The sequence below is a fragment of the Triplophysa dalaica genome, chromosome 10 (genome assembly GCF_015846415.1).
Source record: "Triplophysa dalaica isolate WHDGS20190420 chromosome 10, ASM1584641v1, whole genome shotgun sequence".
Lineage (NCBI taxonomy): Eukaryota > Metazoa > Chordata > Actinopteri > Cypriniformes > Nemacheilidae > Triplophysa > Triplophysa dalaica.
In genome coordinates, this window is record NC_079551.1 from 20,433,936 (window position 1) to 20,722,293 (window position 288,358).

Below are 288,358 nucleotides of genomic sequence, written 5' to 3' on the forward strand. Positions count from 1 at the left end.
TTAATTGTTTTTGTTTGTTTATTATTTATTAATTACCCCATTTTGATGTTTTGTGTTTATCTCAATTTTGTTTGTGTTTGACTTGCTTATTTATTTATTTTCATCCCGTTTTTTAGTGTTTAATGTTGGTCATGTTTTTTTGTTTTCAGTTTGATTTTAAACAATGTTTTAGGGTACATTTACACAACACGAAAAAGTTAGTTTTTGTTTTGCACAAATATAAATGTTGGAAAAATGACACCTATTTACACAAACTACAAGCGATGTATTATGCATGCTAGGCAGTAGTTGGTGATGTCACTGTGTAAAGAAACATAGAAATGAGCAAGACGTCATCAATTATACAAAATTTTACAAACATGCGTTTTTGTAGTATACACTCAAATAATAACGGTTTCAGGTCCTTAAAACACTATAGTTTACATCTCTCTATCAACCACTTGAGTGATTCCTCACTTAACATCCGCTATACAGCTTTGTAACTTTTATTTTTGTCTCCTCAGGACACAGAATGGGACGTTCCAGCCTGGTTATCCACTCTCACGCCTGTAGAGACATCTCTCGATTTGAACGTAAGCATTCTGCATCTCAAATTGTGTTGTATAATGTATACAACATCATCCAATGAATATTGAATAACTTGTTATAACACAATGCTTTTTAAAGACTGCCAAAACCATGTCATTTACCAACACAAGCGTCTGACTAGTTTCTATGCATGTTTGCAGCTCTGAGGTGTTAAATAACCCTTTAAATCCCATTGATCACAATAGTGACCATATAGGGTTTCATGTATACAACTCTTATAATGGATATTTCAAAAGTTTACTAATGACACATCATTTGGCTATCTCCATGTCTGGGAAAAATGTGTGATTAAACAGGTTAAAGCTGTGGCCTAAATAACAAACTGAAATGATAATTATGGAAATGTATGAAACCTGTGGGTTGTCGTTTTTCAATCACTGTGCATTGTTGTAATGTCCCAATTCTCATTAATCAGTCATTTGCATTAGAACATGTAAGATGCTTGTTTGATGGACCGTTTCAAAGTGTTTCCAGCTCTTCTCGATAGCTTTATTTATGAGCGTATTGTTTATTAAAACAGTGTACAACCTTGAAAGCACAGAAACTAATTACAATTCATAATTAGTTTTGTATCTATATAGTATATATAGTAGAATACATCAAACATAAATCAATGCGACCTGAATGGATTTCCAAGCTTCTACAAATACTTCACCTGTGAAGTATAGAACAGAAATGTAGATTTAAAGGAATAGTTTACAAATGATTATTAATGATGAAATGTAAATGTTTCTTTGTCCTGAAATGCATGTAGGTTCAGAGAAACCTACCTAGATCTAACCATAGTCCTTCAATTCAAATGGGTTGGAAAAAGAGATTCAAGTCAAGTGCGTGCAAACTTTTGACTGGCAGGATAGATTTTTATGTATTCCAAGTACACAAAGGCTTCATTCCCTAAAGCATTATAAAGGCGTTAAACTTTCAAGTCTTTGTCAGGATTACATTAAAGTTTACTTCTTGTAACGTTGACATACTGCTGCTGGTGATGTACTGATTAAAACCTCAGTCTTTAACAATAGGACTCTTCTCACAAAGAATAAAAGCTTTAAATGCCTTGATAATGGACATATTTCCTGATGTGGCAACTCTTTTCATTGTAGTAGACAACACTGTAAATCTCATGGATTGCAAATGGGGGCTGTTCATTTATTTCTCTATAGCAGAGCTCTATTGCCATCTGCTGCTCAAAACTGAATCTGCAGCAGAATCCAAAAGATTTTAACTGGCTATCAGCTGAAGAATTTAATCCCCAAAATAAATTCAACAAAAGAACTAAATGTATAATCAATAAAAAAATACTATTCCAAAATTTAGATGATGTACAACAAAAATGGTTTAGATCATCTATCTTGATGAGGGCATATTATAGCCTAAGCATCGCATAAGGTTTATGTATGCATTTCATTTCAAATTGTGCTTTATTTAATTTTTACACACACACAGTCCAAATGTGTGTTTCATATAGAAAAAGATGCTACAGGGTTGCTTCGAACTGAGGGACGGGTGAATAAGAGCTGATTCCTCTAACAGGAAAAAGTTGTAACTAGTATTTTCTTATGCGTTGGGTTGTCTTATCAGGGGCTTCCTGACCCTGAAACAGTTTCCTCCAGTATTCAGCAGATGTGGGCGCTCACCGAGATCATGCAGGCGAGCCAGAACGCAGCTTCCATTGGACGTTTTGACGTGAGTATAATTAATGTTATCAACCTTTAGCATCACGTCTAAATTTAGTACAGAATCAACACATTTTTCATTTTTCCTTTCCAATTTCAGGTCGATGGCTCTTATGATGTCAAATTATTGTCATTTACATAAGAAAAGACAATTTGAAGGTTAAGTCAAAGTTTATTTAATGTTGTTTCTCGATATGCTGTCTGCCCTGATAGATTCATTCAGTATGGGTCCCTGTAGAGTTTAATGTACGTAATTTCTCTCAAAGCTGCTAAATCTCTTTTACCTTCTCTGTTTAAATCAAAACATTTGAGAGTACTTTGCACCATAATAAAATTCCTTAAACTAATGGCTTTTATATTTTAATTCATTTTATATTATATTATTTTATAGTATATTATATTGTATTATAGTATATTTCATTTCAATTTATTTTATTTTATTTCATTTCAATTTATTTTATTTGAATTTGAAGAAGTACATCAATCCTGAATATATACTGTAAATGTTCTTATGTATCTCTTCTTCAATAAAATATTTCCATGTGTAAACATTAGTCTCTAATTGATCCTTTCATTATCTTTTCTAAACGCAACTATAAAAATACTGTTATTAATCATAAATGTTGTTGTCATTATGTGGAACCAAGACACGAGATAAATACTCCCGTCTAGGGAAATTGTCTTCTCCACACTGGCACACGAAATATAACGCAGTTGATTAATTTCACGGTGGAATTTTGAATCGCTCTTTTCAGACTCGACTACCTCCTGACGTCTATTTTTAAATGTTAATGAAATGCATCTCATTTTGAGTTAATTAAAACTCAATGGACATGTTCACGGTTGCCAGGCAGTGATCAAGAGCGACTCCGCTTCCTAATGCTAATCATTGGAAATCAATGGTCGAGCCTCCATCTGTCTCCTCTGGCATGTGCGCACATCATCCTCTCCGCAACATTAGCCTGCAAATGGAGCCCCCAAAAGATTCGTCCACACAATGTCAGACTTTAGTCATTTGCTGCTAATATCACAAAGTTTAAACCAACTTTAAATAAGCGAACGAGCGTCATTATGTATCCAAGTGAGTTTCCTGCTATAAAACACAGAAACCATCACAGAAATCCTAATGGATTTATTGTATATAATGGGAATTGCATTAGTTTTAATGGAAACTACAATGGTCTCTGTGGGCCTCTACAGGTAATGTGATGGCTTTTATTGCTGGGATGTTTTCTGGCTAATGGGAACCTGATGGGAATCCGACCCAAAACACACTACACATTTTGTACAAATTTGTTTATGGTTTACATGGTAAACAGCTGATGGTCAATAATGTTATTTGCTATTTCTTGGTTCTTATTAATGATTATGTTTTAAAAATAAGTGGAGCAGGTTATTAAAGAACGAGATTAGCTATAAAACACGTTAATGAATCCACCTGACATTATTTGTATTGAGTTTCATTATAAGAACAAAATACATCAGCCAAATTGACAACTCCTATAAAGTGTCCAATAGATGGCAGTATTTCAACAGGTTTAACGGAAACAAAACATTGCCTTAAGTTTAGTTAAAATGGATAAAGGAATTCATGCATGCCCCGTTTCACAACATTAGGCTAATGGCAACTATTAACCCTCTTGATTATTGCATAAACATGATTTTGTGAAGAAGAAAAAAAGACAGTCAATGATTAAAGGATGTCTCAGGTGTGTGTGGAACGGTTTTATAAGATCACAGCACAGATACAGATACATGCACCTCTATTATAAAACACCTGAATGGTATCTGATTTATGCTAATGTACATCAAGTAGACTGCTGTAGTGTTTCCTTAAGCACTGCATTCACAGTTAAATGGCTTCCACATATTTACATAATAAATACCAGTATTTAATTTCTTTTCCGATATATTAAATATTGTGTTTACGAAATACAAAATGTACTTATTACACTTATTTAATTTAATAAACCGAAGTACACTTGACTTATACTGACAGAAAATAATAAGATTACTTGGGCAAACTGTTTCAGTGGCAATAAATTATGTGGCCCAAACTTAAGTTTCAATAGACCTCCGCAAAGAATCAATAGTGTTAATTTGATTTAATAAAATATACAATAAAATATAAATATGAACTGATGTAAATTAAATATGAAATAGTTTCATCACAACGAAACACTGACCGGAAGTTAACTTCGGGCCAGACGAGTGCGTCTTTTATACTTGCTGTATAAAAGCTACTAAAGTATCAGTTTTCTAAGAATATTTTGTAAAGTGTTATTTTATAAACTAAAAAAAATGTGCTGCACAAATAAAACTAGTAAACTATCAGTATACCTCTAAATTCTTTGTATTTGCACTATCTGAGTATTCTTTCATAAACCAAAAAGTGGGCTAGTTTAGTACAAAGTTGTATTAAAATAATGCATGTATAGCAAGTATACTACTAGTAAACTGATATTAGTGTACTAAATACATAAGTAAACCTAAAGTAGCCTATACTTTAAGAAACTCAATAAAATGAACTTGTGTACCTTCAAAAGTGAACCTTCTTTGAAAGTCTAACTATAAATATCATTCATTATTCTGAAAAAACACTCTGAAAGTGATTTCTTAACTTTATCTGTAAAGATATAGTTACTGTTTTTTGTGTAAATGGGCATTTACTTTGGTAACAACTTTAGTATCCATGATACTTTGGCCCAACCTGACCTTACAGGGATTTGTACAGTATAACTATTTGGAAAATCTGCAAAAATTATTCTGAATTTGAACAACGTGAATCGTACAAAAACATACGTTTAGTAGAAAAAGCTGCCACGAAGCACCTTAAATATAACAATCGCTGGCGTAAAAGGCACAAATAAAGATTGTACGCATTCTTACCAATATGACACGTAAAAATACCCATTCGTTAAACAGGCTCTGCAACAGTGTTTCATTCATTCTGACTTCTTTACAAAGTTAAACGTGCTGTCTTCTCATGCTTAACATGGTCAGCTTGTCAAAAAAACGATTTGGCAAATTACAAAGTATTTCTGTGCTCAATACACTCCCCCAGCGACCATACAGGTTTCGGAAAGTTTTTTCCGAACATATAAAACTGTTTTGTTACAACTATTCTTAGTACCTGGACAATTATTTTGGAAAAGCATGCGGTACGGCCACACGGCAGCAATGAGAGCAGTGGAAGGAGCATGCGCAGACATCAGTTTCACTTGTAAACAGGAGAGAGTGAAAGATTACGTTTGCGAAGTTCAGGTATTTGTTTGTTCACTGCATTTGGGTGATGAATGTTACATAAACTTGGGAAATAGCGCTGGATATGGAGATCGTTTGAAACTGATATATGGAGCCATCACAGCGCTTAAAGATGCTGGAATGAATCGCATGCGGTGAGTGAAACTGATGTCTGCGTTTTGTTGACAATGGGTGCGGAAGTGCTTTGGTTCAGCCTACCCCTGCCCCCTGCATGCGCCATATGTTTTCGGAAACAATCGCAAAGCTGTATCTATCTTTTATAAATGTGATCAATCTCAATACTCTTCGAAGATACGAAGTATACAATACTACTCGATAGGTACTCAAGATTAAAAAAGATTGGCAGAAACCTTCATGTTACGCCCGCTTTAAGGATAATTGTATAGAATTCCTTACAGATTGTGCTATTTGGTCCATATACCTGGGTTTTTTGGTTCCTTACCAATTAGTCAAACAAGTCATCAATGGATGTTTTCTCCTTGTTGACCTTTACATAACAAAGAAACTGCACTTTCTCATTTTAACATTTTCTCCCTTTTCAGATATGAATCACCGCTTATACAGCACCTGTCACTGTAAAAGTCATTTGAATAAAATTTGAAAGGATGTCCTTTACAATAGGTCTTAATTGACATTTTCTCCATTTCAGAGGTTGGCCAGAGGACACTATTAGTCACTGAGAGGCAGAACATCATCCTGAATGAGATTTTAATTGCAACAGAAGTATTGGGAGACTCGTTCTTCATCTACAGACTCGTCCAGTCTCTAGTGCCGAGCGGTATTCCAATTCTGTACGATCATGACTTACGATTACGTTTTCCGGGACGACAGATTAACTGTGAAGAAACAATTAGTTTCTGCATTAAAGTGAAACTTCTACCGAAAATGAAGCAATTATCTTTCCGGGCAAACCCATCAGGATCTTTAATAAGTGTCAAAATGCATGAGGACTTGGAGTAATAGAGTACTTGGCTTCCACATGGTGCGCTCCCTAACAAAAGCACAGTTGTTGCCATTTTTATGTGAAAGACAACTAACTGTATGTCCGTTCTGAATAATGGACTGGTGTCTCACCACTGCCTTTAACAAAGTTGTTTTGGTTAGAAAGTAGTGATTTGCCAAAAGAGAGCATCTCAACGGCACACCAGCGAGAGGTTGAACACTAAGTGAGAACAAAGCGATCCATTGCCATGTTAAGCACCCGGCCAATTCAATTCAGGCAACAACTCAGACAAAGATTTTTTGGAGTCATGTCTGGCTTTTAGTTTCACATATGTTTTGATTCTTTGACGTCTTAACTAGGTCATCTGTGATCTCTTTAATAATCAAAATGAAAGTCTTGCCTACTGGAATAGTGCGACTTCTGACTGTGATAATAGGTAAATAAGTGTAAAATTCTGAGCTAGAAATTAGAGGACTGATGGTTTAATATACTGTTATATAGCTACAGTAAATGCCACCGTGACTGCGATGGCTCATTTCTGCGATTGGTCCACCTCACCGCCATATTGGGGAGGGCAAGACCACCCTATAAATACAGCTGATGATTGGGGCGGCTGCTTTTCTTCTGGTTAAAGTACAAGAACACTTTTCATTTTTCATCTGAACTCTCGATGAGAAAAAAAAGTTCTGACAAGTAAATGGAGACAATAAACGAAACACGTCAAGCAGTGGTTCTCAACAGGGGAATTGTGGCACTTACAAGGGGGCCTCAAGTTGACTAATATATTAAATTAGACAGAGAGCATCATAAAAAAAACAAGATATTTATTATTTTTATAACAAATAAATATTTTATAGGGTAGACATTTAGACATTGAGTTTTCGTGAGTGGAAGGGGGCGTTTCAATTTTGTTAAATACAATGGGGGGGCCTAGAAGTAAAAAGGGTGTGAAAACCTGACGTAAAGGAAAACATTAAAATTAAATATAATAATAATAATAATATGTGGGTTAGCACATTTACAAAGTCTAGGATGGTCACAGTGAAAGGTCTTTTCTTATTATGCCTGTTTTAGTGATGCAATAAATAAAACAAATTTTAAATAATAATAACAATAAAATTAATTTTAATACATACTTCATAATGTATGAACCCACATATTATTAAATAATATTATTATTAATATTAACGTGGTAAAGTGTTTTTAAAGGTCTGCTTCAACCCAATTTCATTTATTTATTTACATGAAAAAGTTGTAAGAATAAATGACGTGTGGTGATAAACAAATCAAATGTCATTGAACAGATATAAAAACCAGCAGGACATCGACTTTAGGTAAACTTTTGTCATATTACTCAAAACTGCTGTATTTGCAGGCAGATTTTTCTCTGCTGAGCTCTTGGTGTATTTTTGGCTCGTAAAGTTAGATCTTGTGATTTCTCAAACACCCACATTAGCATGCATGAGCTCTTTTCTCATCCAGATCAACAGAGATGGAGCGGCCCTGCTGTAGCCAATTACAGTAATGAATTAGTCACCACACACAATAATTTCTTCTAGAAAAAACACATCCAGCTATCTGTGCACGTGATATCCTGGGAGTCTCTGTTTGTCTTGCTGCATTGGAACTGTCAGACAGGAAAATGGGAGGCGGACACTCCTTTAAAGGTGTTAAACAAATTTTCTAATAACTTTTTCACTTTTAAACGTCTTTACAGTACTATGTAAAATGTATACAATGTACAAGTTGTGATCCATGAAAGATGACAGTGAAATGTTAGTCCACAAAAGCCTCTGTGTATTTCAAACCCCCAAGTAAGCCTTCATCAATACCAATTTTACTGCGAGATAATGAAGAACGTTTATGAGATATAAGTGCTTTTCTTATAATTTATCCTCATGGATTCTTCTGTTTCAGCAGCACATTATCATGCAAGCCGCTTCATTAATCTTAAACAAATTACAGAGAGAAACCTCATCATCGAGAGATGCATTCGCAAGAGACACTGACAGGCAAACCATGCCTCATCTGAATTTTGGCTTCATAAACCCTGTCCTTGCGAATGCTCAATAACACCAGCTTATTACCAATCATCACTGACAGCAATTCTGCACAGGTAATATTTCATTGTTAGGATAACGTTATCATAATTTGATTCAATTTGTGCAAGTTTGAAACTATAGTTAATTAGCTTCACTTTCAGCTGTCAAGTTGACAACTGATTAACATTGCAAATGTATAGCAAATAAAGAATTTAATCTTAAGTTTGCATCTATTAAATATTTTACAGTTGTTTCCCTTTACAATTACTCATACCATTAAATGTGAACAAATCAGGGCTTTCCATTTTAAAGCTGCATCCATCTCTGTTTGTTACATAAAACTGCAGGTTATGCACTATTCTTTGTGTGGGTCTAGTCAAATGACAATTTTTAATTAAAAAAGCTCAAACTGCAGCTGCAGCTTTACAAAAATATTGTTATTCTTTGTTTGTAACATTTAAAAAATTGTAACAAGGCTTGCCTTGATTTATTGTTTAACAGAACTAGCAGCTGTATGGTAAATACAACAATAATTACACATCAAAATAAAATTCTAATTTTTAAACAATAATAATAATAATAAATGAAATATTAGAATAAAAATAAATAACTATTGACTGGTGGTCATAATAATACTACTACTACTAATAATATCTAACATTAAAAAATAGATCTGTTTACAACAATAACATTTATAATAATAATAATAATAATAGTTAATATTATTATACTAAACGTTCTTGTTGATGTTAACAGATTGTTAAATTATTTGTAGATATTATTATTATTAATAATACCCATCAATAGTTATTTATTATTATTATATTATTTATCTTTATGTTTGTATTATTATTAATATTACTTTTCTTATTGTTAATATTTGTTTATCATTATTGTTATAAATGTTATTACATTTTTATATTAACAACAACATTAATTATATAGAATGCATGATATCTCACCAGACTGGTGGTTGATGTAAAGCATGGCTCATCCGATTAGATTTTAGTGTCTGAAATCCCGTTTCTATACGCAAGATTCTGAATATATGATAGAAAAGAGAGAAAGAGAGTTCTCCCAGACCTGCTTGTTTAGGAGCATCTGTTCTTGTTGTAATGCACTGAAGTATAACTGTCAATAAGAATATATATTACTGATAAAATCTTTAGTAATAATCTAGCCTCTGCTAGACAGCTGCTGATGTAAGTCTCTGCTCCTGTCTTTGTTACATTCTTATCTTTTGTAAACTGAAATTGATATGACATTTGGCACTGCAGTGTGTCATGTAAATAGTGATGAATATGCATCGCTTGCTTTCCGTCTTTTGTATCTTGTACTCTTTGTGTTTTGTATTATTCTTGCTCTCATGTTTCTTTGAGTAATGTGGTAATTGATATGGTAATTCTGTTCACGCAATGAGAACTGAAATGCGGCCGACCAGCACAGCAGCACGTGCAAAAATTGTGATGCTGTGATGATTTTAAAACAGTGGGAGTTTTCAGATGATGTCAATCAAATGGCAAGATGATAAGTCTCAAACTGGCATCAGACAAAACATGTACGCTTTCCAAAATTTTAAGCAACTGCCCCCAGTTGCAATATAAACCCAACAGAGGGATCAAGGCCCAAAGTGTATTGATGTGCATTACCCCGCATATTACTACTTGGCACATGAGTAAATATTTGGACACTAAATATTAATAAACAATATTTGATTAGCTTATTTGCTGCAAATTCAAACATGGCATGAAAAAAGAAACAATGGCATTTAACAGGTCAAGATGACTAACAATACCAAAATGAACGGTGTGTTATCGGTTTTAGTTGTTGTCAGGACTTAATTGCAACTAAGTTGTTATGTTGTGCTATGCATTGTGTTACATGCTATGTAAAGTAAATCTATGTTAGTATTAAAAATAACTAGTCAACTTTGACAACATAAAACGTGTCTAATTGACAACTGTCTTTCCAGAACAGATTCATTGTGAAAAAATTGTGATTCAGGTGTGAAAAGTCAATTAGTTCAGAGATCTACGAGTACTGCTAAGGAAAATTATCTTCCTGTTTACCCACAGTCACAGTTATTAAAACTGTGATATATGTGCGGATTGGCGCTTATGAAAGCAGAGTCTTCTCTTTTTGCCTCAGGATGGAATTCTTAAAGGGATACTCCATCCAAAAATATTAATTCTGTCATCAATTACTCATCCTCAAGTGGTTCAAAACCTGTTTACTTTACTTTATTTGCTTGTACACAAAGAAAGATATTTGGATAATGTTAGCAACTGACATTTCTGGGGCACCATTGACAACCACAGAAAACAAGGTATATTTTTTATTCTGTTTAGCACAGGAGAAGATTTTTAGGAAGAATTTAGGAAACCAAACACTTCTGTAGGACCTTTGACTACCATTTTTATAACACCATTGGAATCTCAGTAGCTAACATTCTTCTAAATATCTTTCTTTGTGTTGACAAAAACATAGAAATGTATACTTGAGTAATTCATTACATCATGTTAATCTTTGTGTGCAGTATCCCTTTAAGCACTTTGTTTAGGCAACAAACAACCTTAAGTTGTAATACCACAGTGATACATACCTACTTGATAATTTGTACAATCTTAATCTTAAAAAAAGAAAAATTCGATATTTTTGAAAAATAAAGAATGATGTCCCTTCTCGTCCCTAAACCTATTGTCATTAGGGCAAAAGCAGATCATACTAAAACATACAATATCGTAAAATAGTTACAGTAGTTGCACATTGTAATGAGATTGTATTGATTGTGTTGAATAGATTAGCAATTCACTCTTACATTAACATTTATTTTCTTTGTGAATAATTTCTTGTGAAAATTTAAGTCTATGTGATTATGTAGATGAGAGATGATATATTATTTTTTACTCTCAAGCGAACACATGCTACTGTCATGTGAAGTCTGGGATAAAGATGTGTTACATTAGCCAGTCACCACAACATTCATCTCAATGAAGGAAGGACATGTATCATGAAGGGTTTGACACACACGCAGATCGCACAACACAGATTTAGATATCATTTATCTTCTGTAAAAAGTCATTTATATAGTATAATGTATAAAACAGCCTGTTGGAGTGGGAGCAACTGTGGGATGATAAATTAGATGGCATTCGTCATAAACCAAGAGTCAAACTCACATGAAAAGAAAACATTACTGTAGTATTCTTGACAAAGTATTAGTGTACAACATGGTATAAGCCTTCATGGGGTGACACTGTGACGGGAACTTAAAATCTTGGAACAAGATTGAGTCATATTGACAAATTTACAAGGTAACCACTATACCAAAGGAAACAACAAACTGAAATGATTAATGAGCCACCAAAAAAAAGCTATTCCAACCTTTAGTAATGGGAGCAGAAAAAATTGAAAAAACAGAGGTAAAAATAATAAAATTACTGCTAGCGGACATAAATTCTGAATGCTCCGATCCAATATTAGTGCTGCATAAGTGTTGCCCATGACAACCACAAAATATTGAATATAAGATCATCTCTGGAGAGCTTTAATGTTGCATTGACCATTAGAGGCTTTGTGCTGACCATTTGTTTCTCTCCTCAATGAGATAAACCACCTGCGCTGTCAATTCATGCATATAAATGGCTGTGAACATGGAGACAAATTAGACTTTGATAGACTTTAATTTGGGTTGAAAAGTATAAATACTTTATACCTAATGCATGTGTATATATATGTGTGTGTGTGTGTGTTTGTGAGTGCACAAATTAGGTGGACAGCATTACATGAATAAATCGATAAAAAATATATAACTATCAAATTAAAGTGGACAGAATTGTGTAAAGAAAATGATGAGAAATATAGATGAGAAACATGTCAGTTCATACTGAGATCTCCAAAGGCTCATTATAGAAACTGGTATATTTGAATTTTTTAGAAATTAATGAAATCCCTTTAAAAAAAAATCCGAACTTGTATGCAAAAATAATCTTACATAAACATAGGGCTGCACGAAAATTGCTCTTTCAAATTAAATCATCAGTAAATTTTATGAAACCTACAGTTAATGTTGTATTGTATTATATACTTTTTATGTTATCAGTTATGGAATCCAACCATTCAGCCTACTTCAATTGAATATTTAGATTGTATTATTAGTATTATTACTATATTTCTCCACTAGTTCTGAAATATATATTGTTCGTTTCTTTCAATCCACTGGAACACCAGAACATGATGATATTATAGAACAATAATTTTAATGGAATTAATGGTAATAATGTTAAATCCTATTAGAATACTACCAAAAACACAATACAAATAGGAATTTTGTAATGGTTTTAATGGAAAAAGCTAATGATACATGATGGTTACCATTAGAATGTCTGTAATGGTTAAAATTGTGTTTCTATTGTTTTTTCAGCAGTAATGCTAGAAAATAGAAACCCAATAGAAACCATTAGCTTTTTACATGAAAATGTGGATATTTGACGGGTTAAAATGCAAATTTGTCCTATGGTATGACAGCAAAAATGAAGGAAAAAACAATGAAAAAAAATCTCTATTATACTGTTTTATATAATATAAATATTAATAATATAAAATAAAATAATGTAATATTAACAGATTGTTTTCAAAATTTACCTACGTCACATGACTTATCCGTCAACTACCACTTTATTGTTCAACATTGCCAATTTTTCTGATGCATGCCCTATTTATTGGTATTAATAAAGTGTTTATAATTCTAATACTTGATAAAATGGTTTCTAGAGAGCAAAGGTTTTGTCATAATGTATTGTCATCATTAAGGTTGGATTTCAGCTTAAATTTATATTTTTTCTGATAGGGTGCTTCTATAGGGAACATTGCTTTTGAATTAAATATATTATTGCATGTTTAAGACTGACCATAAAAAGTCATTGTGTAGACTAGGTTGAATTTTGTTCTGCTCCGTGGTAGTATTTGGCCTGAAAAGTTTGATGAGAGTAAAATGATCTGTTTGAAAGTTTTTCAGTCCAAGGTCCCCCATATCGATCTTTAAAAACCTAAATCTATCAAGTACCCAGGAAAGTTCTAACAGTCCCAAGATATAAATGATCTCTAGCTAAATCACTGACAATCTCCTCTGTTATTCTCTAGCAGCTAGAACGGTGATTCACAGTAAGTTACACCAGTTATTCTCCAAAGCTAGGTGCTTTTCGCCAAATACTAGCATTGTTAATTTTTCATGATTTGGGATGTGCAGTTCAAATGCTAAGCTAGATTGATCCCTCTCAGTATTTCATAGAAAATCAAGAATTTCTGTTGAGCTGATGAGCTTTCTGGGAGACCCAGGAGGAGTTTTTAATGAGTTCCAAATGAAGACGAAGCTTTATCTCAATAAGTTCGCTTTGCGAGGTGAAATTCGTCAATAGTCATTTCGATTAAACTTTTCTTTCCTTCTCTGCATTTCTTAAATTGTAGACTGAACTTTTACTTCCAACTTCACTACTTTAAATCACTCCTTTATCTTCCATCAATCAGTGTAATAAATGACAAATCACCTGTTAAACGGAGGGGGAAATGCATTAAAATCTCATTTTGTTCCGCTCTTCACTTACTTTTTCAAATATGTAAAATTTTAGCTAAAGATTAAGAAGTTTCTTTACTTCAGTGGACCTTAAGTGGAAACTTTGTGTCTCCATAGTGATATATTTTGGCCATAAACCATTATAATTAGTCACCCTTTAAGTTTGTTATTGAGTTTTGTTAACCAATAAAAAGTGCTTGTCAACTTGGACGACACAACAGTTAATTATTTAAAGGTACAAACAATAAATTTGGACATCCAAGGTTTCAGAAGGACAGCGGCTATTATACAAAAATGTGCGAGTTTATCTTTAGCATGTGAATATGCTATAAAGTTGTCAAACTTAAAATATTACAGAGAATTGACAAATGTAGGAACAAAATGGTTCACTTTTACTTATATTAAATCAGAGGTAGAAAGTGGTGAAGTATTTTACTCTACACTTCTAAAATGTGTTTATCTGTAGCCTACCTTATAATAGGGTTTTTACTTAAGAAAAATATTACTTAAGTACAAGGTAGGCTACAATTTCATTCTTTTTAGTTCACAATATATCATTTGTTTTACTTTTTTACCTTTAGCACATAACAACCTATTAAAATTCTTAAGTAAAAGAATAAAAAGTGCAATTTTAATCAACTAAAACATTAAAGTAAAATGATAAGTAGTGGAGTAAAAAGTATAGTAACTATAGTAGTATAGTACTTTATAGTATAGTAAAGTTAGATTTCTTTTCAAGTAAATACACTGAAAGCGTACAGATACTAGAAAAATGTACTTGAATAGACTTCATTTCTCTCCACAATAAATTAAAATAAGGTTTTGGATAAGTTTTGTCAACATCAACATCTTACTCGTACGCCATATTCTTTTACTAAGCTTTGAAAGTCATGAAAGTCCAGTCAGTAGTTTTTTTGAGGATCTATTGACTAAAATGCAATAAAATAAACATAACAATGTCTTCAAAGGTGTATAAGGATCCTAAATAATGAAGTGTTATGTTTGTATTAACTTAGAATGAGCTATTTCCCCTGCATGGAATTCACCATTTTTTCTACAGTAGCCCTAAACAGACAAACTGCTCTACATAGTGCGTTTCATAATACGTTATCTCCTTCAGCAAAGAAGCGAAAACGTGGCGACATCTTAGTCCTGTTCAGCCACCGTAGTGCTTCGAAAGAGAGGGGTGGAGTGAGCTTTTGGTTGGAATTCGCAACTTCACCACTAGATGCTAATGATCTGTTGATGTGTCTGTACAATACTGATACCTACACAAAACCATTGTGCTGGCGCAAAAGCCTGGGTTGACGGCTTAGGCCGGTACAATTACAAAGAGTTTGTGATCTGTCTGTGTACTTCAGAATTCAAGCAAAATGTATCAAAGAAACACAAGTCAAGTTGTTGCCATAAGACGGCATAGGATAACTGGGTAAGGATGCTGGCAGGTCATTGCAGGTGTGGCTGGTTCCTAATGGCGCTGTTGGGACATAATGATGGATAGCGGAAGGGACGTGTCATTACCCATCAGGCTCTGAGATTTCTGCATCTATGATTGTCAGCTCAATTCGGAGGAAGTAATCCAAATTGATAACGCTTCATCAGTTTTGTAATTGACTTTGGGCATTAGTGACCGTTTTTAAGGAAAACACACATCATGCTTGTCTGTGGGAAAACTAGATACAAATACAGTAAAACATTGGCAACAATGGCTTGTGGTTGAATTATCTCAACAAGACCACCCAACATTCACATTACTAGAAAAATCATTGTATTTATTTAATTTGTCATTTATATTTCAGGCGCATTCATAAAACAAAGATTTTGTAAAAAAAAAACATAATTGTGATGTTACATTGATTGTGGTTAACTGAAGCATGTTTTCCAACTCTTTTCTCTCTGCCCTGCATATTAGCTCACAGAATTAGATTTTGCTCATAACTTTACTTAATGGCCTGTTCCACCAAGTCAGCGAAAATCAATTTTACTGTAATGTCAGTAAACATTTAAGCGCATCGGAAAATTACCGATCATAATCCCCCAGCACAAGTCATCAGACCGGAGAAAAAAAAATAAGAGCTATTTGAAATGTAACATCTGTTATTCCTGTTTATGTTTTAAATTGATTTATGCCATACTTCGATGTCATAAAGACGTCTCCAAGACAGCGAAATTAAGCAGGGCTCAACCATAAGACATAGTTTGTGTAGTACTGACAGAGATAATGAAATAATTTCTCACCTTGCCGAGGCATTCTTTAACACAGTTATCTCTAAACAGCCAATATTCACGGTCACAGGAAGTATCAGTGTCACACACCAAAGCAGCGCTGACAAATTTACTCATACGCTTCTCCTGTAAAGGATTGTGGGAATGCGTGCGCTATTTAGGCAAACAAAGAGTGAAAACAACTACAAGTGTGAGTAAACAGGTTAACGTGGATTTATGGCCCAATCCAGACTGAAGCTTTGCTTGTCCACCTTGATAAATCTCTGTGGGTTATAGGAATTCATAAAGGAACCACTTCAATGGACACTGTTTTATCATTTTCGGTGGAATAACAAAACTAAAGCTGAACTTCATCGTTGGGTCTGTGTCGTCGATCACTGCGGTGACAACTTGCTCTTCCCTGTTGCGTTATCTCTGGCCTGAAGGCATTATTGCCTCTAGGTGTGTTGTTAGAACGCCTCAGTGGATGAAAGAGCGGGACTGAGTGTTCTTTTGGACAACATGACTTGTTTCTATAATCCATGACAATGACAACGGCAATCACATTTGGAATCTGTCTGTCATTGTGGGGTTCAGGCCCTCAACAACTCTGCTGAGGTTGTAAGACAAAACACTAACAGACCAGGGGTGTTGCAATATACCGGTATTGGCGATAACAGTGATATTAAAAACCATTATTGTTGATATTGTGTTAATACTACACATATGAGAATATTGCAAATAATTCTACATCCATATTGCCTTAACAGCCCCACAATGGTTACGAACTGCCCCTCTCTCTCGGCCTCACTTACAGTTTTTTTGGTTTGATTCATTAACCAAAAAGAGAGCGAGAAAACACAACATAATAAAAATGAATGTTACTACTAGCGTTATTTATTTATTTTTAAATCAACTTGAGTACTTAATATAAAATATAATTAATATTACATTTAAATATCGCATCCATTTTTGTGGGCACATTTTAAAGCGGGCGTAACACACAGGGTTTCTGCCAATCTCATTTTAATCTTGAGTACCTATAGTGTAGTATTGCATACATCATATCTATTATTATCTAGTATTTAGTTTGATCACATTTATAAAAGATAGATACAGCTGTACGATTATTTCCGAAATCATATGGCGCATGCGGGGGGGAGGGGTAGGCTGAACTAAAGCACATGTTCAACAAAACACAGACATCAGTTTCACTCACAGCATGTCCGCCATCTTTTAGCGTTGGGACGGCTCCATGTATCAGTTTCAAACGATCTCCAAATCCAGCGTCATATTGACCATTTATATAACATTTATCACCCAAATGCAGTGAACAACCAAACACCCGAACTTCTGGAATGTATGCTCCCTCTCTATCCTGAACACAAGTGAAAGTAACGCATGCGTGTGCTCCTTCACCTGCTCTCCTGTGGCCGTGCCACGTGCGTTGAATTGAAGAAAAGTTGTTACGAAACAGTTTTACACGTTCAAGAAAATCTACTGAAACCTGTACGATCGCTGGGGGAGTGTATCGAGCACAGAAATACTACGTTATACAGCCAACTCGTTTTTTTACAAGTTGACCATGTCAAGCATGAGAAGACCGCATCTTTAAGATTGTAAAGAAGTCAATGAAACAAAGTTGCACTGCCACTTTAAAAAAAGCATGAGACCTTGTGTTCGATATATGATTAAAGGCCATTGTCAAAATTTACCACAATGTAACTATATAATCATAGTCTGACTATGGAATTTGCAGAAAAGCAAATATTTGCAGTAAATCCATACACAATTGGCAATTATGTCTTTTTTACTGTATTTATTGAAATGATGCTCATAAATTTATATTTTTTTGTAAACCATCCAATATGCAAGTTCAATTACAATAAGGGTTGATATCGAAATGTTCTACGTCATGTTTACCACTTTGGAATGAAAACTGGAAATCGATAAGAATTGGAATCGATAAGCAGAATCAGAATCGGAATTGATCAATTTATTTTGATACCCAACCACAATTCACTTTAAATATCACTTCGCAATTCTCTTGTTTTATCTGTGATGGTTCCCAAACTGGAGTGCACAGTCTGAGCCCTGGGGAGTTTGTAATGGTTTAAAAACATATTTATCTTATTATATCTACATTGTGAAAAATGATGTGATCAATAAGTCAGGGAAACATATATTAGTACTTTTAATCATAAAAGATGAAATTGTCCAACTTAAAAATACTATAGCATCATTGGTTAAAATATGACGATGAATAAATATATAAGGCAGCAGGACTTGCAGCAATGTTCTAATGAGAAAAAAAATCAAGAAGTACATTTGTTATGCTTTCGTCATGCAATTACAGGCACATCTGCTAGCCCTCTCTCTTTCTCTCAACAGGTATTGTTCTGGCTTTTGTTGAAACTGGTAACTATGTATAACCACCAACTCTAATATTGCTCCTGTATGAAATATCGCTTATTGCTGCCTCAACTATCTGTAAGTCGCTTTGGATAAAAGCGTCTGCTAAATGACTTATTGTAAATCTGCATCAAAATGTACCTTTTCATCTTGCAAAAGTGTGATTTGACGGATAATTTTACAGTATACATCAAATGAGCAGCTGTGTAAATATGCAGGCCTAAAAGGTAGAAAACTTCAAAATTATATTTTCTGTTGATTTATTCCTTATTTATTCATTTAAATTTGATTCAATTTGACTAGAAAGGGATGCGTGATGCAAAATGTTTGTGAACCTCTGGCCAGAGCATTTACCTCTGTACACAAAAGTTACGCAATCCAGTCTCAAGACAGTTCGTGGTATAGGCTCCTTTTTTAGTGTCACTCTTTTAATACACATACAGAGTGTGTATTAACATTTATATATTTATAACCTGATATAGCCTGGATAAATGTGAAGGGTTGCGTTAGGAAGGGCATCAGGTGTAAAACATGACAAATCAAAAATGGGGATCACAAATCTTGCCCAATGGGAGCAACCGATAGAAAAAGAAGGAGATCAAAGGAAGTTATACATATTTAAGGAGGTGGATACCCAACACCGACCCTACCTCACCCTAAAATAACATCCGCAAAGGCCAATTAAGCTAAAAACTGTGATTAAAGTTAAATCCAGACCCTTGATTTATTAAAAAATTAATGCAGACCTGAGGTGTAACCTTTTACCACATCAGGTGTGCATTAATATTCATTCAACTCAATTTTCAGGATCAATTATCCCTATTATCAAAGTCTTTAAGGTTACTTTTCATTTCTCTGTGCATAGTAATCCTTCCCGAGATCTTTGGAGGTGTGTTTGCTTGCAGAGCATATAATGGAAGATGGGATTTGTGCCACCCAAGAAGTTGAGCAGGAGGCAACATGCTGAGGGAATCAATGAGTCAGTGGATTAAACAGTCAAATCAGGTTTATCTGCCTTAAGGGATAAAGAAACAAATAGCTAGAAGCTAAAATAAATGAAGTTTGTGGGGTACAAGCATCAGATAGAAAACAAGCTGAACACTGAACACAACTGAACCAATATTTTGGTCAATTGCCTGTCCAATAAACATTGTCTAAACGATTATAAATACAATTACATTCCCTTTGTATTTCCAACTTTGTTTTTGGACCAAACCCCGGTGTAGTGAGGTTTATAAACAAATGGTTTCTATGAGTCTGGTGTGGAAGAACTGAACCATCCCTCAGATAGCCAAGACCCAACGCAGCACCTTTGGGATGAATTGAAAAGTTGACTGCCAGCCAAACCCCATCACTCAGCATCAGCGTCTGATCTCACTGATGCACTTGTGTCTGAATTAAAGTAAATCCCCACACAGCAGTGGACCAACATCCAGTGGAAAGCCTTACAAGAAGTAGAAGCTGTTTCAGCAGTCAGGGGACTAACAACACCTTATTTGTTTTTTATTAAAAGTTCAACAAGCACATACGAGTGTGGTGTTTTGGATCCACATATAGTGTATGCAGAAGTTTAAGAAATGTTTATGAAGGGTATCATTCTGAGAAATTTTATGTTTGCCCAATATGTGCACCAATTTGTGTCATATATTTGGGTGATGAGCTGATAAATTATGAATAATGGTTTTTGCTTCGCTTCACGGCCAGAAGTATGTGAATATTACCTTTGGGAAAAAAATGATATCTGACTCGATACTCAAATTGATTTTTCCAAGCATCACTGTAGAGAACATCTCATAAAGCATTACTTTTCTGGCCAATGTTAGCAGAATAATTAATCACAGATCATCTGATCTCTTAAAAATCTCAATTATTTCATCCTAGACACCAATGAGATTAAATGGAGAGACTTTTGCTTGAATTTCTTTTATTTCAGATATTTCTCATAAGAATAAGAGGCAGACATTTCACAAATGATCTCAACAATCGTCACAAACTGAGCTCAGATTTGTCAAATCTGCAATTATTGAAGATCTCAATATGAATTTGAACATTTCTCATCAAATTAACCCAAATCCAGATTATTTTACCTCTACAATCTACAGATTATTTTACCTCTACGATCTACAGATTATTTTACCTCTACGATCTACAGATTATTTTACCTCTACGATCTACAGATTATTTTACCTCTACGATCTACAGATTATTTTACCTCTACGATCTACAGATTATTTTACCTCTACGATCTACAGATTATTTTACAGATTTTACAGATTATTTTACCTCTACAATCTACATTCATTTTACTCCTCAATGCTCTCATTGTCTCGTTGGCTCATGTAGCATTTGGAATCTTTATTTACAGGATAACATTCAATGTCATTTACCTCAACGTGTTTTTCACAGATTTAATTACACATCCATGATCCACACCATCTATCAATAGGAATGGATTAAGTATTTGTACTTATTCATGAAATCTCTCCAGCAGGGGGCAGTATATGAATGGTTTATAATACGAGGGCACACTTATACTAAATGGACAGTTGAAGTGAGTTCCCCCAAAAAGGAAAATTCCGTCATCATTTATTCACCTTCAGGTTGTTCCAAACCTGCATTCATGTCTATGTTCTACTGGACACAAAGGAAGATATTTGTAAGAATGTCGGTAATCAAACAGATATCATCCCTATTTACTGCCCTAATAGGGGAAATACTATGGGAGACAATGGGGGATGAGATCTGTTTGGTTACTGATTGTTCAGAATTTTCAGTTTTGGGTGAACTATCCCTTTAATTGTGTTTTTGCCTGTGGTGTTAACAAATCCTATACTTTCAGTTTGTTTATATTTGTGGATGTTTCCGACATGCACGTATAATCTTTCTGGCTGTAGTTACTCATAAATTGTACTTTTATTGAATGTTAAATACAAGGTGCAGGAACAGAATCGGGTCTCTCAAGACAGCCAAGTAATTCTCCGGTAAAACAGACATTTTATGTCTGATCTTGCAAAAGAATCTCTTAGTGGGTTAAAAAAACCATCTGTACTGCGTCGTTTCACAACAGATGCTGGGATAAATTTCTTCATTTATCGGTCGAGTGTGAAGCCCAGTGGTCTCTATACTGCCTTTCTTTGACCATCTGCTTTAGAAGATTGAAATTGCCAAGTGCCTCCAAACCCCCGAGCTTCTGAAAGGCCCGTGTAGGAGTTATAGCGAAGGTTAGAGAAGAAAAACCATTCCAAGGAACTGACTTCATTCAAATTCATCTTCTTTATCTGAGGAATGACATTTTGAATGAATTATACTGAACGAATGGATAAATCCTTCATATCTGGAAGGTTTAGAAAGCAGATGTTTCCAGTCCAGTATAAACATCAGACATTTAAAAAATAACACCGCTGCCTGTTGGCCTGAGTAGACTCAAATTAATGACCTTTGGAATTGGAGTTGAGTGCGCTATAGCCAGCGAGCTAAAGGCCAGCCATGAAGCTCTGTAGTCGAACTACGGTTTGATCCTCAAAGAAGTCAAATTTGCTATGACAGGCCAGACAGCATAACTGATGAACAGGCCTTACTCCATTACCACTAAAGGCAGAAAAAACCCTTCTACAATATAGACAAAGAGACCTTTTGTAACGCAAGCCGACTCTAATGTAACCTGATTCTGTTTATTGCGCTGAACTCAATGCAATAATGTGGATTCTTTGATCTATGGCGTGCAATTGGGAGGGGGTGAGTTTTCGCTTCATAGCTCGCAACTGCCTGGCTTGCAGACATGGACTTTTGCAATAAGACTCCAATCCGGATGTTAGGGGACAATGTTTCCAATCGCATTGTTCTTAGCCCTCTGGAAAACGGAGGTCTGCTCCAATGAGAAATAAATTCATCCAATATTTTCACTACATCTGAACATAGCGGAGTAGTGTGCAATAATGCAGAGATTGAATTAACAGAACCAGATTGCTTTTGTTTATCAGAGAGGTAAGCATGTGAATAATAACTGTGATAAGCAGTGCATTAAAGTGATTTTACTACGGTTAAGGGGTGTCATTAGGTACCACGTGAAGCGTTTTATGAAGTTTTCCCCCGAAGAGCCTGTGAAATTAAATGTTATTGGTTTTGGCTTATTGCTTACTGTGCTCTACAAGGGTGACAAAATAATAAACACACACTTTTCTTTAGGAAAATGGATAAAATATTGATGATATTATAATCTGTCCTGTCCAAAATCTTGCACGTGCTAAATTAGATAAAGTACCACCTTCTTGACTGGTAGAATCATTATAGCCTACAAACCTCATGAGTGACAGTCAAACCAACATTGGGTCTGTTTGTTATTTTTACCAGTTTGCCCAGTTACATTTTTTCCTGCAGATCAAAAACAATATTTTAATGTGTAACTTAAAATCACTAGATCACAGAATGAAACAAAAATGATAATTTTACTTTAACATGTACCTTTAAATATTTCAGAATTATAATTCAGAAAATAATTTCAGAGTGGTCTCGTTTCTTTTCCGTTTATGTGGGTACAGGATGAATACTGTATATGTTCTTTGCATCCAGCATGTATTTAGTGACATGTATTTATATTCACTTGTGACGTATTTACAACCATAAAAAAATTTACTTGTTGAACCAGTACAATTCAACAACAACGAATACTTTTCTTGGTATATTTAACACTTACACTTTAAAAGGTCACAGTTACTTTGGATAGAAAAGTCCGACACGACAAACAGTAGACCATCTGGGTATTTTTACACACCCCGAGATTCTGGACATTTTGCATACTTATCTTTTCACACACTGATCTTTGCCCAGTATGGAAGCATGAGAATGTCACTAAAATACCACCTGCCTCGGTTGTCTCAACAACAACCTCTAAGTCAATCTTTAATATGATCAGTACTACCAACCTTTAATAAAAATATTTTTTATGAATCAGAAATAGCAGTTTAAAAACATTTGTGTTAGATGACATAGGTTGTAATGACAGCCTTAAGAGCTTTAACATTTCATTGAAAAAGTAAATAAGTCCTTAAATAATGCTTAACGTTTATTTTTTGAGTTTTTAGTAAGATAAGAAGCACTTTAGGCAAACCGCTTTAAGGGTTTTACACTCACTGACTATTACATATCCCTGACATCCCTCTGTAAACAGCAGTTCTGTGTCTAATACGTGTCCTTAACTGTTAATTATCATCTTAGCTTTTCCACAGGAGGCCTCAGGGTATTTTCACTAAAACTGCCCATTCAATTAAGGTCCTAGACCCGGTAAATACTGCAAAACACATTAATGCGAGTGTGTTATATGCTAAACCTTTTTGGAGGTCCCTAGATATGCAATTTAAAAAAAAAAAATCCAGTAATTATGAACTTCATTCTACCTCAATGTCAGGCGTGAACCCTGAGAAAGCACATATTTATACCGATGCCTCATTAATGTGTTTATTTTCAACAGAGGCGCTCAGAATTCAGTGCCCACGCAAAAGCTGGAATCACAGAGATGAGCAGATTTCTGCAGAGAACAGATGTTTCTGAACAATGAATCCTTAGAAATGATTAAAAATGAAAAAACTCTGTTAAGGTTTAATAGGCATCTTCTAAATCTGAGTTAATCTCATACCTTCGTCAAACAAGTAGGAAGTCGTGACTCAGATAGAGAGGAAACAGAAAAAATAACTATTGAAGACAATAACATACCATATACATTGAACGCAAACAAAAACAAGTCCATGAATGTAATTTTAAAAAGTTGTGTAGCCGCATTGACAGAGTGGAATACCAAACATTTAATTTAATAAAATCCAAATGAACATTTATTTGTAAGACGCTTTTATGCAAGGTGATTAACATTGCATTCAGGCTTGTGCAGTGTATTAGTAAGGGTATTTCCCTGAATAGATAAATCTAAAAAGAAATGTGAAGTACACAAAAATTTAAATTAAACTAAATAAAATTACATTTAACAATTAAATATGATTTCAAAATGAAAACAATTAAATACAAAATAAAACAAAAAATAACATTAGAAATAAAAGTGTTCCTGTAGCTCAAATGGTAAAAAAGTGTGTAACCAGCACAACGGAAACGTCATGGGTTTGACCTCAGGGATCAACCATTCTAATTTAAAAAAATGCATAGCTTTGTAAATCCCTTTGGACTAAAATGTCTGCCAAATGCATAAATGCAAATATTATGTGCTGTGCTTTTAAACATTTGCATATTTTAAATACCAACAGAATACATTTTCCAATACATAAAACATTAGCAGACTTTGAAGTGATTCTGAGCATTTTACAAGTAAAGTAAAGTAAAGTAAAGTAAAGTAAAGTAAAGTAAAGTAATGTAAAGTAAAGTACACTACACTACACTACACTACAGTACACACTAAACACTAAACCGAACTTAAAAGCAAAACAAACCAAACTTAAAAAAAAACTGAAGTAAACAAAAGAAACTTAACTCAACTCCTGCTAATAACGAACAAATTAAATTGTTGCAAACTGCTTCACATACAACTAATATTTTCTAGGCAGTATATAGTACATGTGTATTATGCACCCTATACTTTGCATTACGAGGTCCCTGTAGCTCAGTTGGTAAGGAATACCTAGGCAGCACAAAACAGATCTCTTGGGTTTGACCCCAGCTATCACACGTTCTTATAAAAAATGAATAACTTTTTAAATCTCTGGAAATGCCTGTCAAATGCAAAAATGTAAATATTATGCACTGTGCTATGCATTTGCATATTTTAAATACCAACAGAATACGTTTTTTCCAATGCATAAAACATAAGCAGACCCCCCATGTAATACCATTGAAAGGGACTACCTCTGCATTCACATCCTTGCTGAAACGAAGATGTGCAACAAGTCAGATTTGCTGCCAGTTGAATCTTTAGCTCATTTGGGTGCATGGCTAAAGTAAAACAGATGGTCTTGGGTTGCAAGTAACTATCAAGTAGGTTGTTCTCATACGCTTTAATTCTCTTTGTTTGCCCCTAAAGCGGGACACTCACTCAGCGTCTGTCTGTCACCTCACAGCCGAGGAGAGACAGGTCTCTTAATGGGACGACCGTGTCTCCAGCAGAACTCGTGCTGTCAGTGTCCTTGCAGTCCCAGTTTTAAATTACTATCATTCACCATCCGTTTTACGACTTCATGTAGTCACCATAAACTGCCTTAAAGTGCTGTGTTTGGAATGTTAAAGGAGCAGTTTATCTACAAATAAAAATGATTTCATTATTTACTCATATATAATGGTATACGCAAAGTGACTTACAGGGAATTCAAGGTAAACATTTTATAATGTCAGTGTATGTGTGCTCCTTCAGATTCAAACCCATCACACAAATGCAACACTCTACTTGCTTAAGTCTCAGAGCAAGTATCTCAGATACTTCTCATTAGAAAAAGTGCCAGAAATCTCCATCAGAGTTTCAGGAGTGATCTCAACAACGTCTCAAACGGAGCTCAGATTGGTCAAGTCAATATATTAAAGATCTCAATATGAACTCAAACATTTCTCGTCAAATTTACCCAAATCCAGATTATCTTCAATCTACATACGTTTTACACCTCCATACTCTACAACGATTTGAAAAGCACAGCCTCATTTGTTTCTTTTGTAATTTATTGCAATTTTAGGAAAAAAAACCATCTGAGACTAAGCTGATACTTGATACTGAATGAAACACAATTGAACACTCCATCAAATCTGAGCAATGAAAGATCAAGCGTGGAGCAATTTGAAGCACATTTGACCATACGACCATACCGTATAACCATTCTTCTGAAGCCATAAAACAGCTTTTTGATCCGAACGCACGAAAATTAAAGCTGAAATCTGTAACCTTTAACTCTTTATCACCATCTCTTTTTAAAACTTAAAATTGCAGGTTACTTTCATATCTTTACGCTAAATTTGACATTTGGAAACCAACATCAAACTCTCCCACAAGAACAACACGACAGCTCTTTACTCACCCTCTTGTCATTTCAAATCTTTATGACTTTAAAGGAAGTTGGTAACTGAACAGCACTGGACCCCATTCAATTCAATTGTATGGACACAAACCAATGCAAAGTAAATGGGGTCCAGCTAACAACATTTTTCTAAATATCTTAATTTGTGTTCTGCGGTAGAAAGAAAGTCATACAGGTTTAATATGACAAGAGGGTTCTTATACGCTTATTGTTATGTGACATTTTTTATGTATCTGCTCAATAACACATTTTTATTCATTTTTAAATAAATAAAAAGTTATGGATTACATCTTTAAAGCCATTCACTGTTTTTTCATATTTGTCATGCTTAAATGATCCAGATCATGAAACATTTTTTTATATTACACAAAGAAAATACAAAATGCAGTGTTTAAATGATGAATTTTAACAATTTTGGCCCACTATTCTTTGCAGAATTTTTTTAGTTCAGACACATTGAAGGTTCTTCGACCTTTTTAAGGCTTTCAATTGGATTTAAGTCCGGATTTTGACTAGGCCACTCCTAAACCTTTATTTTAATTTTTTTAGCGGTGGAATTGCTGGTGTGTTTTGGATCATTGTCCTGCTGCCTAACCTAAGTTTGTTTAAGCTTGAGGTCACAAACCGCCGGCCGGACATTCTCTTTCTGGATTTTCTGGTATAGCTCAGAATTCATGGTTCCATCAATTATGGCCAGTCGTCCAGGTACTGAAGTTCCAAATCAGCCCCAGACCATCACACTACCTCCACCATGTTTGACTGTTGGTATGATGTTCTTTTTATGAAATGCTGTGTTAGTTTTATGTCAGATGTAACGGGACGCACACCTTCCAAAAAGTTCAACCTATGTCTCATCAGGCCACAAAACATTTGGCAAAAAGTTTTGGGGATCATCAAGATGTTTTTTAGCAAATGTGAGACCAGCCTTTGTGTTCTTTTTGGTCAGCAGTGGTTTTCGCCTTGGAACTCTCCCATATGCCTTTTTTCTCTCTTTCTTATTGTAGAATCATGAACACTGACCTTAACTGAAGGAAGATAGGCCTTAAGTTCTTTAGATGTTGTCGTGGATGAGTCGTTGTTGTGCTTTTGGAGTAATTTTGGTAGGCCGGCCACTCCTTGGACGGTTTACCACTGTTCCATGCTTTCTCCATTTGTGGATAATGGGTCTCACTGTGGTTTGCTGGAGTCCCAAAGCCTTAGAAATGGCTTTGTAAACTTTCTAGACTGATTAACAGGTCTGGCAGTAATTAAGCTTGAGTGTGGCTAGTGAAAATGAACTCAGTTGTTCAATTCATTACAGTTAATTCATGATTTACCAAGGTGGCCAATTACTTTTTCACATAGGGTCAGAAATGTTTGGATTGTTTTTGCTTTAATAATTCAAACCATCATTTAAAAACTGCATTTGTATTTACTCTGGTTTTCTTTGAGTAATATAAAAATGTGTTTAATGTTCTGGATCATTGAGCATGACAAATATGCAAAAAACTAAAAATCCGGAATATTTTTCACACCACTGTACCTATTGTATAACTTACAATATAAAAGATTTGGAAAGAGTATGTACATAGGCTTGGTGTCAATCTTATATTCACGCTATATATAACCGCTCAGCTCAAAGGTCTGTTTACAGGTTTTTTAAGTTGGCTACTGAGAATGATGGGACATTCGTACCCCATACCGTTTTTTCAGCCAAATGATTTTGAAAAGGAAATCGCTTGCGGCAAAACCTCCAAGAACACATTCTGAGGTTGTGCAATCAAAGCCTGGGTTCTCTCCATGCTTTCAATACATTCACATTGCAGCTAGAGTCATCCACACGTCAAGTTGATGTGACAGTTTGAGACTGGTAGTAAAAATACCTTGAGTTTCAGCCAATAAATCAAAACAAATAACATGGTTTCAGTCACATATATTAATTGGCTTGAACAGGGATATTTCAGTTCAAAGCTTACATTTTAAGGGTGGATTACTGAAATCAAGTCTGTGCCTTTGCATGTTAACTAGTGGAAACACACATCAACACATGCTAAACAGGTCCCGGACGGTTTCTATCCCAACAAATGGTCAGCGAAAGAAGGCTCTTAACCTTTGGAAACTGTCAAAGTAAATTTGTAAGAAATGTTTTTCTATTCATTTTTAATGAGGTTGCAACCTTGTTACCTCATTTGGTGTCTGTGTGTGCGTCTGGGGGGTGGCCATGGGTATGGTTGGATTACGTGCCAGATTTATTTTATATTCTACTATATAATAACAGTTATTTCACATTTTCAAAGTAACAGGAGATCATAGTTAACCATACTTTGAAAAGTATAACATACCAAGAGTTTATAACAAGTAAAGCATTACTTACTTATTTGATTCTCTCTATAGTTGTAGATAAAATCATAAAGCGTGGACACCAGAAACATATGGATGGTCTTGTTGTGACCTAGCAGGTCAGAAATATACACAGTATTCTCATTTCCGATTGGTTCTCTGAACAGAAGTTTTGAAGGTTTTATTTGTTGATCACATGCGTTTCTCTTTTTCCAGTATTCTAGTGAAAGCTCAACTGGACACATCAACAGTTCCATCATAATGCCAATCGTACAGTAGAAAGAAACGTCAATTCATATTAGATACATGGCCATCAAAATCTCCTATCCTCCAGAGAGTAAAATCTCTAGACACGCAGCTTGCTAACCAGAACAAAGGTCATTCCTTTTAGATTTTGAAGCCGAGTACAGCCTGTACAGACGTCAAATGGAAAAAACATGTACTTGAATTCCCAATACAAACTACATACTGCCTGTTTGGATGAGAGAATAGCATGCGATGGCAACTTCATAACTTTGTGAACAATACAGTCAAATCTGAGAGGAAGTTGCTGGAGGTCTTAGAAAATTACCTTGATCATTTTAGGAGTTGTGTACAGTTTGTTATGGTTATAGTAAATCTCAGTTGCATCCGATGTCCCCTTTAAAACACCAACACACTTTCTATAGATCATTTAGAACAAGTTTTACTACTATAAAATCAAACATTTTAATGGTTCCTGTTGTCATTTGATTGGGGATGAGGTCTAAAAACACAACAGAAAAGAAGAGCAACTTTGTAAACTCTAATGCACATTTGAAGTTCCCCAGTGACAATTCCTTCTCTTCAGATAAGAAATACACTGCAGCCCGGATCCAATAGCATCACCGCATTGACTGCAACATCCTCTGGGACCGTGACAAGCTCACAAGCACATCCATCTGTTTCTGATGCCCAAGCAGTTGTGCACGTCTCCGAAAATCACCGCACCAATGACAGGAATTATGATCCAGTCCACCTGGAGCCGTGTTCAGCAGTAACCCAACACAAAAGTCTAAAGAAGTCATAATTTCACACAGCCGTGCGACTCGTCAATAAATTTGCTGCCCCATTATGGCTTAGAACATCATAAAATGTGCACAACAATGCACTTTGGTCCAAGGATATGATGTATGAACATTTTTCATACAGTTTAAAAGATTAAATACAGAAACATACTGTAAGCATCAATGTGTACAAGTTTGTCTCAGCATAAATCTGAAATCTGCTTGAAATCTCTGCAAGATCAACACATCATGGTTGAGAATGAAAAGTAAGGGCTAAGCAAAAATTTATTAGCCACCTGAGATTCCAAAAACACGTACTTTACTAGTAAGAGTCAATGCACAAAACACAAATTTGAGGCCATTTCAGACTGTTTCTTTGAATTCAAATGTGAATGTTTCAAATATGTAAAGAAAGTTTACATGGATTTGAGTTGTCATATTATTTGTAGATTAATCGTCTTACAAATACTAATATGTATTTACTATTAGCAGATGAACTAAATGTACATTGCCATTTGATCTCTCTTAAAAAATTTGGTTTCAAGAGGAATCTGACTGGTCCAGAGAAATCTTGCATGCACTGTACTTTGAATGCTTGCTGACCGCCATAAAACGCAAATCAACATCATTTTATTGTGATCTTACTGTTTACAGTAATTTCATATTTAGATTGCGGTTCCTCCGCTTTTTCGGGAAAAGATGAATCGGCATTTTACTTTGACTGTTAAGAACGTGTTTTCCATTCAGAAAATTAAAACATAGTTGCTATTATTTCAACAGAAAGGCAGCAAAACACACCCAGAGGTGTTAAGTGTACCTGAAAACCATACTTAAGTAAAAGTACTTTGCAGAGAACATTACTCCATTACAAGTTACAAGTCACCAATTCCAGAACAACTTCAATAAAAGTCTTTGATTTAGGCCTGTAGCGATGCGTCGATGATGTCGACGTCATATTTTTGCGTCGATTCTTCACAGCAGCTCGCCACACACACGTGGGAGAACAAAACATGGGTATGGGAATGTGGGAATACTTCAAATTTAGTCCCAAACGTAAAGGTGTCGTTATTTGCGCTCTTTGCCAGATGTAGTTGGCATACCCCGCCAGCACAACAGCAATGTTGGAGCATCTGAAACGGAGGCACCCCAATGTCACTTGTAAAGGAGACGATAACAAATAAGTACTTACATTGGCTAAGTTAATTACATGTTTGTGTAGTGTAGCTTGAGCTCTGCACACTTTGGTGGTGCTAGCCAACTATCTTAGCTCTCCGTCCAGTTTGTTCGTGCTAGGTAGCTACTGGCGCCTAGACATCTAATGTTGGCTTGAATGGAAGCTAGCTTACGGCTGCAGAACACCGCTATCTATTGTAGCTGACATTAGCTAACGTGAACGTGAAATAATCGGTTACCCCCAGCCCTACTTTGATTATCTGATTTTAACAGTACTTGAGCATTTTACTCATGCTAAATGTAGGCTCAAAGAAGCACTAGTCCTCAACACTTAAGAGACATGTCAGTGAAAAATAAGAAACAGTTGATTCATGAATAAAGCAATCGCATTTATTTTCTGAAATCATAAGACTGAGCACCTCAAAATTGCAACAAATCATGGTTAACAGCAATACCTACGTCTATGCTCATGAGTAAACAAAACTCCTTCAAAAAGGTATTTTCAATGTAATGGATAAAATAAATAAGTCTTTTTGTACTGGACATGCTGGTTTTGGCTGCAGTCATGTAAACCACCAGCGATTGACAACCTCATATTCACAAAGTAGCCATGTTGACAAGTTTTAGTAAGTATGGGCAAAATCCTTAAAATAAAGTACCTTCAATTCCCTTTAAATGGCAATATTAATTCTTATGTAGCAAAAAGAAACTGCTGCAAAAAAAGATAGGTGCCATGCAAAATGTAATGTGTAATTGCATTAGTCATTACAAATGTAGTAAGAGAGTAAAAGAGTACACATACTTGCTCGGAAATGTAGTCAAGTATAGAGAAAAAGTTCAATCATCAATCAATTTAAGATATTAACATCACCAGTCCTGAAATAAAATGATCACTGTTCACATCTTAAGCCCACATTAAATAAATATAATGTTCATCCCTATAAACCATTTTTACATTTATAAACAATACTATTTTTTGCTACATGATTTACTTATATATAGTAATAAAGTCAAAACATAATGCTACTGTAGGCTACAGTTTTATATTACTAAGTTATGTGTATAGGAGAGCCAGTCCTCCAACGGCAATTTCCACACATTACACTATATATATATATACACACACATATATGTATATATATATATATGTATATATATATATATATATATATATATATATATATATATATATATATATATATATATATATACACATATATATATATACATATACCTATATATATATATATATACATATACATATATATATACATATACATATATATATATACATATAAATATATATATACATATAAATATATATATACATATAAATATATATATACATATACATATATATATACATACACATATATATAAAGTTCCTACAGCTTAACATCTTAAGAAATAATAGCATCTATGTTTTTATTTACTGAATGGAAAACACTTTATCACGTCTAAGTACTTTATATTATTTATATTTTCGTTTTGTGTTGTATTTTTATAATAATTGTCTTTGGAGCTGACCTGACCTACATAGCTTCTCTATACCTGTGTATGTGAAAAATACAAATCTTGAATCTTACAGAGCATTTGTGTTCGTCACACCACAGTAAACGGTTCGATTCAATGGTCAGCTGTCCATTAGTCACATCAGCTAAATGCACACATACTCAATATAATCTGTCTAATATAGTTGCATATATGTAGATATGTATTTCATAAATAAATATTTAATTTAGTATTGATATAAAAAGGTTAAAGGTCCAGTGTATGAAATTTAGCGGCATCTAGCGGTGAGGTTGCAAATGGCAACCAAAGGCTCTCTCCACCCCTTACCCCTCCCTTTGGAAGCACTATAGTGGCTGACACAGAACTAAGATGTCGCCACGTTTTCACTTAATATTCAAAGGAGATAACGTATTTACAAAACACCATTAGTAGAGCAGTTTTTCTGTTTAGAGCTATTGTAAAACAACGGTAAATGCAATGTACAGGGACCCGTGGTGTAGATAGATATGTAGATAGAAACAGCTTCATTATGTGAGGTCTGTAACACCTAGATGTATATTACGTTGCATTTATCTCAATAAATTTATCTCCTCCAAAAAATTACACGTAGCACCTTTAAAACCAAAGGATGAAAGTAATACAGTACTATATTATTTCTTGTTGTTCGCAGTGTTGGGTGTAACTAGTTACTGTAATTTAATTACTTTTCTCCTGAAAAAGTAAAGTAAGGGATTACTCAAATTTCCCTGTTATTTAATTACAGTTACTTCTGATGTAATACTTGAATACACATAAAAATAAAAGTCTAACTTTTAAATGCATTCATTAATTTATCTTTCTCACATTTATAATACTTTGGTTATTAAATAATACTACTTTATGTAGTTTTATTTTGAATATTTGAATGAATTAAAAGAGTCACTTAGCTAATCAAAGTTGATATAAGATATAGAAAGTAATTAGTACAAAGTAAATAAATACTTCTTGGAGAGAGTAATTGTACAGTAATCGAATTACTGTAATTAATAACTTTTTCAGAGTAACTTACCCAATACTGGTTGTTCGGTATAGCACGACTGTACAACCTAGTGTGGTTTGTAACAGAGTGAGACCACATAAAAAATCTTAGATTCAACATGTAATGGAAGAAAATGTAAAACTTATTTGCTTCCACTGATGCACAAAAGATGCCGTCTGGAAAGTACTAAAATTCTGATGGGATATTGATCATCAGGATTTGCACACATTTCTGGGATCTACATACGTAGCCTCACATTAACGCAGCAAAAGGGTGAAATAAATATTCAAAAATTCTGAAAAATCACCTCATCTTGGTTTTCAAATTTTAATTGAATAAAAAGCTCTGAGGTACAAACCCCATCCCCACCCTGGAGGTTCACAAAGGGTATGACTGTGATCAAAGTCTATTGATGAGATTGGTCTGATCAGTCAATGTGAATAAGGTTAAAAAGACACAGCAGAAAACACACAATTGGTTATGAACTAACTCCATTATAAACGTCAAAATGTCACAGTGATCCAAAATACAAAATGATCCGAACAAGATTGCTTTAAGGGATGGAAAGTAGAGTTTTTTTAACATAAACGTCATTCAATCAGATTGATCAAATGTCCTTCATTCTAAACTGAAGTTGAGCAATCCCACAATGCACGACGATCAATCGATGCACAATGAAACAACAAAAGCCCAATTTTTGAGCATGAAGATGCGATTGAACCACATGACGCATTACAATAACTGCATTTTCACTCCATGACAAATTCTTTGTAGCTTTATTCATTTACAGACAGTTCTAATAGTATATAATATTTTCAAGACACGTAATAGTAAAGAATTTCAGTGTATTGGCCTATTTACAAGTCTAAAAAATATTTAGGTCAATTATTGATCTAAGGCGTGTTTGTCGCCTTTACGTGCAAACCATTGAGAGAATTCACCAACGTACAGCGCAAACCAATTTACAGCGAAATTGGCACCATCGACATAGTTTCCAGAACGCAGTTTTATATTCACTTCAGATTTCAATCTCATGTTCCATCTGAGACACTGGCACTTGACGGAGTTAAGAGGTAATGATCATTCATTTGTCCAGATGATTTTTGTCCCAGCACGCCTGCCCGATAGGCCGGCTACATCTCCGTGGCAAATCTGGCAGATTGCATGTTGACAAATATCGACACGGGGAATAGATTTCAATCTGAACCATCGGGCCCTGAAATCTGTCAAGGGAGAAAGATGCACACCCAGGAGAGAAAGCCGTCTTTGCTCTATAGGCGTGGAGTGGTCCCAAATGGTCTTGTTGGCTATGTATTCTAGCGGAATCGATTTCTCTCGACTTGACTGGATTGGACTTCACGGATGCAATTAGCGGCTCTTTTGTTTTTGATCTTTGATCATTTTGCTCTTTTGTGGTGAAAAGGAGAAGGTTTATTGGCTTCAATGTGTTACATGATTTTAATTCATTTGTCTGTCGTCATGCGAGGGACTCTATAACTAGGCCCGTCAATTTATTGACTTAAGGCGCAGAATTCGGTAGTTTTTGGTGATGCAATATTTCGCCACTGTGTTTGTATCTATCGTCTCTATCGCAATTATTTCTGAAGCTATTTATTGCAAAAACAAAAAGTTATATCACTCCTGTCCTATCTATAACTACTGTACTGTACAGCTCCAAAAGAACTTACATGCAAAGTTGGAGGTCAATAATTGGTTCTTGAGTATCTTTGTGACCTATCGACATTGACAACCTGTGCCAATGACAATAATACATATTCTAAGTGTTTATAAACCATTATGTTGTAAAAACATAACATTCAATTGCCTTGAAAACCAATAAGATTATGATTGATATGATTTTGATCTATAAGAGAAATACATTTATTATTGTGTTGGCTGAACATAGTCATGGTTACATTTTCTGGAAAGACGATTAAAAACCTACCTATACCTTATACTTAAAGGTACTGTGGGTTGTTCTGGATAAGATGCTATTTAAATATGAGAAAAAAAACAGATTTGGTCAATGTCTTCTGTGCTGCTGTTTAACAAGTTTTACTTTTGCCTAAACCATAAAAGATACTATAACATAATACTAAAACATAAAAGAGCAGATCTCTGCTGTATTTTTATAGCCTTAGATTCATTATAAATAGATAGTGAAATATGCTATTATACAGCAAATGTGCAATCCATTTCTTTTAAAAAACACTGCACTGTGGGGTGTGACCACATCCGTGATTTTTAAATCTAAAAGCCTAAACGATTCCCAGAGATGACAAAAACCTCACATTTAACATTTCTAGCTCACAACTTTTCAATTTCACTGTATGGTATGCAAATGTGACATTACTATTTCATGTTAGGGATACAAGGATAAAATAGAGAGTGATTCTTATGCAGTTCACAGGCCTTGTTTTGAAGCTCGGTGCGTTTTTTAAGTTTCTGTTCTGAATTAAAATGCTGAACTTTATATTCGTGTATTGAGCATTTGGCATGTCTTTCAGATTCTTTAACATGCCAAAGGTCTATAGAGAAATCACTCTTGTTGTAAGTGAAAAATGGATACTTTGTTCAGCATGACTCAAAGCATAAAGCCAAATACTGTAAAAGTATAAAACAACTAGCAAAAAAATAACTAAAATCCACAAAAAAGCTGATTTAAAATATTAATAAAACTAAAAACATCTAAAAATTAAATTATAATAGCTCCTCCAACCTTTCTATGTAATAAGTGACATTTTGAAAAACTGTTACGAATTGGATTCAGTAGCAGTTAATTTTAAATGCTTTTTAGCACCAAATATTAATTCTTGCTTAAATAAGCTTTTATTGTAAAAAAAGGTTGACTTAGAGAAGATTCGCTTATAACCATTATTTAAAAATCATAATTCTGAATTAATTTATATATTTACAGTGTCCTGAAATGTATACATCAATTCACATAAACGTTTTAAATAAAAAGAATTACAGCATAATTTTTTTCTGCCAAATCAATCTGTTGTCACCAGAATTTACATTAAGAACTAGATTGGGAATTTAGTCCTGTTTCCCAAGACAATGAAGTCTCTCTTATACGTAGCAGTATTTTACAATGTGAAAAAAGTGTGTCATTGATATCCTTCACTGAATGGGAATCTGGCCACACTACCCTGTCTTTCCTTCTCTCTCTGAGAGCACACATCATCCTTCTCCCCCGGCAAGCCATACATCACTGTTTCAGGTGAACGATCAGCTCTTTAAGTAGCATAAACACAGTGTCGCCGAGTCGCCCACACCTAAAGGTGATGAATGCTTAGTCCTCCAACATTCTACTATAAGACACTTCACATTGACCTCTTTACAGCTTTAAACCTTGAATATAGACCCACAAACACAATATTGTCCTGTCTATTATATTCAATCTCATGTTGTTCCAAACCTGCAAATAAAGTAATTTCCCATTGTCTTTGAATAAAATGTTTTCTTTGTGCTGTGACTAAAAAACTGGTGAAATGGTAAATGTTTCACAATTGCAATGAAGGATTACCATATTTATAAACCACATATCACTATGGTCGAATTTGTAATATGGTCGGTGCATCACAAACTGGAGGAGGCCCCCCAGGCTTGATAACACAGGCCTGAATGTACCAGCGGATAGAAGGTGCTTGTTTAATAAGTTGCAGGTGGTATTTAAAGGTCAGTATACAAAAACCCAAATTAAATCCCAAATTAAATATAACTACAAGCAGTGATGTCAGGTCCCCAAGCACAGCAGCAAAACCACATATGAAACACTTGCTGTTCCACTGATTTTACCATTCATGGCAAAACCATTTCAGACACCAAAAAATATGTTCAGAACTTAGCATTAAAGCATCTTAATTTCTGATCAAATTTGACTCATGAATCCCCTAGTATTTCAAAGTTTACCGCAAACACTTTCCAAAAAATCCAACATGTCAAATTTCCTGTTGAGCAAAGTCACAAAAACCAACAAAATATATGTTCAAAATGACAACTGTCATTACATTTTTCAGAAGTAAAAACAAATTTGAAAATCTGCACTCATTTCAAAATGGCGGACATCCTGTTAAGTGGACCTAAGTGAAGGAAATGAATATGTTCAACTTGTTGAAGAGAATGTCAACAACAAAATTCATGAAAAAAATAACAAAATAGATTCAGCCTGACGTAGGCTACTGAAGTTGGATAACCAGAAAATATAACTATATAAGTTTTGCCAAGCAGTGGTTCATGTGACAGCCTGCGCAAGGTCATGAAATCTTTCAAAAATACATTTCCTAAATTCCTGCAACACTGAACCATTAAGGGCTATGTCTGTTGACTTTTGCTTAGAAATAAATAAAACTAAAAGTTGTCAGTAACATGTGTGAATTTTTAAAACATTTTCAGCCTCTTAAATCATCATGTGGACATTTGAAATCCCATCATTCCATCAAACATGGCTGACTTCCAGTGCTGAGGCCCTAATATTAAGTCCATTTCCCTTCAGTTCTTATACCCTAAAAATAAACCTCAACTATATATGTGCTCATATGGACTACACAATTAATTTGGTACAAAAATATATACAAACACACACACACACACAAAGATGACTGGCTCACTCTAGTATTTCTTTGTGCTTTAGGAACATCCAAACCAAGATCTCTCTGCTTAAGGCTAAAATACACTACAAGACTTTTGCTCAGATTTTGCCCAGATTTTCAGTCTGGACTAGTTGCGGAAATTCTGTGCCAGTCTGCAGATTGTATCAGTTAGTGTGTTTCTATCTGAAACTTTCAAAAAGTCTCCAAGTGTATGATGTCTAGATCTAATTTTTGAAGTCTTGTAGTGAATTCCAGCCATTAGTCTGCAGTAATTCATTTTTCAACACAAAAGGGATCATCAAGTAAAATATCAATGCCATGCTTCTGCTTAACCTGATCAAAAACACAACTAGGGTTGGATAGGGTTGTTAAGCTAGATCATATGGAATCACAATATCAGATTCAACCATCTCCACCACAACTACAACTGGTTTAACAAGTTAAGACCTTCCAAACGGAGAGGTCTATCACCTGGCTGACCATAATGAGAACACAAAACATCTTAGTACCGTTTTAGCATATGTAACTCTTTGGATTGAGTTTGAAAACCGCTCACACTTACCTCTGGCCGAAGACAGGAGGCCTGTTCCTTGAGGCTAACAGCTTCTTCAACAGTGGCTGGTCCATCCTCCTCGACCAAATCCTCACATATGGGTACACGACTCTTGGGTACTGCTCCAACAGGAGGGCCTCTATTATATCTTTATTGCTGCTGGAGTACTTCAACCACGTTAATGTCTTTCAATCACATGAAGAACTCATGGGTGATACTGGATCCATTGCAGAAAACCCAACATCTGACCTTAATAGTGACCAACTGTATAAGCCCACTGTAGATGAGATTACAATAGCTTAGTCTTTCTGTAGGCCACTGGTGTACCTCTGCCAGTCTCTCAAATAGATCATCAGAGTCTCAAGGCTTGCTGGATGGGGATGTCTTCCAGAAAAATACACTCCATGTCAAGCTTTGAGATTTTGTGTCTCAGTTTCTCTCTTTCTTGTTGATTGTCATGTTCCTTCCGATACACACAAATACAACTGTAACATGGTCAGTTCAGCACAAACTTGAGAAGGCCCTAAAATAGATTTTCTTTATAGGATAAAACTGACTGATGAAATATTTGTGCAGTGTATTTAAAGAGTTGGCCATACCATTAATTGGTACCATAAAACCAACAAACCACAAACTTCCCAAACCGATTCACTCAATTGAAAATCTCCGAACGGCGCCTAAAGAGCTTTTAAAAGATAAGCACCTCCTGGACCAAACCAAAATACACAAAAGGGTAATCGTGATAGAAGAAAGCGAATAAAAGCAATGCAATAGCAAAAAAAGGGTAAAAATAATGTTATGATACAAATAAATACACATTTTTAAACATCTTAAATAATAAAATAATACAAAAGAAAATGATAATACGTAGCATTTTGTCAATACCGTGCGCCGAATTCCCCCATTCAATTGAACAGTTGAACTGCGCTGTCTAGTGGCGGGAACCGCAACATAAATTGCCGTCATTCACTGGCTCCCTTCACTGCGTCACGATGAGAATATTAGAGTGATGTATGCAGAATTGTTTGTTATCTGTAAGTAAATATGTGTTAACTTAAAAGAAACATTTAACTTGATAACTTTTTGTTTGTTCGTTTCTTTCATAATAATTGAACCCCGAAAATATATTTCTGTCTGTCAGTCATGGGACCTGTTTATTTTGTCCTTATAAGATAAATTCTCTTCTACAAATCCACAGCAATTTGTGTGTATAGGCTGTATGTTATTTTGAGTTTCTGACTGCATGAACGTTTTTGCAGAAATACTTAAAAATATGTCATTATTTTATTTATCATGAATAGGTCTACTTGCTTTAGTTTTCAAAGCAGGTTTGTGGTCACACCCCCCTGTAACGTTTGTAACACAATCCTCAGGTGCATAGTGAAGAAATCCCAAATTCATAAATACATAAAGGTCATAAATAGCTAAACTTTACAGCTGCTCACCTCCACTTATCCAAAATGCTTATCTGAAAAGCTGATGTTCCCATGACAACTAAAATAGCAGCATCTTTGGGGCGTTTATAAGACAGAAGGTGAAACTAATCTCAACTCTTTTGTTATTTTAAAGTCCAGATATTCAATAATTATTTGCACATATTGTAACACTGAAAGTAAAATGGACAGCTCTTTTTCAACTGAAAATACCAATATGATCTCAAAGTGTAGATATTTTATTTTAAGAGACAAAATGTAATTATTTATTTCAAAATATATAGAACATTTATGTAAGACATTTAGATATAATCGTATTATAGCCCAAACTTAAAGGAAGGCGTTTTGATGATCCAGAGATGTGTGTCTATTCATGCTGTGTGTTTCTTGTCACTTCTCGTAAGATTTCTTCCCACTCAGGAAAACACATTGTGCTTCACACACCCACTCGGCCTCTATGAAGCCCTGCACACCACCGTTTATGGCACATCTTTACTTAGATTACAAATTCTGCAAATTCATATTGTGTATAGTTACGAGACCCAATATTGCAGTGTTTTCAGGCGAAACGCCCCTGTGCAGCATGTAGAAATATATTAAATCTGAAGTGTGCTCTTTTTGTTAAAACACTTTCTGCTATCTGATCTTAATGCACGGAGACAACTATAAATAATCCATTTGTGGGTTGATTTATGAATAGCACTGGGGAAAAAAATATAAAATACACACTGTAATGGCCAAAAAATAGCCACAGGGCATAAAGGGATACTTCACCTAAAAATACAAATTCTGTCATTCTTTATTCACCCTCGTGTCATTCAAAACTCATGTATGTCTCAGTGGTTCATATATTGGAAGTTAAAGGGGGTCAATGTTTTTAGGTTATCAACGTTCTTCAAAATATCTTCTTTTCTACAGGTTTGCAGATGATCTATTTCTTTAGCGCGGTTTCACAGACAGGGCAATTCTTGTTATCTTCAAACAGTACTACCCCTTAGTTAAATTAGGATATTTAAGTATCTTTCATAAAATGCCTAAGTAAAAACTATGCTAGTGTGAATCTTGAGAAACCAGCACTGACATGTTTTAGGATATGTCATTGGAAGTTATTTTCAGTTAAGACAGCTCAAACTTGCATTTTAGTCTGGAATAGTAAAATCACTTACTATACTCATCTGTTCTTTCAATTTTGAAAATGTAAATTTTGCATTATAAAATGATGCCAGAAAAAGAATGACACTCATTAAATATCTTCGTAAAGTGCAAGCATCTGAAAAAAAATGGAGCAAACTCTGCCCATAGACATTACAGCCAGAAAAGTATTCACACTGGTAAAAGGACAAAAGTACATTTACATCTACCACACATTTGACTATTGAATAAATTACACTCCGTAAAACTTTAGCAGAATTACAAGCTATATCTGCTCTCTTAGTGGAAATCCAAATTATAAATTACAGAGGCTGACGGATTAATTTCAATCCAAAATATCCCTTAAAGAAACAGTGTGCTAAAATCAGTATTGGGGTTGTTTTGGTCTAATTTTGTATAGCCATCTGAGTAGGTTAGCATGTGTGTCAGTAAAGATGTTCTGTCAAAACAGTTTCAACAAATTACAGAAATCATGTATATTATTCATCACATTTTTAATAGACCTTCTATCTAAATTCTCTAAACATTATAAAATGTTTACCTACATAAGCACACGTTATGACAAATGGTGGGGTTTTGGGTTAATTGATACTATATCTTTTAAAACAAAACTTACAATACCATCTAAACAAATGACAAAACCATCAGTGGGCCTATATGCAAGAGGCCCAAAACAGCCAGAATGATCAAAAAAAAGAAAAAATTGACCTTTGAGCATGTCTGAAACTAAGGCTGAGTGAAATCCTTTTAATGTTAGCCTCAGGAATATTGAAAAAAAGTTATAAATAATTGTCCCAAAAGTCCCACATTTCTACTGACCCTAGAACATTCCCTCATGCCCCACAAATGAAATTACGTTCTTCACACCACACTCACCCGAGCATAACCCTTGTTGTCACATTGTGTTTATCACAATATTTAACTAATGAATTTTAGAATGTGGAGAATAGTCCGAAAATTAGAGGCAAACAGCTCACAGACAAAATGTCAGATGTCAGCGGGCCTGACACGACTGAAAGAGTTCCGGGAAAATGATCCGAGATTGATTCTGACAGAAGTTAAATGATGACTTTCGGTTGAGTTGAGCAGCAAATCAGATGCCTCAAATCTTGCCGTCGTCACAATCCCAGTCCGCAGGGATCTTTGCCTGTGCGGCTGTCAGTCCTGGAAATCTATACTGCTCAGAAGATATTGGACTAGGGATATTTCGGACAAACTTTCAATCAACGAACAATAAGAAGTGTGTGTGATGTTGAAATATTTTCACCATTCTGCTGCCAATGTGCAAGTTTTATACACAAAATGTATAAGCTCAACTAATTTTGTTGAATGGTGGTTGAGTTTTGAGCCAATTATTTTCCGGAAATCTTTGGGCAAATACTTTTGGGAACATATTCCTACAAAGAATAGTATGGTTTTTTTTCTAATTAAATATAGAAAAACTGGACTGGGGTTGTGTAAAAAGTTCCAATATTACATTTAAACTAAGTAACAAACCCACATTTTGATTGTCAGCACACTCATAAAATGTTATTTAGGATAAAAGCATCTATCTGAAGAACGATTATAATTCTGAATACAGCAGACTCATGTGTCACCTGAAAGTTTTACCCATATAATCCATCCAGATAAAACATCCAATGCTAGTTTTGACAGCTCTTTGCATACATGATGTGACCTTGGACATCTGGGTAGTCATCATTCAGCCTGTAAATGTGATTCAAAACTGAACATGTGTATGGTTTTTTACCTCAAATTCACATTGAGTTGTATGGTGTCTGTAATTGACTTCTGAACCTGCCATTGTTGTGTATTTAGTGTGTATGAATTATATGTATGAAAGAAATGAACACTCACCTTAACTGTCACAGTTCTGTCCGTTCCCAGACTGAACTGCATCTCCCATCATCCCTCACTGTCATCACACTCTTGCCAGCAATCACCTCATCACCTGGACTCTTTATATTCCTAGTTTGTATTCAGTTTGTTGTCCAATCTCATATGTGTGGACTTATGTTGTGTTCCAAGTCTGTGTGCCAAAAAGTATTGTTTTGAATAAAGTTTCACACCTTTTTTTAGGTTTTTTTGTTTAAAAATACCATGTTCTGTTATGACTGTTACTGCAGATTCATGCATAAGTTATGATCTTATTGACAATTGAATGTATTCTCAATAGAGGACCTATAGTTACGTTTAGAAATAAAACGAACCATCAATTGATCAATTTAATAATTAAAACATAAACATTTGTCTTCACTTTATTTGTTAACGACACTGTTGGTCCTCCAATAATTACTTGCTCATTAAAGAACTGTTTTAAAACTTTTGAAAAAAATTATTATATGATACGCATTCAGACGAGAAGAAAAGTCCATCAATGACAAAATTTCTATCATTTTACATGGAGCTGGGCTGGCATAAAGAGTTTGAATTTTAGGATGACCTGCCAAATATGATTCACAGTACTCTGTTTTTGGTGCATTTTCGCTCATGGGATAAATTGGTCAGTGAAATTTCTACAGTGCCACTTGTAACACAAAATATTTGGTTTTGCATGATGTTAAATTGACTTCACCAGACGTCCCTTTCAATTTAATGCAACAGTTCACAAAAAAATTCACACAAACTTTTTAGGAAAAATTGAATGACTGTGAACAGCTTCCCAAAAAACCCAAACCATCAAATAGAACCAAAAAACAAGGGTCAAAGTAGGATAAAAATAAACTACGAATAAAGAAAATAGACCGTATGCACGCAAGGTGATGACATCTGTCCACTAAAATCTAAGCCAGCTGAGCCACTTCCGCTCTCATAAAACTGAAGTAATCTGTCAACAAGCAATTGGATGTATGTTTACCAAAAAATAAAAATATAAACGTAAATGTTTCAGTGGACCGACAGCACTATAGCTCAGCCTTGTCAAGTGTCTTAATGATCAAGCCTCAAGTAAGTGCAAGTTTACTTGTTTTTTTATTTCAAATTTGTGGATGTAGCTTGAAATGGATACCCCAAAGTCTTCCTCTTTATATTGTAGATGTTTGATGTACGGGTGTTTGGTTGATTTGACTTTCATCATAATCCTAGGTGCGCCCTAAGTAAAAACACAATTGTATCCCAATGGACACAAGATGCACCAGATGTAACTCAGCTGGATGAGGCAAAACGCGGAGGCGATCGTGTATGGAGTCTATAGACAGCACCCCAAAAACACAAACAATCAAAAGTACCACGAACAGCTCCCTAAAGTCACTAACTATCAAAAGTACCACGGACAGCTCCCTAAAGTCACTAACTATCAAAAGTACCACGGACAGCTCCCTAAAGTCACTAACTATCAAAAGTACCACGGACAGCTCCCTAAAGTCACTAACTATCAAACAGGACCACGGACAGCTCCCTAAAGTCACTAACTATCAAACAGGACCACGGACAGCTCCCCATAGACCAAAACAGTCAGAAAGAAGAATTACTGTGCTAAATACACCATGATCATGGCTCTTCACATATGCTGTAAATATTATGTTTACTTTGTATACAGTATAAGAACAAGGAGCCTGGATTGCTTGGCCTCTTAGATGTCAGCGGTTTTAGCTCCAGAAAAAAAACATTGTAGTAACCGCCACAGTGCACAACAGAGCCAAATACAATTTTACGGTGGGCTCAATCCTGCTCCAATGGACTCTCAGCAGTGTGATGTAGCGTGTAAATCCTGCGCCTTTTCCAGGACAGTGGTCCTCTCCGAGTCTGCTGTTGTCTAGGTAAGTGAAGTGGGCAGTTTTAATAAGCAGGGACATCGATTCCTCGCAGTCTCCTCTCCCCTGCTCAACGAGGAAGGATATAATCCAGTTCCTCTCCCCCCACAACACCTTTCCATTCCATTAGCTCCCCACAACGCCATGAGAATTTCCCTTCTCTCGCCACCTGTGGTGTCAGGAACAGAATTAATGCGATCAAGCCAAGACTTTGTGCCTGTGCAACAAGCTAGATTTTGCACATTTTCATCTGGCTGCTTTGTCCTTCTGTCTTTTCGCACACTAAATCACTTAGATAACAAACAAGGCAAAATGATGACACATAGTTGGGACATGCTCGGATGAATTCTTTCTCTGCCTGGAAGAAGTGCAGTCCTTTTGCTTAAGAAATTCAAAGTTTTGTCCAAAACCATGGACATTAAACATCTCTGTAATCATAAAGTTGTTTGTTTAAAATTATTGCAATGTTGTTGCCATGCACTTAATTATTGCATGGACTTTCTTTCACCTAAAACTATTCCGTAACAATTGATAAAATATGACATTTATTATGATTCAAATGTTCTGAAAAATTGTAGTAGGATATGGGTTGCTTTAGTTTGAAGAGTTAGTTAAAAAGAACTCCATACATCCAGTAAGGGAGGTTTTTTTTACAGTTTGGGTATGTGAAGAAGTTTAAGGTTTTCATTTGTAGGTCGTCTATGTCTGTGGTTCGTACATTCGTTTCAGGTCAGGCTTTGATGTGCTTCATGTTCGTGACTTGAATGTAAAAACAAATGCCCTTAGAAATTTACCGCTGGCATGCAAGCAAAGCACATATTAAAAAACACACATGGGAGTCGGCTTTTATTATGCTTACAGAATGTTAAGTTTGAATGTTTTTGGATTTGCTAGTATTCTATCATATTCCACAAGGCCCTAAATAGAATTCATGAGAATTGTTAAAGCGGCTCTGCAACGTTCTTTCATTCTTCTCATGCTTAACATGGTCAACTTGTCAAAAAGCAAGTTGGGCGCATTACATAGTATTTCTGTGCTTAATACATTCCCCCAGCGAAAGTTTTTTTGAACATGTAAAACTGTTTCGTAACAACTTGTCTTAGTCACTTATTGGACAATTGTTCCGGAAAAGCAAGCAGTACGGCCACAGGAGAGCAGGAGAAGGTGCACGCGCATACTACACTTTAACTTGTAAGCAGGAGAGAGAGCGTATGATCGCGAAGTTCAGGTGTTTGTTTGTTCACTGCATTTGGGTGATGAATGTGATATAAACTGTGGATATAACGCTGGATTTGGAGATCGTTTGAAACTGATAAATGGAGCCGTCCCAGTGCTGAAAGATGCTGGACATGAACCACTTACGGTGAGTGAAACTGACGTCTGTGTTTTGTTGACAATGGGTGCGCATGTGCTTTGGTTCTGCCTACCCCTCCCCCCCGCACGCACCATATGTTTTCGGAAACAATCGTGAAGCTGTCTCTATCTTTTATAAAAGTGATCAAACTAAAGACTCTTTGAAGATACGAAGTATGCAATACTACTCTATAGGTACTCAAGATTAATATGATATTGCCAGAAACCCTGTGTGTTACGCCCACTTTAAGGGCGCATCCATCTATCCATACATCTAATCTATCTACAGTGTATTAGTTTTGTACTGATAAATTTGTGCTATACCGCTTGAGTCCACATCTGCTATTATCACTATTGCTTCTTCCTGTCAATCTATTGTACAGTAAATGGTCAATTATGAGGAGCTCCGGAGGCTTTGGACCCTTATCTTGAGCCCTTGAGTAACAGTACATAGACACACACCTCTGCGGGATAAATCCACTGCACAGTCTGCCGGGGATAATGCGGAGATAAGATTTCTATGAGAAGTGAATCCCTGACCTAAGCTTTTCCACACTTTACTTCAAAAGTGACGGAGTGGCATATGGAAAATGGCATAAATAATTACAACATATAACTTAAAGGCAGGAGAACGGCAAGGTATTGCAGTCACATACATAGACACATATTTTCATACCCTGTATCTCCAAAAGCATTATAGACACAAATCTTGTTTCTCGTGAGACATATTAGATGTGTCAAACAAAGTGTTATGTAACATCAAATAACCTAGAAGAAAAAGATATACCGTTAAATATTTGTACACTCTACAGAAGTCATTTCAACCTGTAGTTGGGAAAAATGTGGACAAATCCAAATCACTTTAAATTATATTTGTTTTTTATTTTGTTCATTCAGACAAATTTAGGCTTAATTTGTTACTGACTTTCAAAATGTTGAAGGTTAAAGGGATAGGTCACCCAACAGTGAAAATTCTGTCATCCTTTACTCACCCTGTATAAATTTCTTTGTTGTGTTCAACACAAAAGAAGATATGGGGCACCATTGACTACCACAGTAGATTTTTTTCTGCTGCAGTAGTCAATTGTTTCTCAGAACTATTTGGTTACAAGCATTCTTCAAAATATATTTTTGTGTGTTCTGCTGAAAAATGAAAATGTATACAGGTTTGGAACAACTTGAGGATGAGCAAATGATGACAGAATGTTCATTTTGGGATGAACTGTCTCTTTAAGCACATCCATTCACTGACCATTATAAACTTTACTTACTTTCAAAGTTTTTGTTTTGTTCTTAATTCACAGAAAGTGCCTTAGAACGGTGAGAAGCCTCTAACAAATTGGTAACGTTGTCCGTGTTTATCACTCCCCAGGTGTCTTGCCTTTCGTAATGGCCAGTGCATTGTTCTGCTATCAGCTCTCCATACGTTCCCACCCTTTATTATCTGCCAGCGCACCCAGAGTTTCCATTTATTTGAGAAAAAGAGTCTATTCACCACGCCTTTTTCAGCCAACTATTCCTGTGAGTTGTGTATTTTTGGTCGCTGCATGATAGTCATTAAGTCTTTAGATGTGTCTCATGGTGCAATTAGCCCGCCCACACATGTGGTAACCTGGGTGCTGATTGGTTGCAGATGTCAGATTGTCAACCCCCGCACATCTCCGCGGCTGGTGGTATCAGCAGGTTGCAGCCTCACCCCACATCTTAGATTACAACAGCGAGAGTCATCTGGGGTAAGAGAGTATTCAATAAAAGATGCTTGTCATAATATAATAGTGTAATGTTATACTGGAAATATGTTTGCTTTGCACAACGGCAAAAAACATTTGTTGCCATATTACAGGTCTTCTGAACTTGGAATCTTCAACTTAAAAACCGGTATTCAAAAGATGCCTTTAATTTTTTAGGTTAAATCAAATTTGTTGAATCAAAAATTGATGACCTGGCTGCAAATCGGAGAACATTAACTGTTTTGTCTATCAATTTGGATTATAGCGTTTGTCTGAATAGTGAATCTATGTAATTGTTCTTTTGCAACCATTCGCTGTCTTAGTTTTTAATTCATTCCCAAGGTCAATGTCTTCTTGGCTTTATTTCTTATCAGACAGTTCTGTTAAGCAGCAACTTTTACAAGATCATAACTTTTTGCCTATTTTTAATGTCTCACAACCCATCTATCTGTCCATGAAAAATCAACCAATTACAGATGTCCTCCAATAGCAGGTTGTGTGACGCATTCACGTCGGCTGAAATTTGAAAGTAATAACATTTTCAAATCAAGGTTATACAGCTTAATATTCGCTATAATAGAATATTAGCCAAAAATTATTAATTATTCATTTTATTAAATAAGATTTAGTCTCATTTTCTTAATAAGTATAGATTCTTAATTCACTCGAGGCTAACGTTTTAGAATAAATGGCTTAAAGGAACAATTAACCCAAATATGAAAATTCTCTGAAAAACACTCACTCACTCTCATGACATCTCTCAGATGTAGGCCTATCTGACTTTATTTCTTCACCTGAACACAAATTAATAATTTTATAAATAATTTTAAAAATGTTGTCAAGTTGTGTTCTTAAGTAATTCAAATGACGCCGGTGGGTTAAGCGGAAATGTTTTTGTAAAAGAGAAATAATATTTTGAGCTTATTAAGTAAATGACGGCCAACAGGAATGTCAAATCTCATCAGTTTTGGCAAGCATTGTGAATTGTTGTCATGTAAGCCATGTTAACCCATACAAGAAGATATAAATAATTATAATAAAATTAAAAATTATTGCTAGAGATGAACTGATACTAAATTTCTCCACCGATACCGATTCTGCACATTAAATTAATATATTAACTCTCTGAATGTTATTAAATTATACAATGATTATAAATATTGAACATCAAACTGGTGATGTGACATTTTCTATACGAATTAATTGCATTTTTCTGTCCTTTTTTTAATGACAAAATATATCTGCCCTGATCATTGGCTGTTTTTAGACTAATGGCCGATAGCCAAAAATAAATTTTCTCGACCAATAACGAGTATTGGCAATATATCTGTGCGCCCCTAATAATATCTCTTATTTAACTCTTCAACTGAAGAAAGGAAGTTATTTGAGACGGCATGGGAGTAAGCAAATAATAAACCTTTCCAAAATTCAAGTTAAAATTCCTTTAAAGTGGACTCTTGATGCTGATTAAACACTTGTGGTAACACTTTTTAAAAAATGCAAGAAAGAATCCCTGTTGTTTTTAAATTTCCAGCTCTTCAGGGGCCAGCTGAAACCGGCATTTCAACACTTCCCACTTTCCATACCAGAACATCGTATCCCTTCCCAAATAAAGCAGTTTATTGCCTTTCAGGACGGGAGCTGAAAATCCGGCAACAACTCATCTCATAATAATTTTGGCCCCGTATGGATATAAAAAACAACTCAGCTGTGTCATTTACTCACCATTTCATAGTGTGAAATGTATTTATTCAACAATATCCAACATGCAATCCGCATCCGGGCTGTGCACAAAATTCAAATAGAAATGGCTGTAATGGTTGCAATTGTGTTTTTGTTTCATCCGCAGAGAAAGATCGTCTCATTTAAAAAAGAAAACGCACTCTGAAAGCTTTCAGACTAGAAATGTCTTCAGTGACCTATGGATATGTACTGTACCTCTGTTCAGGTAAAGTGCTGCATTCACAACAGAGAACTTGTACATAATTTGGTTTACTAATGTGAATGTCTTCTGAAACTCTCCTTTCATGCATTTTTCTTTTTATCCTCAGCATCACTCTGATGGCTTAAAGGACGTGTTAACGCAAATATGAAAATTCTCATAGTTCTCATAACTCACTCATCGTTCTTATGCCATCCCAGATGTAAGAAGTACTTGTTAAAATGTCTTCTGAAGCAAAAAGAAGATTTGTAAGGGAAAACAATTGATATACTGCGTATCCATGGCAACAAACAGATCAGCGCTGTAAATTCATATATGGTAAAATTCACTGCATGTGACGCAACATATTTGAATGTTAGAAACAATGTTATTAAAGTTAACTCAATATACATCTATTACAACATTGTTTGAAAAACTTTGGATGAAAGTTGAGGCACTAACATCATTAACTGAAAATAGAACTAAAACTATATCTAAAAAATGACTATATGATTACAAAGTAAATAATACTGGAAAAAAGAAAACTGAAAATATAAAGATTTACTAAAAATTCAATGAACCTGAAAACACCATTATGTTACTCTAACTTTGTTAACACCCAGAAATCAAGTCATTCTGATGATAGCTTTTAGTTTGAGATATACATCATTATTCAAAACCTCATCTCAATGGTCAACGTTGAATATACTTTTATAAGCAAAAGGGTGCATATTGCTGTCATGAATATCTCCTTTTGTGCTTCATTAAAAAAAAAAATCGAAATTGAGTGTTGAACGATAACAGAACAATCTGAAATCTCAATTGAACAGATTATTTTCAGCCGCTGCACTATTGAAATGCCTTTGTTGTGTATGTTATATGGTTAGGCAAACTTTAACCCTTAGACCTCATCCCATCAGTCTGAGAGCGTGGTTAGATGGCCTCTGACACTGTTAAACAACAACAGACAGAGATGAGTGGGGTCAGCGTGAATTATGATTAAACTAGAGGCTTGTGTACGCCTATGATTTAAAGAGCGTGCGGCAAACAATTCATCTTCGCAACCCACACACAGTCAGCTAGTTTTTGTGGAACAAAACCAGGCATAAAGAAGGAGAAATAGATAGGAGAGAGAGAGAGAGAGAGCGAAGGACATGCCGTGGGGTAGGTGGACCAAACTGGGCCTATGAAACATGTCTCGCTGGGAATATTTTAACAGGTAAACACATAAGAAATTAATATGCGAGAATGCCAGGGATTTGAGGCAGCTCGGTGTCCCACTTTTTGCTGCCTTGCTGTCATTTGTAAACATATGGTTTGTGGAAATGAATTCTGGTGGGGGAGGGAGCAGATTTTGTGATCTAATGGGATTTTCAGCATGGTTTTTGCAGTCAAATTTTAAATCTAAAGTTAACAAACTTATGTTTATTGTTGCTATTTCGTATGAATTTGTTATCTGAACGTGAACTGTTTTCTTCCTGTGATCATAGGTTTAGGGGTGGGGCTTCATTCTTGCCTTTGAAATATCGTATGTGTTTGGTTCACATCATACCATTTTATACACAACTCGTAAAATAGTCATGATTTCCCATGAGATCAGGCTTGCATAACTTACCTGGCGTGCCGTTTGTAAAGGAGATGAAAAAGCATGAGACATTATATATGATGTTTCCCGCAACTGTAAATCTCAAATCTCATTTGCACTTAAACAGAAACTTGCCATATGCATCTTGTATTACACAGATGGGAAAAGAACCCGGCAAAAAGTATATACTCTATATTTGAAAACGTGGAAGTATGAATGGAAAGATTTTAGAAAATTTGGGATTTTAATTTACACAATACACTAAAAGTGCTATTTAAATTAATTCAGTCATCACATGATCATAGTATGGCTTCAGGAGAATTATAAATATATGTGTGAACTGTATGAACTTTTGTATTTCACTTATACAGAGATTAGTAATTTTTGATGATTTTTTTGTCATCATTAATCATAGTTTATGATTTATTTTATTTTACAATTCAATTCTTGTTGATATTTTATTTTTTATTTAATATTTTTTTATTTAAATGTATTTTTATAATTTATTTGACATTTATTGTTATTTTTATTAATAATTATTAAGAACAATTCTTTTGTTCAAAACTAAAGGACTTCTTTCCTACCAAACCAAACTATGATGACTCACTTTACTTAAAGTTGATAGAGAAAGTATTTGGAAAGGCAATAGACTACAGAAATCACCCATCCAGATCATGTATGCTTCACTGGCTTTAGCGTTCTGATGGTGTTTTAACCGTTTTTATAGCTTTTTTCCACAAGACCTCCACTAAGTAGATGCCTCAGTCGCTTCTTCTCCGGTCTAAACGTGGGTCATTGCAAGATGGAGAGAGGCCTTCAGTCCCACAGACACCATGATCAATCTCTAGTGTTTGCTTCTGCGGAGTCCCGCTGGAAAAACAGTGGTGTTCAGTGGAACATGCTCTCACAGAAGAAGGTTAATGGTTCTGAGGAGGGGATTTCTTATCTTCTCCCTTCAGGAAGGTCGAATTAAAAAAAACCCCAAAAAGATTGATAAATCCTCCGATACTGTTTTACTGCTACTAGTTATACAGTCTTCTCTTCATGTGATTCATATGAGACTGAAAATGTTCTAAAACCAAATGTTTTTTGCACCATGTCCCGAAGCATGACTTACAATGGTTCTTTTAGAAACACATCAATTTGTAATTTTCTACATGCATCAACGTAACGTGACATGATATGCAAAGAGACAGAAGTTGAGGTGAGGAGGCCTGGTGAGGGATCCCACCGAGCGCACCGAGCAAGTTCATTCAAGAGCTTGTCGCAGCAAGTCTGTTTGTGCCGTGATGAAAGCCATTCCCTGAAACAAACTCCATCCATCACTGCATCCCGAGAGCCTGTAATACAAGGATGCATCTCTACTGCTGCAGCTATACACAGTTTCCATTAAAACAAAGACTGTGTCTTTCGTATGTCAGTCTGGGACGATGCAATGCATCGCTGTCCTAGTTTGTGACACATGACTTTTGACGACTCAATTGAGGTTTAAATGAAAATCTAGTAGAAGCAAAACCAGCTTAGAGAAAATCTAGCTGCACTTCTGAGCTCTTAAACTGTACCTACCCAGCGAAATACAGTAAACATGGCCAGGACTGGGCGGGCTGGGCCTCCCCGATTTTCTTCAGGTACGTATGTAATACTTTTTATTTGTATTATCTATTAAAGGAGCCAGTCTTTGGCTGTTTTAGCGGCTTTGATTATGTTTTTGGGGAGTTTAACAATGGATGTTCATGTTTCGAATTTCAAAAAACGCTTAGCATTTATATTTAGTCATTTAGCAAACGCGTTTATCCAAAGACTCACAAAGAGTTTAAGGAGTAATAAGCAATATGTCATACAGGAGCAATAATGCAATAGGTGCCAATACAAGTTACTGGTTTCAATAAAAGCTAGACCAATACCTGTTGAGAGAAAGACATATTTCACATATTTCCTCGCTTACCCAGTTCTAACAAAATGACTGGATTTCTTAACGCTCTGATTGGTAAAGCTGACCATGTCTTTCATGATTGGCTTCTGCTTCTCAGGCTGTTGGTTGGTCGGTAACCTTCTCAGGTGTATTCATAAACGTTGGCTTTTAGCAATAAACAGTAACAATGGCGTCAACTTCACTTTATCAGTTAAAAAGCGTGTAGCTCAGTTCCTCTTCTCCAAGGAAGTCCTCGCGCCTTTTTTGGCATATTTCTCTGGGCGGAGGTTATTAAAAGCACTAGGAATGGTGACATCATGTACCCGGGCAGTATAGGGCTGTAGTCCGATCTAGCCGTTCTTGAAAAGCAAATTATGTTAAAGACAATATATCGATTGGCACTGAACTTTGAGCTTTATCATTTTGCAGGTATTATTTATGCTCTAACAGCAATATTACACACTAACTAAAGGTTGAAAAATGGGATCGCGTGAAACATGCTCTTTAAACAATTATTTGTCAATTGAACTATGATTATAGCTGCAATGTAAAATGGATTAAATTCATTGTTCCTACTAAATTCACTTGCACAAAAAGTACATTGTAGGATTGTGTAGAACAGGACTGCATAAGAAAACTAGAATATGCTAAATGACTTTTAGACGTTGAGTGTTTCTGATTGGCCGTTCGTCTGACTCTTTGTTGTTGTTTACGGAGTCTAGGGTTCCATCGATTTTATAAAGGAGGCAGTCGGATAGAACATGTCAAGGTTATGCAGGTCACAGTAAATTGAAACATTTTCAGTGCTGCCATGGCTGCTTGTTTACAGAGACTAAAAATACATCAGACAACTTAAATTAAAGTCATGATTGCCAACAAAAGGCTTTAAAAGACACAAAGTAAATATATTGCACTGTTATATCTTTTTACTGTCTTAAAGCATACAAAGCAAATTACAGTAAAATACTGTATTCAGAATACACATGTTATAGGACAAGCCACCACAAGAACTTCATTAAACCATAGCAAAGACTCTGCTTTGGCTTCTGTACCCATGCTGTAACGCATCAGTGGGCAATGAAAAATCCTGGCAGTTCTCTTAATAGTGCTGGTAATTATAGCCCAAAGTCTCAACCTCTGAGAAGACAAAAAGGTGAAAGACCGCACCCGCCCCAGGACGGATAAAAAGTACTTTCGCCGGCACTAGTAGCATGCTCAAAAACCCCTACTGTCCTCTAAAGTTGGGCTATGCGAGATTCTCATCTGAAACGGTAACCCTCTCTGACATGTGCCTTTAATGGAATTTTCAAGCACTGGGGCATTTTGGTCCTCTCATTCTATTTGTTAAAGTCAGCCATATAACTCACACAGGTTGTGCTCCGCGGAGCAAAGACGATTTCTAATCTCTGAACAAGGAAAGTTAAAAAACTGCCGAGAAATGATACATACCCTTCGATTTATTCTGCCTCCACCCCTGTTGCCGTTTCAACAGTAGCTAGTGATGAATGTTAAAAGTATCGCTAAAGGGTCTGCTGAGATTATGTCAAAATTCTATTTCATTTCAAGCAAACATCTTGGCTTAGAATATATCTAAATAGTCCTGCGAGCTATGTGAGTTGTATGTTAAGAGAATTAAATCGCATATTTGCACAAAATTTGGGTTGTCAAACAACTACTGTTTTCTATTGAAGAAGGTTGTTGTAGGACATGCTTGTTTTTTTAGTATCCTTTAGTTTTACATTTTAACAGTATGCAAAGTTCATGTAATCAGTCAACATAATGATACAAATTCATAAATGAATAATGAAATGATGTACTGTATATATTTGTTGTAATATCTTTCTCACAGTAATTCTGTGCTGCGTTTTGGATTCAATCAAATGTTCTTTGCGTGTGTAGTTTCCACACGTGTGAATTAATACAGTATCGTGGCCTCCACCAGGGATTCTAATGAGCGTAATGACCCGTGCAATTCCCATCTGATGCATAGCATGTAAATTAGGTTGTGACACCTTTTATAAGTGGAGGAATTTTCATTTTCCTATCATTTGGTGAAGGAATTGTTTTAGAGACAGTCAGTATAACTTCTGACAAAGATTTTTTCTGCAGTATGAGTAGAAATGACTGTAGTTAAGTCAATAAAAAATAAAAGGAATGTTTTAGTTGCATTTGAGGATTGTTGGGGTTGACAGAGACCCGGTGTGTACTAAATAAATAATTATAGCTCAAAAATAATTGCATATTTTCTAACCTTTTTTTCTTTGTGCAAAACAAGTGGCGGAAGTCACTAAATATATTTATAATGTTGTTGTAAATTAGTACAAAGATTAGCACAAATATTCTACGAATGGGGCCGGAATGGACGCTTGGGCCGCGCTTAGACGGACATATAATAAATGTGAATGCATGCCCCAGTCAACAGACTTTACCATGCACCCCCCCCCCCCTTTGACAGGAAAATTGGAGGGCCGATTTGCGCCAAAAAGCCGAGGCCAATTTTTCCTCCCAGTCCAGCCCTGAAACATGTAAAACAGGGAAACAACATTTTTGTAAGTGAGTTTTGTTTTTTTATAGTTTTATAATTAAGCTCTTCATCAAATTAATAAAATGAATAATAATAATAATACATTTAGTAAATTCTACATACTATATATTAAAAACATGAAAAAATAAAATGATTATGCTGAAGAATAATTTGTACTAAATTGCTTGTCAAATTACAGTCCTGGTTTCAGGAGAATGTGCATTAACAGTTGAGTAAATTGAACACGGCAGTCTGTCTTTCAGAGTTTCCTGGAGGCTAAAAGACATCTAACCCTTGAATTACAGACTTCTGGAAAGAAGATACATTTAGATTTCTATAAAGGAATAGATATCTCCCTTGAAAAAATGGATTATACTTGCAATTGATGCATTTTAGGTTGACTGAGAAGTGTCTTATTTGGATGACAAGTGTCTGCCAAATGTGTACTCTGTTTCTCACCTTTCCAGCCAATTTCCTATGATATTACTAATCACCCTATCTTCTTTCTGCTTAAAAAATTACATCAGAAATAAATTACTAGCTATCACATTGCCGTTTTCACAGCACATATTGTATGCTTTTGTCATCCTTGTGAGCCTGTATTATCTATGAAAAGTTAACACACAGCAGTCTGGATGAACTACAATAATAATAGAGAGTTTAGATGTCATGAGTTTGAATAATAGTTACTGTCAACAGCTCAAAAGTGCCAACAGAAATTATGCATATCTTTGTTCCTCTAAAAATGTAATGTCCAATAAAAATTATTCAAAATCAAAAAGAGACCTTCATGAGTATTCCCCCTGCTGTCTTTGGACATGATTTAAATGCACGGTTAAGAGTTCCACGGCGATTTCAGACGACAATAATCTAGTTTCCATTAGCGCTTCTGTAAAAAGTCATGCCAAAGGGCCACTGTGACATTTCTCTCCGTTTTGTAGAATGCAGACTGTACAATCCAGTAGGGAAGGAGTTAAGCGAGCGGCAGCCAGATATTCCCACGATGAAATGTCAAATACTCACTTAAGATGCAGCTGAAATAGATCAATGTGTCTTGAGTCGTATCTCAATATCCTGAGTCCCCCCACTACCAAACGGAAAGGCCAACACACAAATACACATTCCCTGGCACGCGGGTTAATAGCTTTCATTCCTGCGGATCATACAAATTGGGTTCTATTGACACCTGCTATTTCACAGTTGATAGAGGGAAAGACCTCATCAAGTAGGAGATGTATCTATTTGTGGGCTACTCTGTCTTTTTAGGTCTCAATTTTGCTTAGTTTAAACCCAATGTATGGGAGAAATGAAGAGATATATTGGTTTTACTCTCATACCATTTATGAGAACGACCATTGTGATCATTTTCATTGTTCGGGTGTGGAGGAAGAGGTATAATTTGCTAGCTCCCTCACAATGACAAACTGAAAGTCAGTAGTCCATGTCTGCTGAAAAAACACCCACTGTCCATTCACAGACCATCTGACGCATATTAGGGAACAAAAATGCTAAGTGCTAGATGTAAATTGTCATCACTTTTTACCAAACGTTTGAAAGTAAGGATTCACATCTTTTATTTTATTGCTCAAAATTGTGGTTCTCAAACTGGGTGCCGTTGCCCCCTGGGGGGTCCGAAGATGGATCCAGGGGGGCACAGGTTTTGTCGCATTTTATAGAAACCTAGCGTACATTTAATGCAATCAAACATCAGAAAAATCAGACCACCAACCAAAAGGCTTGATGTTCCAGCTTTGTGTAACCAAATATGTTTTTGGTTTAATTAAAATTCAGATTTTAATTCTTTATTTGGGGGGGCCGCAAAGCGATGCACTAATAATGGGGCCTAATAATGAAAAAGTTTGAGAACCACTTAGTCACATATCACAAACAAAAGTCTTCTTATAAACTCTAAATAGCCTTATAATGTGATCATAATATTTATTATAAGTGGTCTTTGTCTGCTTAAAGTAAAAAGGCTACAGCAGGTCTCATTGTAAACTCTCATAAGTTATTATGTAGCGGTTATAATACATTACTTAATGTAAACTGAAACATATGTGGAAGAGAACAAAGAAACAATACATTTGCAAAAAAAGCATGTTTTAATTAAGTAAATATTATGATCACATTACAAACCTGTGTGAATGTTTTTGAAAAGATAAGACAAACTAAGGGTGCGTTCAAATATGCCATGTTTGGTTTGATTTAAACGAACTCTGTTGCGATTACTCTGTTAGTGCGGTTTAATTCTGCAATTGTGAATGCTGCCACCCAAACCCTGGTGTCCAATAAACGAGCGGACCGAGGCCGCTGAAAATATGGATCTAGGTCCACTTTCAAATGAACTTGGCGCAGTTCAATTGAAATACAAAGGCAACACGGACCAAAGGCATCGAAGCGAACCTAAAACAGGAAGTGATAACAATATACGACACGTAAATCAAGTGACTTGGTAATATAAAAGGAAAGTATATAACATATGTGCTTGCGCTTCTAACGGATGACTTCCTGGCGGCATTTTGGCTGCTTTAAACACTTCATGAGATCTTCGCGAGTTACCGGCTGGCTAAAAATACTCTCAGATGCGGTGAGCACGTATAACCAGCACACAACATTGTTTTGGATGTCCGGTAGGTTCCGTATTAAAATACAAATCATACAATCTGTCCAATCACGCTGCGACGTTACACGTAAGCTGTTAGGTTCGGTATCTTTAGGTTCGCTGTTAAAATGTCAATCTGAATGCCAAACGAACCTTTATAAAGACTGAATCATTCTTTTTCTTTTTGATCCGGACCAAAATAACCAAACTAGAAATGGGAACGCACCCTTAATGATATGTCCAAGCAAATGTGTGCCGATTGGTTTACGCGTGGCTCAAACAATCTCATTACTTCTAGGCAGATGTTGCTCTATATTAAAATGTATTTATTAAGCAGACATTTGTCTCCAAAGTGACTTACGAATAAGAGAACATTAACATTTCGTCAGTTAGCCAAACATAAGCTCGTATGAGGACCAGACTCGATGCCAAACAATCAAAGCCTGGATATGTAAAACGTAAAAGTCAAGACTCCTCATAAATTCAGATTCCAGACTTGTTCCAGACAATTTCCTGAACGCGTAATGACCTCGGTTGCATAAACATCCTCACGCTGTGCTGTGATATTTGATGTGCACCGGAACTGAGTTAAAAAACCGTCGCACACAGCTGAGCACAGAGCCGTGACAGTGTTTTGGCAAACGTCTTTTGCAAACCACACATACTTCTTTCCTTTGCCTTATCCTACAAAAAAGAGTCACACTAAAGACACTTTAGACTTCGAACTCTCTCCAGCTGCGGCTGAAAGACGCATATCTGTCATCCTCCGTCAAGCATTAAGCTTCAAGCACACAATGTCTTTTGCTGACAATGCAGGCTTGTCATCTCCGTACATTTCTGAGCGCTAATGCAGCGCCAATCAAACTCCACTTTGATTCCATTTTTATCATGCAGAATACGTTTCCCGACACAAGAACTTTAACAGAAGGGCTTTCTTCATTGTCCCATATGGGATTATGGGAATGGGGGCTTATGCAATCGCTCTCCATCTGAATTTATGAGATACTTTGGGCTTTATTTTAATTCGTCTGATGTCTGCGTTTAAACAGTTTATTACTTCATGTATTTTGTTTCTAAGATAGTTTGGGCGTCAGAGGAAAAATCTTAAAAGTTTTTCCACGTAATTTGTTTACATCAGAAAGCGAAAGGAAAATGTTTGGAAGGTGAACTGATTTGGATAATCTTTAAATCAACATGAAATCAGAATTGAGCGTATTTACTTTCCTAATACACATTCTGGGTCTTTTTGTGAGTGAGTCACCGGTGAATGTTGTTCCAGAGATGATGCTGTTGGTCTTTATAATCTCTCATCACAATGTAAAAAGAAACATTTTTTTTTCTTTGACCACCTGCTTTTATTCTGGTTTGGAGCACCCATTTATCCAAGCATATCCTGTTTAACAGAATTAACATCGCAGACGTAAATCGTGTTGTTGACTTAAATACAAAATGTGCTTCATTGTAAGTCAAGCAAAGACTAAAAATAATAATAATAATAAAAAATAACCAAATGGTTTTATTTCATGTTGGTACATTCTTGGACAACACCACAGTATAGTTGCATGAGTGGCCAAACATAAAAGTCTTCCACAATATCAGCACATAAGCAGCAAGGGCAACATGAATATACTTAGTACAAACAGTATAAAACATACATGCTTTTTATTTTTTCAGATTTTTTTTAAATATATATTCATATCTTTTGCACAATTTCTCCATAAGTTCAGGGGCAGAAATTTCAAGACAAATTAAAGCCATATTCTGCCTTGAGTGAGTGGATGGCAAAAAATTCATGAGATACTTACTGAGAAAAAAGAGAAATAAATCAAAAATGGTTTGAAATGATCAATAAACAGGCCAGTGTGTGAGAATTGTGGTGAAATATTCATTTACTTCAACATCAAACATATCAAGCATGCATTGACAACTGCTACATGAACACTTTCTTTAAAAGAATTCGGAAACACCATCAGTTCTGAAACACCGGGGTTTACATACTGCGAAACCAACGCAACGTCTCTCACAAAAACACAGTCGATGGTCTACGAACCCTTACGGACATGGTGGAAACGCTGAAAAACGCGAGACATTTATAAAGAAAGGGGAAATGAACCAAACGGAATTCCGTAAAATAAGTAAAAAACCCCGGAAAAAGTATTCTCATAGAGATCTCATAGAGAAGAATATGGCTTTAATACAATGTGCATTCAAAAAAGCAAAGAAAACCTAAGAAATCGTCAACTGAAACGTAAAAATCCAACAGCAAAAGGTAACAGAAACGCTGAGAGAAACACACGAATTTGCACGGAAAATCTGAAAAACTTGCAGTTTGGAAGTACATGTAAAGATGAGGAAAAGGCCCCGGGGCCGGCATTCTGAATCCGTGTCATTCCGTCAACGTGACACCCGTAATAGTCTGTGACAGATCGTCGGATCATTCGTCTTATCAAAGGTCTGTCACGGCAAGTGCGAACTACGTTGACTGGCAGACGTACGAGTCGTGTTGTGCCATTGTATAACCACATCAACCAAGCTTCATCCATGACCAAAATAAAAAATACAACAAAAATGTATTTTCTTCTTTGATTTGTGTCGCTGTTTCTTTTTTTTCGTATGTTTTAAAGTTCTTTTCTGGGTGCTTTTACTCATTTCCAAGTGTTAAAGGTGTTAAAAATCAGCTGATATCCTCAGTCGTTGGTTTAGCTGAGAGCCTGATCACTGTCCCGGTCCTCAGGCAGAAGAGAGGTGAAAACGAAGGGACGCAAAAATCCTTTCTTCCCGCATTACTTTGTGCCAAATGCCGAGAGAAACCAAGAACTGTCATCGATCACCTTCTTCCTCTGCTGGAGGCCCTCAGATCACAAGGTCATTGTAGCTCACGTATTTCTTCTTAGCGGCTGGACCTGGGTGGAGAGGAAGATGAAAGATAGCCATCATTTCTCACAAAATCACCGAGGAGACATTGATTCCTGTCAGAGGGCCCGACAGCGACACTTTTAAGAAAGAAAGTTCAAAGACGGGACAAAAATAAAGTACTTTTTTGTCCAGAAAAGTCACAGTTAAACGAAGGGATCGCTCCACCAAAAGTAACTATTCTGTCATTCTTTATTGATGTGATTCAAAAACATGACTATTTCTTGCTGGAACACAAAAGAAAATATTTTAAGAAATGTCTCGGTGGCTTGTGTTCATACAATGGGGGGTCAGTGTCGTTTTGGTTACCGACATTCTTCAAAATATCTTCTTTTGTTTTCTGCACAAGAAAGAAAGGTTAAGAATGACATGAGGGTGAATAAATTACAGAATTTTCATTTTTGGGCGAACTGTCCCTTTAGCAACATTCATAGCATTAAAAGGGAGTGCATAACTTGCCACCCCACATGAAAAAAAACACTATAGAAATACTCTATTAAACTGCTCTACGTGTACACCTGTCGCTCTGTTTGTAAAAAATCCATGGGACTTAATGACTCCATTTTTAAATAAGCACATTCATCCAATTCCCCTTTTGTGGTCTTTTGCATGTAAATGAACTTCTGAATATTTAAAAGTAAAGGTTACCACATATACAGATCATTGTGGCCTTTAAGAGTCAGTAGCCGCCTTTTATTTTTCAGTGAAATGTCAGTCAAAAAGCAATCTATTCTGAAATGTGAGCTTGATGCATGCCAAGTCATAAAACCGCCCGCGATATGTAAACACACATCACCCATTTATTTGTATTCACTTCACAGGAACTAGGGCACAAACAAAGACAACCCAATTACTTTGTGCAGCTTAAATAATCATTTTAAACAAGATTTTATCTTCTTAAAATCCTGATCTCTATCAACTGGCTCCTCTTCCACAATAATATCTTATCTCACTATTTTTATAACTTGCTAACTTTCCTAATTTTACCCTCGGGTGCTTTCTATTATATTCATATAAGACAATTTTCAACTGATGGGATTTAATGAATGAGCTCATCACGTAAGTAATTTGATTACATTTTTGTTAATCGATTGAGAGCCCTCGTGTAAATACAGTAGTAGATTGTACAGAATTGAATACCGGGCTGCCTACTGTGACGGCATTACCCTGGAAGATGAAGGAGAGGCAATGTGACCCCATTTAAAGATCTCATTTGCCCCACCGGCTGAGTTCCGCCCAGCCACAGAACTACAGACTATTTCACATTTCTTCAACTAATGAATCTTCAGACAGAAGCCATTACGTTTCCCCTGACCTACGGCGGCACGTCCCTACAGCTCGCCTCACTATAAACGTCTTAACGACTCACGTCTCACTCCCACAGTCCTCCTGGGACGGCCGGAGCATTGAAACGAGACTCATCATACACGTCAGCTGTGAATGGAGAAATACAAGGGCACTTCACGCTTTGGGCTACATTTACTGAACTGTTCACTTTGACATATAAATATATATATATATATATATATTGAAAAATAAATGTAATTTATTATTATTATTAGAATAAGTATCTTGCAAAAGTCTGTTAGTCGCTGTATTGCATCGCCCTTCTTTCACATTATTTTTTTTACATTTTGGAACATATTTGAACACGCCTACATTGTACTGCCGATGTTTGCCTTCACCCGACTCAAATTGACATCTATAGTTTAGCCTCTTATGACACAGTGCGTAAAAACGTTCCGTATGATTTGTTCGTAAAACCTTCTTATGAAACATATTGTGAATATTTACATAAAAGTGCAGACATCATGTAACTGTTCATTATATAAATTGTAAGATCGGTGATGCGTCAATTTACAATTTATGCCGCATGGTGTTGCGATTTACATACGAAGTGCTTTATGAACGATTTACAACAAAATTCTTTAGGCTTGTACTTTGAGAATGAGAAACAAATTAAATTAAATGACTTGCGGCCACAGTCACTTTGTCGCTGCAAATCGGTATCAGTGTAACGTCCCATAAAAACTTCAAATGTGCATCTATAATAGTGTAGTGTACGCTTCTGTGTGCTTGACTCATCTAATCTTCACAATGGAAGAAAAATTTTATAGCGCTCATTTATTTGATTTTATTGGAATGATATTATATTATGGGTCATTAACGTCTGTGAAATTGCTCACCCTCTCTTTTCATGACGGCAAGGATCATTAAGGTATTGAATATGATCACGAACTCTGCTGCATCAGTTTTGTGTTTATCTTTAATGCAATTGTTCGCTTTGTACATGACTAATGAGTCATCACTGTTGCCAAAATAAATCTATACAGTACGTTGGTTGTGATGCAAACTTTTTCTAGTTGCATAATGTGTTTAACTGGATGACGCAAATCGCATTCTTCCACTCAATTCCCCTGCCGTTCGTACTCTGTAATGAAAACTGCATACCGTATGAATTTGCATGCGGCGCCAAAATTGACAGGAATGATGGCGATGATTATGCGGCTCCGCTCTTGCCGATGCTATCTGAACTACATCGTTTTAGAGGCTATTCCCTTGGCTGTCAAGATATTTTAAGGTTTTCGGGACATCCCCATATGTATCCATAAAAATAATTTACAGAGCAAGAACGTGTTACGAAGAGAAAGATGGAGGGGAAACAAAGAAAGAGAGTGCTCAGGGACGGTGGAAACAGATGGTTCACGACTCTTCTGGGACCTTTGGCGGAGTCAGCCATGCCATCACGCCGGCTCTTGGGGAATTGAGCAGTGGGACTTGCGTTTGATCCTGGGGATGTTTCACGTGTCATTAGATTACCATTGACATTTGAGCTCAGTCTCGTAACTATGATCAGCCACTGCTTATATACTTTCTGAAATTGGCAAATTCAGCAATAAGACTTTATGGTCATTAATGTCACAATTACAGCGATTCGATTTAAACTTACCGTCAATTAATTTAATTTAAATGTAATTTAATCAAATCAGGTGTTCTCGCAGGTCTGTGGTCGCAGGTCTGTTCTGACCAATCAAGCCCAAACAAGGTATTTATCGGTTGGAACAAGCTAGCCAAATTGAATCATGGCAAAATACTTAGTTTGCATAACAACAAATAACTTCAGATGGTAAAAAGATGGTTGTTTTCAAAGGATTGTTTTTAAAGGAATAAAGGATTGTACTTAGTGTTGTGTGATAAACATTTCTGGTGTTAAATCACATTCACATGTTAAGAAACATCTAGATACTTGGGTTTATTTTATCCTTCAAAATGTCCATATTTGATGCAAACAACCCAGTAGCTCTCACAGCAACAGATCGCTACTGTCAGGTGCGAAATGGAAGAAGTGGATAAAATCCCTTACGGTAGGGGTTCTAATGGCAATATAGTTGGAGTTGCCCCTTCTTAACTCTTTCCCCGCCATTGACGAGTAATATCGTCATTTAAAAATCAACATTTCCCTGCCAAAGATGAGTTATTACGGCAATCGGTGTTTGTACTGTTGTATAGCAGGTGGCGCAGGTGTTTGTCCATATATTCCTTACAAAAAATGTAATGTGAGCCATTAAACTTTGGTGAAAATGTAAAAAAGACGCTGGTGGGGAAGAGTTAAATCAGTATGTAAACACTGAGCGAAGCCTGCTTGATATTATCACAGGTTTGAAAAACTGTTGCTTCGACTTTAGTCATGTGACTCTCGCTGTTCTGTACTTCAAATTGCATTGTAAACAAATATATACAAGGCTAAAGGGGCATATAACTTGCAAGATACAGATCAGACGCGTCTGACTTTATAACTGTGCAGCACGTGTTGTATAAAGAAGACGCGTATGAGTTTATACCTGAGAAGCTTTCACTCTACAGATGATACACGCCTGACTTGATAACTACCCAACTGGTGCTGTATAAAGAAGACGTGTCTCTGCGCAGCTCGCGCCTAGATGCCCCTCACTTCATGACGTCACGGCTTGTTTAAAGAAGACAACTATATCATCATCCATCTTGAGGTTTCACTATAGACATCGTTCGATGCCAATTTGGTAGACATCGCCCAACCCTACTCACAATACCTGCAGAACTCCCGATGATTCGGCTGTGTACATCCGGCTGGCCTAGAACACAGGCGGTTATATGCAACGCTGTAGCCAGAAACATGCCTAAAAACTTTGCTCGATGCTGCCCTTTCTTTGGGAATTACCCACTATAGTTTGGTATCTACAGGAATCTTAGAATTTCATTTTACAGGTTATTCTGCTCTCCACGACATCAGTACAGCCGTAGGCCAATAAAGACCGCTAAAACTTAACAGTTTCTTCTAAGCAATGGCCTGTTACTTTGTCTCCGAATAACAACTTTAAATGCGATTGTTTCAATGTTTAGATTTTTTGCAACCTCAGATTCCTGAATTTTAATTGTTGTATCTTGGTCAAATATTGCCCTATCCTAACAAACCATTCAGCTATCATCATGATGTAAAAATCTCAATCTTCGCAAAATTTACCCATAAGACTGGTTTTGTTGTCCAGGGTCACAAATGTAAATGAGTGAGTAGGAAAAACTGATTATATATTTCATGAATATGGATATATACAGTATTTACTTATAAAACTTACACAAAGAATTTCTGACAGAAAAATGGTATTCATAGAGTGGCACAGGGATGATGTATTTTGTAGGCAAAACAAATAAGTTAGCACTGCATCCAAAAGCCAATGCATTTTTCCAATAGACTTTTTTCAGATTGCCAAAATAAGCTCTGTGATAAACAAAAGTTTATGATACTTACATGTTATGTCTATCGAGATAATCTTCTCTAATCGACAACTGTCAAGGATAGCGAGAACAAAACTCAATTGCAGACAGCTTGTGGGGAGGAAGGCGGGACAGAGCCGCGAGGCGGGGCCGGTGGCGTGAGTGATAGTTGGAATCAGCTGTGTGCGCACCGGTCCCGCACATCTCACGGAGGGAATCGAGAGCATATGAGGACGAGCGACGTGGTCCGTGTATCATCTGATCATTCGATTATTCCATTCAATACAACAAAGAAAAGAAAAAAAACTCTCTATATTTTTTTTTCTTTATGCACATTTTGGGGAGAAAACAATGTTTTTCTTCTTATTTCAGCTTGAAACGAGACATCCAATAAAGAAATAAACCAAATCGAAATAACCACCCGAAATACTGTTTTTTCATTTTTGGGTGATTCGCAAGTCTTCTGCGAGCCCACACTTTGCGCAATGCACAGCCACCTACCGGGATCGGCTCTCACTAAATCCTTGATGTTTCCCGTCTGACGTCATCACGCAACTCTGTTTTTTAGCAAGTTTAACAATCATATGTAGTTTATATGGGTAGAGTTAGGTTAGGGTTAGTATGTGGGTTAGGGTGAAGTACCGGGAACAAGTGCATGCGATCTTGCGAAACTCGAAATGGATGCATTTATATACGCTTTGTTTGTACTTTTCACTCCCGTTAAAAGACACTGAGAGAGGAGGACATGGCGGTGGAAAATATCTCAAAAATATAATATTGGACAATGCCTAACGTTCACTTACAATACTTTCCAGAGCTTATACAGTCGAAGTTCTGCTATAGAGTAATTCACAAAAATGTTCAGTTTGTGTTGAAACTGTGAGGTTTTTATGTAGTCATTTGCACTATTACATAACATCAGTTTTAGCTAAATTAACCAAGTAAACTGCCAAATGATTGCAGTCATATGCCTATCTAGGGAATCATTTCCTTTATGCAGATTTTGCTTGCATTAGGCTACTGTTTTTAGGTAACATACCAGTATCGGCCCATAATAATGTTGCAGTGTTCCCCAGAGAGCATATGGACCCTTTTTCGACATCTCGTGACATGTCACATTATTTATAAACATTTCATGAATATGAAATATGTACAGCTAAAGACATTGTAAATTATAACTGATGGATCGCATTTGTGAAGAGCGTGATGCCGCGCTCACTTAACGCAGAAGTCCGTGCGAAATTACCCCAAAATGAAAAAACAGTAATTCGGGTCGTTATTCCGTTTTGTTTATGCATTTCTTGGATTTCCTATTTTTAAGATGAAATAAGAAGAAAACCATTGTTTTTACAGAAAAAAATTGTGCATACAGAAAAAGGGGAAAAAAAATATTGACTCTTTTTTCTTTTCCCATTTGTTGTATTGAATGGAATAATCAAATGATCAGATGATACACGGACCCGACGGGACTGCTGACGAGAGAGGACCGGGCCCGGACGCATGTGTTAAGTTTATATTTATGTTCTTGTGAACGGCAGTCGACTGTGAAGTGGTTGCCGGTCTTTTACTTCCGTGTTATTGTTTGTTTATTTTGATAAAAGTTTGTTTGAATGTTCGCTGGATCCCGCCTCCTTCCTTTCTTTTATTGAACCTTGTTACATTGGTGCCAAAGCCCGGGAGGAAGGAGAGACATGCTGTCGGAGAGCCCTCGCTGCTGAGGGGCATCGTCCGCCAGCGGCTGCTCGAAGCGGTGGTGCTGGAACGAGATGAATCGCCTGGGACGGAGAGCTCGCTGCCTTGCTCCTGGGTCTAGGTGGGGTGGGGGCCACCTGCAGGAGCGGAGGAGTCGTCGCCGTTGGCTGGGAGCCGGAATCCTGCTGCCAACAGCCATGAGGGTGAGGAGCAGGAAACGGGGGGACTCGCTACAACCGTGAGGTGACTGCCGACCTTTTACTTCCGTGTTAATGTTTGTTTATTTTTTATTAAAGTTTGTTTGAATGTTCGCTGGTTCCCGCCTCCTTACTTCCCTACTTTGAACTGTGTTACACAGCTCTTTAAACAAAAACATTTATTTACAAAACTTGAATAGAAAAATTCTTCGATGGGGAAAAACAGGACGAAAACATAACAGGATAAAATTCAACTTTTAACTAAAGAACTTACAGGTCCAGCACAAGACAGACAACTCACAGGCTTTAAATAGGGAATAAACTAAGGGGATGTAACAGGTGAAGGGCGTAAACTAATGACGGGATAATGAATAAGAAAACGGGCTAAGGCGGAGGACGGGAGACTACAATGCATAATCAAAGGCCATATGCTTCCAAAACGAACACAAGAAATGTGGCTGTCATGATCCCGCCAGTCAGAAAAAGAGAAACATCTGCTAGGAAGGCGAGATCATGACACAAAGCCTCTTGATAACTTTTTTTAACTTTATTAAAAGCTTTACCTTGTAAGTATTTACTCTATGAATTAATCTCCAACCACGTTTTTAGAGATTTGTGTCCATGTTGCGTTATTTGTCAGATTTATATGCAAAATAACGTCTAATGTCCCCATGTCGCAACTTGAGTAGCAACTTGTTAGCAACCATCGTTTTTAAGACACTGTAAACGATTAAAAAAACACAAGCGGGGAGTTTTATGTCATAGAATAAAATTGTTAACCGCAGACCATATTTAAGGCATTTAACCAAAACCCCTTTCAAAAAACCCACTTTGACTTTGAGGCGATGTAACCGGAAGTGCTAAACTGCTAACTCGTTTCCCCGTTTTGGATACGTCATCCCTGCCGTACCTTATAGCCAACTATGAACATGAATTTACATTCTACATACTTAGCCAATAGTGCAATAAAAAATGTGGCAGTGATGTTGTTCTTTTATTATAAAGTGTACCACAATTTAGGTTTCCTGAACGATTCAATGTAACTGTAACGTTTTTTTGCTTTTCTATGAATGAACCTCAGTGATTCTCATTCAGCAGCCCAAAAGTGGAAGGCTACGTGATGCTCATAAAGTTATGTGTAACATTCGTAGGCCGTGATTAATGGCAGCAAAAGACAGAAAAGCGTTTCTTTCTCGTCCTTTCCCCAAGCCTTAGAAAACCCAGCAAGGTCATTAAGAATGAAAGAAAATTAATTTGGTCTTACCTGATAAATTATGAGAATTAGCCTGTCGGAGAAAAAACAGTACTTGGTAAGCTGTTCCTGATTGGTCAAACAGAAGCAGACCAAACACTGGTACAACAGAAGCGAAATAAAGCTTCTGATTGGTCCAAACAGCCATAAAATGTAAAACTGACGGGAAGCTGGATGGCTGTGGCTTATATGCAGTTGTGAAGAAAGCAATGGTGAATGAAACAATGTGAAATATGCCATTTTCCCTATTTAGTCTCCATGCCTAGTGTCCCGACTAACAATGGCATATCTGAGATTGCAGGTGAATTCAGCGAATGCATTGCCTGTGTCAGAAAAAGCCTTAGTTTCTGAAATTATCTTAATTTCCCGAAATTGTTTTCTTTATGTTCAGACCAACAAGTTTGAAATGGCCTGTGCCTTTTTGGGTCAAAACAGCATAAACAACACCAAAAGTGCTTTTTATCTGCCGAAATTGCATTTCCTTTTCAAAGACCCGTGGCTTTTCTTTGACGGCGACTGCATGCTAATCCTCAAAGTTTAGAAATACTCCTGCTCTATTATGCTGGTCCTGCGGTGTGCCACCCGCCATCTTGTGTTCATCATTAGAGGAAATGTGGTCATTGTCAGCAGACGACTTCATTCCATTATAGTCGGACACGAGCTCATGCTGCAACAAGCAACAGTCCAAAGCAACACAACTTCAGCTCACTGTCACATTCTGGCAAACACGGCACGCTGGAGGTGGTTTTAGGGTCAAGCTTGGGCATAATGGGGATAGAATTTGCAAGTATTATTTTTATTCTGATATAAGTGTTAAGGTAAATCACTATTTAGTAGAATTTTCGATATGAATGTATTGAGTACAAAACTATACTGGCAAAGTACAGTTTTAAGGTTTTATATACCTATTAGAAAAAAAGCAGATGCAATCACTCATTGCTTCTACTAGACATCAGTGACATTAAATGGAGACAAAGATCTCAAATTCAGTGGAGATCTCAACATATGTCACAAACTGAGCTCGGATTTGTCAAGTCTGCCATGAAAAGTCAATATTATTGAAAATCGATTTGAACTCTCATTAAATTAACCCAAATACAAATAAATTTACCTTTAAAATCTAAGTACATTTCACACCTCCATACTTTTCAAGTATTTTAACAATTTTGTTTCATTTGTTTTTAAGCAAAAAAGCGGAGAAACAAGTTCAGTAAGTCAATATTTACAGTAAATGAAATCCAATGGGCAACTACATCAAATCTATTGAGCTATAAAAGAGCAAATAACTCATTTATAAATATAATTGAAAAACTAAATTTGTTCATGTACCTTGAAGTTGGTTAAAATATCCAAAAGAGTGTTTCCAATGAACTAAATTAGATTTTACAGTAATTCTTTATAACAGTTTAACAAGTCCTTGCTATAACATTTGAGCATCTTATTATAAATGTAATGTACATGAATAATGTATACAAAAAATGTTTGTCAACGATTTACTTATTTTAGTCAAATAAAATGAGTTAAGTGTTTATACATTTTGGAAGAAGAGATTAACATATCAATGGGAATATCCAGGTAAAATAATTAAAAATAATTTAAAAAAAAAAAAGATCTTTTGTCATCATGTCCATAATTATATTTTAGTCTCATTGTCACAGACTGATTTGACTTATTTGAAATGACTGCATGTCATTTTGCATCTTTACATACCTAACTACTACAAATCATAATTGTAGAAATGAAGCCGTTTTATTTGAGACCTCTTAAAGAAGATTAACAACAGTTTTTTGTGTAACAAAACTGTACCTTATATAAAATCATGTGTAAAGATCTTCATAAAGCACACATTTTAAGCACAATTTGACATTCTGCCAACTGCACAACAGCGCCATAACAGGTGCAGAGAGACAGAAAACATGCAGAAAATAATGTGCAATAATCACATTATTTAATTATTATATACTTCCATCTGTTCATGGGATTCAAGACCTCAATTTTTATTTGTCCAAGTTTTACCTCTTTATTGCTTTTTATGCACATAAACTGTCTCACTAACATTGCTACTCTACATGTTAAAATACAGATAGAAAAAGAGGCTTGAATTCATAGAGCAAATGAACGTTACCCACTCTGCCATTTACATCAAATAAAAAATGTTTTACTTACTGTTGGGATCCACGTTTTCACACAGTTCGGTTTTGGCCTCGCCGTTGGGTCGGTCGCTGGGCTTGTGCGACAGGCGCGAGGACATGGTGGCCGCCGTCGCCACTGCTTTGAAGCTGCGCTTGCGTTTCTGCACATTGAGCTCCGGGTGGAAGATGATGACGTAGACTTTTGGCATGTAGAGCATACCGAGGGCTACAGATGCGCTCAGATTCATGGAGATCGTCAGCGTGGTGGTTTGGACGTACAGCTTTGGAAAAATGAAAAGACAACGTTTTAGTTACAACAGGAAGAGGATTCTCCAAAGACACATAAATCATGACCTAAAAACAGATATAAATGTAAGTTCATAAATTATACAGTCCCTCTAGTATGATTTTCCAGACAGAATGAAGAATAGTTTGAGCATGCCAGTCGGGTTGGTGTCATATTCGGAGCATTCAAAATGCATGATATAAAATGGATAATAACCGTATTAAAAAACTGGAGTAGCTATTGTTGTCGGCGAGCACAGCTCCTGACCAGATGCAGTTTTTTGTCCAAGTATTATAAGCAATTCCATAGCACTACAGTAAAGATTTATTTAATTTGGCTGTTGCATAAACGTTCCAATTTATTCACCCTCATGCCTTTAATGTATTTTCTGTTCATACAATGGAAGTCAATGGGGTCAAATGTTGTTTGGTTATCAACGTTCTTCAAAATATATTTTTTTGTGTTCTGAAGAACAAAGTCAAACAGGTTTAAAATGACATGAGAGTGACTTCATGATGAAAATTGTATTCCTGGGTGAACTATAATACAAACAAAACAAAGCCAGGCACTAAATTCTTCCGCTTTTAATAGGTCGGCAGAAGCCTGTCGACCGGTGTCAGAGCTGAGCCACGTTTGATGGAAGCTAGTTTTTCAGTCTCTGACAGCACGCCCACACACCACCCACGGTCTGTCCGTTGTCTAATGCGTACTGCTCACAAAACTGGCAAGTGATAGCAGAAAACCTGAGATTATGATCTGATTGGCTGCTTGAACTTTATGGTGTCATTATACAGAAGTTGCCTGGAAACAAAATCAGTTCTGTTGCAGTTTTCAACAACGCTTCTCAGGAATCGCTTACTGTGCCTTTAAATTTTCGCTAGAGAAATCTTCTCTGATGAAATCTTTACATTCGTTTTGCACAGACAGCAAATAAATGTACAGAAAGCCGAATGTACAGAATGTCTGGATGTCTGTGTGAAGCAGTGTTAGTGTTAATTACCGAGCATTTACTCCTAACGTTCTCTCTCATCTGAGACGTCTGAACGTGAAGAACGAGACAGCGATGAGGAGGTTCCGTGGATGCTAATAATAGAGTCAAACCCAGAGCAGCCCAGAAATAAACAGCTCAATAAAACAGCTTGTGGAACACTGCGGAGCTCTCCAAAGAATAGAGAAGAGTTTATAAAACATCATACATGGACTGAAAATCGAACAAATGAGAACTGTTCTCACATGGGGTTGGCTGGTATGGCGGTTTATACTGTATCGGCTTTTCCATCATTTAGACAAACAGTTTTGTTTCCCGGCGTCTGACCAAGTTCGCTTGTATTTTGGGAAGGAAACTATATTGTGATTTCGTCACTATGGAATTATATGCAAAGTTTGAAATTTTGTCAAAATTGTTAATTGAACTTATATACATCATGTAATGTTTTTTTCTTTATGTTGTGTACATTTGGGGACAAATGTAATGCAGAAACTTTGAAGGTCAATATCTCAAAACTAATCTCAAGTCAATGATTTGTAGTCGTAGTATAGTAGTAGCCCAACTGAAAAAAATAACTTAAAACCCCACAAACCACAATCAGTAAATGAAACTGGCCCGGATCGTCTGTCTCGTAAGTGTCGATTTCGAAAAATGTATTGTGTGTATGTTCATCATCTTTTTATGGTTAATGATTTATGATTGATAAATAAATAAATTCTAACACAATGTGACAGCCAGTGATCCGGAATACACGTTGATCAGCTTTTCCATGTCAAAATTTTATATTTGATATAATAAACAAAAGATCTAACCTTAAACCAATACTGTCCTACATTGAAATGCATCAACCAACAGTTCGACATCCTCTTAAAGAACCTCTTTAACAGCCACATCACATGCAAATTTACAAACAACCACGTTACACTGAATCCTGCGATGTTCACATACTAATTCTGACAATGCATCAGAAAAACATTTGCAGAATAGAGTGCAATGCATTTCCATGATACACTGCAATCGGCTCTTCTTTCACACTCAGACAATGACGTGAAAATCCAGAACGCTGGAAGTCCTACTCATATTTTCAATCCCAGCTTTTATCCGAGCTCAACCCCTGTATGAACTTTCTTCTAAGCTGTTTATACCTTTGGAAGTTTTAAAAAATCAATCCTCGAAACGGGAGTTTTTTGATGTGTTCGTAGAATCGCACCTATAGAGTAAGCAAACCATCATCCGCATGCCACAAAATAGCATTCCTAAATGCCACACAGAAGTCAAGCCGTCATAGAAAGAAAGGGACTTATATAAAGTGACATACATCTAGTGACAAACTGCAGTGTGATGCAGTCTACCGTCAAGCTATGAAGGTGGAAGATTTGGCACTACTGAGAAACGCAATCGTGGGAGTCGTACAGTAGGCAGAGATTTCAACTTTTTTTTCGGATCGCTCTTTGCACAAAAGGACAAAGCCGGTTGTCATCTAAACATCCGTTTTAACCACCTTACGCACTTTTTTGTTTCTGTGTCAGTGGGTAATTCGACTTGAAAAAGAGCACAGGCAGTTAGACATAAAAACACAATGTGCTCAACGAAAGGCTCTCAAAGACCGATTTATCCTCTCCGCTTTCAACTAGCCATTTCAGTGACAACATAAACAAGTGGACCATCTCTTCGGCTAAATGCGGAAAAATAAAGCAGACATTACATCAAAGCCATGTGCTTATTTATCTTTTCAGCAAAGTCAAAACCTGGACCATTTGATGTTTGTGTGACACAAGCCTTTCAGGCTATGATAATACCTACTGACAGACTGTTTTATAGCTCACCTTTCATTAGAAAGTGTAGGTATTCATACCTGCGGTACAAATGTTCAGGAAAAAGTTCAATATTCGCATTAGAAATAAATATAATGCAAGAACTGTACGCTTACTCAGACATGTATATTAAGTCAACGTTTTGCAAGTTTACACTTTACCTCAGAACTCAAGGGGGTGATACGGTTTACGTGGCTAACTTGGAAAAACAAATTGTTTTAACTAACTTGCTCGGTCAGTTTTTCATCAAACTTAGGTCTGTTTAAAAGAAAATTTCAGAAAACACGTTGCATTAATGTCTGCTATAGGTTTTGCAGAGTATTTGTGATGTCCGTTGTCCCACCTGTAATTGTGTTTTATACCTTGAATAAAAAATTAAATAAAACATGTCTGCTATAGCACCCCATGTGGCAACAATAAGAATACAACATGATATGGAAAAATGCATTATATCATGTATATTTTTTTCACCAGTCTGTTATGTTATATTATATCTCGACAAAATGATATATATAAAACATTTTGACTCATAAAACCAAACTGTATGATGTACATGCTAGTCACATGGCTCAGTTCTTAACTTAGTCAAAGGTCTGCTTGCTTGAGACCAGAATGATTTATAGCAGTCATTACGTAAATCAACCCACTTACACCACTTGACGTGTGATGGGCTGATGTAGTTAATGCATTACATTTTAATTTTTAATTACATTAGCAGCTCAGACGATAAGCGAACAAGAATGTAGACTTGATGCTGAAAACGCCATAACAATTATGCGTTTAACAAATATCCTGCAAAAGTACAATGAAACGCCTATGAAACACATTGAATAAGATTTCTATGTATATAGTACCAATCTACATGAAAAGCATGATTTGAACGACAAACATGCATACGCATGTTGCATATCCATATAAGTGAATGCACATGTACACCGCAGAGCAAGCATGTGCACGCTCGCAACACGAAGGTAAACGTAGAGACATCAGTTCAAAAAGCACCTGCGTTCACTGACCTAAATCCACATGGGAAGGCCACAGATGGCATAAATAAAACAGCCCTCTGCATTAAACACGACTCAACACTCTTGCATGCACAGTACCCTAAACTCAGCATTCCATGCAGACCACCGAGTCTGAACCACATTCAAATGAGGTGTTCTCACTAAATCTGCAATTTGGTTCACAAACGACACCAGCTTTATTGTACTGCGACACAAAAATTCGAATACCGCATAATTCATGGTAGATTTGCTCGAAAAGCTACAACTGGAATGTCTATGCATGGAGTTTGTACAGTAAAATGTAGAGAAATATAATATATTTTATTTTCAGTCACAGATCTGTGGTCAGTTATTTGGTTTAAATCTAATTTTACTTCTACAATCTACATTTATATTGGAGCACCCAAACTCCACATGTTTCAAACTCTCATGGGTCTAATGTACGACTCAATAAATTCGCTTCTTAATAAGATGTTGATGTTATACATTTGTAGCCTCTGACAGCATTTTCACATTTAACAAAGAAATTACTAATCCCCGGCAAGGCGTCGCACCTGGTCAGATGTTTGTAAGTCTGTTTACGTTTAGTCTATTCAGACACAACAAGAGTTGGACACCTGCTGGTCTGGCAGGTCTTGCGTACGTGGCCTTTATCAACAACCTTTGTCGTTCCCACACCTGCTCTACATTTTAAGCGTCGCGACAGCACAGGTGGCCGACTTGCTGACCACGAACACACGCAGAGACGAGACAATTATTCACCGGTGGACGCGTTGCTCGGTGGCTCTTCTTAAATGAACAGTAACGTGATAATTGCCGTAGGTTAATCCTTGTGCATTTATAATTACGGATGTTTCGGTCAGAAAGCAAATGTAGGCTGGGATTATGCAAATGAATGCATAAAAGATACATAATGAGATTTAATGCAACAGCACGCACCTGCTAGTGGTATGATTGTGCGATTATGTCTGTGTGAGGAAACAAACGCTAAGCAGGCTTTCTGAAAACACATCCGGCCGTGGGAATCAAGAGGCTGCGGCTGAACAAATGCTCTTTGATTGGCTACTTGATTTCGCTTTGGCTTTCAAATAATCATACTTGCGTAATGTCTCATGGAAGTAGCGACTTTCCTCGGAAAGGCTTCGGATTTGTTACAGAGAGCTTTGTGTGCATGTGACACCTTCTTCACCGCCTCTGCGGTATTTCAGCCCTATAAAAAAGCGTCCCGCCATTCATAATCAGATCATAATTACAATATCACACAATGATGAGTAACCGTTCCCGAGTATGCGTCTACAGTTATAATTCATCTTGTTAGACGTACCGCCATTTTAATGCGAGAAAGCAGACCCAGCCTTTGACAGAGCAAAACTGTACATTACCATTTGGCGAATATAATTACAGACCAAAATCAACGGGGACCTGTAATTCACACACCAACACGACCATGAATGGACTAAAAGCTATAAAAGAACGCAGGCGCCTTTGGTAATTTCGTCCACTTTAGCCTTGAGAGTTGGCGGAGAGGTACATTTCACAGTGTGTCACCCGCTTCACACCACAGACGCAATAAAACACCCAACCCTTCAGATGTAGACAGCCGCAGAAGCCAGCACCATTGTTTCCTCATACATTTCGAGATGAAAGAAGTTCAATCACAGCTTAATAAGGCGCACATTTTACGAGACATCTACTGCCACGGGGCTCAAAACTGGATTTTCACAATGCGAGTCGTGCTTAATCGTGCAAAAAGTTGCCTCGATGATGCAGCGGTGTTGTGTGGGTGGGTGGTTGCCGGTAGGGACGTGTCAGGATGGTTGACTAGTCCAATGGGTCTCAAAAATGGTTCTGGAGAGTTTAGCATTGATTAGCATTTCATGAAAATGAAGGCTTATTTTTTATTCCAAATAAAAACCACCATGTATACAGTAGAATAAATGCGGGTCATTCCATGTCAAATCAACCAAATTCTGGAAACTTGCTTTCTTTTTCTGAAGGAAGAAGTTCTAGACAACTAAGGCCAAAATGTTAAGCATGAATATTTATATTTTAACATATTTCAGTATTTTGACTTTTATTAGTATTCTAGTATTTCTTTTTGCCAGTAAAATAAGTCCAAGTTGTAAGCATTGTTTTTCAAATCTATTTTCATGCAAAGTGCTTCTGTACTGTACATACATGTTTATTATTAAATACATAGTTCATTGTTCACCCCCAAATAATTAAATTCAGTCATCATTTATTTATCCTCATGTCAATTAAGACCTATATATGACTGTTTCTTCAGTGGAACACAAAAGAAGATATTTGGAGAATTGACTCCACCATTTTGCGTTTATACAATGGAAGTCAATGGTGGTAAAGGTTGTTTGGGTACCAACATCCTTAAAATATATATATTTTGTGTTCTGCTGAAGAAAGAAATTACATGAGGGTAAATAAATGATGAAGGAATCGAATTATCATTGAGTAAGAAAATCAACTCTATTCATGTCTGAAGCAAAAACAGTATGGGACAAGATTAGGGTCCGGAACAAAGCAAGCACCATATTAACAAGTTGTTATTTTCGCCACTTGAAAGATTGTCTGACCAAGACATTCAAAATCAGTTCAGTCCAGTCATTTCCTACTGTGCTCACAAGCTTCAGATCCCGAATGTGGTCCACCGCCGTTCAGCCTATCTGCTTCTGCATGGGGTCTCCTCTCATAAGAGCATTAACACAACCAAAGTGCCTTTGTCTCGAACACTCATCAGCGAAATCCCGCAAAGGACCCAATCAGCGACACGTCTGCCGCTTTAATCTGTGTGCCGTGTCCCGATTTCACAGCGGCTGATGAGAAACACCCCCAAGGTCTCCCTGAGCTATAGACTTGTTGTCTGAACCCTTCAGTTGTGACGGTTTCCCGGCACAGTGGTACCGACGGCCCTCTTTCCTGTTTTACTGGGGATGATGGGAAGGCATTTCAAGAGGAAAAAATTATGTGAGAGACACAAGGGAGGGATGAAAGAAGGATTTACCTGCAATCCAGATTCCTCTGGCTTCACTCGTTTTTCCTTGATGTTGCTTTTTGAACGAACTGAGGGACATTTCTTGGTTCGCAAGTGCAGACTTTGATATCGGGTTGCACATTATGCAAACACATTTGCTTCGTAATTTTTAAAAGCAGTGCATGGAAATGAACTGTACGTTACGGCGAATATTGGGGAAGCTACTTTAAAAGCAGTTTAAGATAAAAGCTGCTCTTTATTTAAAGTAGAGAAACTAAAACCAATCTAGGCTTGATTGGGAAATAGCATCCAGCTTAACTACGAACACAAACGTCGTACTGGCTATAAACTGAGTGTATTCAGCAGCTAGGCTTGGTATGATACATTCACTTTTAGAAATAGTACCACAAAGAGCCATTTAGTCACAGGTTCATATTTTAAACTACAAATAATAGAGTATACTGTGAGGTAAATTTTTAGTTGCGTTTACTTTGATTGTGTAGCGTATTGTACTAGCAGTTTACTAACAGTACACTTTAAGGTGTAAACTAAAAACTAAGGCTCAAGTATTGAACTAGTTAACAATCAGTTTACCTATATCGTAATTTCACTTGTAGTAAACTTTGCAGTACACACAAAAAACATAGTTGAAATTTTACTACTGTTACACTTAAAGTATACTTTTATGAACTAGAAATTGGGCCAATTTAGTCCCTAGTAGTATAGTTTATAACTAGAACATTGATAATAGGATACATTACTTGCTCCTGAAAGCATGTTTTAAAAATATACTTAAATAATAATAAGCATAGTGAAATAAATAATATATAAATAAAATATATTTGCAGAGTTCATTTTTTAAAACAGATAACTCAAACTTTAATAACTTTCATAACATTTTGGCGAATTAACTTCAATTGAAGAACACTTTGTACTTTAAGTTAGTTTTTTGATGTTAAACATCTAGCAAAAGTACCCTATATAATACATTGAAGTTATACATTTTGTCAGCATTTGGCAAACCAAATCTATGACGTTATCATTGCTGGCGTCAACCAAACCTGGTTTTAGCTGGAAAGCAGGATGGTTTTATAGGGGTTTTGCCTTTGCTGGGGGATAGTTTGACCAGCGAAAAAAGTGGCCAATTCCCTCTAAAACCAGCCTGCTTAACAATGCTAAATCCTGCTGACCCTCCAGTTATAACAAGCTTGACCAGGCTAAGACCATTTATTTATTGCAAATTAAAAGTTAATAGAAGCTTTCGTTTTACACTAACAGTAAAACCTTCGTGTATTCAGGATTTAGTGGCATGAAGCTAACATGTGGCTAATGAATTTGGGTCACACTCCAATGGACAAACTCTCTAAGGTCCTTTCCAAGATCCAGTTCTGTTTTTAAAAAAAATTGTAAATGAGAACATGCACATCCTGTGTGCCCATGGAGAGAAAACTGTATTTTAACACACAAAAATAGGGCATCATCCTTTTCATTTAAAAATCTTTGAAACTATGAAGTAAAAAAATAAACATTTTGAATGCAATACTAGCACTGCCTCATTTCAATTCAACTTCTTTGGTGCGCCATCAAACCTTTAGTAAATATCAAGCATTCATAAATTTCCCTACTTTTACCCCTTTTCATGCTGTTGCCATGGAGACGGTCGTATGAAAGAGCAAGGAGTACAAAATTGACAAGCACGAACAATCTTTTTCGTTGGCGATGTCCTTCGTGGCAAAAGCCTTAAGAACGGACTCTGTAACATAAGCGGTACACAAGGGCGATAGTGGTGGAATCTCAGTGTCCTTGGTAAAGGGGGTAAGTGCGAGACTACCATTACCACACACTCAACAAAAATTGACAGACACTGAGCCCTGAGGGACATCCCATTAAACATAGCTGCTTAGCTTCACTGCATGCCTGAAAGCGCCGGCTCACAAACAAAACAGTGTTTACATACCAGGGGTTGTTCATGCAAGGTTGGACTAACAATTACGCTTACAAAGTGCAAGGAAACGATTTTAAAAGGCATAGAAGGTGACTTAAAGAATGTTAAGATAACGTTGCCGACACATTTTTATGTACGATTTTGGTCCCGCTGCCTCCTAATACTGTCTATTGGCTTTTTCTAACCCAAACTCATACAGGCCATGAAAAAAAAAGTCAATTTGGAGGAAACTCTTCTGTCATCATGCTTTGTAAACAACCCATCTTGTTGGCTCATTTTCCCCGCGATTCAAAGGCCACTGAACATCCAAATGACTCTAATTATCAACCCGCAAATTAGCATCTCTCTGATATTGACCGAAAGACTCATTTCCTCAAAAGAGACCAGGAAACATGTCACGCCGGCTGATTTTTCATACGTTTGAATGTAAATGTGCCACTTTAGACAAATCTGCTCTGTGTGTGACAAACTGGCACGGTTACCAAATAGCCTGGGTAGCGCCTCCGTTCCCTGCACCGCTCCAGCAATACTGTCAATCATGTGGCCACTTAACACTCTTTAAAACATGCAGCATTGTCATGTTCTTCACATCCTGTCACTGCCGTGACCTACTTAACAGCTGCAATTTTCAAACGGAGCTCCTTTTCCAGAAAGAGGTACAGTAACTAGCTCAGCATTTCAAATGACTGAAAACATCAAGCCATCGTATACAGAGCACTTTTAAGTGTATCATCAATTTCCAATTGATAAACCAAAACGGCATTTTTTCCCTAATTAAATAGTGTGTTTCAAAACTAATTGATTGTACAGTAGCGGGCAAAAAAGTGTGGTCCAGATCAAGGTTGCCAGGTCAACTGTTTTCCCACAGAATTGGGATGCTGCAGTACTGCGTTTTAAATTCTGCAAGTTAAAGGTACATTTTGTATAAATCGCCCGATCAAAACAACAACAATCGCGTAGCTTGATGATGCTGTGTAGAAGCGTGGAATGATGGGATACGTTGTCTTCAACTCCACCGTGATGGTACCGCTTATACATCAATCAGACGGGAACGAGAAATCATGTTAGCAGAAAAGGTAAAGTAATAAAGTTTTATAAATGTTACGTTTGATGAAATCACTTTATTTCATTATAATGAATTAGACGTGAGTAATGTAAGGTTTAAAACTAAATTGTTAGTCATAGATGTTACAGTAATTGTCCAATTTGATGGTGTGATAACACTGCGCAGTTTTAAGTGTTCAAATCAATCATAGTAAAAGTTATTTGAACATACCCACACCATTTACGATAATGCTAGATGGACCGACAGTAGAACCTTCTTCCGCATCTGTCTACGACAGTGTCACACGGTTGCTACGCCAGTTAAGGCGGTAACAAAGGGTAACGCAGATAAAATGCCATTGACAGGCGACTTAATGGCCCCAGTCCACTGTTTAGAATGCCAATTTTCTCAGGATTTAAAAGCAGTAGTACACATTGTAAGTACTCAGGTAAAAAACATAACATTGGCCTGGTGGTTTTTGGACATTTTACTGCAAAGCTCGTAAAAACTCTACCTTTAAAGGTGGATAAATTTGGTTTATCAGCTTATTACCATTCTTACTCTGTTTTTATCCATAATATCATCTTACACTGTGTTGGGCTAGTTTGTTTAGGTCGTCGTGCTGCTTTTGTTTACACAGATCTGCCAACCGTGGTCTAGATGTAGATACGGGATACTTGCAGCTGGAAAATGTAGTAATTAAAAATATTATAGTAAAATAATGTTACATTTTTTTTTACTTTGCCCGACTTATAAATTTGCATTTATTTCTGTTATTTAACACTTTTACATGATCAATTGGTATAACTGTTAAATTCAGTGAAATTACAGCGTTTTGCTGTAATATTTTGCACAATATTTGCTTGTAATGTTGGAGATGGTGGTCTAGTGGTCTAGTGGGTTAAACCACTGAACTGGTAAATCAAAGGTTGCTGGTTCGATCCCAGCATCCACCACCAGTGTGTCCTTGAGCAAGACACTTTACTCCTTGTTGCTCCAGGGGGATTGTCCCTGTAATAAGTGCACTGTAAGTCGCTTTGGATAAAAGCGTCTGCCAAATGACTAAAATGTAAAATGAAATGACTAAAATGTAATGTCCCTACTATTTTCTAACGAAACATCAAAATATTAGCACTATGGTACAAAATGGGGGAAAACACTAAACTTGGTTAAAACTGTAATCGTAACTTCATTAAAAGTACATAAACAATCAGTGTTAAAATTGTCTTATTACCTTATCACGATTTATAACGTTAAGCATTTAATAAGCATTTGAGTTGTCTGGCTGTCAGTTGTTTTTCAACACACGTAAAGATGAATTTATAGTCTCAAACAGAGATGGGTTACAGATTGGGTAAAAAGGAAAAAGATTGCATAAAAACCACTAAAACCTTACAATGTATTATAATATATTGGAAATTATATTGGAAATAACACATACATTAACTACAATTAAATTATTAATCAATATTTTGTTGATCATTTGGTTTTTTATTTAAAAAGTCATTCTTGAATTATTTGGTCAATATGTGTAATTTATCTGAGCTTTAGTTCAGACTCCAAGCAGAACAACAAATATGAAATATTTTATAACAGGTTTTAATAAAAAGTGAAGATATCAAGCCCCATCACTTTTGCCTTTACTAAATTTTACTAGGACTTGATTATGTTCGGCCTTTTCACCCGCAGTCCCTATAAATACACCATATCATGTTATTCCCATGGATGTTCCAATGTTCCTGCTCGCCTCTCTTTGACACTAGCCCTGGCTGTACACACGGATCACAGACAGTTTTTGTGTAGTACATGTGTATTTATGTGTGCATAAATATGCATAAAGTCCCCGCGCATGCAGAATATTAATCAGCGTGTGGCATGTGAATGTCTTATGCAGAAATGTAATTCCCATCTAACAGATGCACGTCATGGAATTCTGGCTTTTATATTTATATATTTCATTTTTAATATCTGTGTATCACCGACAGCCACGCTGCTTTTATTGGGTTATGTAAAACATCATACCTGTCCAACAGAGAGCCTATAAATATCCCGTCTGTTTGTTTAGCCTGCCGAGAGATAAGATAATTTACCATTTAGAGCCTGGGACCTATTGACAGCATCCCTGGCCGCTGCTATGATTAATGGCATGGTCGAATTTAGCCAGCCTATTAGTCTCATTTAAAAAAAGCATCTGGGCACAAGGCGTCACGGATAATAGTCAGGAGAAAGGGAACGAAGGGGTTGGGGTTAATAAACAATGATGCTACATCAGGAAGAACAGAGCTGTAATATTTCCTTCGGCTGGGGTTTTAATGTTACAATGGTGTGCCGTTTCGATTTATGTGCGCTTCAGATTCAACGGACATTCAAGAGCTACCGGAAGACTCCGGAGGGTGAAATATCAGGGCGGGTCTATAGAATTGCCTTCCTCCAACAGCTGTTTTGAATAAAATTGGCTCTTAAAGGAGTAGTTCCCTTACAATGAAAATTTTCATATAATGTCAACCAGATGTAAATTACTTCATTTTTTCAATTGAACACAAACATCTTATTTCGTGAAATTCTAAAGTGGTAAATAAATTGGTTCAACTAGTTGTCATATGCTTGTTTCATGTGGCATGCAAGAACCAAGGAGAATTGACGTCATCAACGTGCCACCATAACTGAATTTAGTGAGCTATCCGTTTATGGATATGCGTCGTATCGATTGCTAAATGAGCTCGAAATTTTTATCATTTTCTCCCACAAACGTATTGTTTTCTTTTCCCAAGACATTTTATACATCACTCTACAACTCACTTTATCACTTTACAACTCCATTTTCTTCAATAATTGATGTGGTTTTCTGCCCTTTGCCATGTTGACCCCTGTTTAAGATAACGTGACGGCATTTTTTACAAATCATGTACATATTGGATGGCATGGGAATGTGTAAAATATGAGAGAATTTTCCAGTTTGGGAGAACTATTTCTTTAAGACAATATGCCATGGTTTGTTTTGTGTGTGAAAACAATAAGATTAAAGATACTTAAAAACCCTATAATTTAAAGTAGCTACACGAAATTGTCAGTTTGTTTATATTCAAGTCTAAATGGATTAACAAAACACATAATGGACTGCAGGTTAAGCACCTCTTTTCACCGCCCATTTGTTGAAAGTATTAAAAGTACTTTTTTAGCATTCCAGGACGTATTTTGTACCCTATTCACATAAAGTGCCATAGACGCTATTAAAAACAACTCCACAAAATTTACATCTATGGCAATTAGCATTGCCAACACCTCTCATCTGCTCAGGATAAGTGTTGGAAAGAGAAGATTTGGCGGACGTGTCGGTCATTTATAATTCGAGGTTGGGTCTCAATCTGCCCTCGAAGACCTTGACTCTTCGTTTTGCATACTGCAGCAAATCATCAGGGACACGCCCACCGTCAGCTCCAATCAGCATTTACTGATGGCCGCAGATCTTTCAATGGCACAAAAACACAACCTCATTGAATATTCATATAAATGCTTCTCTTACACTATTTAATATTCATTGGCATGGTACTCGAGTCCACTACAAATGACCAGAACTTCAGTACTCCTACATGTAGCTGGAAATTGCATCAGTACCTGTGGGGTCTATATGGTAATAAAGGCTTAAATTAAACCATTGGTGGTTCACTCGCCACAAACAGTTTATTTATATTCACTGGTTTATAATAATAAAACCTGTTTATGTCTCCCTTCACGTCCTTACCGCCCAAAAACTAAATATATAGCCAGTATGTTCCAGTTTCTAGATCAGCTGGGTTAAGTTAACAATAATAATAACATTATTGCAGGGACATGCTTGCTTGCTTTTTATAAGAAATTAAATAAGGTATATGAAATGTATGTGTAAAATAAAATAAAAGTAAAATATAAAAGATGGTGGAGATGGTGGTCTAGTGGGTTAAACCACTGAACTGGTAAATCAAAGGTTGCTGGTTCGATCCCAGCATCCACCACCAGTGTGTCCTTGAGCAAGATACTTTACTCCATGTTGCTCCAGGGGGATTGTCCCTGTAATAAGTGCACTGTAAGTCGCTTTGGATAAAAGCGTCTGCAAAATGACTAAATGTAATGTAATGTAAATGTAAAAAACTATATAATAAAGTAATATGAAAAAATAAATAAATCAAATGATAAGATAAGAAATGATATATGATAAGATGAAAGATAAAATACAAATATTGCAAGAATCTGCACGATTTCATATCTTTCATATGTAAGGTTCTATTGGCTGCCATAGCTACAACAGCTCTTGACTTAAATAACATTTACATTCATGCATTTGGCAGACGCTTTTATCCAAAGCGACTTACATTGCATTATCCTATACATTTATATTTCGGCATATGCAATCCCCTGGGATCGAACCCACAACCTTTAACGCAATGCTCATACCACTGAGCTACAGGAAAGCTGTACATAAAAATGTACAACATTTTCCAAAAAATGACTTTAAATATTTGAACCGCCGATGTAAAAGGAAATTATGCTTGAAATTTACTCACAAATTTGGAGACGTCTTAAGCCACAAGCTTCTGTTGGCTAACAGACCTCACACCCAACTAGCAAAGGCCTCCAGCAGTACAGATGTCAGCATAACATCAGACTCCAGTAAAAGCTCTCCAACAGTTTGTGTAAATTTAAAGGAACATTCTCAATGGAAAGAGAAAAGTCGGTCGGTTTAAAGACAGCTTGGAAGAAATGTATACAAGAATTATTTGTTCCTGAAATACCGTGATTGGGTACGGTGACAAAGATTTGAGACGAAAAATCTTCTGGCGGTCATGTAACTAAATCTTGTTGGTACAATTGTCATAATGCAAGATTTTCTCATGCATTACACAATGATCCTTTAATAAAGCTATTGTGTCATTTAATTTATATCAGGTTAGATACAATTTAAAAGCTGATTATCAATAACTTTTCATGCCTTCTTTTGGTTTCTTTATTTACAATATTTGTTTTAACATTAGCAAGAGAATAACATTATACTGTTGGATTTGGTTCAAGATGTGACACACAATGAGATGGATTGTTTGTTATAAATTCTCTGGAAATTATGATTATCTACATTTAAAAAAGTTGAGATGGTTTATGCAGAGATATAGTTTTGCAAATAAACATATTCACTCTTCCATACGAATATTATCTCATAAATCATGTACAATTTTAGTCTGTGTGTTGATGCTATATAGATGCAATTGCAACATACCAACAGCATATAACCCTTACAACTTGCTATGCATCATAATTTACACTGCAACAGATTTCAGATCTCATGATCTCAAAAAAATTCAATCAGCGATTCATAGTATGAAATGGAATGTCCTTGAGCTAAGATCAGTTCTTTCCAGCATGTGTAAAAAGCAACCTATCAATCACAAGCAGGGAAAACCACACTGAGACACTTTAGAGAGAGATAGAGAAAGTGTTTTGGTATGTGGGTCTCCATCTGGACTGATTCAGGATCTGTTAGTCGTCAACGGCAACTGAGATCGAAATAATCATTCATTAATTCAATTGCCAGCCAAGTGTTGCATGAACAGCTTACCTACGAATCATTTACCTGTAATGACCCTGAATAGCTTTTTTTGAGAATGGCTCAAGATGCATGGCATATACCATTGGTTAGTATGTAACATGATCATTTACAATGTGAAAAACTGCAGAATGCAACGTAAAAAGGAGATAAATTCAAATTCCTATAGCTACACAATGCTTGAAATACAGTGAGCCATTGATTGCAATTCGCAACCTCACCACTAGATACTGCTAAATTTCATACACCGGATGTTTAAACAACTTTTATGATACATCTATGGTGATTTAAAGAAATTCTAAGTTTTTTGAAAAATTAGTTTGGGCATTCTGTCTAACATTTCACCAAATTCTTTTAATGTTTATCGTGGTGGCAAGCAACATACAAAATAATAATTCCTATGACGCAAAAGCAGATGCCATTTATGCAGTCACTCCAAATCAAAAATATGACAAAGAATTCTGCTCTTTGTCGATTCATCCAGTCATTTCTAAGGTGATGACAACCTCGAAAAACCCAAAACTAATACGCCCATGAACACGACGTAGCAAAGCTATTATTTTCATTTGGGTGAGATCTGGAAAGTGTTACTACACAAAAACTCTTGCTTTGTGCGTGCATCTCTTACCCCCACACATCCTCACAACACCTGCGTTTCTGCCATCGAGCTTCATTTGTATTCCGCATGACTCCAGCCAGGTAAGTAATGACAAGCAACAAAAGCCAGCATGTCACAGCTCCCCTCAGCTGGGACGCCCGGCTGACGTCAGTCTTTCACACGGCCGTAGGCTCTGCCGCATATGAGGCTGCTCCCCTCTAATGAGCCCTGCTGTTCGCCTCTCAGGGTTGTACATCATCTCCAGCATCCATTCCACCCCCTCCCCCCTGCGCTGGGTTCAAGAAATAGTCATGGAAGCCACAGCTATTTCACTTCGCTATCGTAATGTGTAAAAATCCTGTTGAGTGTTTTACATTTGCATTTTAAAAGCTACATTGTTACGAAAGTTGCGGTTTATTCTGACTTAAAGGGATAGTTCTTATTTTTCATTTTATTTATTTCAGTTCCCACAAACAACTTTCTACAACAAAACAAATACATATTGACTGAAAAAGGCGTAGGCGGAAGCCTTACCTAATTAAGCCTACCCATGATACACAATTATCTGATAAGCGAAACTACTTAACCAATTAGTATTAAAAAAAAAAAATCCAAAAATATGCTCACATTTTCCATACACATATAATTGCAAAATAAACATTCCGGATTTTACTTCAGTCATATAATTAATACATACGATGCATACTAATTAAATCATACAATTGTGCATCATCCTATATTTTTACATTTTCTTTAATTCATAGTTACATAAATAATTTTAGTTCATTTTCACAGGTAGTGAATACTAGGGGTTGCATGAACTAGTCGACTAGTCGAGATTAATGCTATGATTTTTAAAGCTTGATGTCGACTAGTCGCAGGTCATGTGATTTTTTGACACTGTACCTTTAAGACGACGGGTGACCGTTCCAAGGACCTGCACACCGGATGGATGTCAATTCACATCCCCCCCGTTCTTTTTTTTGTAAAATATATTTCTCATTGTTTCACTTCAATTCAATGAGAGTCTACTATCATACATTGTCATAAATTATTTAAAAAAACATCAGTTTGATTTCCACTATGTTTAGAAGTTTTTCCCAGAACAGAATAGATTTGTATCATCAGATAAACCATACCATTTTTTATATTTTAGACATTTAACAAATACAATTTATATACATTAAAACAATTAAGGACCAAACACTAATCCTTGTGGAACACCAAAAGTGACTTTCATTAGATCTGATTTAACATTGTTAAATTGGACATATTGGTCTCTGTCATCAAGTAAGCACATTTCCTCTTTTATCATATCTCTCTAATCTCATCATAAATAAACCATGATCAATAGTGTCAACGGCTTTTTTTAAATCAATAAACACCCCCACAGTATATTCATTATTATCCATTGAGGTAGAAATATCATCTACAAGTTCCATTACTGCATTTGAGGTTGACCTTTTTGCTCTAAAACCATACTGGACTTCACTCAGAATCTTATGTCTTTCCATGAAATTATCAAGCTTACGCACAAATAGTCTCTCTAAAATTTTTAAAAACTGAGAAACCAGAGAAATTGGTCTTTAGGAAGAAAATAGATTTATCTCCACCAATAAAGATAGAAATAACGTTTGCTGTTTTCATATTACTAGGAAATATACCGGTTAGAAAGGACTGATTACAAATTTGTGTAAATGGTTTTACTATATACTCAATAATTTTTCTCCTACTTGGTTTTGTAATCACGGGAAATAAACATTTACTTTACATTGTGTCAATAAAATCTGTTGTCTTCTTTCCATTTGGAATCAGCAAATCAATATTTAAGTCACAAGTCTCACCACATATGATATGCAGCTTGTTCTCACGTTATTTATCAAGCATACCAGCTAAATTATTCATAAATGTGTCAATACATGCTCCTAGTGAAATATACACACAACGAATGATTCTTTCCATACTCACTCCAAAATATTTTCTATTGTAATGTACAATATAAAATATTTTTAATAAAACTTCATCTTAACGCTGTGTCAACATACATAGCAACTCGTCCTCCTTTCTTATTAACCCTGTTAGTCGTAAACAAATGATATCCTTCCAGTTATACATATTGCAGTCTTACAAACCCTCAAATTAGGGGGATAGTTTAACCTAAAATGAAAATTCTTTTATTGTTTATTCACCCTCATGCCATTCCAAACCTGTAAGACTTTCTTCTGCAGAACACAATAGAAGATATTTTGGGTGTTGATAACCAAACAACACTGAGCGCCATTGATTTCCTTGTTTTTTTACTAAGCACAATATCATAGGATTTTGTTTGAAACAAACAAAACTGAAGAATAAGGAACTGAAAGATGTCCTGAAGTGATTCATCAATTTCTGTGTTTTTGACATGAAATGATTTGACAATACTTCTCTTATGCGTAATACATGCAGAGTGAAGTACTTCATTAAAAATTTGCGTATGACCACCATCATTTAAATACAATGATATTCACAATGATTTGGGTATTCAGCAGAATTAAATAAATACCACAAAGCTCATTGTAGGCCTATCTTACAAGGTTTATATGTTATCGTGACTTCACAGAAGCACAACTGTGTGTTCAGGCATAACTCAACCTTCTGAAATTGTTCTTCGATAATTAAAAGCTTCCAACAAATGTGAGTCAGAGCCCTTCATCATATCTGAAGTTGGTACATGCACAAGGCAGCTTGCTCTATTATTTAGGTAATTGCCTTTCAGAATCGCCACCGCAGAGAAGAAGCTAAGCTATCCGTCCCACGTGCAGATAATGAGCAAATGTCCTTATGCTAATGAAACATATTTTAAAAGATTGTTTTGGGACATTGATTCTGATCCTTAACAGTGCTACTAATACGAATTTGGCCAACCATTTCCCAAGAAGGCAGCCCTCTCCCTTTGCTGAATATAATTTTTCATTTCTTCAGGAAGGGATAAAAAATGAATGATCTTGGATACAAAAGCCGGAGTTTAGATTGCCTGGAGCTTGCAAACAGGTATTACAAAATAGAGCCATTATAGCAACATCAGCCCGCAAATGGATTTGAAATTGAGTGGCAAACCATGTGTGCGCTGGGTTAGACTCTTAGCTGCCTTGGAGGGAATTATAGAGTAAAATATTCACGCTCTAAAAAGGCCACAAGTAAATGAAAAGAGAGGTGACACTTAGACCAGTAGGCTTTCAATTGCCAAGACTAAGTCAAAGAGGCTTTTCACTATAAAATACTTCAAATAGACTAAATCAGCTAACTAATAGGCTAAAAAGTAAACATATTACGCAAATATGAAATTCCGGAATTATGGATTGTGACATTTTTAGTCAAAACTTGAAATATAAATTCATATTTATCATCAATGTATTGAATAATCTGTTTGTGTTTTACTAAACCCCTAACAATAAAGTCCCGAAACCAGAAAAATATGAGGCCAAACATACGTTTTCTATTTTAAAAGAGAGAAAAGTACATGCATTACGGATGTGACAAAAATGACGATTAGATGCTGTCGGTTACTCAATGAATCACATTCGAATGCCGCCATAACCGAAAGCCAGAGTGCGCTCTTGCGTGGAAACTCAGAATATGGGAAACAGAAGAAGAACGATTAGTTCCAGGAAATGCCAATGGTCATATTCTATCGCTGTTCTTCCAACCCTTTCAGGTATTTTCATGATAGTAAAGTATATTTATAATGATGATGTGTGACGAGTGTTGCATTTTCAAATGTACATTATAACAGCTCAATCTCGTAGTGATTTTAGATCGAGAAACATTTTTCAAAACATCAAATTTTTTGTGCTGTGGAAGAAAGAAAGTCATACAGGTTTGAAAAGGGCGAAAGATTTTTGGGTGAACTTTTTCTCTAAGGTTGACATTTGCTTGGAATTGGCGAGGGCTGCATTTCCCGAAACCTTCTTAACGCTATATAATTCTTATGTTAGACCTTAAGCTCTACCTTATTGTCAGTATGTGTTTCCCAAAAATTTCTTAGTTAAGTATCCCTACTGTAAGTCATCGTTTCGGAAGGTTGATCTGGAGTGCTCTTCGCTATACATTATCACTGTTGACAGTTCACTCCGCTAGTGGCCAATGTGAAAAAAATTCTTCTTTACATGGAAGTCTATAGAAATAAATTTATAAAGTTAAATACACCAGTATTTTGATGTGTCATCATGCAAAGAATATAATTGTCACACCAATGGTTGTTAGCTTTTTAATTAAATGACAGTATCTAAAGGTGCATCAGCTGGCAAACCAAAGAATTTAGAGTATATTTAAAGTGAAAGATTGTGGTAGGAAGATGCGATACAGCGAATATTCTTGCTAAAACAAATACTGCGCCATCCATGGAGCAATTTAGTGTATGTGCATTTAATCAGTGAAAACCTGCTACAATTTATGCTGCAGTTATATTTATAGAAAATGAAAGTTAACCTTCCACGTCAGCAAATTTACAAGCTTTTAGATCTTGTTGGTCTAACTCTAGACACACTCAACGGAGCAGCCCCTAAATTCAGGTGTTTTTCCTGCTAAAGCTGTTGATTACATGTTCAGATAAAGATAAAGACACTATAGTAACATATATTATGATCATATAAACCAGGGGTTCCCAAAAACATGTATAATGAAAGGTATCTCATAGCACACTATTAAATGAGAAAATATGTAAAAACACACATTGACTCCGTTTTAGTAAAGCCTACTTAAAAATGTTCTTGTCATGAATGAATAAATTTGATTGCAATATCAAAATACCTCATTTTAGGGCTGTACAATTATGGCATGCTTGTTTATATTCTTCTTCTTGATATTGTTAAAGCGCCACTTGCGCATCCAGTGTGCGAACACAATAAACGTGTGAACTATACAAGTCTAGTTGTTACTTGCTGGAATACACTTTTTAAATACACCTCAACAGCAATCGGCTTTGCATGATCCTTCTCATCACCTAAAGTTTGAGAACCTTTGATTTAAACTACCATACTGCCAGTAAGTGTAGCGTGTTGAGACATTTGGCCATTTGATAGTAGGTTCGCACACTCATTTCACAATGAAATAAAATCCATTTAGTCTGTAATTTGGTTTATTTTTATCCAATGAGTCCTAAGAAATGCAACCTCAACTAATTCTAAAGTGCTTGTTTTATAAATCTTCATAAAGTAGTCCCTGTATAATTTTTACTATAGCGATTGATATCCAATAATTCATCAGCACCACCATAGACAGCACCTGTTAACGTGGCACGTAGAAAAGTAACCTCCTAAGGTACAGTTCCGGAAACACATGTAGAAAAGATATACCTGTAGTTAAGATATACCTGTAGAGTCTTCGTAATCCGCTAAGAGACAATGTTATCAGGAACCGCAGTCCAGATTTGTTTCGTTTATATCGGCAGGCACAGTTAAAATCAATAAACTGACTTTTATTGTAAAATGGTGTTACCTTTTCTGCAGATTGTGCTGTCCCAAAGAAAATAGGAATGAAGGCGAGCCAAACGATACACGTCGTGTACATCGTGAAGCCAATGGGTTTAGCTTCGTTGAAGTTTTCCGGAACTCCCCGCGTTTTGATGGCATATACCGTACATGTAACCATCAACAAGATACTGTATCCTAGAGAGCAAATGATTTGTAGGTCTGTAATGTCACACTTGAGAACCCCTTGGGCCCTCTCAGGGTTTATGGTCTTCTGCTCATCATAATCGATTATAGTGTTCGGAGGATCCACCCCGAACCATATGAGGACCCCTAAGAGCTGGAAGGAGATGAGACTCGATGTGATCGCTAACTGAGACGTTGGGCTTATCAGCCTAGGCGGACTGACCGACCTCTTCCCTTCTTCAAAGATCCTGTAAATTCGATTGGTCTTGGTTAGCAACGCGGCATAGCTAATGCACATTCCTAAGCCCAGGAAGATCCGTCTGAAGGAGCATACCGCCATATCGGGCGTGGCGATCATTACGAAGGTGATGATGTAACAAAGGAATATCCCTGTCAGGAGCACGTAGCTAAGCTCCCTGCCGGACGCTCGGACAATCGGGGTGTCGTTGTAACGTATGAAGGTTGCCATGACGAAGATGGTGGCGACGATTCCGAGCATGGCCAAGAAAACTGGAATCACGGCCCAGGGCGAATGCCACTCTAGTTTGACAATGGGAATGGCCTGGCAGCCTGTCCGGTTGGAGTTTGGTCGCATGTTGTAGGCGCACAGCCTGCAGGAGGTCTCGTCGTACTGATACTGGTAGCCGTCACAGGGTTCGCAGTGCCAGCAGCAGGGCACGCCTTTGACCACTTTCTTGCGCTGGCCCATCTTGCATGGCAGGCTGCAGACCGAGCTGGGGATCTCCATCTCACCACTAGGCCACTGCATGTCCTCAATCTGCAAATAAAAATGCATACACAATCATATTTCTACTTCATTGGGGACATTTGGCTCACTTCACTGAATTTGTGCTTTTAATCATCTTCTAAACCTTTAAGTTGGTTAACTTAAATTGCTGGAATTAGTTTTGTAGAAATGTATATATTATAATATTTTTTTCTATTTTTTCTCTTTTAAACTTATTACATTTTTAATAAATTATAAAATGTTAATTCAATTATAATATAAATTGAGCCACTGGTTTACTTTACAAAATATATTATGAATCTTTGTTTTTCTTTTATTTCTTTTTTCTTTTTGTTCTGTTTTGTTCTTTCTGAAAATGAGTACATTGAAGGGTACAGTGTTTAAAGAGCAGCGGGTATGTGGTCAGAACATGTGAACTTTCATGTTCAGAACATGTTTCAATACTGCAATTTTACACTGGACATTAAATGCCAATCGAACACCGTATAACATTTTGCTTAAGATAACCATGAAAACTTGCATCGGTTTTAATCACTGTCACAGAGAGTTTTGTTTTCAGTTCACTTTATTTTATTTTTATAAATATTTGTGTTTATTTTTATGTTCTTACTTCTCATGTATTTTTTTTCCTTTTTAGGTTTTTGCTTCGTTTTCATTTATTCCAGTTAGTTTGCAGAGGCAATTTTTTTTCAAATAATATTAAGGCCAATATTTATTAAGCCCATTAATATTATATTTATTTTAAATTAACAGACTTTTTAGCAAACTACACTGAAAAAATTGGAAATATTAGTTTGGGCACCAGAAAAATAAAAAAAGACTTTCTTGTACATTTGCAGTCTTATTTCAAAAATACAGTAAAATTCTGTTCAAATACAGATTTTTCTTTACAGTGTAAAATAACATTGTTGTGCTCTAAAAGGAGCTGTATGTAACATTGATACCTAGAGGTTAAGCCTAATATCGCAGTTCAAATTCAAAATATTGGCGAGCGTTTTTCCCCGCATCTCCTCAGACTTAAAATTCAAAGGTGTTGCCAAATATAGTGAGTTTGCAAAGTAATAGTATCGGAAAGGGTGGAATCTGCCATCTCTGACCCAGATCGTTTGTTTGCTGCTAGATGGTTATCTGTGCTGTGATTGTCGCCAACATGCAAACAAGCTGTCGAAATACACTAGTGGGTAAATCGTCTGTGGTTGGGTCACACGGACCAAAAAAACAGTATTCCGGCACGGAATAACTGGCTATAGCTTTGTTTTTTGGACAAACCAATATATGAATTTGGCATGTTTCCTAAAGGTCTACGAATATATTAAGGTATTGTTTTGATTTAACAGAGTAAATGTATTACAGACAGCTCCTTTAAAGTCAGTTCCGTTGTGTTGTTGGTTTTTCTGGTTGACCAGAAACATCTCGCTGGTTAAGATAAATAATATCATCACGAAACGGATTTTGTGACTCTGTGTTCTCTATCTTGATGTATATCCATGTATTAATGTAGGCAGGTCCATCGGGAACTGATTGGTCAATTGAGAGTTGGGTGTGGCTAATAACACACACACAGATTTGAATCTTTTCACCAAAATATTCCTGGAGAAGAGGGGCAGAAATGAGTCCTCGAAGTGAAGTAACCATACAAGGTCTTGCAAATAGACGTTTTTGAATTTAAATGAAATAATAATGAAGTAGATCGTCTACAAATTGTATAACAAATACGACAATATAAAAATAAGAATAGTGCTTTTTAACTTCATTGTGACTAAGAAGCCTGGTGAAAATAATATCACACCAGCATCCAAAACAAACACTACATTTCAAGATTCTGTTTTGTTTACAAGTTGATAACCAGCATAAACCTCAAGTAATTATGGGAAATAATACTGAATTTGTATACTGCTTACTGCCTTCCGCCTACTCCTTCATACCTCCTTTAATATGCACTTTGAATTTTATGCCGTTCCTTCAAACGTTGCTGATTACAGCGTGATTACCAATGATTTTTTTAGCCCTTCGTGGCAACAATCACCATGGAGACAGACCGCATTTTAATGAAAACGTGCAATAAGAGGGTGTCGAAAGCAATGCGACAAATGCCACTTTTTGAAAGCATGAGTAAATCACACAACATAAAACAGCACTAAAGAGCACTGAGTCTTTAATCTATTATGATTCGGCAATGATTAGGCCTACAGGTTTTGCTTCAGCAGAGAAATGAATCAGCATGCGTTTCCAACAAGAGACCCGCGTGCAAACGCTGTCACTGATAGCTGAATTTTCACGGATTTGTTTTTCTTTAAGGGAGCAGCTCACCCAACAATGAAAAATCTGTTATTATTTACCCTCATGATGTTCCAAAGCCTTATGTTGTTGTTTTTCCCAGTCGAACACGAAGGGAGAGAGTTTGAAAAATATTCAACAATGACAATTCACAGCAATCAGAGGCTGACAAGATCCCAAGAAGAAGGAATAGTATCGTAAAACTGTCAAAAAATATTTTTTAAGTTTGCAAATACATACAATATGAGCTATTTTATTTAAAGGTGTAGTTCAGCCATAATATAATAATTTATTCACCCTCATGTTGCTCAAAACCTGAATATGACTATAGAACACAAAATACGTTATTTTCATGTCAATTTTACTTACATTTTTAGCTCTTCAGTTTTGTTCTTTTGTCATGGTATTATTCATTTGTTCGTTTATATAGCAAAACGAGTTTTATTTGTATTTAGGTTTCTGTATTGTTCTCATTTAGTTCAGTTTGTTACGGAGGCAAATTTTAAAAAAATGTTCTAATAATATTTAAGACAATACGTGACCCTGGACAACAAAACCATGTCTTATGGGTTAATTTTACGAAATTGAGATTTTTACATCATCTGAAAGCTGAATAATTAAGCTTTCTATTGATGTATGAGTTTTTAAGGATAGGATGATATATGGCGGAGATACAGATATTTATAACTCTGAAATCTTAGGGTGCAAAAATATCTAAACATCGAAAATCGCCTTTAAAGTTGTCCATCACAGGCGCTGTAGCAGGCCATCCACTCACAAAAATAACGTTTTTATATATTTTTAAAGGTAGGAAATTGACTAAATATATTCATGGAACAAGATCTTTACTTAATATCCTAATGATTTTTGTTATAAAAGAAATAATAATAATATAATTTTGCTTTTACTAAAAATGTTGCCGTGCTGCTTAAGACTGGTTTTTTTGATCCAGGGTCACATATTTTATTTGATTTCAGTTAGCAGAAATGCTGTAATAGTTTTAGCAAACTACAAAAAAGAAGATATTTGAGAAACGTCTCAGTTGTTTCGTGTCCATACAATGGAAGTCAATGGGGACAAGGTTGTTTGGTTACGACATTTTTCCAATATCTTCTGTCGTGTTCTGCAGAAGAATGAAAGTCACATAGATTTAAAATGACATCAAATTAATAAATGATTAAATCATTTTCATTTTGGGGGGAACTATTTCTTTAATGAATGAAAAACATTGAATGAAACCGAATATGGAATATAAGTCTTACGGACCACTTGAGGTCAAACTAGTCCTTTTTATTCAATTTTTGGTTTGTTATATATTCTTTAACATTTCTTCCTCATTATTCTGGTTTGCAACAACATGTGGGTGAGTAAATACAGGGTACAGGGTGAATTATGCCTTTAAGCAAGTTCTGTCATGAAGACACATTGCAAGCTCACAAGTTATAATCATTGCCTTAATAATGGATTAGAGGATGGTCTGTTTGGAAAAAGCCTCATGACTTGTATTGCACAAAGCCATATGTTATTGTCATGGGGTACTTTGATACATACACTTCCGTAAAGCTGCAATAAAACAAAATGTTTTGTCAACTTGACTTAACTTGACTTGGCAAAGCAAGCGTTTAATCAAACCTAAGGTGATTTATTCTACAACAGTATCGTCGCATGATCATTCGCTGATAAATGTAGTCTCTGTGAAAGGTAAATGCTGAAAATCAGGAACAATTTGATCGTGAAATAACAAATAGCGCTGAAGCTAACGCCCTAAAACCCGGGTTACTGAAGCCAGCCAGAGGAAATTAATGGCATAGAAACATTCTATTACACCTGGCTATTATTGAGTCCTGCTTGCTTTCAGGACCGCGGATCAATTTGGCCATTTCCGTGGCAACTGTGTGAATGCAGGAGTGACACCTCGAGATGCCATAATAAAAAGCCACATCAATCCAGATGCCGCAGTACACGGGCCGGCTGATTGGACACGGCCGAGCATCCCGGCACCCGAACAAAAGCAGAAAGACAGCGCTGTTAATTTCGCCACAGAATCCCATCTGGGAGTAGAGGTGGAAAGCAGACGAAAGAATGAGAAGCTTTTTTCTTGTTGATGTTTTTAAATCCTTATTTTAAATTCCCTGGACCGCTGCCTCTGTGACTTATCTGTGGTCTTACTTTTGTTTTCTCTCACTTTCACACTTATAGAGAAACTTCTGGTCAGGTGCAAAGAAACACTGTTTTCTATAAAAAACAATCAATTGTCACACTTTCAGTCAGCTGGCAATGTTCGTGCCGCGAAACGCATCACAGGGGAATTCTGTAATCGTTTTATTATTATTATACTCCAAAAGGCGTCACAAAAATTAATGTTAATACAGTTTTATATCGTACAGTGCTAATTTGAGTAAACTTTATATACATCATATTCACGTCATAAATGTGTCTAAATTTGTCTTTGCTTTCATCAAAGTATCATAGTATTTACTATCGTTAAGATACTAAACAGAAAAAAGTCTTGAACAGCAAATATTGGTCTGCAATAAGAAAAAATGTATGCATAAAGTATTTGAAAAGAGTTTTAATATGACTTATATAACAAAAACATTGCGAACAGTTTTACGCTTTAATAAAGGCTAAATTAAACCCACAGGACAAAAATGCCCACTGTTAAAGCAACTTTCTGAATACAAGGGCACAAAACAGCATTAAAAGTCAACCAGACGGTGCCCAAACCTCAGCACTTAACTCTTCAATGAAAATTTGCCAGCCGTGGTCTTGCATTTCCCTTAAGCTCCATTAAACAAGCTAGCATGATATCAGCAGCGCTAACAACATATTGTCAAGCGAACGCGTGACACATGCAAAGCTGAAAACGCATGCATACACACCCTCATGAGATTGTCTTGCCAGGAGCAACAGTCGGCGTTGAATCAATTATTTACCCAGAACATCGAATATCTCTCTGATAGAAAGCAGAAAGCAGCGGCGCCTTGAATTATTGAAGACGCTTCGCTCACATGATGTCACAGTCAAAGACAGGACCTCCCTAAACCTTGTCGTCTACATTACAAAGCAACACACCTCACACTACGGAAAAACTTGCATCCAGCTAGCCGACTAGCACGGATATGTTGTTTTCTGACGCTTAAAGGCTTCTTATTATCATTAAAGCTGTTTTCCAGTCCAAGAACCTTCGGCGGTTTAAAGTAAAGCTACGAATACATTACATCCCTCGACCCGGGTTTCGAACTTTACCTTCCAACTTCTTCTGACAACCGGTAATTTAGTGTTCCGGCAGCTTGAGTACTTTAATCCGAGTCTCCTTTTCGGTTCAAAAAAGGTCGAAAACAAAGTTAAACGTGTACCAGCCAAATCACCACACTTGATTTGCCAAGCTACAGTTCTATTTATAGGCAATATTTACAGCCAGGCGAATCAGATGTACGATCATTCGCTAGCATTGCTTTCAGCCGAGCGGGGTTGGTGGCCGGTAGGCCGACATGGGGAAGGCCATTTAGGGTCATTGGGAAATTGTAGGCCGAGAGATTGAGCAACTCAAACTAACTACAGCAGTGCTGACACGGGTACAACAGAAGTCAATTACTTGTCCCTCAGCGATAGATTGCCTCCGCTTTTTCCAAGCGCAGATGCCACGGAGTTCCCCGATTTTACAGATTAGCTGTCTTACGGTAGACATCGTAAATGTAAACGGCTTGAAAAGCGCACAAGCTGATGAAAAAATGGGTGGGCTTTTTTAAGTGACACAGGTGGTCAATCCAACAGGCACAATTTAAACCAGAGGTGGGCAATACTGGTCCTGAAGGCCCAGTGCCCTGCAGAGTTTAGCCACAACACGCATACATCGAAGTTTCTAATACTCCTGGAGAGCTTTAGTTGCTGGATCAGGTGTATAAAGTTGGAGCTAACTTTGCACGAAAATGGCCCTCAAGGGCAATGACTGCCCACCCCTGATTTAAAAAGTACAATTCTTTTCCCTTAAACAACTTACTTGGAGGTTTGTTAAACAATTCAAAACTGTTTGTTATTTATTTGATATCATTTTGATTGAATGATTGATTGAAGGTTTCAGGACTGACGCATTTGAACGACTACAAAAAAAATTGGGTAACACTTAACAATAAGCAGCTATAAGTCCACATTAGTAAATGCATTGTCTAACTTTAGATGACATTGAACAATTGAATTAATAATCCTTGTTAAAGTATGTCAATACAGTTCAATTAAGTTCATTGTAATCAGTTTATGTGTACATTTTAATAATGTATTAGTAAAAACTGAAATTGAACTAACATTAATACATGCTGTTGAAGTATTGTTCATTGTAAGTACAATTTAGCTCATGCGTAAACTAATTGTTAATAAATAGCACCTTGAAGTAAAGTGTTACTGATATTTGATTGATTTGCATTGATTTATCTACTTACCCTACCCACATATTACAAATGATTATCCTAAAATGTTTGGTCAATTTTGTTTGTTTTGTTAAACATTAAACATATTTTGGACATTTATGTGGGTTAAATTCATAGCGAAAAGTGTCAGATTTGTTGATAAATGGCTTACTGGATGCATTAAATTAGTTAAAAAGTGCTCTAAATATATTTCATTATAAACTGGATAGTTCAGACTCTTGCAGACAATGTGGCATCCAGATAAACACACACCTTTGGCCTCTCATGCTATATTAATCCTGCAAGTACGGTATCGAGGTTGCTTGGCAACCATAAAAAATAAGTATTAGTTGACTATGTAGTGCATTAATTAAATTAAGGCACAAATTGTGAACTTAAAGGAAAAGTTCACCCAAAACCTGAGTGTGACTCTTTTTATGTGGAACACAACAGCAGATATTTTGAGAAATGTCTCAGCGGTTTTGTTTTCATACAATGTTGTTTGATTATCATACATTTTCAAAATATCTTCTTTTGTGTTCTGCAGAAGAAATAAAGTAGAAATTGAGTAAACTATCCATTTAAACAAATAATAATAATAACAATATATATTTAATGAATAAAAAAGTATTTAATTATATGTATAGCTAAAAAGGTTAAGTTCTCAAAGCAATGTCTTCGTAATATAAAAAAAACAAATTACCACCAAAAAAACAAACAAAAAAACATGCCAGCACATTTAAAAAACCTCACAAACAATTCAGGTTGATAAATGTACTTTCCAAACCCATCTACAAAGAAACAAATCCCATCTGAAAGTCTACACAGCAGTCTGCACATGACCTTTACAACCTCACAGTTTTTTATCCCATGACCGCTCTTCTGCAACTTTCTTCTTCCACGCTTCACTAGATCTGTTCGGTTCATGCCCCAGTATGCTGAGAGTGCCGGGACAGAGCGCAGAACAGGCACAGAGTGAATTTAGAGATGCAGAGAGGGGGTGAACGTCCACGGCCCCTCATTATTCCTAGAGCTTCCTTCTCTTATCGGGCCCAGCCAGGCCTTTGCTTCCCCTTCTTGCATTTAAATTGTGTGTCAAATACAAGTGTCAATAAATCACGGTGACGGCCAGGCCGGCGTCATATGGTGACAACTTAAATAATATTAGCTGGAGGGTAACAGGAGGAGCTGACGTGTAGGCGGTGGTGAACATCCCACAGGGAACAACGAAGAATAATAAACTAATAACGGATGTCTGAATGACAGTATGAGGGTGTATTTAATGCGGAGAGATGAAAAAGGATGCAACCTTTGTTGAGGGATAAACTAGCTTAGTCAATATACTGTATTTTTGCTGGTTTGTAATGAAAGAATACATGACAATAAGGTTATATTTATTAACATTAAATAACATTGTATTAACAATAAATGGCACTTCTTCGGCATTTACAAACCGAAGGTTAGGCTAATTTCAACAAATACTCTATTTGTTAATATATATATAATATAATCTATTTATTTAAAATCAAAAGTTATCTGTTAACTTTAGTTAATGTGTAATGAAAAATTAACACTTGTATTTTGATCAACTAACATCAGCGTTCAAAATACATTGTTCTTTGTTTGTTCATGTCACGAATACACTATTATAACACAAATATTACAAATATCAGCATTATCTGTACATGATCATATTTATTTGAACCCAATGAAACAAGGCTGAAAAATCACTATCAAGAAAGTAAGCACAAAGTCAAAGCCAGCAAAAAGCTCCAAACAAACCATCTACACACTTACAGTTATTGTGTATAGTAACTCTACACAATAAAGGTTTCATAGTGTTCTGCAAGGTGCCAAACAGTCTCTCTAGTTGCTTAGAAACCAAGAATTAAAGCTCTCTCTGGCTTTCTTTCTCCTGGCCCACACTCATATATGGGCATGCATAAATGCGTCCACTGCGGCATATTTGTGGTCAAGGTTTTCAACTTTGACTCTGTGAGATTCAAACAATCTTAAAGCTGTTGATCTCGATGCAAATGCTCTTTACATCTACTGCGCATCACAGCCTAGCTGCGGTTACGTTCATTTTTCTTCCCATGGGGGGGGGGAGCGGAAACGTTAATTAGTTTAATATCTGCTCCCCACCCAAAGCAATTTTCCGCTCTGCCTTTCAAGCGCAGCTCATAATTTGAACTTTGGGGGCCACCGTATTCTGTCCTATTGCTCGTAATTAAGCACACTGTGGAAATCCTAATGCGATTAACAGCCCTGTTGCTATGGATACCGGGTGAGATCTATCTGTTTAGCCCTCAATGTGCTTTCTTCAATATTACATGAATTTAGCTCGCCTCCTCCTCCTCAACACATTCAGCGTGGATTCAGATTCGTCCGAGCTTCGGTGTCTTCGCAGCTCGGTGTAGGAAGTGCCGAAGCCGCGCCGGCAATGCTAATTACGTTAGCTTGTTGGCGCTTATGAGAGGCGTGGCGATACATGTTTTTCCACCCACATTCGGCATAAACCACATCATTAAAATGCAAAAACTAATGTTTGTACCGTTTCATCAGTTATAACATTGCATGTTTGATCTGACGCTCTGTGTGCATCCCAAAGCTTCCTCGTGTGAGTGTTTGCTACAATACAATTAACAATTGTGTTGGAAAACCCCTCTTTTAGCAGATCCCTCTGAACACGGCGCCGCTGAATAAATACGCAGAGCACATTAGTGTTTAAACAGCGTGATTCGTGGAGAGTATTTAGCTATGGAGGAATCTGTGTTCTTCTACTTAATGGGTGGTTACGAAACAAGAATTATCATCTTTCATTCGGTCTCTGCTGTTTTCGATGTTGAACGCTTGAGGCACATCTGAACTGGAAAAATTGTTCATTTCTAAATTATGTGGTGGTCTTATCTATGACGGATAAGTTCGTAAACTCTCTAGCCGGGAGACGAATTTAACAGAAAGAAATTTTATAGAACAAAAGTTTTCCTAGAACATTGTTCTGCTTTGGTCTTTTGTTGCAATAAGACGGCTCTCTGAAATATTTTTTATTCAATTTATTTTTATGAATGCATTGTTTGATATAGTTTATTGTTGCGAAATAATCAATTGAAAGTTGTTTGATTTCAATCATATTGTGTGAATTTTAATGACATCATTCCTTTGGTTTGAGGAGATATTCATATTTTTGCATGTCTCAAACTTCCAAGATTTAAATACATGCATTTATATTTCAGGTCTGTCTTTATCAATCAAAAAGACATTTCATCCCATCCTCCAGAAAATGGCATCAACTATACAACATCAGCAAATTATTTTAAATCTGGGATGTTTTGTGGTAAAAGCTGTCTTCCTTTAAATAAACCCAGTCCGTTCATAAAAAATATGTTGCTATTCCCTTAAGAAAGTTAATGACTAAAGAGCCTCAGCTTGGTAAAAGCATATTTCTTAATCTGGTGTATCTTTTAATAAGAATATCTCCTTAAACTGAGTCTTATAAATATTCATTTTAAGTGACAAAATGTACTTGCTACCCCAAAGCACAGAAAAGATCAAGTGTCTTTTCCTACTGCGTAAGAATCTGAAAATGACTGTGAAATGACTTGAAAATATATTAAAAGCTGATGCGTCCAGTTCCCAAAGGTCATTGTCTCTGACAGCCTCCATTTGACTTTTCACGACTCCTTTCATCTGATCAATCGAGGGAAAGATAATGACTAGAGCATTGCATAAGATCAACACTTGGTTATGCACACTAGGTAGAGTTTATATATAACGACCAGTGCTCTTTGTCAGAAAAAAAAGGTTACAGCCCCAACCACTGATAAGCAAAAATATATTTTGTTGACCTCTTGGTTTGGGGACATTCTTAAACGCATCACTTGTGTTTTCCTTTTAATGCCTTTCTGTAGGATAATGTTTAGTATGAAATTAATTTGAAAACTTTGTATTAAAATCAATGTCTGGATGCACTAATTATGTTACGTATTTTAACATTTTGGTTAATTAACTCTCATTCTCATAAGAAATTTACTATTATTCAATAGATTTTCATGTCCACTACATGCAGTATACTGTATTTGTGACCCTGGACAACAAAACCAGTCTTATGGGAACATTTGTAGTACTAGCCAAAAACACATTGTTTGGGTGCAAATTATAGATTTTTCTTTTATGCCAAAAATCATCAGGATATTAAGTAAAATCTATCCTGTAGCTCAGCGGTAAGAGCATTGCATTAACAACGCAAGGTTGTGGGTTCGATCCCAGGGGATTGCATATACCTTTGGATAAAAGCGTCTGCCAAATGCATAAATGTAAATGTAAAATCATGTTCAATGAAGATATTATGTAATTTTTCTAGAGTTAATATATCAAAACTTTATTTTTGTGAGTAGATGCAGCAAAACTGCGAACAAAACTGTCCGGAAACACACCTACAAACTTCAGTCGCTGCTGCCCGCTCTTTGAAAATTACAGACTCAACTTTGGCATCTATGTAAAGCGTAGATGTTCTGCTTTCGGGTTCATCTAATCTCCAAAAGGTCATTACAACGGTAAGCCAATAGAGAGTGTTAAAACAAACCAATGGAAAGCTTATTTATTCAGCTTTCAGATGAGGTATACATTTTCCCTTAGAGGGGTCATATGGCACGAATACTTGTTATTCTGTGTCTTTGGTGTGTTATAAGTTGCCCATGCATGTATAAGACGCGTAAAATTGGAAAAATTTAAGTGTCGGAATGAAAGATGCATTCTATCTAAAAGTGAATGCTCACCCAGACCTGCCTGAAACACCGCGTGTAACCACACCCCTACAAATTCACGTCAGTTCATGGTATGACGACTAAGACCGGCAAAAATTTTAACGTTAGTAAGGAGGGTGTATCTTTCAATTCAATTGCTTTTGAACCTGATGTTCCAAATATGGTAGGAGGCATTACATTTCCATCACTTGCTTGCAGTATTGGACCAATCACTACGCACTGGTTAACTGGCCAATCGGAGCACACCTTGCTTTTCAGAGTGTTGAGCTTTGTAAAAAGATCTGTGTGTTTCAGAGAGGCGGCGCAAAGAGGAGATACAAACATGCACGATATGTGGAAAATACAACGTTTTTGAACCTTAAATCATGTATACACATTGTATAACATCTAAAACAAACAATAATATTCCTTTTAGCTGTGTCACATGATCCCTTTAAAAATGTTTTTGTTCTCCAGTATGTTAATATACTTGCTAAAATTGTATTGTATAACAATAAAGTGAACATTTAGTGAATTTAAAAGATCAGTACATTGTGTTTTTAACATTAAGCGTTTTTGAAGTCCTTGGTTTTTATTTCTTCAGTATTGAGAAGCCCCGTCTACAGGGAAATCTTATTGGTCCAATATCCTGCTCCTCAGCTCTGCTGTGAACAGAGAAAATATTTTTCGCTGGAGACTCAAAAAAAAACATTGAATCTGATCAAAAAACGTTCTGCTCATTTGTGACTAAGTTCACAAAATGAAGTGGCATTAGGCCTTTTGTGCAACAGTTTGGAATTTAAAGTGCCAAACACAGGTAAAAAGTAAAAAAAAAAATGCCATAAAAACTGACAGACCACAGCTGTTTTGCAGAAGCTTCTAGTTTTAAATTTCAGAGATTTTCACAAAAATGCAAATAGGCAAATCATGATTGCGTAATCTAGTTAATTATTAATACCTCTGCAGCAAGCATAAAAAACACATTTTCTCCACAGCTGATACCCAGCGCATCCTGATGAATCCAATAATAACCGACCGTGCCATAATTCAGCTTCTTTTTCTGGGAATGCATTCAACTCAGGCTTTTATCACAAGGGAAGAGGATAAACCTAACAACCCGCTGTTGTCTCCTGCCAGCATTCCGATAAGAGTCAGTAGGTGTGCATACAGAATAACCGTTCCCAATACAGCTCATTGCAACATGACCTTTCATTGCCGTCTGCGACCAGAGAGTGAGAGGGAAAACAACACTTGACGCTTTCTGACACGACACCAGAAGCAAGGACTCTTTCTCTGTAAGCAGACGCAGAGGACAGTCAGCGAATCCCTGTAGTCCTAGGCTTGTAAGACTGTTTGCGGGACCGGGGCATAAATGACATTTGCTGTGGGAGCCGTAGGCGATTCTCGGAAACAACTCGGTCGGACGCCACGCCTGTGACTCAATGGAGTCATCGTGGTGGTTACGAACATCGGTACTCAAGGGGACGATAGAGTTACATTCAAATGACTTTTTAAAGGATTATTAAAAGTAACCGTTAATGTGTCATGAGCTTATCAAACATTAACTTGCTTGGCAAAATACCTACTGTTAATATTTACTGGAACTGCAATATGGCTTAATTAAACCTTGTAGTTCCCTTATGGTAATAAACATTTCCAAAAATAGCCAAATGCAACATTTGCAATACCTGAACTGTGACTTCTGTTCACAGTTCACTGTTCAAATTCTGTGAAATCGAGAATTTGGGTACACAGGGCTCCCATGAAAACGTCTTGGTTACGTATGTAACCTCAGTTCCCTGATGGAGGGAACGAGACGTTGTGTCGAGAACGACAGATGTGGGTTCGCCCTTGAGAACCAATCAACTCTGACTACTATAGAAAAGGCCAATGAAATTTGGCGAATGAAATTTGCATGCCGGGCTCCGCCCCCGGATATCCGGTATAAAAGGAAGCCGGCGTGCAGCATTCATTTACCGCTTGTTCTGAAGAGCCTGAGATCCTCTCACGACTGCAGCAGAATACGATACGTGTTTGTGGCATAAGGGACACAACGTCTCGTTCCCTCCATCAGGGAACTGAGGCTACATACGTAACCAAGACGTTCCCTTTCTGTCGGTCTCTCGACGTTGTGTCGAGAACGACAGATGGGGTTATCTATGGAAAACGCCTCAAACGCTGTATCGCGTCACAATCTCAGCGAAGCGACGGTAACAAGCCTGGGCGTGTCAGCTCGACGCTTTCGTGAAACTTTTAACCTTCCAGTGTGGTGGTCGGGGGGTTCCAGAGCTTTCTGGGAGAAAGATGGGTACAGCCCTGACCGGTAACCTTTCACGGACGGGGCCTTAGCTCTCTACAGGCGAGAGGCCGTCCGGCTCGGGTTTACACCGGGAAAAGCGCAACTCTTAATCAGAGAAGCGCTGCAGAGGCTACCTCCTACCCGTGGGGAGGAATATGGTGGAGATATGATATGGTCTCGTCCTTGGAGGAGAACGCATGGAACGGGCGGACTGGGTAGTACCGCGAGGTGGAGGTCCACCTGGGGAAGCTCATGGGTTACCATGTGTGGGAACCATTGTCATGAGGGTATAACAGACGGAACAGCCCACGGTGGGGGTGTTACTGCGTCCGATAGCACAGGTCCGGTTAGAACTATCTGTGATAGGTCATAAGGTTTCCCGGCCTAAGGGGGAAGGCTGCTCTGCCCAGCCAACCCCCAGGAGGTGCTTTGCTTAGTGATGGATGGAATGCCTGTTCTTAACCAGTGTCTGGGTAAGAAGGAAGGTTGGTGAGGTACCAATTTTCTTAGCCATGTGTTTGGGTAAGAAGAAAAGGGTAGATAGCACACTGACCCAACCTCTTGGAGGGTGGGAAGGTGCTTTCGCAGGCATACGCCCCCCCGGATGCCAGTCCTACATGTCGCCACGCAGGACGTGGGCTGACACCGTGTTTATGCGAAGGTTGTTAACCCTTGCGAAGGTGTTTGGGCGTAGCCCAACCCGTAGCTCTACAGATGTCTGCTAGAGAGGTGCTTCTGCCAGTGCCCAGGAGGTGGCTAAACTCTGGTGGAGTGAGCCCACACTGCCAATGGGCATGGGAGATTCTGAGATCGAAATGCCGTCATAACGGCATTCACGACCCAGTGCGCCAGACTCTGCTTGGAGACAGCCTTCCCCTTCTGCTGTCCTCCAACACAAACTAGGAGCTGGTCAGAGCTACTGAAGCTCTGCGTGCGGTCCAGGACACAACACGGATGGGGTTGGGTCTTCCTCCCCAGTGGGGAGCGCCTGCAGGTCCACCACTTGGTCCCCGAAGGGAGAAGTGGGAACTTTGGGCACGTATCCGGGCCTGGGTCTCAAGATAACGTGAGAATTACCAGGGCCGAATTTAAGGCAATCCGGGGACACAGAGAATGCTTGGAGGCAGTGGGTCTTTTCTCGTTGAGAGAGAGAGACACCAGGACGAGAAGAGGCGCCGTCTAGAGGCGTGTGACCGCCTAGTAGATGGGACCCTAGCCTGGGTGATGGTCTCAGCCATAGAGGGGGAGTAGCCATCTCAGGATTTTCTCGTCCTGTCTAGAGACCAGACATGGGTGTTCCAGAGGTCTGATCTGGGATGCCAGAACGTGTCCTTCCCCTGAGAGAGCAGGTCCTCTGTCAGGGGAATGGTTCAGGGGGAGTCGCTGTTCAGAGCATCAACTCTGAAGCCAAGTGCGGTTAGACAAGTGTGGTGTAACCAATACACTTGGTGCTCCTCTTCCCTGACCTTGCACAGTGTTTGTGCAAGGAGGCTCCTGGGGGGGGAAGGTGTGCTTCCGCCCGTCCCGTGGTCAGCTGTGCGCCAGGGCATCCGTGCCGAGGGGGGCCTCGGTCAGGGAGTACCAAAGCAGACAATGGGTGGTGTCATGGGAGGCAAAGAGGTCTATCTGTGCCTGTCCGAACAACACCCAAAATGAGCTGGACCAGGGGTGGAGTCGCCACTCTCCGCAAGGCGTATACTGACGAGAGAGCGTGTCGGCTGTCTGGTTTAGTCTGCCTGGGATGTGTGTGGCCCGCAGGGAGCGGATCACCTGCTAACTCCACAGGAGGAGGCGTCGGGCAAGTTGTGTTAGTTACCGTGAGCGTACACCACTCTAGGCAATTGCACAGCGCAGACGGGGGCCCGCGTCTGCGTGCCCGTTGCACACTGCACCCCACCCCTGCAGCGAGGCGTCCGTCGTCACCACGACGTGCCTCGTAACCTGCCCGAGGGGAACCCCCGCCCGGAGGAAGGTCATGGAAGACCAAGGGGTTAGGGTGCGTCGGCAGCAGGGCGTCATCACCATGCGCCTGCTGCCGGTGTGCCACGCTGTCCTCGGAACTTGACTCTGTGGCCAGTGTTGAAGCGGTCTCATGTGCATCAGCCCGAGGGGTATTACCCCCGCGGAAGATGCCATGTGTCCCAGGAGCCTCCAGTTCCAACACTGACTGGGCAGGTGCTGCGGACAGCTGTGCCGTCATGGTGACAGAGTTTGGTTCCATACCGAGAAAGAGGATGCTCTGCACTAAGGAGAGTTTGCTCTTTTCTCGGTTGACCTGAAATCCCAATCGATCTAGATGCCGGAGCACCAGGTCCCTCTGTGTACAGAACAGATCTCACGAGTGTTTGCCAGTCGTCGAGATAGTTCAGGGACAGACCGAAAGGGAGGACTCTGTACTGATATGCCCACCCCTCGAACTCGAACCATGGGAGCGGGGCAGTGTCGAGGGGATCAAGACATTAGAGTAAGCGTCCTTCAGGTCGATTGCCACAAACCAATCCTGACACCTGATAGATGTCAGGATGCGCCTCTGCGTGAGCATCTGAACGGCAACTCGTGAAGGTGCTTGTTCAGGGTACGCAGACCTATGGCAACCCGCCGTCTTTCTTGGGAATGATGAAGTGCAGGTTGTGACCCACTGAACGTCTTGATTTTGGACGAACTCCATGCCTGTTTTGCCAGAAGTCTCTGGGAAACTGGATCGAGTAACCAAGTCCGAGTCGCGACACAACGTCGAGAGACCGACAGAAAGGGAACTAAACCTTGTGCTTTTTGCTACTTGTACAAGATGGCGCCGGTGAGCTATTGGGATAACAGAGTCGGCAGAGTAATTTCCAGTCGTATAACACTGTATGGTAAAAGGAGGATTTTGGGCAGTGATAATAGGGGTGTGATTTACATAAACAGATATGATAGATCTACTTTACATTGGTGAGCACTTTTTAAGCCAAAATAACTTGATAGTGTACGTCTTAGTATGGGAAATGAGTCTGCCGACTCTGCCGTTGGAAAAGCTCACCGGCGCCATTTTGTGCAAGTAGCGACCCAGTCTGTGAAAATCAGCTAAAATGTGTTTTCTTTTTCTTTTTTATTTACTGTTTAAGACATAAAATTATTTTGTGAATATAGTCTTGATATACAACCTTGGTATAAGTACTGTACGTCAGTGATTAAAATCAATGTTTGAAAAGGCAATTTTTGTTTTTTTTACAAAAAACTAAACAAATTGTCAATATAATTGTTAGTTTGTTTATTATAGTAGGATTATTAAGCACCGTATCTCAAATTCAATCATTAATTTATTTTGTACGATCATCTCAAATCTATCATTTACATTAATAAACACATGACCTATTTTACTAATTTTTACAACTTCACGGTCAAAATAATCGGGGACATTATACTGTAATAATATATATTAATATAATGTTCTCTATTCATTTTGAATAGCTGTTTCATATTTATTTATTTAGTCTGTAAAATTAAGGAATAATCTAATGGAGGGAAATGTGCGGGGTACTTTAATGCTCATAATATTATAATTTGATTATTTAACTTTATCCTGGACATTTCACACAAAATAAAAAATATAAATTACATTAAATATACATTAAAAACCCATGCTTCTCAATAAAGATCAGCAGCATTTTCAATAAAGAAAATGATAAAGGTAAAAATTACAATCTTACATACGTATAATTTACATGTGAAATTTTAAGGTAAATATACAAATTTACAACAATTTAGCACCAAAGTACTGGTATTTTTGCATTATTACATATACGACCTATAGGTTGTCAAGAACGTATAAACACATGGATGCTACTGAGAAAAACACCAAAGCCCCAGTCTTATACAGTAGGACTGTCTCTTCAATGCCAACCATGTGGAGGGCCGAAGATGGGGGATGAGGTGCAACTGACATTTGCTGCGGGAGCCGTAGGCGATCCTTGGAGACGACTCAGCCGGACTTCTCATGTGTGACTCACCGGAGGCCGGAAGATGCGAATCGCATATGGACGGCATTGTCAGCCTTACTTTCTCCTCTAATAACATCGCTTTTCGCAGGCTGAGTTTAAAAAAAGGACTCCCACAATGCAACACAAATCCATTTACAGAGTTTTTGAAACCTTTCGTGGAAATAACAAAAGAGAACAAACATTCTGAAGAATTACTAGCAGATATCGAGGAATTAAACTGGGTTATACAATTTCTGTCTGACACGCTGTTGTCATTCAGAATAAATGGTAATAAATTAAGCTGTAGGCGGCGAGCGCTGACGCGACAGTATTGAGCATCTTTAAATCTGAATTATGTTGACATCCTCTAGCATACATTATGTGTCTTATTTTGTGTGTCAAGTTTGATGTGGATGGGGGCTGGTTTTGACATTAAAATATAACCATAGCTGAGCTTGTGGATGTTATCTGTTCATCCAAAACATAAAGAGTTAATGATAATAATAATGATGTCTGGCAAAAAATGAAGATCACGAAATATGGAGATACAAGGTTTCAGCAGGAACATCGAACTTGGGGTGTATCCCCAACAGAATAAGTGGTCACTCATAGCATAAACTCGACACAAGCACATCTGGTTTGTATTTTAATTAGCAAAGATATAATAATCTGAACTCCCAGGTTTGAGGGATGTTCATCTATATGAATATGTAATCTAAGGTTCATTCAGAGGTTATAGTGTTATGAGGTTCTGTCTATTAAGATGTATCTTTTAAATGTCCCCAGCAATTACAGAGGACTAAATTATATTATGTTTGACTGATACGCCTGACTGCGCCCAACTGCTGAGCGTAGACAGAGCTTCCTGAACTAACAGAATCAAAATTCAAAAGCAGAAACCAGAGACCAGTAAGTGCGTTGAGCGCTGATTATAAAATGCACAGATATTGATTATAGGCTACATTGAAAAGTTAATTGGTGGAATCCAATTTTGGTGGATGAAGGCTTGATTGCTTTAATGGCGTCTGTGTTCACATTTGAGAATAAGTACTAAAACGGAAGTTTAGGGATTAGAGAATGAATGTGAACTAGATGATGAATTTAATTGGATTCATTAAGAAGACTTACGTTGAGTTGAAGATTTTCTGTCCATTGTCCGATAACTTTGTAGAAAGGAGTATTGTTGATATTCATCTGGTACTGAAAAAGATCATATCGTCCTGGAGCATCACCATTCCGGTTAAAAGTGACAGACGTTCCAGCACTCCCTGAAAAAAAAAAACATGTTTTTATATCTGACCGTGATTGAGAAGTTTACAATGACAATTATTATTTAAACTTTAAATCAGACACTAAAAAGCCTAAAATTTAAAAGCTAAAACAGTGACTTTCGGTAATAATACAAATGTTAAGTTTGTTTTATATAACCAATTACTTCAAACTCAAGATTGTTGTACGATTTAAGAAAAAACATGGAAACATATACATTTATGTATAATGAAATAATAAAAAGTAACACACAAACACACATTTATATAAACAGATAATTCATGTGTGTGTGTTGAATTCTGGAAGTATTTATTTGTTTGTTATTACTTTTTAGTACGTATGTATATATATATATATATGTATATATATATATATATATATAAATATATATATATATTTTTTTTTTTTTTCTGTAACTGCAGCTTTACATTAGTAACTCAAGCAATCAAAGCAACATTTTACCAACATGTGTGAGTTTAGGGGAGCAAATTCTGTTTGGCTCAACAATGGTAGACGATGGATTGTTTTGGATCCTATTTGGAATAGTCATTATTTTGGTCATTACAGACTTCAGTGTAAACATCTGTACAAATGATATACACATAAGATGATCTTTGCCACCAATAAATGTCCCCAGATTACTAAATTTCATGTAGCCATTGATATTTATTTAAATTGAAGGAGTACTAAAATAATAATAATAATAATAACTGGTTAGTTTGGACATGAAAGGATAACAAAAAGCGAGAATCCTCAACAGTGAGGGATTCCAGGGCCTGATACTGGGTCCCATCATACTGTTCGAGAGTTTTACCTGCCGTTCTTAGCACTAATGATCTTAAATCTGCCAAAATGCAATCAACAGTTTGGCTTGAGTGGCAGATGAAACCTTCAATGCATTTCGGCACCTCTATCCTGTGCATCTGCCTCATGCTGTGGTCTTATGACAGACTCCCATCACACTTATTATGTTGAAGGGCACTGGGAGCAACAGGTTGTGAAAGTAGCTATTGGCAGGACTTCGTGATATCAAGAAAACTTTCCTTGAATGACACTAGTGACAAAAATTATAACTTATGGGGCCCTTTCACACTAGAGCTTTTGATGTGGACTCAATCCCAAAAAAATTGTGCTATATATAACTAAAAGTGGTTCTTGGCTCGTTATCATAGGGGAACCACTTTTAGTGCGATATAGAACCATATTTTGGTGCTTCAGTGGTTCTTCAGGGGTTCTTTGGGAATACTGAGGTGCTATATAGAACCAATGGCTTAATAGGTTATTATTATTATTACACAGGCTCAATAGGTTCCTTTTATGGAAACGGTGCTATATAACACCATAGTCACCCCAAAGAATATATAGATATGGTGCTATACAGCACTAAAAGTGGTTTCCCTAACAAGCAAATAACCACTTTTAGTGCTATATAGAACCATATATTTTCAAGTGTGTTTGATGTCAGTGTTCAAGTCATCTGGTTGGTGTGAAAGGTGATTCTGCTTTGAGAAGGTGGTATGGGGTAGAGTTCATGTGAAGTTAGGCTTAAGATTGATATGAAAGCAATCCAGTATCACATTTGCATCTTGAAATGCTCTCTGTAGCAATTAGTGTAGTATAATTATTTTCTCTGGGTAACTTACCATTGCTAGACCCTCAGCATGCAAGCTCTCCAATGCATCAGCAGCAAACAAATGCAGGTGCCGATAGGAGGTTATTGCACCCACTCATTTTTACATTTCAGAGACAGATGAAATATCCTTTTAGTATTTTATGCAGCTTCTTGAAACCGAATTTTGAAAGCTACACAGGGCCAGACCCCAAAAGATTTGCACACCTGTGCTGTTGTCGAACATTTGAGGCCCACCGAGAATCATTTTGCATTTCCATTGTCACTTTATGAATTGAAAGAGAATATAAATATATAACAATATAACAAAACAAAGTTTCTTGGAAATTCATCCAAATTATTTTTCGTTGACTCAAGTAACTATGCTTGTTATAAGACGATTCTGATTTAAATAATTTATGAACAGCATTTTTAATTAATTTAAAACACATACCAAAAAAAGTTCATGTGTATATGTTCTCCTACTTGTAAGTCGCTTTGAGTAACAGCGACTGCCAAATTAATAAATGCAATGTAATTTTAAATCAATAAGTCTTGAATTTCGTCCACTTGGAATTATAAGGTTCTTATAATCTGAAAGTTTTGACAATATTGGGTTTTTCTAACATTTTTATTTCGTGATAACTAATTTACATTATGTGATGTTTTTTCTTTTTGTTGTGTACATCTTGGGACTTTTTTTAGAAAACAAAAAGGTTTTATTTACAAAATCAAATGGAATGCAACAATTTTGAAGCTCAATATCTTAAAACTGCTCAGAATGCAGATAGAACTTTTGAATTCAAAGATGGCAATTTGGGCAAAATAAGCTTCCTTTGAATACAATTTTATATTATAGAACAAAAGATTATTTTTTACCGAGATGTTTTTTAGATCTTTCAGTCCCTAAACCATCTCAGAACAAACTGCCTTAGATATTGGTTGAAAATGTCGCAATGATAATATAACTGAATATTAAAACAAAACTTGTACAAATTATAATAAAGGTTAATTATATATTTAATTATAATAATATATACTTATTGTATATATATATATATAAATTTATATGATTATTTATATGATTATATATATTTATATGGTTAACTATATATTTAGAGGTACCTGAAATTAATATGAAAATTAATATAGAAAAAGTGTAGCTGGATAACACAGTCAGAGATGTTAAAGTTCAACAAGCTCACTTCAATGTTGGAGATTATGGGTCCTATAGATTCAAGGGTAATTAAACAAAATAAAGGTCAAAACTAAAATATTAATGTCATTTTAAGAAACAAACAAAAAAGAAACGTAATACATTAAACTATAACAAATTTGGATGAATCTAAAAAATGCTGGGTTATATGGTTGGGTCAAAAAGGTACAAACCCAACCTTTGGATTATAAAGTAGGGTGCTGTGTTGTTTTACCCCAAAACGCTGGGTTGTTATAACCCATTGTTAAATCAAATATGAACATTTTACTGCCAATATTTGGGTTTGTTCCTTTTTGATCCAATGCTGTGTCAAAAATAACCCAACATCTTGTGTGTATCAATGCGTCAGGTTGCAATATTTTTTGACAACCTCAAAAAACTAAATACATTTACTGTCTACTATAATAATAAAAATGACAAGGGAAGCTTACACCTTTTGTGTTATACTGTACAATATTGCTGAATCTCCAGATTATGTGACATGTATGTATACAATTGAATAACAAATATCATCACACTGGCCCAGCCATACTTGAGGTGCCTGAAGATTCCCATCCAGCTTAATCAAACCCAAATACAGGATGGTTCATCTCTCTGCCATCTAGATCAATACCTTGAAGAAGTCACTGTGCAAGCCGAATCTAATCTAAAGCCTAACACAAAAACAAGAGCTTTCAGCATAAATAACTCTTTACTTATTCTTTATAAATTCATCAGCTATTAAGAAGTAAAAAAGGCCCAGATGTAATTCAGTGATTCAGCAGAAATGCAAAAACTGACTGTCGCGCGAGGGGTGACAAAAACTGCTGTGGTGAGTTTTTAAAGTCCTTCATTATTCGGTGACTTTGGCGTAACCTGCTGCCTTTTCAAGTCTGTTTGTTGATGTTTTTTTGGAGAGAGGCATCATGGGAAGATACATACAGTTTGCTCGGTTTTTCTTACAGACTGTAGGGAGAATGCAGACACTGAATACTAAAAGAAAGCGCAGAGATGAGAAAATGACTGCATGGTAGAGACACTTAAATAGCAGGCGATGGACTGGAAACCCACCGAAAGCCACGATTAACCGGCTTGCACTTAACAGTGAATTAACATGAGCATACGCCATGGGTCTTCAGAAGTTACACAATAATGTGTTGTTGCATCATATGGAAAGCTTTAAGAGGCAGCGGTTATGTTGATTTTTGAATAGGGTGAGCTTCTCAGGGTTCCACTTCATATATTCAAGTATATACAGGTAATAATAATCAACTCAGAGGCGACCAATCATTCAAAATTACACTGTAATTACGCTGTAAATATAAGATCTTGAAATAACCTTCTTAAGCATATTCATTATTAGCACACATGAAGCCTTTGAATTAGTTTATATGCTTTTGCTAGAGGAAACATTTTTAAAAACCTTTGAAAACTGGCAAAAAAAAACCTCAATTGCCCGACTTCAAGCTGCGTGTTCATTTTTCCCAGCTTTCTATGTCTACGGAACAAGTGCTTTCATCGCAAGAGTTTACATGCATAAATAACCAGCACATAGAAAACAGGCCTGCAGACATTTATTAATAAAAGCAGGCAAAGGGTTTAGTTTTTGATATTTCCAGATAAACTGAATGTAAATTGTTTTATTTCATTTTATGTCAGCCAGCTTTAAACATATGATAAACCTTCATATTTCATGTTCGTACTGTTTAGTCAGGTAATCGGGATATTTGAGGAAGTGTGACATATGACACATAATGTCATGATATATGATCTATATGAAGCATTTATTTGCCAAAAGAGATAACTCCGACAACTCAGTTTTTTCCTGTGCATTTCAATTAATATCAATTAAACTTCAGTTGGTTTGGTTAGATTTAAGCCATAATAACTTTAGAAAATATACCTAATTAAAACAATGAAAACGTGATAACATAATAAAAACATGATTTTTGGAAAACATGAGTTTTTGGAAATAAACTCCACAAGTAACTTTAATACATACAAGTCTATAGACAAATCTGCATCCATTTTGTATGACATATAAGTGAACCGTAATTTAAATTGATTTTAATAAATTTAGTTGACATATTACGTTAGTGATCAAATGCAATAATATCAATTGTGGAATTCAATATTTGATAAACCTAAGGAGAATTCGTACTGTATATATGTAATATTTTATGCATGGCTCTACAGTATATGTTTAGCTTTTGCTGAAAAAACTAGTTTACTTAGTGTTTTTTTATGCTGGGTTCACACCAAACGCAAACAATCGCATTCCACGCTCTTTAATTACTTGCTGGAAAAGTTCGTTATTTTCACTTGAGTGATGCTATCTGACAAATATTTTCCACTTTAGCGGAATACGAGATTGAAGCCCACGAGTTTGCATCTATACGCATCTTTGCAGTGACTTTGTATGTTATTTACTCGCGCAAAATCCTTAATTCGCGTTTGGTGTGGACCCATTGTTAGAGATTTCATTAAAGCGGTAATCTATGATTTTCGTTCAAAAATAATCAAAGTTGATCAGTTATTGAGCAAAAAATACATATAAAATGGTGTGCAAAACTCGCTTCTTATCTAACTACATTTCAGAAAGATAAGCTTAATAAATTATAATTTGATCGCTTGATACATTTTCACAGGAAATGTCAGTTTAAGTCATTTAAAAGAAAATAAGTAGGTAACAAGTAATCTGCATTTAATGTTTTGAACAGAGATGGCGAGATAGAGGCAAAAGTTACAGACTGCAGTTTAAATTGTACCTTACTGAAACATTTTGGGATGTCAATTCAGATTATTCATGGCATAACATTTTTCAAATATACTCAATGAGGTGTTCATTGATGTCTGTTACATCTAATGTTTTATTATCGGTATTTGGTGCTTCTTCAAAGTGTCAATATCAAACCAAAGCCGTCTGGTCTGTATGCTTATACATAGTAAACTCCATCCCATATTCATCTGTATTATAAATCTATTTAGTCAATTCTGATATTCATTTGCATATTCAAATGCTGCTACTGTTTTTTGAAGCATTGGATTTAACAACAAGCTTAGTTTTCATTTTGTACATTTGTAAACATGCCTAAGGGGTGTTTTTTTTCTTACGTCATAAATTCTAAACTTTATATTGTCTTGCCTCAGTAGAGTAAACAACATTAGAAATGCTACTGACAAAGCAATTTATTTGTGTTTCAATCTAACAGAATATTTGTATTTGAATGAACTGTAAATGAACACATTTGAGAATAGTTCTTTTAAAGTTCTTTCTCAGTTCAAAACACAATGATTTTCTTTTATGTCTTTTCACAAGCTGGAATATGAAATATTACTCCTGACTGCTCACCTAGAAAGCACCCAACACTTAAATTAAATAAAGCAATGCTATTCCAAGATGTCTTACTGCTTTTCATGTCTTCAAGTCATTTAATGAAATGTGTGCCTGTCGTGCATTCATCGCTGTCCGACAATGACTTTTAAATTGAGTAATAAAACTTTTCAGTGATGTTAAATATCATAAATAAATAAAAATCGAAGCTCATCAGGTATAAAATTTAAGTGAAATAGACCAGTGTTTTGCTCTTAGGTTTTGTTTACTCATTTATTATGAATGCAATAAAGTCTACTGATGTCATGTAAGCATTTACATTGCAGTTGTTAACTTTTGAGACTGTGAATAAACTATGCAACTAAATCTATATTTATAATTTCGTGTAAAGTATTTTATTAAAACACAAATACATTCTGTACATACAGCACCATATATATAAATGGGAGATTGTACAGATACAGATACCTACATGTAAACTAACAAGCTGTTCTTTTTTAACCTCTCCTCTCTTATTCCATTTGGTTATTAAAAGTTGTTTTCTTTCCGGATTCTGATTGGTGTATCTTTAACCAGGTGTTATAAGTTAGATCACATATTTACCCCAAATAGTATTTGCTCATCATCATCCAGACATCAAAGGTATGGATGCCCTTTGATCTAACAGTTCACTGGTGCAAGACCACAAAAAGTTTCACTTCATTAGGCTGCATTAATACGATATTTCCTTTCTTCTTGGAGGTTTCCTCATTCAAAGGACTAATACAAAGACAGCCCTTGAATGTGAAAGTATCCTGAAAGTTAGAGAAAAGTGCACCGTAGCAGCAATAAATTAGGAAGCTTAGATAAAGATATAGGAAAGACCGGGGCTAGTTGTCACACTGGTTTACATCAGTGAATATTTCACAGGGTATGTTTTTTAAAGGGATAGTTCAGCTACAAATGACAATAATTTGATAATTTACACTCGTGTCATTCCAAACCTATTTGAACCTTTCTTTCTCATGAAAGACACAAAAGAAGACATTTTGAAGAACGTTGATAACCCAACAACATTGGCCTCCATTGACTTCCATTGTATATACATCAGCGTGAATAAATGAAGAAAGATTTTTTTTGGGGCGGGGCGATCTATCCCTTAAATAAATGGATTTTAACATACAAAGCACACTATCATTTTGGCAAAAATATATAAAAAAATTGATTTAAAAAAAATTACCGGACATTTGTTATATGAAAGTGTCATAGTTTACTTTCTTGGGTGCTTAACATCCAAGTTTGTTTTTGACCCTAAGCGGTGTTCATCTATTTGTCATCTCTGTGGCTAACTCAAGTTAGTGATATTGGATATCCTGCGTGGGTGTTTCAAAACATCAGGACACTTGTTTCATATTTTTAAAATTCTATGCAGGCAGACACTGAATAGACAGGTGCCAGAGATAGATCATATTTAAATCAGATTTAATCCAATGATAATATTCATTTTCCTCCCACGAGCAGCTGCGGCTTAATAAACAAATGACACGCTGGATCTTACAGAGGGGTTAGGGTGGACCTTATATTGCTCAGCGCTGTGGGTGCTTGAAAATCTATTGTTATTACTCATACTTATTATATTTTCCTCCCACAACGTTGGTACGCAACCCGTCTCGCGCTGTTTGCGTTACATATGTGAATGATATCTCACGTCATGTTGTTCATTGAGGAGAGGTGTTCGGTTTTCTATGATTGGACATTGGACATTTCTCCTCGCAAAACATTAAAATGAGTAAAAAATGAGAAAAAACCCATTCCACAGCGTTCATAAAGGACTCAGAGCTATATCCATAACATTACAGCATATACTGGAAAAGTTGAAACTGGTAAATAGAAAGTTTGTTTGCAAAGTTTAAAAAAATGTTTTATAAGTTTATGTGAAAATCAAAACTCTCCAGGAATTTTGGGGTACCAGAATAATATTTCATTGCTCTTTCGTAGTTCAAGTGACTTTATTGTGTTCTCGGTTATATTTTATATAGATATCAACTTCAGAAACTAGATACCAGAATATTTAGGAGAAATAAAAAACACATAAACGGGGCTATATAGAGCTATAAAATATTGTGAATGGAGAAGTTCAGATCACATGGTCTTTCATGAGAAATGTTATATTTTATAGAAACACCTCCAGCTTTTTACCCTTGAGAGCAAAGCTTGAAGACAAATTGATGCACTTGTGAGACACAAGACTACTGGGGATTGTTTCTTGTGAAGAAATGTGATGGTAGGCGATTCATTTTCTCCAGAAAAAAATTAAATCTATTTTTATGTACAGAACTGTGAAAGTCTAACTTTAAGGCACATCTGAAAAACACTTCACATCTAGAGATGCACCGATATATTAGCCAATTATCGTTATCGATCGGAAAAAGCTATTTTTCATGCTATCGGGTGTTAAAACAGCTCGATGATTAGGACCGATATATCATGTCAATAGTCATTTTTTAAATTAATAACATTTAGAAAGTTAGGAAATCTTCATTCTTTCTTCAGAACTGGTATCGGCATCGGAAGATATCACTCTGAAAGATCGGCGTTCGGTGGGAAATTTAGTATCGGTGCATCTCTATTTATATCTTTTGCTTTAGTGCGTCAGCCAGAAGTATCAAGAGATTTCCAAATATTCTTTGCCCTTAACTTCAATAATCAAAGCACACCCCACCTCAAGTCATATTCGTAAAAAGACAAACAATGCAAGTAAAGCATTAAAGATTGGAATTTAAGGGCTATACAAAGTTAGGGGTGATAGTAAAACTCTCAACCTTAATGAGGAACGGTGAGGCAAATGTGTTTTACTGGACCTCAAGCTTGCATGTCTGCAGGCTTTAGTTGACTCACCGTTGAAGCTGACAGAGCGGATGTACTTGAGGAGCTTCTTGCCACCAGTCATCTCGGAACACACACCCGACTGGTTAGGACACAGATCCTTCTGCATGTTGTGCAGGGCGTGGGCCATGGCATACACGGCGTCAATCACAAACTGCACCTTCCCTCTTGCTCGTATTTCGAGTCTATTCCTATTCGCTCTTGCCCTGGAGGAACATTGCATAAAAAAACAGACACTTTTTAGAGTATACCGGAACTGGGACTGAATTTCAACGGTGTAAATATTCCTATTCTTTAAACCTCCAAACGCTATGAAGATTTCATACTTGATACAGCGAGATGTTCAGCACCTATGGTTTGAAAATATTAAATATGTCCTCATCTAGGGAATCTTGAATTTCCACCACTTAGTGTAAACAAATACTGATATTCATATATAGATTGATAATAATAAATACAAGATAAGCTGACTAAAATCAAGAATGTTGTAAAATCAGAAAATTTGTTCAACTTTTAAGATAGAACTATCGTTTTTTTTTACCGTACCAGATTATTTTTTCCTCTTTTATAGTTTAGGAGACTTTGCGGTTTCATATTTTTGGGTATCAACTTTAAACCACAATGATTAGCCTCAAAATGTTTACAATAAATGCAAGTACACACAAATTGTAAATATAATTGTTTTATGTTGTAAAGTGTACTGTAAATCAGAGCTCATATCGTTACGCTTTTGATAAGATGTATGAAAAATGTTTTTGAGTGTAAATGGATAACTTTGGGCTGTGATTGAAAATCTTGGTTAGCAAGCCTAAGACAGTTATCATTTCTCATGAGAAAAATCTAAGCAATTTGCTCTTCATTGTATTTCTGTCTAAGAGAAAATTTGAGATGAAGATATCTTTCTTCCACAAAAATTTCCAATCTTTTAAGGAATTTCACCTTAATTCACATTAATCTAAAACAAGTTTGAATGTCTTTAAGACCTTCTCCCAATTTAACCCTGAGTCAAGCACATAACTGTACTTTAAAGTATCTTAATAATGATGGCCGTGTACTTACACTCCTTGCACTGTGAAGATAGCTGTGACAGTTCCATTAAGACCCAATACTCCATGATCCATGCTTGGAAATTCTCACAGGACATGAATGCCGTTCACGCAATATTCTTGGCCATTTCTCTATTTCTATTCAATTAGCTCTGCTGTTTTTCTGATCTGACACTTTCCCTCAGAAGTCCACACTGGTTCTTTTTTTTATTAGGCATACTACAGACATCTTAAATTAAATAAAAAATAAAAAGGGGAAGCAATGAGTGGATCTAATGAGGCCTGAAACTAGCTTGGACAAATATCAACCCATCCGAAAGTGCTATTAAACCTTTTCAGTGAGCTTGAAATACGCCTTGTGAAATTTCATTCCCATTATTGAGTGGATCTCATTCTTTAGATGATATTTACTTGCAGGATGATTGATTGATGTCTTTAAGAAGGAAAATACTCCTAATCCCTAAAGGAGAAAGCCGAGGCTTAAAAGGACTCGACCATCATGATGACATGTTAAGATTGATTAATGGCATGACTGTGACTTAAATGGATCTTTTTATTGGTGCATTTTTTTTTAGAAAACAACACGAGAACTCAAAAGGCAAGACTGTGAATAGAAAAAATCTCTCAAACAAGAATCAATGTTGCACATATTTTATTAAAAGTGAGAGGGTATCACACTAAAGCCATTGTAAAGATGGACTGAACGAGTTAAAAAGAGATTTCACACTTTTCAGCATCCCGACAGCATCAGATTAAAGGTTATAACATTCTTCGTGTCAGGGTCAACGGAAGACCTTCAGTGTTTTAGGTCAATAGACATCAATGACCCTGTGCGGTGACATAAAGCTTCATTCTGCCAAAGGTAGGGACATGCTGAAGGTCACTATAACCCTTAGCTGAATAACAGGCTGGTCTTAAAGCGACAGCAAACCTTTTTAAGAATACTTTACCATTATAGTTGTCAGAACTCTAAACCAATCTTGTCACGAAACACAATGAACTTTAGTATACAGAAATCAAGGGTCACACTTTCAACCGTTTTTCATGAATTTCTGCCGGTAGATGTGAAAGGAAAGTCTTGATTTTAACAGTAAGCGTCTGATCAATTTGATTGACAGACTTTTGGCATCTGCTTTTTCTATTTCAAGCAACATGCAATAATTAATCATATGCAAAGAATTTATCATATGCACTAAACTGTATTCAAATGGCTCTTCCAGTGTAGTTCTTGGCTAGTTTACAGAAATAGTGAAACAATCTGGGAATTTTTTCTTGACTTTATACATATCGTAGTATGAGGTCTCAATTACAGATATAAAAGAGTATTTACATTTCATACAGTTTTAGGGAAATCGGAAGGCAACATTTCTGGGATTTTACTTGCTTTTGTTCTTTTTCCAGTTCTTGCTCAATTCAAGTTTGATTCCACCTCCTTAATCCCACGAGAAACATTTTGGCTTTCAAAAAAGCCCAAAAGATGCATTTCAATCCGTTTGACTCTCACTTATTTTGGTAAGAACAGGCTTCACTGCAGTTGAAAATTCAAGCCAGATGTTTAAGTTAATTGGTGTGTCTGTTTCTACCTTCATCTAGTCTGTATCAGCCATATGCTGTTAGATCTGAGATTCGCTATTGTTTTTAAGGGAAAAACAGGCCACGTTTTAATGCTGAGAAACTGTGACTATCTTAGAAGACAGTGAAACAAAACCCTTAAAAAGATGTACTTGGGTTGAAATACAACAATTTAAGAAATACTGGTGTATGAGTCCCAGATTACTATGACGTAATAATACATGATATAGATGTTCATTCTAAAAATACTGGGTACTTCAACCTACGGTTGAGTAAAATAAAGATAAACCCAACTGCTGGGTTAAATTAACCAGCAAAATGTCCACAGTTGAGCCAACCATAGGTTGAAAACAACCCGGCATTTTGTTAGAGTGTACAAAGTACCAAGTATGATTTATAACCCGTACACCGTGTTCCCTTTTGTTGACACAATTTTGGTAATTTTATCCATGTTCAAATATATAGCATATTAAAAAGTAGCTACGTAGTTTAGGGAATTCGATTCTTGCGTTCTGTTCAGTCCATTTACATTCATGGCTAAGTAGACAATTGAGAGATCTGTTTTCAATGAAGCACCAGCCTGAGACAACTTTACCCATAATGCTTCATTTTAAAACACAAAGAATTTGAAACTAAATCGGCAACAAATCTTATTCTGTTACTAAAGTATAGCGAAAAGACCACCATATCAAGAATTGACTGTTGGAACAGTCTCTTCTGTAGTTACCTCTATAAAATGAGGGATTTGGTAGTGTCTGGCAACCTTTATTAAAGGTGCAATAAAAAAAAACGCCACTAGAGGACGCACAATCAAAACAACAACAATGCCGTAGCTTGATGACGCTGTGAAGGAGTGTTTAATCATGGGATCTGTTGTCTTCAACTCCACCGCTGATGTCTATCAATCAGATGGGAACGAGAAATCATGTCAGCAGATGATGTAAAGTTTTATAATTGTTGCGAATAATTGTAGTCTATAAATAAATGACTGCTTGAAACAAGTTAATGGCTTGCTAGACGATAGACTCTACTTCCGCATTTGTCCACGACTTTGTTGTCATGTGGTTTCTACATCAATAAAGACTGTAACAAAGGGGAACGTGGATGTGATGCCATTGACAGGCAACTGCACAGCTCCGCGTCACATGTTTAGAATGGCGATTTTCTCAGGATTTACAAGTAGTTGGAAACATTTGAGATATTGTAAGTACTCAGCTGAAGAAAATTTATAAATCTAGCTTAGCGGTTTTTGGATATTTTACTGCATAATTGTTACAAGCTGCACCTTTAAGACTGGAGGCCCCTATCAATCTAAAAAAATATCTTAAAACTGTCAGTGGTCACAAAAGTTTAGTCGGAATGTTTATATTTACCAGCTTGTACTGAAAATGTCTACAGTTGTAGGTGGTACTTGGATGTTCTGCTGGTTCTTGATCTGAAACATTCGAGAACCACTGGTAGAACCCATTTAAAAGCTTCCATCTTCTTACATTCACAGCGAAGATGAATACATGAATGAATGGATGTCGGGTCGTTTACTTGTCTCCGGTACTCGAGGAAATGCCTGTCACTCTCATTATTATCATGCTATAATTCTGTAAACCCTGACACTGAGATGGAACATGTGCTGAACAGATAAACAGAGCATGTAATTATAGTGAATAGATGTCTGTGGGCTGATCGGCGCTCGCTGAAACAGGTCAAAAAAAGGAAAGGAACGAATCGGCCTGTCCCTGTTTCTCAGAACACAACATCCCACAGGGAACCGTTTGTTTGCTGCCGATACGACACTCTACGCATAGAACATTGTCTTGAAACACAGCTGCTATGATAAACATCATGCAGGTGATGTGACGTAAATGTAAAATCGACAATTTATTGTCTTAAATGAACAGTTCACCCAAAAACAAAAATGCTGTCATTATTTACCTCAACCTTATGACATTCTGTAACTGTCCTGTATGATGTTTAGTCCAAAATGTTTTAGTATTTTTTGCATACCAAACATCATACAGGTCAAAAAACAGATGGCATATAAGAATGACGAAATGAATGTTATTTGCTAAAGCTCTAAAATCTCCTTCTGCCTATTTAAATTGCAATGTAACATTAACTTATGACACACACATGTAAAGGATTGGAATGACATGACACTGAATAAATAAAATGACTGAATTTCCATTATTTATATACAAGTAAAGTTAAATTATATAAGTAAAACAGGTGGCAAATGTTATTTCAGATTGACCTTTTTACTGTATACCGGAGCTCTTCTTTATATAACCAATGAAAAATAATGTGAGAGCAGTAAACCTACTCTTGCGTGACAACATTGTGTGATATAAGTGACATAAACATAACATAAATTCTCAGTGAGGTGACAAAAAAGCCTGTAGGAATAGCTTGCTAAAATGTTTAGATGAAACCAGATGGACATCTCCCATCTAGCACTTGGGTACTCATCTGTCGTCGGCAGTTAGTAAACGCTCAACTTCACATTCAAATCTGAAGTCATTTGAAATTTGTATTTGCATCATATCGTCTATGAGATATGCGAGTAATATTTAGAGATAAAGCGATATATCGGCCAATAATCAGTGGTTGATAAAAACCATTTTCCACTCTATCGGCCAATAGTTTAAAAACAGCTGATGATTTGGGCCGATATATTCTGTCAATCAGAAGAGGACAGGAAAATGCAATGAATTTGTGTTCTGTATATAGAAAATGTTAAGAAACACCACCATGTTTGATGTTCAATAATAATAGTAATTTTATGAATTAATTACATTCAGAAAGTTAAGAAATAATGATTTAATCTTCAGAATCCATATCGGCATCGATAGATTTAACTTTGAATAATCGAATGTCGGTATCAGTGTATCTCTAGAAATATTTAATGTTAATAAAAAAAACACTCGACACTGGATGACATACATAAAATTAGAGATGCACCAATATATCGGCCAATAATTGGTATCAGTCAATAAAAGCAATTTTTCTCACTATCATTTCTTAGCCGATGACCAAAAGAGGACAGGAAAATGCAATGAATTTGTGCTCTGTATAAAGAAAAGGTTAAGAAAAATCAGCAGTCTGATGTTCAATATTAATAGTCATCATATGAATTTATAAAATTCAATATACAGAGAAATATACATGTAATCTTCAGAATATCACTCAGATATACTCGAATAATCGGTTATCGGTATCGGTGGAGAAATTTAGTATCAGTGCGTCTCCACAAGGTACAGTCTGAATTAACAATTTAACAAATAATTCACATAAAAATATTTGAAAACAGAAAATGTAACCTTGTCTATTGGCAATGGTGTCGGTAGTATCAAAATGTATAATTTTGTTTATCGGATACAATTTTGACCAATGCCAATAAACAACCATTATAGCTGTTGGTCCAATATTCTTAGTTGCAGGTCTAAATAAAAAAGATCTATTGGCAAATAAGTCATAAGATTAATAAAAAGCAGATTCTTTTTTGGTTGTTTTACAAGTCAATAATGTACGAGCTCATGAATTCCTAAACATATTTTGGTGAAAGAAACCGTGACATGAAAATTGAAGTTCAGTATAAAAGATCAAAAGTACAGGTTTAGGGCTTTTTCCACAGCATTTCAGAGACAGAATTCACATCTTTCTTGTAATGTTGTCAGTACAAGTCAGCAAAAACAGAAGTGACAGAATTTCATTTTCTTTAAACATTTCTATTGAAACAATGATAATAGCAATCCCAAAGATAGGGTTCAAATATTTTCCATTTGTGTTTGCTTTTGTGAGAGGCACAAGAAGCTGTCATTTTCTGGAAGTCTAAAATCAAACACTTCACGGCTCAGAGGGAAACTAAACTCTTGACTCCTAAAAGATCTCAACTCCTAAAAGTGGCTTTAAAAGTCAACCAGAAAGAGAGAAAAATGAAAACGACTGCAACAGAAAAACCAAAAGAAACATATGACTGACGCTAAAAAATGAATTAAAGATGACCTGGCCCAGACACAGAGACAATTGTTTGGTCGGGTGTGTTTGAGATTGTAAATTGACCCTCAAAAATGACACGATTTCACTTTAAGAAGATTCTACCAGTTCGTTATGACAGAAAACCACCAAAAGGAACAGATCAGCTTTTCAATACTGCCTTATTACATTTCATTAATTAAAGACCTGTCGAATGCGCCGAGAGCATAATGACCTGTACACATCGGAGAAACAAACAAAAAAAGGATTACAAATTCACAGTGACTTTCCAATCCAGCCCCCTGTAATTGTCTACATTACGGCCGTGATCCTGGACCACAGCCAACCTCTCTCTCCCTCTCCCTCTCTCTCTCTCTCTCTCTCTCTCTCACACCGTCTCTGTCATCCATCAGACCCGACTCGCCTTTGGCCCCTAGCGCGTACTGTTATACCGGGGACAGCAGCATGTGCTTTCACTCTCATCACATGGCCAGGCCCTTGATATCTGTAAATTGGCCCTCACACAGATGCCGTATCCGGGCGATGGAGACTGATCAGCACAGCCGAGACAACACTGACTTTGCCAGCTGCCGCTGACAGAAATCGTTGCCACCTACAGTTCTTGAATATCTCACCTCCTTATCCAGAAGCCATCATAGCAGACAGGCAACTCAGTAAATAAGATTCCAAAATGTGAGACATAAAAGACATTGATGGTAATACTAGTATCGCGTAGGCAGATCTTTGACCACTGGCGAAAAGTCTTAAGCTCAAAAGTAACTCAAACCAGAAACTGCCTACTCACAGAGAAGTGACCAGTCACTGTTTGTATTTTAATGTTGAAATACTAGACCACAATGACAATCTAAATGTAACAACGAACCAAATTCAATGATGTACGCATCTTAAACTATTGTGGACTGGTATACCCAACATTTTTTATTGCATTCAAAAGTGACCAAATGTGATTTCTCGATGGCATGTTTGAACGACATTTGCATTTATTGCCCCGTGGGCTTTTATTAAACAATTAAAATATGAGGTGTATGGTACAAAAGGCCCAAAACACCAAAACGAAATAGTTATTTGGCCAAAAAAGCATCTCAGGGATTGCATGTATAACATATACAAAATGTCTCGAAAAACAACATACTTAGCTAATGTGTTTAATTTTGGCCAAACTAAAAAATGAATAATTGCTTTAGTTTACACCTCATACACAATCACATACATTTTTTTATACATCTTCAACAATATAAAAATATATTTAAAACGCCATATATATAAAACATCCATTTTCCAATGTTGGACATTACTTTTGGCCACTAATATAGGATGTGAAAATATACTTTTTAGTTAGGGAGTTATGTATCCCATATTAACTCTTTCCTTGCCAGATTTTTATAGAGTTACGAGCCAATCCTTTTTATCAAAACTTTGACAATTGATTTCAATCAATTTGATTCCCAAATATATGTCCAAACAGTATATAAATTAAAAATATATATATATTTTTTTAATCACCTCACAAATATGTTTATCTTTCATGCGTATCAACATTTTGAACAAAATGCTGAGGTGATCGCAATTTGTCAAAATCAAAACATAGAATAGAATTGGTTGGATTTGGACCCATACATGCTTTACTCCTACAGAAGATGGGTAAGATCGCTCAGTTCCGTATAACAGCGAAAACATTGTTTTTCGTATATTTCTGTCAATGGCAGGGAAGCGTTGTCTCATAAATGACAGATAATTCTGTCAATGGAGAGGAAAGAATTGCAAAAGAAAGCAGAGTAAGCAAGAATTCCCCTCAAATACAATATACACAAAGTCAGACAGTTACTGCGTTTCCTTTTTAGTGGGATGTTTCCTTACAAGACAGCTGTCTATGTATGTATACAGCAAGGCATCTGGCAAGTTTTTGAAGCAGAGCTTTTTCTTGTATGCTCGCTGTCTAGGTCATTGGCTGATTAATCGAGTTGTCAAAGTTTTAATTTAGATATCTGCAAACGGGACAAACATAATATTCCATTCCATTCCATTTTCTACCGCTTATCCGAACTACCTCGGGTCACGGGGAGCCTGCGCCTATCTCAGGAGTCATCGGGCATCAAGGCAGGATAGACCCTGGATGGAGTGCCAACCCATCGCAGGGCACACACACTCACTCATTCACTCACGCACTCACACCCTACGGACAATTTTTCCAGAGATGCCAATCAACCTACCATGCATGTCTTTGGACCAGGGGAGGAAACCGGAGTACCCGGAGGAAACCCCCGAGGCACGGGGAGAACATGCAAACTCCACACACACAAGTCGGAAATGGGAATTGAACCCCCAACCCTGGAGGTGTGAGGCGAACGTGCTAACCACTAAGCCACCGTGCCCCCCAAACATAATATAATTAATAAAAATAATATTTTTTTACATTTATATAGCGCTTTTCCTGATAATCAAAGTGCTTTATATGGAAAGGGGAATCTCCTCAAGCACCACCAATATACAGCATCCACCTGTATGTTGCGACGGCAGCCATATTACATCAGAACACCCACAACATACCAGCTTATTGGTGGGGAGGAGACAGAGTACATATGGGGATGATTAGGAGGTCATTATGTATCGAGGCGAATGGCCGAATTTGGGTGACACCCCTACTCCTTTTTGAAGAAAATCCTGGGATTTTTAATGACCACAGAGAGTCAGGACCTCTCTTTAACATTCCTCGGTTCATCCAAAGGACGGTGCTTATCGACAGTATAGTGTCCCCGTCACTATACTGGGGCATAAGGACCCACACAGAAGACAGGGTGAGCACCCCCTAATGGCCTCACTGACACCTCTTCCAGCAGCAACCTATCTTTTCCAGCAGGTTTCCCATGCAGGAACTGACCAGTTTCAGCCCTGCTTAGCTCCAGTGGGCAACTAGTCTTGGGCTACAGGGTTATTTGGCTGCTGGTGATCCCAATGCAATCTGAAGGCACATATCTTACAACCAAGAACAAACGTGGGTAACAATTTATTTTTCCTGCATTTCATTTAGTGTGAATCTGGTCAATTGTATTGATTCTCGTGATAATTACGCTACCTCCTTCAGATGGTTTACCTCTTGTGTTGATATCGACCTCACAACGGGTTACAGGACAAAAGACAATTTAAGACTAAATTTGCAGTTTACAAATGGCACTGCTTCAGTTAATAAGTATATAATTGGTTAAATGAAATGTTCTGGGTTACTGTCAGAGGAACATGCTAAAAGCTGAAAAGAAAAGCATTCATGCATGCTTCTGTGATCCAGTTATGGATATTCCCAAACTTCAGTTGACAATCTTGATGCCTGCCTAGTCTATCTTGTACCTCTGTGGGTATTGGAAAGCAGTCAGGCTGAACTAGCCATGATGAGCTGAGGGAAGCTCGTGTAATTGAGAGCTCTGTTACACAGGAGAATGTGCTTTGTATTCAGATACGCTGCGCTAATAAGCTACAGCCGATGAGCCTGACAGGGTTCGGCACAGAATGCAGGGAAACAGTGGAAACTTTCATAATTCTTGACTTCCAAGTGGTTTAATACAAGCTGTCGGGTTTGTGAGACAGCAGAGCAAAACTTGGAGAAAGGAAAACTGCAAAGCCAGCTCAAAGCAACCGTAGTGGTAAACTGGTTTTCTTGCCTTGGCCAAGCTGGTTTCTTGGTTACAAAGATGAATAAGGAGATAAATTCATATCGTATAATGTTCTTTAACACAAGTGCAAAACTGATGGGACTGGTAAGAAAGCTGAGATTCTAAGCTTTCAAAAGATACCATATATGACGTAATATTGGACCCCCTGTTGAAAAAAACAGCATATGCTGGGTAAGGGATGTTTTGATGCTGATTTGGCCATCCAACGCCAGCTAAGGACCATCTTAAAGCAGCACATGACCAGTTTAAACCAGCACACGACCAGCTTAAACCAGCACAAACCACTATCAAAACATACCAAACCAAACCAGCATAAGCTGTTTTTCAACAGGGTCACCCGTGGTTCTGGCAAAGTCCAAAAACCCATATTAAACCATTTAAAAAACACAATTTTCAGACTGGCCAGACAGAAGAAAAAAAAACATGTACCTGTGCACTTTCTGCTGGTGTCTTCCCTTTTGGAGGAGCTCATGAGCTTGCAGTTGAAGTTCTCCTCCCAGAATTCAGCAAACCACACGTTCCTTCTATTGTTTTCAAGCGTGCGCGATGTAAAATAGACATCAAACCCTGAAAGAACAACGCATGGCTGTCAATGATAACCTCAGGTTATCTACATGTCATACGCATTTGACTTCATTGTAACAGATACATAATTTAGTTAGAATCGTATTTCTCAAGCAGCATTGATGTTTAGCAGAATATGTTGTGTTGTTACCAGCAACTCAACAGGCGTTTATAAGAAAGACCATCCTGGTGAAATATCATCAAATGGATTTTGGTGGTAAAAAGCATGGCATTAGAATAGTACAAAAAAAATGCAGGAAAGAAACTGTAAGATTATGTCATCGTTTTGTGAAAACCCAGCTCAAAACATTTGTGGTGAGTTAATTATCCTACTATCCTATTATTGATAGAATAAGACCATGTCAAATATTGAAATCATAGTGAAAAATGCTTGAAATCGAAATCGTTATGCTAGTTATTTCAAAAGTAGATTATGAGAATTTACTTGGAATTTATTTTAGACTTGGTCAAAGGGGTGATATGACGGGGTAAAACGAATGTTATCGTTTGTTTGAGATGTAATGCACGATTTGAGGTTCAAAAACGCTGTATTTTCCACATACTGTGCATGTTTGTATCTCCTCTTTGCTCCGCCTCTCTGAAACGCGCTGATTTTTAACAAAGCTCACTGCTCTGAAAAGCAAGGTGTGCTATGATTGGCCAGTTAACCAGTGCGTAGTGATTGGTCCAATACTGCAAGTGTGTGACGTAAATGTAACGCCTCTTACCATATTTGGAACATCAGGTTAAAAAAATTTTTACTGACAGGTATGTCCACCTTACTTGCGTATACATTTGGGCGGTCTTGGTTAAATCACACCACGAACTGACATAGATTTGTGGGGGTGTGGTTACACAAGGTGTTTCAGGAAGGTCTGGCTGAGCATTCTCTTTTAGATAGAATGCATCTTCTGTTACGACACTTAAGTTTTACCAATTTAACGTGTCTAATAGATGCTTGGGCAACTTATAACGCACCAAAGACACAGAAAAACAAGTATTAGCACAATATAACCTCTTTTAAAATGAAACAATGACTTTCAACTCCTTTATATATATTCATTTTAATCAAATATATGAACACATATCCATTAGTCCGATCCATTTGGGTTGTTTTATCTTCTTTTGTAACAATTCAGGATCTGTTTAAACCTTTTTTCAAGCATCAAATGTCTGTATATTTGTGTGCGCAAAACCTTTTTTTTACTTTGATAATGTGTCACACCAGATTTGCAGTGAGAAAGCTACAACGTCAAGTTCACTTTTATCCTCATTTCACATGCACCCCATCAAGCAGCAGAGCTCTTAATCAAACCGTTCGCCATTAGCGGACAAAAAGAAACATTTATCAGACCAGATACGTGATAAGATGCCTTCGGGTTTGTCCTCGTTGCCCGACATTAAGGCTAAAACTAAACTGTGCATAATGAGGCTTTCACAAGCAAGCCTACATCAACAGTAACGCTACAAGGACAAAGGTCAGCAGAACATTTCATTTCGCCAGAGGACTCGGCTAACTTTCCATTGTCGTAGCTCATTTAAACTTTGCTTGCATCCTCTTCGTAAACTGCGAAGGAAGGAAGTTTGGATCTCTCTTGCCTCTAGTTAGAAAAGAAGTGTTAAGAAAGAGATAAGGTTTATCTTGTAGCTGCTACAGCAGAGCTGCCCCAAGCCCGTCTCCAGATGCGGCTTTAATGGACTGTTGGGCATTGCATAAACTTGAATGGGAGCAAGCATCCTACCTATCTGCAGTTCCCAAGCTGCATGATGGGAATGGCTCACGAGAGCTGTGGTGTGGATGTAAAGTCAGTCCATACTTCTTCTGTCTGCCTCCTCTTCATCAGAGGTGCCCACCAATACATACACTAGTCATCACTCTACAGGCGAAACAGTTCCTCAGCAGGTTCTCATACTCTCATCAATTCTGCTAATTGCAGCTTATTTGTAAACAAGCCCGCGCACAAGAAAGTCCCAAAGGCACGCCTGTGTCATTTTCTTTGTGTCTGGAGGACAAAGCTCAAAGCCTCACCTTTTGTTGAAAGTGTTCAACAGATGCTCTGTTTGCTGGCTAATTAACAGGCAGTCGGTGAACCTCCTCTGTGACGGAGGTACAGACCCACCTGTCCCTGCTGGCCAGTAATGTCACTTTTTAATAAATATTAACAATGTCTCTAAAATAAGACTTCTCTAACCCCTCTTTACATTAGAAACGAAGATTAGATTAGACACAAGGCTATGTTCAATAAACCACTAGCCATAAAAAAATAATGGAAAGGCAGCTTGAAACGATCCATTTCAGTGGCGTCACATCCATAATTTATCTTCCTAATGTATTTGAATGGGAAAAGCCTCTTTGCCTTGAAGTGGCAACAGAAATGACCCTTGATTGAGGCTAAATGACAAGCGACAAATGAGAGCGAGCGGTCTAAAAGACGTTCTGACCTACGGAAGCGCAATAATGTTCTTTATTGATGAGTTTAATGGTCTCGGGACACTGTTTTTTGTGTTACATTACCGCATTTGTGTTACATTTTTATTGTCAGTGTTTCGGGTTTGACATGTTGCCAGATGCTTGATATGTTGCCATTAGCAAACAAGATAACCGGGAATGTTCTCTAAAAGTGATAAAAACATTAAACATTAAACTAGCATTTTATAAACACTATGTCATTGCTTAATACAATAAATATTTTTATAAAAAGCGTTTGTATAAAAAATACTTCTACATTGTTAGGGAAATGATTAAACACTTTGAGAATTAGGGTTTTTATAACAAATAATGTTCCAGAATCGTCTTTAAGAAACGTGCTCCTGGCGTGCCACCATTACATATCTCATCTCTAGATGGTTTCTTCTGGTCTATTTTTGGATGTTTTATAACAATTTACTTTATATTTCATTTATATTCATATTCATTTTTATTCATATTTCATTGTAAATTAATTGAATAAGATTAAATTTAAACTACTACACAGTTATTGATTCTTTGCGGAAGTCTACAGGAAGTTTTGTTTGAGTTAACATTGGATTAAAATTCATTTTTTGGTCAACTATTCCTTGCTCATGCTGCAGTAACATGCACAGCTCTGTAATGTAAAACGCAAGAAAATACTTTTACAATCGTTTTTCCAGGCAATTCTCACTATTAACTAGATATTATACGCATACCTACTATTAGCATATTGGCTGTTTACTGGTACATATAAAGCATATATTCTGCATGACCATATTTTACATTCCTAACCTTACCCAATACCTCAACCTAACAATTACCTTACTTACTATTAATAAGCAACAAATTAAGATTTTAATGAATAAAAGGTTGTAGTTAATGTTTCGTTAATAACGAGAATTGCCCACTATGCTGAAGTGTGATCGTTTTTTTTAAAGTAGCTTTCACACTTTCCCGATTGCAATAGGCCATCAGTAGAAAAAGTCATAATGAATGATCAGTCACACTTTGCTGTGGTTGTGTCATCACGCTGTCAGCTGGCACATCTCTTGTATGTGTGAGCTGCCTGAAGTCTCCATGAAAGGGCCAAATTGAAGGAAAAGTAAAGGCAATTGACAAAGTAACATGTAGTAATGCAAAGTCAGCCACTTACGATTGTGCTATATTTCAAATTAAAGGGGCAAAAAAGGTCAAAATATTGATTTGAGCTGAAATAATTGTATTATGTGAGAAGAAGGAGACTGTGAGAAAATAAGTGGCTTAAAAAAACGGTCGTAATAAATAACATTTGACCCCAGATTCTATAATTACAGATCGTTTTGTAATCTAATTTTACGAGCCGGGCTTGTTGACACTAATAGTTTTCATAGAAAGGTGCTCACATGCCCATTTCTACAAAAAGCAAATTAACATTTTCTTCAATATTGCCCATTAAAACCTGTAGAGTCCATTAAAAACATGTTGACCGTTTGTGACAACATACACCAACAGCAACCGTCGTGCACAACTATATGGGTTAAGTTATCACTTATGATGGAACATCCCATCAAGAAATAGTTTATAAAACAACAAAATAAATATACAGCAAACCGGTGTTTAGACCAACAAATCCACAGCTAGAGCAAACGCACAAATATGTCATTTATGTAACAATGCAGTAACTGAGATCTTGTGACATGTTCTCAGTGTGAAAACTAGGATCACCCCCCTCTCTACATATATTACACGGCTCTCAGGAACTCTTGATCCTGATTGGTCAGCAGCATTGAGCAGTCAGATATGGCTAATGGCTGTTGCCCATGGGAACACACCAGAAACCCATGTGTCCTACATACTGTAGCTGTGCTCGAATTCTGAATCTCCATGTAACAAGTAACCTAATAAAATTATTTCAACTCCAATGAAGATTCATACCTAAAGGTGTTCATATTTTTTGTTACGAATAAATTCCTATTATTACAGTACACATGTTGTGGTCCTGTAAGAGTTCATCCAAGAAATAACTGGCTTTGAATCACCAATAAATTATAAAAATGAATAAAATATTCTATTTTGCGTAATATAGCTTTTCGGTAGTAAAAAAATAGTTTAATAAAAAAACGGATAGCGCTAGCGACAAGGTTCTCTGGGTTCTAAAAGTAATTTCAGAAAATAAAAGCTTACTGTATATGGCTATTTGAAACAAATGATTTGATATGAAGTGACATGGAACTGTATTATGGGCAACCATCCTGAAACTTCTCCACAGCCATGCAGTTTATTGACCGTCAACCAATCAGAAACAAGCATTCAACAACAAGCAAAAATCTGCATTATGAACGTATCAAGAAGATACACTTCATGCAGACTTTTTGAGGTTTATTCATATTAAAGCACAGTCTCACATATCTTAATGCTTAAATATTGATCAGATGACTGTACATTACCATACATATTATAGCAAAACGCATGCATAAGTTGCACAAATTTAAATCAGAATAATGAAAAACCAGAATATACTTCTTCTGAAATGCATGTGGGCAGCCACCGTTTCTGCATTTCAGCAGCCTTTGCCAAGGAAGATTAATTCATGTGGACGCCTACACCATTCCGCAACCCACATGCAATGCAATGTCAAGGAATTCTCCAACCTTAAACATCCTCAAAACCATTTATAAATCATTAAGCTACCGTAAAAAACAAATATTCCAAGTTTTCAGATAAAACAACCCCCAAGCAGTTCCAGTCAATGCTGATAGTAGCTGTTGGCCGCATTCATCCTATCAAGCCATGCGAGAAACCTCAGGTGACAATCGCTAGCTCTGACGACACTTCAAATAAAGTGTCTGAGCCTCTAGTGCCAGGCTAGATCTTAGCCTTCTTGCTGTGATTTAATGTGCGGTCCGAGGTTAAACGTTGCTCAGAGCCTGTAGGGACGAAAGGCAAACCAAACTGATCTTCGAATCAACAAGGATCAGACTTCAAGCTGTCACTCCGCTTCAAGAGTCTCTGAGTGTCTCGGCTATAACGTTGTTGTCAAGTGCAACTGACTAATGCACTTGCAATTTGTCTAACCCTATGAGGTTAGTATAATACACACGGATGCTTCAGATCACTTCTAGTAAAACATGTCGTTGGGGTGGGTGTGAATGAGAGGAACGGTTGAGGAAATAGATGATTTACATTGAAACAATCTTTGCATAAAATAACGTAATTGGCAACTACACAGAAAAATGTTAAACTGGTGTTGCCCACATGGCAATTCAAAACTATTTTAAGTTGTGCGTTCCTGTAGCTTAACTGATAGAATGTCATGGATTCGCTGTTTAATTTACTGTAAGTGTCACTTTGAATTAAAGTGTCAGCTAAATGCAGTAACAAAAAGAAAAGTTATAGCAACTACTACATAATCTTACGGGAAAAAAACGAACTATTATAACAATGTGGCTAATTTGTATGAATTCATACGAACTCATTCGTACCATTTTTGTTCGATTTGCTTTCGCAACAGGGGCGTTAGATTTTGGGTCAGGAATGGGGCTTCAGTCTAGGCTTTTTCTAGTAATTGTTAGTTTTGTACGATTCCATGAATCTTTATTTTAGATTTTGTTTGAATAGTATTTTTTTAAACGATTCACTTTACAAACAAAATTTGAGCGAAATATCTACATTGTTAAAAAAATGACCAGGTTGGCAAGACAAATAATTCATAAAGATATGGGTGACAGATATGTTTTTTGGACTCAAAATTATCGCACCTCTGTTGCCAAGTGTGAATAACATTGAAACCACTAATCTATCTATAAAGGTCTTTGTGTAGTCGAATTCAGACTTCAAACGTCCACCCAACTTTTTATTTTAAGTAGTATTTCTTTCTGTATATAAGGTTTTATTTCTACTGGTTATTTCCTTCCTTGCACCACCTTTTACATTTCACTTGATGACACGGGCAAAGTGGCATTTAACATATGCTAAACCCACAACGTAACATGTCAATTGCTGTGTACAATCTGTGTGTTTTGTTAATCTATCTATTCCTTATATCTATTACATGTTTATCTCTCATTTGCTCTTTCAATTAAAAGCAAAACAGCATGAATTATTGAAACCTGCAACACTTTAAATTATTCATTGTCATCTGAAAATATATCTATCGGCATCCCGCGCTAAAGATCCCTACAGTAGATTGCGTTGAACTTCTATAATATAAATAGGTAGGAAAACAACAGTCTAACATTTATTGTTAGGACTCCATGAAAACCGCATTGGTTTCGGGTAACATGAGACCATTTAAATGCTAGCGTATTCTTAAAAGCTAACATAACCAACATTTATCAGATCTATACATTTTCTGGTAAAACTGACAAAATATTGATGACTCATCTGGCACTTATGGGCGTGTCCACATGTGTGTCCAATTAAACAGTTGCTACATAAAACAACTGGAAACAAAGAAACTTCCAGTTTCCAAAATACATCAACACAAGAAAGAAAACAAAAATTCATTCAATTTCAAGAGAAATATCATTTGAGTGATGTAAGAGAGTTTTCCTATCAAAGCAAGCATAAATGGTAACGTTAAAAATCCCTCATTCATGCTCCTGTAATGGAATTGATGATGGCGCTTTGGGTCGACACTACGAGTTTAGGGTCATAATCGGAAATCCCGGAGTGACAATTCCAGGCCCCCTGCTGTTGGAAAGATGTCTAATACAAAATACCATGAGCACCCAAACAAACAAACTCAGTCGGAGGTCAGCGCAGAGGCCTGAGCCCCAGCTGTGAGTCTAATGGCCAAATTAAAACTAAACCGCCAGACAGAAATGCCACATGATAAGGCTCCGAGAAATCGCTTTGTGCGCAGTTTGATCCAATTACAGACCAGGCCAGGAATGTCAGATATCTGCCATATCATAAGATAATGGCCAAACAACCGCAGGTGACCAAACTTTGATGTTTAGAAAGTAAGGAATGGCTGCTTAGTTGAGCAAAACAATGCTAATAGCAAAATAAATGGCTCATCAGAAACCTGGGCGGATTTGTGAACACCACAAACAGAACTACACATGAAAAAAGGAAAAAAAATGCAACTTATACGACATCCCTGTGTGTTACTGTTTTGTAAAATATGCAAACCTGGGTTTGAAAAAGCAAATTGAAAATGTAAACATTGCAGTAAAGTAGAAAAGTATTATACATAAGAAATAAAAAAGTCCAACACATTATCGAATTGTTTAAACATTGTGTAAAATTAAACTTGAATATTCACATCATTTTCATTTTTTTAACACAATGCCAAAATAAAATGTCTCACAAATGTTTGGTACGGTTTTGTTTTAGTTGTGAAAACATAGTATGTTATTTACATTTTGTTCGTTTCTCAAATGTTTATTATATATTTATACTATTTCTTTTCATTTTATTAATGTTTTCAAATAAAGCAATACGCCTCAAGAATTAAGCAGTGGGTTGCAGTGCATTTTATAACAGCTAATAGCGTGGTGGCAATAAAAACCCCCTTAGCTGTTGTAAAATGCACTTGTAACCCATTGCTTACGCGTGGCTTAATGCTTTCATAAAACGGTTATTCCATATGCATGCTTTGATATAATAAAGTAAATAAAATTATATTTAGGCTATCTTAGGGGTCAGCAGTTATAAATCGGGGTATTTTATAACAGCTTAGAACTCGACTCAACCAATCAGAATCAAGGACCAGTACTGACCTCTTTATAAAATGTTATTAAACGTTTTGTCCACTGTACCTTTAAAATTACCTTTTTTTCTTATTTTGGTAAATGATTATTATCAAGTTGTCCACTTAGGCATTGTCTTGATCTATGAAGTCCGAGCAAAAAAGTTAATCTGGTTTTTATGTGTAGCATAAAGCATATGAAGTCTCGACTTAAATACCATTAATATTTCAATGTGCATTCTGTTATTTTTGGAGTGTTTTTAAAATGTTTTCGAATCTTTTATGCAGGTGATGCAATGTCGAGAAATTTGTTTTACGGCAACCAAAAAACAAACGTTTAAAAACGTTTCACGTTTGCTGGGAACTGATTACCTAAGTGCTTGTCACACTGGAGCTCTTGGGTTATTTCAGAGGAGAGATCTTTGCCGACAGGCTGTCAGTTAGATTTCAGCACAGTTTACCTGACTGGTGAACGAGTCGCTATTGCACTGCATCGCCGTGTTTTTATTAGCCTGTGATATTTTCAGAGCAATAAATGAAATGTGAAGACAAAAATAAACATTTTGGGTTAGAAGGACGAGTGTTTAGCATTTAAGCCAAGGCAGTCAAACACATCAATGCATTAACCAATCAAAAGTGTTTAGATTCTGTCTTTAGGCCTATAAGTTTAGGCAGCACATTATAACAGAGTTTGAAACAGAGTGCGAGTCTCATTTTCCATCTTGGTGGTCCACGTAAAAATAACTGCTGAAGATTTATCTGGCTTTAGAAAACCTAGATTGGGATAACGCTGTGTTTTGCTTTGTTCATTGCAAAATCGAATCAAAAGGAAGTGATGTAACAAAACATGAACATATATATATAATATATACATCTGCCATTATAAAGGCAGAGGTGTAGTTACAGATTTATATAAGTAAGAGGTTCATTATCTCATGATTGAATTTTCACGTATGTTTTGAATTTTGCACTTTATTGCAGTGTGATTTAGTGTGAACAGGTAATGGATAATGTTCAGGTAGACATATTTTATAATAGAAATATGGGTCTTGTTTCACACAGAAAGGCCTTATTTTGTGATAACAACTGGGTGGTTCTATATAATCCCACTTATTAAATGGCTTCTTGCCACATAAGAAAAAAACTGTACTTGAAATGGAGATTTGAAATATATTATTAGCCAAATGCTAAAAGCGATGGAAAGCTGTTTACTTTCCGTTTTAAGTTAAGACCCTTCAAATGTCATGAACAGGCAATTTGGTTTAAAAATTTGTAAATATAATGTCATGTTGGTTATTAAAAGATTTGTTGCATCAGGGTTTCCGTGTGTTATTAGTTTTGAGAAGTTGTTATCTGGGAATAACGAAGTTGCAAATGTTGCAACTGGCCAATCAGAATCAAGCATTCCAACGAGCCGTGTAACAACATGAGATAACATACTGACCTTTTTGTTAGTGTATACTTAGCCCTACAATGTACCATTGTATACCAGAATTCACTACAGTTAACTATTGTATTTCATTCTAGTATAACAAATGTCATTGTGTTTTTTCATGTGGGCTTGCACAGATGAGTCACGCATTTTCTTGGGAAAATGTAAAAACCTATTTTTATCTTAAAAATGAACACCAAACCTTACAATCCAGATGTATAATAAAAATCACCTTTCTATAAAATATGCATACTTTGAGGTAAACCAGAGGCTGAAGCTCAATAACATCTGTCAACTGGGATTTAATTAAGATCAAGGAATACCAATTATTTCAAATGATTTCTTCATAAAGAGCACAGGGTCTCTAGAATCCTAATTTAGATGGTAATAAAATCAAACTCATCAGATAAAGGATGTTAAACCACAGATTACATAGTCTGGGTGGCATTTTCATGTTCCGGGTGTGAAAGCTGCATGGTGCCCTAAACCTCCAGCTTCTGCAGTTATGCATCAACACTCACATACGCTCCGTGCCATTAGATCAAAGCGAACCATCTGCATTGCTCGCAGCCTTCTGTCTATCCACAAAGACAACATCGGTTCACTTTCAAAAACAAAAGCCAACTCGAAAGATGGAGTTGTAGGTTTCTTGTAAGCACCGGTGCTTGCATTGGGTGTCTGCGTTGGGGCGCATTCCCTCTCCGGCAATACTACATTGAATTGTTTTCGCAGGTCTAAAAAGCTTTAAGTGTGATGCTTTCCTTGTCGAGTGCCTTTCAAATTGTTCCATCAGCGCTGTGAAACGCAGGGGCAATTGCTCGACCCTGCAAAGCACTGCTCAACACACTTATCAGCAAATGGCAAACAACGCACGCAACCGCAGGCAGAGAGATGCTATCGCGGTTTTGTGGATACCTGGAAAATGCATTTCGCTGTGTGACATGACTTAGATTTGCAGAATTGCATGGCATGCATGAGAGTCAGATTAACTGGCAGGTGAGGTGAAGATGTAAATATGAAATTATCAAGGAAAGGATTTTTCCCGAGTACAAAACCGCTGGTTTGAAAACAAGATAAGAGGAAGGCGTGTGTTCAAACTGATTACTTTTTAGGCGAATATTTCTTCCCTTCCTCAAAAGTACAGCTTCTTGTACTATAATGTTTATTGTACTGGGTAGAATTAAAATGCCAGTGCAACGGTATTTCAAACTGCAAGACCACAAGTATGCAAGTTCTAAATAGCCAATATGACAGGACAAGTTGCACTACTTGAGGACATTTCATTTTTCTAATTTTTAAACCATAGATGCCAAAAACGCAACTTAATGTAGGTATAAAGTGTGCATAGCGTTTGGAGTTTGGGTTTCATGCAAAAAGATGGAAATCATCTACATTTTAAGGTAAAACTCCATCCCCTCTTGAAATTCACTCCCTGGACACCTTCCCCCAACGTTCCCCCATATTTCCAGCCCTTTGTGTAAAATGTAATGGATCTTTTATAACAATATGAATTTTTTATACCATAAGAAGTCGCAAAATGCTAGTCTGTAGGTTCTTGTCTGGGCATTGCTTTTAGACGAATGTCATCGTCAATCCCTATTTTCGGGGGCTTCAGGGATGCCCCCAGTGTGTGATCTCAACCCCCATAAAATCTTATTATGTCTGATCACGCTTGCTGACAACAGCGGCTACGATACGATACCTGAAGTTATCTCACTCTATCCTCCCCAAACCAGCCATTAAAAAATATGAAGTCTTATCTTTCTACGTCGGTGGTGGTGCGGGTTACAGTCTGCAATATTCTGCACCACACCACCATTAATGACAAACATCTAGAGACGCTTTTCATTTGTTTATTAAGAATAGCCAGTCGAGTAGGGCAGTCGCTTGGAGTAAAATAACACTTAAATTATAGAATCAAATCTGCTTGGTACTTGGATATTTCAACTGATATCAATGTATTGTGATAAGCCTTCTTTGCTGTGGACTCATTATCACAGAGAATCCAGCACCTCAAGGTCATTCCTTTTTTGCGCCACACAATCCCCTTTCATCCACAGAGCGCTTTGTATCATTAGCCTGTAACCACCACAAAATATGATCCCATTGGGTCCTAATTTATAAATCTGGCACTGAGACCAACCCCATGGTTTTCTTCATTGAAGGACCGGATGAAAAGTCGTGCCAGCCGGGTCAAGCCGGGTCCAAGCCTCCAGCTGAGTTCAGATTTCTCTGGTGAAAAATGATTCAGCTTTACGGAAACTGATGTCCACAAGCACCAGGTGCCATCTCTATAAAACGTGACACAGTTTCATAGACACTAGAGATGTGTTTTCTATTTTTAGACCAACATTTCTTTCGTTCCTTTAGCCAGCTGAGGGTCTGAAATTACTGTGAGGAACAATATGTTGCTTTCTGATTTAATGACATATTCAGCCTCAGACAAAGTCGCCCAAGAGCAATGTGAAAGGTTGGACAGCATGAAAACTGTGATAAAAATTTAGATTATCACATGAAAAAAATGTTTGAACTTTTTCTAAACGCATGTACGAAAATTGCTGTTTTATTGTTTAAAAGTGAAAATGAATATTTTTTGAGGTCTGTATATTTTATTTGAAATCTGGGAGACCTATTATTAGTAGTTCACAGAATGAAACAAAAATGATTATTTTACCTTAACACATACTTTTGAATAGAAAATTCAGAAAATCATTTTGAAATGGTCTCATATATTTTTGCTGCAGCTGTACTATTGTTCATATATGACCATCAGATTTCTATAGGGAATAAAATATAAGACTATTTCTTGATCCATCAGATACAAACAAAGACCCATTCATGCAAAATAATAACTTTAAATTACTACATATAGTTTTAATGTTATAAAAGTTTCAAATTTGTTCTTACTTCAAAAGTAGCCCACACCACTACTAAAACAAATATTAAAAGTATTTTTATTTTGAGTTCCAGCTGATGAGACCAAATCCAAATCCATAAAGGACACATGCAATTAAGATGTGAAGTTCCAGCGTGTGTGCAAAAATAAACATTACGTTATTGTCCGTCGGACTCAAATATAGTTATCGGTATTGTTATCTTCATAGTCATTACTCTACATTGCAATGGGCTTTAAAAGTGCTTTGTTCCCTTCAGTGACTATAATTTTATAATCTTCTAAATAATTTCCCTTAAAGCACAATGCTTCCATTCTTTTTAGTTTAGTACATTACATCTACTTTTAGATTTACATTTTATAAAAAAAAATTTGAATGTGGTCTCCTCCAGATATCATTATCATAATGGCAAACCACAAAACAAACAATAAATAAAGCTACAATCTCACCTTCAACGGTGGCTCTTTTTGGCAGGATGGTGATGGCACCAACAGCGGCATCTTCCAGGCCTTGAATTGGGCTGTTCTTGGCTCCCCAGCTATCCGACCCAATCCAGAGGAAATGACCCACTTGATCTGCTCTTTTGGTGGCGTTGAGGATCCCCCTGCGAACGTTCCCACGCATGGAATCATTACCATGACACTGAAGCCCTCTCATACTCTTCAAGAGAGCTTGGCTAGCATTTACAGCATCAATGTAGGAAATACAAAACAGCAATTTTGAATCAGTTTGCTGATTGATGGCCCGCTGATGTCATTAATCAATACCCCTTGCGGTTGAGCTTGCACACCAAACAAGATATAACCCGTAAAGTGCACCCTTGAGTTTTATCTAAGTAATAGCATCCCCAGCCAGTAGAGTATCGATTAGTTGTCATCAAGAACTTTTACGTTATTCTTTTTGGTGCTAAGAAGAGAGCTTTACGATCAAATTTATCGTGGTCATTTCTCGCATTTTCCGCTCCCCTTCTAAGCGTCCGGCAAGGCAGTTAACCGCTTACCGGATGTCCTCGTCGTAAGCGAAGATGATGACCGCCCGAGCGTAGCGCGTCTCCAGCAGCTGCCTGATGATCTTGTCAAAATCGGCCTGCTTGTGGTCATGGGGAATCTTAAGGGACTGAGCGATGCAGATTCCACCTAGAGAAAGCAAAAGAGATGTAAGAACAGTTCGATCACCTTGAAGAACTTCTCCAACACGCAGAAACGCTTTAGACGACACTGCTACGGAAAAGTGTCAAGATACGCCAAAATCCAGCAACACTTCTGCAAGTTTCATGGGTGTGAATCAGACAGTAATGGAATACGTCACTCACAAACACGCATCAATAAAAAAAAAAACCGCTGGATATTTGAAGATTTAATATCAGATGTTTGTTGTTACTACTGAAGCGCTCCTTTATCGACAGCAAAGCTCTTGTTTGACTAGATTTTATTTAGCATCATCAATATTATTATTGGAAAGGTCATTATTACATTGATTTACTTCTAAACTGAAGCAGTCGATACTGTGAATGAAAAACAGACACAGCAAGTGGACTCTTCACTAAAGGGAAGGCTTTTGAAGGGATGCTTCACCCAAAAATGAAAATTCTGTCATCATTTACTCCCCCCCTAGATTCTTACAAACCTGTATACATTTCTTTGTTTTTTCCGAACACACAGAAAGATATTTGGAATATTGTCAAAGATCACCCCCCATTGACTCCCATAGTATTTCATATATTATTTAAAATCTTATAGACCCAATTTTTGTTTTTTGAAATGATATGTAACAGTAGCTATTCTTCCGTTCAAAAGTTTAGGATCACTCTTTATTCATATTTTTCCACAGTTTAGATTAGTGGTTAGGCCCCCTTTGTGTAGGATGCATTGCTTTTTTCGGCCCGCCAAATAAAGATTTATAATCTTAAACATATTATTTTTATTATTTTTATACATAATCATCAATTCTTTTGATGGTCTTATTTTTGGTGGTCTGATGTTGGATTGGATACCATTTATGATATATTTCTATATTTTATAAAACTGCACAAAATCTGGGGCCACCCCAGATCCATCATGGAGGCCCCCGGGGGAACACAGCCAACAATTTGAGAACCACTAGTTTAGAATAATATTAAACCCATCAAAACCATGAAATAACACTAATGTAGCTGTGGGAATTATGTCGTGACTAAAAGCATCCAAAATAACTTATATTATATTTTAGCATATTTAATGTTGCCACCCTTTGCCTTTTTTATCCAGTCTAGCACTGGACTCTTATTGACTGCTTATTTATTTATTTATTATTTGGTCCAAATAATCCATTTCAAAAATATGTTTAATACAAATAAGGGTTTCTAATAAATTAAACTAATATGTTGACACAAATATATTTCGGTCTACAAAAGTGATTTCAAACATTGAAACACACATCTTTAGATTAATCGATTTTTAAGATCAGGAGTAGCATCTGATCCTAAGCATTTGACCAGTAATGTGTGTCTAGCAATACATGTCATTTTATCATCACTTATATATTCAAGTATTTTCTTTTAGACAACAAACCCCCAGCATCTATTTTCAAAAGAAACCAAGAATATTTCTACAGATTTATAGTTTTAAGGGCTGTGATCGGTGTGTTTAGGGGTCCCAGTACTCATAGTCCTGATATGATACACAGGTTCACTGTTAGGAAAAAAACTGATTCACAGTTTTCTAGGAGAGTTGCAAACCAAAAGTGAATTACATCCCCAGCTTTTTATATTTTTGCAGGTTAATGATGACTCCACATGCCCCCGGGAATTTATTGTTCAGCCAGCGTCAATATTCCAGCCCATGCCAGCTTCCCTGGAGTGGCGCTTTTATGAGTGTGGAAACAGAACATCGGAAATGTGATAAAAAGGGACAGTCGAGTGAAGTAAACCCTTCACGGTTTGTACAAGTCGCTGGCTTTTCTGGAAAGGGGCTCATTGATTTTGGCATCACTTCACATCTCGTCTCAATGACTCCCCATCCACGCTTCTCTGTGCGTATTCATTCATCCCACTTAACCCTGTGAATCTTTCCCATTATCTGGTGTATTTATGAGGACACCCCACACTGATACGGCCTTCAAAGATAAGGGATGTAAACAATTAAACAACATTATATTTGAACAATAATTTAAACGATACTTTGTGCCTTAAGGTTTCAAGAAATATCATAAAAAGCATTTCCATTGTGGATGTTTCCATTTTATAGATGTTATTATGTGGAGTTCTCTATGTGTTTTGTGATTTATGATTAATCGGTTAATTTTACGATAATTTTAATAATAATTGACGTATAATTGAAAATCTACATCCCTGATGAATATCATATTTTGACCTATATGACTGAATATTCTTTGACTTAATATAAAATTCTTTACATCTAAACATGTTTGGGATTTACACATCAAAAAATGTTGTAGTTATTTTAGCTATCCGGCAAATTCGGCTCAAAAAATGTTTGAAACTTTGAGATTCCAACATGCAAAATAAACAAACAAAAATTGTACGTAGGTTCATATGCTTAGAATGATGTACAAAACAAAAAGATGTACCGATTGTCTCCAGCAGACATAGTGTTTCACGCTTTAAAGATTTCTTGCAAACAAGTTATTTACAACCGTTTAACAAATCGGTTTGTGGGAATCGTGGAAAAAGGCCGATATAATCATACGGATATCACTCTGCTGGGGTTTCGCTAGAGGAAATGTAGGAAGACAAAGGATTGTTTCATAACTTTGATCTAACAAATGTAATGCAGAATACAAGTCTAATATGAAATGCATAGAAATATGTTACACTCCACAGCAGTCAATAAGATTACAAAAAGAGATTACAACGATTTTATACGCTGACATGACTGAAATTGCAAGGCGGAATGATGGATATGTTATTTCCTGCTGTACTGCGCCATCGGATTACACTGATGCCGTAAAAAGACGAAGCCAAAAATCGGAAACCTTTACGGCCTTTCGAGTTGAGTTAATGTGAGTTAATTAATCTGTCAACTAATGTTAACCGACCAATTACAGTCTTCCAGGAGAATGTCACCAAGTGGCAAGACTGGCGCTAAATTGACACGGACAGGCCCTGCAGACACCAATTATAATTAAATCCCTCTTAGCTATGGGACTCGCACGCCATGAAAGATACACAACGCATTCTGACAATATAATGCGCATGAATCACCGAGGCGGATTTGGCCTTGATTTATTTCCCCTATACAGCGTGCCATGAAATGATTCAAATGAAATCCAGCCATTGATTATGAGTCACCGATTGTTGGCGAGTCTTACAAAGATGTTCTTATGATTTGAGGTAGTTGAACCTCTGCGTAAATATCCCCGTGAGCATTTTTTGGGGACGGGGAAAACTATATTTTTATGTCCATAAAACCTAAAAATCAACAACAGTTCATCAAATAAACTGTAGATATTTTTGTATGTCTGTTCTGATTTGATTTTCAGGGGGGAAATCCACCGATTGGTCGGTTGTGTGATTTAAAACGAAAAATTTAAAATGCACTTATAAAACCAACAGCTGTGCCTTTAAATTATGAGCGAGTCACAGTCAAAGCTGTTGTATAAAACAACTGCGATATGCATGCCTGCGAGTACACATTTATCAAATGATATATTAATGAGGTATCTTATTTTGAGATAATTTATTTTCAAAATACATTTTCATGATAATTTACTCACCCTCATGTCATCCAAGATGTTTATGTATTTGTTTCTTTAGTCAAAAAGAAATGAAGGTTTTTGATGATTTTTCTCCATATAGTAGACTTCTATGTACTCCAAAAGATTGAAGATCAAAATTACACTTTCAGTGCAGCTTCAAAGGGCTTCAAACGATACCAGACAATGAATAATGGTCTTATACCTCCTGTATAAAAATGACATTTTAAGACCCAGATCACTGTAATAAATAATGTGTATCATATTCTTTTTTACACTGCATGTTACTGCAAGTTCTCACATTCAGAAGTGAACAACGTAGCTAAAACTTACTAAAAGAGAAAATATCCGAGAACTATCTCTAGGTTCAGTAAGAGGAACTGACATTTCTCAGGGTATGTACTGTTACTTAAATCCTTAAAGCCGGATTTCACCTTTAGGTTCTCAAGACATCTCCATCAGACTCCGTTGGCTTGACCCGAATCAAAGATCTAATCTTGTACTGTCCGAGATGACCACCGTGATCTTAAGGGCGAACCTTAAGACGTGATGACTTTCTCGAAGGAAAATCTCTGTTTGATCCAAGTGTCATGCTAAGGAAATTGTTAGATTAGGACATAATGAACTACGCTTAAACTTTTGTTTGAGGACATCATGACTACGAATAATGTGATTTTAATATTACGTGAAAAATAAATCTCATTTACCTACGAATATTAAGTAATCATTTATATAAAAGTGCAAACATGCACATACTGGGTGATAATAGAGGGGAGTGACAACAGCTTGAAATCATTCTGTAATGACTCGGCTTTGGGTTTTTCGATTCCCTGCTCCCTGCTCATGCTACGCTCACTGGAGAGAGAAAATGCTCAGAGTGATGTTGGAATGAGAAAAAAACACATGCGCTCGACTTCTGTAACAACCTGTTCCTCACCCCTCGTAACCAATGATCCATGATATCCCAGCACGTTCCAATGAGCATCTTCTGCTGTCCAGCGGGAGGAAGGAAATAGGACGATTTGTTCAGAAGAGTAAACATGGCCATTGTCACAAACCGGATGAGCACATAATCTTCAAAAATAAATAAAATTATACAAAATCATATCGAGTTTAAAGGAATAGTTCACCTATAAGTCAAATTCGAATGCCATCCCAGATGTTCAGATTATCGTTTTTCCTTATTTTCTGTAAAAAAATCATGAATCATATACTCACCCTCATGTCATTTCAAACCTGTATGACTTTCTTTCTATTGTAGTACAGCAAAGAAGATATTTTGAAGAACGTTAGTAACCAAACAAAGCCTGAACCCATTCACTTCTATTGTATAAACACAAAACCAATGGAAGTCAATGGGGGTCAGAGTTGTTCGGTTACCAACATTCTACAAAATATCATCTTTGGTGTACTGTCATACAGGTCTGAAATGACATGAGGATATGAAAATGATGACATCATTTTTGGTCAAACTTTAAATTTACGCTCCAAAAGCTTTACCATACACTTACATCATGCAAAGGGCAGCGTGATCTATGTACCACCTTAAGTTAATGAATATTTTTCTCACACAAACCCATCATTTCACATCAGAAGACATTTTTAACCCACTGAATAACTTGGTATGATGGATGTAGAGCCTATGTGCTTTTTAGACCTTCAAAAATTGAGAACCATCGAGTGCCATTACAAAGACAAGGCAATAAAAGTACATCTGGGATAGCATGAGGGTGAGTAAATGACAAGAGAATTTCATTTTTGTGTGAACTATTCCTTTGAGTCCTTACATTTCTTTGTTTTAGAGTAAAATAATATACTATATCTTTAATGTGATCTCAGACTTGTATCCCGGTGTATGGACTAAATTTTAATATTCCTGGCTTTTTATATCACAGTCAGCTTTTCATAAGCAGTTTTTATTTGCCAGCGAGACGGCACTCATCTGATAACTTGTTTCTTAGTTATTAGCGCTACAAAAATGATTGACCTGCAAAATGCCAAATTTCAAACTCTTTTTACATTTTTTTTCCAATATTTTTCTTTTGACTTAACTGCACATAAGCGATACACAAATGTTTTTACATAAACAGATTTCCCGTTCCTGTCACGAAAAGTTGCAGTTCTTGAATCGTACGGATCATCGCTTCAGGAAGGTGAATAGAAAATCGTTTTGATGAATGGTCTCTGGTAATTGGCTCTTTGGAGACTGTTGATGTCTCGTCTTTTCATCACGACGCTTCAACAGCCATCAGAGACACTCAGTGAAATAAATGTTTGAGATTCAAGACACTTCACGTCATTACGGGGTAATTTATGCTACATGAGTGTGGAGGGGTCTGTTTAAATGAAACATGAAAATGAGGAAGAGACTCGTGCTACAAACATGCAATCAGACGCTCTGTGGCAGGCGGATTAACCGAGGAAATCAGAGCAGAGATGACGTGCTGGTGCTCAGTGTGAAGACACTAGATTTGGTGGAAATGATTCTCCCAAAGGGGGATCGTAGGTGTACTGCAGTCATGGGAAAGAGAAATAAGATCCTTCTCAATTATGTTTCCTAAACAGAAATGATGTTTTGGGAATGTTTCTCCTAGGAAAATGACCCTGGTAATCTTACAGTATATGCTTTTTTCTTCTTCTGTGGAACACAAAAGAAGATATTTTGGGAAAAGTCATTTTTGTGTTCATACATCGGCAGTCAATGGGGGCCTGGGTTTGGTTACCAACGTTCTTCAAAATATTATCTTCTTTTTAGGGCAGTCCACGTTAACATGTTAACGTAAGCGTTACATTTTTTCAGATTAACGCGTTATAATATTAAACGCTGCTTCCGTTTATGTTGTAATTTTTCTACTAGCGTTACATTTTACAAGCACGCTCACATTCATAAACCATTTATGCACGATTGAAACAGTTGCTTTGTCGTATTAAGTATAGATAGACAGCGCCCGCCGTCTTCGCCGTCTCCCCAACCCGCGAGGGCGCATCCGAGTCTCCCCGTACGGCTGCCGCTGATACTTCACGGCTTGGGCGGCCTCCTTCGCGATCCTGCTTTTATGCTGGGTTCACACCAAACGCGAACAATCGCATTCCTAGCTCTTTATACCTCGCGGAAATAGTTCATTATTTTTGTATGAGTGATGCGATCTGAAAACTATTTTCAACATTTGCGGAAGACCGGTTTGTGTCATTTGCACTGTCTGCCGCTAGTTCGCGTAAATTCGTGTCTTTGCATTGACTTTGTATGTAATTTACTAGCGCAAAACGCTTAATTCACGTTTGGTGTGAACCCGCTATTAGCTGTGGGACGTGGCACAACACAACGCGACAGCGGTTCAGTCTGAACAGTCACAGGCTTAGGGATGTGTCAGTGAATCTCTGTCAGTCTCTGTCAGACATGAGTACACCAGTATTCAGTTCTCTTTCGTACTTGAATGATCAGATTTTCATAAACACAGACTTCAAAATGCTAAATAAAATCCTAAATGAAAACGAACAAAAGAAAAGAGGGAATCGATGCGTTGTAGCTTTAGCATTAAAGACTGTAAAGTGTTTGAGAACTTAATTCAACTTCTGTATTTTTCCTACCTGTAAGACAAGGTAGCTCTAAATTATACAATGTTAAATGGTTATAATTAAGGTTAAAATAAAGAAAAAAATATCGTTTTAATAGAGTCATCAGTTGCAGTACTATCAAAATGTTGGCTTTGGTCTGTTGTTTCTACATTAATTTGGAGACTAAATGTGAAAAGTTTATTTAAAAATATTGATATTGTGTGCGATGTTCTGCAGAAGTAAGAAAGTCATACAGGTTTGAAATGACCAGGGAAAAAAATGTTTTAAGTTTCAGAGATCTCAAAACTATCACATCATCACAGTTTAAACCACTGTTCTCTGTTATAAACGGTGCTGTGGCGGCCATCACTATTTGAGTTGTTTTTTAACAAAAGCGATATGAGTTGATGGTACATGATCGGACGTATTAGCCTTATATTCCTGCTGACACCCTTGAGTGGTTTATTAAATGTTAAAAAGAAGATCATTTTCTGTATTGAATTGACCCAACCAGATATTCATTATATTATCATCGTTTGTGTTCAATACTACACAAAAGTAAAACTGATATCAAATGGAATGAGGGTGAGTAAATGATGAAAGAATCCTTATTTCTGGGTAAACTATTCCTTTAAATGACACATAACTGAGAACTCAATTAGGTTTCCTCCCCTATAAAAACGCTATAATGCTTTCTCTGAGCGCATTTAATTTGACAACAACCTCATCTAAACAAACACAATTAGGCAAAAGTGAGTTTTCCCACTGTATGCTTCTATGGATTGTATAAAAACAAATCTATCGAACAGTGGACACGATGGCCCATCAATTTTTCATGCAGTTTTGTTCATGGTTTTAAAATACTTTTAAATTTGTTTTACTTTATTTTCCTGTTAAAGTTAGTTTAAGCATTTTATTGTTTTATCCTTGCTGTCTGAGACCTCATCAAAACAGACCTGCGACCTCCTGTACACAGGATCTCAAAGCACCAGTTCAGAACTACAGCTAAAGCATTTGTACTTGAATAAAAACATTATTTTCCCACATTAAGCTTTTAAACAGTGCTGTGTGGGTTGATAGGAACCGAAAAATGCATTACGGCTAAATATCCCAAGTGTACATCACAAGCTTTTTCCATTAGGTAATGGAGCAATGTTTGTGTAAGCAACACATAAATTGGGGTAAATAATAAAATCCAACATGTAAGTGGTATACAGAGGGCGATGGACTACTGACAGAGTTAATAAGCATTTCGTGATCAAAGGGAATTGAGAAGATTAGCCCAAAAATGAGTTAATCTGTTGCATAAATGAGGACGGCGAATGCGCTGACTGGATTTCACTTACACGCATTGATCTCCCTCTAATCCCCTAAAAAAGCCCATTTCCCACCGATTTTATCAGTGTGGTCCAGTCGCAGTTGACATTTCTGTTATTCCAGTCTGTTCATTAGTGTTGTGCTTTGATCCAATTAACATCCGCTATGTGGGTTTCTGTACTCAGAAACATGTTCGTGTCTAGGAACATTTGAAGACAATTAGCATTTGGACAGATGACACACAAAAATGATGCTGACTGGTGAATGCTAATATATTACCAGTTATGATGTTCCATTGCTCTAAATAACACTAATTAGACTACTGGGGAAACAATGTCACAGTGATTAAATTAATTTTGTTTATGTACAGTAAAACGTGTGAACACTCAAAATCGCGATTAATCATATCCACAATAAAAGTTTGTGTTTACATGAAATATGTCTGTGTAGTATGCATATTAACTTTGTATGTATAAAACATACACATAGATGCATATATTTATAGAAAAATATAAAATATAAAAACTAATAAACATTTCTATATGATTTAAATTATTGGAAAATATAAATAAAAACATGTCAATATTTCCTAAATATTTAAACTGTATATATATAAATATATGCATACATGTATGTGTGTGTTTCTGTGTTTCTAAATACAAAATGTATAAGCACAGTACACAGACATATATTATGTAAACATAAACTTTTATTATGGATGCGATTAATCACGATTAATCGTTTGACAGCCCTACTGGAAACGTCATTTCACGCAAAAAACATCACATTTCACTGCGTTTCAAAGGTCAAGTTTGGTGAACTCCAAGTTGCAAATTCATATCACTTGACAATTTGTGACCAACAGAAATCTAATATGTACAGTTACAGTGCGACCTTTTCAGGTCAAGGAAACACTGAAAATAACGTTCAAACAATCTCATTTTGTACAATTTAGCTTTAAAAACAAAAGCAAATAAAATTGTGCGGATAAAAAAGTTGATGCTTTAGCGTGAAATAGCACACAGAGGTCTGTGTGGAAGTTTTGCATACTCAAATGTGACCGAGGCATTATTGTCGGCATGAAACGGATGTTGTGGTGGTTTTTAAAAAATAAAAGCTGTGTTGTCATTCAGGTATATAACTTTTATTTTGAAGAGACTCTTAATTTGAAGGGCTTTGTCTCGCCGGAAATTTCCTGTTTCACAGGTTTTGTTAGTAGTGTGAAGAGGCTAGCGGGATTTACTCAGTTACATTTCAGTGTTCTGCATGTATTCAAGACTGTAAACGCCACAGAGGCAACGTCGTAAGTAAATAATTTCATAATTGCATTAATAAGTTGGCGATAAAAAGAATTACTTGTATGAAGAAGGCATTTGATTTATTTGTATTAAAAACGTTTTATTTTCACTTATTTACATGAGAAAGGCTCATATTACAGAGCTAAATTGTAATTTTATATTTTCTTTGTTACAGTTTTCACTCTGACCTTGTAAAATGATAAAAAGAGCCACAGTAAAGAGCATCTAAAACTTACTACGACTCAAGTATTCATTTAAGAGGAAGAGTTTAGCTAGTTGTATAGCTGCAGTTGCTACAGTGCAGTGAGGACAACAAAGTGAAAAGACGTTAAAAGGCTGGCGTCATACAACGTGCTAAGATGGAAGTTAAACGAAGTGACAAGATTTCTGCAGGCAGTAAAATAAGTTCGCGGTCATCCGCAACATCCGCTAGCTCGTTAACACGTGCACGAGCCAAAGCGGAGGCGGCTAAAACACGTCTTGCGTTCGCTGAACAAGAAGCTAAAGCTAAAATAGAAAGAGCTGCTAAGGAAGCAGAGCACCAAAGAGAAAAGGCTGACAGAGAAGCTACATATCAGCTGGAAAAAGCAAAGAATGATGCCGAGCTAGAAGCGCTTACTATTCGCAGAGAGGCAGCAATGGCGGAAGCGGAAGCAGCAGTGTGGGAAGCGGCAGACGCTACAGAAAATTACGTGGCGTTAAGTGAAGTAAGCCCATCAGAAGAGGATAAAATGGAACGGACAGAAGAATACATCACAGCTCACTTCATCCCTCAATCACATAAAGGCCACCTTTCTACTGACTCCCCAGCTCATGCAGCCATTAAAGCCAGCCAGTCACCAAGTCAGCCTCCAGGTGCGTACGTTTCACCATCAGTCAAGATAGAAAACCAGGCTCCGCATGGAGAATCTGACAGGCAAAAGGACTCCATGACAAGCCACACCAACTCTAACAGGTCGACACAGCCCTTCTATCCCCATGGGGCACCTACAGCTTCCCACAGTGGACCCACGACTGAACACCTGGCACAGTACTTAGCTCGTCGAGACCTGGTGAGTTCAAGTTTATATCAATTTGACGATCAACCTGAACATTATCGTGCTTGGCAGTCATCGTACAACAGTGCCACTCAAGGGCTAGGCCTCACAGCTACTGAGGAATCAGACTTAATGACAAAATGGCTTGGTAAAGAATCCAGCAACCATGTCAAACGTCTACGGTCAGTGTACATAACTAACCCTTTCATAGCACTAACGAAGGCCTGGGAACGCCTCCAGGAATGTTATGCAGCACCTGAAATAATCGAAAAGGCGCTCTTCGAACGGCTTGAAAATTTCCCAAGAGTTTCAGGAAAAGAACACGTGAAGCTACGAGAACTAGCAGACTTGTTAATGGAAGTACAGTGTGCCAAGGAGGACGGCTATCTCCCAGCTCTCTACTATTTGGATACTGCACGCGGCATTGAACCTATAGTTGCAAAACTGCCTTATGGGCTTCAAGAGAAATGGATTTCAGTCGGTTCAAAGCACAAGGAAGGAAATAGGGGACAGTTTCCTCCATTTGAATTCTTCAGCGAGTTTGTGTGCAGTGAAGCTCGTAAAAGAAACGACCCTAGCTTTGCTATTCCAGGTACTAGCAGCTTGCCTGCGAGGTCTGAAAAAACATTCTTCAAAGGCACTAAGTACCCTATTTCGGTCCACAAGACAGACATCGCCTCAACAAGCCCTGGCATAAACAAAGGTGTCATTGACCTGAACAAAAGCTGCCCAATACATGGCAAGCCACATCCTCTCAAGCGCTGCAAAGCCTTCAGAGCCAAAAAGCTGGAGGAAAGAAGGGCCTTTCTCAAAGAAAAAGGAATCTGCTTCAAGTGTTGTGGCTCAACTACTCACCTCGCTAAGGACTGTCCTAACGCAGTTAAGTGTTTGGAGTGCGAAAGCACATGGCACGACTCTGCCATGCACCCAGGGCCTTCACCTCAAGTCAAAGCCCCCTCAAATCCACCACACAACGGCGGGGAGGAGGAAGAAAGCAGCATCACTAATGCGGTTGTTAACTCAAGCTGCACCGAGGTCTGCGGCACGGGAAACATCGGCTGGTCATGTTCCAAGATATGCCTTGCTAAACTATATCCTAAAGGTCAACCAGACAAAGCTATCAAGGCCTACGTGATCCTGGACGACCAAAGCAACCGATCTCTGACAAGGTCCAGCATTTTCGAGCTGTTTAACATCCATCGCAAACCGTACTCTTACTATCTAAAGACGTGCTCAGGAATAGTGGAAACATATGGGCGCAGGGCTGAAGACTTTGTGGTCGAGTCACTTGATGGAACGGCCACGATCCCTCTCCCACCACTTATTGAGTGCAATGGAATACCCAACAATCGGTCCGAAATCCCAACCCCTAAGGCAGCTCATCATCATCCACATCTTGTCAAGGTAGCAGAGCACATCCCAGAGGTCGACCCTAGTGCCGAGATCCTCCTGTTACTTGGTAGAGATGTAATAAGGGTGCACAAAGTTCGGGACCAAGTCAATGGCCCTCATAATGCCCCTTTTGCCCAACGTTTAGACTTAGGATGGGTGCTAGTTGGAGAAGTCTGCTTGGGGAATGCACACAAGCCTACAGTCAACATCTTCAAGACAACTGTGCTTAGCAATGGCCGGCCCTCCCTACTCAATCCCTGTAAAAACCTCTTGCACATCACAGAAAAGGTGCATCACGGTGGAGAAGCAAGAGAGAGGTTTTCAGAGACTAGCAAGTCTGCAGAAGAAACGTTGGGGCAAACTGTTTTCAGTCACACTGAACAGGACCACAAGCTGGCATCTTCAATCGAAGACGACATCTTTCTGAAACTAATGGACAAAGAGGTTTACAGAAATGAGTCAAATAGCTGGGTAGCTCCTCTCCCATTTAAGCAACCTAGACAACACTTGTCTAACAACCGAGAACAAGCAGTCAGGCGCTTCACATCACTCCAACATAGCTTGAATAAGAAGTCAGAGATGCAACAACAATATGTTGCTTTCATGGGCAAAATGTTGGAGAACGACCACGCAGAGGCAGCTCCACTACTAGGAGAGAATGAAGAATGCTGGTACCTGCCCACCTTTGGAGTCTACCATCCTCGAAAACCTGACCAAATAAGGGTGGTATTCGACTCAAGTGCCAAACACTTAGGTGTGTCTCTCAACGATGTACTCCTTACAGGTCCTGACCTCAACAATTCCCTCCTTGGAGTTTTGATGCGGTTCCGGAAAGAAAAAGTTGCTATCGTGGCAGACATACAGCAGATGTTTCACTGCTTTTTGGTGCGAGAGGACCACAGAAACTATCTGAGATTCCTGTGGTACAAAGACAACGATACAACAAAAGAAATCATAGACTACAGGATGAAAGTTCATGTTTTCGGCAACAGCCCATCCCCTGCTGTGGCCATCTACGGACTCAGAAGAGCTATCAGAGAAGGCGCAAAAGAACATGGGACTGACACAGTTGACTTCGTGGAGCGCCATTTCTATGTGGATGACGGCCTTCGTTCCGTGCCGACTGATGCCGAAGCTATCGACCTGTTACGCAGAACACAGACATCACTGGCTGAATCAAACCTCAGGCTCCACAAGTTTGCCTCAAACAGCCAAGCAGTCCTGGAAGCTTTTCCATCCGAAGACTGTACTACAATCGCGAAAGGTGTGGACTTAGGTGGAGAGGGTGCACCCGCTCAACGCAGTCTAGGTCTCCTGTGGGAGATAGAAAGCGACACATTCACCTTCTCTGTTGGAAACGACACCAAGCCATTTACTCGCCGTGGTGTCCTCTCCACGGTAAATAGTGTTTTTGACCCCTTGGGTTTCCTGGCCCCCGTCACAATCCAAGGCAGACTCCTCCTCCGGGAACTCACCACCGAGCTGTCCGAGTGGGACGTACCTCTACCTGAAGATAAATTCAGCAAATGGAAAGCTTGGCAGGACTCGCTTCAGGAGCTGAGACACCTTCACGTACCACGGACATACACAGCAGCTTCGCTAGAAAAGGCAGTGCATACAGAGCTCTGTGTGTTCTCGGATGCTTCGATCAAAGCCATCGGCGCAGTGGCGTACTTGAAGGCTGTACAAGAAGATGGACAAGCTCACATTGGATTCGTCATGGCCAAGTCAAAACTTGCACCTAAGTCGGAACCAACTATCCCAAGACTCGAACTTTGCGCAGCAGTCTTAGCAGTGGAAATGGCAGACCTGATTCATGACGAACTAGATTTTAAGCTGGATTACACAAAGTTTTACACCGACAGTAAAGTGGTCCTTGGTTATATCCATAAAGAATCCAGACGATTCTATGTCTACGTCCATAATAGAGTTCAGCGCATTCGCCAAACCACAAAACCTGAACAATGGCAATACGTGCGCACAGAAGATAATCCTGCTGACCATGCATCAAGGTCTATCTCTGCCTCATTCCTGGCACAGACAACGTGGTTAAAAGGACCTAACTTCCTGCTCAACCCTCTTCACAAACCAGATCCAGTTGGGTCATTTGATTTGGTCAAACCAGAACTGGACACAGATATCCGTGCACAAGTGAGAAGCTATGCCACAAAGCTGCAAGAGAAAAGCCTTAGCACAGAGCGCTTTCTAAGATTCTCCAGCTTCGACAGTCTCGTTCGAGCTATAGCACTCCTCATTCACATTGTAAGGTCCTTTAAGCTATCTAAAAACACGGACAAGTGTAAGGGGCGGCATAAATGTGATCTGTCTCGTACCCCAGATGAACTATCGCTAGCGAAGGAAGTCATCATTGCAGCTGTTCAGAGGAGAGCCTTCTCAAAGGAATTTGAAACTTTGACCGAAAATAAGTCAATCCCTCTAAACAGCAGCCTTCAACGCCTCAGTCCAACCTTGCAGAACAATCTCATTTGCGTTGGAGGCCGACTGAAGAACGCTAACCTGGACATTGGAGAGAAGAACCCCATAATCCTCCCAAAGGATAACCACGTTTCCCTGTTGCTCGTCAGACACCATCACGCTGAGGTCAAACATCAAGGCCGTCACCTGACAGAAGGAGCCATCAGAGCAGCAGGACTATGGCTCCTGGGAGGAAAAAGGCTCATCAATTCAGTCTTACACAAATGTATTACCTGCCGCAAACTAAGAGGCAAAGTACAAGAGCAACGCATGGCAAATTTGCCTCAAGAGCGCCTCCAAACCTGCCCTCCCTTCACATATGTGGGATTGGATGTCTTTGGACCCTGGTGCATTACCACCAGACGAACAAGAGGAGGACAAGCTGAAAGCAAGCGGTGGGCCATATTGTTCTCCTGTATGAGCTCCAGAGCCGTGCACATTGAGGTCATTGAGTCAATGGACACCTCAAGCTGTATTAATGCTCTAAGGCGTCTTTTTGCCATAAGAGGACCCGCCAAACAACTACTATCTGACCGCGGCACAAACTTCATAGGAGCATGCCGTGAACTGGGAATGGGCGCTGTTCAGAGGTATCTAAACCAACAAGGGTGCTCATGGGAATTCAACCCTCCTCATGCCTCACACATGGGTGGTTCTTGGGAACGACTAATTGGGGTGGCACGAAGAATCCTGGACTCTATGTTTCTTGAACAGCACACTCGGTTGACCCACGAGGTTTTGTGCACGCTAATGGCGGAAGTGACAGCTATTATAAATGCAAGGCCACTGATTCCAGTCTCAAACGATCCTGAAGATCCTTTCATCTTGTCACCATCAATGCTCCTAACCCAAAAAACTGGACTTCCACCTCCACCAGGAGACTTCACAGATAAAGACCTCCTCACCAAGCAGTGGAGACAAGTACAAGCTCTTGCCAACAAATTCTGGAATCGTTGGAGTCGAGAGTATCTGCCAACCTTGCAGCGTCGCAAGAAATGGACCAAATCTCACCAAAACCTGCAAGTGGGAGATATCGTCCTTCTCAAACAAAGTGAAGCTACCCGCAACAACTGGCCCATGGCTATGATCACAAAGGCCTTCTCCGGAGACGACGGAAGGGTGAGGAAGGTGGAATTGAGGACTACAGATCAGGGACTTTCAAAAACTTTCTTCAGGCCAATCTCACAAGTTGTCTTACTTCTTACAAAAGACTGATGTAGGCAGACTCTAATAATTCTTAGGGTTCAATTAATGACCTCGCAGAGGTCAGACGGGGATTGTGTTGTCATTCAGGTATATAACTTTTATTTTGAAGAGACTCTTAATTTGAAGGGCTTTGTCTCGCCGGAAATTTCCTGTTTCACAGGTTTTGTTAGTAGTGTGAAGAGGCTAGCGGGATTTACTCAGTTACATTTCAGTGTTCTGCATGTATTCAAGACTGTAAACGCCACAGAGGCAACGTCGTAAGTAAATAATTTCATAATTGCATTAATAAGTTGGCGATAAAAAGAATTACTTGTATGAAGAAGGCATTTGATTTATTTGTATTAAAAACGTTTTATTTTCACTTATTTACATGAGAAAGGCTCATATTACAGAGCTAAATTGTAATTTTATATTTTCTTTGTTACAGTTTTCACTCTGACCTTGTAAAATGATAAAAAGAGCCACAGTAAAGAGCATCTAAAACTTACTACGACTCAAGTATTCATTTAAGAGGAAGAGTTTAGCTAGTTGTATAGCTGCAGTTGCTACAGTGCAGTGAGGACAACATAAAAGCGCTTGTGGCGGGCTTAAGTGTGTCCTTTGGGAATTGATTGGCAGATTTTTTCTTGAACTAAGTATAACCTCATTCAATTTTGAGAAATGTTTTAATACAAGAATTGAAAAGTCATTTTGTTTCTCAAGTAAACATCTAAACAAATATGAATAAATATATTTAAAAAATAAAACTGAGTAATACATTCAATTTTTACATTGATCGACCCCTGAAGCCCCCAACCCCTGTTGAAACACCACTGGTGCAAAACACGCAGCTCTCGGTTTTGTCAAAGGATCGTGTTCACAACCTTTGAAGTCTTCTTCCAGGCTAATTCTATATACTATATAGGGTTCTCTCAGTCTAATTATATTAAGCATAAGAGATTTAAGACAAGTTTGATTGTTATCTGAAAAAGTCAATGTAGTAAGGCCACACTCCATCAATAAAGATCCCAATGACAGTCCACTGAAGGGGGCTAAACCAAACTGAGCGTGTGGGCTTGACTCTCACTCAGTTTTCAGGATATTGGACACAAATCACCAAAAAAAGTCTTGTTATTACCAATCTTGGCCCTATGCCCCGCTGCCAGCGCTCCAAGGATGAACGGCGAAAATCTATCAGTGTTATGAATGACAAAATATTGATCTAGGTAATCATTTTTAGGTTAATTCATGTCGATTCCCCAGCCGGGGCAATGGTCTGAAATATGACTTCATTTCAGGGCCACTAAATCTAAAAATTACACACAGGCAATCAAAACTTACAAGGTCAGCCTTGAGATCCGGCAAAGCCTCCGCAAGCGTGAGCGGTCCGACTGCGGCAGGTAACTCAAAACGTCAAGGTTGTAATTAAAATTGCAGGCCAAATCTACGTGCCACTCAGCGAGCCAAGACGCTCTCCATCATGTGGACTTAAAAGCTCGATATTAGCCGGCAAGAATCCAATAAGATGCCCCAACAGCATCTCATTTGTGTATCAGTAAGGTGGCGTAAACAATCAAGATATCATCGTCGCCTGAGATGGCCTTGCATAGCGCGTTATGTTGATTTGTGGCTTAGGGAAAAGATGTTTGCATGGGCCTGCAATTAATCTCTATTGAATATGTAACAAAGAAAAATCATTGCAAGGCTGCGGGCGAAGAAACTAATACATTTTATCATCCCCTTGTCTTCCATCTTAAGAGGGTTCACCTTCAGTATCTTCCGTGCAACAGATGCCCATTTTTCTCTTTGAGTCTTCGCACAAAATGAGCGAAGCATCTCTTTCTTTGTGCGTAATATTGTAATACACGGTCTGGGCATTGGAAACAAAACATTACATTCATAAAGTTGACCTAGAAAACTGTGCCCAGACCAAGCAAACTGTACCTCAAGAAAGGCTATTTGTTATGGCAGAACCTGTGGACTTTGCAAACTACATATATTTGCGAACCGTGCCGATGTCAGACGTGATCATCGGACTCATCTATCTTTGAGGAGGCTTTCTGTATCCACTTGAATGGGTTTTAACAACAACCCAGAATAGCGATAGTGTGCATACAAGAAGAGAAGACTGTAAATTAAAGAGGACACCACACCTAAGAAAGAAAAGTCATCATTTAGTTATGCTACTTTACACCACAGACAAGGGGAGAACTGTTGCAAAGTTCATCATAAAAAACAAATAAAAGAATGTATGAAGGTGTGAAGGTGTGAAATGTAAATAAAACACTTTTACATTTATGCATAGTCGAACGTAACAGATTTATTAACACTATTTTCGATGTTTATAATTACACTATGAATACAATTATTTTGCTTTTTTCCCTTCTTGTAATCAAATGGCAGGTGATAAACTTACCATACGTTTGTCCTATGGTGTGACATAGCAATGGCATAACAATGAAGATAAATATCTCTTATGCTATTTTATGTTATAAATATAACTATTAATATTATAAAATAACATATTTGTAACAATTTGTTTTTTTAATATTTGCTGTCACACCATAGGTACATATGTACATTTTATTTGTCAACTGCAACTTGAAAACTGAGTTTAGCACTTCTTTTGTGATTTTCATATTTTGAATCATTTTGATTTCTATACAATAAAATATTATGAAATAAAACGGCACAGCATTTTAACTGACCTCCTCTTTACTGGTGATTTACAGACATTTCTTTGTGTTACTTGGAAGCACAGCTGAGAGACCACAAAAAAGAGAAAGAAGAAATGTCTCTTGCTAACTTGATTTAGCCTGTTTTTATAGCGGGTAAATGGATGGATGCTGGCATGGTGAAAGCTTTGTATATCATTTTGACCTCCGGGATCTCTGACATTTTCTACATTTGCTCTGAGAAATGTGACAAAAGCACCCAACGATATTCGAGTAAACAATAGACTCCAACAAAAGCATTTTGGGTTTGAAAAACAAACTAATTTTACTTCTAGTAAATAACAAAAGATAATACAATATGTTTGTGCATTCTCTGCTGAATTTATGTAAGTCAAAAGCTCCTTGATTTGAATAGCAGGCATGTCACTGCAAGAAGTGATTATTATGAGTTGCATTCAAACCTTTTTGTTTTTGCACCTTTAGCCTTGCAGAAAAAACAATCAAAACTTTCTTTAATCAACAATCACTTCTGGAGATCTTACAAGTAGAAATCATACAAAAAATAGAAAAATATGTCAGCAAAATAATATAATATTAGGGACATGCTGAAAAAACATATAGGATTTACCTTATTTTCGGTAATGTATATTATACTAAAATAAACTGTGTGCAAAACTTGACAAAATGTGAGTAAAACGTACTTAATTTAGTTTAATTTTAAAAGCTGTGCTTAAAATATAGCAGTAGTTCTATACCAAATAAATAATAAAATTAGAAATAAAAAATACTTTAACAAGAAACCCTCTTGCACTAATGTGGTTATTGATCGCTTGTTATTTCATTCATATTGGCGGTTGATGTTAATATTTACTTAAAAATGCAATTTACCCTTTACGACTGTTTTCATTTACATTTTCACTTTACATAAGGTTCTATAAGATATTATCTCATTAACACATTAATTTTTGTGTTCAATAGCATAAAGTCGTATACCTTGTAATCTATAATTTTGAAATGTACTTTTCCTTTCCCAAATTCTCACAATCCTTCCCTCTTTAGCATTCTCACTCTCTGTCAGCACACGACAAACATTTCAATTATATAACCTTGTTTTGCATCACTCCAGGAGAGAAACGGTTACTGTCTATAGCATTAAAAATTTAAAGTGAAGCCATAAGACGGTAGCGCGAACACAGCGTAAACAAAGTAAATGAGCGACCAGGCTCCAGTGGGAGCAAACGTGTGATTCAAAGAGGGCTTCCTCTTGAACTTAAAAGCCATGTTCCCACACAACTTCAAAGCCAATGTTTTGTCACTAGGAAAACTGTGTTTAGTCTCTCTTCTTTGTTTTTATTGTGCTGAAGCAACAAGAGTGAAAAAACACAAAATGAAACATTAAGTAGATCAATCCAGAGAGACTGAAATGCACTTAGTCGTTTTTCAGAGCACTGAGGCACGTGCAGAAGCTCACCACAGATGTCTGGAACAATGAACGGAATCATCTTTGTGTAATGTGCGGTATATTTGTCGACAGAAAATATTAAAACTTTACAAGGTTTGATTCGGTAACATTGGTAACATACTGTAATTCATTAACCCTGTTGAATGGTAAGGTCCATAAATGTTAAAGGGACAGTTCACCAAAAAATTATGTCTTCATTTACGCTCCCTCAAATTGTTCCAAACCGGTATAAATGTCTTTGTTCTGATGAACACAGAGCAATATATTCGGAAGAATGCTTATAACAAAACAGATCTTGGCCAGCACTGTTTAGGAAAAATTACTTTATATATTTTGGGGTTCTGTTGAACACATATTTTGAAGAATGTAGTAAAGCAAACACTTCTGGGACACTTTTAACTCCAATTGTTATTTTTCCTACTGCTACTAACAGTTGGTATGACAATACTCATAAACACACAACTGGTAATGTGAATTATTAAAAAGTAAAATGTTACTGTGATTTTTTGTAGTAATATAAATCATCTTTGCTCTTTTTCTTCTCAGCAGCACATTGTACTAAAATGAAAAACTACAAGACAGGCAAACATTTTTTTTTTTAAAGAAAACAGAACATCTCAATCTGCTTCTGAAAATGGGAAATGTTCAGTCTAAGACGAAGTATCAAGGCAAACTTTCTTCCTTGATTTTATGTGACCATCCCGGGAAACTAATGACCCAAGATTTTAATGTGCCCTGTCCTCCAGACTGGTTTCATAGTTAAGATTTTTATCTGCCTTTGGAGGTGGTGTCTGAGTCACAGGTCCTGAGGTGGGAGTGGAAAAATACTGGAGTGCATCCAGGAGCTTCGTACTCAAAGGGGAAGAACATAGAGGTGAATGTAAAGGTATCTTGATGTCAAAGACCGGAGAAATAATGAAAGAGATGGTGAAAGGCAGATCATAATACTCCCATTAATTTTTTTGTCATACCTAAGAAGACTCTTAGTTTCTCCTAAAATTCCATAGAATACAATATATTAAAGGTGCCGTTCTTTGGCTGTTTTTAAAGCTTTGATTATGTTTTTTGTGTGTTTAACAATGGATGTTGATGGTTCTAGTTTCAAAATCACTTTATATTTCACATTTATCAAGTCTTTTGTTCACTGCTCCCCCTCTTCTCACAAAACAATCAGATTTTTTTCCAATTTCCATAAAGTCCCTCCTTCGGAAACGCTCTGATTGGTAAAGCTGACCCAGTCTGTCGTGATTGGTTCCCCGCTTGGAGCGTGTGTCTGAAGATGTCCCACCTATACCATATCAGCCAGCTTTCACTTCACAGGCTGTTGTGATTGGTCGGTGCCCCTCTCAGTGCACGTGTATTCATAAGCTTTGGCTTTAAGCAATACACGGTAACAATGACATCAACTTCACTTCATCAGTTAAACACAAGCGAATCGATCGAAGGGTTACGGAGGTCTGCTAACGTCATTATACGTCATAACGTCAACGTGCATGTGCAAACGTCAATCTTTGTTAGCGACCGCAATTTTTCAGACGAGGGAAATGACACCAGACTGATTGGGTCAAACCGGTTATATTAAAGAACACTAGTAATAGAAGCTGCGAAATAGTGTATTTAAGTGCTTGCTTTTCATGATGTTCTTTTGTTTCATATCTCCCGGTTGCACCAATGGTCTAAAAGATTGATAAGTATTGTTAAGTATCCAAGCGCTATTTTAAGTGGGAATGAAATTCTAGATCTTTTCTACTGGGTATACAGCATACACCTGCGTATCACGTAGACTACACCACTGAGGTAGGCAGTCCACAAACCTGAACCCATTCGAAAGCCATTCAAGGCAGTGTATTATAGTGATTTTACTAGTATTTTCAGGTTCATTCATACCCCTCACATATAATTGACCCTATCGGCTGAGCAGTAAAAATAAGAAGATTTAGCTCCCCATATTTGATGAATCTTCCGCAGCTATCCACTGGAGCTCTTCATTTTCCGTTCAATTTTGTCTGACTCTGTACAAATAAGATGTTGAACCCAATAATAATTCCCAAAAAATGAACTGCACGGGTCTCCATGTTAAACATTTCGGCCAAAAGAAAGGTCTCAAAATGATGAATTACACAGAAACAAATGCGAGGTGAACTGTTACATTGCCGTGTAAGGCATACTGGCACATGATGGAAAGATCAGCAGTTACGTTTGCTCAGCGATCCAGGCGAAGGGCAATTCAGAAACAAATATCTATACTGATCGAAGGAGTGCACAGTAGGAGAGCAGCAGAAATCACTGCCTACATCACTTCATCCGGTCTTTAGACTCGCAATCCAACCCCTGCCCTGTCACTCAGCCCTCAAATAACAAACATATCAGCCGAAAGGGCACAAACAGCATAACCCGGCATGACAGACTAATGACTAGACAGCAGTCTTCTTTCATCTCCAACAACATAGCGCTTCCTTCCTCATAGATCTTGTTTTCAACTTCGATGCACATGAGGCGATGACTCCAGTAATTAGTCAATGAAATTCTTTTTTTTTTTTTGCGAAGAGTGCCACGTACAGTAACACACAATCGCTTGGCAAGACATGACTGTTATTGTGTGCTTCGATTTTTCTGCGGCGTGAAACAACAAAGGACTGGAAAACACAGTCGGAGAATAAACGCAGATTGAAGGATTTAGAAACCCAGGCGGACAACCGAGAGAGGCTGGAGCTATTTAACAACATTAAGGATAACCAAAAAGAGCAGCATGCGTGCCCTGAGGTGGAACTGTGATGCAAGCACGGCCCACCATGACAAAAAAGTGATCGGAAAACAATGTGAGAGTGATAAAGCGGATATAAAACGCTTTTATTGTGGGGCTTACGAAGCGAGAGAAAGGTGGGATTTTCTAGGAAACAAAAGGGAGCCTTGTCCATTCGCTGACGGAAAAAACGCTCCCGGAAGGGATCCGAGGAGATTTTACTGTCACCGGAGGATTTAAGAAGACTCGGGTAAAATATTAATGTGCCTTTTCTTCACTACCCACTAAACAAATGCTGTGGTTTCTCAAGGGATGCGTTTGAAGCGGAAAGAGTCCAGAACGGTGATTAGCACCTGGATCAATTCAGATCCAAGTTGGCTTCACTGTCGATTGCTAAAGGATGAGCTCTTCAACTACTATCTTTTGTGGGCCAGATTATCCAAATGCGAATTTCAGTGAGACGCATCGGTTTTAGACCCAAAGCAGGGTGTATAAAAGCCTCATTTTCAGTCCGTTCCTCTTTGAAGGAATGGTTTTGGCCTCTTTTTTTGGGCCACCACCAAAAGCCCTGCTATCAGACTTTCAGCAAAACCATAAGGTTGCTAAGTACCGGGTATAGCAATGATTCACAATGTCTTAGTTCATCATTGCCTCTAGGTTTTCTGAGATAATATTTTTCCTTTGGTTTCCTACAAAAGACATTATAGCGGCCATAAAACGATACATTTAGCAGAAGCTCCCGCCAACTGTCTGCATTGGCAATGAAGGAAATGGCCAATTGCTGAATGGTAATGATTGCGTGGCTGGTGCCCACTTTCAGTTCCCACCTGTTAGGGCTACTGGGCAAATGTTTCCCCTTAATACTCATGAGCTAAACTTCATTGGCAACAACATAAACCTAACATCGCCGAAACTTTCGGTAGACCTCTACAAAGAATCATAACTGTTGAGTAGTTGTAATTTAATGTAATACAATGAATAAACAACGAGATGTTAAAATAAATTAATGATAACATAAATACAAAATAATCGTCATATTATAACCAAAAACAGACCAAAATTTAACGTCGGCCCAGCGTGCTCGTCCGATGAAACCGTCTATAAGGGTATATCTGTAGAAACCAACAAGAAAATGATGAAATTGTCAGTTGTTTGGCAACCTCTGACAGATGCCAACCAGCTTCTTCCAAATCTCATCCATCATTATCGGAGTCTGTGAAGGAACGGATATCAGCATTTCTGACAAACGCTTTCCCCAATTCAGCCTATCAACACCAAACTAGAGACAGCTGTAGGTCTAACTGTTGACTTTTCGTGACACTGGTTGTCTTTTTCTTGCCGTTCTTGCAAAAATAGTAAAAAATCCAACTGTCATACTGTATATACTGATACACTTTTTCAAAACTTTCACTGGAGGGTTTTAGGAGACACAAGTCAAATAATAAAGTGCATTTTCTTTTCTACTTTCTACTATCTACTATCAACCAATTCTGTGATTTTCCAAGGGACGCATTATAGGAGAGATGGGTCCATATTTCATACTGTACAAGTGGAACAACACCTTTTTTTAAACACAAAAGAAATGTATTGTAAAAGCATGAATCTACCATTCTAAGCCAATTGACTTTCATAATTTGATGTATTTTCTTATTTCTAAGATAACTGGATTTTTTATCTCAAGAATAAGACCCTCTTTTGTATGAAGAGTATCAAGTCACCTCACGTTTTACATTCATTTTATTCCTAATAATGTGCATCTATTTAAAACTCCAATAACACCAGAACTCAGTGTTAAGAATGTGATTATGGTCAATGTTGACATTCGTGATCAAGTTCAACACTAAAGCAAAAGAATAATGCCCGACTCAGTCGACAAACACTGCTTTATCTTGCTAATCGAGAGACTTCTCAGAACAAAACAAGCCTCAGCAGAACATAAGCCGGACATATGCTCTTAGCGGCTGCTTAATCTTGCTTTCATGAGGTAAAACCTCAAGCAGTCTCTCGAATGGCGCACCCACCCTCTAAACAATTCGCATTAATATTCCACTGGCCATATTTCCATTTGTTAGGGCACGAAAATCTCTCACTACCCACACAGCTTAAGGGACTCTGGGAGAACCGAAAAGGTCAAATCCCCTACGTGAGCAGAAGAAATGAATACCGCACGTCGGAAATATCAACAAGCTAGCAGAAAACTAATAATAAGGAATATATGATTTACAATATTCATTTCCAAAATTGTGATTCATTATTTTTCTATTTTTAGAATTAGGTGCGTCCCAACTGGTATTTGCAATAACCGTGATATTATTTGCTGTGATTATTGATATACACCTTTGATCTTTAATTGTAATTATATTGTGGCCATGATAACCGTGTAGTGAAAATCTGATATTGTGACAACCCTAACTGAAACACTTTTGTCATTTAAATGCTAAAACAAATATTTTTCAATTGTTTAACATTTTGTAATAATTATGTTTTGCGATTCTTCTGACCCTGAAATGGCACACATCACTTTTAAAATAAGCATATTGTCACAAAATGGCCACACAGGTCTTTTAGTTTAGCACTTTAGAACCATTTTACTACTTTTAATAGGGCATTACAATTATGTCATCAGCACAATAAACATCGTCTTGAAATGGTCTGTTCCTTCCTGTCTCCCAGCATGCACCTTGACATCAGTGCCATTAGAAGCTCATAGATCTGTCATCAAGAATGTCTGACAGTCTAATCTATTTTACAGCCTCTTTTACAGGTCTTTTCGGAGGGAATCCAAGAGAGGAGTCCACAACACAAGATGAAGTGCAAGTTGAGAGACAAGAGCCTTGCAAGTAAGATGCACTTCAGCCGTCCATTATCCAGTAATGGACTTAAAAAGAAAAGTGAGAACTGCTCTCCTAATGGATGGGGAGGGTTCGGTTTCCTGTTGGATTGCCTCCAAAAATCGAAATGATTGGCTGTTGAAGTCATAATGTGCACAGAGGGTCAGTTTAGATATTTAAATGAATCTTCTACATCTATATGTTCATCGATATACGAACTGTGAACAAATGGTGAGCGAAAAGCAAATCAAAAAAGTTAAACATAAAATCAAAATTAAAACAATTTATGTTCTTAATCTACGTTCCGGGTCCCAGAGTGAGCTCTACTCTAAAGAACGAAATGTTTTCATACTCATTTAGCCTATTAAAAATGTATAACTTGATCATGCTTTAAAATGGTTTTCTTTTGAATGACATCACGAATGACTCTTTCTTTTCAACCAGACGATATGTACCACCACCATCAATTCCAAATGAACAAAATCAATCGTCCCGATTCATTTAACCCTGAGGGGTCCAAAGTTTTTTTTGTTGTGCCCTGGGGAAGTTTTAACAACCTACGTACCAGCATTCTCAAACTGTAGATGTGGTTATGTGTACTGTTATGTTGTTAATGCAATTCCTCGTCAATTTAGCTTGAACTGTCAATGAATAACTGTGCAGTATACAGTGCATATCATTCGCTAAAATGTTTTATTAAATCCACAATTAAAACAAAAAAGCATGCCAAAATGCATTAACCAATGACCCCGTGTCTGCTTTAAACCCGTATTTGACTAAAATCATTTGATATTTTTTATAGTAAAACATCAAGGTTACACTTCCATCAACCTTTAGCGTAACACCTTGACAGGCTAAAGTCGGCATACACACGCTCTCTTGAGATTGTAAGCTTGTGGGCTAGCATAGAATGCTAAAAAGAAATGTGGTCTTTTAAGCTGGCACTGAATTATTCAGAGCTCATTTGTTTTGGAGTGCGCCATTGCTCTACAGAGCTATTAATACTGAAACAACATGATTTCAGGCGGAAAAAAGACTCAAATTGAGCTAAATGCCTTGGTTTTCCTAAGGCATGGTGTTGACAAAGGATTTTCAGAAGGAAAAGCTATTGGTTACAATGCACCTTTTATGCCAACTGCTATGTAACACTTTTTCGGCACTAAGTGCCCTTTACTCACAGAGGCAAAGTCTGTCTGGTAAAGAGCATTTTATAAAACATTGCTTATTACTGGAATATGAAACTGAAATGGGTTCACCTTGGATCTCTGCAGGGCACAAATAATATTTCTGATGACGCATATCACTGTAAATCTGAAATGATCCGACTCGTTTATAACAATGCAGAGAGTGCAAACAAGAATGTGGACGGTATTTGAAGCATACTGTAACGAAACTGAAATAAATGAATAACAGTGAAGGGATAAACGGCTACCCGGAAACTCCCATGGTGCACTGCTCGTGTCAAGAATTCTGTTTGAGGAAGTCGGCAAGACTGAAGCTTGTCTTCGGGCCCCTGCTTCTGGTTTTAATGTAGGATTTGTGGCTGCTCAGTTCCGGCAGTGTTTTTCCTTTTAAAGTAGCAGATATCAGCCGTGGCTGCATTGTGAAACCTGCAGTTTAAAGCACATCCTCAGGCCACAGGTATTCCAGTATTCTCTGCAGCGCATCTGAATACATTTGCTATTTCAATGAAGCACGTTTGAATAAAATGATTTTACGCCTGGTTAAACACAAGGCGGATGGCGTGTTTTCGATGCACAGCTTGTCGTGTTGTATTCGAAGGGGCCGGAGGTGCATTGGGGTCGTTAAGCTGTCTTGGCGATTCATCATGAGCAAACTATGTTGCATAATGAAGTTACGAGTGGACGATTAACACATTGACAATTCATAGGATGGATGAAGAGCGTAACCTCCCATGTTCAACCCTAATTACTCTTCGGAATGTGGAGCAGACAGCAATTTGCGTGACAAATTCGGCTTGGCTAGTACATGTGCAAACAATGCAAAAATGTAGAATTAATAGTGAATTGCCAGACTGCATAGATAACTACTCTTCAGCTAACTAAATACTGTTTTTTTGGCAAAAAATATAACCTAAAATAGCAAATATATATTTATTTTGCAGTGTTCTGTACACCCATGCCGTCTACCCCTTCTTTGGCAACCATGGTTTCCCAACCACAACTGGATTGTGATTAAATATCTCACACTACACAGACTCCATCTTGTCTGCAAGTCAATTTCAATGTATAGCCACGCAATTCAGCTGTGCATCTAATACATTAATCAACCGTTAATTTTACAATTGTCGAACAAGCTTTTAAACAAACCACAATTGATCAGAGGCGTCACTCCTGCAACACTTTTGGCAAAGGTTAAGGCACATCTCATTAGTCTGTCATTACCATCCTCTATTCCACAGATTGATCTTCTTTGATCTCTTTCAAAGACAAAAGAAAGAAATCAAGTATATTCCCATTGGTTCTTTGAATCTCTACGGCGTGTAGACTTGTAATGTACTGGCTTTCCTAATATAGCAAAGTGGCAGTGAATTCTCTGCGTGTACAATTTGTACGCCACTGGCGCTCATGGAAGGGTAAAGCTACGGAAGCTAGATGAATAATGTATTGGCGAAAGGCCTCGCTGTGTGAAAAGCTCTCATTGATATGTTGGCGCTGCGTTCCCAGCCTGAAAAGAACAGAGGGAGAGACATCTTAATAACAGCTTCCCCATTCGACTCTTCACTCCACAGGGCACTAAATTGTTACCTGATCACAAGTCGAGTCTAGTGACTGACTAGCTAATACCCCTTGCCTCTACTTTTCTTTTGATCTGCCGCTATTACTAGACTTAAGCTTGAAATCGAGCGCAAGTGATCGCAAGCAAGCAATGAAGGGCAACCGTCTATCCATGTACTTAGGAGCGATGAGGTCTTTTCAGGTTGTAATAGTGCGATTAAGAATTATTGCATTTATGACGTGAGCGCACATGAACAGCATAACAAGTATTTACTTGTAGGAAACTAGTACGACTGTCTTCAGGTTCTGATTTTACGAATTGAGGCGTGTCAATATACTTCATTCAACCTTTAAGAAAACCGGTATCCATTCTAACGTCATACAAACAACATTGTACTGTCAAACTTCATAATTATAACATTTTATTTTTATGTTATTTGTTATTACCAGACATAAGCTTGAAACCGGGCGCAAACGATCACAAATAAGCAATGACGGACAACCGTCTATAACCATACTTAGGAACGCTGAGGTCTTTTGAGGTTGTAATAGTGCAAACAAGTCGTGTCGGGATTATTGTATTTTTGACATGAGTGCGTTCAACCTTTAAGCAAACCGTTATCAATGTTAACGTCCTACAATCAAAATCGTACTGTCAAGTTTCACATTTATAACGTTTTATTTAAATGTTATTTTTATATATTTCACTTACAATAACTACTTGTTGGCTCAGCTTAAGAGGTGACAGTATTAAGTTGTCGGACTGCATTTCACATCATTCTCTTTGCAGCGCAAGAAAAAACAGAAAAAACATAAAAGAGACAGCTAATTTTGTGTTTCGCTGTAGTATAAAAACTAAAACAGAAAAATTTATTTAGTTTCCCAGTGCATATTCCTGACCAAACTCTCTTGAGCATGGATCATTTTCAATCACGCCTTTTATGCTCGTAAATACGAACTTCTCAGCAGAACCTCAACGCATCATACTTCCAACTTGATCTCTTAGGAATTTCAAACTATTTACGAGGCAGCTAATTCGTAAGAAACAGGGATTATGCGGAATATTCCAAACGGTGGACTTTTTCAGTGTGGTCTACTTTGTGACGCTACCATATAGATTACTGACACTCACAAGGATGTGTTCCTGAGGCAATTATTGAGACAAATATTGATAAAAATTCAACAGGACATCCTGGAGGCAAAGAATCTGTTCGTAATTTAGCAACAATTATCATCTAAAGACACTGGAGGTCACAAGCATGCTCCATATTGTGAAGCTAAGTAAGGCGAAACGACAAAACTACAATTTTCTCTGACATTTTAAATTCAACATTTTAGTCAAGTGCACTTCAGGGACATAAAACTTGTCAGAACAGCCCTGGTTGACAGGGAATCTATTTCTTGGGAACAAACTGCGCAGGTAAACAACTTACACAAAAAAGCTGGACCCAAAGGTATTTCATCTAAAGCGCCCTAAATACTACATTTTGGTGTGAACTGACTAAACAGTGCAGCTATTTTACAAATCCCCAACAATGCGATTTAAATAGATGCTAAGTAGGAGAGGTAATATCCTGAGATTGAGACATTATTCTCAGCCTCCTTTTGATGCTAATGAGGCTTATTATAGAAAGTGCAGTATTAACCAAATCAGCCTTTGACCGGTTTAATTAACATTGTGCTACTAGCAAGCAAACGGAAGGTAAATTGAAAAGAGACACTTCTGTACATTTTTATCCAATGGGCAGCTCTGGCGTGTATGTCCAGACTCATAGGGGCGGTTTCCCGGACAGGGCTTAAGCCTAGTCCCAGACTAAATTAAATGTTAGAGGTGTCTTAATCTAAAAAATGCCCACCGGTAATGTTTTTTTGTAACTTTTGTTTTTAAAAACTATTTAAAAAATTCTAATTTTACCAAGGCCTAGACCTGGCTTAAACTAATTCCTGTCCGGGAAACCGCCCCATAGTGTACTCAAGTAAAATTTTGACATTTTTCAGTCGATGAAATGGTTGAGTGTGGCTATACACTCCCGGTAAATTATGCCAGATTGTCTTCCTCATCTCCCCCAACTTGGCACTCATGCCAACCTCACACCATTCCAATTCAGTTCATTACTAATCTTTAGAACGTCTTGGCTGTCTTCTAGATAATCTTGCAATATTTTTTTTCGAGTTAGAAATTTCCCAAATCACCTAGCAGATGTTTAATCGCAACCCATGATGCCCGAAGCAATGGCATCGACACTAACACGTACATTCATTGAATTAATGCGTCCACAGTCTCAATGTCAGCACTTCCACTATTGTCACCATTATGTTAGCTGCCAAATTATCCGCTGCACTTCCTAGATTGAATTTTGATACTGATTCAGCAAGACCTAATGAAACACAAAAAATTTTGTTTCTTGCAGAACGACCAGTCGTTGTTCTGACCGTTACCCAAAAACCAATGAGACGGTATGAACCATCACTTTAGAGCCATTAACAGACAAATCACTTTGAAAAAGTTACACATAGTGGTTTCGTACATCAGAGCATCTGTTGTGCAGTGGGTCTGTAAACCGTAATACTGATGAAAACATTATCCTTGATGCTGCAGTTGATAGATCAAAGGTTTCGACTGGATTCCTTTGAGGCCGGACCGCTGCAAGTGATCATTTTCAGAGATGTAGTTTGGATATTATTCTCCAAAGCCTTCAAAGGAATTTGAAGAAATGGAGAAAGATGATAGAGACATTCAAATAGCCCAATTTCTATCTCCCGCTTCCATGAGCTGATCGCAAATGTGTAGAAACGGGCGAACTGTAGTTTTTACAACTCAAATCAAAGCAGTTTTCCAAAATTACATAGACATACTAAAAGTTGGCCTCAGAAACTAGGATTTTGTTTTTTACAGATATACTGAACCCCCTTATACATTGCAGAAAACTGCTATGGACAAAGTAATGATGCAGCCTTCGGAATTTCCAACATTATACAAATTTTATTTTGACATCCGTTGCACTCTTTCTAAGAATTGCTGACACGTGGGTGCAATATGAAAGGGTTGGGCACCATCATTGGGTATTCACTTTCATGGCTACAATTTCATAAGAATTTGCCGCCTTGTAAAGTAGGTGCGAATTCCCATAAGGTCAAGTTTTGTACAGATGAGCTTCACTTTTCTATGACTCTTTTTTGTATATAGCTTTAGGAACTTCAAGATCAAACAAACTGCCGTAACAACTGAGTGATCTTGCAGATTAAAATTCGGAAATTAAAACTATTCAAATTTCAAAGTTTCACCACCGCAATCTCACAGAAGTCTGACTATGCGCAAGCCACAAGGAGCCGTTTGCCAAACAAACTCTCATATAATATGAATGGATCTGTCGTCTATCCTCGCCTGCCCTCTCGGGCTGTAGTGTGTTTATTTGGAAGACCATCTGAATGCTCTGCTACTCAAAGGAGAATCGCAACACTGGCCGGATCTTCTGCAATTTTAATGAGGATCAGACAACATATGAAGTCATTTCAATGCAATATTAATGAAAGGTTCCAACTGAGATTCTTCAGAAAGTATTCCAAAATACTTTTGAAGTGGATGGAGTTTAGAAGAAAACTTTTCATTAACTCATTTAGTGTGAGAATTAGTTAAGAACACTTTATTTTACGTTCCCCTTGTTTGACGTTACATGCATTTAATATATTATTTACTATGAATTAGGTGTAATTAAATGTAACTAATCCTGAACCAAAGGCTAACCCTACAGTAAGTACGTGTAGTTAATTTTTATTACGCCGTACTTAAAAGTGTAATTACACATGGGGACTGTAAAGTAAAGTGTAACCATTTTTTTAAACAATTTAGTTATGTTTATAATGACAAACATGTATAAAATATAAATATATTCACTTTTTTCAATGTAATATAATGGAATTTCAAGTGTAACAAGACATAAAAGACGTAGGATCTGCCTTGTTTTGGATATCTTCCAGGATACTTCATCTGTGCTACTTAAATGTCTTACGTAATAAAATAACTAATAAAATATTTAACCTCAAATCAATATTTTGTGGTTGATAACTTATTTATGTGGAAAGTAGCAGTGTAATAAGAAGGATAATGTACAGCAAGCCAGTCATTCGTGCAAAATTTAACCAGACAGGGTGATCAGGACCCCAAACGTTGGGCATATTTGACAAAGTAGACCAGTCCAACTATTAATAGCGATACGTCCAGAATAAAAGTTTGTATTTAATTACATATCTATGCACTTTGCATATTCATTTTGTATTAATAATCACATACACATGCATGTATATATTTAATATTATATTTGTTGTTTGTGGCGTTCTCCTACCATATTACAATCAAATAACATTAACACTTCTGTTATTGTAGAGGGTTTGTATATGTTTGACTGTACAGAACAGGTAAACCTCTCGTTGTTGCTTAGCACAAGACATTTCCATGCGTGGTTAGTCTTTAAAACAGCTGTGCATTTCTTTTATAAAGATCTGTACCATGCTTGGAGATGAATATATGCTCCTAATTCAATATATGAAACAACTAGAGCGCTGCAAACTATGACCAACCATAAATAAATCGTCCCAAGAGCATTCTTGACTTTCCAGAAATTCTCCCAGGTGCATCTTTCCCCTCTAGTGGGCAGAAGTTCAGTGACCGCATTTACTTCAAGTCATAAGTAACACATCAAAGTCTTCACAGTAGCATATACATGCACAAAGTGCACTTCAAGTAATCTCGGCAAATTTATTGAGCATGATACAGAGCTGTGAACTCGTTCATATGATGAACTATTCCCGCTATTTCCCATGAAATAAGTGCTATGGCAACTTATGTATGAGCGTCAAAGCAAAAACTGCCATTCCAATACATACGAAAATAAGGAACAATAATAACTTTCTTTTCTCCTCTGATCCTGACTGGACTGGAAAATGGCATCACAGATAAACATTGAAAACGAACACGCCACGGCGGCCTCCAAAGCAAATTCCTGGCATGCAAGGCTTCAGCAATATTTGGATAGGAGTAGTTTTTTAACAATGTTAGTGTTTAACAAATATTAACAAAAGACGTCTGTGAATTCGTGTACCGCTCAGATGGGATTGGGATCTAGTTTAACTGAGATGCCGGTGTGAGACACAGAAACAAACAAGATGTGTGATGTCATTTACTGTCTGTAAAGTCTCATTCATGGGAAAAAATCTGCCGTTTGCTTTTTGTAGAAAATGTCCAAAAATTATTTCTATGATACGCAAAGTGGTTTGTAGAAAAAACTCTTAAAGGGGTGCTGCAATGGTGTGTTATGCATTCCGACTTCTTTACAATGTTAAACATGCTTAACATGGTCAACTTGTCAAAAAACGAGTTGGGCGTATGAAGTAATATTTCTGTGCTCAATAAACTCGTACAGGTTTCAGAAAGTTTTTTCCAAACATATAAAACTCTTTTGTAACGATTTTTTCTTAGTCCCTTATGGACAATTCTCTCTGAAAAGCATGCCTACACGGCAGCAAGGAGAGCAGGAGAAGGAGCATACGTAGACGTCACTTTCACTTGTAAGCAGGAGAGAGAGAGATCATATGTTCGCGAAGTTCAGGTGTTTGTTTGTTCACTGCATTTGGGTGATGAATGTTATATAAATTGTGGATATAACGCTGGATTTGGAGATCGTTTGAAACTGATATATGGAGCCGTCCCAGCGCTAAAAGATGCCGAACATGAACCGCATGCGGTGAGTGAAACTGATGTCTGTGTTTTGTTGACAATGTGTTTTAGTTCAGCCTACCCCTCTCCCCCGCATGCACCATATGATTTCGGAAGTAATCGTACAGCTGTATCTATCTTTAATAAATATGTTCAAACTAAATACTCTTCGAAGATACAAAGTATGCAATACTACTCTATAGGTACTCAAGATTAATATGAGATTGGCCCCCGTGTCTTAGGGCCAATTTAAGTGCCAAGATCCATCGTTATCTGGAAGCGCAGCCATGTATGTGACAATACTGAAAATAGTATTTACCTGACTATGGAAAACCATGCACTAAAAATAAAACAAATGCTTTAAAAACTGGAAGAAAGACCTCACATTGGTATTTGAACCACCAAATGTTGATATCTGATATCTAAAATGAATCATTCAAAAGGAAAGTGACAGTGTAATAAATCTGGATTAACGGCTGCAGTCAAAATGTCGGAATTGGCACGGTGTAGTGTCTATGAAACATTTGGAGACATACTCAGGTTTAACATGCACGTGTCATAGAATTTGGGATTTTTAGTTTTAGCATTAGAGGACAAGATCAGCTTGCACATCCGAACAGAAATAAAACCGGCATATTAGTAAAAAAGTAAAATCTTTTTGGTGCCATCAATCAACCAAAACCATAACCCTTTATGTAAAAATCTGTTTCATCCCTTCTCCCGATTTTACACGAGGTATTGTAAAATTGTCTAGTCTGACTGATTCACAAGCTAATATAAAAATGTTTGCAAAAATAGCGCACAGACAAACCGACACAAAGAGGTGAGGTTAAAATATGTTTTACAACACGTGAAAAGACTTGCGACGAAGTGAGAAATGCTGCAAATGTAGGCTCTCTACACCACTGACAGTCTTGTGGAGTCATATTCCACCTCTACACTAAATTGGACAGTGGCTCCAATTAACACAATGTGCTGAGCTTCCAAAAGTCTCTAAAGTTGTGTGAATCTGGGAAGAATCCATATGTGAGCTGTTACAGCATCAAGAGAGATGTCCACAGCTTTCTATTTGAACGTCAGGACAGTGTTCTTCATATAACGCATTGTCTTCTGCAAACAGCACGAGCTGATGCATCTTCTCCATACAGCGCGCAGCACAGAGCACCGGAGAGATTGCATGTGGACTGTGAAAATGCCCAATGATTAACAGGATGACAGTGACAAGAGAGCAAAAAAATCTTCGTTCAATGTAAGTGAGTTTGTCTTTGTTTTACTTTATTTGCATGTTTAACATCAACTATTTTATTGTTGTGTTTTTGTTTTTATTAAATATTATTGAACAACAAACTAAGTATTCGTTTTAAAGTATGTATAAGTGTGAAAATACAAAGACCTTTTGTTTATTTCTATCATACAACAAGAGTATCGTCTTATTCTGATATTAATAAATAAAGTTAATAATATGTTTTGTTGGAGCAAAAGGTTGTTCAACATTTCCTCACCGGCACATCTCTAATGGGCTGCAACTCTATTGTTACTATTATATGGGATATTTAAAGAAGTTGTATCATTTAAAATTGGACAAGCTTTTTTGTTAAAGGTATTAAATGTCAAAATTCTAGATTATATAAGTGAAATAAAATAAAAAATTGTTAAGGCTGTTAACGGATAAGCTTTCCTGTAGCTCAGTGGTAAGAGCATTGAATTAACAACACAAGGTTGTGGGTTCAGGCCCAGGGGATTGCAAATACCTATGTAAAATGTATAGTATAAAGCAATGTAAGTCGCTTTGGATAAAAGCGTCTGCCAAATGCATAAATGTAAATGTAAGCGATAAATAAAAAAATAATTGTCCGATTATTCGATTATCAAAATAATCATTATTTGCAACCCTGATTTATTGTGTATGTCTGAACAAAATCTCGATGTACTTTTCCTACTTTTACTCCATTGTTTTATTAGTTTTCAGATGTGTTATTTATCTTTTCAGAATTGTGCATCTGTTACAGTGTGAACACTTGGAAAAGTGCATGTGTAAAAGGAAACCTTCCGTTATAGATGCAAATATGATTGTCACCTTCACATGATGTAAATTATAACTAGAATGACTCAAAAGGTAATATACAACTTGTCTATAGATTTTTTTTTTGTTGTGTGTTTTCTATATTGGGGTGGCGGATGGGGGAGGCAAAACTCACTAAAGTAAAATCATGGTAACTGTAATTCCATGGATAACACACTTGTACCTCAAAAACATGTTTCATTTTTGTAAGAAAATCATATTAACACAAACACTCTAAAAAATAAAGTTGTTTTAAAGGTTCTTCACAGCGATACCATAGAAAAAACATTTTTGGTTCCCTAAAGAACCATTCAGTCAAAGGCTTTTTAAAGAACCACATCTGTATTACTTTATCATAATCTAAAGAACCTTTTTTCACCACAATGAACCTTTGTTAAAGGTTCTTTATGGAACCAAAAGGAAGAACCTTTTGAAGCACCATTTTTTTTAAGCGTGTTAAAATGTGATTATTCAAATTCATCTGAACCTCGTAAAACACGTACAAACTGTCATTTCTTTACGGATCATGTTTGTCTGACACAAATTAAACATTATGAACTTATTTACCACAGGTCACATTAAGCAACCCCAACTTCCAATCATGTCTTGTGGCACTTTACAATCTAATCTGTGCCCAAAAAGATACAAGACAAGTTCCAGTTATTGATTTTTCTTCCTAATGAGGAAGACGGTTTGAATTAATCTCCTTTCCTCGGGGGCGCATTCACACTTTGTTTTGTGAGACATTTGAATGAGCGTGTTTTTTGTGTCGGAATCATCAACACTTTCAACATTGACAGCCATCAGAACTGTTTTCACATTTATTTTTTGATAGTTGGGTTTCGGTGATCTTGTTGGGGAAAACACTGCAAATTTCTCATTGAGAGTTTGCAGCTGTCTCTACCGATCAACGTTGTGTTGCGGAGATGAATGAAATGTAATCCAAACACTTGGCAGCAAACAGGACTTTAAAATATATATATATATAATGACAGGCTGTTATTAGAACAGCAAAAACTATTTTAGAAGCAATCCTTTCATTTTCGAGATCAATTTCTTCAAAGACTCGTCGTTCATTGTTTAGACCGTTGGACTCACCTGCTTCTCTTGAAATCTGCATAAAGGCCTCAACTCCTTTCTCGCCATAAGATCCCTCGGAAGCCACTGTAGATACATAGTTCCATCTCATCGCTTTCACTATGTCCACCATGGCCTGTGCCTGGAAGGAGTCGGGCGGCACAACGCGCGAGAAAAAATCGTACCGGCGGTCGTCGCTCAGTTCAGGGGCAGTGGAAGCGTAGCTGATCTGTGGAATCTGAAACCAGATGAAAAGAAGGCGGTTAGATATACCGCTACTGCGGTTGGAAAACTGAGTCGGTCCAATCTGTATTTCTGTCAACGCTTATAATGAAAAATGATATAGACCGTTCCCCACTGTGATTCTGCTATTGAATGTCAATTACTCAAACTTTCATAGACAGTTGTGTCTGCCAACTATGTTTGACTTGGTCATGATGTGAATGCTGAAATGCGTTCTCAAAGAGAAAAGAGAAGACAAGGATAGGATTGAAGAATGATCAAACTGATAATGATCCCTACTGGGATTGAGCTATATGTTAAATATTGAGGTTTGCATCATTCGAATTTGTGCATGAAAAGAGCAAATGTTTTATCAGAATATCTACAGAACTAAAATATAAATAAAAGTTAAACTGATAACAAAAATGCACAACATGTTGTTGCAGTTTGTATTGTTTTATTAGTGCTTAAAAATAATTATATATTTTCTAATTTAGAGAAAAACATTATGGAAACAATTATTTAAAAAAATCATTATTTTATTTTAACTTCTTAAACATTTTAAATCTACCTGGTGACATCAGCTGTTTGGTCGCAAAAATTATTCTGTACTTTGTGGTAAATGACTTTTAGGGAAATATATTAAGACCTATATATAATATCTTCATATTAAATGTCAAAATGCTAAAAAAAGGTAGATATCATGTATTTGCATATAACACTTACTTTTCTCAACCTGCAAATAAAATTAAACAAAGAACCACATTGTCTGCCACAGTTTGACCGAGACGTGATCAAAATAGGCATTCGGCAAATAATAGAAAAAAAATACCAAAACAGAATTTCATGTCACCCACCAGCTGCGTGAGCAAACCACAGCAATACATTTATCATCTTGGACAAGCTGCATAATAACCTCATTGTTTTTTGAGTTATGTAATGAAACAGCGACCGCTGCATTTAAGTAGTTCACCTCAAGAGAGGCCGTGCAGAGAATGTACACACAACGCTCTGATATCATGTTTTTCTGTTCTCATGAACTTCCTGGCAGAAAGCATGTTGTTAGATTGTGCAAATGTCTTTGGCTGAGACAAGCATCAACGATAGCCGGTACATTTTGGACTGTGCTGTAATGCTTCAGTAACTTGCCCTTTGTCAAATTTCTGCGTGCACTAACACAGTTTCTGTTCAACAGCTGCCATGTTATATTTTCTCAGTTAGAATACTTATACAACCCTGAGAATTGCTCACCATTTAAAGTATAAGCATGTCATACCAGACACGTGTCCAAGCTGCTTCTAACACTTTTCAATGTTTATTAAGTTAACTAACTCTCCGTACTGACCCTGAAATAGCTATCCAAGAAAAGAAAGACCTTATCAACCATGTAAGTCAGTACTATCAGTACAACAAAATAAATCACATCTTTAAATAAACACTAGACATATAATGAGAGAACTTGGATTAAAACTATCTCAAAACTATATTTGAATATGAACAGAAGCCCAGCCTTTGAATTAAGCAAAATCAATCATCTTTGCAGTAGATACATTGACCCTTGAATCGTACGACAGTGTTGACGCCATGTTGGACCGTGCAAAACTGCCACATTAACATACAAAAGTGAACAGTGACGCTGTAACCAATTTTCAATGGTTTTTGATCCATTGAATGGTTTATGAATAAAACAAGAGGTAGTTGACCCTAACATGAAAATCATCTCATCATTTGGAAAGATATTTTTAAAGAACATTGGCCACGATAACTGCAATTGTATGAACACAAAACCAGACAATTCATAGAATATCTTCTTTTGAGTCATATGCGGATTTGAACAACGTGAGGGTAAAAAAAAAGAATTCTTCAATTTCGGTTGACTTTCCCTGTGACCGGCTGGTTCCTAAACTACAACCTCAAGGTTATCACACCGTTAGAAACATATCAGATCCACACGAAACTTCAAAATGAGTTTGCCTGAACTTGCGCTTTGGGTTTTCTTTGCAATTATCTTCATGCTTTTCCACAGTTTGACACAGGTCTGGGATTACTTGATCTTTGACCAAGTCAGGTCAGATATATTCTTCTTCAAAACTTAATTCCCTCCTCTGGAGGGGCCTCCCCCGCGTCGACCGGCAAAGTTTAGCCGGACGCTGTTTTTTCAATTAGCCTTCTGATCTCCCTTGATTTAACGCTGAGCTAAGCTCTTCCATTAAATTTTGTGTAGAAAGATATATAAGGGACAGAAATCTGGGGGTGGATGTGAGAATGGAGAAACACACCAGCATATTTAACAGAAGGTACCGTGAACAAACAACGGTAATGATTGTGTTACAATGAAATCTGCACCCCTTAATTAGAGCTGGGTGCTGTATTGAAGAGCGCCTTGTCCAGAAACTCTTTCGCAAGCTGTCAGTTTACACGCTTAATCTCTTCCTGGCACCCGTATTATGTTGGCATTAGAATCGGAGATGCAATTTATGGAAATCTCAGACACCTAATTTTTGGAAAAAAGAGTTGTCACAAAGACTATTTAGCAATTTAACGTATTACTTTGATTTGCAGTGACTTAAAACTGGTTTCTTGTTTATTTGAAATAAAAAATCTTTTTTTTAATGTACATTTAACAGTACAGTGGAAAGAGTGGGCGTTACATTATAGGAAAGAGTTTGGGGCGAGTCAGGAAATACTACGTGGGTCTTCAAGACCACCACAGCCAATTATTTTCAATAACACTGCCTAAGTGTTAAAAAAAGACATGTTCAACTCCAGGCTAGGTTACCTTTATATAATGAAAGGGATATAGGGATTTGTTTACCTAAGCCATTTAAAGTATTCTCCAACTTATTTTTTACAATTGCTGCCATTTTTGCCCATTATATATTGCAGTAGATATAAAAGATTTAAACAGAATTAAAAGTGATACATCAATGAAGGTAAAAATTTGTAGCTCAGCAAAGACATGTAGCTTCCCAAAATGTAAGAAAAAAATTAACACACAAGGACAGCGAAACCACAACTTCCAGTTCTAAAATATTGGTGGCACTTGAACTACTTTTGTATCACGGAAGAAAGTCCTTTGGAGTTACTGTCGTGGATGAACTACAAAGCACTCAAGCAGTATCCGGAGGAACAAAAACATCAAGGCACTGAATTCACCTTTTATATCCCACAGTCCTTTGTGTGGTTCAGTGGTTGGTTAAATTAATAAAAGTTCAATTTGATGGAGCAATTGAAAGAAGTCAATGAGTTCACAAATGTCAAGGAAGCTGTATTCATGCTTTTTGTGCGGTTATCACTGAGCCATCCTTTTGAAAGACTATAGTGGTGGCCAAAATACACTAAAATAGAATTAAATGACTATTCAAGTAAAAACTAAGCTGGTAATGTGTTTGGAGCTATTTAGGGAAATTATTATGTTATTGATCCTTGAAGAAAAGCTAAATGATGATAACATGCATAAATAAATTTCTTGTATTTTTAACAGCTAGATGAATTTGTTATGAAATATTTTTCATGCAATACAAGTATTCACAATAAACGTATAAATTTATCAGAAAAATACTCACGTAAAGTATTGAAGTACAGTTACAAAAGTAATTTAAATATTAGTGTTTTGTATGTGTTGAAATAACCGCAAATTAAAGTAGTAAAACAGTCACAGATATGGTAGAAGAACCCAAGCGCAGGCAGCGATGAGGAACACAAAACTTTAATGACAATAACTAAAAGACCCACAATGGGGATAACAATAACAAAACAGGAACTCGAAACAAACACTTCCCATGAGGTGGACAAAATAAGAAAGAAAACTAGACTAGACTAAAATGACAGGAACAAGACTAACTAATAACATGGCATGAAACACGACAAGGCAATAAAATAAGACAAGTTAGGGTAACACAGACACGAGCATACAAGCAACGTTTGCAACATGGTATATTGCAAAGTAGTGCCACTTTAAAGCACAGGACAGCAAACACAAGGGCATTATATAGGAATAGTAACAAAGGATAATTAACAAGGGACAGGTATCGGGAATGAAACACTGAAGGAAAGCTGAACGAGGGAACGAGAGGGGTGGGGCCAAAGAGGAGACCAGAGAGAGCGCATGTCATGTCAGAACCAACAATAAGATGTCCCTCTCTACTCAAAACATGAGGCTCTGCCATGATCCTGCCACAAGACCAAAGATATGACATGCTGAGGCAGAATCATGACAAAAACGCTATAAATGCACTGTTATATCGGCCAATAATCAGTATCTGTCGATGGATAAAAGCGTCTGCTAAATGACTAATGTAAATGTAAAATAATTGTTATACAATTGTTTTATCGGCTAAGAGGACATGAGATTTAACATTACCAATTAATCATTAATGGCTCATAAAGTCTCAAATTACTAATATTTAGTGGATAAAAAGAAGAATAAAATATTATAAATTTCATTATAGTTATTTAGCACACAATAATATCTCATCTCAACATTCCTTTCTCACTTCAATACACAAAACAAAACCAAGTTCTTAATCATTTTTTCTTTAACGGTATTACCACTTTCTACATCTTTCAGCATTTTGCTGCTATTCCCCTCAGAGTTTCCTCACATGCTAATAAAGTTTCATAGTTGAAATACTATACAATAACATAACACGTTAATTTAAAAGCATTTCTTCACCTCCTGAAGCAAATGCAGGTTGCTTCTTTCATTTACGTCCTAAAGCAAGAACTCGTCATTCAAAACACTAAAAAATGGCCTCCCTTGTAGTTTGGTTTCGGGTAGGAGCCTGCAGCAAGCTTTGCCATTTTGTTCCTAAAGGAATCATAAGGAAAAGATCTCAAAGCCACAACAGAGGGCATAACAAAGATCGTCTTAAGGTAAGGCCTTGAGCCCTAACTAATGCAAAAATCCCCCCTCTTCCCTCAATGGTTCCTTCATAGACCCGTCTTAAGCACTTTCTCATAGACACACAAATAAAATCAAGGCCCTGGATTGCAGCCTTAGCCCTTGTAAACTGCCAGCTGTGTATTTATGTGTCTGTGCAGATGACAGTAAAGGCCATGATGAACATTGTTCGGCCTCTGAACGACGCCCCATTATCGGACTCCATTATCTTGTCTATCAGAGTGACTGATCCAAGTGTGGCGGCTACTGTGTCCCTAGAATCCAGGAGCCCGTCTTGTGTCAAGTCAGGGGCTGCAAGAATAAGGTGTCCCGTCCAGGGATCCGTCAGGTGAAGGCATCCTTTATTCAGCCGCACAAACAAAGCCCAGAAAGCCTCTCGCCATATTGTGGCCTTCTCTAGTGATTATTAGTGTCACGGTAAAAATTGGCGCTCAAGATGGGATTGTCAGTGTGACAGATAACTCGGTGACTTAGAGAGAAACTTTGAGCCATGGTTAACCAATGTGATTTGCTTGAATGCTCCCATAAACAAAAAATTATCTTTGAGGAGGCATTTACAAAGCTGTTTTTAACTGATAACTGATAACGTAACGTCATGCATTCATTCTAATTTGACCCCCTGTGTCTACATTCCTGACATCTTGCCACTTTATAGTCTAGGGTAATGTGTCGTATAAAAACCAACCCCATTGTCCTTCCACAAAAATTTGAACTTGATTGTTTATATCCACCGCTTGTGTGCGTGAAAGCATATATTATTTCTACACAAAGTGATATTGCAAACTACAAAGTCTGGCATGCATAATAAAGCATTTTGAGTTGTTTTTGCAAATCCATGTGAACGGGGATCATTTAGACAACATTGTTGTTTACATGCAAATCTTGAAATTCAATCTTGAAATGCAAAGGTCCTGATGCTACTTTAAATTCTGTTTACTCAATCTATTCATATATTTTCGAAACGTTTGTTTGCTTAGACACTTAGATTGTGTTATCTCCGCTTAATAGATTAATACCATCAAGTCCCTTCCACTTTGTGCTTATCTACCAGTGTGATATTTCGCTGTTACCATTAAACCCATCTGAAACAACTCCATCAATAAAGGTGCTGTGAAAACTATATTTGAATAACCTCATTGAGAGGAGCGATTTCAAAGAAATGTCTCGATCAAGCCACCACAAAGCAGACAGCATATCTTTTCTAGCTAGAATTTTCATTTATCTATTAATGTTATCATTTTTATAGCTTCTCGTGAGCTTGTAAACACATTCCAGGGCTGTCACACATCCAACCACACTTCCTCATAAGTCAACGTTCGGCATGCACAACAACCTGAAGGGTTATTTTCCACTACCGATGGTTAATGCGGTCACGACCCTGAAATCTTCGGCCTGGGCCAAAGACGGATGAACAGCGGTATAATAGATCCGCCTTATGACCGCTCGAGGTCATTTTTTGCATCACGCTGAAAGGTCAGGTGTGTTGACAGCACCAATAAAAAGAAACAGACGAGGTATTTGACAATGGGCTCACGCAGCATTGATCGGAGGTGGAGTGCGTCTACCTGAGCAAATCCGAGAATCTGTGCAGACCTGAGCTGGCGAATTAGGACATATGACATGCTGGATGACATTTCCAGTGGCATTTTCTCTACTTCCATTTCCACCCAACATGAGTGGAACTTTACACTGCTGTTAACTTTTATGGAACATCTAAGAATGGAGAACCATTAGATGGTTGAATTTGTAACTGAATTGAGGTGAGACACCATGAAGTCATTCCAAAGCCGTGACTTTCTCTTGTAGAATTAAAATAAGTCTTGAAGAATATTTATGCAGTTCTCTTCCTTCGAATTTCAGGGTAAAGGTCCATTAACACCAAGTATGATAATTGACATGATAATTATTTGAGTATCCACTCAAATCTTTCGTGCAAGTGTGAGTCACTTCAATTAAAATAGATTTTGATTAGCTGTCAAAGTTATATTATTCACCATCTAACAATAGCTCAGAAAGCAATCCCAACGATATAGTGTAATGTTTCCAGCAATACAACAGAATTGTTTGTCTTAATAATATGTATGTACAGGACAACATGTTGACTTCAGCCACATGAAACCCACAGCAGGACACGTAGTTGCATCATTGACATCCAACTTTGGTGTAAATTCATCCGACTAAACATGGACTCTAGAGTCCCCATCACATGTTAGGAATTATTTGCACAAACTTCAATTGTAAGGCTCTGTGATCCCAAGAAAGCTTGATCCTTAAAAGGTACAGAAACCGCCGCTAGAGGACGCATGATCAAAACAACAACAATGCTGTAGCTTGATGATGCTGTGAAGGAGTGTGGAATGATGGGATCTGTTGTCTTCAACTCCACCGCTGATGCCCATCAATCAGACAGGAACGAGAAATCTTGTTGGCGGATGAGGTGGAGTTTTATAAAGGTTGCAAATAATTGTGGTCTATAAATAAGGGACTGCTCGAAAAAAGATAGTGGCTTGCTAGACGCTAGACTATACTTCCAAAATTTGTCCTAGACACTGTTGTCATGCGGTTTCTTCGTCATGAAAGGCGGTAACAAAGGGTAACGCGGACTTGTCACTGTCTAGTATGGCGGTTTTCCCACGATTTACAAGTAGTTGGAAACATTTGAGATATTTTAAGTACTCAGCTGAACAAAATATATAACCCTAGCCTAGTGGTTTTTGGATATTTTACTGCAAAATTCTTACAAACTGCACCTTTAACCCTTATTTATAAGAACCATAGATGCAAGAATCCAGATGCACTTGAGCTTCTAAAGCCTGGGAAAATTGAACTCATCAGTGCCTTGTGACTCAGGTCTCTGAAGTATGTCTATGTCAACAAAGCATGGATAAAAAAACAATAATCTCACGCACGTGCCACATCCTGGTATCGCTAATGTTCTAATATGTGACACAAGGACCCGCGTGAGTCAAGCTCTGGAAATCAAATTACTATGCAGCGAGTACCACTGATGTGAAGTTCATTTGCCTGGGTCTCAGCAGTGACGCATTTTAATCACTCTGACCCGCTGCATGGAGGTGCAGCAAATCACTGATTTCATTACAAGTGAGCATTCTTCCCCGCCTGCTGCTGATTGTCAGCCGAAAGAATGTCAGCACGGTTTCAATTCTTCGGCACGTTGGACAAGGCCGTTGGGGAGGTGAAGTGGAGGGGAGTGAAACATTATAATGTCAATAATTAGTGACGTGAAAATAGTTTAGCTAAAGGATGGGCAGTGGCATTCAGTCGGCCCGCTTTATTTCTTGTTGCTGTAACTCTCTTACATTGAGTTAATCCAACCAAGTTTACCCAAATGGCCTAATCCATCACACAGGGTTTATTGTCATGATGCAGATTATTCCTGTTTAGTCGGATGGCTTTAATTAGTCTTTTCTGCATGTCTTTGCAAAACTGAAACAAGATGCGCAAGTAAATTCCAGGAAAAAATTGTCATCGTTTAACAACATCTCGAAGATTAATTCCTAGTCTCTGCATTAGAATGACTCAAGGGGTGCATCAGCCCCCATATACATCTTATAATAAGCAGTCCATTGTGCCTATGGACATTAAATGTTGCCTTGGGGAAAATATGTTACAAGTAGGTCAACAAGAAAGATACGAATCCTCTCATAATTACAGGCTGTTGAGTAGTGATATATGTCAGATAGCAGATACTTGTCCTTTCGGCGAAAATGCGTTCCTTGAACACTCAGCAAGAGAGAAATCAGAGTTATATATTTAAATAAATAAAATTAAGAAGTAAACCTGCCAAATGGCTAGTAACTGTTTAAAAAAATTGCAACGTTATGCAGTTGAAGGTGTCATAGGAAACGGTTAAAACGAATATTATATTTTTTTTAGATTTAATGCGTATACACGATTTATTAAAAAACGCTGTATTTTCCACACACTGTGCATGTTTGTATTACCTCTTTGCCCCGTCTCTCTGAAATGCGCAGATTTTTTACAAAGCTAAACACACCGAAAACCGAGGTGTGATATGATTAGAGACCGCTTCAGAAAACGTTACTAACGCTGATCCAATGTTAGTCCAGAAGAACTTCCTTTTTTCCGTTTTTAACAAAATACAACCAACCGAACATTTAAAACCGAAAAAAATGTTAAATTAATATATTTAAAATGTTATTATATATGTTAGATTAAAAAAAAAAAAACACCAGTGATTCTGGACCAGTGTTTACATCTTGTGAAGTTGTCTTTACATATAGTCCTCACACTGAAGTTTTAACTAAAACGGAGAAAACTTGCGTATTTTGACAACTGGATCACAAAAAGCCTCCAGCTACCTTAGCCTACAAAACCTCAAACAACCATTCAAACATCAAAGATTATTCCTGATAGAAACTGAAACTGCATGAATTGAGCATAAACTTCAAACACCATGGGTATATACCAATTTTGAGTCTTACATAAACTCTTTTACAGTACAACACAACATTTCCTTTCAAAACATGGTGGGTTATCTTACATTTATTTAGAGCTCAATTTTCACACAATCTGATATTATGGATGAATTTATACTTTAATTTAAAAGAGTAATTAGTCACAGTTCATTGGCATTTGATCAAAACTGAAAATGAAGTGTTGATGAGAAACAATAAAATCTTGTTAGCTTCTTGAGTCGTACGGTCACGCACCATAAACATCAAACTCACCTAAGTGAAGATCCACATGGACAACAAAGAGACAAGAGATGATGGAAATATGAAGGCTATATATTAGAGATTTTCTTATTATTGGGAGATGGATGAGTCTATAATATTTAAAACAGGAGAAACCGTTACTGCCAACATGAATCACGTGGTGCATCCTCAACCAATCATATAATGGCAGTGATGTCAGTGGCGGACGTTCGGTTTAAAAATAACATGTTTATTTTGTATTTTGTATCACGTTATTTATTGTAGTAAAGCATATCTTCTATTTATGTTAAAAAAACAGCCTTTGGTCTCCTGATCTGCTCTCCTCTGAAGCTGTGGTGTTAGCATTAGCCGTCATGTTTTTTGGCTAAAGTTTGCAGGCTTCACATCTAATGGTTTTGCTATATTTATATCTACACACAAGGATGAATAACTAACAAGACACACCTGAAAGTACTAAAGACAATAAACCAATAAGAACATGACACATAGGACAAGGGAACCATTAGGAACATGACACATGAGGTAACTATGGCCATTTCTCAATATGCGCTCTTCAGCGGATGTGTGTTCTCGTGTTCTCGCTCTACTTCATCAATTCCGTTCCAACACCAGTTCCAATACTCAAGAACACAAGAACGCATAAAAGTCCCCGGATGTGTCTTCGATATCAAGGATGCATCAAATGCAGCCTTATGGAAACCGTATGAAGTCCCAAAAGTTCTTCTTAGACTGCCTTGCTAGACCGATCTCCACAAGAACAGAAGTCCGTTTTTACGATTTTAAAACTGAGAAAACACTAAAACACAAAAACTTGACAAGTCACTCTTGTGTTCTTTCTCCACCTCTGTAAAATAAAATGTAAACTGTCATGAAAATGTTTGGCTAGTTGTCTACGTATATGGATTGTCTTTGAAATAGTATTGTATAATATTGCATAATATTATACAAACCAAAGTCTGTTGACCGTCTCATAGCTCACTGGCCCCTTTTAGGAAAACCATCCAGAAAAAAACAACTCCAAGCTGTTTCGTGTAACAATCATTGGTTATTTCCAGAATAAACACGGTATAATTTTCCGACAGAAGGCCGGAAATACTTGAGCAGAAAAGATTGAGGAACGGTCTTTGTGTTGCCTTCCCATATACCATTGTACCCGTTTTGTAATAAATTTATGCAAGCAGGCACTGTAATAGTAATTGGCACCAAGTGGAGCATCAAAATCCCAAAGCATTTAAAAATAGGGTTGGCATAACAACGCAGACCGCAACTTAAAATATCTCTTGCTGATTTCTTCAGCGCAGTAATTCTCCATCTATCCTCTCCTCCTTATTTTGCATCTAAGGATGCTTTCCTCTGCATTTTATCTACCGGGGATGACAGGGCCATGTAAAATGACTATTTCTAGTTAGCTCACGTTGGTCCTTGTTTTGCAGCCTGTGAAGCAGGAATGAAACGTGCTTAAAATAAGTCACCCACCCAACGCAAACATCTGCGCACACACATACCACAACAACAAAGACTCCTGCAGAACCCAGTGCACCAGACCCACAAACATCAATGGGAGGGGATCCAGTCATAAAAAGTGTGAAAATAAAGACAGAGCTTCACTATCTCAAAAGCCTCTGGGACGCATTGAATATTCTTCATCGCCTCACTTCATAAAGCACTGACGTTGACATCAATCAAAACCACGTGGAGGCAATAATCTATATTGATCAACTCAATGGTAAAATGTGTGGGTTAAATACCAGAATGGAGGCACATTTACATTAATGCATTTGGCACACTTTCAGTAAGTAAGGTAAAGTGCATGCATTTTTTATAAGTTTGGTGTTTCCTAGAAATCAAACCCAGTACCTTTGCACTGCAAACTCTCAACCGATTGAGCTACGGGAACGGTAGCTGGAAAGGATGGGTTTGTTGAATCATCGAAAATGGACAAACTATTGTTTTTTATTACACTACCGGTCAAAATCTCAGGTGACAAAAATGTTTCTGCTGCTCTAAAAAATGGAAACAAAATATAACAGTGTACAGTACAATACAGTTTACTATAGTAAATACAACATTTTTCATTTAGATCTGTGTGATGAATTTGAAATTTTTGTTTCTTTTTAAGATTTCAATTATGAACGTGGCACCATTGTAATGCTTCTTGGTATTACTAGATCATAAGATACGTTCATGGTACCATGACCACCCCCACCCCTAACCACTACTGGCTCAAATAAGATCATACAAATTCATAAAAATGATTCACCTCCTAAAATAATCATGACATTGTGTTGAAAAAAGCAAGCCTTCCTTTTTCAACAAAGCCGAAATACATTAAGAAAATGCATTCTGCAAGAAATGCATTGTATCCGTGGAGGCTTAAACTTCCAGTTTTCCTATTCAATGTTCTCCGCGTCCGAAGCGCATCTGAATGCAGTGCAGTAGAGTTGCTGAGCAGAATCGTGTCTGTGGCTTCAAACAGAATCCTTGACTCCTGCAGCGTTCTGTTTAGATGCGTCTCTGCCGTGTGCTGCGGCGAGCGCCTGCAGAGGGGCTGAAAACAAATGAGCCCGCAGCTGCAATTTTGAGTAGATGGTGGATGCCACACAGTATCCACAAAAGTACATTTTGCAGTGATTAATTTGAGCCAGAGAAGACGTCCATGGTGCAACGTGAATCCCTAGGGTGGAGGGGAAATGTGGAATGGGGAAAAGGTTGATGCGTTTGTCTCTACTTTTCAGAGTGACGAAAATGCCTTTGGGCTCATGAGGCCACCGACTGCAATACCTGAGCCTCATCTGGCGGCCACCAATTGGACAGCCAAGCCTTTTTACCCACGGGACAACTGTGTAATTGGATCACAGTGCTGTCGGTTCTACTGTCATATTACAGTGTGTGAGATAAACCTGTTGCGTTTTTTCTAGTGAAGGATTCTTAAACCTCAGGCCTGCAAGACAAAGGGCAGTTTTAAAGAAATTAAATGTACTAGAGGTCTTAGTATATGTCCATGAAATGTATACATTGTCGTGTGACCAAATGTGGGCAACTCTTTTAAAGCTGGTGTAACACGGGGTTTCTGCCAATCTCATATTAATCTTGAGTACCTATAGTGTAGTATTGCATACTTCGTATCTTTGAAGAGTATGTAGTTAGATCACATTTATAAAAAATAGATACAGCTTTACGATTATTTCCGAAAACATAGCGGGTAGGCTGAACTAAAGCACGAGCCATTGTCAACAAAACGCAGACACCAGTTTCACTCACCGTAAGTGGTTCATGTTCGGCATCTTTTAGCACTGAGACAGCTCCATATTTCAGTTTCAAACAATCTCCATATCCAGCGTTATATCCACAGTTTATATAAAATTCATCACCCAAATGCAGTGAACAAACAAACACCTGAAGTTCGAGAAGGTATGCTCTCTCTCTCTCCTGCTTACAAGTGATTGAGACATCTTTGCATCCACCTTCTCCTGCTCTCATGTGGCCGTGCCGCATGCTTTTCCAGGAGAACTGTCCAATAAGGGACTAAGAGAAGTTGTTACAAAACAGTTTTATATGTAAACAAAATCGTTCCGAGTCCACAGAAATAATACGCCCAACTCGTTTTTTTTTACAAGTTGACCATGTTAAGCATGAGAAGACAGTTTAAAGCTGCAGTGCGTGATTTCTTCAAGTGTCACTAAATGAAATTGGAAAAAGAACGATCTTCTAGAGTCTTTTAAATTATAGTAGGATGTTCTTACGATGCATCGCAATCCTCATGTGACTGATGTTTACAATGATGCATAAAAACAAATCATTGATTATTAAAAAAATGCAATTAAATATCGATGTGTCAACGGTTACAGTTTTATTGTAAATAAAGCATTGCTATTATGTCTTCATATCTTAATTGAAAACATTACTTTAGACATAAAGTATTAAAACCATTTAAATACATATTTCCAGACTGTTTTTTACGTTTTCAAATTTTTCTGTCTTGTTTAAACCTAAAATAGCACTGGTAAATCCGACAGAGAGCAGAAGTCTGATAACAGACAGGCTGCTCCTCTGTGAGAGGGACACATTTCCATGCCAGTGGAGAGAGAGAGACAGCTGGTCCTGTCACTGAGCCCGGCCGTCCTGCAGAAGGTGGTAAAACTCTAGAGAGGAACATTTCTTCAAGCTCAAACTAATTATTGAGCTTGCGTTCTCTCATTGGCCCACCACTAGCATTGACACCACAGACATTTCCTTTTTATTCACTTTAGCGCTGGGTTTATTGTTTTGAAATACATATATTTGATTTATAATGCAGAGGTCAGAAGAGTTCTGTCAAATTTGTTTTCATTACAAGTGCGGAAACTCTAGTTCCACATTTTCATGACATTTGATCAAAGTTTTTATTGTAATGCAAATTCGTATACATTGATCTTTGTATTACTGTGGTTTTATACAGTATTGAACATTCTAAATCTAATTAGAATTAGAATAAATATTTATAATCAAGTTCAAACTCAAGTTTTTTTATTGTCATTCTGCTATATATGTGAAGATATACAAAAGGAACGAAACGTCGAGCATCACAGCACCACAATGATACAGATTTAAGATATATACAGCAAACCAACCTATAGATAAACTAACCGGATGAGAAAATGTTGATTACACATACACCTTATATACTTTATATACATTTTAAACTAATTTTAAAACAAATTTTACCAGAATTTTCACATTTTTATAAAAGTGGTACAAATATAAAATTACTGAAAAAACAGCAAATTTAGAAGCTGGGTGAAAAATAACATGTAAAACATGTAGTTTTATTTCACAAAAAAGTAATTTTATAATAGCACAATAGTATAATTTTATATAAATGTAATATTACCGATTTTGATTTATTTATATTTTCTATTCATATATACCGTTTCACATTTGGTTTGCAAACATGTACTGTAACAATGCGTGACAATTAATGCTGTTGAGATTAATGTGTGTGTTTTTTGTGAGTACTATATCAATGAAAAATGTATATATTGTTTAGGATTACTGTGAAGTAAAACAATTAGGACAATGACAATGTATTTTTTACATCTAGTAAAATGTTCTGATTCAATACTGTACAATTAGGTAAAATTGGTTTTATTGTTTTGAAAATACAGTGTCACAAAAATATACTTTAAAGTCCATTTCTTCTAGCACAAATATCCTTATAGCACTTGTTGGTACGCTACAAGAATCAGTACAGTGGTATACTACCATACAATAGTATAGTATTAGTGCAACCTCAATAAACCTCAGCCCTATACATCAAAATTTGAGATTCACGCCTAAATGTTAGCAGCTTTTTCTAATAAAAGAACCCATTGTATTTGTTTCCAAAAGCAACTCGGCTTCGATAAATCTCATCTAACCAAGTGCCAGATGATTCGAGAACCTCCTGCCAACAGCCACATGGCACACGGTGTGGTTGTTAGCCAGACACTGGTGTGAGGGTATCTACACCAATCAAATACATGCTACTAACACACGCCGACCAAGCTCAAAACCCCCACAAATCTACCACTGTCCCATAAAATGTTCTCCCTCCAGACAGACCCAGACACCTGAAAGATGTGACTAATAAGATCGAAAGATAAAACCCTAAACAACAACAGTGAAATAGTGGAAGAAATGTGAAGGACAGACATCCTGCCAAGAATTCTTCCTCCATCGGTGAAGCATGAGGAGCTCAGAATGCCGTCATGGCTGACCGCTGAGAACAAACTGTAGCCGTAGCGGTGTATTTTAAGAAACACGCAACACGACATCACACTCTGAAGTGAGAATGTTTCCGTCCGTATATGACAAACAAAACAGATCAGACGTGTCCTCAAAGAAAAATACACAAACAAGTTGAGCAAGTACATACAAATCTGTTGAAACCTATATCCTTAGCTCAAGGTGAGCTTATAATAATGAGCTGTCAGATATGACTTCCCAGGAAATGTCAGTTTTTCATCCTTTGATATGAAGTATGTAGAGTAACATGTAATTCTATGTTTTAAACACAGATGGCGAGAGAGAGGCATACGTTACGGATTGCAGCTTTAAAGTACAATTTGCACGTTTTGTGAAGTACAGAAATTACTACAGCAACCATAACACTAGCAAGTGAAAAATCATTAATCTAGTATAAATATCCATATAGCTGTATAGTTGTAGAATTGATATTTGTAGTTTAGTCGTCTTGCTCTAGTTTATCAGTATATTGTTATATTAGATTGAACAATATTAACTGCTAATTTACCAGAAAACTATATAGGCCCATAAACTAGAATTTCTTTAAATATGCTTAGGGAATTTAATGCATTAAAATATACATACGTGAACCCGTAATGTTGACAATTTAAACTGCCCCAACCTTAAAGACAACATTCATTCTAATGCATGAAATAGCAAGATGTGCATTTTTTTACCCAGAGGCTTTTATAATACAACCAGTCATCTCGACTGCTGTTTATTCCATCTCTAGCTGGTTTTATTGTCTTTAAGCCTCCTCTCCCATCCGCCGCCACATAATGAGGTTGAAACTATTGAATAACGCGCTCTCTTGGTTTCATCTGACGACGCAAATGGCAGCAAGGCCGACACGTTACTGATGACACAATATCGCTTCATAATAGTGGCACAGTTAGAAGATCAACACGGCTTGTGCGGCTGTGTGGTTTCGAGTTTAAAAGATAAGGCAAACAAACACGATCCCTTCCCAGCAGCCCCTGAGGGGAACATTAGAGCTGTGAGGCATAGCAGTGTGCTAGTTACTTATACGCTGTGTTCAGTTACTCGCACTGTCCTGCGGTAAGCCTCGATGTAGACTTGGTAACCTAAGAATTGTGTTAAACTGCATTGAGACGCTTGGAGCAAATGGACTCTGGCAATTAATGGCGTTACGGTATATTACACAAATTTGGAGCAATAGACCCTGGCGCTTTTCCGCTCTTGAAGGTTAAATAGCCAACAAACCACTTCTTTTAACCTCATGTTCGGCTTTACACCTCACGCCATCTGGCAAATGTGTTTCCTGTACATTTTTATTAAACATACTTCCAAAATAGCTCCTATAATCTCCAGTGCAAAACAAGCCATGTTGTAGTTAATAATACATCGCGACCTGGCGCGTAAAGTGTGTGTGCCTGAACCTGCCTGATCCCTGAAGTCATTATAGTAAGTGATTTGAAGTAAATTTGGCAGCAATTAATTGCGAGGCGTCCGTTCCGCCGCCTCCATCGCTTATTTAGCTCTTTACAGGGAAGATATTTCTGCCAGATACTCCCATATCCACGTTGCTTTTCCTCTTCTGCCTGCTGAGTGGCATAAAACTCGTCAGACTTGGCAGAACAAGTTTCACTGAAAGTTTTCAAATTTGTCCAGGATGGCTGTTTTCTAGCATTCGTTTGAAAAAAGTATCGGGATGAATTCGTTTTTACAAAAAAGAGAGGATTATCAAAGCCTGTCAAGAACAAGCTAAATTTCATATGATTTTGAGGGAAAAGGCTATTTTGTAAACGTTTGATTTGTTGTGGCATTATTTTCATGACAATTTAGAAAATTCCACAATGTTCATTCATGTATGGCTAATAAACATGTAAAAAAAAAATCCTGTATATTATGTTTCGCATTATAATATATATTTTATTAATATTTGCTTTTTTTATTTGTGGTAGCACTAGTAATAATAACAACAATAATAAACACAGTTACTTCTCTTCTCTATAAAAATAACTTTATTTTATAATTAATTACATTTTTTTGTTTTTTTTGTGGCTTTTATGCCTTTAATAGAGTACAGTGGAGAGGAGACATGAAGGCATTATGAGGAGACAGGGTAGCAGGGCCGCACCAGGAACTCTGAGAATGGGAATCTAACGTTGCCCTGAGCGCATTAGCGCTATGTGTCGGTGCACTAACCACAAGGCTGTTACCACCAACAAAATCAGGAAATATTTGAACATACTGCATAAGAAAGTTATGTGCCATGCTCTCATATAACAAAAATAATTGGAGCAAGCTTTCTTTCCTTCCAAGTTATGGAAACACTTTGGAATGAGGTCATATTTGCTAACATTTGTTAATGCTTTAAACAATATTACAAAATATTTATATAAAGCATTTAAGCTTTGTTAATGTTATAGTAAATACAATTGCTCTTGGTTTGCTCATGATAGTTCATTGGGCATTAACTACAAATAAAACTTTTAAGTGTATTAGTCAAACATTTTTTCTCTTGAAATCGAATAAGTTAGAAATCATAGCTAACAGTATATAACTAATGAAAATAATAGCTCAGGGTGCTAGGAGCTTGGGCCTCGATGAGAGGTCATGGCCGAAGCAAAAAACATGCTCTGACCCTCCGGGAGGGTGAAATCACCATCTGTGTAGCTTTTATTAAATAAATGTATCATGCTCTGCGAAAGGACAGCCAAGAAATCCTAAAACATTAGGTTATGTTAGCGCTTTTTAGCTTGTGCCTATTAACAGTTCACAAACCCCGTGTGTATGTTTATACTAGTTAGACTTGCTACCATTCTGTAGTGCTTATTAGCATTAGCTTAGATAGCATTTTCCCTGCGGATGTTGTTTTGGTCCTTAAGTTCTATTTAATGTGATAGTTCACCAACAAAGGAAAATTCTGTCATCATTTACTCAACCGCTTGTCATTTCAAACCTTTCTTTCTTCTGCAGAAGAACACTGGACCCCATTCACTTCTATTGTACGGACAGAAAGTCAATGCAAGTGAATTAACTTAAAATAACTTAAATTTTTTAATTAATAAAAAAAAAAAAATGTTTTCTACGGAAGAAAGAAAGTCGTGCAGGTTTGAAATGACGAAAGGGTGAGTAAATGATGACAAAATTTTCATTTTTGGGTGAACTATCCCTTTAGTTCTCACGTTTTTCACAACGAATGGTTGCACCAACATGTACCACACGTGTGTTCTAGCAAGAGGACAAAGCAATTCACTTCACAGGGATGAATATTGGAGTCTTCATGTAGCAGGGTCTCATCTGAATGTAAATGCACTTTGGAGATCCCATTTCAAGGAGCTTGAAGATCTGCGCAAGATTGATGTGGAATTCCAACACTGCCGCTAGTACTGTGGGAATAAAAAAAACACCTACTGTAGGATAACCATCAATGGAGAGCAATAAAAAACCTAATACAGCCAGCCGATTAAAGCCATTGAAGAGATAGTAAACCGTGGTTGTCAGTGGGAGTTGTCAGTGGGAGATATCACAGATTATATAGAACCCAACATAGTACCAGAATTGCTTACAATAAAAGAGTAAAGAGAAATACTCTTTAGAAACAAACGTTTAACAATAATATTACCATGTACAGCAAAAGCTGAATATTTTGTTAACTCAAATTTACCGACTTTAAATATGTACCAAATTTTGACTTCATTACATTGGTAGCCAATCATTTACAGCTTAATGTGTTAACGGTCAACTTTACCGACATTTACACGTCATCTTAAAAGAAATCCAAAATAAAACCTTAAATCAATATTTTGCGTCCGATTACTTATGTGGCTGTGTATTAAATATATGGTCAGCCGGTCATTATTGCAGGCGTGACCCATTTTTGAAACCTAGAAAACCACTTGCATAAAACACACTAGCTGTTCTACTTTTTCCTTTTCAAACAGCATGGGAAACCAGTGAAATGTGAATCTCAAAGGGGATCATTAGTGTTAAATGAAGTTATGACCTTCAGTATCAGAGCTGGGAGTTGGTAAGGCCATATGTTTCTTACAAAATAACTGTAAGAAACTAAAAATGATAATTTCTTTATAATTATATTAATAATGTGAGCGATGCTTGACTATTTAAAAGCTAGCTGCTATAGCAGGGTATTGAGGGTAGTATTTTGCAAATTACTTAAATATAGTTAGTGAGTATGAAACCAGAGTGTGTCTGTACTATCCCATGTCAAAATGTTCCACCTTAAAAATCCTGATTTTGTAACTGGGATGTTTGCATGTTTTGTTGAATTCAGTATATTAGAAATGGCATGGTTGCCTGCAACTAGCATTTTTTTAAGCCTGTTTTACTGTTTGCCGGACGGAAATCTTAAGTCACTTAGCAAGCACAAGTAATGAGATGAATAAGACATTCTTATTCAATATTATTTGTAGCCAATCACACCTCCCTGGCATATTTCTTAATATACTGCATGTTTAGAAAACCCTCAAAAACTAAAATCCTGCGTAATTTACTCATCCCGTAGTTGGTCTACATTTTGTTGTTCCACTGAACAAAAAAGGAAATATTTAGAAGAATGTTTCCATACAGTTTGTATCCATACAGTTTTGGGGCACTATTGACTTCAGAAGAAGAAAGAAAACTTCTATGTTAGTCAATGGTGACCCAGAACTGTTTAGTTTCTCACATTCTTCAAAACATCTTGTTTTGAAATCAACAGAACAAAGTATTTTATACTGTTTTAGATTAACTTGAGGGTGACTAAATGGTGACAGCATTCTTTTTTTGGGGTAAACTATCCCCTTAAGAATGTAATCTTACATATGCCTTCTTCAGACGAGACCTCAACAATGTATAGTACACGTTGTGATTTGCAATCGAAATACAATTTTAATATGCAGTTAAAGTTTATAATGAAATAAAACAAAGACGTTCCATTAAAGACTGCTGACCTATGACAAAGCAACATTCAAGCAATGAAATATTCATCTGGGCATGTCTAAACCACTCCCAAACAAATTGGAAAGAGATGCCGTTGCTCATGAGATGAGATTACAGCAAACAGTTTCATCACTGTCATCTTTTACTTTCATGTCCATTCCTAATATAGATGCTCTTTCGTCCCTTTGCCCCTTATGAAAAAATCTATTAATTCAAAATTGATAAATCGGATTTCATATTCACTGTCTGAGCAAGGGCTTAAGGGTATGACTGCGCAAAAAAGTGTCAACATTAAATGTGTGCCAAGAATGCTCTTCAAGGTATTTTGACTTCCTTCCGCAGAACACAAAACAGAAGATATTTTGAAGAACAATGTTGTTACCAAACAACATGACTTCCATTGCATGCACACATAACACATTTGTCAAAATATATATTTGTTGTGTTCCACTGAAGAATGAGTCATAAACAGGTTTGAACCAAGGTTATTATTGTTTTCAAAAAAACTTTGAAAACATTCCTGTTCATTGAAATCCATAAAATATTGACCTAAAATTTATTAGAAGAACTTAACTTAAAGAAAATTTGAAATGTTGCCTTAAAAACAAACTGAACTAAGTTTAAACCAGTACAATTACAATAAACTAAAACTAAAAGAAAACTTAAATAACAATTAACTAATCTTAAATAGCAACATTAAAAATAAAACAATTCATTATAAAATGATTAAAGCATATACCAAAATTGCTAAATCTAAAAAACAAAAAATCTAAAAATCTAAAATTAAAAGCTAATTTAAAATATTATAACTATAATAACTGGTTTGAACAACGTGAGGATAAATAAATGATGACATATTTTTAACCTTCATGTGAACTGTCCCTTTAACTACACAGTTTTAATATACCCAATTGTATATAGATTTTATAAAAGGTTTGGATTGCTTTTCCCACAAGTGTGTGGGAAACCTGATGTTGTTCATAACACCCACCAAGCATTGACACACATTGAAAATCTGCCATTCCTACACAATGTTAACAGTATCCATGTGTCTATTTCAAGTGTAACCTCTCATTGTTTTCCAGCATAAACACCAGCGATTATTCTGCTCTGTTTTCATTTCTCCTGCCTTGCATAAGGGCCTTGTGTTTTCACAGCTCAGTTCCCTCCGGCGATATTTCAATGGCTTTTTTCACTGCCACGTTCGTTGCTCTGGGATCATCGCACAGAGCTGCGGCGTCTACCCAACAACACTCTTCAGAAGCGAAACCTCCTAGCATTCGTATTCATGCAGTGCTGCTTTTGCTTAATCCTAGCCTACAAGCAGCGAAAGCTGCGAAGATAAAACAAAACCATCGATTGAGTTCCCTTGTTAACATCTCCAATGAGCTGCCTTGCGATACGAATGAGGTGTTTTTTGTTTCTTGCTCATTAACGCGGCTCGCCAGCGCTGCTCGGAATATGAACATTAGCTGATAGCGTAGATCTCTAGCGTGGTTCGAGAGATCAGGAGATTTCCGCACTTGTACAAAGACACAATTAGCTTGTGTTGCCGACAAAACAGACGATGCATAACCTGGGCCTTCATACAATGTACAAGCTCAGGAAATTTGGTTTAATAAGTAGCGTTGTCTACAAAGGTAACAGTTATTTTCGGGTTTGGGATGGTAAGAAACAATGGTTTTTATTCAAAATCTTTAGGCAGTTATTTTTGGAAAGTGGCAACTGTTTCTTTCAGTGCTGTCAATCGATAATAACACATAATGATTAATCACACTTTTTTTTCTGTGATTAATCGCGATTAATCGCACATAACAATAATGTTTTAAAATATACTTATACATTCTAATAGTTTCGCATTTAATCTACAAATGAATGTAGAAACAACAGATTTCTTTTAGAACATCATTTTTAGAATGAAAGCCAACATTCTGAAGTTAGTACTGTAATTTATGTCTCTATTAAATTAATAATTTTTGTATCTATTTTAACATTAATTTTAGCCATTAAACAGTGGTATTAAGAACTATCATGTCTTACACGTAGGAAATAAACAGAAATTGAATGACATTCTCAAACACAAATACAGTCTTTAATGCTAAATTGTAAATTAAATACAAAATAATTCAATTAAGATTTGATTTACCATGTTGAAGTCTGTGCTTACGAAACTGCCAAACAAAACGGGCTTTTTGGCATAATCTTGTGTGGTTTTATTCATTCAAGCCCGAAAGAGAACTTAATACTGATGCGCTTTCTGACATTGATTCACTGACGCAGCCTTTATCGCGTCATTGTATAAACCAGACTGGACCTCGCGTTGCGTTTTGCAGCATCCCACAGATTGAAGCTGTCTATCTTCAATGAACGCGTCAAAGCAACGGTTTCAAATCGTGCTTAAGTGGTTTAAAAGCCTGTACATGAATAAGAGTGTGATTATATAATGTAACGCTAGACAAAGGATGACAAAACAAACGGGTGCTGCGTTAAATATTTTGAATGCGTTCATCAGAATTGTTTTTGCATGCGTTAACGTTGACAGTCCTAGTTTGAATGCAGCACGGTTGGGGTTTGGGTTTTACAGCTCCATTAGCTTCTTGGAGACGCCACTTCCCAGTGACACCTTGTCACGTAAAACCTTCAACATTTACGAGTGAAACTTCTTAATAAAACGATAACTCACCTGTATTTTTTGGCAGCAAGAAAACCTTGCAAACCCTGACAGGGTTTCTTAACACTGATATTGCAACATTTGACAGGAAACACAAATTCTGCTTTCTCCCTCTCATTGTCTGGCCTCAAAACTCCATCCTAATGAACAAAAGTTGAAACCTTCATCACTGTAATTTGTGGGAAGAAAAGATGACTCAGTTAAAGGCCAAAAGCAGAATCCGCTTTGTAGGGAAATATGTCAGACGCTGAGAGGTAGAAGTGCATGGAAAATAGAGCGGTGACAGCTTCTTTCTCAGCTCCCCTCATTTGAGGACTTCAAGGTTACGCAGATGTCCCAGACACCAACGCTTGTGTTCCTCCAAGTCTCAGAGCTGTAATGAGCTCATTACACACTTTCAGAAAATGTCACAGACCCGAGCGCCGTTATAGTTTTTTCCCTTTTAGAACAGCGATAGGTTCAAGGTTCTTGTTCAAGTGCATTCGAGGCGAAGCCTCACCGTGTGGGCAATGATGCGAGTCCTGACCCAGAATTTCAAATGATATTTCAAACGTCACGTTTTACATTATTGTATTATAGTAAAAAAGAAATTGGGCAAAAGTGTCTTTTAAAAGGTCAATTGTCTGCGACCGCCATGTTGGATACAGCAGGACAATCTAAGGGTGACTATATCATGACAGAATACTCATTTTTGGGTGACGTATCCCCTTTAAGGGGAAATTTCAGTAATGTCATACCAGAAACCTAAAATTATAAATCATTTTTATTAGCTTACCATTGCGAATCTAAGCAAGGATACAGTCTTAAACCTTTTTTTTACTATTTAACGTTTCTGATTGTTTCTTAAGAAAAACTTTACATAAAAAAGAAGAATGTGGAAAACATAACCTGACACTAAATTAATTTGATTACACGCCAAAAAATTGTATATCAACCCACCGTTAGGTCAAAAACAAACCCAACCGTTGGATTGGTTTGTCTCAAGCCTAAATATTGTTTTTTTTGTTGTAGCCCATTGTTGGGTCAAATAAAACATTTTGGGGAGTTAATTTAACCCAACAATTGGGTTTGTCCATTTTTGACCCAATCCTAGGTTAAAATAACCCCACTTCTTTTTAGAGTGTCCTAAACTGTGATCAGTCCGATTTTCTAGTATGATTTAAGCATTTAAAGCAAAAACAAAACAAGATGTATGCTCTCTATAATAAGAGGTGGTTCTGAAGCATTTGTATTTACAAAACCTTACATAAGACTTTATGCTCTTTTCTTCAGAAAATTACACATTTGTGTAAATAGTTATTTCATATTGCTCTGTTGTTTTGCTCCTTTGATTTTGTGCATGCACCCCTCAGCTTAGCACACAAGAAAGAGCCTATTACCTCACCACCTTAAGGACTGTATTACATAAAGCGTTATCACGCTAAAGATAATGAGCGCTTTTGCTTTGAAAGTCTTAAAAAACACTTCCCTCAGCCTGAGGGACATACGCAAACATATAAACGTAAGAACAACACATTCATATAAGTGTGACAGTAATTTGAGCTACAAATTGTTAGTAGAGATGATTAATTATGAAGTATTAAACACTTAAGATGTCTCTTAATTGGAAAATCTAGATTTTTTTTCAAATGCCATGCTTGTCTTGACTACTAAGGAGTTGGTTGGATGCTCACTGACTGCAAACGAAAGGAATAAAGGTTGCGATTTTAGGTCACGTCTCACATTATTCCTCTATTTGTAATAATTTTTAAAGATTAAAGATTTGTCCATCACATAAACAGATGGCAAGTGGCTTACCAAGTAATTGAGGTGTAATTTATAAGTATCTACAGAGTAATGAAGCCATTGATTTGTGTGCAATTAGGTTTATGCTTGATGCTGGGTCAAGAGTGAGAGGTGAAGTTCATAGTTCATGCTGGTTAGCACAAAATGAATAGATAAGTTCTGTTTACTGTTACTGAACACAATCTTCAACAATCCAATGGCAACTACAGTGAATCTTTCTTTAAAAGATTTAACTTAGAAGCGAAATTGTGTTCTTTTAAAGGCGATTAGATATTTTAACAAATATCAATTAAAAAAAAAGCTTCGTAGTTTCACTTTCCTATACTCCACTCACAGTCACAGTTGTATACAATAAAAAAACAAAGAGAGGAATTTGAGTTTTAGTGTTTGCAGTAGGAGAGATGGAAGTATTTTTTAAGAGGATGCGGGTGCAGTGAGATGAGAGAGACACATAAGGGCTCTTTGGGATGACTGACATCATCTCAGGCTCTCTTCAAGAACAGAGAAAGATCAGACTTCAATTCTGCTCTGCCCGAGGACGGATGAACCTGCCCATATTATGTCTGAGGGCTCATATGTCTGCCAGAGCTTTGTGTTGAACTGAGGTTAGCTGGACATATTGTCTTCATAAAACTGCAGTTTACCAAATAGAGTTATAAAAATGCTCTGATTAATTATGTCATAAACCTGTAACCAATCACATCAACTCATTTGACCCATGTTGATCAGCAGTTTAAGGCATATGCAAAGATGGTCCATAGATTGGGGCTAAAATGATCACTGCACTGCTGTGTCCGCTCTCAATATTACTTTCAATTTCGATTGATGAATTGAATGGAGGCAGGGCTAATTTGCATATGCACGTATCAATGTATACTTAAACTATCACTGTACTAATTTTCTACCTCACCAATAGTTAATAAGTTGAGTTTTACAGTTTTGGAATGTATTCTGCCTATCTCCGGGTCTGGCAGTAGCAGTTTTAGTATGGCTTAGCACAGACCACTCAATCCAATAAGACCAGTAGCATCGCATTCAAAAATGACCAAAGAGTTTCGATATTTTTCCTATTTAAAACTTGACTTTTCTGTAGTAATATCGTGTACTAAGACAGGAGGAAAAGTAAAAGCTGCGATTTTCTATTCTGATTGGAGTAGGAACTATACTCCTATTGCGGTGTAATAATCAATGAAGTTTGCTGCTAGGTCCAAGATAGGCAGTTGTAAATGTTGACTGAAGTTAGCCTATTTCAACATGTGCTGCATGATATATAATATAATAATTCTTAACTCAAGTATTCTCAAGTTGTGTTGCTATACATGCCCACTTCCTTTCACCAACTGCCGTTGTCACACATGTCGCAGGAAGTCGCTACCAATGAAATAAATGAGATCATGTCGCTCTGTCGCTTGCGGTGTAAACGTGGCTCAAAGAGACAACACTCATGATACCAATCCAAACTATTTATGAGTAGGATCAGACATCCTTAGGGTGTCAACATTTTGAAAACATCACCTATTTTATGAATTTGAACAATTGTAATTATTAGTAACTGGGTTTCCATCCAAAGTTGTGAATTTCGCTTATGCACAAAATTGGAATATCGCACAAAACATTTGCAAATAAGCCCTGTTTCTATCCAACTAGTCAACCGTCGCTTCCTAATAATCTGACACTAAATATCAGTAAGAAAAGTAAGAGAAGCCATTGAATATAATAATTTCTTTATACACTTTATAATAATTGCGCAAGCAACCGAAACACAATAAATGCGATGCTTTTAGTGGATGCCTGCTGTTTGGGAAAAGCAGTCGTGACTGTTCTGGGAGGCAATTATAGATCTACTTTGACGACTTTGCTCAGGCATTTAATGACCATAACATTTCAGATGCTGTGTAACAAGATCAGTACTCTGGTTAGTCAGGTTACGCCGTCTCATAGTGCAGTAACAGTTACATGATGTTTTGGAGGAATTTATTTGGCCAATGCGTTTCCATCTCCCATCATTTGCATTAACCCTTTTTCGCAAAAAAACCCACCTCAAAAGCAAGCATAAAATTTGTTTTGCGAATTAATGTTTTATTATTTCGAAATTCGCCGTTTCCATCACTCGTTTCCTATGCAAAACTTTAAAATGCGCAGAAAACCATGGTGATGAAATTTTGCATAGTATTAGTAACATGATATAAGAGTAATTTGAAAAAGTCGTTAAAGAAAGTACTTTTTTACATTTAGAATTGCAGAATATCTCGATGTGTGCAAATTGATGCCATGCTATGCATTTGACAAGATTTTACCTACCTGACTCACAGCTTCCCTATACTAATTTCTCAAAAACAACCACAATAAAAAAGAAAACTTTGGTGTTTGGAATAAAAGATAAAGCAAGATTCATTAAATACCGCTAGGCAAACTAAAAGGGACTCTATTTATTTTACCAATTAATACTCTTTGTCACATATTTCAATTTAATTGACACAGCATTCAATGTCAGTTATTATTCTTTTCATAATCTGCCTCTGAAGTGACTTTCTTATCAGTCGACATCACACCAAGCCCATTTGTATTTCAACCCCATTATCAACGTGTCACATTGAGCCACTTTTAATTCTTATCGAATAAAATTAATCCCCACCCTTCATTATTTTTCATTAAATGTCCTCTCTTGTTAGAAAATTTCACATAATGGAAGTAAAATGGGTTGTAAACACCCTTTGGTTAACTATTAATTACAGAGCGAAAGGGGCACAAATCAGGTCAATTATTCCGCCTTTTTGCACTTTTTCCACTTCAGGCAGATGTTCCTTTACCGGAAAGGAAAGAGACGTGAGCAAGGCTTGAACACCTACAAGCTACCAAACAGCACTGCATGTCAACCGTTTGTTGAATCGAAAGTGACGCAAACGCCCGTTCTTGTAACGCCACACAAGATGTGACACTCCAATTAGCTGCGTAGCAAACCAACAAGCAAACGAAGCGTCCTCCTTTAATTCCGAGTCAAAATACATGTCAAGAAGCAACCAAACCAACAAGCGACAAGCAATTAGGAAAAGTTACACACCATAAAATAACAAACTGTTAAAGAAATGTAAGAGCTCTGACATAGATTTACAGGCTTTCGTTAATGGACACAAAAACTGTGAGTAAAACAAACAGCCTGTCATTACTAAATTACAATGTTTACCGTCTATTTGGACATGTGATTGCTAAAGGTGGTAATAGCATTTTAACCTGTGCGTTTGCCAAACCTCCTGTCAATTTTTTGTAATAATATTGAATATGAAGGTTTTGGTTCTCTCCAATAGAACGTTTCACACAAGAACTTGTTTATTTACCCAACTGGAGACGTTTAGCAGAATGTCCACGCTTCTCTTCTTTGGTTCATAAATCGTGTTTTTGGTAGTGTTTGTGGACAGTTACAACAGCTGACATCAGTACTGGACTAAGATCGACCAGACTTGATTGCTCAAAATGAGTATCTCTATGGGGAATTGCCGTCACGCTGAAAGTGTGTGCATTTAGACATTACATTTTCGTTTAGATCTAATTTACGACCCCGAGCCTCAAAGGGTGCTTAGTGACTATAATGAGACCGCACTAGATGCAAACCAAGCACAGGAAGGCATCAAGTACATGCTTTTATATATGTTGTGACGTGCAAATAAATAATGCAGAAAGTGCAGGTCATTTTTATACAATATTTACGGCGTGATAAAAAGTGCGAGGGTTGGGTTTGTAGAAAGGCTAATTTTACGACATAACAAATTATAAGCCCGGAGCCGGCCAAGGACATGTGGGAGAATAGAAATGTACGCCAAGAAGAAAATGTGGTGTCTTCATCGCTTAATGTTATTTACCTTGAGAGCCAACCCCTGTAAAAAATATATATAAGTGGTGCAATATAATTAAAGATCCATTATCGCAATACCTAGTATTTACAATGACATATTTACAAGTCTGTAACTTGTAATGCAGGATTTAGGAGACAGGAAATGAAATCGGAGCCAACAGAGTGGCGGATTAATTGAGTTATGGTGAGAGAATGCTATTGGCGTCCAGAAGCACAGGAGAGCCCATTGCTTTAAGTCTATTGAAGACTATAAGACAGCAGCTTCATTGCCCTGTCATGTTAAAAGTCTGCAACAAAAGCCCTGAATCATAGCCGTGTCCAGCGCGTGCCCATCACCAATGCTTTCTATTCCGCACGCGTAACTGCAGAGAATATCATAAATGTCTCTTAGGTAGAAATATGTGAACCAGGGGCGGCGCTACGCGTGTGCTAAGGGGGCTGAAGCTCCATATGTTTCAGTACTTTTTTCTTTTTCCAGTACAAATATCCAAAAATTATATCAAGATACATACAGTTGACAAGGAAAGTTAGATATCAAATTTTATTTGAAAAACAAAAACACTTCACTTTGAAGAAAAATAAACTTCAATTGAGTACTTAGAAAAAGGTCAAACTTTATTTTAGTTTATTTTTCTTACCCCTTGTTTCAGGAGGAAAACGTAAATAGTGTTGAAGTATCAAATCATTCCGGTTCTGACGAAAACGTAGCTGATTTAAGATTTATTTTAATATTTGTACTGCAAAACAGGACATAAATACTTATCAATGTATGTCTTTATTTATTTTTTGCACTGTATGATCGTGTTCCATTAACGGCCTTTAAAAATGTTTCACTTCAAAGTATGATCAGCATCTTTGGACAGAAAACTCAGAAAACTTCACACAGTTTTGAGAATGTCTAATTTGTCAGTCCTAGGTATATTGCCCTAGTTACGTTGCAAACCACTTCATCCACATATCAGCAACATTTATAAATAAATAGAGCATCAGTGGCTATGCCAAGGAGAGCATTAACTTGACTGGCTGACCTGAACAAGCATCTTGGGGCAACGAGGAAAGGTACGACCTGCGGCTACAAGTCCCAGAAGCAATAAAAACTCGCCACACGGAACAAGCCGTGAAAGTGGCCATGTTACTCTAACTGGGTCGTGGAAGGTTGCTCCAACATAGCTTGTTTGACTGCAAACATAAAGAATTCAGAAGTTCACAAAGTTCTTGCAATACTCAAATTTTCTATTCTCTTTATACTTCGATAGACATTTTCTGATGACGCAATGCCCTACTTTCATCGCAGAAACACAATAGACTTGTTAGACTCTCAAAGACATCATCCTCGGAATTGAAATGAACTTCCTGCGATCGATGGGAAAACCACTCATGGTAATGGAGGAAACCTAACACTCTTGAGTCAATGGGTGAAACGTCATGTTCATGTCAAAGTAATATTCATCTAATGCTCAAACTACACCCAGTTTTAATTTGTAAGGTAGATTTGATGATAGTATTTTTCAGGAAAGCCCAATCGAGATACATTTACTACAAAACGTTTAGAGAACATTGAAAGATACGAAGTTGCTTAAGATTTCTGAAATCCAAAGGGATGTAATCATGTTAATAAAGGTTTTAATTCAAATGCATTTAACTTCTATAATGTGACAGATTTCTGAATAATAAATGAATACTTATATTACTTAATATTTTTTGGTATCTTTATATTTCTTTACTGCTTATGTATGCGACAGATAAACTAAATACTGAGGGTTGGTTTGAACAGAGAATGAAACAAGTTCTGTCTGCAATATTTGGCAGGTGCATATCAAAATACAGGTGAAGCATTTTTAAGACAATATCTCAATAGCTTGTTCGGTTAAATTCCATCTGTTGCGCACAGGAATACAAGAAATCACACTATGTAGATTTCACATGAAGAGATAAATACCATTTTTTTATCCAACTTCTCTTTAAAAGGAAACTGTACAATTCCATGCCATTATAAAATGCCACAATAACATAAATTGTCTCTACTGTATACATTAAATTAGCAGACGCTTTTATCCAAAGCGACTTGCAAGGAGTCTCTATTTAACTCTAAAGCAATCCTGGAGAAGGTGTTCTGTTGCCTCGGGCACAACAGGTTCCTCAAAGGCATGTGACCCAAATGCATAGCGGACAAAGACACGTGCTGCCCTCTTTAGAAAGCGCGTATTAAACATGCTCTGAACAGACCACCCTCAGGAGCCAAATACAAAAGAGTCAGGACACCAGGGCGAGAAACTTTGAAAACATTAATAAAACAAGGATGGTGACACATAGTAAAGTCGGTATCTGTAAACAACAGCCAGTCAGTGGAACATGCATTTCGGTCAAATGGTGAAGGACATTGGCAGGACAAACACAATAGAGACGTGTGATGCATTCGCTGTTGGTGAAACAAACGTGACAGGCCTGCACAAAACACGAAAGAAGGAGGGAAAGGTCCATGTCGGCCAATTCAACGTCCTTCCCTAAAGAGTTAGAAATAGCAATGATTTCCACATTGAGGATATATAATGAAAAATGAGAATAAAAACACCCATTCCAAATATTCAATTTCTTCCAGTCATTGTGAATAGCGTTACATGAAAACCAAATGTAGATTGAAGGCTAATCACATCTGAGTCGGTTATAGAGTTTCAGATGAAATCTCAGATTTGACATTATATGTTATGTAAAATGTATGGACATTTCTCATCCAATTCTTTAAGACGTGAATATCTGAGCACATTTTATAGTTACGGTACACTTTTCATATCAGTTGTCCATATTGTGTCTCCAGGGGCCAGTTGCATAAACTAAGACTGCGTCGTAACAACTAGTCTCACTCCCTAGAAATTATTGAAGACCAATCAGTCTTAACTGATTTGAAGAAGATATGACCAGTCTTGAAGAAAGAAATTGGATGACTAACTTGTAAGAAGTAGTTTATGCAACCGGGCCCAGAGGTGTGCTGAGCTTTGAAAGATTCTCTGAGCAATAAACTTTAAATCTTAACTTGTACAATGACATAAGAAAATACTTGACAAAGATAAATTGACTATACGCTTTAATTAGTGTTCCGAGAACAGAAAGTATCAAATGTGCATAAATTTGACACGTCCAAATGATTAAAATATGAATCCTGCACCTTGATATATATTTAAAATATAATCTTGTCTATTAAGGATTACATTAGACGTCATTCTCAGACAATAAGGAGCTTTTATGTAAACAATGATTTAATACAAACTGATCTCACAGAAAATGTTAACTATTTTGCAGGGTGGCGCTTTCTTATGAATTTGTTTGATGTGAATAGATTATTAGTAAAGAAATAAGGATGAAGCCCCACCTCTTGTGTTGACAAATACAATGTAATTAATAAAAATGCATCGTTTCATAGGGCTTTTGTAGTTGATTCTAAGTTTTTAATGGCAAACCAAAAGAACAGTTGATTTTTTTATACATATTTAATCTATATCTCCTAAAATGCATCACTGCTTAAAAAAACAATCATTAGTACGTGTCATTTTCTTAAATGAAGGTAAATGAATTCATGAGCGGGGTGTCACAACATACTGTTAAAAAGAAAAATCATATTATTAAAACCATGACTAATGACTACGAGAAGCAATAAATCGCTTTGGATAAAAGCGTCTGCTAAATGTAAATTGTATTATGTAAATTTGACATATATAAAAATATCGTTAACAAGTAAGCAACCCTTTGAAGCTTTGCCTTAAGAGCTAAGAGAATTTACAAAATTTCTCTCTTATACTTATATTACACCTGTTATTTTAAGAGTTATCAGTTAGCCTAAAAAGGAAAAAATAAAAATAAATTGAGTACTAAAAGTATTTTATTCGTAAAAAAGTAATCAAATACCGCAAAAGAGCGTTACGGCAATTTCTTTTGCAACGATAAATGTGAAGTAAAATCTAATATCGATTATCCGTTACAGTTTACTTATGAAATTGTGATACATCAACTTTTGAATGTTCTATGAATCCTAATAAATGCAATAACATATCAAATCCTCCCAAAGTTTATTGCACAATCAAATCATTTCAAAGCCTCACAACCTCTTCACTAATTTACATAAAAAACCTTAAAACTCAACTTTAGTGTCAAAATGTCCTAAATTCGAGCTGACACACTGTTCTGGGAACAGTACAAATAGAAATGCATTCCAGGTGTGCATACGAAACCCACTTTGCATCCCAAAGACCTAACATTGCTCATTGACTGTGATTAATCGTGCCGCTTCCTACAATCGCTGCACATAGTTCTCCACTTCCCTGGGTACAATATTACCATGGTAACATGTTCCAGCACAATTGCCTTCAGTCTGCTGAAATGCCTCACCACAGAACTGTGCTGTCAAGAAAACTGTGCCTCTATCCCCTGAGAAGTCTCATTAAAACAGAATTTTGTGTTTTTCATCAAAAATATTGCATTATTGATTTTGACGTGACCAAAAACTACCACTGTGTCATTACATCCATGCTGATAAATCTCATGAGTTTGTCACAACCTATTTTTTCTGGGCAAAATACTTCGAAACAAATGCGTACATATGTTGTAAACACTATGGTTGAACAAAGAACAGCATTGACTCTGGGCATGTAGATATTTGAAAAGATGTTTTACAGTGACAATGTATCCATATAATTCAATAAATCAATCAAATAATACGACAGAGAATACATAAATATCAATACTTATTTCACATTTTACAAAGCCTGAAGGACTTTGACATGTTTTTCATTATTTATTTTTCCTTATTAATTAAATAATCGCAATGTTATTTTATCGTTGTAGTGGACGTACCAATTGCGAAACAGGATGTGCAAGTTCAAAGAATTTAATGTTATTTTTATATGTCGCTGCTGTGCTTCTGAAACCCTGTATCACTGTATTTCATGATTTGTTTATATTTGCCATAAATCATTATTATAAATCATCCTTTATGTTTGTCACTGGGTTTTGTAAATATCTAATCAATAAATAGTACTTGTCAACTTTGACAACACAGTATTTATTAATTTTTGTACAGTGTTTTTTTGCTAATTTGGACATCTGAGGTTTGGAAAGAGAGTGACGATATTTTGAAAATATGTAAAATAAAAATGTTACTGGTTGTGGTAAAATAGGCAAACAACTACATAGATTAATAAACCTCTAAATCTACTAATAAATTAAATTTTGTAGTCGTACCTCTGAAGTTCTGCAAATATTGTATTGCTGACTGAGAGAATCAATATCAGATCAGACGTCCGATTTAAACTACAGTATTCTACAGATTTTCCCATCGATTAATCGGGTATTTGGATAATAGATATGTTTTCTTTATTAAAGAATAATACTAAATTAACAACTGAAAATGAATAACTAATTCGTTTCCTTTAAAAAAAAAAAATTCTAAAGATTCCATACATTAATATCTGTGAAAACCCATTTAATACATTACATTGCCATATTACATTCAAAATGGAATATAATACAAATGTATAAATAAGAAACATTAATACAAATAAGAAGAATAATTTCAAATGGAAAACTGCTAACTTCAGCTCATGCATGATGCATTTAGTTTATTTAAGTTAGTTTTAGTTTATTTTTTTCTATATAATAGTAATATATTTGTCCACATAAAATACAGAGTTAACCAGACTTTTGTTTTGGCAGTTTGTCGGAAGACGCTAATTTTTTAGTATGTCTGTTTCTTCACTCAAACAATAAAATGCAACTCTTAAGAGATGAACTCTTTATGTCCTCATAAAGCGCAGACGCAGACAAAATCATGAGCATCCTTTTGCAATTCCTGCAAATCATTAGGACACCAATAAGATGTAGCTTTACACAGTCTGTGATTCAGAGTGCTTTAGAATTTCCTTCAAATGGAGGGAGTGACCGTTGGTCATTAGAGTCTGCCTGCAGCTTGCGATATGCCTCGACATCTTGTAGATAATTTCAGAAGAGCTTCTCATCATTAGCCCTGACAAACTCCCCAAGACGCTGACCAATCACACGCCTGGTCAGGCATCCTGACTAGGCCGGGTCAAGAGGAACCATTGGAGCTGTTCTCTCGCAAACGTTGAAGAGGGAAAAGAGAAATTGGCCGCCTCTTGCTAGCCTTCTCGAGCAAAGGTCGAGAGGGCTGATACTAAGTGAAGAGTGAAGACTATATCAATTATTATATTCATGTAGGCAAACGGTACTTGTGGGAGGGGGACACTAACCATGAGGCATTTGAACTGTCAATCATCTGGACTTTTTTGGACGCAATACAGTTCGCTATTAGTGCAGTCGCATCATCTAGAACCCTGATGAAATTATCACCACTATTAAGCTCCTGAAGAGAGCACTACAATTTTCAATTTTCATGATATTTACAACTGACCCATTTTACCATGGGTTACTGAGTCCGTGAGGTCCTAATTTCAGCCGTTGGCACAGTGCCGTAGTGGTAACCGCCACTGACAAGAGGCTATTTAAACCAGTCAAGCAGAAACAATACAGAAAAAAATGAGTCAACGTGTGTTACAAGACAAAACCCTATGGGGTAATATCTTTAGAATTAAAAGATTAAAACGGACCTTACTTCATACACATTCCTGGATTTGTGGAGAAGGGTTCATTGGTCCAACTTACGCCAAAAACTTAAAATCTTCAAATTAAATACATTGCAAGAAGTGTTTTATGTCGATTCGCGTTCTTTCAATACACATTTCTTCCAGTATTTTTTTTCAGTTCATTCAATGCCCCTTACACAAAAGCTATCCTAAATGGTCAGTTGGACCGTCACAATATGCTGCAGGAAACCCCGACTGAATCGCAAGCGACATGCTGTGTTGACCCTTGAGGGCCCGATTGGACAGACCACAATGTTCTCCAGAGCTCTGCCACACTGCCAACGCAAGATGTCCGTTCCAATTATCCACCTCATGTGGACAACCTCGATCCAAGAACACCTACAGCATCCTTCTCTGCTGGTACCAGCCCGGCCACTCATATCAAAGATTTCCACTTGGCTTCTTCGCCATTGGACGTATATGTCAGACAATAGAGTTCCTCACTTGGTGCCAGTCTAACTGCCTCCGCGTGCTACGCTTGAAACTGTTTAGCGGTACCAACCTACCAAGCCAACCGTTAGGAACAAATGATAATGTCAATTGCTCCAGACAAGGTGCTGCTGTAGATCAAGTTATGGACTGAGTAATAGTTGGTGGACGAGGGGTGGAATGGACAGACAGCATCGATTGTGAAGGGATAAGTGTTCTTTAGCAAATGCCCTCAAACTGCCATTTCTATTATTCCGTTTCAATGAAATCATAACGGTAGGCTTTTCTGACTCTTCTAAATCCTAGAGGAGAATAGTGAAGTTTTAAGCTCAGTTTTTTCTTTGCCAAGTTCAAGCAGAAATCTCCTGACTTGTTTCTGCAGAGTTTATTTTTAGCATGGAACAGCGTGTGTTAACTGACAAAAAGCAGACTGATTTTTCTTTACAAAATGTCTTTGTTCAAGGAACAGTAATATAAACAGTATGTATACATTACATTATATTTAAGCAGCATTTTAAATACATTTTTAGTATTTTTCAAAAAGCAGACAGATCTTTATTAAACAAAATATTTGTTAAGGAACAGTAATATTTATATACACACTATGTAATATACATAGGCAGAATTTTGAATATTTTTAATTTAATAATTTTTAACATTTATCCTTTTCATATTTTCAAATAGTAGACATGATTATAAGGGAGTGGAACTTATATTCTGGATTTCAGCATAATTAGAAAGATTCACTATAAAAACTATAAAACAACCAAACTCTGAAAAAACAAGTCTGCCCTCCTAAAAAAGATGCTTCAGTCTGTTCAATAATGTTTTAAAGATAATCGTAGATGTTGCAAAAAAGTATTGTGTTCATGTGACTTCATGAAATTAAGTTAGAACGTCACTATTTATACACAGTCCCTTACCCGCGTTTTCTCAATGGAAATAAGCAAAATCTTTTTTTAACATATGCTTTGGATAAGTGCATTCAATGCACTTATTATTTATAAGTATGTGACCAAACCAGTTATTCTTGCGTTGCTAAAGCGAGACACTACCAACTGATTTACCGGAACCTCGATAAGAAGAAGTGGCATTACCTGCTGTAGAGGCACTATTTAGGGTCGTATTTAAGGTAACAACCTATATCATTCTGTGGCAGCATTGCATCTGTTCTGGATAGGAAATACAACCATTCCCATAATGCATTGCACTGTGAACTCATTGCACAGTGAACCATTAGTACCTGTCACTTTGTTAGCTTAGCAATACACTAACTCCAAACTCGATTTAATTGAAAGTTAATGAAATTGATTAACTCAAATTAATGTAATTAAGCGTGAGTTTAGACTTTGCACTTCACATGAGGAGCGCTATATGTATGACTGAATCGCTACCTAGGTAGAGTATTCCAAAGTGGCCACTTCAGAGGTTTTTATTTCAGTTAGCATGCTGTCTTAAAACGCAGGTGACTATGAAGGCAGTTAACAGCAATGGAAATCAAAGAGATCAAAGTCTATTCTATGCTAAAGTTTGAAAAATCTCTATAATATTATCATATTTAGTCATGCAAGCAGACCTTGTATTAATTTAAGAGGAAAAAACAAATAAGTTCATTTCTCCCTATATTGTTACACTTCACACAGTCATTTTTTAATTCCGAAATCTCAGGTTTCTAAAACAAGAAATATGCAATTTGCAACGGATTATTATTACACATACGTAATATGTACTTAATATTAAAAATGATCAAAAGTCAAAATGCATTTTTTAAATAGACACTTATCTACATTAAAATATTTGTCCTCACAATCGTCCAATTTACTTTTTCTCTGAAATGAAATAAAACATCAAATAGCCTAGCAAAGATCATTGCTTTAACATTGGATCAACCTTATTCTCAACACTCATTCAATTCATTACTATGTTATTATGGATACTAATATGTAAATGTGATGCATGTTGACTTAAGTTTGAAGTGAAGCAATATAATTAACAAATGAAAGAAGAACAAATGTTCTTTTTTTATACACTAAACTCGTAAGCCAGAGCTAGATTCCATTATCAGTACATCAGATTCATGATGCATGAAATAATAAACCTATATCAGCAATGTCTTGAAAAGTCAACATGATCTATGACAAAAATTGGAAAGTAATCTCAGAATTTCTAGGACAGTGCACCCACAATATAACAATAAAACAAAAGGAAATGTTGCGTTTCTGTAAGAATTAAAGGATGTCAATCAGATTACCCTCTTTAGGCCCAGTTAAACATCCTGCTTTTAATGGTGTTTGCTGAAAACTTTCCTCCGTATTTCCTTTGGGGCTGAATTAGTCCTGGTTAACGTCTTTGTTGTAAACCTTAAAGATTTGACAGGATTTGAATGTAAATTGCTGCCTCTCAAACCATAAGCTGACTATTCGCTTGAGCACAATGTTCCCTTCATTCCATTTTCCTGGAAAGAAAAATGACACGTCAGTTTTTTTTCTGGTATTTTCTCAACATTAGATCTATGTAAAACACTAAAATGCATTATTTTCATCGCCAACTACAACGTTTCCTAGACAGATGGGAAAATTGGGTAGTTCTCATATGAAATGTTGGGAAGAGAAGTGTGACGCCATCAGATCAGAATTTGACAGATGCCACATGTGCATGTGATTTAAACACAGCAGGGCTGAGGATTTACTGTAAGACATATACAAGCGTGATATGCAAAATTTCTCAAGTAGAATAGTTCATACATAACTGAAATGCTTTTATTTGGTAAACAAGGCATGGCTAGGCGCATAGACTCAACGAAAAGTTGAGGGTGAACGTGAATAATTCAATCTTCATGAGGTAACTCTCAAAAACATGGCTTCATTCTCCCACTACAGATTATGTTGAAACTGAAATGGGTTTATTCTGTGGCGTTCATAACTGTCCTTGTGACATGGTAATCCATTTGTTTATAATTGTGACTCTTATTTTGACAGGGCTAAATTCATTACCGTTTGATCCGAATGTGGGACATAATTAGAACCCTCTTCAAGCCGCAGCCAACCCTCACCTCACTTCTGCCAAAACGGATCATGCCGCAGCGTAATTAAACTTCGGCTCATCTGTCAGGGACTCGGGGTTTTTCGACAAGAAAAGAAGCAGCAGGTCCTCTACCTTAAGTGGCCACAAACGCTTGTTTACAGCAAATAACAGTCTGAGGTCTTCTTAGACCAGAGGTCAGGATGAATTGGTTTTTCGCTGCAGATTTATTTTGACATATTTACAAGTGAAGCCATTTATTTAATGAGAAATGTGTGGAGGGACATGATTTTATCTATTGTAAATTGACGGGGTCGTGAAACGTGGCTGCGAAAAACCACAATGAAGCTAGGATGGGAAGAGATTTTAGTGCAGGGACATATTTTGCGAAAGATTATTTTGAATAATCGCATTGATGACACGTGGACAATAAGAGCCATATTGTGTACTGAGGATGTACAGTAAATTTCACGTTGACCATAGTCTTGCAAAAAAAATGAAAGAATGTGTATTCATACAGTGAATCAGCTTACAATGGAAAGCCACGAATACTATAACCCAAACATTCCTGTAAGTGCATTTATTTATTCTAAGGTAACCATGCTTAACATCATTATGCTTGAAACTGAGTCAACACGGGAATAAACCAATATCATTATCACAAGCGTTAAGTAAATCCAAACAAATGTGAATCTTGTTCTAAGCAGAGGTATTTTCTCATTATTTTAACTCGGTTGACACATACTGACAGTGAGCTTATGGGAAACCATGCACGCCGTTCCCCTCAACGTGCCTTCCAGTGAGTATCTGCCACTGCACAGATGGGTGACTCTCAAAGCGTCTCTCCTCCACCACCTGACAAGGTTCTGAGGAAATCAAATGAAACTTACCTACCTGATCCAAGAAAGTCCGTGAAGCTGGAGTGATCGGCTCAGCTACACCTGAATAAGTGCCGCACGTATTTCTTGTGTAATTGGTAGCTTCATCCAAATAAGCACTTATATGAGAATGAGTCAATGAGGATCATGCTCAAGATGAGGAAATCTTACAAACTATGAAAGTAAAATGCTGTGACCCCTTCTGGTAGGTGGTCTAAAAAGTTCTTCTAAATCGACAGAAAAGCAAAAAAGGAGTCTTCAAATGTCCTTCTTTCATTTCTGAAGAGCTCTTAAAAGCACTTAACTGGACTGCCTTATAAACAGCAAGGCAGAGCTTTCTACTCAGAAAAGTCGCTTAAGACACCCAAAACGTTCCTAAAACATTCTTTCCCAGTATGTACTGTATATTCTTCTTTATCAGAATCTCTATACTATTTTATAGAGAACCATTAACATTCAAAGAAACTTTCTGTTGCGTTTAAATGTTCTTTGTAGTGAAAAAGTTCAAACTTTTGAAGAAATGGTTCTTTTAAGAGGATCCCTCACCCGGAAAAGAACGCCATCATTTATTCACCCTCATGGCATTTAACTACTGTATATGACTCTTTCTTATGTGGAACACAAAACAAGATATTTAGAGAAATGTCTCAGTGTTTTTGTTACCAACAATTTTTTCAAAATTTCTTCTATTATGTTCTGCAAAAGAAAAAAGTCTTACATACGAGAATGAGTAAATGATGAAAGAATTTTCATTTTTGAGTGAACTGTCGCTTTATAACCTTTTGACTAAGAGGTTCCTTGGAAAAAATGGTTCTATGTCATCATCTATTTAAGATTATTCAATGTCTGGTCTGGATTATCTGGATCCTTTTATAATGTCATTATCCAGTCAGTGTTACCATGATGCGCTGTGGTTTCTTCGGGCAAATTTGCTCAGAAACCTTTATTGACCCCAGTGCTGATGAGCAAAGATGGCATCAAGAACTTCCGGGCATACTATCGGACCGCTTTCTCATCAGATATATATAATTCCTCCCTCCACTTCAGGGCAGGACTCCTCCAAACATAGGGCCTATTGATTCAAAATTTGGAGAAACATTCAATTCTCTAGCCTTCATGAAGCGAGACGCTTCTTATAATTTAGTTTGCCAATAACTGTTCTGGGTTCGAAAGCCCTACCTCTGATATGTTTTTGCTACATTTTATTGCAGGTGTGAAGACACGGTAAGAAGCTGTTTTGTAGGTTTCTGGTGGAGAGAATCCCCCATCCCCCGCTGTAAGAGTCTGCGTGAATGGCTAGTCTTGTTTGCTCGAGTGAAGGCTTTGAAAGCATAAGTGCATTGACATTCAACAAAAGCTGTTTTGCTAACGCTAAAGGAAAAGTTCATTGAATAATGACAATCATGTCATCATTTATTTCATTAGCATGTCAACCTAGACATGAGAGTGAGCAAATAATGACAGATTTTGCATTTTCCGGGGGGAAAAAATCGGTTATTTGTGTAATTTATTCACCATTCAAGAAAACGATCAAAACTTGTATATTAACCTTTTTTCAACGGAACACAAAAGAAGATTTTAAAAAAGAGTTGCAATGGTTTTGTCAATGTTTCAATGGCCAACACTGTAACGAATTGCTGTAAAAACTACAGCGTTATTTTACAGAAGCTGACTGTATTTTAAATAATACAGAATATTGCTGTAAAGTGCAATGCATTCTGGGGTCACGTGACGGATTAACTCAATGTACAGAATATTGCTGTAAATTTCAAATCTACAATGGCGGGATGATCTTCAACAGTCGAGATTGGGGTAGTGCGCAAAATGAATGATTCACACCTGTGGTAAGTAACTTATTACGTATTTTTTTTCCATATTTGGTAACTATCATAGTGGTAACTTTATATAGAGGTATCTACATTCGCGGTTCATATTGCTAACCCCGGATTCAACCTCTATCCGCGGGGACCGAAGGAGTCTTGCGGGGTTTCAGCAGCGCCGTCGCGGTAAGATTTCAAACATTCTCCGTCGCTATAGCACCTGAGGACAGAAGTTGTTCATGTTATTTAGAGTTTTTGTTCACACCAGGAGTGAAGGCGGTATGTGACGAGCTACAGTTCATTGTATTAGTAAGTTGACGGTTGTTTTTGTTGAACATCGCGCCCGCCGTAGACTCGGTAAAAGTTACATGCTTCGACAGTTGGGATACCACACTCGCTCGTGATTATTTTGTGGTGTAATTCAAATTTGCAAATGCAGTCATCCGTTAAATCGAGCGCCCAAATTAAAATGAGTCACCATAGCTTGAGGTAAGTCGATGTTCACGGAGGATAGCCCGGTAAAGTGATTAATGTACGTAACCATCTAGATATACAGTTTATGTATCGGAGGCCAGCTGAGAGCTTGAGCAAAAGACGTTAGCGACACCCTCATTGTATAGCAGGCCTGTCTCCCAAATAGGACCGTTGGAGGGTGGGAGTGAGACCCGTTACAAAATACTAGTGTGACAATTTCTTGACCGTGACATCCCTAACGTTAGTTGGATTACATTTCTGTATAAGTACGGTTTTAAGTGTAAGTTACTCTGTGTAATTTGCTTAGAATTTGTTTGTAGAGTCACTTATACTAAAATGTAGTTTAAATGTAAAATGCTTAAAGATAATTGTATAGTCACTATTAACTATAACTATTGTCACATGTGGTATTGTTTGTTTTAGGACACACTTTGCCATGCAGGCCACTGGATGCTAACTACTGAAGGTTAGGTTGTGTGTGACGGTGCTCAGCACAGCTTCATGTCTGGCCGTCCCACTCTGTTCATAGCATGTTACATATTCAGGCTTGAGTACCAGGATGGGGCAAGCGTGTATCTTTGAGTCCAATGAAAGGTATTAATTGAACAACTTCCTTACCTGCTTTTTATAGATATGTTAATGTTATATACCTGTTAAGACCTTTAAAACAATATTTCTCAACGAGAGATGCATTTTTTGTGGGCAAATTATTTAGAAGTCTCCCCTATTTAACACTAGCAAGCTGATGATTTAATTCATGTGTTTTAATATAATATATTTTGTACATTTAATATATAACATTTAGTTTTTCCTGACTCTTTGTAGATATTAATCCAGAGAGTGGAACAAGAAGAAGCGTCATCTAAAATGCCAGGATACAGAAGAAACAGGTTGCAGTGAACCCACATGTCGCCGCTCTTCTAAACACAATGATGAATATTCAGTGTAATCGATGAAAAGTAAGAAGCACACACACACACACAGACACACACACACATACACATACACACACGCACGCACACACACACACAGATCTCATCATTGAATTACATCATTTTATTATTCTCTGACTGTATATGTTGTCCTCTGTTTTTCTCTGACTATAAATTGAATATCTAACATTATTCTCTTGTTTCGTTTCCATAGTTCCAGCTACTTGTTGTGCTCTGATGGATCAAGATGGTGACTGTTTTACAGACTCACTTGGGCCTTGTTTTGCAATGTTGTTTCATGATGGTAATGTTGGTTAACGTGTTGTTTAAACAGGAATGTTTAAAGAGCCATGTTGGATACTATGAAGTTGTTACTGAATAAAATTATTTCATGTACAACAACGTACACAATTTGTCTGTAATGTATTTTTTTATCAATTAAAAAAAATAAACACTGTATATCCAGTATGCAAAACATACTGGATATACAGTGATTATGTATTTCTTCTAAATAAAGTAAATTAAAATCAAGCAATTTGCTGTAAAAAATACAGCATTATACTGTTGCTATTCAAAATTACAGTTTTTCCTGTATTCTGCAATTACAGTAAATGGCTGTAAATTAAATTACAGTACTGTGGCTGTACAATTTACAGTAACTGGCTGGCAACCCTGCTGCCAGTAGTTTACTGTAAATTTTACAGGATTTTTTTTACAGTGAATGGGGGTCAATGTTGTTTACCTACTGATATAAAATGTTAGAAATAATGTCAAATAAATAACAATTATAATACAACTAAAAACTAGCCAACTCACTATTTACAGACTGACTCACCTTACATTAAGTCAAAAGTTATAAAAGAAGTATCTGCGCACTTTCGATTCCATGGAAAACATCACTCTGCTTCAATGTAACTCTCACTTGATTAAAACCAAACCTATATTTTGCACTAAAATTGGACGAAAGCAACACTGTGAAGCACGCAACATCTTCAATGCTAACAGCATCTAACGTGCCTGAGAGAGGCGCCGTTTTGAAGTGGTCTCCACTAAATAACCAGCACTCAAGTACATTTGCATTAGTACTCTATAGTCTTCTGATCTGTTAGCGATAGATCATTTAAACAAATTATTCCTTGCATGTTGAGGTAATAGCAATACGTATTAATCAGTTGCACTCGATGTGATAAATGTCAGCTGTGTCTGCGGGGAGCCAGGGTATCTATTGATTGGAGAGACGAAATTATTTCATTAATTACTCGTATGTATATCATTGATGCTTCCTAAATGAGAAAAAAGATCAGCGCTAAATATGATTTATGGCAGCTCGCCCAGCGGGATTCTCTCTTTTAACGAGCTTCGGGATGAGCCAATGGCAGTTCTGCTATATGACATCAACGGAGGATTTTTCCAGACATCACGCTGAGCAACTTCACAGGCAGGCATTGAACAAGAGATAAGAGAGAGGGCTCGGAAAAACTTAAAGCTCACCCTCAACTGGCATTAGACAAAATAATGATTATGATGTTTGGAATTAAGATTAGCTGAAATGCCGATGAGATGCCGCTTATAAATACCTGTTATCAGCACTGTCGGATATTCCACGGAAGTGAAGGGTGCCACAATGCGGCGAGATGTGCGTTGTAAAACACGTTAAAATAAAGTGTTCAAGTATAGCCAGTAAAATAAATCAGAAGTTGTGTTGAGGTGCTAGAGTATTTTTCTTGCATTGTGCAGTCGATTCCTTCGCTTGTTAGATTTTATGAATCGTCTTAAACTATATTATGAAAAAGGTATCGATCCGAATCATGCAAAAAAATCTGTCGAACAACTGAAGTTGCAACCTGATCGCACCCAATTGCGTATAAATAACACGCTTTTGCATTATCGTCTAATACGTACGCCAAATTGTGATTTTGCGTGCATATGATACGCCAATGTTTGCTTGTACCTGGGTGGAGAGCAGCCATTTTGAAACGTGCATGAAGAGGAAACACTGAAATAATTAAAATAATAAGGTTAGGTTTAGGGTTTGGGTTAGGGTAGAGGTTATAATATGCACGGACGCTAACATTAGGTTTAGGGTTTGGGTCAGGGGACAGGGTAATGAGACAAATTGCTGTTTAATATGCAAACGCGCTAATTGGCGTATCATATGCACGCAAAAAAAGGCGTATTTATGCACGCAAAATCTCAATTTGGCGTCCTTATTATACGATAATGCACAGCGCGTGTTATTTATACGCAATTGGTGCGAATGGGCTGGAAGTTACCATGCAAGAGAATTTATGTTGCTCTCAATTCTGAAAATGATACCTTAAACACTTGTCGATGAAACGTTTCAGAAACGAAATGGTAAAATGTGATATGATGGTAAAAATGTGTTCTTTTTTTAGAAATATCTTTCCCTAACTTGCACCTCCCTTAAGTGTTCATCTTTTCAATACATTTCAATACAAAAAAGTTTCAATACTTTGCCATCAAAGATTGAATTAGTGGCACAGATTTTTGAGAATGTTTTTAATTTTACAATGATACAAATTTGACATATCATCAATGTCCTTCCAAAACCTCAGATGTCCAAATTTGCTGTTTTTCAGAAAATGGAAAAACGCTGTACTTTTTAAATAACGAAATATGTTGTTAATGTTGACGGGCACTTTGATTTGTATCTTGAAGGAAAAGTTCATCTCAAAATCAATTTTTTTATATTTTTTACTCACCCACATGACATTTCCAGGCCTCCTCATAGTCTTCATGGTTATAGTTGTCAAAGTCCAGAAAAGTACTAAAGACATTGTTAAATTTGTCCATCCGCTCATAGTGGCTCAATTTAATTTTTTTGCAGCAAAGAAAATACTTTATGTGCTAAAAACAAACCAAAATAACAACTTTAATCAATATATTCTCCTCTGTCTTGATGTCGATGAAGAGGCCTGGATATCTAACAGATGTCACCTAAAATATCTTTATTTGTCTTCCGAAGTCATCTGGTGTGTAAGAAAATAACAAAATTTTGAGATGAACTTTTCCTTTAGTGTTCAAAATAACAGAAATTGTGATGTATGGTACACATACATTTAGTGCTATTAAAAACACTTACAAAAAAGTCAGTCACTATTTGTATCGCCAGTTAAATATCAATGGGACTCACTCATAAAACAAAACATTTTTGTGTAAATCGTTTATGAAACGACTTTCAAATCATTTAATCAAATGAAACCGCTTATGCAAGAATGGATTCATAAATGACCGAATTCATTCATGTTGTGTTCCACGAATACGGTCCACCGAGAGTAATGGAGTGTTTCGAACACATTTCCAGGTACCGTCCTCGTAACTTCAGCCAAATCATTAATCTGTATCATTTGTCAGGCCCATTGAACCCACCTGATCTACAATGGCATCCTTTCAACATAAATTCCCCAGTAGAACCAAATTTAATGTTATGTAACAAAAAGTTGCAGTCTGGCAATGCCGCCATCAAGGTTTTTGGCAGGCACCAGTTTACACATGCGGCCAATATTGATAAATGGGATGGGATTTCACATGCTGAAAAGAGGCCAACCCTTAGGCCTAGACTAGCCAATCGGAAGCTAAAGGATGTCGAGGGCTGATAAAAACACAAGAGGCGGGAGGTGATCAGAGCGGAATAACCTGAAGGTGATCGCGTCTTCCATCAACTCTTGCCACCATGCCATTGTCTAACCACCCTGGCGTCTCTCTCTCATGACAAAAGATTACCATGGTAATTACACGGTAAAAGAAAATATTGTAGATCCAAAAACATCTTTTCTTTTTTATTAGAGGTTGAAAAAAGAGTATCAGAAGTATGAGTGATGTAAAAACATAACAGGAGTAAGTAGATTTGGACATTTTCTGAAGAATTCACGAGTACAAAACTGGCCTCTGCTTAGCTAGGCTATTGTGGAGGGTTGGCAGGAGGTTGTTTAATGACCACAAAAGCCCATCTCCAAATTTCCGCGATAATCTGGTCCTTAAAAATGGCTCAAGTGCCTCTTTAATGCAAGTTTATAGGATTTTTTCACCCCTGATATGATTCGACAAGTGAAAATCCCAAATCCCATAATTTAGAAGAGTTATATAGTGCTTATAGTTGCACAAGCTAAGGTATAATGCAGGTCCACAGCACAAATGCTAGACAAGATTTCGGATTAAGGCTCTAGTATGAAGCCTGGAGCCATAACCGCGAGCGATGAGCAATAACACTGATGCTACACAAACAACACCAAAATAACTACAGTAACACAAAGATGTCAAATTTCATTCCTGCCTCTCACTGATTGGTTAAAAGATCTGTTCTGCACAGTTTCCTGGGTTTGTAGGTTACTGCTTCTGTGAGCGATGAATCCCACGGCACTTATATTTTTAGACTTCTGTCACCGTAGCGATTGTCACTTTCGTGTTGGTGGCCTCCGAATGAGTGATAGCAAACATATACTGTATTTACTAGAGCTCGGAGCGGCAAGCCATCTGGGCCAGCAAACCTCCAAAGACGTCAGAGAAATCAATAGTCACTTACAGACTCTGGAGAATCGCGATGACAAGAAGCGTCCTGTTCGATTTAATCATCATTTCAATGGAAAAACATTGATGTATCTGCATCTGACTGATAAACCAATACCTGGCACGATATCGCAATGCCAACATCATAAATAATCCTGTGCCTGTAAAACGTAAGGCCTATTCGGTGTTCCAGAGTGAAAGACGTAAGGCTGGACATGATTTTATCGTATCCAAATTGATTAGATTGTGAAACGTTGTTGTTACCCATCATATCAGAGCGAGTTTGCAGTAGATTATGGAGAACTACTTTTGAATAGGAATGCAACAAAATGAAAAATCTTTGTTGAAGCAGAGTACCAAGGTTTTGGATTACTTTTGGATTATTATACGCTACTGTAAAACGATTTAAAGACATCATTTTAATTTTTTTAACAGTTTTTTATTTATTATAGTTCTGTTTTTTACAAATTTATTAGCATATTTACTTCAAATTAGACAAGTAAATAATATATTACTCTAAAAAAAATTCAAGGGCTGTTAAATGATTAATCATATCCAGAATAAAAGTTTGCATTTACATAATAAATGTCTGCTTATAGTGCATATTCAATTTGTATAAACACATAAGCGCACACATTCATGTATTCAGATAGATTGAAAATCTTTACACTTATTTATTTATATTTACCAATAATTTTAATTATATATAAATGCTTATTCATTATTATATTTCATATTTTTCTTAAATATATGCATGTATAACTATGATTTTATAAATACAAAATGAATATGCACAGTAAACAAACTTATATTATGTAAGACAAACTTTAATTTTGTATGCAATTAAAGTAGCATGAAATAATAAAAAAGTGTATTACAATATTATATTACTAGGTCAGATCACATATTTTTTTTAAATTAGTAATAAAATCCACTAATATTTCATGCACTTTAAGACCAATAATGAGTAATAAAGACGTCATTGTCATTAGCTTTTTACTTAAGAAACATAAAACATTTGTCCAATTGCAACATTTGCAGTTCTCTTTGCTCTTTGAGGCAGAAAATAAAATAATAATAAAGCCACTACAGTAATGGCATATCACAAGTTTAGCCACAGCCAAATGAAATTCGCAGCCTGTGGCGTCAGAAGTATTCTGGAATCTACAGTAAACCCGACGGTACGCCTCATGAATTGTGTCAGGGTGCATCGCCCTCAACACTTCAACTCTCATCACGCCAGTGCTCATCGCACTTTGAAAACGCTCGGGGCCAACAGGGATGCCCTTAGAAATCCCAGCCCTACAGCAAATAAAAACCTGAAGCAAGTGCGAGGCCATAGGGAAATAAGACGCGGGTGGTTAGTGGGGCACAACGTGGTTCTAAATTTGCTTTCTTAATGCTTAGAAAAATAAAAATCTGTGACATCCTGGCTGGTGAGAAGATCCCATGTGTACATGAGGTATTTTTGTAAATACTTTCTGAATAGTATACAGTATCTAGGACAGAAACACTGAAGCAGTCCGGGAGGTCTGTCAAAAGCACTCTGGCCATTAGCCGTGTGGGTCTTCCTGAAACTGAACTCAAGCAAAGTGGCATAAATATTGCAGCCTTATCTGAGTGCATTCAGCTCATTATTGTCAAGTTATATGAATGCGAAAACATAAGGATCTGGTGCATTCATATTAAAATATAATAACAACCCTCAATTGAGCGTGCAGGTTTCAAAGCTTTATAATGGTCATTCAACTGTTTTTAAATGCTTAAAAGATCTTGTAAATGGAATGGGTATCAAAGGAGATTTTGATGGGTAAAATCTTTATTTCAACACATTAGGCGGCAGCTGGTGGCTAAGTGATATGTGAGGATGAACGGTCAGAGAAACCACATGCAGGTTTCTAGAGAAAATTTAGATTTGAGCTTTGAGGGAACGATTTGAGGGAAAGTTCACAGTGAAATAAAAATTCTCCTTCATGTGGTTCAAATTGGGTAAACTGTAATACACAAGAGAAGATATTTCGAGAAATGTCTCGATGGTTTGGTGTTCATACAATGGAAGTCAATGGGGGTCAATGTTGGTTACCAACATTCTTCAAAACATCTTTGTGTTCTGCACGACATGAGGGTAAGTAAATAAACAAATTTTCTTTTTTGGGTGAACTTGCCAAGTTGAGTCTTTAACAGCTATTGCACTTTCAAAGGAAGTCTTTAGGTTGAGACAATTCTGGCAGAAATGTGGACATTGTAGTTTTGTTAAATATATTACAACCCAAACTATGTTTTCAGACAACAATCCGTGTATTGTTTTTTTTCTATGTAAGAAGATCTTGTATAATTGGGCGTATTGCCAGTTTTCTATTGTAACACCTGTAGCAGGTTTATGTAAGTTGGAGGAATGATGGAGTTCGCCATTTACTTCCATTATAACGGAGTGCAAACTATTTCATTAATGCCAAACAGCATCATTCCACTAAAGCAATCTATGCTCTAAATTATATTAGATTCTATCATAATGTTTGTTTGTTCAGATGTCTTTCCACGCCTGTGCATTCGCATGCATGAGAAAGAGTGCAAAGCATGACACAGAAGACGAGCTTTGCACTATCCAAGTAGACCAGTGGGATGTCATTAGCAGTGTTTATCTCTGATGCGGCGCACAGATAAATCGGGATAATCCATTCACATCATTACAGTGAGCTATACAGAATGTAACATTTTTAATTGCTGTATCTGTACTCAGAGATACCAGAATCAAGGGGCGGGATACAATTATTGTGCATATCTGGGTGCATTTACGTTCGCTTGTGTGCAACTAGTTGTTTCACGCGCCCACCACCGTTTCATATTAAATAGGCTGAGGGTTGTATTAGTCTCAGTTGTGGATGTGCTTTTCTAAGACACCTGTTCCACACAATACAGCTCAATTTATATTTACTAAAGATCAATGGCAAAATGTTCTCACTCCAAAGAATCTGGGAATCAACTGTTTCTGTTGGATACAGACGATGTAACGATAAACGTACATCTGCAAACTCACTTGCATAAACACTGTAAAATACTTAAAGCCAGTCAGATGAAGTGATGACAGCATGAGAAAGCATATTTTCTGTCTTATTTTCTTAACAATAGGTATTTTAGGACGTCTATTTATTTACTGAAAAGAATATACAAATAATAAAATAAATTGTTTTGGCAATATAATGTGAAATAATACAAATAGTTGAAGTACTTTGAAATTAAAAATGGATAGAGATAGGGAGAGGTAGATATGGAGAGAGAGGAACCCCGCTGAAAGCCACTCTGCAGGTGCCAGTCGATGACTGATTGATTAATCGATTACGACTAACAGGCGGCTCTGCTTATATAACCGATTAAAAAAACATTTAGATACAAAATAACTGGCATTATGTCAGTCTTATATGCTATTTTATAAATTGTTGAAATGGTGAATTCATGGACTCGTTGCATTCCATTACACATGTTACTACACGTTCTGTCTGCTTGACGTACCTGAAAAAGTCGCAGTATATTTGCAACCATAATAGACACTGAACTCGCCGAAGACCCTATGACTCCCACCACCTTCTCGGGTTTGACAAACACCGGGGGCTCCCCGTTCGTGCACCTTACATCCGACGTGTCTTTCTGTATGAGAGCCTGCACAAAAGTAAGGGACTGCTCCAAGGCATAAGTATCGCGGGAACATGTGTCCAAAACCCTCGCGCCCAAAGTGATGCTGGGCAAAAGCTCGCTGTCGCTGTTGATCTGGTCCAAGGCGTACATCATCGCCTCCAATCGGTGTATCCCGTTTTCCTTCTTGATATCTCCACACGGCTCCCCAGACACCCCGCGGGCGTGTACGGGGAAAAGGCCACCCAGGGTCAGGTCCCCTTCGATTCTGATGGAATGAGGTGCGTAAATTTCCTGCGAAAGTGTCACATCCACAAGCGCTTGCATTATCCAAAACACTCGCCATGGAAAGCAAGCCATGGTGTCCTTTTCGTTTTAGGAACCACAAAGGCACTTTGTCAAAGTATTTATAGGTAAACCGAAACAGATTTGAGCTCAGTGATGCCCATAGACTCGATCAAAGTAAGATTGCTGAGAGGATATGTTGGGGGTCTCTTCAAAAACACCGCGCAATGAAAGGATGCGTTATTCCTTGGGAATGTGCGCATCGTACGGCGACGCTTGTTGCTCAGATAATCTGCATTGTTTATTTTCTTACACAAAGAAACGAGAAACAAACCCAATGCCTTTTTAATCGAGGTGTCCTTAAATCAGACACATTTCCACGCAAGACGCAACAATAAAGTGCACAGATATTCGACTAAGATGCGCGTTTCTTCGCCGATCCATGCAGTCACTACGCCGCTGGAAAGACATCGTAAAGGAGTTTTACTATTAATCGGATTAAAAAATGAAACGCGACAAAAAGTTTTCGCTCGGAACGACGCGTCAAGAACAACGCGCAGGCAAAACGATCGAGTTCATCGATGACAGGTGAGAAATCCGTAATATCCTCCCGTCGCGGACTTCGCAGAGGCTCGTTCTGGTCGTAGCAGGTGCTGCATATTACATTTCAGAGGCGGAAAGCAAGGCTGTGTGATATCACGTCTTTTGGTGTTGGAAAAATCCTAAGAAGAACTGGGAGAGACGCGGAGGCAAGCCGTGTGTCTCCTCCTCTCTCTCCACCCAGCATCAAATATGGATTTGTCAAATGACTCAACGCACGATCGATGTCGTGTTACTCATCCTGGTCAGCCCTCAAAGAAAATGCGCTACTGCGTTTGACGCGAATAACTGACTGACATGGACATTACAGCTCATGAAACACGGAAAGGGAATTCTAATGATCTCTCATAAGTTTGCAAGCCCCGTTCAACAGCTTACTCGAGATTTGTGTGTGAGAAAATAAATGTTTATCAATAAGGTAGGGAAGATATTCGCAACAAAAATGTGTCAGAGGAAAGAAAAAATAGCATTTCTTCATTTATTTTGTTTGATAAACATATTTTCATCGATGTTAATAGGGGATAATGAGAAGTGTGTTCTTCTTTTAATATTGTTACGTTGCTGTTCATGCTTTGAATGAAAGTACTGCCTCACAGAGGTAATGAATTCTGTCAACATCAATTCACAATTGTACAGCCCTACTATAGTGACTCTCTCTCTCTCTCTCTCTCTAACACACTCTCTCTCTCTCTCTCTCTCTCTCTCTCTCTCTCTCTCACCTTCGCACACACGCAAGAGAGAGAATGTAGCCTTCTACAATTTGTAGACGTACAGTATATACATTTTAGAAGCATCTCATACAGAAGAAATTAGTCAAATTTCAGTGCAATATTCAGTTTATCATGACAATTAAGTACAACAAATACGTTTTTCTTTAATTGTCAAACATTTATATTTCATAGCTTTATTTGTTATATGATAACAGAAATGATACAATACAATATAATAACACAGTCAAAACCGTTCCATATATTAAAAACAAGGGAAAATGTACCTAAGGAAACAAACTAACACTAACAGGTAATTATGTGTGTGGATGTGCAGACAGAATAGACATGACAGAACATCACTCATACGGATAATGATATCCCATATAGTGTTCTCAATCAACATCCCATCAGTGAAAGCGTTTACATTGATATTGATTTCTCGGTGGACAAGCAGTCGAGTGAGGAATCTAGATTTCATGTTATCACATAGCTAAATTTGCTTGAATAAGGTCTAATTCACAGCAACCTACTATCATATAAATGAAAGTCAATGACAACTATAAACATTGAAATTATGAAATTTTGTGGGGATCGGTTCATATTGTTTGGTATATTACGAATTTCCATTTAACCAGGGTATTACATATTATATGTTGTTAGTTTTATGGTCAAATCAAGTGACATCAGGAAATCAACAAGTCTGACTGGAGTATTTGTAATACCATGCTTGTTATTGTTTTAAAATCTGTATCTTCAACAGAAAAAAAGAACATCTTTCCATCAAGTAATATTCTATATACTGTTTATTGATTTTGTGAAGTTTCTTACAACCAATGAGCTGCAAAATTATTGGGAAAACTCAACATGCTCAAAACAAAGATCAATTATTTACAAGAAAAATAAAAAAACAATTCCATATAATAAGGAACATAAACATGTTGTCTTCATTAATTGTTTTCTTTTGTCTTTATGTTGTTAAAGGGGTCATATGGCACAAAAATGTGTTTTTCTTTGTCTTTGGTTATATGCTGCCTAGACGCCAGACACAATTTCTTTAAGACTGCAAGGGAAGCTCAGCTTCCCCTATAATTGTCAAAAAATGAATGGTCAAATATATGTACTATTATGTTAACATTTTATTGACTAAAAATGTGTTAAACACGTTTATCTCGAACGAAAACAATTTCGTTCAGAATCAGCTACTTAGGTCGGCTGACTCGATTTCCTTCTCATTCATTCCGTAGCGTACAGTGCATTACTCTGTTGAAGCCCGGCGTCCATTGACTTCAATGGGGCTGCTTTAAACAGTTTTTTTCATTGCTTAGAAACAATACGGTCATTGGATAATGCTGCGATTATGTCCAGCCCACGGACGCTCAGCGTCTCTGGGATGAATGGAGGAGTGGGCTGGCCCGGACTACGAGCGTCAGCATGATGATTGGATTGTCTGTCATCTCTTTTTAATCTACTTTTATGTCCTAAAACGCTCGTTTCTTGGGGTCGACATCTTATAAAAACGTATTTCTTGTTTTTTTTAGCTTGTTTGCTATACACATTGTCACATATCAGCTTTTAGACATTTTTTTTTATTATAAATCATAAATGACAAGGAGGCGGGAGCTTCTCGCAATGCAAAGAGACGGTTGGTGTGGGCGTGGGCGTGGTCTTCAGATTATGACGCGTATCACTCTGTGTCTCCATTTCCAACTCAGTCCCATCGCTGATTTTGCATGTGTAGTCGAAAGACAAACTGCTGCAACCTTCATCCTATATTTCACACCATATTCATTGTTTCAGTTTAACATAATTCCCACATTTCCTCCCGTTGAGTTAAATATATATATATATATATATATATATTAGATCGTTTGTTCATTAATTAAAGTCACTGGAAAAGACGCCTAGTTGGTACGACAGGGTTACAGAGCATTTTCTTGAAAAGGAACGTAGGGCAAAATTTACATATAAATAAATGGACAATTTTTATGATTTAGGCCGAAAATTAGCTTCCCCTCTTTAAAAGATCAGCAGCCGACACTGCTAGACGCGTAAAATAATAAAAATGTAAGTGTCGGAACAAAAGATGCATTCTATCTAAAAGCGAATGCTCACCAAGATCTGCCAGAAACGCCTCGTGTAACCACACCCCCACTAATCTTGGTCAGTTCGTGGTATGATTTGAGTAAGACCACCCAAATAAGGTGGGCATACCTGTAAGTACAATTGCTTTAGAACCTGATGTTCTAAATATGGTAAGAAGCGTTACATTTCCTTCACACTCTTGCAGTATTCGACCAATCACTACGCAATGGTTAACTGGCTTTTCAGAGCAATGAGCTTTTGCATAAAATCTGCGCGTTTCAGAGAGCCGGGTCAAAGAGGAGATACAAACATGCACGGTATGTGGAAAATACAACGTTTTTTACCTTAAATTGTGTATACTCATTGCATTACATCTAAAACAAACCATAATATTTGTTTTAGCCGTGTAATATGACCCCTTAAATGAGAATATCAACCTCTAAAAAAACAATTTTGTTTGTTTGTTTGCATTTTTAAGTCTATAGAAGCCATATTTCACAGTACAGCTTAGAGTAAAGAACAGGTTGAAGGTACCCCTCAGCTGTAGACCCCAAATCTCACTCGCTGTCTCATATATTTGAGTATGGCACCTGAGGATGTGTTGTGTCAGGTTTGATGTCAGTGACGGCAAACATCATTGGTTCTCATGTTTGAATATGTGGAGGTGCACTTGAGATTTCAGAGCTACAGGGAAGTGGAAGATAGCAGATGACACTCAAATCAGAAATTGGCTGTATTCTGCCTATGAAAACCATAAAATGAAGTTCTGCGAAAGACGTTAAGAGGTCCATTGACACCAGTGTGTTAGAAAAACAACACAAAATATATGTTCTATTGTTGTGAAGTTTACAGAACATTACTTGATATAAAGTGTTTTAGGTTGCTTTCCTGTGTTCATGAACCACATCAACTCATCAAGAGGCCCTTATGTATCTTATGGAAGGTAAATGATCTGTGTTTTACTCTAAAGTGAAAGCCAGAGAAGAACATCTACCCTAGAATACAGTAACTGGATTCTTTTGGATTTGTAGCAGTGTTACATTTTTAATCGGGACAGCTTACATACATTTTAGATTTGAGAAAATGTGTGTGTTGTCGTCTTGTGCCTCATCACCACGAGTTATGTGCCAAAGTCTTATTCTCTGGAAGTCCCTTACAGCAATAGCAATAGTAGTAAAAATAATATAATTTTTCCAACAGAACCCGGAAGATCTTCAGATTGAGAAATTACACTTTGATGATGGTTCAGGAACAAACAGGCTACGGTCATGACTATATTTTGCTGCTTTTTTTATTTGCATTTGGGCAAGTCCAGCGTTATGGAGATGACCTTTTCAACAACAACAAAATACTTGAAATATAAATCAAGTACCCAATACCAATATATGAAATCATCTGATTAGATTTTAGACATCAGAACATTATCAGTGTATGCATGAGTTTTATATTTTAAAACAAAATAATGTGGTAGGGATGTGACCAAAAAAGGAGACAATGTATTTTGTAGGATTTCTGTGAATTAAAATGTACAAACCAGAAGCAGTAATACTCAACAAATGGAGAAGGGATATGACTCTTCGTGGATCACAATGCAGTTACCTTATTTTAATTTTCATATGTCTATTTATAAGGAATATGGACCGTTAATACCATTTACTTACAATATGCTTCAAAAACTAAGAGAGGCTTCACTTGGCTATTTAAACCAACAGATATTGACATCTGATCTGGGGTGCGTTTCCGAACAACGATTTAACTCGCTAGTTGACCACCATAGTACGAAGGATCATTGGGGAAATTAACGATGTAGTTACGACTGTCTCCCGAAACCGTATTAACCCTGTCGAAGATCGATCGTTTGAACCAAGTTGGTTCAGCAATCTAGTTGATGACGCCATACAGGTGGTGGAATAATGATGTCTAGTAATAAATATGTTCAGATCGAATGAATGTCAAATTCTTGCTGTAAATAACATACATTGTATTTAACGGCGACTTTAGTTATCCTATATTATTATTGTTTTATTTCACAACATTTAATTCGTTCATAAGTTTCCTTCTACGTCACTGCACCCAGGGACTCACCAGGGTCCTACCAACTCCTGCAGGTATCAGTGTCCGACACAAACATTTATCATCGCTGATGTAGAAAATCTAAGCGTGACCGGCAGGCTGTTTGGACTGGGGATCTTCCTCAAGCTTTAATTTAATTAAACTCTTATCAACATGAATAAGGAGACGACAGATCATTATTGTGACATTTGCAGACTAGCGTAATATATTAGCATAATTAATCATGGAAACACGTTTTAGGTTCTCCTCAGATGTTGTCAGGCCCCTTTTCCTATTTACCAGGTAGTTAGTTTGTTGGCAACGTTCCGCCAGCACCAGAATAACAGGATAATTCAGTTTTCGAGAACTGTTCGATACCACAGAGCTCAGCCAAAAGCATCTTGGGAGAGAAATGAGGACGCATGACGCGTCAGTAACGCTATATCTCATAAGCATCCGAACTTCAATTCTGTACTTGAGTTATTTGAAAAATGGGTTCATTGGAAGGCCACAGTACAATCTCTAAGTTGAATTGCATTACGGGTGATACAAATGACGTAAACGTGAGGTGATGAAACAGTTTCGACACTTAAGGCACGTTTAAAAATGCATGAATGTCAAACAAAATATCAATGAAAGCGGCATCTGCAAACAAATGATGCTGGAGCTTTTCTCAGAAGCAACTTTACTTTAAAGACTCATTTTTGGTTTTACTTTGAACTAATTTAAGTCAAAGGGGATTTCAGTGGATGAATGAATTCGGTTCCACCCTTATACAGCCCTAGCAATTTATCACCATGGCTATGTTTTGAACTGAATTTAAGCTTAATAGTGAACATGGTCCACTATTTTAAACATGTCTGATTCAAAGAAGTTAACTTATTAGAACATAATAAATATTTTCAGCAGTAATCTGCTATATTGTTGTCACAATGCATGTCTTATCATTTCTAAAAGCACATAACAAAAAGCACGTTTTTTATTTATATTTATAATTCTTAAAGGGGTCAAATGTTGCGCTCATGTGTTTATCTGTGTCTTTGGTGTGTTATAAGTTGCCCATGTATGTATTAGACACGCTACATTGCAAAAATTAATGTGTCGGAACAATAGATGCATTCTATCTAAAAGTGAATGCTCACCCAGACCTGCCTGAAACACCTCGTGTAACCACACCCCCACAAATCTATGCCAGTTTGTGGTATGGTATGACTAAGACCGCCAATATGTATAGGCAAGTATGGCGGACGTACCTGTCATGCAATTGCTTAGGAACTAGATGGTCCAAATATGGTAATAGGCGTTTCATTTCCGTCACACGCTTGCAGTATTAGAACAATCACTACGCACTGGTTAACTGGCCAATCATAGCACACCTCTCTTATCAGAGACATGAGCCTTTGTAAAAAATCTGCACGTTTCAGGCGGGGCAAAGAGGAGATACAAACATGCACAGTATGTGAAAAATACAGCATTTTTGAAACTTAAATCTTGTAGACACATTGCATTACATCTAAAACAAACGATAATATTTGTGATAGCCTTGTCATATGACCTCTTTAAATATTCATGCTTAAATCATCATGTTAGCTTTTTAATTGTATTTTATTGCGTTTTTTATATTTTGTTTTTGTTATTTATATAAAGTTTAATATGACAAATGTTATTCGCTGTTTTTGTTTGTTATATTTGTTATGTTTATATTTCATGTATAATCTATTCGATTTTTGCCAAATTTGCAATTTGATTTTGTACTTTAAGGAGAACTTGGGTGTTTTTTTTTGTTTTTTTATTGCTATACAAGTTTATTTTATTTTGTTCAATTTAAATTTTTGTTAAAACTGTCAGTGCCTTTTATCATATTTAGCTTATATTTTGATTTCAATATAAATGTGTTGATGTGTTTAATGTTAGTTAACTATAATGACCCTGGTGTACACGTACAGGTGCTTCACGATGTCATAAAATAACTTTTTCTCATCTAAATGGTTCCATAAGAACCGTTAACATCCAAAGAACCTTTTGTCGTCACAAAATATCTTTGTGGTGATATTCAGATGTTAAAAGGATCAGAAAGAGATGGGTATTTAAATAACTTTTGACTGAATTCTGTGTTGAACCAAAAATGTTTCTTCTATGGCATCACTGCGAAGAACCCCCTAAAGTAAATATACTATTAGGAGTGTAAACCCTTTGGAACAGCATAGAATATAATGCATTTACCCACTGAGTATTGATATTATCTCTTTTTTATTATCTTTTCTTAATACATCAGTCTACATCAGATATTTTAGATACATTTTGACATATGTTTGCCTTTACTTCACCAAGGATTATTTCTTTATCTCAGCTTCAAGTAACAATTTTAACGTGACATGAAATCATTTACTATAAGGGATAGACTACAGACACAAACAAGGTTTAGATTACTTTCAACACTTCATACATCACAGCCGTACAAATCTATAAATCACTACAGAAAACTGCTAAACGACATAATGAACCCGAGAGCAGCTCGGCTTAAAGTGACGGCAGAAGAAATCCCAATATTCAACTGGCGAAACATGCATGGCGTCTGGCAAAGCACGCCAGCTCAATGAATTGCATTTTCCTAAAGAGTTAGTCTTACCCAAGAGACAAACACGCAGACCTCCCAGTTTAATAAGCGCTGGATGAAAGAGATTGCTTTTACTAGCCAGTGTGGAACCATTCGTCACTTTAGTCCTCTTTAACACCACACAGGCGCTGACACGAAGCAGCAGGTGTCCAATTCATGTCCTGCAGATGCTGATAAGAGCCTGGGGAAACTCCCCTACAAAATAAATCCCAAAACGAGAACATCCCTCTTTTATACCAAAGCAATACAGGTACACCAAGTCGAGGCAATTACAAACTGTATGAATTAAACAATATAAACAAAATGCTAATTTTGTCATATTTACTACCCTCATGTAGTTTCATGTACGATGAAATTCACTTCTTGAAACACTTAACATGATATCAATATCCAATGTACAAAATATCGCAAATGTGCAGGACTGTGGTTTACAATATCAGAATGATTGTAATACTTTGAAAAGTTAAGGATAGTTAATGTTGTAGTTCAAGATGATCAGAAAGAATGTGAAACGTATGTTGATTAAATAATTTTCAGTTTATAAATGATTTTAATATTCTTCAATTTGAAGCACTTAATGATTAAACATTTGTCTGATTTTTTAATATCGGGCAGCCTAGGGACACAAGGGAGAAATGTAATAATCAGAATATTTATGCTTCTTTTTTCATACAACAGTGACCTCTTCTGAATCTATAGGATAGTTTTGAGGAACTTTAATGACCGGAGCAAAACTCAAGTTGTTATTCTCCGAAAAATGTCCCATACGTTGATATACTGACAGTTGACACATCGCTTACATTAACATAAGGTAGAACCAAAAAAGTCAGATTTTCATAGCAGATGGAAACCAAGTGAATAAATACATAACATAGGTAAATGCACAAGAGATGCATTATTCCTTCAATGAAAAACTCCTTTAACAGTACTCAATTTGTTTTTGTATATTTGGAGACACAGTTCTGCTTTATGGCTTTATTGAACAACAACAAGCAAGAATGAGTGTTTAGTGTTACATCAGTGGTTCTATGGAAGCTTTGCATAATGTCTGCCCCTCTCTTAGTCGTGGCTTATGAGTCAATTAACAGGGTCTTTAAAGAAACATTAGCATAAAGTGTTTCAATGTACAAGTGGGAAATCTTGGGTGAAGATAAAGCAGACAGTCACATATTTCTGTGCTGTTTGTGTTTGCTTATTTATGTGCCCTATACTGTAGCTGTTAGCAAACCACACTGAGACTGGAAATATTAAAGGAGATGTTTATGCTAAGAGGTTTATCTTTCACAGCCTAAGAGACTTAAAGGTCCAATGTGTGTTTTTTTGGAGGATCTTTTGAGAGAAATGCAATATAATATGGATAACTATGTCTTCAGAGGTGTTAAGGGTCTTACATAATGAACTGTAATGTTTGTATTACTTTAGAATGAGCTATTTCCATCTACATACACAGCGGGCCCCCTTACATGAAATTCACCATGTTGTTTCTACAGTAGCCCTAAGTGGACAAACTGCTCGACAAAGCGCGTTTCATAAATCCATTATCTCCTTCCTATGAACATTACTACCTTAGTTGCTCTTGAACTGCTACGCAAAGTAAATGGTTATCCGTTGTGTTTTACATAACACAGAAGGGCAAAATGGTTCATAGGGTTATATGAAATGATTTATTGAAGCAGAGTTATTTTAGTTCCAATCAGTTTTATTTAATTTTTTAATTTATTGATTTATGTTTGATGTATTTTGTTTTTGTTACACGGCAACATAGACTCCCTGCGTGGAATATATATATATATTTTATTTGAAATAAAAAATAGTAATTATTTTTATATTTTGTGTTAATTTTAGTAAACAAATTTTGGCAATTTAAAATGTGCTTTTGTATTTCTATTTATTTTTATGCTGCTATATATATATATATATATATATTTTTTTTAAATTTAAATATAGTTTAACTTTTATTTATTTAAAATTCTAGTTCCTCAACCAAACCTTATTTCAGTTTATTACTAATGCAACATTTAAAATGTTAGTTTAGGTCAAGTTAAATTTTTCAGAATAATATTTCTAATATTTTAATATTTAGGCCAATAATTACTATTTATCCTTGCATTGTAGTGCACCTATTATGTTTTATTAATCTTAAGAAAATCTGTAACTGTTTTACGAAGAAGCTCATTTGTATCAGTTCGTATGATTTACAGTTACATTATAAATATTTTTCATGTATTTTTGAATTACTCAAATTAAAAAGGTGGGTGTTAAATAACCTGAAAAACACACCAGCTGATGAAATATTATCGTTTTTTTACAGGATTTTTTGTGGAAAGTGGAAGATTATTAGAGAAACCCCATGTTGAAGCCCCTCCCCTACCCCTTAACCTAAAATAAGTGGCTTGAAGGCAAATTGTACTAAAACATGAATACGAATAAATGAATTCATACGAATAGGAAAATACGCATTCTTACAAATAAGAAAGTACGCATTCTTGCGAATAGGCATTCATACAAATGCGTACTGTCTTGAGATCAAGTTGTTTCATAGAATTGACAGAAATGAGAAAGTTGATGATATAGTGTTTGATCTACAGGATGACAGTACAGTATCGTATTCACTTCTTGGTGTCTCTTATGACATGGAGCTCTAGCCCATAGTTTGAATAACACTCTATATATTCTGCCTAGTAATGTATATTTCTATTCTTTTGTACCATCATATTGATAGTGCAGATTACTACTCTGCAGATTAATATTTAAGAACAGTAAGAAACAAATGACCACATGACAAACATGATGAATAATTAAAAAGAGGTTTTTGTTCTCCAGAGCACACTAAACGGTAAATCTGGGCGCTGTAAAATAAACTTTAAGTCCAGCAGCGCAGATGATACTGTTAAAAGGACGAACTTTAGCCGAATACATAATTCATGAAAAGAGCAACCAAGAGCAATTCTTTTTGAATTGTGACATGGAGAATGGTCTTAATGGCCACAGATTACTCCCAGTAAAGGTTAGATCTAAGAACACCACCATTACCTCGGGAATCAAGGAATAGACACTAATGCATTTTATGTTGACACCTACAGGTAAAAATTAAAGCCCACTCAAATCCAAGACTGCTTGCAGAACTTTTAAAGACAAATTGGGAAATATATTTAAAGTTTATACTCCACACAAACAATACGAGCAGTTTAGCTTTATAATGCATCATGTAATGTTATGTTAAAGGGACAGTTCACCCCCCAAAAAATTGTACATTCTGTCATGATTTACTCACCCTCAAGTTGTTCCAAATCTGTGCAAATGTCTTTGTTCTAATGAACAAAAGAAAGATTTTTATAAAAATATTATCAACTGATATCAACTGGGGCATCAATGACTACCATATTGGAAAAATATTGTATAGTTATAATAATAATAATTATAACAAAAACTATTTGACTGTATAGTTTTTCTTTCGTTCTGTTGCACACAAAAGAAGATATTTTGAAGATTTTAAGGAAAGCAAAAAGCTCTGGGGCACCATTGCCTACCACTTCATTTTTTCCACTATCCGAGCGAAATCTTATTGGTCCAAAATGCTACATAAATATTCTATATACAGCAGGGGTTCTCAAACTTTTTGGTTGGAAGACCCCCTTTGTGTAGTGTGCATTGCTTTGTGGCCCCTCCAGAAAAGACTAATAATCTTAAACTTTAAATTTGAATTACGCCACAAACATATTCATCTACAACCCAGGAAAATCTATTATTTTGGTCGTATGATACATTTCTATATTTCATAAGGCCCCCCTGGATCCATCTCGGGGTCCCCAGTTTGAGAACCACCGATATACAGTACATACTGTCATACTATTCGTATGTTACACATCAAATACAGATTTTTTTGTTTTGCTTTGACACATAATTCATTTTTTTTTTTCATCTTTAACATGTTTAATTGTAGTGTATTGTAATTCACCCTGTCGCATTAGGACTCAGTATAACAGATAAAGAGCTCCTCAAACACTTGGCTGAATAATAGCACCCTCCTGCCAGTCTCTCTTTATTATTCTTGCTGTGTAGAAAAACTAGGGCTGATACAGAGACAGTGTGACATCCCAGGACACCTATTACAGCGATATCCACAGTAGGGACATCTACATACTAGTGCCAAACGCTTGTCTGTTTGGGTGGGTGATGGTGTCAACAATCTCTATATTTCGCTCCGTAATTGTTGTTTATACTTCGTCTTAATTTTCCTCTCTCTTACTATAACCAGTTTGAATAAACCGTCCTTATCAGACGTGATTTGGAGAGCCGTGCCCATGAGCAACTGTAATCTTAGCTGTCAGCGTTGTCACAATACACCGCCAACACTTGCATTCCCATCCACGATTGAAAAGAAAGCAAGTAACAATCGCCGCTCTCTCTTCATTCTTCTCGTCTGAGCATATAAAGAAAATCCTCATATCCGCATGAATCGCGAGTGATACAATCAAATTGCCCTGCAATCTTTCCTGAGGGGCCACAAAGGTTGTTTATTTGGGTGTGTTTGGCAAAATCTTATTTCTTTTAATTTAATGAAAACATGTTTTTGTTCCCCCTAGCCATAAGCAAGGAGTTTATATGCGGGGCGGGGGGGAATTCAACAATCCTTTGAGACAGACGGCAGTGAAAGTCTATGAGAATGGCTGCTGTTCATTAGCGTTGAGGTAATTAAATAAAAGTCGACTGCAGGGTGGCAGGTAAATAGTCTGGCCTTATGGCTTAACATACCAGAGCCTTCAGCTAGAACTCCATTTAATTACTTTTTGTAAAGTAATTACTTGTAGACTTAAAGAAATGTTTTCATGGGTGACTTTGCAGGTTAAAGGAAAAGTTGACCAAAAATGAATAAAAAAACCTCATCCTTATGCCATCCAAGACTTATTTTCCGAAGTTGAAAGCAACGTTAACGCTTAATTTAAATATGGTGACACGTTGATAATTTAGGATCTCATTGGTTCTCACTTGTCTTGTGATAATTAGTCATATTGCATCACGAGCCATGAGAACCAATGAGATTTGATTTAGCACTTGGTTAAAATTTAAGTAGATAAGCTTGAAATATTCATTGTTTTCAACATATTCTTACATTCTGACCCACTACTAGGATGCATACATTTTGGAGCTTTAACATTTTGGGACCTATATTAATCATGGATGATGGATCATTTTATTTTTATCTGAAGAAAATAAGTCAAATAGATTTAGAATGAAGTAAGTAAGGTATTACAATATGTGCATAAATTCTATTTAAATAAAATAAAACTGCATTTCATTTTCTCTGATAAGTCATCAGGGCCACGACGCCCTTGTTGAGAACCACTACTTTAATAAAATAGTGATCAAATTTGCACACCAAAGGGCAAAGACAAGTGACAGGATAGCCCAAAATGAAAGTCTTCATTCATTTAGTCTAATTTTAGAAGTACACAAACATATAGAGGACCTCGATATGATCTAGTCACCACAAACCTCTTATTTTGACTCTCTTGGACCTCAGTGAATGTTTCCACATTGGCACAAAAGATGGTTGGTTTCGGGACAATGAAGAGTATTTACCTTTTTTTTTTTTGACACAAAGCAGTTACATGCTTTTATGATTCTGCTCATTGGTACCAGCTGTTCCACAATCTGTTGCTTCAGAGGAGAGTCGTTATGTTTGTTTATCCGCAAACCAAATTGAGGCCTACGAGGTCTGCACGAAAAACTGCCACCCTGTGAAACAAGCGTGGCATCCCGTGTATGATGTTGACATTGATGGATCAGCATCAATCGGATTACGCTTCGATAATCCATTATGAAGTCGAGACCCGGGGACACAAGCAGGTCGCATTTGATCAAGCAGGTCGCAATTAGTTGTAAGGGAATTTACTTAGGGCCATGACTGGCTTGACTATAGAATCAGAAGTCTAGAAAAAGTGCATTTAATCTAACGCCGACAACTGCACTTTCTATTCTACACGTGATTCAGAGACTAAAGTATGACTCAAATTGATATTAATGTCTAAATTATCCTACGATTCAATACATTACAATGCATGCATTGCATTTTAGGGTGTGTATAAGGAGCTGCTATATTATACTGCATATATAATATTTATTATAGTTCTCGATGCGGGTCATTTTGTGTGGTTATTACTGTAGCTCATTTACTGAAAAATGTATTAATAGGATTTACTTTTTTGTGTTTATTTACTCAAATTTGTGTATAGTTTTTACATTTTTACATAAAGTTTGTCATGATTTTGCAAAAAATAAAAGGGGAAAAGATTTGGCACAAACTTACGTATATAACAAAATACTAAGTAAATCCTATTAGTTTTTTTTTTCAATGTATTCATTATCTCTGCATCGGGTGGATAGTTGGTTTTTACAAACATTTTCTAAATGGAACAAGTTACAAAACAGATCTCTCCGTGTCCTATTAAAACAGTTTCATGGCGGTGGCATTTCCACCCGCTAAAAGAAGTGCGTGGAAATTATGCAGGATAAAGTGAAATAACAGGAAATAATGTGTTAGCTTTCTCATTCTCAAAGATAATTGTAGCTATTTCTTACCAAAATAAATCACCATGTCCTTAAAAAGGTTAATAGAAAGTAAAAAATATTGTATTATATTTTATTGTATTTGTATTTTATTATCGGATAACACGTAGAACCATGGCACATCAATTCAACCTGCTCACCGGTCATGTTACACTCTAGAGCAAACCACTTCATTTTTTCTACAAGGTGGGACACATAAACCATCCATCAACCTTTAAAAAGCCCCTGTGCACCTTTCATATGATTCACAGCACTGGTGGAGGTAGTGACCCTTATCATCACGCCGAAAGGTCTGTTGACCACCGCCCCCATAGGGCCAAGGGAGATCCCTATCTCCAAGTTACAAAAAACATTCACGTGACTAACCCGAAGATAAAATATTTGCTCAGTAGCATTTACCCTTTTCTTGCGGTAACATGAATGTCAGGACATTTGAGATCGGATGGACCACCGGCAAACAACTCTTGATAGACGCAATGCAAGCGCGGCTAAACTTCAAGAGGTGGTGAATGGGATTTTGCCGTGGAGGCGTTACTGGATAAACCGGCATCTTGTGTTGGTCTTGACAATTTTGTCAAACAGTCTTAACCCTACCTAACCTACCTCTAACAATGTTGATTTAAATATCAAATTATGGACTTCTCAAGTCAGACCCCCACTCCAAAATATGATAACAATAACACCATAAGCAGATAGACAAACAATTTTCTAATGTGCATGCTGATGATTGACACATTTAAATGGGACTTTCATTCCTATAAGTACATTTTCTTACATGAGTTGTCGCATTCAGTTACACACCAATTTGTTTCACGAGTGAGGCCTAAAATAAGCACACATGCAAAATGCTTACAGGAATACAGCTGTGATGTTGACAGCATAATTCATCAGTGTATAAAGTAGACAAACTGAAAACAGATAACAGTCAACATTCGCTTAACACTGCCCCCTGTGGCAGTGAACGCTACTTAGCATTGCTACAGAGATTTAGTGCCGTTTCCCATCTGTATTGTAGTTGCTCTTTTCTGTATAGGGCTTCTGAAACGCATAAAGAATTACTGAGGTACAGAAGTCACCCGTCAATGAACGCAAACTTTTAAAGAAACATATATTTATTTTATCGTACAATCACAGTGCTATCAAGTGATGCTTGTCTCGATATGCCAGGGACTAAGAAGGCTTCATGTTTTTATTCATCTTATTTTAAATCTTAGCGCTAGACAAACAGTGTAACTGCATTAAGTATATCCAGACAGGGGTGTCTCACTGTGTGTGTGTGTGTGTGTGTGTGTGTAGCTTTAAGAAACACTCTAAGTTATTCATCTGCAGTGAGTGGTTCTTTTTGATTAATATTAATGACACTGTAGACAACAGCAGGTCTTTCAGGCTGCATTTACAATGCGGGCGCTATTACACACAGTATTCTGACACATATCCGATCCTCCCCGTCTATTTACATTCTCTCAACAGACATGAACTGACTTTCCACGGATATTCACCACGACAGGCATCACATTTTTAAGTGTTTTTAACTGTTATGGAGCATATGAGATGCATTAATCATATTTTTGATATTATTTATTTTTTAAACGACAACTTTTTTGTATTATATGCTCTAAAAATGCTGGATGGCTTCAACTCATGCAGTACAACATGGACAAACACAATTTTTGTGTTCAATTTAATGTATGCCGTTTTAATCAAACATGCTAGGTTATTTCAACCCATTGTTGGGTAAAATATACATGAATAGTTTCTAGGTTAGTTTAAACCAACGGTTTGGGGTTTTGTCCATATGGAAGCATATTTTAACCACTGGTTGGGACTGTCCGTATTTTACACCAACACTATATACCACATAGATATATGTACATATAGAGTTTCACACAATGGTTATCATGGCCAAAAGAAATCTCAATAGTGATATCATGATATCTATGGTAATGTTTTTTATCCTGATAATTGATACTGTATATAGGGACAATATATATATATAAAGCATTATTTTCTAATTATGGTTATCAATTTAATAAATCAAAAAATAAATAATCATAATTATTATCGTTATGTTCATTACTGAGCAACGGTGGTACCCATTCATTTTTATTGTATGGACACAAAACTAAGTGAATGGGTGTCGTTGATGTTCTGTGATAAATATCTTCTTTTGTGTATGACCAGGATTCAATTGAAATGATAAAAAAAATTTCATTTTTGATTGAATCATCCCTTTAAAAGCACACAATATCTCCCTTTAATTTATTTAACACAAAATCAACACAAAATAACTCATAATGTGTTAAACACAATGGGACACTTTCCTTGAGAGGGTTTAAGCCTGGTCTCAGACTAATTTACAGTATATGTTAGAGGTGTCTTGATCGAAAACAACTCCAATCGTAAGTAACAAAGGAATATTTGACGCAATAGCCAACAAAACATTGTATGGGTCAAAATCACAGATTTTTATTTTATGCCAACAATCAGTGGGATATTAAGTAAAGATCATGTTCCAACAACGATGTTTTGTAAATTTTCTAGCGTAAATATTGAAAAACTTGATTTTTCTGAGTGGATACAGCAAAATCTGCAAAACAAATATGGCCGGAAGCACGCCTACAAACATTCCTCGCATATGGCCGCTCTTTGGGAATTATCTACTCAAGTTTGATATCTATGTAAAGCTTGGACTTTCAGCATTCGCGTTCATCTACTCTGCACAACGTCATTACAGCGGTAAGCCAAGGGAGCGATAAAATAAACCTGTTTCTTCTTAGCAATGGCCTTCTACGGGGCCTTTGATTAACATCTTCGAAGGTGATTTTTTAGATATTCAGATTTTTGTCATATTCTTCACCCATTGTGGTCCATGGTCACATATCTTAAAATATCAGTGTGATTGTTTTGTCTCAAGATGCACACAGTAATGTTTTTTTAAGTGAACTTTTCAAAACTACTTAAATTTCCTAATCTAACTAAAACCTAGTCCTGCTTTAAGGTTATCCTTGTCTGAAAAACCGCCCCAGTGTATTAAAATTCTATAACACAAAAATGTGTCATATAACATATTAAGATTAGCTATAGTGTTTTAATCTATCACTAAACAAACTTCAAACAAATGTTACTACCTCACATTTTCATTCAGTTTTACTGGAAACACGATCAAATATTCATAACCTCCAGACTAACCAGCCCTTTACTGATGTATAAGCTGTTCAATTTTTCATTGTTAGATCTCATCATGCATCATGGGTAAGGAACCATCAAAATATTCATTATAGCAAATTGGAAAATGTATATTATTCAGTATGCAATGCATGTGACATGTGTAATCTGTAGTTAGTGTTACTGTCAGACACTCCAGACACCACTTGGGAGGGGAAAGACATTTCGATACACGAAGATGCCTTTTTAGTCGCAAACCTGGCGAGACGGGCAGGGTTAACCCCTGCCTTTCAATTTAATTATGTCCCTTTTAAATTGCAATCCATTTGTTCATTCTTAAGAATGTCTGTTCCCTTCTGAACTGCAACAAAAATGTAATAAAAGGTTGCAAATTATAATTAGACGGAGACTCAGCGCCGTTGGGTTCCATTGTGCTGCCTTAATTGAAAATAGTTTGGAAAAGAGCATATTTTACCTCGCCAACCTACAAAACATCCATAAACATGACTTTGTCTATGATCTATTTGTTAACTCGCCAATTTGTAGGTGACATTTGGAGTGCAGTCAGGGTCAAGGGGGCTTCGCTGTATACCAAACAATAACCGAGGAAGCTGTATATTTCAACCGAGGATGACGTTCAATTCAGGCACCGCTGCAAACATAAGGCCTTCGACTGAAATGTCAGATTTTAAAGTGTAATAATGGAGCTGGCATCTTAGGAGCTGCTGTCTAGCGTGTGTTGTGTCTGGATGAGGTGTTAAGACGCATTTCTTTCAAATCAAGGTCACAGCCAAGTATCCGATTTACTGGAAATGTGCAAAAACAACTTTCAATATGTGGATGTATATGGCAAGTGTATAGCGTTGCTGGTGTCATCATTTAATCACCCTCAAGTCGTTCGAAACCAGTATGCGAGTCTGTCTTCTGTGAAGATATTTTGAGAAATGTCTCAGTGGTTCCATCCGATGGAAGTTAATGGGGTTTAAGTGTTGTTTCGTTATCGACATTCTTCATAATATCTCCTTTTGTGTTCTGCAGAAGACTTAAAGTAATGCAGGTTTGAAATGACCCGAAGCTGATTGAAAGGTAAGTAAACTATCCCCTTTAAGGGATAGTTCACCCAAAAATGAAAATTCTGTCATAATTTTTTCACCTTGGAGTTACAAATCTGTTTATTTTTTGTTCTGATGAATAGAGAAGATATTTTGAAGAATGCGTATAACCAGACCAGGAGTCAATGGGGTGTGAGATCTGTTTGTACATAAGCATTCTTCCAAATATCTTCAAATATCAGAACAAAGAAATCTATACAGATTTGGAACAACTCGAGGTGACTAAATGACGACAGAATTTTTGGGTGGACTATCCCTTTAAGACAACACCAAAAGCATTTGTTATGTTTTCTAAGCTCTTAGATTAATAAACGTTGTGACATTTAATCGGCAGTGGATTAAAGCTGCAAAATCAACTGTATCCCTCTGCAAACCACTGGTGTCTCACTCCCAAGCCTGTGGTTGACCTTTAACAGCGCTTCAGCGTGAACCGCGTCTGCCCCCCTTTGATTAACAGGAGAAGGAGGAAAGCCACGGATTCGGTTTACGTTCCCCAAAGAAAACGAAAAGGGATTCAGCCGCACGCTGCTGTAAACTGAAGATAAGAACAAGCAAAAAGTGAGATAAGAGACAGAGTACGGCCTATCAATACGGCTGCTGTTGAGAGAGAACACACAAGGCGCTTCTGAGACATTTCGTCTTAGACATATGTAATTGTTTGTCACAACATATATCGCAAAATAAAAGCGGATGAAATATTTTATGAAAGGCAGCAGCAGCTTTCTAGACAGAACGTCACGGAGGCCGATCGATATCGCTCTCGCTGTGGTGTCAGGGTTTCAAATCAAACTAGACCTCCGGAAAAACAAACCTATTACTAACTATTAGTAAGAAAATGCAAAACATAAAATAAATATGACTAAAATTTGCCTTTTTTATCATGGATTTATACTTGTTTTACTTTATACTGTTAAAAAAGTTTCAAATAGCAAACATTTCGGGGAACATGCGCTGAATCTAACGGCCACATGGCTCCTTTCTCATGGTTTCTATGGGAACTGTGTTTGGTTATGTCTTTGCACTCAAGGCTAGAATATACATTATGCCACATTAAAGGCTTGTGAAATGTCAACAGGTGTGTGTGATTGACACACAGGCATTTAAATGTTCCTCAAGCTATTGTCATGTTTGTAAGCATGTATTTTAATGTTTGCTTGTTTTGTGCTTGTTTGGCAGTAATGTTATTTTCACTGAATGTGACAGTGGCCTGTAGCTATTGACTGACACGTTGTCACCTTGGATTAAAAAAGTTGAACAAATTTTTTTCATCAATTCACATCATTGAATCTTTTTCTGTGTTTACAGTTGTTAATGTGTTTCTGTGTTTACAGTTGTTAAAGTGTTAAGGCTAAATCATAGATCACAGTTTTCTTATAGCTCAGTGTTTAGAGCATTGTGTTAAGGTTGTGGTTTCGATCCCAGGGGATTGCACAAACCCATGTACAAATGTATAGGATAATGCAATGTTAGTCGCTTATCCGAAGCGTCTGCCAAATGCGTAAATGTAAATAGATCCTTTTTATGTGTATGCGTGGGACAGCGGAAATTTTGTCATCAAATAGTATGCGCATGCACGCACCGGCATAATTTTGTCACTTCAAGTACAACGCAGGTCGCGCATGCGCATTCCATTTCTTGCACTGATTAGTTTTACCACAAGGTGGCAACCATGTCCTAGCAGCATCAATTCAAGGTAGTTGAAGAAAACCTGACCCCCTTAGGCCGAGAGGGGTCTGTTCGCAGCCGATGGGGCGAGTGGAGGTCCACTCTCCAACAGACAATGCGCCACTTCCACTCAATATTAAAGAAGGGGCAAAATGGCGTCGCTGAGCTCTCCGAAGATTGGCCTTTAACTCGGGTCCTTTTATCTCAGTATCCCTATACTACTTGCAGACTGACGCTGTCTTAACGTGCAATGCAAGCACAACGCACATGGCTTCCGTGAAATTACACAAAAAGGATGAAAATTTACTGTGGTTGTTTTGTATGTTATTTTGTTAAATTCCTAAATTATTTGTAAACACGATGGATTTATATATATTTTTATATGATGTTACACAGCCTCGTACCGTAGGTGGCGATATATAATCTAAACATGTTGGTTGCGACCCACCACTAAAAGGAAAGAAGGAGAAGCATGTTTGTTGATCGTTGTACTGTTTGTTAACGTAGGAGGTTGTTTTATGTAATTTCTCAGGGAAATTCTTAAATTGTTCTATGTTTTTTGTGATGATGGACGTCTGTGTGCGCGTGTGTGTGGTGTGCGCTTGTTACTTGTAGTGGATGTGTTTTGTCAATATAGTTAGTTTTTTTGCTCAAAACAAAACTTAATTTGTGGCAATTATTCAATAACTTACTGTGGTTGTTTTGTATGTTATTTTGTTAAATTCCTAAATTATTTGTATTCACATTTTTCATTTTTAGAATTTATTTATTTATTTGATATTTAATTTATTTTTCACTGCTAACTATTATAATGTTAACTTTTTAGATAGAAACCTGGAAGCAATGTCTAGATTTACTAACATTGAGGTATTTAATAAAATTTAAACAATCATTTTATGAGCATTTATTGCCATTAAAACAGAGCCATTTCATAAATTATTTCCGGGTTCCGGTCAGAATTAGGTGACATATATCTGCTCAGGCTTTGAGTGGATGTGACGTATTTCCGCTTTTGAGTTGAGCTCCACTCGCCCCATCGGCTGCAGCCAGCCCTTATTGCTTAGGCCCGGAGAGGTATCGCAATGCGCATGCGTCAATACCTGTGTGTACGCATATGAGTTGAAAGCAGTATACTTAGCAAGGCTGTGCATTTGGCTGTACCTGTACGCTTGCAGACACATAAAAAAAAGAAGTATGCCACGGGCTTTAGAGGTATCTGTCTACCCACAGTAAATAGGGAATGTAGACGGTTTCAGCAGTAACAGCAGACAAACATTATGTGGCCGAAACTTAACTTGTGCTAGACCTCCATAAAGAATCAATAACTGTTGAGTAGTTTTAAAATAATGTCATGCAATTAATATGAAATAAAATATTCATATAATTAATATTAATCTTAAATAAATTGTTGTAACCAGGCCAGCACATGCGACCGATCAAACCGTCTATACTATAGTTAAAAAAACAGAAATGTATTTTTTTATGAAAACACAATCCTGGTAGCATTGTGCATTGCTTCTCTTTTGTTAAAATTGTATTAATATCAACACAAGGTGAATAATTGTCCGTTCGGATAACGACATACAGATCACTTTTTGTTAATAATAACTTGGTGGCATACGACAACTTTTAGGTAACTGTTGTAGGTACTATAAAGCAGACCTTCAAAAATATATTTTAAAGGAATTTTGTGGCAATAAAGTGTACGACAATAAGAGCAAATATCAATAGCTTTGACGTGTTACCAATGGTACGCTCACATTAGGGATGCTCTTGAACCTTAAGCCATCAATGCAGTCAAAAAGCCTCACATTACTTACTTCCCTGGACTCTAAGGGGAAGTTTAGGACCTGATAAAAAACACAACATTGTTGCATTGAAATTGGTCACGACTAATATGTAATAGATTTAAACTGCATATGCCTAAAGCATCACATGGACAAACTGAACGTTAAAGCAACAACCACCTTGTGACCACTAGTGAAATCATAATTAAGTCATTTTTGTTTCATTTAATATTTTATAACACTCCGACACAACCGTTTACATGTTTAGAAATCTAAAATCATTCTCTAGTATTCTATTATTATCTCTTGTCTACAAAAAATTCGCACATACAGGCATATACTGTTAGATGAAAATAGTTTTCAGTGAAATGTGAAAGTTTTGAAATGACTAAAATCATTTGAAACATTTCTGTCAAGTGTTAGATTAAAGATTTATATAGGGCTGTAAATGGCATTTCATTGATTTAAAGCCCCCTTCATCCGGAAAATGCACTTTAAAATGTTATTAAAACCTAAATTTGAGTCGCCATTGTGTGAGCAGAACCACCCTGTAATAATACAAACCCATCCATTCTGTTTTTCGTAATCTGATATAAACCACAACAGCCACACTGAACAGGCAGTTGGCGATCTCCGAGAAATGTGATGTCACTCTGATAACACCTGGCCCATGACCGCTCACAGACTAGCTTTATGAGCATAGTTTCCAGCTTACGCCAGACACACGCTCTGCCATTTTCACCCAAGAGCAGTTCTAGCCATTGACCAGAATTTTTCGGAAACAACTAAGGTGTGTAGTTGTCGGATGTAAAAGCGAACATTGAAGTTTTCATTTACTCCCGACATCTGAGCCTCTGAAGACACTGTGGATTCGTTTTATTTCTCAATGGAATGTGCAGAAGACATCAGAAGAAGTCACTTGACACCGGGATGCTTCACAAACCAATGTTAGTAAAAAGCTGGATTCACAATGGGTCATGTGTTTGTCCCGTGCACTGTCATTTATAAAAACAATGTTTCACTCATAGAGAACATGTTGTCTGATTTCATAGATGTGATGCTTTTATCATGTTAACTGACACTTATAAGAGCACTATGGCGGATTTAAAGATGTAAGGCATTTGTGCATGTTTGGTTTTTAAAGATGAGACAGTGTTTCTCATACGCTTAATGGGCACTCTATTCAGTTTTGTTGTTGAAAGCACCAGCTTGTAGAGCCATGCAATTCTACTGGAAAAGAGGCTAGCAGCTCATTTGCATTTAAAGAGACACATACACCAAAAAGCCTGTTTTTCCTCACAGCCGAAAATAGACTTGTAGGACAAAGTATAAAAAAAGATATGTGGTCTATTTTGAGCTGAAAGTTCACGGACACATTCTGTGGACTCCGAATATGTATATTACATGTTGTAAAAGGGCTACATTAGAGAGCCTTTAATATTGAGGAGATATATTTTAAGTTTCATCACTACAACACCCTTACATAATTCAAATTCTCAATCTCAAGGGATTGTTGGCTTTATCTAGTGAAGCTGATGAACTACAGAGCATAACCTCCTCGTTTCTCTTCACAGCAGGAGGGGTATCTTCCCTCTCCACAGCGCGGTGATGGCAATCATGCTAGCTCATTGATTTCTTGAGCCAGTACTCATATGCTCATTCGCCGCCATAAATGAGTCCTAACCCTCGTGCAGATAAAAGTCTATCATAGCTGACCTTGCAAGAACAGGCTGTGAAACACATATAACCATGTTTCATCAGCTTAAATATCAATGTTTCAAACAGAATTGACTTGTTGTGCCTCACAGAGCTGTAATTTACTGTGTCTCTGACACATGCAGACACCACAACACTACACAGCACATGTAGCATACAGTCAAACTAGTCCTTTGAAAGAATTGCTAGCTATAGTGAAAGCTACAAACAGAAAGGATTCATATTTTAAATATACAGTATAACCATTAGATTAACTCATTTAGAAGTAAATATGAGTTCAGTTAGAATTAGAAACTTAACATCCTATAAAACCAGTTTACTGGACTATGGTGTTTCCCAAGCGTAATGTAAATTTTAATTAGTACTTATTACATAGTTCGTTGGAATATTTGATTCTGATTGGCCAGTCACAACATTTTCAGGTTCATTATTCTGAGATAACAACCTCTCTCTAGGTAAAAACACACGATATCCCGGATAAAGCAAATCTTTTTGACAGTTTTTTTTTTGACAAATGAAGTACAAATATGTCTTTTGATAACATATTTGACATTATATTTACAAATGATTCAATCAAATTGCCTGTTCGTGACATTTGAATGTCGTTTCTTACCTTTAAAACAAAAGTAAATGGCTTTTCCTCGCAGAAGGTAATCATTCTGTAAAAATTTGCCAATAAATTTCAAATTCACATTTCATGTCCAGTTTATTTTCTCATGTGGCAAGTTTTCTGCTCATGAAGCAGTATTTTCACTTTACATTCCTTATCCTACCCAAAACTTTAACCTTACTAACTATTAATAAGCAACAAATTAAGAGATGATTAGGGGGGGAAAAAAAAATCACAGTTCATGTTTTGTTAATAGCGAGAATCAGCCCCCTATACAGAAGTTTGACCAAAAATGCTTATTTTACTTTTTTTTATACTGGCACCCCAGATGTTGGAAAATTTCATTGTTTTTTTACAAATCAGTAGCACAGTGTGGCTTGTTAAAATGTCATTAATGATTATTAAGTGAAGTTGTTAAGTTTTGTTGTAAAAATGGCAAGGGCCAGATGGATACATTTTTCAGAATAACAGTAAATTCCTGTAAAAAAAAAATTTTTACAGTGTACATTGATCTTGAAATATTAACTTTTCAGATTTTTTTATTCACAGTAGCAACCACATGAATATCTACTGTAGGATACTTTAGTATTAACCACAGTTGATTGTAGTGTACTGCATTATACTACTTATTATTAATGTAAACTACAGCATTCTGTATAGTGACTGTCGTAGATACCGTAGTATACTTTAAAATCTACTATGGTAAGGTTTGAAAACAAAACAGTTTCCTATACTTAATGTAATACTAAAGTATCCTGCACAATTTGTTTCATATGGACAGTGTTGCTTTTCGTTCTTTACTTTTCATGAGTTATTAGTTTTAACACTGAAACATTGCTCTTAGCCATGAACCTGGAGACTGCTTGCATCCCATGTGGTAAGTAAAGGGTTTTTGCAACAAGCTGATTCCACGAAAGACACAAAAGATCAAACCGGGGAAAATGCAGTGCTGTAGCATCCCAGTGCTGTTAGCCATGAGGGAAGCTCTTAGGAGCACTGGCATTGATTCATCTTTGTGTGTTCGGAAACAAAAGCTGCTTTCTTCTCTGTATGGAAGAATCCAGAGTGGAGGTAACACCTATAGATTTCTTCTAAGGATTAGCTCAAGGTTTCTTGCACTGAAAGCATATGAATATATAAATAGAAAATTAACTAATTCAATGGTAAGATGAACATAAAGCCAGTAATGACAGAATTTTCAGCCATGGGCCGAATCAGCAGACAATTCTACAATTGGACCGCTTACATCACAAGGTCTTGGACAATGTAACGTTTGTATTTTGGATCTTCATCTGCGAGCGAGAAAACAGTGAAAGAAAGCCCTGCCGACAAAACCCCACCCACCTTTTTTTGTTCTTACATACATTGTTCCCCTTTTTCGTCTGGAAAGCTGGCTGACCAAACGGTAACATCAAGCTCTCATTGTCAACAAAGACACATTGTTCCATTAGGAGCTGGACTACAGCAGTGTAAAGGGTCGCATCACTCACCAGAGGAATTTATTTATATCTCAATCAAGCGGTGAGAAAGAGAGGGCGGCCAGGAAATGAGAAAAACAGGAGTAACAATAGTTGAGTGACTGCTACATGGAAAGATGGCAGACATTAGAGGAAGTCCATTACATCAAAATGTGGCTCTGAAAAGTAAATGCAAAGCTTTTTGTGGTATTGGTTAGCATTTATTTATTTATTTATTTATTTATTTATAAAGTCAAAACAAATCCATACAATTAATGTATGATATAAATATTTTACAAGACTGTATTACTATTTATTTTAATATTATTATCAATGTTATTGATATTTTTATCAATATTATGAATATAAAATACCAATATTAATAATACCAACAATAATAATAATATGTTGGGGGAAATGTCAGAAAATATTAAAATTGTAACACTACGGCTGGTACAGGGATGATACCACACAAAGGAACTGAGGAGAAGAAGTAGTTTAATCCAAGGTAGTGCAAAGATGTGAGTAACATCCAAACAGGTAATATCCACAAGAAATAAATAACATCCAAAAACAGGTTATATCCAAACAGGTAACATCCACGGAAGGCTCAAATATTGAAGACTTAGGAGAACAGTACAATAACATGATCTGACAATGAATAGACAAAACACGGGGTATATATAGTGTTCGGGAAATTGTGGTCAGGTTTGGGTGCAATCATGGTGGATGGCTGGTGTAGAGGATCATGGGAAGTGTAGTCTGTTACGGTCAGTAATCCGGTGAGAGGGAACGAATGAACCGGGGGGAAGGTGTAGACGAACGGGGAGTGGCTGACGACTCAGAAGGGCTTGTTACGTAACTAGAGAAATTCAAATACGTTAAATTTTTTTGTAAAATAACTAAATACAAATTTGTTGACACTCCTATGTATGCAAACTACCCCTGAGCAACTCTTTTTGTTCCCTATTGTATAAATCAGACAATAATACATAAGGTTTGAGTACTTGGGTCTGAAGAGTGTATTTTTCTAACGTCTGATATAGACTTTTAGATAAAAACACAACACAAGCATATTGTTAGAGTTTAAAGGGTACTGCATTGCAGGAATGACTCATAAACTAAAACACGAGAGAATAAATATATACCACAGCTTCAAGACTTCTAGATTGATAGGTCGACACACTAAAGTTTCTCCCTACAACTGCAAAGGTATGGTTTAGTTCCTGGTTTATTAACCACATAAAATATTAATAAGAGTCAATTATTCCACACTTTTAAATGGTTTAATACATGCTACACACGGTATTATGTCTCATAATTATATATCAAAAATCTAAACAGGGTTGCAGATTAGAAAATGTTAATAAAATGCTTTAAAGATATTCAAAACTGGGTCAGAAACGGGTCATTTTAAAATGAGCAATAAATGATGCTCTGAATGACTCGGTTTATAATTAATAAGGATGATTAAAACCAAATCATATCAAAGAGCGACGAGCATAGATAGATACGCAGTTCATTTCCTTTTTCCGAGGCATAATTTCACAACAGTGCATGAAAAATCATTAAACTAATTAGCGAGTATTGTTCCAAAAATGGGAAGGTCTGCATTTTCAACCTTTAGAAAACATAACAAGTTGCAATTTTTCACGAGCAAAGCGAAATTATTTCTACTTCCACAAAAATAATGTAGTTTATAGATCCTATTCTCATATTAGCCAATCTATCTAATGTTGGGCTTAATGAGATTCTCTTGATATTTATAAATTGTTCAGAATTCTGTAGAAAAAGTAGAGGGAGTTTTGCCGCTGCTATAATGTTACGGTGTTTTGGGTGGCTTCTTGATGGATGCTTGGTGATTTTTTGTACTAAATCTTGTGAGAACCGACTCCCAAATTGTATCAGTCCATGGTTGGATAACATACTGCATGGACAAACCCAACCGTTGGCTTATAAGAACCTAGAAAATGTCTACATTTGACCAACCATGGGTTGAAACAAACCAACAATTTGAGTGTAAAAACAATTCAATGTAAATTCACATAATTGTTATTCTGAGCACCCAAACAGTTTAATAGTTAAGTTTCGTGATTTTTCAAAACCCCTCACCTTTAAAGTAATGTAAAAAAAAACAGGCTTTCTTTCAGTTCGTGAGTCGTGACGCATGTTATTTATAGTGACATGCTACTGGCTTGTTTCCATGAAAAATAACATTGTTTCTGAGTCAAAGCAAGTCACGCACCAATGCCAGCTGAGTTTGCTTCCACCCACATGTGTGTAAGAAAAAAAGGTTGGTGGGCACTTCAAATTCACAGAGCTGATGCCAGGCAGAAATATGACGAATTTATGTCATGCATATGTCACAGCTGACAAAGTAATATGCATTTATGATTGACACTGTGGCTTATGAGTAAGCTCTTAATACATCTCATTTTTAACAAAACTTGCCACCAATCCCAAGGAATTGGTTACCAGAGTGTTACATAGTTGCAAAGGGGTTCTGAGTGGTTGCTGGGTTATTTGGCGGTATTTCGAGTTGATATTAGGTGGTTGATAAATGATAACTGTGATGTTCTTTGTCATCTTTTCTATAGCAGTTATTAAGTTATTAATTCACTTGGAAAGGTTTTGGCAAATCTATAGCAATTAAAAAATAAATTATGAAATTTACAAACCTGAGATGTAAATTAGGTTTTCAATATTGTCTGATTTAACTACTTATAGAATTTGCTTAATTACATCCCTTTTTTGTAAAATAAAGATATAAACATTTGTTGACACTACCCTATTCAGCAAGATCTTAATAGTGCATGGGCATGAGGCGTTCAGACAGCTGAGCTACAGCATAAGGCGCTTCGTAGAATCCACATTTGCATATAGAGTTTAATTTATGAGATCATTAATTCATCTAATGCTCATTATAACAGTAAGTTGCATTTCTCAAACTTTATTATAAGCAGCTGAGTAATGCAACATATGCACATACAGTATACCATTCCTATTATTAATTGCAATCCTTTCCTAACACTTACTTCATGCACTATCTGTCACATTCACATCAATAATCTAAGAAAAGTATCGCAGACCCTCATTATACTCAATCCGAAGTAACGGCCACGACACAGCACAACTCCTGCTTGTAGAAAAAAGCACACCTCCACTCTGATGCGTCTCCTGTCAATTCTGCGGCTCTTATAGTAGGTACGGCATCCCCGCCTGCGTGAAGAGTTGAGTCATCTTTGCGTTCCTACAACGGTGACACTGGAGCAGATGGTGCTGGTCTTGAAAGCCCACGACGGCGCTCTCTGAGTAATGTTCCCTCATGCTGTTTCCGATTGCGGCTTTGCTTTGTCTTACTCGCCCAGACGGGCCAGGCAGAGCTGTCTGTATGAAAATTTACAGCCTATGATTAGCAAAAATAGCGGTGGTACGGTACTTAAGGTTCCAGTGGTACTGGAATTCATTCTTATTCTGTATTAAATAACACTGTAAAAAGCTGTAAAAAAACCTGTAAATTTTCCAGCAGCTGGGGTGCTAGTTAAAACAACGTAAAATACATAAAACAACGTTTTCTCACAGAAATTTGCGTTTTCATGTTTTTCTTGTCAATTTGCGTTTTTTTACCGTTTAAAAAAAAAAACACTTAAAAAATCCTGTAAAAAGGTACATTTCTAGCAGCGGGGTGTCAGAAAAAAAATGGACTATATTTAAAAAAAAAAAAAGTTACATTCAGTCTCCTCTCTAATTCTGTAAAATTTGTAAAGCACATAACTGTTTCGCTAATTCTCTATATTCCCAAGTGCTAGTCCCTGTTAGCAGCACTCTTGTCGCCATATTGTTCAGTGCAGCAATGAAACTATTGACAAGTAAATCATTCACATACAGTAAGCTCTTTTCAAGTCGAACAGTAACATTCGTTTAAAATTAGAGACCTGAATTTTTCAAAATTAGATGAATACAGACTCCGAGGTTCAAGCTAAGCCATAGAATGCCATTTTAGCATTAAATCAAGTTTTTCACCACTAGACTGTGAAAATATCTCAAGCCTTTAGAAAATGCCTGAGAGACGAATTGATTTTAGATTAAGCATATAATTTCTTGCTAAATCCTGATTAATTCACAGCAGAGCTGACTGTGATGCGTGCCGAACAACAATAGAAAAAAACAAAAATTGAAATGCCTTTCGGAGGAGTTTTCGGTTTGAAATTGATCATACCCCATGTGAAGATAAAGACGTCATAATTGAATTTGGCTGTGTATAATTTCAAACAGAAATCAATTTGTGACAACAGAAGAACTCAAGAAAATATCACAGTGTTTGCCGTTTGCTCCGGGTAGCCTGGGGTGAGCAAATAGCAATTAACTGAGAAATACACGACTTGTCACCTCCACAGAACGGCTTCTACGCTCGCATATTTGCGATATGAATACCAAACAGAGAATTAGAAGGAAAAACGGGAGAACACGCTAACCACTAGAAAGGAATCACCTGTGGTGATTATAAAACAGAAGGATCCTGTTTTGAAGCACTGATGAATGCCTCTGTTCAAATATTGAGCCAAAAAAATAATAATCGATGCCCAGCAGTTGCATAAATTACAACCAACAGAATAAAAAAATCTCAATTTCCTAATCTACGGGTAATGAGGTTTGAAACATACAGAGAAAAAAACGATAGCTTGCATTTTAACCTGTAGCATTTTTGAATTGTCAATACTAATAAATATATATATATTCAATACATGCTGAACTTAAAGGGATAGATCACCCAAAAATGTAAAAATTCTGTCATCATATATTCACCCTCATGTCATTTCAAACCTCTATGACTATTTTCAGAAGAAAAGAAAGGAAGATATTTTGAAGATGTCGGTAACCAAACATCACTGACTGACTCATTTCTCACTGTGACAGCAACCTCAGATAACATCTCAAGAAATCTGTAATCCCTCCGGGTCAAAGACACGTCAAAATTTCAATGTTTTACTGGAATTTTTTTAACTAACAATGGCGAACACTCAGTATGTTGTGAACAACAGCATCTTAAATGCTATGACTACTTTATATTCGTGTTTGGTTTTTCCTTTCTCTTGGTTGTTGTGGGAGTAAAAACCTCAGCTCGTGGAGATTCAAGATTGATTGGAAATCACCGGCTAGCATCTCCGCATATCATTAGCTGAAACACTTCTCTCAACCCCGTGTTGTCTTTGCACTCCTACGGCAGACATTTGGAAGTGTCACTGGTTGCAAACATATTGTAGGTTGGTTGGAGAACCAGAAATGAGGGTCAACACTGTGACAACATGGTCACCACGCTAAGTCACATCATCTCTCAAAACCTACATATAAAGAACAAGCGTTATATCAGAGCTCAGGTATAAGACAAGGATGGATTCTGCAAATTTCAGAGTAACAGTGGTTTGATGATCTGTCAGTCAGATGGAGATATCCGTCTCAGAAGCGTAGCCAAGAGGGGGGACCTAGGCCCCCTCATTAACATGTAGGGCCCCCTCAAATTTATATTTTTTACTCTGGTTGATCGACCAATCAGTGCTCCCAGCTGTTGTCAAAGGTATTGGTTTAATTATGTCACGTGTTGTGCGTAGCATCTTTTGCACCTTGAGTTTAATCTGTACGCTGCGATGGCACAAAATATTCCGTTTTTTATAAATTACGAAAAGATGAGCAAGAAGAAAATGACGATTACACTATGTCTTCTTGTAGTGTTGAAAGACTTTTCTCAACAGAAGCTTTTCTCACTCTAGAACACTGCGCCTTGTCATGTAAAAGGTAAGCTAATGCTTTGACTGGTAGCCGCCTAGCTACTGTGGTCCTAAATCCTGGTCCTCACTGAAATTTTGTATGGGTCTCTCACAGTTTCAGACGTTTGTGCAATTCGCCCGTAAAATTCCTGCAAAGGGGACTTAAAGGGCATTGAAGTGCACGAGCCGTGACTTCTAACGTTAAGCAAATCACATGATTGCTGATAAAAAGCCCTTCAAACTTCCACAGTAAGTTTTGTCCGTGTGTAAAGACGCTGCAGGCAGATGTGTACAGCGGGGGGTCGAGAGGACCAGATTAAGAACCGCTAGGCTATGTTTATGTTTTCTAAAACGGTGAATTGATCTGTATTAAACATGTGTCATTTTAGTAATAGATCGGAACCTATACATATATACACAATTGCCCCCTAATTTACATGCAGGCCGCCTCAAAAATAAAATACTGATCCGTCAACAAGAAGTCTAGCTCTGAGGATGTTTTAGCAGCTATTCAAAGATCTATTCATGATGTTTTCAGCTTGTCTTGAATGCTTTTACCGAATGCTGGTTTTTGAAAGGCATTGTGCCATCCCAAAGGGTCCTGCTGTCAATGTACATGTTAACATTATAGTAGCCTACATGTCATCCATTTTTTTGAAAGGCCTTATATGTGATGCTATTTGATCAGTCAGGTGTTGATGGAAGAGATGTGTCTTCAGACGATTTGTAAAGATCTACTAAATTACAGAATTGTAAAGAATCTGCTGATCTCGTAGCGACGGGCAGATCCTTCACAAATTTGGAACATATCCAGAAAAGGTTCCTGAGAGAGATTATTTACCATTTTGGGATGGCACCACAAGACGTCGTTCGTTTGCAGGGCATAGGGATCTGGCGGGTATATAAGAGTGCATTAACGAGTGAAGATAAGGGGGAGCCAAACCAGTGGTGGTCTTGTAGGCCAGGAGCAGAGTATTCAATTTGATTCGAGCGACTATATGGAGCCAATGTAATTTAATGAAGAAAGGAGTGACGTGTGCTCTCTTCCGTTCATTGAAGACCACTCTTACCCCTGCATTCTGGATCATCTGTAGAGGTTTGGTGGTGCAAGCTGGAAGTCCAGCAAGTAGAGGATTGCAGTAGTCCAGTCTGGACAGAACAAGAGCCTGGACATAGACTTGCATAGCATGCCCTGATAGGAAAGTTCTAATTTTCCCAATATTGTAGAGGATTATTGTAGAATTTAGACAGGGATACTTAAATAAATATATAAATAATACACTGATTGCATTGAATGCAAAACTATAGTGATATCAAATGATGTAATCACTAAGATCATGTGGGCCCTATTTCACTTGATGGATCTCCTTGATTTTTTGTGTTACTCTTGCTTTTATTTAATGTTCATGACCTTGTTAATGTGTAACTGCAAAAACATTTTGTTTTTTATCTTTGCAGAAAAATATAAAATTACATTTCACTTAAAATGTTAGTTGTATAAAATGGTTCATAAGAAATCCGATAGAATAACCTTATATTGTTTAAAATAGTTTATGATTGGCAATGTCAATGCATTTATTAAACATTTTAACAAAAAATTAAAAAATTAAATGAAAATAATCAAAATTTAGCTAAATAAAAACATAAGAAGCGGGACAAAGAAACAAGTACAAAAAAGTAACGTTGTCACAAACTCATTGACTGAGCAAACAGTTAATATCTTTGAATGCCAAAAAATTGGTTATGGATATGCAATTTGTGTACAATCTGAATTTTTAAACAAATCCTGTCATATCTACCAATGAGATAAAAATGATTATTCACTTCTTTCTTTCTTGTTTTTGCTTGTTTTAAATTATCTTTGATTGCTTGTTTTTTTGTTGCATGTTTTATGCAAATGACTAACCTCACTCTCCCATTTAGACTACTCCAAATTGATCAACATTAGAACAAATGTATGCATGTACTGTATGAACATCTAGTGAATTAGATAGATAAGTTTAAATGTGTGTATAAATATGAATAATAAATGCAATTATTAGTGAATGAATCCCAATAGCTTTAGCAGGACTGTTTTTTGGCTTTGGCTGAACAAGTACATCTTGCATACAGGACAAATGGACTGCAGACGATTCATACATTAGGGCAGCAACATTTTAAATAAACCATGCAAAAATAGTTCCAGCAGTATTCCTTTACATCATGAGAACATTTTCAAAAACAAAACGATTCAGTCTGCAAACAAAACCCTCCACGCATTCTTCCACTGCCAACAAAAATATTTCTTTGACAAATCATCAAAATGTTTTTGCAACCTTCAGGTGATTGCATTCTTCCTGAGAACAAAAGTAAAGTCAAAGGTAAGTTAAAGAGAATATTTAAAAAGACAACCTTCGTCTTTTTGCTCCAAGAGCAATCCAACAGAGGATAACTGTACAAAAATCTAACACTACACCTTCGGTCTTATTCCCTTTGTCACAAATCAACAAAAAAGCTGTTTGTTCCACTTTCACATTTGTGGAAAAAAGCAGCTTGAATCAACAAACGCTAGGACTTTCTGGTGTTGAAAGTGTTGTACGTCTGAAGACTGGAGCTTTGTAAGAAACCAAATCCCTCATTTCAATATACCTCAGAGAGTACAGACTTATTGCTTTAGAGAGTTCTCGCTTAAGAAAAGGTCACCCTGTCTGACTGTTGCAAAAGAATTGTTTACCAACATCGGTTCAACGCTTTAGCTGTGAGCCCTGGAAACACCACTCACGTTCTTCGTGTTCTTTATCAACCTCACATGTCAAGGACTCTGTTAAACAGGCTGAGCTCAAGCAAAACCATCGACTAGATGCTGTACCGGTTAGCCAGCCTTGTCAGAAGCAAAGACTTTTCATGCAAACATTTTATGTCGATACACCTTGGTAGGTTTGAAGGTAAATGTAAACAAAAAATGATGTAAATAATGAAATGCAACTCTGGTAGAATATGTACTTGAGTAATTTAGGACTGTCACAATATTACTATATCAGCATCTCGGTCAAATGATTTTATGAAATACAATTCTACAAAAAAATCTATTGAAACAAAAAATGCATTCATTTTTTTATATTGTTTAATTTGTGATATAACTTTTTCTTCTGAAGAACACAAAAACAGATATTTTGAAGAAATATTCATCGAACCCCATTGACTCCATTGTATGAACACAAAATCACTGAGACGTTTCTCAAAATATCTTTCTCTTGTGTTCCACGGAAAAGAAATACATGTACAGGTTTTAAACTACTGTTACAAACTCATTTTCAAGCGAAATTGCTAAAGACAAGTACATTTTTACATTGTGACGTTGTGATGTCATTATGTCATACATAGCGTTAAAGCTGTGTAACTGCGTAGACTCAAAGATAATATATACTATTTGGTAGAATACTGTAAAAATAATATAAACGCAAGGCATTTTTATGATCAGACATTTTTCTTTTTTAATCATAAAAAAGCATGCATTATAAAATGTACACTTCTTGTTATCACCGTCATTTCATGTAACATTGCTTTTCTGAAAAACAGCCTCCGTGATGCAAGACACAGCATTAGAATTGAGACAAAACTTGTGTATGTTGTGATTTACTGTGTGGCATAGACAATCATGATGGTGTAATTTTGAAAAAAAAGTGATCAGCTAAATGTATTGCTAGGTGCTATTTGGAAAAATGTAACCAGGGCAGTCTGAAAAAACAAAAACAAAAATACTAGTTTTGCGGGCATCAGTGTTTTAAAAGAAATGAAGGTTTTCTTTCCTGTAGCTCAGTGTTTATAGGATGGCCCTAGCAACGGGCTCGATCCCAGGGATTGCACATACTAACAAACAAATGTGTAGTATTGTTCAATTGTGACAAGCAGAGCGGGACGAGGGCAGGAAGGAATGGTGCGAGGCCGGTGACGCGAGTGAAAACAAGTGTCACCTGTAGGTCTCGCATCTCTCACGGAGGAGCTCGGAAGCATAAAAGGAGGAGCGACAGCAGTGAAGGAAGAGAGAGAACCAGGCCTGGATTTTATTTATTTGATTAAAAGTTCTTTAATGTTCGCCTATTCCCGCCTCCTTCTTACTTTGAACTTTGCTACAGCAATGTAAGTCAATTTGGATAAAAGCGTTTGCCAATTGCATTACTGTACATGTAAATAAAGGTAAATGAATGATAACAGAAATCTTATTTTTGAGCAAACCAGACTTTTAATATCATAAATAATTTATGTAAAAATAACTATGTTTTGTCACCCCTAAATTTATTTACTACCACAGTTGCCAGATAATGTGCATAGGTTTGTCCTACTTTGTGATTTTGTCAGCATTACATCAAGCCTTCATCACAGCAACATCTTTCTTTTTGGACGCACAGGCTTGTTAACTATCTCACAGTGGAGTCTAAAACCATTTCAATCAATTATTGCTGGGACGCTCATGTTCCTGCTATCAAGCTCATCATCAGCTGATGATCTCTTTGATCAGAGTCTCTGTCACCACAGGCAGTCACAGTGTCAAGAGCTCTGATAACTGTGATGATAACTATGGCCACTGACCGTACAACCAATATCTCAGAAAAAACACTTCTGTCTAACTTGATCTCACAAGAAAACTATTATTTTAAGGTGGTGATTTTGTATGAATATGTACAACACTCATTACAAAATATGATTTTTTCCACTCCTGAAATGACTTGTCTCGCTTTCCATTGAACCATCTAATAGGCACACAAAAAAGTGCTTCAGCATGACATTCAGAACCTCCATAAAGAACATTCGAAGAAACTTTCGGTCTTTTCATTTAAATAAACGTCACTGCGCATGTGTGCGTTCGTGGGCTGCACTTAACTTCCGGTACACATTCACAAACAATAGAGTGCCTCTAGATCTGATAACAATAAAAAGAAACCAAGAAGAAACATTAGGCCTGTTTCACATTTCGCATCTAAAACCTTGCGGAAAAAGCGAGCCGCGCCGCTTTCTCTCTTCAAATGACCCACAGTGCGCGGGCGGTACTCCGAAAAGTTTAACTATTTCCATCTCGATGCGGCACTGACTTGCCTAGAAAAATGTCTGTCGCCCCCTATTTGTGAGCGCCTGCTGTCCGTTTACATTTAAAATAACGAATATGCGCACGGAAAAGACGCGAAATGTGAATCGGGCCTTACTTGGTTAAACTTGTCTCTCCAATATTTGGTATTTAGACTGCGAGTCCGTGTACCACACGGTTTATTAAAATGCGACCAAACTACGGGGTCGGATATTATAAATTGTTTATTTAACAAAATGAATCGCTTTTTAATACAATCATTTTTCAATAAAATAAAAAAGTACAAATTAATATTCACCTGCATAAGTAGTTATATTATTAGACACTAGCCAAACACAGAACGGAAGTTAACTGCAGTCCCGGCGCGAACATCCGATGAAACGGTCTATAACAAGCTGGATTAAATTCATCACCTGTGTGGCCACCACAGCTCCATGGCTTTATGTGCTTTGCGAGTGAGAACCCTACAGTTCAGTCTAGAATATCTTGCTCAGTTTGAGCGTGTTTTGTCACAGCAGCTTGATCCTTGACAGAGCACGTACTGCTTGACAATAAAAAAAGACAGATTTAAGCATTTTTGTTTTACTGCCATAACATCCTCGTCTGCTAAGCTTTAAACAATGGCGGTATACAAGAGTTGCGTCTTCTGTTAGAAGCTTGTCAAAACGTCTCTCCGCTGCTCTGTGACAGATGATCAAAATAACTTATGACAAGTACCAGAAGAAAAGAATCGAGAGGAATTTGTATCAGTCAACAAATGCTGAATCTGTGGGTGTCAGGAAGTTGTGGATTGTGTATTATGCTGTAATGAATAAACAGGTTGAAATATTCCCTTTCCATTTACTGCGATTTTCTTATTGCATTTGACAAATGCATTTTCTATCACACCTGTTTCCCCAACCACATTACAGAACATTTCATTTGATGATGGAGGTTTCATAGTTATGGATATTCACAGTTATGGAATTGGGCTTAAACATTCATATTTCCGTCAATTTTTCCGTATTATTTTCTGTTGATTTGGGGGTAGATTATTCCTTTAAATCTCCCTTAAATCCATCCGTTTCTTCTTTACATCCACCCATCTTATTTTACCTTCCTAATACTTCCTTCCTTTTTCTATTTCCTTCCATGCAATTTCTCCAACTCAAACATGTTTTAAATGATAACAAATACTGCCTATAGGTTACATCATCGAAACACCAGGGGAAACAGGCCTCTGGCAGTCTTTCATCCCACTTAAGGTAAATCATATAATGAAAGAATAACTTATTCAGTTCACTTCAAAGCCATAAGAAACCCATTCTGATGTATATCTTCTATACTCGGGGACTGTCGTGAACGACAGTGTGATGCCCAATGTCTGCCTGTTTATAATTTACATCGAACAGCCCTCGCGCCCCCAGGTCTCACATATAGTGTTTATTTGATTTAGGTGCCGTCTATGGTTCATGAACACGTCCAGTTATTAGAACCAAGCCCCGCAAACAACACTCGGTTAAAGCAGTGGTTGCCACGGCAACGCGGTGCAGACCAGGAGGTCTCGATGGATAAAAAGCCTCTGAGTCCTGATACATGAAAAATTGCAAACACAAAAGCATGCCCTTTACCGCGGCAAGGTGTCTGTGTTCGTGTAACTGCGTGGGAGACAGACGGTTTTCACATAACACATTTTAAAAGACAGGAAGATGATGGGGTAACAGCATATCCCATAATTCTCAATTTCGGTGTTGTGGGTTCAGTGCCAAGCTATTGAGCTGGAAGCCAGATGAAGTCAAAGCCAGTAAGGTGAGCACCATAACACCAGAGGCACGAGTTGCATTTATTCACTGCTGAAACACCTAAAGAATGCAGTTGTGCAAAGCTATTCGCATTAGATAACTTATATTTTAAAATGATTTTTTTTTTTATTAAGCTAATTTAGCAAAATAAATATTGAATTAATAAATATTTTAATATTTTAATACTATTATCAAAACATAACATGTAAAATATATTTAATCAATTAAATTAATTCAAATGAATTATAAATGAATTATTTTGCATGCTTTTTAAATAAAGAGGTTAATTCTGTTTTAAGTAATGTTTGAATGTACCTATTGATTTATTACAATAAATTACAATAGAGTAAAATCTACAATAGAGTGACTTCAGGTGACTAGATCAGAAACGTTTGAAAGAGACATTTCCTTGACTGATTTCACTGTTCCTATATGTTGGATGATGCATGTGAAAAACAAAAAGAGTTTGAATTCTTTACTAGAGGAAAGTACAGAACACTGCTTTGTTGTACATTAAAAGCACTTTCCATAGCAGAACTCGTGACTTTACCAACAAGAAAACATTCATTGTCAGAATGTCTTGCATTAGCAGCAATATATCTGAACTGTGATCACATTTACAAAAGTTGAGAACAGACAAACATCACATTAGAGCAACAGTAGGAACAGTGCAGTCGAAAGACACTACAAATTTAACAAATGGCTCCATTCATGTTTCTTTATCGACACCCTGCAACATCTCACATTAGAGCTCAGTGTAACACTATGATTTTTGTATAACCATTATTTCTTTTCTTTTGCTTTTCATATACACCTGTCAATACCGTATCAATCTCCATTACCTGTCTGCCATGTTGTTTATATTATATTTTTCATTTAACAATCTTTGCCTTTGAATCAAATCAATTCTTTGCACTCAAAAATCATCATACCAAAAACAGCTTGTAATGGCTATGAAAGGCCAGCTGTGTAATAACACCTGTTTGGAATTTCACTAATACACTTTGCTTCTAATGAACATACTTTACCAGGAACCTAAAAACTACGTACAGGTTGTTGTTACTACATCATAGGTCAAAGAGCATACGGATCACATGACTATAAAACATGGTGGACGCAGTGTGTCCGAAACGTATTCATACCACACCCATAATAATTTATAGAACATACTTTTTTAACGGCCTATAGTTAGGTACTTATTCAAATTCAGCGCGTCATGTCACAGTATGCGATTTCGGATGCAGCGCATGTTTGAAGATCAGAAAAGCTGTCTTTTGATATCTTAAGGTTATCTCTGGTTATATTGTGCTCACAGCGCCCCCTATCACTGTATGTGAATGAAAAATACCTGTAAGACATTGGACCGCTTAGTGCTCCTCACACTGTAGTTACTTAATAGACTAAAAATAGACTCGATGATCATTCACTCTAAAACCCGAAACGAATCTATCAGATCGGACTGAATATTAATGAATGGATGCCAGACCTAAATAAAAAAATGGGATGTTTTTAACTATTTTTATTTCCACATCATTTTATTTTATTTTATTAAATGTTATTACTATTAAAGTTTTTAAAAGAAAGTTATAAAAGTTGTTAATCGGTTATTATACATCAAAGTAATTATGCATTTTATCATCCTATTCAAAACATTGTATATTTATTGTATTGTATATCGTAAATATGTATAATTTATAATTAGAATTTCATTTATAAATGTATAACTTCATGTTTTCATTCCTGCATTTATTTCTTCTTTAAATAAACAACGAGTAAACAACAAACAATACTAATATAAAACCACGGGGAAATCACAATCCTAACCTTTATATCCCTAGCAAAATCCCAGATGGCCAGCCAGTGACTCATTTAGTTCTTTTAATCATTCAAATATTGGTGTTGATGACGCAGTGAGCCTAAAGTCTTACACACTGTGTGTTTATCAAAAGCTCAAATGTGTGTGATATGAATAAAAAGCGCTGTTTATCAAACAGTCTCATTTGTAACGTCATTGCTTGCGTAAAACGGACATAACCCAGGAAGCATGGCTTTCACATTCAAAGTCAAAGTATACCATCAGATTTTAGGCGGAGGTCACAAAATGATAAAACCGCAAAGACATATGAAAAGGTACAGTTATGTTTTTATGCTTCAGATGTTTATCGGGGGTTGCATGGGTTTTTGTTGGTGCTAGTAGTGTATTACTTGACACAGAATCCTATTTTCCAGAAAATTCCAGAAAAAACTTTTCCTAAGCATGTTGATCTTTTTTTGATTAATTTATGTTTTCAGATGAAAGCGGTAAAAATGTGTTTAGGGGTTTGCGTGACTGGTGCCTTTAGTGAAAATCAAAACATATTTATGTATGATTTTTTTTCTTCTAGTTCTCACATGCAAAACCCTTTAATTCTGCATCTTTGATGTCAACTCCTGAAACAAATGAATAAGTTCCAAATGAATATTTACAATCGCTGGAATAAACTTTCATATAGCAGTCATCTAAAAAACGCAATTTAAAATAAATATTATACTAATATATGGTCAATTAACAGATACACAAAATATTGTGACCACACGGTAATGTAAATAAAATGACATTGGACCTTAGATCCTGACCACATGATTTAACATACCCATTCACCCAAACACAGTACACTCTTTAGCTCGGCTTTCTGTGGGAAAAAAAAAAACTACTTAGACAGAGCAAATGAGTGGAATAAAAGCACCATCTGTTTTAAAAATCCAAGAGAATCTCTAAATGCACCAAACATTTGGCAACATGAAAAGAGTTAGCGACGCATCTTGAATTGAAAATTAGTTTGAGAAAGGTGTTGGTGGGAGGTTCTTACATTCCAGCACCAATTATCACATCTTCAGTTCTATTTGAATTACTTCAACTTTTTAAAACCTTTACCCAGCAGCCAGGACCTTTCAGTCTTCATTTTCACACTAACTGTGCTTTTAATTTAATTTGAAATAAAATTACATCTGCACTCCTTAGTATTCAGGAGCATTTGTAAGAGTAGTACTCTACCATGTCTAACATGTCTGAATTAAAAATACAAAAATTCATATCATATCGCTATCAAGATAGACAGTCGAGTCTCAAGAAGTGTTAAGAGGCGCTACATATTGTACGTTTAGAAAAGTGTAGTATTTTTAACGTGATAAACAGGAAGTGCAACTTTCATGGTGTGATGCAAAAAATTTGAATTATCCTTGGTAATTTGAAACCTATTAATTTATCCAAGAAATCTTTTGACTGAAATACAGTTCATATTAAATGTGCCTCTATTTATTCTATTTTGTTTCTCAGTTTGAATGCTGTTCCGAATCAAGTCGCTGGCTTTATTCTCCACGTCTCTATGAACAACGTCAGTCCTTTAAATCTCAATAGGACTATTATGGGGCATTAAAGATGCTTATCAAGTTAATGAACCACTCATAGGTTGTAACAGATATTAGATGTGATGTTCTTTAACACTTTAAATGGAGGCCAAGTATTTATTGAGGAATGATTTGTCAGTCTAAGTGTGTTGAGAGGCAAACTCAGTGCGCTAAACCTGTGATGGTGAATTAGGAGCTTAGTGTAGACCACTTGAAACATTTTATCATTGAAGTGGACTCTGACGAACCTCTACTAATAAACTTCAGCTGTTTGGCTTCCAATTAAAAATGAACTCCCAAAATTTCACAAAAGTTCAGTTACAATTCTTTGATGGTTATCTGTTCGTATGAGTAGCTTATGTATAAAAAACGATCAAATGAATCAAGATTCATATGAGTGCCTCACTGAGCGTGCTATTCTTAGTATCATATATATTATATATATATATATATATCTTTATAATATGGTTAAGAATCTACAGCATTTGTGTTCATACAATGGAAGTCAATGGGGGGTCGATGTTGTTCGGTTACCAACATTCTCCAAAATATCTTCTTTTGTGTTTGCAGAAGAAAGTCACACAGGCTTGAAATGACAGGTTTGAGTGTGATTAAATAGAGATATTTTGGTTTTGGGTGAAATATTCCATGACATAATTATATAGCTATTTAACTTTTCTGTATATAATGTTTAATATTTGTTTGTTGTATACCTGATCTAATAATCGTTTTGAATATATGAGCATTTACCGTCTGATTCTATTTGAAACATTTTTACATAGTTCTCCACTCCAAATGATTACATTCAATGTGCTGCACGAACTGTATATGTATACTGTACATAGTTAGATATATGTTGTTTTTAGTGCTTTTTTTAAGAATGTTCTGTTTCTACAACACATTGTATAGCAGTGGAACTCATTTTGATGATCTCGTGACGGGCCACACAAACTTATGGTCCTATGACTATTTTTTTTCCATTTGAAGCCTCACTTCCAATCCTTTTTTTGCCGGCAGCAGGTAAAATTTGAATAATTTCATCCATAATTGTTTTATTTTAAGTATTTTGAGGACATAATTTTTAGTCGTAATTAGTCAAAAAATAGTCATAATTTATGTGGCAAATTTCCTTGCCCATTAGTTACAATGGCAATCCGTGCAACTGCTATTCGGATGAATGATAAAGCTTACTAATCAGAAAGAGCTTTATTGCCAAGTATGTTTGCACATACAAGGAATTTGTTTTGGTGACGGGAGCATCCAGTACACAGAATAAGCAACAACACAGAGACCATCAGACAATACAAAACAGTTACACAGATGATTTAAATAAGGGCCTATGGGTATAAAAATTAAGTAATACAATACAGTAAACATAAGAGTAAAGCTATAGAGAGTAAAGTTATGTGTGTATGTAATTATGTACAAGTAAAAAATAGAATAGACTATTTCAGTAAAAGGTATGTGTTATATACAGAAAAATGAAATATCATTTACAGAAAAAGTTGTATAAAAATAGATATCCTGAGGTGAATTTGAGCCACCGATGACGTCGGCAATAAAGAAATGTCGTTTCATGGGCAGCTAGCAAATATTTAATTCCCTTTCAAGATTACAAAAATTTCAATCTTTTCTGTTTTATGATTCATTTGCAGTGATGAACTTTGTGCACAATACCACCAGAAATGTGTTCTAGGTAAAGAGCACAGCCTTTTAATATTCTAATAATGATGATACATTTGTTTTATAATTGCACAGAACAGTACAAGGGATCCCTTTATCCCCCTTTCTACCCCTGTAATTACCTATAAAAATGAGTTTGAGTCACACTTTGACTTAGAACATGACAAATATGATTCATTATCAAGATCCTCTGGCTTATCTTTCTGCGAATCAACATCTGAACACCGCTGAAGGACAATATGCCTCTTCTAAGCTAATACAGCACTTAATTAAATTGAAGAGTGCTTTCAGCAGGCCATATTAAAAATGACTCCGACTTAATTAAATATGATTAATAATTCATTTTTCCATCTTGCCGAACAGAGATATTTAGAGAAATAAGAGTAATGAACATCTGCTCAGGAGTTATTTCAGAATTGTTTTAGTTGGCAAAACGACGTGTCATATTTAGTTGGATCTCTGTGGAGTTCATCAAGGTTGCAGTCTGGGCCTATGTTAATACTGTACTTGCTTGCGGTAAATCATGTTAATACTGTACCCGCTTGCTGTAAATAAACAAACATGTTACTCATTAACCCAGACAAGATTTTAATTTACACTTATTTTAAATATTTAAACATTTTAAACACTTTAGGTAATGCTTCGTTCTCAGCTGACAAATGTATGCTAATTTTTGTCTGATGCTAAAGAACAACTAAGCCCAGCAATTTACTTTAATCAATCTTTTTCACTGACATGAGTATGTATCTAATTGTTATAAACTCATAAAATGTTGTTCTTTAATGACTTCAACTTTCAAATATATGCTAAATTGTGGGCTAATGCTAATAAACAACGTCTAAAATTTAAAACTTTGCCGTAGTTGAGAACTTCATTACCGTACATCACAAAGAGCAAATGATAGAAAAATACACTTTAATTAAGACCAACACATTCTGACTAAGAGACATCAATGAGTCGTGATTCTGAAAACATATAAAAGCATGACCATGAATGTCTAGCGCGTTTGAACAGCTTTGTGGGGAAACTCATTATTGCTATTGATGTTTGGCACAGTTTCTCAAAGACACTGCTACACTTTCATAAACATTTAAAAAGAAAAACAGCCATCATTAGCAGGGTAAGGCATTTATCACGTCTGGTACACTGCCATCAAGATCTGGAAAGTTCGTACTTAAATGTTTTGAGTTATACGTACTACACAGTAAAGGCATTCAGGTGACTTTGTTTGGACAATTTTTGCACTTCCAAACCGAGACACTCTTTTCCTTTTTACACTTTCAAAAAAACATTTCACACTAATGCAATAAAATGAAGAGCAACGCCAGCGACCAACTCAAAAAATAACAAGAACAAAATCAGGCATTATTGTATAGTTTCAATGTATCTCAACTTTTTTTCTAAAACCAGCATTAACGTACTAAAATACTGAAAAAGGTGTTTTTTAAAATGTTTCACGTACAAACGTACACAACAAATGGTTTGTACACAGATCTGTGAATATGACTGAATTATGCATGCCAGATCAGTGTGAAGTCACTTTGTAAAGAAACATATACCGTATGATGTCACAATAATGATTTTTAGTTTATATGAAGACATCTTTTTATTTAGAAACCTTTTTTCAAAAGTTTGTATTTATGCTTCCAAATCGCTATTGTCATGTAAATGAACTTCTCAACTGCACACGTTTTCCATTGTTAGTTGAAAACCTGCAACTTATACAATTCCTTTTCTGAACTTTCCCAAAAATCTAGTTTTTTTAACTCACTAGAGATCAACAAAACATTTTGATTCATTTTCATAGAATTCAAGGATGCATTTCAGAAATAAGGCATTGATTTATATGGAGAACGCGGTGATATAGAATGTGTTATAGCGATGCTGTTACAAGCTGCGGCACCCAGGGGACGGCTGAAATAAAACTAATGGCTACAAGAAGCCGCAGAAATCGAAGGCAATTTAGAGATAAAAGCTCTGACAAGGCAACCCAAGGAAGGTGAACATAATTGCTTCAAATGCAACACAATTTTTGACATCCCAGACGAGAAATGCCATCTGTTGTTTCCAATAGTGTTGGTTCCAATAGCTCGATTTTAGTGTATTATTAGCAAAGGTATGGAGGAGATCAAATGATGATGTAACAAGCAGGGTAAACGTGAGGACACACTCAACTTTTTGAAATGCGCACGTGCAACCTTTTGAGAGTTTCATTCCATTGTATCCTGTAGCCTGTATCTGTTACATGATCCAAAGTATATTCGCATTCTCAAACCCTACCAAACCAAATGCTGATTGGAAATCGGTTTTACAATCATTAGCTATGGCAAAAACCACTGTTACAACAATTCAATTTGAAGTCTCAACCATTGTTTACTTGAAATACTGGCATTTGGATGATCTCATGACAGTAGCTCCATCTGTCAGTCTGGCTGCAATTACATCAAACAGACTCTCGCTCCAACTCTCATGCTCACAAGAGCTCAGTCTGGTCATCCAGTCGTCACTTTCGAATGCTACTACCAGGATTTTGGCCTTGGACATCAGAGCCAATCACTAATATAGTCCAGTCTCATTCTGCATTTTCATATTTATGAAAAGCCCCCCCTGACCAATTCTTTACTCCTGAACAGAGGTCGCGTTAACCAAACATTCTCTGTCATTGACCGAGCTTATTTACAAGTGAAAGAAAAATCTGAAGGCCGTCCGTCATTTTGACGGATTACAATAAGGGCAATTTCCGATTCATTATCTTACTTGCGATGCCTAATGGAAAAATTAAATATATAAACAACAAAGGCTTTATTGGGCATTCAGTTGTATTCAAGTACAGCAAGTTTTGAGAGTAAACGTAAGTACAGCGCGATGACATCACATAAAGGCTAATTACCACGATGAGTAATTATAGATTATGACCGATTTTTTAAGAGCCTGTCCGTCAAAATGAGGGACAATAAAAACTCTAGCGCAATCTCTGCTCCTGAACAGTGTTTATTCAACATCGAAAATCTCAAAAGGGCTGCGACCAAATCTCATGGCTCATGTTTTCAGCAAAAAATGCGTGTCATTAGCTTTCTTTATAGAAACTTGAAAGATCCAAGTGAAACAAGACGGGTTAATGCTGACCATGAGGCACCTCCTAGAATTCAGTGGGGATTTTTGAGCTAGTTGGCTCCTGGTCACACATATCAGGCACTCAATTAAAGAAGCTGAAGGAAGGAAAGCCCACGGGATGCTGGGATGGAAGACGAGGTGTGAGTCGTGTGGCAGCAGTGTGGAGGCAGACTGCAGGGGTGGAGATTCCACACGAGCACTGATGCAGGAAAATAACCCTGTCTCCTTGTTTTAGTTTTAGTCATCGCCTCTTCGTCGCCTTTAGACGTGACTGCTCACCATGTTTCCCGTTAAAAATTATGTCTTAGTTACCGTTACCCTGCAGGAAAGACCAGGCCATGTTGTGTTTTTTATGATGGTCTCCAGCAGTGTTACTGTGTAAATTTAGCAAGCTATAAAATACATTTTAAAATGACATAACAGTAGGTTCGCCACACACTGTTGCTTGTTGTGCAAATATTATAAGATCTATCAAGTTGTCTTCTTTCTTAGATATAGAGAGATGTAGAATTGATTCATTTGTTTTGTTTGTCAAACATTGAGTTAATAATGTATTTAGCAAATTCAATAGTTAGCTTTGGAGGTTTCACAAGTAGCTCACGAACACTAGCTTGTTTTCATAGTCATTTTTGCAATTTTTAAATTTTAAATTTAAGAAATAAATTGTACATTTCAAAGTTTATTGTGAAAATATACAGTAATATTCTGGGAATTAATTGTTTTTTTCCTGGATTTTTTTTCAGCTAGTTATTATTACTTTTAGTATCTCTATAGTAGATACACCTAAGAAATGTGCAAATGACAAACTAAGACAATATTCGATACATCTCCATATTTTTGCTTTTGCATTCGAATAATATACTATTCTTGAAAAATACCTAATGACCATTTATTAATTGAACATAAAAAATTCTTGCATTTCCTTTTGACGGCAACATTTCATAAAACAAATTGTGCATTCTCCCAAAATAAAATCAAGTCACTTTAGACAGATGCACTACAATCGCTGCAATCGTAGTTCCAAACAAAGCATAAATGAGCTCACATATAAATTCAATTAAATGAATTTTCGCTCACACCGCTGGAGAATAAAGAGCAGATGTATATTTCTCGATGGCTATCTAAGACATTTTGCCAGATTTCAGTTTAGACCAGAACCAAGACATTACCAGAGAGACAGTACGCCCCAGCGCTGTTCTACATAATGCTCTTCAATATAAAACATGCTCTTCTATTGTCTATGCCAAGCTGCCCCCTTCACAAGTGATTCGTTCAGGGATGAAACTGTTGTCATCTGACCTGTTTCACTGATTTTCTCCTAAAGACCTATTTGGAGTGACAAAACAAACTTGTAATTACATCGTAAATGCTCTGTATGCCAACCCTGTGATTAAAAGTGTGTGGCACAACTACTACAAAACAGCTTGTGAAATAAATCATGTTTGCGCATGGCTTCAGGGTAAGACGATTTAAATAGTCTTGAGCTATTTTCTGAAATCTGCCAAATAATTAGCGAGACCGAGTGTTTTACAATTGACTGGTATCGGCTTTGACTTTCCGACAGCCTAACACTTCTCCATTATACTAATTATTCCTCCCTCATTTTTGTAGTCTCAGTGATTCCTAAATGGAGGTGTTGGCTCTGTTCCAAACCTTATTAGCTGCCTTTCTGTCCGCAGCCTACAGTCAGCTGCCTTCTGAGCCCCGAAACACACTCTGTGCAAGAATGTAAACCTAAATAGCTTTGTCTGGTTTTTGTGTGTGCAGATGCAGGTCATTGTGTGTCATTATAAAGCAATGAAAGAAAGTGTTACATTACCCCTGTTGATAACGGGTTAGCATATACTGTACATATTAAGGGTAAAATCGTCAGTCCAACTCAAAAAAAGCTTCTTACACCACTTACTTTTGTAAAGTAAGCTTAACCTTAAATATGTCGGGGACAAAAGGCGGGTGTAGAGGCCATTTACACAGAATGCGTCTTTGTGTCAAAGCGTAAGACAGCCCTCAGGAACGGTTCTTGGTAAAAAAAGCATTTTGACCATTGCGTGATTTATGACATCTTCAGATAGTTCTAGGAAGTTAGGAATATTATTTTATCGTCTTCAAAGTTCATCTTAACTGGTCTGTTTTGCTGCAGCTTCATGCGTTGCTACTTCCAGAAACAATTGGGATTGCTGTTAAAAAGCGGTTTCATTAAAGTGAACCGAGTTAACACAACTCTCTCTCTTAATGGCTCTTAAGTAAACAAAAGCTTGCAACGGTTGCCCCGCCTCTGCGGTCTTCTGATTGGTCCACTATTGTGGAACTGAAACAGATGACCAGCAATGCATGCAAAATATAAATAATTTGTACTTGACACTACGCCTTCAAAACGAGGCACTCCGTCGAACAAGTCTGTCTAGTGCGTTAACATAGATAAATGATGGAAAAGTAAAAAACAATGGAAATTAAAATAAGTGATTACTTGTACTATGAATAGAAATGACAAATTTATGACATTTCTGTTAAGTTTCATCAAAGTACATTGTAGTACATATGTACGAAAAAAGGCCATTTTTCTATTTTCTTTAGCAACGACTGACTAAACGTATATAAATCTGTTCGGCAACAATGCAATATGGTAAAATAAACAGTATATAAATAAAACTGAAGTGAATTGAATTGAATTGAAAAGTGCAGTGAAATCCAAAAACACGCTTATTGTGAACTCCTTACCATAGTTTAGATTAAAAGCAGTCAAGTGTAATTTTGCAGGAAATGTCATTTTAATGTCATTTGAAATTGAGCAAGTAACCTGCAATTTAATGTTTTAAACAGAGATGGCGATAGATTTGCAAAAGTTACAGATTGCAGCTCTAGCCTAATATACATTGCTTTGCATGGCGCGCTTTCCTTTCTTTTTTTGTATCAACTTTCTGACATTTTTTCTGTAGTTTCCTCTGCAGCCACATTCCGAAGACGGACCTTGAAGTATGCAATCATTAGAAACATCATTTGGCCTCATCATTGCAGTTGATGAAAGACTGACTGGCTTTTCTTTAGCCTTAGGCAGACGTCATCACCATCCGTCTCCGCTTCAATAGCTGTTTGCGCTCGGCTTTTAATCTTCTCCATGGTCTACTCCGCAATCCACCGTTTCTCTCAGACTGAGGGATTTGAAGGTGGCAGATTCATCCCGCTAAGAATCATGGGCACCTATACAAAATACAACAAAGGCTTGAGTGAGAGACAGAGATTGTTTGTCCTGTTGGGCTGCCGAGTAGAGTCCGACCGGTCTTTCATCCTGCAGGAGAATGGATTTTTCAAGCAGGAGAAGATTCTTGTGAACATTTTTTTTATTATAGTTGATCATTGAAAATACTTGTAGTTTGTGACGTCGGTGAGATGTTCATTAGCAGTGTGGATCAAACATTGAGAAGCAAGAATAAAGAGGATGATGGATTTATTTTCGGCTCTGTCATCATTTATTCACCCTTACGTCAAAACTCGTATGTGAAACACAAAAGGAGGTGCGTGTGGGACTGGGTTGGATTTCTTAGAACACAATCAAAGTGAATGGAAATGGACACTATAGAGCTCCAAAATATGACAAAAAAGCACAATAAAAGCAGTATAATAGTATCAGGCACTATAATCCAAGTCTTCTGAAGTCATACGATAGCTCTGTGTGAGGAACGGAACACATTTGTAAAGTAGTTATTCACTGATAATAATGCTCTCCTCTGTCACGCTTTCTCATAAGAATGAAAAATCACACACAAGATCCCTGCTTATTCTAGACAGCAATATGAAGAGCAAATGTAACTCTAAAAGCGTATGCGTCTTCGATAGTTCCCTGAGTAACACAGAAAAGACAGAAATCGCACATATGTCTGATTTTCAAAAGAAATCTCTACAATGTCACAAACTGAGCTCAATATGTCAATAATTCTAAACCACTGCATCCAAAACCATATTATCTTAGCTACAATATACACAATTAACATTAACTCTGGAGCTTTAAAATCTTCATGTATTTTAATATTGGTTTCATTTATTTACTACTGTCACCTGACCAAGTTTTGAAGACATATCTGACAAAGTATCATTTCATTGACGTCATACGAGAGCTTATAGATTTTGCTTGAATAATAATACAAATATCTTTAATTTCTTAATAAATGTTATTACATGATTTCAGAAGATAAGAGTTTATAGCCTTCAAATGTAGTACATTTATACAACAACTCATTCTTACCGTGGTTTTGTCATGGTAACTCATGGCAAGAACCCAATTGCAGGCAGACACAGGACGAGACGAGATGGTACGGGGTAAACAGATTTATTATTACAATAACAAGACACTAAGAGGCAAAGCAAAACCCACGAGGAGGGAAAAACAAGACAAGATATATAATAAATTACAAAAGGAACACTGACTAACTTAACTAGAAAAACAAACACTTGAAACAAAACACTAAACTACACTTACTTGACAATACAGAGAAGCAGCAACCTCTAATACATAACACAGTCAAGGTAACGCTTACACGGACGAGGGACTTCATACAATGAACGCGCAACGAGACAAAGAAACATGAGGACTCTTTATAGGGAAGGTAATTAACACAAACTAGGAAACAGGAGGGTAGGGCAATGACGCGACTTGAGGAGAGTATGGAAGACCGCAAGGGTCAAAAATGTCTCTCCCCACATGAAACAGAGGATTCTGTATGATTCCACCTCTAAACCAAGAAATACCTGACAGGAGAGGTGGAACCATGACAGGTTTGTGATATAATCACAACATTAATATATTGTTTCATGTTCAAGGATATGAAATTCCTACTAGATTTTACAGGAATTTTAACTTTTTTAAGGTGGTTAATTTGTATGGATTTGTTTGAATACAATTTGCTTTCGCGCCAATGAGTAAGATTTATGGGAGGGACTTAAATATTGCTTTTCTTATAATCGTACAAATTCATAGGAATTAGCCACCTTCTAAAATAGTTACAAATTCCTGTAAAATGGAGTTGGAATTTCCTCTTTTTTCATGTCACTCAGCATGACTTTCAATATGTATTTATTTATCAAAGTCCCACCCCTAACACCGCCCCAACCCTGAAGTCAAAGAGCAAAGGCAAGTTATACTTAATAATTTGTAAGATTGTACAAAACCATAGAAATAAACTATAAAATATGTTCGAATTCAGTATACAGATTGCAATTATCAAAAGATACTTTCTTTTGAAATATATTTAATTGAAAGTCATGCTGAATGACAGGACAAATTGGGGAAATTTGTCTCCATGAACACAAATCAATAAACTATAAATTGTATGACAATGTTGTGCGTTCCCCTAAGACTCTTCTCAACCAATCACTTTCATTGTATGTAAAAGAGAAGCCTTTAAATTCCGTTACAGATCCATTGTTCTCCATGGAATAAATTTATGATGCACTTTCGAAAAGACACAAGGGTGCGTAAATAATGAAAATAATAATTTATTTTTGTGAACTGTTCCTTTAAATCAAATCAAGACAGTTTCCTCCTCAAATGGCCTTGTTACAAAGCAAAACTTGCATCCAACGCCTCATACCAGGAGAGCTTGAGTTCCCCGGTAAAAGGCAATAACAACATTCATCACTGACGGTAATAACAACATTCATCACTGACGGTATCCTCCAGGTGGTGTGCTAGCAACGAGGTTGCATGGCTAATGAGCTAGCTGCAGGTAGCAGCAGGTCTGAAATAGGCTCCCCTGTGATGTCTGAGACACACAGGCTTTCATTCATATAGATTACCTTAAAAATCTCTGTTGTGGGTCAAAGGAAAGAAGTAATTTGTACAACATGACAGAATTAGTAATGACCATCACTTACTGAAGTCAAATGATTTAAAACATTCTTTGTTTTGGTCCAGTTTTGATTACTGGATGAGGATTCTTAACCTTTGCCTCTTAATCGCCGTCTGTTTTGCAAAGTTACCTTTCTGTACTTATGTTATTTAAGAAAAAACTGATAATCAAATAATGAAACTTTTTTAGAAGTTTGAATCGTGGGACTATGCTAA

At 36.8% G+C, this 288,358-nt stretch overlaps 2 protein-coding genes across 2 annotated transcripts in view; one reads left to right on the forward strand and one right to left on the reverse strand.

The window, feature by feature from the left end:
• Window positions 1-2,608, forward strand: part of nicn1 (nicolin 1) — a 6,362-nt gene extending 3,754 nt beyond the window's left edge. The window contains exons 5-7 of the mRNA XM_056759094.1: window positions 504-572; window positions 2,167-2,271; window positions 2,362-2,608. Coding sequence (XP_056615072.1) covers window positions 504-572; window positions 2,167-2,271; window positions 2,362-2,403 — 216 coding nt within the window. The 3' untranslated portion in view covers window positions 2,404-2,608. The remainder of the gene's footprint in view (window positions 1-503; window positions 573-2,166; window positions 2,272-2,361) is intronic.
• Window positions 2,609-60,500: 57,892 nt separating this feature from the next.
• On the reverse strand, window positions 60,501-236,186 carry LOC130429801 (metabotropic glutamate receptor 7). Its single transcript, XM_056758594.1, is given in 11 exon segments — window positions 60,501-61,758; window positions 71,828-72,074; window positions 93,513-94,448; window positions 113,233-113,372; window positions 122,389-122,544; window positions 122,547-122,582; window positions 133,079-133,216; window positions 146,115-146,269; window positions 146,666-146,801; window positions 183,939-184,155; window positions 234,961-236,186. Coding segments are annotated over 11 exon segments (2,691 nt in total). The 5' UTR covers window positions 235,441-236,186; the 3' UTR covers window positions 60,501-61,708.
• Window positions 236,187-288,358: the final 52,172 nt, after the last annotated feature.